Source organism: Paralichthys olivaceus, chromosome 5 (assembly GCF_024713975.1).
Source record: "Paralichthys olivaceus isolate ysfri-2021 chromosome 5, ASM2471397v2, whole genome shotgun sequence".
NCBI lineage: Eukaryota > Metazoa > Chordata > Actinopteri > Pleuronectiformes > Paralichthyidae > Paralichthys > Paralichthys olivaceus.
The window spans coordinates 24,053,474-24,341,831 of record NC_091097.1 but is presented as its reverse complement, the minus strand read 5'-3'; the positions used below and the strand labels follow the sequence as shown (position 1 = coordinate 24,341,831).

Genomic DNA, 288,358 nt, shown 5'->3' with positions numbered 1-288,358 from the left:
TAGAGAAACCCAACAGTTCCCAGAATGAGCAGCACTTTGGAGACTGTGGAGGAAAAACTCCCTCATTAACAGAGAGAAACCTCTAGAACCAGACTCAATGTGGGCGTCATCTGCCTCGACCGGTTGGGGTGAGCCAAGAAAACAGGGAGAGGAGAGATGGGTGGAAAAGAGGGGAGAGAAGAGAGAGGGATAGTGGGGAGGGGGAGGAAGGGGAGAGAAAGAGGAGAGAGAGACAAGGAACACTTGTGCTCCATCAGGTATCAGATCTGACTAGTTAAAATGTAAACAACAACAGTGTAAAGAAGTTATTGATTATTATTGTTAACAGCAACAATTCAAATAATAATTAATTACTGAAATATTGTTGTTAATAATAATAATAGTTGTTGTCCTGCAGTTCTGGAGTCAGAGATATTTGACATGAGAGAGAGAAAGAGAGGGACTATGGGAGAAAAAAGTACCATAGTTATTGACATGTATTAAAATAAATGAATGAATGTGGGGGGGCAGAGAGACAGAGAGAAGTGTAGAAGTGCTCAGTGCATGATGGGAGTTCCCCCAGCAGTCTAGACCTATAGCAGCATAACTAAGGGATGGTTCAGGACTCACCTGATCCAGAACTAACTATAGGCTTTATCACAAAGGAATGTTTTAAGTTTAACTTTAAATGCAGAGATGGTGTCTGCCTCTTGAACCCAGACTGGGAGCTGGGTTTAACGGGACTAAGTTGATGCACTAGCTCAATAGTCACAGATGGAATGCTGGCTCCATCTAGTGTTGATATTTTTCTAGTACACAGCTGTTAACCACCCTACTACTGTTGTGTAAAAAGCCTGTAGTGCTGATGGTATGGAATAATGGAGGTTCTGTTTGGGAACTATTACTGTACTAACAAAGTTTCTCACCTTATTTGTGCATTTGCCCCCTCATTTGCCCCTCCCTACTGCTGAGGGACACACACACACACACACACATTTGCCATTTTCTCCACCAAATAAATTCTCCTGAGATTATGTTCCCGATTTGATTTATTCTTTCATGATATTACTGCATTCCCTGATCTCAGCAATGACATACATGAGTACAATACCATGATGATAGAACACACAGCAAACGATCCAGCCCAAGCTAGAATAAACAATTTCTACTTCTACTTCTTTCATAGTAGAATTTGTGAATAGCGTAATTAAATTAAAGTTGAGCCAGTGGATACATTTAATGTGGCATCAAAAACAATGTCTGATGTCTTCAAAGCAGAAACATCAGTGAACCGTTCTGTACTGAACTGATCTACAAATGTATATTTTGATTGGTCCAGTATCTGTTATCCACAATGCTTTGCACTGTATGAAACGCTTCTCATTCAAGTGAAGGCAGCATGCCTGATTAAATTATATACATATGACAAATGTTCAAATGTGCAAATAACCACATGCAGATCTAAATACATCAGCCCAATTAACTGTGTGTGTGTGTGTGTCTGTGTAGAGGGATTGTATTTCTGCATCACTTTTCTAGTCCTAAAAAGCCCATTCACCCATTCACATGTGCACGCACACACACACACACACACAAACAGATTTACTGATCTGGGGTCTGTACTATGAAGCAAGTTCAACATCCATGAATATCTCTCCGAGATCCAGCTGAACGTAATTGCAGTCAGGCTAAGTGGTCACTCAAAGCTGGTTATCAACTCGTTAAGTTAACCCAGGTTTTCCTCATCAAGATCTGAGTGTGTGCACACACAAAAAGGGCGTGTTTACTGCTTATGGCCAATCACAGACACGGACAAGTGAACATATTTCAATATGAGGAGCAAACTGTCATGTGAGAATATATGAGGAGAACAAACACATTATCCTAAAAGAAACTAGACTAAAAGAAACACAGTTACAGCTGCTAAACGCAGGAAGGACAGCTCTGATTGTATGAATGTGTAAGTTACGGGAAAAAACATATTACACGACCATGATATAATAACGCGTTGGAAAGATGAAAAGATAAATAACTTGAGGCCCCGAGATGTGAATGTGTTCTTTACTATCAAGACCTGTGGAACCGAACTGAAGAAGACTCTTGATGAGAGATGAAACTCTAAAATGAGCTTTAGTTTGGGGACATAGGGACCTTTTTTGCGTGTGCGCATTGTGCACCTGGGTGATAGGCAACAGGGAGGGATTGAGATGTACTGGGTGTGTTAGTGGGAATTATAACCAACCAGATATTGTTTTAAACTTCCCTCATCCTTCCCTTCAGAGTGTGCACAAAGCAACAATGTAGTGTCATTTTGTTGAGAGCTGACTGTCTCAGTGAGCGATAGGGGAGGGTGGGATGCTTTGGGGGCTGTCACAAGGTAAATCTATCCCTCCCCCATTACAAATAAATATTTAATTTCAAAGGGAAGGATAAAGGTATATGTCTGGTAATCCCGCCACTAACACACACAGTAAATCAATATGAGTAACTTAAGTAAAGCCTGTGGTACTGTGAGCACATTTCTCTACATGTGTGGTATGTACAACTCCAGCAGTTGACATAGATTTAGCATTCCCAAACTATACCTTTCATAAAGATACTCATCGGCGTAGGTAAAAGGGTTTTGTGAGTCTCTGAAAACCCTGGTCCTCCTCAGAGACTCACAATCCACACAGAGCTCCATGGGATCCTCTAAGAACAGTGATGTCATGTGTCAAAGGAATTGATTGTGGGCAAAGATTTTATCATCAAAGACCTTTTTTCACATTCTTACAGATGCCTCTGTTTCTCTGCTTTGAGGTCCAACCACAAAAAGTAACAAGGTTAAGGCTAAGGTTAGGGTTAGAATCTTTCATGTGCTTCTGTGTACGAGCCTACTGATCTGGGAAGTCCGTCAGGTTATGTGATTGGGTCTGTGTGGAGTACAAGTTGGTGGATGAATCCCATTATCTCATGTATGTAAAGTATCCTGTGACAATCTTCCCATTTTCATTCGAGCATCTTTGCACTATTTCTTCACTTCATTGTCATTGTTGTTGTGTTTTATGTTCATATATACATACTTTTGTATATATATTTATATTTTGTACATAGTAGTTAAATGTTTATGCTTAACGCAGATTGTAGTTAAAGGTACAGTACAGGTATGTAGCGTTGAAATTGCATGTTGCAGCTGAACACCCCTCACCTCACCCTCTCCTTCCAAACATGAAAAAGAACCTGTGGTAGCTTCAGTTGTCATAAAAACTCAAAAGGTGTTTAGTTTGTACTCCCCTTGATGTAAATATAAAGTATTTAAATATAAAGGGCCTTGTCTGGGGTAAAGAAAACTACAATTTATACAATTTAGATGAAACGAACTAGTGAAAACATCATGAGGATTATTCTACATTAAATTTCTGCCAATAGATCCTTTTCACCTAAATCTTACACACTGGATCTTTAAGTGTTTATATTTCTTAAACCTTGTTCTGGTTTGTTGTCCTTGTTTTCTGTATATTTTCTGTATATGTACATTGAGAGCAACAAAAAAACTCAAATTCCTTGTATGTGTACGCATATATGGCCAATAAGATTAAGATTAAGATTCCTTTACTTATCCCACAAATCATGCAACACACAGCACACAACTACATGCAACATGGGGGGAAATTAAGTCTCTGCCTTTAACCCATCCTGTGTGAGTAGTGACCACACGGAGCAGTTACTGAAAGCGCCCGGGGAGCAGATATAAGGGGCACCTAGACAGTGGGATAGGGAGAGTCCATCTGTCCTCCTGGACTCCAGCAGATCCAGGTCCGGTCCATCTTATGGTCCAGGTACATTTTTTTGGGCCATCCTATTTGTCAGTCTTGAACCAGTGACCTTCCATCTGATCAGAAGTCCACTAGGCCACCGCCTCCCCAAAACGCTTCACAACCCACAATCCCTGGCTGAGTGCCACTGGGACTCAGTAAAGCTGATTCTATTCTATATTATATTCTATATCAGTTTTATATTTAAACAAAACGTAATACATCTAAAAATACTGTATAAAATGATAATCGTGCCTTATGACTGTGTATGATTGGTGCTGAATGGACAGACATACACAAAAAACAAGAAGGTCCAGTCTCTGTGGCATCGCTTCATTGTAGAACTGTGAGCAGTGCTCTTTGCCTCATTCTCGCTTACTCACTCTCCTTCCCCATCTCTGTCTCTCTCCCTCACTCTCTCCATCAGCAGCACCTACAGAGATATCTCACCATGTCAGAGTGCCATCAAAACACACAAGTCTTTACCATCTTTACAAGGCTGACCTCATAGCTTCAGCTGTAAGTGTCGAGCTTCCTTCAGACATGCACTGAACCCCAGAGATCCCCCAGAATTTGTCTGGAGGAGGTATATGTGTGAGAGCAAATGTCAGAGTGAGAGCCTCCAGGTTGTCTGCAGACGTTCTCCACCTTGCCCCCTCGTATTAAGTCCTCAGATCTCAGGAGGAGCAGATGTGAGAAAGCAGCTAAAGGATTGACCACGAGCGAGTGGAGGGGTTGTTGATGCTTTGATTGACGTAACACATGAAAATGAAATAAATATATATATATATATATATATATATATTTATTTATTTATTCTGGCAATATTCCATCACTCATTGGGCATGTTAGCAGGTAGATATGAAAATGCACCTGATGGTATCCTGATTATTTTCTTTGATGGCTTTGTGAACCCCCAACCCTAAAGTCAAACTGTGCTTATGTATTATGTCTAATAACCTGTAAAATGTCTAATGTTATGAAATGTAAATTTTATATTTTTTTGGAGTCTCAGCTTCAAAACATGTGCATGACATCACCTCTCAAAGTTGGCCATAATTGCGACTTGAGTGGACGCTTTTCTTCCCGCCAACTTTAAGTGAATCATATCACAGAACACGTTTTTATGCAGAAATCCAAAAAAACACGACCTTTTTCTCTCATTCGAATGGATAAGCTAATGGCTTCGCTTTTGCAGTAGCTAGTGGTGGCCATGACTATTCACAAGATGCAGGCGATATGGAGGATCTCTGCATAACTGAGGAAGAGTTCCCAATGCTGTGCCGTGCAGTTTGTTCAAGAGTTTATTGCTGAACTATAGCACTTGATGTTTCTTTAAGTTTGTTGATCTGTAACATTATGTTCTGCTTTAAATTTTGTCAAAGTTTGTGAATGTGTGTATAGATTGATTCTGATGTCTTTTGTCCGGAATTTAAAAGATTAGATTTGTTCTGATATCGTTCGTGTGGAGCGCTGTATTGTTGAGCGGATCACCTTTGGACTGTGGAATGCATTGATTTTGCATTGGTCTGCTGGAAACTAAATGTTGCCTTCAAGGTTGAGACTGCTTTGCGTAGTCTGTCTTTGGGAAAAAGTCAGAGTGCATGCTGATGCAGCTTCACAGTTAAAGGTTGGTCGGCAAAGCAATTGTGTTTTTTCATATTTGTATTTAGTGAAGTCTATTGCTTGTTTATGTGAATCTGAAGAAATTGTGTTATAAGTTGGGAGAGACTGTGACTGTGGTACATCAGTGATACAGAGAGATGTGCACTCGTTGCTGGCTCCTTCAGGTTTCTGTGAGCTTGCTTGATCCATTGTTAATGTCTATAACCAACAGCCAAAACCACAGCAGGCTCCATCAGTGAGGAGGCCACCTTCAATGTCACAGAGAAGGGGCCAAGGGAGACGACCCATGGGGCGCGGTCCTCAGGGAATCTGTTTGGGATGTGGCGAACATGGACACATACACCAAGCCTATTAAAAGCCATGGCCTGCCCCCAATTGGGGAGTGCAGGGGTGTGGGGGTCAGCCTGTTCAATGTGTGTAATAAGTTCAATATTGTAGCTTCGTGTGTGAGTCAAAATGTGCCGCAGACCTCCCCATGTCTGACAAATTTGTCAAGACAGTAGGATTCTCAGGACAAAGACAGACGATTCCAATGAAATCTCCAGTGCAGCTATCAATTGAAGGCAGTGAAGCAATACTGCCTATTTTGGTGTCTGATCTAACTCCAATAGAATTAATAGGGAGAGATGCTTTGTGTATATTAAAGATGAAAATGTGGTTCTCTCCACAAGGGGAGTACTCTGATAGCTCTGGACCTGGCATCCAGATGAGTACATTGGTTGAGAGGGCTAATAGTTACTGGCTAAGGAACATAACAGAACTGGTGTCACAACGCGACTCAGAAGCCATGACAAAAGAGATGCTGGTTGAAAGTCAAGGAAATAAGTCATTTATTTAAATACAATTAGCAGACAATGAACATAACAAAGCCTAAGAAGATAGTGAGGTGTGTTCATCAGTGGGATCAGTAGAGAATGTGCGTGGATGCATGGATGAAGCGTGTGAGTGGCGCAGGGATGATGTTAAGTTTCCTTTATTATTTTTACACTAATTTTTTACATTTTTAAACATGCAGTTTAACCCAATCCCACACACACAAAGACATGCACATTGGAGAGAGATTGTAGAATAGAGTGATGGGCAGCCCCAGGAGAAACACCCCGTGAGCAATTGGGGGGTATGGTGCCTTGCTCAAGGGCACCTCAGTAGTGCCCAGGAGGTGAACTGATACCTCTCCAGCTACAAGTCCACCTTCCATGTTAATGGTCTATGCTGGACTTGAACTGGCCACCCTCCAGTTCCCAAGCCAAATCTTTATGGACTGAGCTACTGCTGCCCCAATGTTGGATGTATGAGAACAAGTAAGACAGCATGAAAGTCAGGTGAGTGAGTGAGAGAGAGCCAGAGTCTCAGCCAGGAGGACGGTGTTCAATTGGGATAACTCCGGGCCCAGGTGCTTCGTACTAGGAGTCTCTGCCCACCAGCTACCTGCTGCATCACAAGACAGAATAGGTTAACTCAGGCAGGGGCTGTCTCAACTGTTAAGGAAGTATTGAGGAAGAGGAGAAAGTTTATTCATGCTCAGATCCCAAAAGCAAAGAAACCATACTTTTATTGTCATTGTACAGTGTATTATGATCCATCTCGAATTGAAATTAATGGTGACTGAAAATGTTGAATCAAAAAGATTTGGGCCTAATGATGAAAATTGCATCAAACATTAAATAGAAAAAAATGGATAATCTTTTGATTTCCAATTCTCCTAACAAGACCACGATCAAAATCTTGTGTGTTACGTCTATGCCTGCAAAACCTCAGGAAGTGAAAATTGTGATTTATAATACATCACAACCAGTGGCGGCTTTAGGCACGGGCGAACCGGGCAGTCGCCCTGGGCGGCATTTTTTCATGTCACGTGTGCAGCGGCAAGAGCACTTAAAAAAAAAAAAAATCATCTGCGCCGCAAAAAGGTTTTCTATTATGTATCATGTCACAATGTGTGGGAAATTGGCAAATTGGCGCCCCCTGCAGCTGCTGCAGGTGCCACTGCAGCTGCTGCAGGTGCCACTGCAGCTGAGAAGGTGCCACACGGTGCACAGAAGCTGTGTGAGAAAGGGAGGGGCGGGTGGGGGACAGTTCACCTCTGGGTCTCCCAAATAGAAACGGACAAGGGGGGGGGGGGGGCAGGAGTAAATAACGCACATCTCATTAATTATTATTAGTTATAAATACAGGCCTTTAATTCCTGTACGTTTTTCTGAAATGTGTGAAATGGTTATTAAAATAGGTGATACAAAACAATTATGTGGTCACCCAGGTGAATTGGTTTAGTCTTGACTGGTCGTGACAGTGTTGGGGATCATGGGAAATCTGTTGATTGTCGTCGAGTGCCAAATAAACAGACATGGACAGAAAAAGGCCAAAGCCATCAGGTGCCCATTTCAGAAAAAAAAGAGAAGAAGAAGAGGAGAAAAGAGCAAAGGATAAAGGTATGCAACTATGTTCTCTCTGTATGATTACAGTATCCATCATCCATGTCATGAATTAAGGGCTAATGTTAATTGGTGGTATATAACTCTTACGTTTGTTAGCCTTCTTGCTAGGATGCTTGCTATGCTTATACAACAATAATTCGGTCTTCATCATATTGCTTTGCTGATTTGATGTTCTTTTTTATGTAAAGTGTCTTTGAGTATTTAGAAAAGTGCTTTTAAATAAAATGTATTATTATTATTATTATAAACAAACACGAGATCTAATTTCACCATAAGATTGTGCTTTGCAAAACTGTTACAAGTTTGGTTATTATTCATTTCATGTAAGGGCATGTTTATTTAAATTTGCAATTCATGGATGTTTTGTATAAGAGTTATATTGTAGCCTGCAGTCTTTTGATGTCAATTTAAATTGCAATTTCAGGGGCAAAATATTTTGGACCATCCTCTGCCATTGGTCAGGATGAGCCACCCACCTCATCAGCAACACAGGCCTCTGCTGGAATTGTCTCAGTGCTTCAGGAAGAGGAGCAGCCATCTACCTCATCAGCTACACAGGCCTCTTCTGGAATGGTCTCAACCCTTCTGTCAACCGACCCTGCTAACTGACCTCTGACTGACAGGATTCGGACTGAGCTGGTTCGTAGAGGACCCAGTATGTTGCCACCTGACTTTGTTTTCCGTAGGAATGAGAGTGATGGGAGAAGTTGCCCCCACCAATATTTTAAAAAGACATTAGTTAGTGGTGAATAAATGGCAAGAAGTTGGCTGACGTATTCCATGAAGAACAATAGCCTCTTTTGCTTCTGCTGCAAATTGTTTTCCAAGAGGAACATTCATTTCACAAGTTCAGGAATGGCAAATTGTAAACATGCTAGCACTTACCTCACATCACATGAAGACAGTGTAGAACACCTCAACTGCATGAAAGCATGGAAAGAACTGGCAGTGAGGTTAAGAAGTGGGGAAACTATTGATGAGCAGGAGATGGCACTTCTGGAGGCTGAGTGGGTGAGATCGAGAACAGTGCTGATACGTCTCACTGCTATCGTGCAGTCACTGGCAGTTCGAAATTTGGCTCTAAGAGGACACGCAGAAACACTGTTCACACCATCAAATGGGAATTTCCTTAAAAGAGGTCGAACTTATGGCCAGATTTGATCTCATTATGAAAGATCACCTTAACCGTGTCGAAAGAGGAACAGCAAGTCACAACAGCTACCTGGGCCATCATGTGCAGAATGAGCTGATTGATTTGTTGAGCAGCAGAATCATATCTGCTATAGTGGATGACTTCAAGCAGTCAAAGCTTTTTTCTATAATTCTGGACTGCACCCCAGATATAAGCCATACAGAACAGTTGTCAGTGGTCATTAGAGTGGTGTCACTGATGGAGAAGCCCCATATCAAGGAACATTTTATGGGATTTTTGGAGGCAGAGGAGTCCACAGGCCAGCACTTGGCATCCATGATCCTGACGAGACTTGAGGAGTAGGGATTTCCTTTTGAAGACTGCAGAGGACAGTCATATGACAACGGGGCAAACATGAAAGGCAAAAATAAGGGAGTTCAAGCCAGGATCTTAGAAAATAATCCCCAAGCTCTGTTTGTGCCATGTGGGGCGCATACATTGAATTTAGTTGTGTGTGATGCTGCTAAGGGATCTGTCGATGCTATGAGCTACTTTGGTGTCCTGCAAAAGCTTTACACATTGTTTTCAGCCTCCACCCAAAGATGGGCCATACTGAAGAAACATGTGAACATCACCTTAAAGATGTGAGCAGAAACAAGGTGGGAGAGCAAGGTCAAGAGTGTCGAGCCCATGAGGTACCAGGGAGCTGCCGTGAGAGAGGCTTTAATGGAGGTGAGAGACAACACCAAAGACCCTGCTATAAAGGCTGAGGCCCAGTCTTTGTCTGAGGAGGTGGGGTCGTACTGCTTCAGCATCTGCACGGTTGTTTGGTATGACATGCTATCTGCAATACAGCATGTCAGCAAACTCATGCAGTCTCCTAATATGCATGTGGACCTAGTTGTGAGTCTTTTGAAGAAGACTGAGCGAGATCTCCAGAGCTACAGGGCAAGTGGCTTTGTGACCGCACAGATGGCAGCCAAAGATATTTGTGAACAAATGAATGTGGAGGCTGTTTTGAAACAAAAAAGGCTGTGGTCCACAAAGTGCCACTTCTCATATGAATCGCATGATGAGCCTTTCAGTGATGCACTTAGGAAGTTGGAGGTTGGATTCTTCAATGTTGTCATTGATGCAGACACATCAGCCATCAAGGAGAGGTTTTCCACATTGGAAAAAGTGGGAAACAAATTTGGGGTTTTGACAAATTTCCCAAGTCTTGCAGATGAGGAGCTGGCAGAGCAATGCGAGGCACTAGGCACCACACTGCACTTTGAAGGGCACTCTGAGTTGGACAGCAGAGAGCTTGTGCAGGAAATCAAGAACTTCCCTGACCTGCCATCAAAAAACATGAGCCTCCTTGAGCTTATCACTTTTATGCATGATAAGGATCTATCAGAGATCTACCCCAACTTTTGGACTGCTCTCAGGATTGCACTTGCTCTGCCAGTCACTGTGGCTCAAGCAGAAAGGAGCTTTTCAAAACTAAAGTTGATAAATACGTACCAGAGGTCAACCATGTCTCAGGAACGGCTCACTGGCCTCAGTATCAATCACTCAATAGGGGAGCAGATTTCGTATGATGACATTATTGATGATTTTGCAGCAAGGAAGGCAAGAAAGGTCAGGTTTTAGTTTGTGTTTGTGTTTTCTGTTCTGAGTGCAATAGTGTAATAATTAGATTTTCTTTAGTATGTTTTCAGATTTGTGTGATGAAGGATTTGTGCTATTTAGAATATTTATTCTATATTTTATTTGTATATTGTTTATTCTTGTTGTTCTCTGCTCTTGTTACATTTTTTTTATATATCAGATTGTATATATTTCACACTTTTTGTATATAGTGTCTATTTATTTAAGTTCTCATAACTTCTACTGTTTTGTGAAGAATTGCCTCATGTATATAGTTATAATAAAAAAACTGTCTTGCCTGGGGAGTAACTCAATGTAGAACTGCCACTGATCACAACTGTCACCAGTTAAAGAAGGAGAAAACACATTGAACCAACATGTTTACACAGACTGATGTAGGGTTAGTGAAATCAGCTAACCCAGTTAAAATGCCAAAGAGCTGAAGCCGAACTTAAATCTTCCGCAACGCTCAGTATCCATTCCTGAAACAGAGCAAGGTATAAACAAAACATCCATATAAATAAATATAAATATATCTCAAAGTCCTCTGTGCAGTTGAAACATCACAGAGCAGCAGCTGCTCTCCTCCTCAGGACCTTTACTGTGCGTCTCCCCTCATGGCGCTCCTTCATTCATTCCCTCTAGCTGATTCTCTCGCCCGCTCAATTTCCACACATTTCAACAAATCTGTTCAGAAGCCTGACCCCCATCGATCCAAGAACCTGTTGTAGCACTCTACTAAAACAAGACCCTCTGATTTAATTTTTGGAATTAGCAAGGGTTTACATGAGGAAAGGATTAGTAGATTCTACTCTAAAAACCTACGATTTTATGTATTTATATACCTCTTAAACCCATTCACATGAACACAGTCTGTGCCTTCATTTGTTATTGTATGGACGTTTGGCAAATTTCCTACGTTCATAGACTAGTAGCAAGGTTTCAGTTCAAAGCAAGATTTCATGACCCTTCTTTACCCAGTTTATATTCCAAGGCTGAAACACCCTATGACGCAAGGGCACACACTACTGATGATGTGTCCCGCGCCCAATTGACCCCAAATTTTACCCTGGTTAAGATTTACCTCCCACACAACTCAGAGAAGCCCCACCAGTCGATCGTCTAACACGCCCAACAACAAGGCAAATTTTGAGAAAGTGCTCACCATCTATTGGCACAAGGGACAGTTTCCTAACATCTCGTCTTGTTTTTTGATTCTATCACTTCGGCTGCAGCTGCATTCTAACAAGAGCTATATTACCCCCAATACATTTATCTGATAAATACCAGCAAAAAAATAACAGGACAAGTCTTTTCTGCCACTCTATACCCCTCTAGTAATAGCCTCACATCCAGGCAGCCTCATCCAGATGGTTCTGTGAAGAGAGTATATGCCACCTGGTCATTTCTTCGGATAGGAAACAGTATCCTGCAACTTAGCCCATCTATCATGCCCAAATGAGATGTCAAGGGTCAACTGCGATGTAGCATATCGCCCTTTCTCCACAGGCTGGCTATTTGTCACCACAAATGAGGAAAACAACATTCTCTGGGGGTCCTTGACACACAGACACACACTAATTAGGCAACCCACACATGGCTGAGCGAGTGCTGTGTGTGTGTATGTGCTAAGACGCACATACACTCAGCTTTTTAGATCAAATGCATAGAAGATACATCACTGTTTCTTGTGTGCTTTCTTTTCACTCTATTCTAGCCTCCTCACTCCATGTGTTACTGTGTGACATTGGTGATAAGTGCTAGGGCTATCTTGTTTTTGTGCATTGCAGGGCAACAGACAAACTTTTTTTGCTTGGAGCACTGTAGCCCCTTACTGAAAAATGTAGGAGCAAAACATTTAGGGGCACACCTTAAATCAAGTTGCAATGCAATTATTCACATTTATCTTTCACATTCACAATTATCACCCCATAAATAGACAACTTACAGAATTAACAATGTGTTGTTTTTGTCACACCACAGCTAAAGCCAAGTTAAGTTTTTGTCTTATCTCCATGTTTGTATTGTGATTTTCTGTTTTATTTTGAAAAGTAACTCTCCTCTCGTTTCAGGTCACTTGCCCTTCCTCATGTGCCTCGGTCTGATTGTCTTCTCCGATCCTGAGTATACTCACCTGTTTCCCATTACCTCCATGTGTGCTTATAGTCTGCGTCTCCACTTTGTCCTGTGCCAGTGTGTCTTGTCCCTTGTCGAGCCTCACCAGCCTTTCGTTACAGTCTGTTGCCTCGTTAAGAGTGTTTTTTGTTGGCATTTGCCTCTTAGTTTTCATAGCTCCTTTTGTTAGTGTAGTTTAGTTATTGTTAGATTGTGTCCCTCTTCGAAGGAGATTTTTGTTTATATTTATATTAGAAGTATTGTCCCTCGTTGTAGGAGTTTTATTTTAGTTCATAGCATGTCCCTCTTTGAAGGAGTTTTTTGTTCATATTCATATTAGAATTATTGTCCCTCATTGTGGGAGTTTTGTTCTTTTGTTGATGTTTATAGTTAATTCCCTTGCAGGAGGTGATTTGATTTAGTAATTCATTTTCATAGCCTTCTTCCTCCTTTAGATCAGACCTTAGTTAAGTGTTGTTTTTTCTTTCCCTTATCCCTTCACAGAAGGTAGGATTTTGATTTGTAAGTTTTGTAATCATGCACTCTTTATTGAGGCGCCCTCTGTTTATTCAGTCATTGTTTTTTGTGAAAATAAATACACGAGCTGTATCAGCTTTTTTCCTAACTCCGCATCCGAGTCCTTCCTCCAAGTCCCGTGCGTGACAGTTTTATTTAAAATGCACAATGTCACATTTTAAAATCTTTAATGAGAAAATTGAATGTAAACATAAGGTATGTAGTCAGTAGCATTACTGTTGTGGGCACAGAGGTAGCACCTCCACCTACGCCAGAGGATTAATCAGCGTATTAATCCTCCAGGTCTCAGTAAGGTTTGCAGGGCTCGGGTTACTTGTGGGAGCCAGCATGTCCCAATGACACCACCTGGGATATTGACACGCACATCCAGCTCTCACACCCTGCTAAGGAGATTGTAAACTTAGTCCACCATGGGTCATTTACACAGACAGCATTGACAGCTCCAGTCTATAATTAAAATGAGTTAAACTTGAATACATACCTATGTGCCATGCAATGGAACAGGACAATAAAAGCCCCTTCCTCAGCTCGGAGGAGAGATATTACAACTCCCTTTTGCCCAAGATTGACTGCAGCACCATTGGCTCCGATGGCAACTGTCTTCTAACCACCCTGTCTCTGTCCATATATGAAAGGCCTCTTTGGTGGCATCATAGACTCCTTGAAATAAAATGGCATGCCTGTAATTGTGTACAATTAAATGTTGATCAGGAATTAAAGTCGCAGTACACCAAAACCACCAGCAAACAGGAACAGTTTCTTTCCCCTGTCATCACACTGAACAGTCGCCGTGGCAACTACGAATAATATATATATATTTAAGGTTAAAAAAAAGTTAACACAGCAACGGTTTTAACTATTCTAGTCATTACTGTCATATTTCTGAAGTGACTCATTCTGAGTAAGCACTAAACTGGATTTAAATTAATTACTTGATCAGCTACTGTAGTTAGCATACCTTGAGCATGTGCATGTTGGACTTCCATGTGGCCAATAAAATTTTTGTTGGCTTCCCTTGTTGCAGGATCCTATTTCACCTTTGTTACGCCCGCCCCAGGAGCTACCAGAGCGTAACATAAACGGCTGCCCTCTTTCCCCACTCCCAAGTGTAACCAGTGCCACGCAGATTTTTTGCAGTCCAAACAAATGATTTATTTTTTCAAATCCTTTGTTTATAAAAGAAAAATGTCAGGAAGAGCACAGCCAAAATAACAAATAACAATTTATAATACCAAACTAACTTCCCTGCTTCAATAAAAGAGACTAAAAGAAAATACAGGGATCTTACCTGCCAACCTAACCAAAACAGGAGAGAAGGATACAAAAATCAAAAAGGCTTCTCTTCCCTACCACTAATCAGGACTGCTTCAAACATTAATCAAAACAGTAATCAACAGAAAACACTTAAACAATCAGACGGGATTTACAGCAACGGCATGGTCGCATTCCAGTCCGTGTTCTTAAGTCCAAGTGAATATTTGTACCAAATTTGAGGAAATTCCCTCAAGGCCTTCTTGAGATATCGCATTCACAGGAATAGGACGGACATACAGATAACCCGAAAAAAGATGCCTAACTTAGAAAGAGCCTTACATTTTTACATGGAGAGCGGGTTGGGCTCCAACAGGCATGACCATGTTGCATTGGCATGTCTTTACCAAGGCCGTAGTCATGATGCAAACATTGGGGGGACCAAAATCTCCCAACTCTTTATTAACAAAAGATTATTTTTTATGTATTTTGTTATTTAAAACAATGTTTAATACTGTATTGTAATTCTAATGTGTGCTTGGTAATAAAACATGTTTATGTGTATTTTATATAACGGTACATAGTCATTTTTTGTATTTCTAAAAATATTACAATATTAAAACTACATAAGTATATCAATGGTCTGTGGAAAAGCAACTGCGAACCAGCACTAGCACCAGCCCGGAACTAGAACCTAGTTCACATTGGTGGCAAAGGGATATTGGACAAACCGCATGCAGAGCTTCCAGAAACAGTATATGAGCTGCACTGCACTGTAATTCCTCAATTGTTCAAAGTTTAATAGTGACTATTTCGGACATGTTTCCCCAATGACTATTATCACTGCTGCCCTGGTTTTGACAGTAGCCCTGAACGAACAAACCGGCTACAGATGGCATTCATGTTTGAATATTGATGCAGCAGCATGAATTCAACAGACGAAGACGAACTGCCCCACTTAAAAACTGTAGGAGAAGTTGGATGAAGACATTGTTTGAAGTTTGCTGGAAGGTTGCTAAAAGAAATGGAGGACCATACTTATACAATCACCACAGGAAAAGCAAGGGAGCATATCCCAGCTTTGTGAAAGAAGTGAAAACACAACAAGGCTAAATGCAATTGGGATTGGCAAAGGCAAAAAAAACAAGGATAAACATCAGTATTGCCTCTGAGATGGAAATATCTGCTGAAAGAAGAGAAAAAAATGTTTTGCCGGAGTAGACCACTGTGTTATGTGATACCTTTTCCTGTCTGTTGTTTTCCAGCAATAAGAGAAGCCCTGCTACATCAATTCCAATAAATGCAAACCCTTTTTCAGATACAGGTTTGTCGAGCATTGGTGTTTCCAATGGTACATACAGGCATTGCATTCTTTTTTCTCTCTGTCTTTATTTTCATTTTTTCTTTCCTTCTTTTTTTGCATCTTTTTATCCTGTTTCTTTTTTTCTATCTGTGTGTGTTTCTTTTTTTTCCTCATTTCTCTTTGTTGTCTTATGTGGTCATATGAGTGATATGATATCATATGAGTTATAAAAACAATCTCTGGTTATTCTTTACAGAGATGAGCATCTGGAAGTTATCCTAGAAGCCCCAGAAATTCAGAGCAGTGGGCAAAAGTAACAGTTTAACTGTGATCACTTGTTAGCACTGAGTGTTGGGTTTAGTATACCTCTTACTGTTTTCCATTGGTTTGTGGGGGGCATAAGTACATTTTTTGATGAGTCCTCTGCCAAAAATATAGATGGAGGAAGCAGACCCGACACAGACTGTGGCAGGAAATGTTCAAGCAGCTGTGTCCACCTCTTTGCCTGTAACTGGCTCTGCTCAACACCGCCTGCCCCTGTTGGGTGCCAGTGTAACACTAGATGTTATCACTGTGCATTTTTTCAGCATGGAGCACACAGAGCTTTCAATTCAGCTTTTTGTTGCCACATTAGGTTGCCTGCAGTTCTCATAAGAGCTTGTGAGTATATAAAATTGAATTGTTTAATTGCATCCTTAAAGGGGCTGATCTGTGGTGGCATTTATGTAGGGATTTTTCTTTTTTTAATGGTTTGCTTTAAAATAAGTTATTGATTGATTTTTTTTTCGATTAAGTAAGACTTACAGAACATTGACAATTTATGTAGTTTTTAAAATGTGATAATCCATACTCTCATGTGTTTTGTATATACCATGTATACACAATTGTGGCAACTTTCTTATGGTTGTCTCCATTCCAGCTCAGCGTTTCTCATTTCTCTTTGTGACTAGCCCCTAAACCCTTATTCCAGAGATTTTGTTGCAGCTCGGACTTCTCCCCCACCATGCCATCAAAACTGACACATTTTCCCAAGGAAACACTCTGAAGGCACACAACCAAGCATGGCGACCCCACCAGAACGGGGAAAGGTGAAATCAGAACCAGACTAAAATGGGAGTCGTGTCAACAGCGATCATCCTGGCTATGCGCTCCCTCCAACAACTCCCTCCCTACAACAAAAACGGACGAGCAACAAATCAACATTAACCATGCATTTGCCTCCATTCATGCATTCTCTGAAATGTATGGACCAATGACGATGACATGCAGCACACTGATAGCTTTTTTTCCCCCTATAAGACTCGACCAGGACAGTGAACTCTCTGGTAAGCAACATGGGGACGGATTGTGTCTCTATGTAAACAAACGCTGGTGCGCTACGATTGTCATGTGGGAGGAACTGTCAACTCCGATATAAAAGCATCAAGAACACTATTTACAGACTTGAATTAATCTCCTGAGTCCCCCAAATTCCTCCTGCACTGTAAAAAAGAATGTTTTTACGGTAAAACACTGTGGTTGCCATAACTATACCGTGAAAATTACAGAAAGACATTTTCTGCTATTACGGTAAATGAGCACTAATATTGCTGATTCTATGGTTAAGAACTGTGTTTGATTTCACATTTTACTGTAAGAGTTAATGTTTTTACCACTGAAAAACACCTTGTTTTGCCCCAAAATTAGCATGAAAATGCTATATAAAATAAAGTTTGTGCCATGAAATATGAGGGGTTTTAACCGTAAAATTAACAGTCTAGATTTTTTTATAAAATACATACATACTCTGTAAACATGTCCACAAATTACTGCAAAAAAAAGGTTTTGTCAGTATTTTTTGACAGTAAAACACCGGCAGCTGCAGTTGCCAGAACTTGACCGTAAAAATAATGGTCAGACATTTCATACTATAACCGTAAAAGAGCACTAGTACTGTGGATTTTACGGTTTATCCGTCGATAAACATCGGACGCCAGGCTTAGCAAGTTTTCTGGGGGAAACCATGAAGTGTATTAGTACTGCTGATTTTACAGAATGAAACATCATAGTTGAAAATACCAAATAATGCCATAAAGATTTAAGATGGTAGAAGTAAAAAGTAAAATGTGTACATATTGTACATGAAACAACCACAAAAAAAATTACTAACTTTTTTTTTATAGGACATTTTCGTTTAATGAAAATGATCTGTGAGACTGTGTAGAACAAGAAGAAGAACTTCTAACACTCCGCTTTAAGCTATAGAGCCTAACATTTTAATATCATCCCGGTCTATCAAAACACAGGAAAGACTTTTGGTTTAAATCACATCATCATTCACATTAGTCCCTTAGACGGTAGACAGTCTTCAGAAAACACATAAAATCTACTGCAGTAAAGCCGAACATTTACCGAGTGCAATCTAGTGCAATGAATAAAAGTTTACAGAAACTTAGGTTAAACAACAATAATAACAATTTTAAACAAGTTTACCAACAATAATATCTGCAGTGCACGTTACATGGGAAGGTCTAGGTCCACTCATAGTCTGCAAGGTCTGAGATCAGAGTGAGGACTCTTGGATTGACTGAGAACACTTTCTTCTTCTTCTTGTGCTCGACCTTGGTGCCTCTCTCGGGATTTATTGAATAGAAACACCTCGATGAAAAAAACAAAGAAAAAAAATTATCTTAGGTGTCTACTCAAATGCATTGTATTTTTAAATATCTTAACAAGAAAGAAATTTGTACCTTTGGAGGAACTCCAGTTTTGACCGCAATTCCACTGGGTAGTGTATGTTGAAGCAGTAGTAACTGTCGAACAACAGGCAGATGGCAGATGTGAAGGAAGTGATGTGGTCATTGACAACCTTTTGGTCAATGCTCAACATGAATATCTCAGCAGAAAAGCAGGAGGACCCTGAGAATAAACAACATGAACAAAAAAATTTAATTGAATAATAAGGTCATCAATGTCAGCCATTAATGCAAATATGGTTGTTACATTCAACTACATTCTAAACTTGCTTCAGTTTACTTACCACACACAATGAGGCAGGGTGTTGCTGGCACATTCTTCATCTGAACCTCCTCAGCAAGGCTTGTCTTCTCTATGTAATGGAACAGATGTTTCTTTAAAAGAAGTAAAAGAAGTACCATCTCTGTCAGTTCCTCTGAGCAACCACTGGACTGGCTTCTTTCAGTTTGAAGCTTGAGGAGAGAATCCAGGATTTGTTTGTGTTTTTGTGTAGACACAGTTTTGAGGAAGTTTAAGAGGCCAGTAAGATGCTGGAAGTGTTCTTCCATGCCAGCTTCATGAAACAAAAAATTTCATTCTTGGCATAGCTTCTGGATGCTTGTACCTTTGTTGATGTCTTTCTGCTGTGTGTAGTAGGTGGCCTTGACTAATTCTTTCACATCTTCAGCAGTGTAGTTTTTCTCTCTAAACGTCTTCATTTCTTCTTTTTTTTCATGCTGACTCTCCACAGTCTCAGGAAGTGCCAAATATTTTGGCTCCCAGTTGACACAGCCATATGTGTCTTGAACACTGGCTTTTTGTTCAGCAGGTATTTCGTCAGTGTCCTCATCTGATTCCACTTTGCGTTTCGTTATTTTTGGTGTGTCTGGTCGTTTGACATTTTCAATTCTTGACAGGAGTTGCTTTACCAGGGAATGAAATCCAAGTCCAATAACATCGCCATCAATCACATCTTCAAGTGACTTTGGATACCTAGCCACCATTCTTTTTGCTATCTCTGTGGTGTTGCGTTTGGTTGGATTCTTACAAATCTTCATCATTTCAGAAACGATAATCCTTACCGTTTCTCGCCGTAGTCATGGACTTGGTCTTTTCTGTCTTTCCAAAGTCTGCATTAACTCTTCAGGGAGCTTCTGCCATGGTATCTGAAAACTGTCTACCCAGTTTGGCACAAATGGGGAACAGCTTATTGAGGATGATGAAGTAGCTGATGATGCTGGTGAAGACTGGGATGGGACCAAAGATGGAGAGGATTGAACAGATAGTGGAGCAGAACATACAAAGCTTGGAGTTGAAGCAGATGAGTCTGTGAAAGTACAATGAATGAAATTTGAAAGCATTAAATATTGAATGTTTTGGTACTCTGTGAAATAATGTAGTGTATCAATAAATTACAAGATATTACAGCTGCACAATATGGTAAAAAATGAATACTGCAATTATCTTGACAGATTGGCCAAAATCTATTTAATCAAGTTCATTTTCATTGAAAATACCTAAATACTTTAATCATGATGATGTGACATGTGTTATTACATGTTTCATCTGGGGATCAAGATGCAGGGGCTAGTCCATCTCTGCAGCAGTGGTTTAACCTTCATCAAATAATTTGCAGTTTTTTGTGATTTGAATATTGCTCTTATGTATATTGAGAGTTCAATTATAGTTCAATTACTTGTGCAGGTTTGAATGTAAAGGATACTCATTTTTATGTAAAAGTTGCACCAGTTCTATTTCAGTACACTCACCATTTTGGGCCCATGCATTAACCAGTCTTCTGGCTTGTACGGGCTTTAATACTGGCAGTAAGTCTCCTTCTGTGATGTACTTGAGATCATCTGTGGTGGTAGCACCAAGTGCTTCCAAAGTATCCTCTACTGACTTCACAACTTCATCTGGAAGACCTGGAAGCACTGCTGCAATCTCATCACTTATCTTCTTTGGTATTTGAGTTTCCGTCATACCTGTTGAGATACACAAACCTAAAACAGGTTGATCTCTGGGCAACTAACATCAAAGCATTTACTCTGACAAGACACTGTGCTTCAATGGGACAAACTGGTATCCATTTTTTGTTTAAGATGATAATGGCCACATGTCAATCAGCTTACTAATGTGTCTGCATTGTAATCTTCCTCCAATCTTCTTCTTTACCAAGTACATGTGGTAGTGTGGAAGAAATTCTCCATCATACATTTTCATCAGAAAATGAAGTGCAATCATCTTTCAAGAAAATGAGGATGAGTTCACCAAACTCCACTGACTCATCATTCCTAATGACTACAAATTGGCTCTTCCTGTAAGTTATCCTGTTATACTGCAAATCAACAGAAATTCTTGTATTTCTTTCAGTGAAACCAAAATGTAGGACTGCACCTTTAACTTCCTCACTGTAAAGTTCGGAGTAAAACGATGAGCCAATCCTTTATTTGCAAGGCTGGAGGACTCACTGATCCAGCAGAAAGAAAGGCCTGAAACATCTGGTGCCTCTCTGAAAGCGTCAAACACAGATTTTTGAAATTCTTCAGATGCATGGTGCATCTTTTGAAGTAACTATGTTTGCTCTCAAAACGCATAGTCCATAGCCTGATGAGTGGGCCAAATCTCAGGATCAGTCCTGGATAGTGCCGTAAATAATGATGTTTAGGTCTCAAGTTGATATCTGGAAACAGTGTCTTCCTGGTTTCCAAATATTCTTGGATGAGAACATTCAGATATGCGACCTGAGACTTGGAAATTTGCTGAGCACAAATGAGGTCAACAATGTCCTTAAGCTGCAAAGTTAACTGCCACACATTATCTTGTGGGTCCTGCACCATGTCTCCAATTAACAGAGGCAGCAGTCTCAAGAAGTTCCAATTCTGTACAGCCTGTCCACTAAGTTTCAGTGTTTTAGGACTGACCGCACAAGGTTTGGAACAAGCATCTGTTGCTTTGTATTTGAACTGTTTGATGCGCCTGTTCAAAATTGTGTACGTGAACCATTTCTTTTTGTGGATCAAGTATTTGAGATAAAGAGCAACATCATATGAGAGGACACCCTCAAAGGTGTCATGGCCCAGACAAGGGGGCATGCCTGGTGAACAAACATTAAAGTTCTGTAGTGTATTTAACACTGACCTGTACTTTATCCCATGTACTTCTGTCACATCCTCTGTCTCCAGCTGTTCAATAGCAGATCTGTAGGTTTCTGGAGGCACCCTGAAATTCAGTCCGAGTGATTAGACAATATTTACAGAAGTACGCAGAGGAACTGAAATTTTTAGTAAAACCACCAATGCAGTGAGAGCCCAAGTTGTCTCTAGCAATGCAGTACAGTACTCCTTTCACAACAGATTCATCTTCCATTGTTATTCCATTCTCCTCTAGTAGTTTCAAGTCAGCCAGCAGTTCTGAAAAAACCTTCAGAACTGCCAAAGTTTTTGAAGTCCTTCTCTCTACACAACAAAACCAGCTGCATATGATCAGTATATGATCGGACATGGGGGGGCATGTTGAGTAGAGAGAAGTAAACAGCCAAAACCTTGTGCTTCGTTTTTGCAGAGCCCAATGGGTTCACAACCTCGAATGCATCCTGGTATAAAACCAGCTTGAGACAACTTGGGTTTTCCTGAAAAAATGTGTTGGACATAAACACCTTTCCATCCCGACAGTCACAGAGAACATCTGTTTTGGAAACATCATTAGGATCCTCCAACATTAGGCCCTGCAAAAACTGGTATCCAGCATACCCTTTAGAGTATTTAGCACAGGAACATAGTAGGCAAATCTCTCTGTCCTGTTCTCATCCCTGCCCAAAAACACTTTTTTGGGCTCAACATAGTTGAACATGTTTTTAAAACACTGGACTCTCGAGTAAGCAGTTCTCATGGGTCCTGTGTGGCAAGCTGTGAACAAGTCAGACTGCTTTATTGTGTCACAGATTTTTACAATGTCTTCATCAGCAAGTGACATTTCTCTAAGAAGCGAATTTAATCTATTTAAAGTATATGTCTGTCCCAACTCATGTATATTCTGTATCTCTTCAACAATGTTTTGAATGGTAGATGCTAGAAGAAGATGCTGTCCCTGTAGTTTTATGTAAGACATACATACATTTCTGAGATACAAGTCACTGAAATTCGGCCCGTCTGTAACAGTGTCTTCAGCATCTGACACACTGGCAGCTTGTTGCATGGTAGCACTCTGAGTATCTTCGCTACCTTCGTATCCACAAAACACATTTTCCAAACTATGTCTGTGTTTTCTGGACATATGAGAGGTAAAGGAAGATTTTATATTGAAAACACGTTTGCCTCCTCTCACAGGGCAAGTTACTTGGCGCCCCTCTACAATGTGCTCATTTACGTGAGCAACCAAAGATTTTACTCCCACGCACTGCCGTTCACAAAGTGAAACAGTGCACTTCAATGTTGTCAAAGCTGTATCCTGAGTAAGTGTTGGCATGCTATTATGATGGCGATAGAAGTGTGCCTTTAATGCTGCATAACCAGTACACACCTGCTTGCAACTTGCTGCAACACACTTGAACATACACCTTGGTTCACTGCGATGCAGTTTGCAATGGACAACAAATGCTTTAACAGACTTAACTGTTTCTGCACATATGTTACAGGAATACATCTTAAATAGACTACACCAATGGTTAGCATGCAGCAATAGCAACCTCGAAGCTTAAAGCTAGCTACAGCCAGCTAGCTACAGCTAGCCTACACGACAGCTAGTTGTGGAAATACACACTTTGCACACAACAGTTTTTTTGTTTTGAATTAACCAAATTAGATTAAAACATTTAACCCTATGTAACCTTCCGTAAAATCTCCATACCTGGGAAACGCTGGGAGAAGCCGTAGTCAAATCCAACCGGAGCCCAAATACAGAGAGAAAAAACCGGGAAAAAATAACTTCCCGCTGGTCCTCAGATGCAGTGTGCTGATTGGACTGTTCAAATTCAGGCGCATCTCTGTAAAACGATACAAAAAAAAACTCGCTCTGATGCGACCAGGTGCAAAGAGAGGAGCAACCGAAAGGGACTTCTTGGTGCATTCAAGTTATCTCGTGAAGTCAAAAATCCATCAAAAAAAGTCCTCAAATTGCCACACAAGGTTTTAGAAATTTTTAAATTAAAAAGTTTCTATGTTTTCTTATTTTCCTTAGTTGCAATACATGTCTTTACATCTATCATTACTGTCTTGTTCTTAATTACAGCATTTTTAATAATTAGATGTAAATAAGAACAATATCCCAGTTGTTTCTACAACTACTGGAAACCTTACGGCATATTTCTGTTATTGCTAAAACAATATGTGCATTTAACAGTTACAAACTGTATTATTTACAAGAGATTAATGCAAATATTACAGTGTAGGCTGTTAGGAATATTATGGCACATTCCCGTTATTGCTAAAACAATATGTACATTTAACAGTTACAAACTGCAGCCTTCACAAGAAATTTATGCAAATATTGCAGTATTAACTACTGGAAACCTTACGGCATATTTCTGTTATTGCTACAACAGTATGTACATTTAACAGTTACAAACTGTATTGTTTACAAGAAATGTATGCAAATATTACAGTGTAGGCTGTTAGGAATATTACGGCACATTTCCGTTATTGCTACAACAGTATGTACATTTAACATTTACAAACTGTATTGTTTAAGATAATTAAATGAAAAAATTGTGGTATTGGCTGCTAGAAAAATTACAGTATATTTCTGTTAAAAACAGTACATGACTGTTATTACAGTAGGGCAATGTATATTTTCTGGAGTAAACATGTAAAAATTATGATTTTCTTTGATTAACTTCTTTACAGTGATTCATTGTTAAAGAAACAGTTTAAAAACAATTTTTAACTGTCATTATTTACATTTTTTCATTGTAAAATCTACGGATATTTTTTACAGTGTGGGTGATTTCAGCCACTGCTCCCCTGACAAATCACTAAAATGCTTTCACCAGCACATCACATGTTCCACTCACCTGGGGAAGACATTGGACAAATGTTACGGCTCAGTCCCAGATGCATACAAGTCAGCTTTGCTGGCCACCACAACATTCTGCTTATCCCAGTGTGGCAATATCAGTTGAACTGCAAGTGGCAGATCTAGAGAATTGAATACCAACAACGCCACCTTAGGACTTGCACCTAAAGAATCTATTTTTACTTTACTTTCTCTGAGAGGGTTTCCCAAAAACCACCCATGCCCAGGTACATACACAAATGAATACAGGCACGATGTAGAGTCATTTAAAAAGTTTTATTATTCACAGTAATCAACAATATCTTTATTAAGTTAACTTTCTTTTTAAAACCAGTTCAATAGTTCTTGTGTTCCACAATACAATAGTGAGCCTTTCTAACTGACAAAGTTGACGTGAGGTCCCTGCTCCAAAATAATCAAACAAAAGGAAAAGAAAGAAACCAAGCAAAATATCTATATACAAAACAACTGCAAACTCATATCCTAATGAAAGAAAACATGCAACATGCATCAGTTCGACAGGTTCTTCACTATGCTGTATTAACTTCCACCAAATAGTCACGGTCTGATTGAGGTCAGTCTTGAACTATAATACTTAATATTAAAAGGGCGTCTAAACCATGAAGGCAAAGCGTCTAAACAGTGCAGGCAGTGCGGCTATAAGCATAAATGAGCGAGGCACCAAGAAATAAGCAATAACCTAGAGGCAAGCTCCGGAAGTTAAGAGGCAAGCTCCGGAAGTAAAGGGTAAAGAGGCAAGGCAGGGCAACACAGCAGCCTAACAACAGGGAAGACACACAGCCAGCTGTTAGGGTACAACACATAGACATCGCGATGGTTACTGTTTACCTGTGCGATTAGCTGCAGCCTGCACACATCAATAATCTGGCCGTTAACAGCTACGGTAGCGGCGGCGGCTAACCGGAAGGGATACATACACACACGCCATCTCGGCTCAACACGCCAACCTACAACAAAGAACTGTCAACACGGCATCTTATAAAAACTTCACAGCGTCATGAGACTGTGCTACATAACTGGAGAACGAACCCATGACACATACCACGCCAGTACACCACGGCTCGGCGGAACTGCACGCCGACCCGACGAGTATATATACAGGTCCGCATTAGCGGCCGATGACGCGGCTCCACTACAGGTGCGGGGAAAAGGGCGTGCCACACACCTGGCGCCATCACCATGCCTGCTAAAATAAACAGACTGAGGGGCACAATCAAAATGCAAGAAATACACTGTAATCAACCATCCGGTTACACCAGCATACAGTCATAAAGAGGGCAAAGAAGGTGACTAAAACCATTAAGCATTGGACCAGTGACAACATTTTAACATTACATGGATGCTTCAAATTCACGGACTGGAACACCACACACAACACAACAATGAGCAAGTGGACGCTGTTTCATCATACATCTTCTGTGTGGACAGCATCATCCCCAGCAAAACGGTCACAATCTTCCCAACAATGAACCCTGGGTTACCAAGAGCTCCAGGAAATCATTAACATTTAATGGATCCGCAACGGAAAAAAGTAGGTCAACAAAGAGGTCAAACGTGCCAAGTGGAAGTACAAAAACAGAGTGGAGGAAAAATTCATACAGCAGTCCCACCTCCCTTCCTAACGTTCTCAGCTCCTTCTACACCAGGTTTGAAACAGACTCCATGCAGCTTGAGGTGGCAACAGGCTCACCCAAACTGGGTGACCCTGCACTCATCCTCAACACAGAGAGGCCCAGATAACATCAGTGGCTGAGTCCTGGCATTGTGCTGAGCAGCTAGGGGGCCTGTTTTAGATCCTGTCCAAACATCTGGAGCACCCCAACACCTCAGTCACACTCCTCTTTGCAGACTTCTCCTCTGCATTTATCACCTTGCACATCTTTGGCTGACAAACGCTTCTCCCTCTTCCATCTAGACAACCAACTCCAACCTACTGGACTTTCTCACCAACAGATCACAGAGAGTGCTAGTCAACAACATCATATCCGATCTCCGTTTCACCTCCACTGGCTCCCCTTGGGCTGTGTGCTCTCACCACTGCTCTTCATGCTTTATACTGATGACTGTAGACAGCTGGTTAAATATACTTAAGACACAGTTCTCCTGTCTCTGCTCTCAGGCCCCGACAGCACCACGGACCAGTTCTGCAGGAGTTTGTGGAGTGGTGTGACAGCTCTTGCTTGGAACTGAACATCAGCAAAACCGAAGAGATAGTTGTGACCTTTTTAAACAGGCAGAGGGAACTGATGGACCCAGTGGAGCACGTTGAGGTGTACAAGTACCTGGGTACCATCTTTCACCAACTGAAATTCTGAGGAGATTCTCAGACGATTTCAGCAGCGGCAATACCTCCTAAGGAAGCTCAATTCCTTCTATGTCAGCAGTGACATCCTCCTGACTTTCTGTTTCTCTTTTATTGAGAGTGTCATCACCTTCTCCATCCCCTGCTGGTTTCACTCTATCAGCCTCCAGAACAGGAACCAGCTGCAGAGAACCACCACAGTCTGCTCCAAGATCATCAGTCTTCCCCTGAGATCACTACCTCACATCTATGAGCAGCAGACACGGAGGTTGGCATGTCAGATTCTTCTGGCCCCAGCACATGCTCTCTTCTCAGCGTGTGAATGGCTCCCCTTAGGACGCCGGCTTTGCTGCCCTGGCTGCAGGACTCAGAGGAGAAGGGCAACCTTTGTTTCCAGGGCTCTTCAACTCTGAACACCCCCCAACCTCCACCCAAACACATACACTGAAGTCACATACGCTTTTTGCTCTCTCCCCCCAAGGACAAACATTCACTTACATACCCCCACCCTCATAAAGACTCTCAAGCTACTTTTTACACACAGCTACCATACACTATATATATACTATATACTTATCATCTGCTTTAGATTTACTTATCCGCTGCTATATTTATTCATCTATTACATATGTGCTGTATATATATTTATTCTTATGCTACAGCATTTATTAATTTAGTCCTGTACATATATTCCTTTTCACTTTAACTGTACATAATTTGCATCTGTATTATTTGCCTCAATGCACTCTGACAAATAATGTTGCATTTGAAGTGAATGGAATTACACTGACCTCATCACACATTAACTCCTCTCTCCTCTCTGCTTTGGCAGCACAGTCTGATATCACCTGACTTTGTTTTAATTACATTTATGTTCATAAATATAGGTTCAGTGAATGTTGTGTCTGCCTTTGCTGAATAAAACTCATCTGATCTAGACTTACCATCTGGGGGAGATTTTTTTAAGTCTTTTTGGGTACAGATCTTGTAGTCTTGGTTAAGTACAATAATTGGCCGACAGCTCCCACAAGTAAGTAGCCTTCATTATAGGAATCAGCAGATCTTTCATTTCTTTGTACCACAAATAAATTTGATATTGCCTTTTTAATTTTCTCATCTGTAATTTCTCTAATTAGATGCTGATTTTGTTCGTCCCCCACTTCTGGTAATTTTATCCAGCCAAAAAAGGCTTCCATTTTTATTTCTTTTATTTTGGGCTATGTACATTAATCTTTACAGAAAGTTTAAAAGGATCGTTGTATATCTTTTAATTTGGAGTGTATCAAGTTTGTTATAGGGTCTTTTATTTTATTGTAGGCAAGTAATTTGGCAGATTGTCCTCCCGCTTCATAATGTTGTTGTCTTAGGAAAATCACTTTTCTTTTTATGTCATCTGAGTATATTACATTCAATTCATTTTCTTCCTTTCTCTTTCTCTTTTTATTATTTGATTCAGTGTTTTTTTATATGTTTATCCTCTGATTCTTGTAATTCAGTTTGCAACCGAAACCCAGTTTCTCTTTTCTTTGCTTTTTTCACCTCTAATTGTAGTTACGGGAAAACAGACAGCCCCTTAATTTTTTGAGCATGTTGTGCTGAATTAACAAGGGTAAAGTATTTTTCTTTATATTATATTGCTTCTGTTTATTCTTTATCGAAATATGTTACGCCATCTGAACAGCAGGTGGCGACATCAGTGTGAGCAATGAGGGAAGCAGGAAACTCAAGTGCTGCCCATGCACACTACATGCCAAAATGAATCTGATCACAAGCTGACTACAATGTTTTCCTGTGGTTCTTTCTTCACTGCTCCAGTGTCCAGTATGTTTGCTGCCGGCCCAGGTTCCCTTAGGCCTGAGGCCGGTAACATCTGCTTCCCAAACTCAAACTGGAAGATGATTCCACAGGGGAGAAGCTTGATAGCGGAAAGCTCTGGCTCCTACTCTACTTTTAGAGACTTTACGGACAACAAGCCTGTATTCTGGAAGTGCAGTGCTCTAGTAGTGTGATATGGTGCTATGAGCTCTTTAAAGGTTCAGTGTGTAGAATTTAGTGATATTTAGAGGTGAAGTTTCATGTTGCAGCTGAATACTCCTCATCTCACCCTCCCCTTCTAAACATGAGAGAGAACCTGTTGTGAACTTAAGTTGTCATGAAAACTCAAAAGGTTTTAGTTTGTCCAGTTTGGACGACAGTAAAAATGGCATGGCAGCCTCCACAAAGAGGACCCCCCTCCATGTAAACATAAAGTATTTAAATATAGAGAGCCTGTTCTGTAGTAAAGAAACAACAATTCATACAATTTAGATGAAACACACCAGTGAAAACATCACTAGGATTATTTTATATTCAATTTCTGCCAAAAATCCCTTTCATCCAAATCTTACACACTGAATCTTTATGGTATGATGATGCCATATTGTTAAAGGCTTTGTAGGTGATTCTTAAATTCTATTTTAATCTTACCACGAAGCCAATGTGGTGAAGCTATTACCGGAAAAATGATCTCTTTTCCTGGTTCTTGGCAGTACATATAATGGTGTGGCCTAATTTTCTGCATCTTTTGAGATAGTACTAGACAGATTTTTGCAGTGTTACCTGACAGAAAAAAAGGTCCTGGTGGTGTCCTTGGAGGGAAGGGCGAGGTCATCCAGAGAAGCTTTATCATTAGATAATCTCTGAGGTGTTTGCAACCAAGTGTTAGAACTCTTGCACTCAGATATACTGTTGCTGTGCAAACACCCTGCCCTTCAGTTTCAGTCATTTTCTGAGTCAGATTTAATTGCCCAAGTCATCCAACAGCAAACCAGGTTAAAAGAAAAAGGAGGGTTTATGAGGGAAAATGTTACAAAATCTGAAAGTGAAACAAAGAAATTATAATCTCAACATGAAAGACCATCCTAGATAGGAAAGTAATTCCATACAAACTAGTATCATCATATTACAAAAAAAAAACTCTTGGGAAGATCATGACAAAGTGCAATCTACACATACTCGACCACTCACTCAAAGCCTTAAGTGCCATACATGGATAAAGAGCATCAGCTCGTGTTAGCTTTGGACCAGTACAAAAGCATATCTGTATGGTCCACTCGGGGCCCATGAACCAACAGCCAGAACAAAGGAGCTGGAATTTGCTATGTAATTGAATGGAAGCAGATGGTCACCAGCAGCATCCTTATAACCACATTCACCTCAAGAAGACACAAGACATTTTTGTGAAAAAATCCATTCAGTAAAATATGAGGTCACAAAAACATATTCACTATTCGTTTGACACAGAACATGTACTAGGCTATACATTAAATAGTAGCCTAAAATATGATTTTCTTGTAGCAAACAATATATTGCTTTTATTGCTGCATTATTTTATTGTTATTACATTTTTATTATTCAATTGTAGTATAAAGTTTTACCAACTACAGTTGTACTGTTTTTAGCAGTGCTGCCTTTTTCATAATTATCGTTTGCTGTGTCGACTTGTTCAGCCTGATTCCTGATATTGAACTGAAGTTTCCAATCACCTGCCTTTCTCTGTGTCTGCTGAGAGCTGCATTAAGGTTCAATTCCAACTGACCCTGCTGTGTGTTGGGCTGCATCAGGATCTAACGTTAGTTGAAAGGGAGAACGACTGTCTCAGAAATAGGAGGCTGTCACCTGAGAGTTTAGAGGAGCTTTTCTGCCAGGCTCATCACAAAATCCTTCATCATCGGATCCTCCCACATTGTTTTTCTCTTAATGCTCCCACAGATATAAAGACTATATTTTAAATTATACATATTTTACAATTTGAATTTTGCCATCCAGGGGTGATGGTTGAAAGGTTATTAAATGCAGGCAGCCTCACTCCAGTAGGCTATTTATTGGTGAATGAAAGGTGATGGCATCCCCTCACCTTTAAACCAAAATGACCAAATATTCACCCCCCTTGATAACTTGCCAACTCTGCTTTCCCCCCTCAGTCATCCCCTCATACGAGAGAGAGGGCTTCCTGTGTAGATAGAGAATCTGTAAGTGAATATCCTCTGATTAAGGCTTGACCAGAATGTATGTGTCTCAAAGGAATGACTTCAGGCCACATATCTGGAGGAGGAATTACGAAAACAACTAAAAACTATAAGAACCGAAACAAAATGGAGTTTTCACCTATTTTGTCTCAGAGAACCACCTCACCTGTAATGAATCGTTCATGGTCTGGTACACCTGAGTTTCTAGGTCACTGAGCTGTACAGCCGTGTCAGGTGTGATGTCTGTACCCTTTGCCACATTTGACACATGCTACCATAAATATCAGTAGTAATATAAAGTAAAATAACATTTGCTTTGACGTGTACAGACATCAGGGCCTGACACCAGAGGAAAAAAGTGCTGATGCTGACATTTGGTGTAACTTAATAGAATTAATGCAGAGCCACTTCAGAAAGCTCTCTGCAGGCCAAATAAGCTGAATGCCAACTTCACTTCCAACTGTTATAAGCAGCAATGGGTCGGGCATTTTGAGAAAGTATAGAAAGAAGAAGGGTGAAGAGGAAAATTAGCTTTTCACAGAGGTGGGTCTTAAAGCATTGAATTTACTCCGTTACATTGAGTAGTTATTTCAATAAATTGCAATTCTGATAGTAGTTGTTTTGCAAAATACTTTTTACCTATAACATTACTTCTGCTCTGTAACATTGGGCCACACTTCTCTTCTACTTTTCCATGTCCATGATTTATACATTTTTACACTCAGCTGAACGGACACCATGACACCCAGGCCACACTGCTGCGTGTCACATTTGTCAGTTGTTCATACAGGTAGCATGTCTGTAGTGTGTTTGCAGCTGAGCTGTAATGTGAGGTTTCGGGTATTATCACTGTATTTCCTTTAATAAAAGTACAGCTTTATAAGCATCTAATTGTCAGGAAGCTACACTATGTAGCCATGCATCTTGAAGTCCTGCGATAACACAAAAAATCTTGACAGCTTGTTAAAACAAAAGAAACACTTTAGTGCTTTTACTTTGAAAGGGGTAAAGGACGTTTTGCAAATATTGATGTTTGTGAAAGGTTACATTAATACTGTAGTGAAAGATCATTTTCCTAAAATAGGCGAGACCCTGGTTCATAAGATGGATGCTTTAAAATCATGTGGAAAAAGCAGAGCAAGGGGTCTATTACTGATAGGCTAGTGAATATTTCATGTCTTAAATTATGGTATATATTTTAAATTTTAAAGATCTACTTTATTCAGTGGAATATATTGTTTTTGAATGAATGCATCTAAGCCACTCCTGCAGGGATTGCTCTTTTTTCTTGTTTATGGCACTGAAACAACACCATGTGTCCATATTTGTTCTCTTCACCTGTTTATCTTTAGACCAGGTTTGGAACATGTATATTATATGGCATTGAATCTTTTGTTTAATTTATTGGAATATCATTTTTCAAACATTTTTAGGTTAACTTTCAGTTTTGTTGTGTCTCGTCGTCGTGTTAGTGTTAGATCTTTGTTTAGGTATGTCAGGTTTTGTGTTTATTGTGTTGTGACGCTCTCCTCTCGTTTCAGGTCACGTGACATCCCCCTGTCTGCCCTCCCACCTGTGTGATTGTCCTCCCTGCACTTGATTGTGTCCACCTGTGTTCCCTTCACTCATTGTCTCCCTTTGTCCTGTGCCAGATCATCTTGTGCCTTGTGTCAGCGTTCCAGCATCAGTTATCACAGTCAAGTTTAAATTATTTCATGGAAGGTAAAGTATAGATCGGGTTAGTGTTATGTATAGTGTTTTGATGTCCGTGCACATTGTGTTCATTCGTGTTTTGTACTGAGTGTATTCCTTTTTCCACATCAGTAAACTTTTGTTTCATTCACGTTGCTGTGTCTTGAGTCGTGGATTTCGGTCTGTGAGTTAAGATGTCGTGACAAGTTTGATTTGGAAACTGAATGCATGTGCACAGTGAAAGTTTTCTTGATGTTTGAAAGCGAAGAATGCTTAACACCATGTATTTTGGCCTATTTTTGAATATGTCACTTTATTAATTAGAATCAAACAATGTGCAACTTACATTGTTATTACCTCTTAATATCATGTTTGAACCAATACATTCTAATGAAGTGACTCCCTACTTGAGTAGTTTTTATGAGATACTTTTTTACTCTTGCTCAAGTACTTATTTTTATGAGTTATTTTACTTGAGTCATTATAATTATAGAGAAACGATAATTTTACTTGAGTACTGTTTCTTTTTACCCACTACTGGCTTTTTATGATGCATTTTGCTTGAAGTGACATAAGCAGAGTTTTTGTGCTTCAACATGGTTTAAACTCTCTAAAGGAATGTCCTGATCTTGATGACATCACGTCATTCATAATGTAACTTGACACTATGACTAAAGGTAGACTGCAGGGCTGCTGACTGTTACTACTGTAAATAAATGAGTTATCAAGATACACATTTTGATCATTTCTGTTCTTCATTTAGACATTATAGAGATGACTGTGAACCATTTTCAAGTTTGATTGCTTAATGAGTGAGAAACTGATGCTGTATTCCCACTGACTGCAATAGGTGACATGATCATACATTTCAAAACATTTTGATAAAGTTTGTCTTTTTTTTTATTATTTAATCTACCATGAGAATTTTGTCATTCAGTTTTGTGAACATTTGGACAAATCTGGCTGGACTAGATTAGTGGAGGACAGTCTGAGGATGCAGTGTCAATTGATCCAATATTGCAGGAGGAGATAAGTTTAATTAGTTTTCTCTAAATTGGGCCAATAGTTTGGTGAAAATTACAAAGTTGTAGCACTTACATTTGCTATGAATTTTCAATGTTTTAAATTTTAGATGGTTGTAGCACCACCATCAAGACTATTGACCCCCAGATCCAGTTGATGACTAGTGGCATATGAGTGGACCTGTGTGCTAAATTTGGTTTATTTTCAGGCATGGGAAGGTGGATTTCCTTGTAGTAATAATAATAATAATAATAATAATAACAATAATAACATTGAGAAACACACGAGGGTAGCACAGCATCCAGGCCCCCAATTAAATCCAGACAGCAGCAAGACTGAACCATCCACCTCTCTTGCTCTGCCATTCTTTCACCCAGTGTCACACAGGGATTTTACCTGACTCTCACATTCTCTCTTGATTTCCTTACTTAGTAAATCAGCAAACTTCATCAGCCTTAAAGAGATTTTCTTTTTCCCATGCTACGTTCCAATCGCTACATGCTGTAATGAGGCTGGACTGCAGCAGGTCTTCAGCTGAGCTTAATAATCATGTGTTTGAAAGGAATCATCAGTGTTCCTGAGTAAAGGAGGATGGGGAAAGTGCATTATTTAAATATGCCTGTTTGATCTTGTGAAAGTGGCACTATCTCACATCAGGATTGCCAGATGTTCAGGTGCAGCTGAGTAATATTCTAAGGAAGAGCTTTGAGAGGAAAACATTTTAAATCCATTTCCAGAACAGGAAATGGAACATGATGAGCTTGATATGCTTTTGGACATGATGGGCCTTGGTGTAAGAGCTATGACAACATTTTAATCTGGAAATTGCACTGTAGGAATCCCAAATATAACATTATATACATGATCTTGTATAATGTGTACAGTATACATCTAATTCTAGCTCTTCAGTAAGCAAATGGAAGGTATTTCTATCAAAGCTTTATATTAATTGTATGTGTTTGGTTAAGAAATAAATAGATTATCTATCTACTAATTTCAGAAATCTCTGTCTGTCTGTGGAACAAGGGATTCTCCAACATGAGGTTGTGTGTACTGAGTCGAGCTTCACAGAATAAACAGGTGAGCAGCTCTTTGTGCAGCACGTGGCTTCAGGGTTCTTTGGACTGAGATCAGCAGCTGGACTTTACATGCTGCAGGTGAATGACTGGACCGTACTTTTACGGTTTCAGAAAGAAATCTGCAACAAGAATTACGACAGGCCAAGCAAACAGCCCATTTCAAACAGGCAGGTTTGGAATGGCCACTCCAGCAACCATACACTGAAACCCAGTAACATGGTGGTAACTTTTCTTTATTCAGTTACCAGTTCCTTGGGGGGGTTGCTGCTGAAGTCATCTGGCCAGCCATCAAAAAGAGGTCCAGCTGCAGCAGACAATAAATGATAATCACCAACTGGACTGCATCATGTTCCTCGTAATCATGGGGAGGGACATTGTTTCCTTATTTAGATTTTTAGTTGTTAATCTTTGTCTACTGTTTGATATTTATGTGTAATTAATTATTAGTAGTTAATATTATATGGCCTTATACTGGTGTGTTATGTGGTTGCTGTAGTTTGTTTTCAAAATTAGTACGTCTCAGTCTATCCCCCTTTGGTGTTTGAGTGGCTTGATCAGCCACTATATAAGTTTCCTCAGTGTGTCAGTTAAGGGGAGGTTTTGGTGCAGTTATCAAAGGTCAGTTTGTTAGTTGACCTTTTTTGGCTCAAATTTGTGAAGTCTATTTCTTTGCATTTTTGTTACTAAAAACATAACAAAAATAAAATACATTTACCTACAATACCTGTGGCTCTCTGGTCTGCCTGCTTGATCCCTGACATATGGTGGCAGTGGTGGGATCAGCTGGTAGAGAGCACAGATTTTTTCTCTCTTTCCCTCTTTATCCCTCAACTCCAGCTTGTGAACAATGTAACGTGGAGGATGGGCTGGAAGAGGAAGAGGATATCGTATGGAGCCTAGGGACCCACAGACTGGTCAAGACGAGGACGTCTTTGGCACAGACACTGGAGCCTCTGGAGGGATCACAGACACTGAGAGTGAAGATGTCGGAGAACCAACTCTGGCAGACCTGGCAGGTATTTTGGCCCACATTGACGAGCAAGAGGCCCATGCTGCTCGACTGAAGGAAGAGTCTGCAGGCCAGGAGCAGCGGTTTGAGGCATTTCAATATCAGTCTCAACTGCTGCAGATGGAGGTGCAGGTTCATACTACCCTAGAGCTCGTTCCATCTGGGCCAAGGCCTGGAAATCCATTACACAAATAAAATCTTTTCAAAGAAACTACCTGTGGCTCTCTGGTCTGCCTGCTCGGTCCGTGACAATGGGCAATGCACTAGTTTGTTTAATAAGCCACTTCCAAACTCTCCAAACAATTATTTCAGTGGAAGCTTCATGACAAATCTCTATTTTCATTACAAAGAGTGTTGACTTTACACCAACAGCAGGGTTATAAAAAAGTATTTTGAGTTAATTCAGTTATGTAAGGTGTTAGAATCCCTGCATGCAGGTCTAGTTTTTTTTTTAACTTTTACAGTTTAAGATTTCATGATATAACAAAGAGGGATACAGACGTGGTGAGTTCCTGTCATTCCGAATTAAAACTTGATAATTTATGTTAATATGCTTTCCCCAAAACACACAGACAATTGAAAACCCCGCAAAAAATAAGCTGGGAACCCAGTAAGAGGGTTTTACATGCCATTTCATGTTGCATCCAGGCTGGTCTTTGGTCAGGAAGCGGCTCTGGCCCAAGTGGAGTCTGGCAGCACAACGTGCACTGATCACATTAGATAAATTGGACATCTCCCTAAACACGCTCTGTGTGGGTGGAGAAATGGGAAAGGAACAGCAGCATGCAAAATGGAACCCTTACTTCAAAGGGCTCTGCTGTGATACAAAGAGACGCTCAGTGTCTCACTGTGTGTGTGTGTGTGTGTGTGTGTGTGTGTGTGTGTGTGTGTGTGTGTGTGTGTGTGTGTGTGTGTGTGTGTGTGTGTGTGTGTGTGTGTGTGTGTGTGTGTGTCTTCATATCCTGTTTCAACCCAGAGTAAAGCAAGTACAGCACATAAGCTTGCAATAGGTGATGCCAAAAAGGTTTCACATTGTGAAAAAGGGTTAACAACAACAATACAATGATAGTGATTGGGAGGCATGAATAGCAGTGGGAGAATTCTCTGATTTCTTCTGTAGGCAATCAAATGTAATACTTTCTAAGATCCCCTGACCAGTAACCTGGAAGCTTTCAGGTCTCAGTGGGGGATCAGACAAGTTTTATGTTCATTGGAGGAGGACGGTTTACTGGTCCTTCAATTTTAACTGAGTACAGTGTGTGTGTGTGTGTGTGTGTGTGTGTGTGTGTGATCAGAGAGGATGTTGTTTTGAGACGTTTTAAAAAATGCTGTTAGTAACTGTAGCATTGAAGATTATCTGTTTGTGGGCAGTGATTTTAACTGTACAGAGAACCCTGTGTTAGACAGAAACCACCAGGAACCCCACCCTGCTTCTAAGAGCTGTCTCTGGACACACTTCCACAAACACCAGCGACAGTATACCTGGGTTCACTCCAGAGGCAATTTCCTATCTCTGGCTGGACTTGATCGTGTGTACTGTTTTAAGCATCATATTAACGTTTTTAAAGCTTGTTATTAGTTGGGATATCAGATCCTTCCCTTGCACAGTTTTCAATTGTGTAAAAGATTTGAAATGTGAAAGTGCATATTTGGCATTTTAACGTTTCCCTGTTGGTCAATAATGTTTTTAAAACTGTTTTTAGATGTTTTTGGCACAGCCACAGACAAGGAAAATATGAGTACAGCTCTTTACAGCAGTGATGGGATGTAGGCAAAGTAAAAATCAAACAACTTTGCCTCCAGTACACTCTCGATGTCACAAAAGACATGGCCAGGTCTGTGAGAGCACTGGAGAGAGAAGTGGTGGAGCTGCAGGATTTAGCAGACTCCACAGGAGAAAGAGAACACATTCAGGTTTTCAAAAGGAAAAAATCTGCTCTGTCTGACCTGCTGGGTATTTCTGCTCAGGGTGCTGATTAGATCTCACTTCCAGAACATTGTAGAAATAGATACTCCCTCTCATTTTTTCTTCAGTTTTGAGCGTAAGAATGGTCAGAGAAGGCTGATGCACTCTCTGCGGTCCAACACTGGACAGCCAGGACGAACCAGAGGTGGCACGGTCCTTCTACGAGGGTCTTCCTAAAGTCTCTGAGGAGAACAAGGTGGAGCTAGAGGCCAAGCTCTCTGCTCAGGAGCTGCAACAGGCCCTGCAGAGCTTAAAGAGTGGGAAGGCTCCAGGGATAGACCGTCTCCCTGCAGAATTTTTGGCCAGTCATCAGTGAAGATCTGTTAATGGTCCTTCGAGACAGTCTGAGTAAGGAGTGGCTGCCTCTGCTCTGCAGAGCAGTCCTCACCCTCTCCCAAAGAAAGGAGACCTGCAGGACATTAAGAACTGCCGTCCTGTGTCCTTTTCTAAGTCTTCTTGGACCGTCTGCACTGGGTCCCACAGAGTGTCCTAAGAGGGGGGACATGGACACGTCCACTTAACCAGCAGAGGGGCTGCTTTCAGGCTCCAATTAATTCAAACATTCCTGACTGGACCTGTGGACCTAGTCTGGAGGAGATTAACATTTTTCTAGATTCACTTTTGGCAAATCGTTGATGTGAAAGATTTTTTTCCAGATTTTGGAAAATTAATTCAGACTGTTACCACACTGCAAAAGGTAGTTGGGCTGAATGAACTGGTTGGAAAGAAACGTTACTGGTTAAAGAAACTAGTCACTGGGGTACAAGAAGGATTAAAGGCATCAAATGGTAAAGGAGATGAAACTATTTAAATAAACATGCTCAAACCTCACTGGGTGTTTCCCTCTTTCTGTTTTCTCTCTCCTCTCTACTTATGCCTTAGGGTCTAAGGGTGCCATCATTAAACATAAACGGGGGCAGAGATGCACAAAAAAGAGCTGTCTTATCAGAAACAATTCAACAGAAGAGACTTGATGTCGTATAGATTGGGTTTTATGGTTGGGAGGACAGCATGTCCTCAGCCATGGGACTAATCTAAGTGCAGGAGTTTCCATTTTCTTTTCTTTGCTCTGAGCAGGAAAGAGTTTTTAAAATGTTTAAAGAAACATTAAGTGGCATTGACCAAGAGGAGTGTATTGTGTTGGGTGGAGAATGGAACTGCTGCACAGATTTTTATTTTTGATAGGACAGGGGTGGAGCCACATTTTCAGTCACCGTTGCTTTTATCTGAGGTCATAAAGAAAGTAGATCTGGTGGATGTGTGGAGGTTGAAACATACAGGTTTAATCTTTCTGCCTCCTTTCTAATCAGGTTTTTAACTGTCAGATCCTCCCTGTTGCTTTTACTGATCACAATCTAGTTTATCCTCCACAGTCAAACCTTTTTGGCATTATTGCATGGTATTACTTTCTATGAGAATTTTAAACTGTTGGAAAAATAAGCAAGATGCTTTTCCCTCCCTCACTCAGTGGTGGGAGGTAGGAAAGGCCCAAATTAATTTGGTCTTTTCTCAACAAAACACAGCCAACTCGACAATTAAAATAAAACGAGTGATTCAGAAACTAGAGAAGGAGATCAGGAACCTGGAAAATGTCACAATCACACAAGACAACAAGAAACTGAACAGTTAAAAACTAAGAGGTGGGACTTAAACTCCTTTTTTCAACAAAGAGCCAATGGAGCCTTAGTCAGAGCCCACTTCACCAAGATCCTTGACATGGACGCTCCGACCACCTTCTTCTTCAACTTTGAAAAGTGGCTTGAAGAAAACAAATGGCGTCACTGCTGCTACTAGATGGAAAAGTGATCACAGAACCGACTGAGATGAGGAAACACGCAGTAGAGTTTTACTCAGACCTGTTGATCTTCCTGAACTGACCTCGTTAGTTTCATCATCCAAACCAACTACTTGTCAGCTGGACTCTGTTCCAACTAGACTTTTTAAAGAAGTGCTCCCCCTAATTGACAGTTCCATTTTAAATCAGATTAATATGTCTTTGCTAACCGGCTACGTACCACAGTTCCACAAGGTTCTGTCCTTGGACCAATACTCTTCACCCTATATATGCTCCCCTTAGGCAACATTATCAGACAGCACCACATACAATTCCACTGCTATGCAGACGACACCCAATTGTATATTTCCATGAAGCATGATGAATCTAATCGCCTAGTTCAACTTCAGGAATGTCTCAAAGATATCAAGGCATGGATAACCCAAAATTTTCTACTTTTAAACTCAGACAAAACTGAGGTTGTTGTAATTGGCCCTAAACATCTCAGAGAAACACTGTCTGACCAGATAGTCACTTTGGATGGTGTCAGTCTGGCTTCCAGCTCCACTGTGAGGAACCTTGGAGTGTTGTTCGACCAAGACATGTCATTTGACGCCCATATTAAACTAGTGTCTAGGACGGCTTTCTTCCATCTGCGCAATATTAACAAAATTAGAAACATCCTGTCTAAGCAGGATGCTGAAAAACTAGTCCACGCGTTTGTAACCTCTAGATTAGATTACTGCAACTCTCTATTAGCAGGATGCTCCATGAAGACTGTTAGAAGTCTCCAGTTGGTCCAAAATGCTGCAGCACGAGTGCTGACAGGAACTAGAAGGAGAGATCATATCACTCCTGTCTTAGCTTCCTTACATTGGCTCCCGGTAAAATTTAGAATAGAATTTAAGATCCTGCTCCTCACATTTAAAGCCCTCAACAATCACGCCCCCTCATATATCAAAGAGCTGATAACACCTTATTATCCAAGTAGATCACTTCGTTCCCAAAACACAGGCTCTCTAGTGGTTCCAAGAGTCTGTAAGAGTAGAGCAGGAGGTAGAACATTTAGCTATCAGGCTCCTCTCCTGTGGAACCAGCTCCCACTCTGGGTTCGGGAGGCAGACACTGTCTCAGCATTTAAAGTAAAACTAAAAACGTTCCTTTTTGATAAAGCCTATAGTTAGGGCTGGATCAGGTGAGTCCTGAACCATCCCTTAGTTGTGCTGCTATAGGTTTAGACTGCTGGGGGAACGCCCATCATGCACTGAGCACTTCTTCACTTCCCTCTGTCTCTCTGTCTCTCTGCCCCCCCACACTCATTTATTTATTTATTTATTAGTTTTAACATGTCATCATGTCAAAGTGTCACTTTGTCCTCCCATAGTCCCTCTGGCTCTTCTCTCTATCTCGTTTCAGATAACTCCGGCACCGGGACTACAGGACCACAGCGACCACCATCACCATTGTCTGCATTTATTACAAGAACTCAGCAATTCATTAATATATCTAGTCATGTTGTAGATCTATACATTGTTATTGTTATGGTTAGCCTTGATTTTGATGGTGCCAAATTGTCACTGGTCTCTCTCTCTCCACCTCATCTCTCTTCTCTCCCCCGCTTTCCACCCATCTCTCCTTTCCTCCCCCCTTACTTTTCTTTCCTCACCCCAACCGGTCGAGGCAGATGACCGCCCACATTGAGCCTGGTTCTGCCAGAGGTTTCTCCCTGTTAATGAGGGAGTTTTTCCTCTCCACAGTCGCCTGTGCTTGCTCATTGTGGGAACTGTTGGGTTTCTCTATGTTAATATTGTTTTAAGGTCTTGACCTTTAAATGTAAAGTGCCTTGAGATAATGTAAATTATGAATTGGCGCTATATAAATAAAATTGAATTGAATTGAATTGTTCAGGGCACATGACTGTGATGTAGACTTTGCCTCAGAGCTTCTGCAGGGACTTCCTCAGCTGAGTCCTGGAGATCAATAGTCCTTAAAATCACCTTAGAGGAACTGACCACAGCTGTGTCGCAGATGGCGACAAAAACAGAAAAGCCGGCTTTAAAATGTTGTTTTAGATTCAAGATTCAAGATTCAAGATGTTTATTTGTCATATACACAATAACAGACACAGCGGTTTATTATTGGGTAATGTAATTCTTACCTTGCAACTGCCCGACCAAAGAACTGTGCTTACTAATATAAAAGAAAAACAGAAGAAATATATATAAAATACAAAATATAAAATATAAAGTGCATATGCAATGCAAAATATATCAGTAAAATGAAAAATAAACATAATTAAAATAAAGAATAAGATAACAGATGACCGATCAATGTGAAATATGATGGCAATTCAAACAATGTGCATAGGAAAAAGATGTAATGTGCAATGTCTTGTGCAAAAATTGCAATTATAGAGGTAGATGGTGGTTATGGTCCGTGGTTCAAAAGCCTGATGGCCTGGGGATAAAAACTGTTTGTCAGTCTGGTAGTCCTTGCTTTCACACTCCTGTAGCGTCTGCCAGATGGCAGGAGGGCGAATAGTCTGTGTTGTGGGTGAGCGTGGTCCCTGATGATGCTCTGTGCCCTTTTTGTGACCCGGGAGTTGCAAGTGTCCTGTAGTGGGGGGAGGGCAGCTCCACAGATGAACTGTGCCGGTTTAATGACACGCTGGAGAGCCATCTGTCCTGGGTTGTGCAGTTCCCGTATCACACAATGATGGAATTCGTCTGGACGCTCTCCACTGTGCACCTGTAGAAGTTACTGAGGAGTTTGGTGGACAGTCCAAATTTCCTCAGCTTCCTCAGGAAGAGGAGTCTCTGTTGAGCCTTCTTGATGGTCTGCTGTGTGTTGTGTGTCCAGGTTAGGTCCTCACTGATGTGAGTTCCAAGGGATTTAAATGTTTTCACCCTCTCCACCTGTGTCCCGTCGATGTGCAGCGGGGCGTGCTGGTCTCTCCTCCTCTTCCTCGGGTCCATAATCATCTCCTTGGTCTTCTCAGCATTCAAGGAGAGATTGTTTTCCCGGCACCAGGAAACCAGTCTGGTGGGCAGGTCGAGATGACAGTGTATGTAACCAGGAAGGGGAAGGTGGAGGAACATCTCCACATTGTCTGTGTCAACATGATTAAATCCAGAATATTGGTTGATTTTAGGTTTTACAAAGCAGCAGGTGACCTGGGGTCTCACTTATAAAACAGTGCATAGGATTCATACTAAAAGTGTACGTGCCCACAAAAGCCGGAAGTGGCGTCCGCAAAAGGAAATTCCGATTTATAAAACCAATAGGCCCGCACAGTTCACTTTATAAATCACAGTGCACCTGGAAACGTTTGTACATATCCCGCCCTCCACACGCCCACATTCAACTATAAATGGTCAATGCAAAGCACCTCATGAATATTAATCTCCACTGTGAGTCATGACAGAGTCACAGTATCAAGTGATGAGAAGAGGAAGTGAAACTTCCTGACACTGACATTGAGATGTTTGTTAATGAGGTGAAGAGAGATTTAATTGGACAGCAGTGATGTCACTTATAAAGAAAATACAGTGATACGCTGCTGCTGTTAATATAATATGTTAATACAGTGAGTGAGAGTGAGGACGATAGAGAGAACGGAGCCTGGAATAAAAAAATCCAGTTGAAAGGTGAAGGCAAAAAAATGTTTGCTTTACACTGTCAGACTGTGAGAGAACTTGTTGTATCGCCTGTTTGTATTTTAATGATCCAAGGCTGCAGGGTTATTAAATCCAGAGACAGCTGAGATGTGCTAATATATAGAATTTAGCAGAATGTTTTTTTTTAAATGAGGCTCTAAATAGAAAGGTAAATATTATACAGTTTTAATCATACCACACACATACCTGTGGGCTAATAAACCAGAGTGGTGAGAACTTGTGTTTGTACTGGGATGGTTCAGTTCAGTCAGGTCGATCTATGTAATACTGGATTCAGTTCAGCACAAAGATCTCAGATCACAGCTCTATAGAATCTATATCAGCTGATTAGTCATCATCATCATCATGGGATAAAAAAATCTATGTGATTGCTGAAAACTCGTTTTCTCCAAGTCCTTCTATTCATGCACTCATCTATCAGTGCTGGTGCATCCATCACGCATGAGTGTCACCACAGTATTTACATATTAGAGCAATTGGACCGATTACTTTACACATCAGTTGGATCCTAACCTTCAACTCTGGGATATTATTTGGAAATAGAAGTTTGAAAGTGAATAGTTAATCTTTATTTCTGTGAGTGATCTCCAGTGAGCTCTGTGCACATGATGGCACAGTCGTGTTCACTGCAGTGATTTTACACACACTCGTCCTTGATGACACACACACATTGTTAGAAGATATTATTAAAACCATTAATGACTTGTCTCTGCAACTCTGCTGTTTAATTTTATCCGAACATAATTTGCTGTTGGTCTCTTCTTCATCTCTTTTTCAATTGAAGGTTCTCATGGAACAGTTTTGTCACGCAAGCACATCTAAAGCTGTTGGTTTCAATGTAAATGATGAAGTAGATCAATAATGAGAGGTGGCGTACGCATCTTTCAGGCCCTATTTTGCATGTATGCAACAGTTATAAATGAGGCCCCAGACCTGTTCTACTATCCATTCCCATCCAGCCCTGACTTTTCATTCTTCCCATTAGTAAACTGACTTTTTAAGAAAAGAATCAGATATCTTTTAGTCATTAGTAACTCTCATTAAATCATAACATTATAAGTAGCACAGATCCTGTCTGGTTCTCTGAAAGCAGGACTTCATTCTCCAAACTCATAATTCACTAATGAACACATGGGGCAGGAGGTGTGGTCTTGTGTGTATCTTTGGGGTAGCTATGATCATTTGCTATCCGCCTGCACATTTGCTCTAATATGCACAGTTGGCTTTGATCATGTTTACACAGGTCATTTACACACTTCTGAGATTTGAAGTGTGTGCTGAATCTCTGTCACGTTTGTTTGAACTCACTGCATGAACAAATGTAATAGGAATGTTGGATTTGAATATCAAAATGTTGTAGCATGAGGTCCACTGAGTGTGTTTTTTAACAACTAAAACCCTTACACTAGCTAGCAAGAGGACTGATGACATCTTCATAATTGCAATATCAGTAACTCTAATGTAACTTAATGACACTCCATACAGAGTGTTTATACACATCACTGAACCCGGGACATAATGTTTTTCATGCAGCTTTACCAGTTAGTATCATTATGTAATTAGTAGGTTATTTTGTTCAGTTACTGCTTGACTGATGACGACAATTTGTGGGCATAGGCGGGGCTAATAAAATTATGGTCATGTGTTTTATGAAGCCTAATTCTGTAAATTTTTTCAGGTGACTGTACAGCAGCTTCTCCAAGAGCTCAGCCAACTCTGTTTTGCCAAAACTGCTGCCCTAATGATGCTCCAATTCCCTGTCAAACTTCCATGTCATTTCAAGCTTACTCGTGAACAAGACCCGAAGATACTTAAAAACCTTTACCTGAGGCAGAATGCTAATTTTCGGTGCTAGCTCATTCCAGTAGCTTCACACTAGCTGCAAACCAGCCCAGTGCAAATTGAAGATCATCGTCGGATGAAGCCAAAAGATAGCAGAGAGGAAATTCTGAGACCACCAAACCAGACACATTCCTACCACTAGCTGTGCCTTGAAAATAACAATCAGTACTGGTAACAAAGGACAACCCTGACAGAGGCCCTCAGGTTATATAATGACCATATAGCTGATAACAACTCAGGAACCCTATATTCCTGCAGCAACCCCCCCATAACATCACCCAAGGGACCTGCTAATAGGCCCCAGGGTGGAAAACATGGAATTGTTGGAATTCTACTATACAAGCTTAGTGTTCCAATGTCTACAAAGGTGGACCACTATGGTATCCCAACTAAAGACTGATCAGGTTCAACAATGATGCTACAAGAAGACAACATAGCAGATGTTCAGGACAGCTTGGAATACCTCGGGCTCCCACAGCCAAATGGAACCCACAATGAGGCTGCAGTGAAGTCAGCGGCATCAACAATAAACTGCATTTATCAAAAAAAAAGAATGCAAGAGGTCAGAGTGTCCAACAAGGTCAAATTAGGGGAGCATTGCACAATCACAGTTTGCAAAACTAATGATATTAACATACAGTAGCTACAGGGACTGGGGACATATCCACAGGCTAGTTCTTAGATCAAAGCCATACATATGGATAACCACAACATTGTTAAAAATAGACTTGGATACCCTAGGCCACTGTAAACCCTAGGACAGTCTGACAGGCTGGGGGTTGAGAGGGAAAAAAGCTCAGCCCTCAGCTCCCTCTTTCTCAATTCTACTAAATGTTAAAGAGGACCATAACCATTGTGAGGAGCGGAGTCATCTCAAACCTGAAGGAGCCCACAGTTTGCACCTATGATGGTGGTGACCAAAACACAGGCAGGATGGATGAGAATGTGTTTAATTATACCCATTTTACTCCTTTTCCAAAATACCCACACATGACACTATGACAGATGCCCCCACCTGTGTATCACAAGACAAGACATGAAGATCCTTTATTAGACCCACAATGGCGACGTTTGCTGTGTTACAGAAGCAAGGGGGTTAGTGAAAATAAGAAGTTTCAGTAAAGTAAAAAATAAGTAAGTATAAGGAAATATGAAAATGGCAATCATATATACAGTGTTAATAGGATTGCACATTAAAAGGTATCGAAAATTGCTCAGACAGTAGCCTGCAAACAAGTGATTTGGTAATGCAGTTGCTTGTCAGAACTCTGGTGCTTGAACTGTAAGAGTAAATTGTTGGTCAACTTTCCAGTTAATTCTTCAGTTGCACTCGAGGATGAACTGATTAGACTTGATGAACTGGGGTCAAAGGTCAAGGTGACCTCACAGTGCATGTTTTTGGCCACTCGATATCTCTGATGTCTTCCTTGAGGGAATTTCTTCAAATTTTCATCAGTTGTCATTTGGACTCCAGGATGAACTGATTAGATTTCAAAGGTCAAAGGTCACAGTGACCTCATATGAGTCTGGAGAAATGTGTGTAAAGTGAAACTACACTGTTTGGTAAAGGCATACAACTGCATGGTGGTAATTCTAGTTATTATATTATAATTTTATTTTGAATGTTTGACTTCTGTTTCCACATCAAAATCATAGTTTTGGTAAGTGTATGGAACTGTTTTTCTGTGAGTGGGCACACATTCATCCATGATGCACCACACAGTCCAACAGGTGGTGGTAATACACTAAGGTATAGGGCAGGGCTCTTTAATTACAAAATCAGATGGGCCAGATTTTCAAACCAAGAAATTTGGGGGCCGGACATTTCCAGCGGCCAGTAAGCAGCAGGTACTGACAAATTTTAAACCAACATTACTGACTGTATTGGAAAACAAGTTATGTTTATCCAGTTTCCTTTTAAAATTTGGTCACATCTGACACAGGCACATCAAAAAGTGCCATTGAAAAATGCTATAACTGAACAGAATCTGAGGTGGTATCAATACCTCATTCCACATTTGAAATAAAAAAAATATCATTTTGATCATATCTGACGTAGGCACAAGTGATAAAAAACAAAACCATGCTCAGTATAAGCAATAACTCGTTTCCTTTTAAAATTCAAATAAATATTGTGGTCACATACCCAGGCACATCACAAATTGCATTTAATAGAATAAATAAGAACTTTCAATGTTATATCAGCGCACAAACCCATAACAGGCGATAACAGTAAGTAACACACATGAATACAGTTCTACTACTGATCAGGCATGGCTTTGTAACACTTCCCACATTATGTTGATATGTAGGCTACAGTTACTCTGCCGAGAGGTGGAATGTTTAGTTCTGAACAGGAGCAGTGACTTTTGATTTGTATGTCTCTGCAACCAGAAGACAGCGGTGAAGAGTGCTGTCAGTCAGGGAGCAACGACAGCTGCTTTTTATCGACCTCATGTGTAAAAGGCTTGATTCTCATGCTGATCCAAACACACTGAGCACTGTGGTTGTTAGTGAACTGCTGTAGGTTGACATCAGTCCAAAAGCAAAGCTCCGGTGCCATGGTAACGGATGACTGCATGTCAACAGGTTGGAGTATGAGTTCTCCTTGTCGATGGAAGGGAGCGCTTCCTCTGCTCTGGCGCATTGGTCTCCCTCTGTTGCATCAGTAAACAGGTCTCCAGCAAGACCCCATCCCCTCCGTGTGCAGAGCGAGTCCATCCGCCGTGCAGCGGAGTCCTCTCTCCACCTCGCAGTGTGTCTGTCATCACATCCGGGATTTGTGCCGGGGATACGATGCGTTTATGGAGCGTCGGGAAAATGCAATGCAGGCTTACGCGGAGTGTTGCATTCAAGGTCTCTACTATTGTATGAATTTCGGAATTTCGGCTCTCTGTTTTTCTCCAAGTTTCTTGTGGGACCACGGGCTGGGGTTGGTTCTGGACCGCCATTTGTATAGGCCTGGTATAAGGCAATGTGCCAGCAAAGACATGGATGGAGACAGCAAGTAAGAGAACATGGATAAAGAAAGAGTTCAGAATTTAGAAATCAATTTGGATTTGGAAATGTTGATTAGTTAGGAAATGCTGTGTTAAAACACTAATCCCGAGCATTTCGTTGCCTTTGTGCACATCCTGCAGAGAGGTGTTCCAGCATTCTGCAATGAAGATGGTGGATGAAGTGCTATAAAGAAATACTCCGGTTGTAAAAAGGATGAGGGGAGTTTTCCTTCAAGGTAACGTTACACTTCGTGTATCATATTCCATCATGTCTATGAGCCTTTCTCTGTAAGATGCTCTGGTATGTGGGGCCTAAATTCTTTGGCCCTGACAATTTGCAGCAGTCATGCAGCACTGTGAAGAAGATTCCTTCAGACGAGTCAGAGCAAGGGCAAGGGTACTGTACCGTAAACACACAAATGTTCTGGAACTATCCAAAATATCACAGGAAACAGGGCAATTATCCAGCCCAAGAGATTTAGAGAGAGAAAAAATGAGACAAGAGCAAAACCCATGTGACTGAATTCTCAATGCCACCATAGCAACACAGACACACACACGCACACACAGTCCAGTAGACAAAAGCAGTTTTCAGAAATGACCTCCGGAGGATGTCCGTAAAATGGGAGATTGCCTTTTCACACCTGCACAAATCAGTGAGAGATTCTCTGCTCAGACATGTTGATAACAGCACAGAAATCTTTGGAGAGTTAAGGTGAGGGATGGCGCAGTAGGCAGAGGCAGGATGTAATGTATTGATTCCCCTGCAGAGATTACGTATATCACCCTCGTGGCATCCTAGTTGATGTCTTCTAACAAGTGCGTTTTCATCCTGATACTTCTCCTTAGAAATGTCATCGACACCTTCACTCGCTGGCAGTCAATCCTTTGGAGGATCTCACATCGTTTATACTTGGGGGCTGGCCAGAGAGAGCTCAGAGAAAGTGCTGAAAGTCTGGAGGCTCTCAGTCAGACATGTGTGTTCACACATACAGCCCCTCTGGAGAATGTTTGGAGGATCTCATGGAGTTCAGAAAGCAGCTAAACACACATATAGATACCAAGCAATGTTTTCCTGCACCCTGAAATACAGACATCAAGCTTGTTTCCCGAATTATGCCACCTCATAATTAACTTAAAAGTTCTTTCACTCCCTTAATCTCTCTCTCTCTCTCTCTCACACACACACACACACACACACACACACACACACACACACACACTCCTATCAGGGCAGAGTGTGGGGGTAGGGTAGGTGATGGTGGGCTCTCATTAGCCCTCTGGCTGTGAACCAGGGAGGATTAACGTCACAGTGGCTTTTCATGGTCTGCACAGAGACGTGTGTGTGTGTATGTATGTGGGGGTGTCGCCTTCAGCTTGGGGTTTGGCTGGTTACCTGAAAGCAAGCACACTCTAGGCACTTTTACACAGCCTGTTCCAGGTGGGAATGTTGCACCTTTCTTCAACCTTGCGGGTCTGTAAAAGCTATAAACACAGGTTGCTGAGGTAATCACAGAGCCCTAGATCATCCACTGTTTAAAGGTAGAGCTGTCATTGCAGGTCACCAACACTGTTGTCTTGTACACACGTCAGGACATCTTGTCTTGTCTTATAAATGAGCTAATATCCTGTGATCTTTGTTTAAAAAGGAGCTTAAAAACCCACAAGTGCTTTTGGCATCTGGTTTGACAGTGTTCAGATACCTTGAATGAGGCTGAACTATAACAAGGCAGCAATTATACAATAATCTATGAAAGCTTTGTTCGTTTGTAGTGCAAGAGACAGGAGTGCATATGACAAGTAATTATTTTTTTTAATTACTTTCCGGTTCATTGTCTATATTATAGTCTTGTGCTTTCAAAATAGAAGGGTTGATCAATGTGCTGGGTAACTTTAATAAGAATCTGACTGGAAGCCAGACAGGAAACCTGTTGGACAGTTGTTAAATTTCTTTTCTTTAGTTTGAAACGTTTAAACATTAGGATGGCTGCGTGTTTTAAACCCTCCTAACCGTGTGACAGGATTAACAGGGTGCAGGTAAAGGGTCTATCTGAGACCTTTGGCCAGAGGAGAACCTGCCTGGGGGAGGGAGGAAAGCCAAGAGAAATTTGAATGAGGATATTTTCCAGGTGTTCCATGCTGCTCCACCCACCAGCCTTTGGCCTCCACCCCCCCCCTGCCCTCCCCCCCGGGTATGTGGGCAGCACATCCACTGCAGCGCCGCAGAGGACGCACACTGCACGGAGGAGACGCACGGGACGCAGACCAGTCGGCTCCGTCCCTCTACATCAGTTCTTCAAACCCAGACAATCTCCGTTTTCGGCTGTTTGCTGTCGCCTCCCCTGATCCGCAGCCCGCTGCCCACAGACGCAATGTCGGAACTTTCAGTGAATGAACACCTCGAGGGGATTTTATCAGATTTTGAAGGTATGTGCTGTGATATTGAATTACTTTACTGCGGCGCGTAATCAAAGCAAACAGGGGGCTGCAGCTCCGGGCTCACGCACCTCTGTTCAGAGACACAACGCGGTCTGAATCTGGTTCATAACACAGCCTAACACTTTCTGGTTAAGTTCTAAAATAAATATTTGTTGGCTGGCATGAGCGCAATAAACACCAGTTGTTCCATAACTGTTCGGGAGAAAACAACCACTTGCAATCCACATGTGATTTGATGTCTTTGATGTTGATCAACTAATCTGTGTTGTATGAAATCTTCTGTGACAGACTGGTTCAGGGCTGCGAAGAAGTAAAAGCTAAGATGGAAAATGTGATGGAAACTTTGCAGACCAAACAACTGATTAATGGAGAAAACAACTGCAAGATTTGTAATTAGTAGAACTAACGGTGGTGGTAAATCCTGGATAAAGATGTGACCGGTTAATGTGTAAAACCACTTCATCCACTGGGAGATTACATGTACAGCAATGTTTCTGTAAAGACAAACAAGGTAAGCAGTGCGTGACCAGATAAAGCCAAAAATAGACCTCTATCAGAGGTAGAACATCAGTGTTTCCTGAAGGAAAAGCTGTGTTTGCTGTTGCTGCTGCTGTCCTCTGGTGATTGACGTGCAAGCGAGGATGTTGTTGTTGTAAAAGCCACATTAACATTAACAAGACAGAAATATAGGTTTTAAAACATTAGACAAATAAAACATCAGTAACTGGCCACAGGGGGGTGCTTTTGCAACTACGTTTGACTATGTGAAGCATTTTATCACTGAGCAGCTCCGTGCCAAGTTGTATTTCTGTAGCATTTACAGTATTTTAGATATAAGAAGCTAACATGCTGTGTTCACGCTGGACATGTGTAAGGTAGAGACATGTTTTAGAACCATTATGTGGTCGTGGTAAATTTAGTTGTGAAGTGAATGTTCGATTATTCCTATAGTGCTCCCAGGTACATGCATGAAACTTGCGTGATCGATAGTGGCTTAAGGATAGAAACAACCATAAAGGTGGACTGCCAGCTTAGTCCGCTGGTTGCAATTGTTGGTGCAATGTTTTGCACTGCATAATGTAATAAAAAACAAAACGAGCACTCATGCTGTTGCATCAATTCTACAGGTTTGCTGTTTCTACTGTCCACCTGACACCAGAGTATTATTTACACTGTAGGCATCCATGTTTCGTCTCTAAAAACAAGTATGCGATATCCTGTTGGTGACGCTTCAGGGCAGCTTGCTGTCATTGTCTATTGTAGGTTCCTGCTCACTTGCAAAATCACTGTTCCTTTCTTACTACATACTTTAAAACTATTCATCACAAATATCGATATTTCTGAAAAAAAGGCGGAGATATTTATTCGAAATCAGGAGGATTCAGATCCGCACACATTAACAAGGTGACATCGTTACCAGCCCCTATCACCACAAGCTGTCTCAACATCTTCGTCAGTGTCTTCTACGGCACCACTTTATCATCCTGAGATTTTTATATAATATTTAATATTTTTATTTGTTCCATTATTGCGCCTGTCTAGATTAGGGTGAGTGCGGTTAGAGAAGCAAGTGATTCCACCTGTGTGAAGGTGTTTTACAGTAGTAGCCAGCTGTTGGAGATGGTCAAGAGCAGAAAAAGCTGTTTACAACATACTTCTACAAAAAAAAACAATCAAAAGTTGGAAGAAAATAATATAATTACCCATACTCATCACATTTAAAGGAACAGTATGTAGAATTTTGTGATATCTATTGGTGAAGTGTCATGTTGCAGCTGAACACCCCTCACCTCACCCTCTCCTTCCAAACATGAAAAAGAACCTGTGGTAGCTTCGGTTGTCATAAAAACTCAAAAGGTGTTTAGTTTGTTCAGTCTGGACTAATGTAAAAAACATGATGGCCTCCGTAGAGAGGGACCTCTCCATGTAAATATAAAGTATTTAAATATAAAGGGTCTTTTCTGGGGTAAAGAAAACTACAATTCATACAATTTAGATGAAACAAACTAGTGAAAACATCATGAGGATTATTCTACATTAAATTTCTGCCAATAGATCCCTTTCACCTAAATCTTACACACTGGACCTTTAAAACAACATATAGCATATTAAAAAACAAAACAAAAAAGCAACACTATTATCAATGCAAAGACCAAAGAATGTGTGTATGTGATGTGGACAGGTGTGCAGATGCATTCAAATGATTTTAGGCACATGTATTGACTCCTGAACAATAGTTGAAACAAATTACATCTTCAAAGACAATACATAAAGAAGAACAGCTATAGAGCAGCAGTTAAATGGTCTTTTAAGCAAAATGAAATTGAAAATTGACCTCTGCTAGTGAGGAATCCAGGAGGACGAAGCTCTGGGGATTGAATAGTTAAATAAGTGGATCTGTGAATTTGTTCTGAAGCAAAGCTCAGGAAGATTACCATCAGTTTAGTGCATCTTAAAAATAAAAACACACATTTGAAAAATATTAATATCATAAATAGTAAGAATCAGAAAATATTCAAATAGGAGGAGCAGATGGGGTGTGAGACTCTGATCTGGTTGCTATCCTAATGTTTCTGGAGGACCAGTATTTTGTGTAGGGCAGTAGAAAAAGGACTAGCCCAGACTAAAATACAATATATAGATATATAAGGATAACAACGGTGTCATGTGACAAGATGACTAACCATCCTTATTACACCAATAGATGTATTTATTTTTCTTGTACTTTAAATTCGACGAAATTTTGCATCGTGTTAGTTCATGCAGGACACGGAGTCATGTGCTCAGCCGTCATAAGCTGTCAGCTACTATTAGGTTTATGGGTGCTCGTCAGTCACCCACCAATCACAGCCCATTCTCTCACCGAAGCGGTCCCTTTAAATACGACCCCCCCCCCCCTCACTGATCCCTGCTCAGCTACACTGCCACTCACGCCCTGCTGCCGGCAACTTGCCTCCACCACCCCATCCTCCACCTTTTAGCACCGAGTCCAAACATGGTGGTGGTAAATGGTATTCATCTTGATCAAAACGCGCACTGTTTTTTTTTTTTTGCATGTATTCCTTGTTTTATCTGCTGCATGCTGCGCGGCTAATCCAGGGAACATCCAAAGGCCAATCCCATTTCACCTCTTGGCCCAACCCCTTCCCCTTGTTTTTGAGGGTTAACTCACCCCTTGAAACGGAGTCACAAGGGGTAGCGGTTGAAATCTTCCCCTACGAATTGGGACAGCTCTTTCAGAAGCCTACATGACTCACACATTGCGATAGTGGTTTGGGGTGAAGGTGTAGTTGGTCATTCTGTTTGGCTTGTGAATCTGTAAAAGTCACGGCACACCACTAACGTACAGCATTTGCATTGAAGCAGCACATCATCTAAAATGTGGAATTCTGAACATTGAGAAAATGGTTTAAGATACGTTGTCTTCACTATAGGTCGACTATCCCAGCATCCTCGTATAAGAAAGCGTTTGCATCACCCTAGAATGTTTGGTGTTTATATTTGAGTGAGACTTACATTATAATCACTGGAGTCGGATGTTAAACAGCCTAGACAGAAAGAAGAACTAATAACACAGTGTACGCAAAGCCTTGAAAAGATTTCCGTGAATACTGACTGGGATGTGGGTGTGGTGTGTGTGTGTGTGTGTGTGTGTGTGTGTGTGTGTGTGTGTGTGTGTGTGTGTGTGTGTGTGGTCCAGGTATTACTAATGTTGTGGGGGCCTAAATCTGTTTACACAGTCACAGGATAGGGACTTTTTTCAAGTCCACAAGTCATTGCAGTTTAAGGTGAAGACATTCCCAAAGGTGAGGGCAAGGTTAGAGTTAGGCAAATAGTATACTTAAAGTTAATGTTAGAGTAAATCTCCAGGAAGTGAGTGTTAGTCAATGTTGTGTGTGAGTGTGTGTTTAGAAGCAGTTCATTCTGTCAAACTGAGACGCTACTTGTGTTGACTTGATTAAAGATTATCCAAGTACATCGAATCAAATCAAAATACAATGAGGACCAAAATTCTCAGACCATTGGAACCAACTGTATTTACAATTATTATAACTGTACTTGTTTAAATCATTTCAGTTTACCTAAGTATATATTCTATTCAACAATCTAATAATTAAATAAACCATCAGAAAAATAAAAAAGACAACATTTAAAATGTGCAGTCAAGTCAGAGAAGTCACTTTAAGCAATGTTTAAGTTTGGGGGTGGGGCCCCTGCAGTATATTAGCCCCCGTTCAGACCTGGTATGAACATCGTTCTCAGAGATCTGATCACCCACATGTGGCCACATTCTGTCAGCTATGTGAACGCAAATGTGTCCTGTGCCACGCAAAAGAACCAAGCCCTGACCTACTACAGTTTCATAATGAACTGAAAGTACTTTTACACTTCTCCTATTTTCCCATATTTGCGGTCAACACCCAAGTATTAACTTAGAATGGCACTTTTATTTTCAGGCATTCTCAATTACATTTACATTTAGGGCATTTAGCAGACGCTTTTGTCCAAAGCGACTTACAATAAGCACATTTGTCACAAGAGAGGAGCCACAACATATCACCGTCGATGGGGTAAAACGAAATATAGAAACAATTGTCAAGCCCTCCTCTGAGGATCGTAACTGCTATTTGTAAAAGATTCTTTAAGTGCATAAGTGCTATGATTGACGAGCTAATCAAATGAACATACAAGTGCATACGTTTTTTTTGGGGGGGGGGGGGGGGGGTTGGGAGGGAGTCATGCTATGCAGGGTCGAGGTGAAGTCTGAACAATTAATAAAATTTGCTTTCGTAGTAAAGATTGATTGGTTCAAAAATCAAGTTATGAGGCAAAGACACCCAACGATACATATGTGAACACAAGAGTGATTAAAAGTCAAACCAGTTAAAGAGGGCTTAGTAGGGATAGACGTTCGGGTAGACAGATGTAAACAGATGTTGAGATTTGAGCTGTCCAGTAGAACCCAGCTGGCGGATGTGAGGTGGGAGAGAGTTCCAGGGTCGTGGTGCAGAGCAGCTGAAGGCTCTGGCACACAGAGTTTGAATGTGGGGACAGGGAGAAGAGCAGCAGGGCTCTGGGGTGTAGAGATGAAGAAAGTCCAACAGGAGCAATAGAATCACACTGCCGTTCCTCATCTTTCATCACAGTTCAAGTGCCCATAATATAAAAAACAAGTGGACTTGTCTTCTTCATGACCGATGCAGAATCATTAACATTTAGTTCAATCACATAGCATACAAAAACATTTAAGATCACGGTCTTTTACACATGGTCTCTGAAAAAAACTGACCAAAGTACTGCATTGAGTACAATTTTGCATTGTAACAGTAAACTCAGAAACCAGGTAAATTAAGCACAACAACATTAGGCACGTACACACACACACGCGCAGGGCACGCACACAAATCTTTACTTCCTCAGAGTATGTTCAGTGAGAGAGGGAGAGGATGTCAGAATGAATGGATATTGTTCTTCCTCAGTGTGATCCATCATGTCCTGGGACCCTTCAGGGACAGGGCAACAAAAGCTTTCCCCACTTCTTTCATCCTTACTCTCTTTTTACATTCTTCTGTTTAGACACGTGTTGATTTGTGCCTTTAAACAAACTGGTGTAGGCTTTGGCCACAGCCAGCTGTAGTTGCTTTTGCGTGGCGATTTGTATTTGACAATTGAAACCACTGTCACAGGAACGTCAGCAGCTCTGACTCTTGATGCTGAAATGGATGTGTCTCATCTCCTTGTCTTTTAAACAGGGCCACGATCTCTAGGCATATGTAAGGCATGATTTAAGAAGCATAACTAAAAAGTGGCATTTTTGTGTGTACCTGTCTACAGAGGATTTGTTTCACATTGTAAAAGTGAACCATTAATTATGCTGACATTCAAAACCTTTAATAGGCGTTGGACAGAGTGGTCCTATGTAAAGTAGTCACTGGAGGATGTCCAGAGAATTGGGTCCAGACTTTCGCACATGCACAACACAGTGGGAGATTCTCAGCGGAGACGCGTTTACAGCAGCACAGAAATCTGCGGAGCGTTCAGGTTAGGGATTGTGCAGCAGGCGGAGGAGGGAAACAATCACAGCACATCAACACGACGACCAGTGTCGGCCCTCATCACCAAACACCCTCTTGACATCTTAATCTGTGTCTTCTACGTATGACACTACATTTTCATCCTGAGATATTTGTTTTCTTTTTGATTTTGTCTCGTGTAAGAAACTTCATCAAAATGTCTGCTAGCTAGAAGTAACTCCTGCAGAGGATATCCTGCTGTGTCCTCACACCGGCTCCAGTCTGCGGACTATCGGACTCTTCATTCACACATACAGACTTTCTGGATTTTCAAAGTTCAGTGCATGTCTGAAAGTGGCTTAATTCTTCTCATTGAAGAGCCAATTAGAATTATCTGTGTACATCCAATAAGTGAGAGTCTTGAGTTTGATAAACTAATGCAGTGCTCATGTTGAATGGGCTCTTTGCTTGACCTGTAGTAATCCTAGTAGCTGCTGTTTTTCTGTAACTGTAACAGTGACCTGCATTAATTGAGCCGAGGCCAGAAAAGACCGGCTGTGGGACTCCGTCTACAGAACCCCAAAGCCACCACTGCTGCACAAAGAACTGGAGAATCCGTTTTCGTGCCATTTGTTGTGACGTGCTGTGCGGGCTGAGTTCCAGCCGCCGCCGCCGCTACAGAGCCCTGTTTGCCTGTTCATTCAAATATTGAAATGTATCATGTACACAAACACATATGAGTAATGAACAAGTGTGAAGACAATAGCTGCTCTTGAGATATAGAAGCAACAGACAAACGAAAAACTGAAAATTCTAGAATTAGTAGATATGCTGTGTGGTTTCTGCTACTGTTTGTTTATGGTTGGCTTAATGGGAAAGTGTAACAGTTTGACTCTGACCAGTGCTTTGCTGTTTGAAGACTTTTATTGTACAACTTTGCTCTGGATGAAAACAACAGAGTCTCAGCTCTTATTCACTTGTGGATTAGAAATATTTTTTTACTGATGAATTGTTGAATTTACAGTTCGAAAGGGTGATATTGTATATTTCCACTAACGTCAAAAAATAGCATTTCTACAAAGCTTATTCTAAAAGTCAGACTAAATTTAATGAGAATGTGAATCCGTCATTATGGCCAGGACTAACATAATGTGTGTGCAGGAGCAGCGTAAATGAAGGCGATAGAGAGGGTGCACTTGAATGAAGGGAGAGAAGAGGGCGTTTGGCTCTTTGGATGACATGGAGGATTAGAGAAGGTCAGGCAGGATAAGAGCTGTCCCTCCCAGCCCTGCCACATCCTGGTACTGTGCTGCAGCAGGGCACGAACCCTGCAAAGATCAGAGGATCCCATGACTTACTGACCCAGTGACCACACACACACACACACACACACACACACACACACACACACACACACTGTTTTTGCTCATGACAAGTTTTGGTCCCCCTCTGACATTCCAGTCTGCATTAACGCAGTGGAGCACAACAGCCTGAGACACCCAGTGTGTGTTCTGTTCAACTGCACTCACCTTTAAAAAGAATAACTTAACAGAATGAACAGTGGTCGTAGTTCACATGAACACACACTCACATGTTGTACAAACACTTTCCCTGAAGCTCAAGAACAAGTGTTTGCCCATGATATCTCTCAGACACACACACAGCACACTCACAAGTTTGAACAGCGATTCTTATTAAGCCATGTCTCTAACCTTAACCATGACCAATTCACGTCTTACCTGTAACATGAATGAGGACCTAAGAAATGGTGATTTGACCAAGCTTTGGTCCTAATGAGGACCCTGGTCCTGACAAAACTGGTGCTTATGCTGGAAGAAGAGTGTACACACACACACACACACACACACACACACACACACACACATACAGGTTGCGAATAATGTGGCTTGTGGCCAAGTCATTCTCCCATAATGGATCAGAGTCTGGCAAGACATCAGTGCAGGTTGCCTGGTACTAGACATGTCTGGAGTTGTCAGGTGCTTAAGAAACACCCGCTCAGTTCTCATGGACCAATAATAGAACAGAGACAAAACCATTAACAGGGAAAACATTAAGGTTCTGGGCTGAAAACGATCATCTCAAATGAACCGAATTGATGAAAAAACAACTGACAGCCACCTCGGTGTGTGAGGTGAACAGTTACCTTAACTGGTGATAACAGGAATGAGCTGACAGACTAATCCGCACATCACCTGTAATGTAACCCTGGAGCACAGTGCCTTCCTCTGCTGGTGCATGACAGCTGCATCACTGAACTTGCACAAGTTGTGTTTCCTCTTCCACTGTTATTTTCAGTCTATTATTTTCATTGCATATGCTTCTTGGAATGTGTCTTCCAGATGTGCTTTTAGTAAGTGGAAGTTGTTTTAATGTGTGTTTGTGTGTGTGTGGCTTTAAGAGATGGATTTCAAGTGTAAGTTTTGTGAATGTATCCAATTAGTTTTTAATAGGACAAAAAACATTAAGGGATTATTTTTGACATGTGCTATGATTTTTACATGAGGCAGACTTTGGTGGAAACTGAAAAAAAGTATAAAATTTGGATTTGTAAATGTTTTGATAGGGCCCAGTATTTCTGTAGTAGCACAATATGGATAATGCACCTAGCCATACTGCAATTTCAATAATATTTCAATGAATCGTTCATATCTAACTTTAATGCATTTTATTTTGCCCTCATTAGCCTTTGTGAGTTTGTGTGTGCTGTGCGTGTTCACACGTGTCAGTGCACATGTTGCTTTGTCCGTTCAGAAAATCTTGTGGAATGTTCTGGGTAGGGGGTGGGGAGCCTGCATGTGTGTTGTGTGTTGTGTGTGTGTGTGTGTGTGAACAAGGAGGGAGGGGGGTAGTCATAGACATGTCCAGACTCAGCATCCCCTTACGTTGTGTATGTACACCAGACAGGCCAGGCCTCCCATCCTCTGAATTCATAGGTTCCCACACTATATGATAGTTGGACACAGTTATACTGCATTAAGATTCTCCAGCAACTCAATCATATCAAAGAATACTTCATCAACAGCTGTTGGTCTGAACTCACACTGCAGTTGCTTGTATTTGCTGGGTTTTAAGATTTTTGGATATTTCAGCTTTCATCACAATAAAGAGGAAAACTTGTGCTTCAGAATTCTATCACACTGACATTTTTAATAGTACAAATGACTACATCCATACAAATATTTAAAAAAAGCATTTTTTGTGGTGTCCTAACTGTGTCAGAAATAATCTCTGTCCATACTAACACACCTGAACACACACTGGTCATGTGTATGCAGGTGTAAACAGGAGGCAGGTTGTCAACACAGACGGTGGTTGAATAGTTGCAGAAATGACTATAAATGAGAAACTGTCATTTATAAGTAAGAGCATGGATTACTGAGGTGGAAAGGCCCCTTCACTGTAGGAGCAGAACAACGTCTGAGTGTGGACAGTAGGTGTAACTTATGAATATGAATGTATTCTTAGTATTTGGCCCCATAACATAACCTTACCTGTGCTTCACCCCATGTGTCTAGATAAAGAATACTTTTTAAGAAGAATCTTCTTATTGTTTTATTTGTTTCAATTTGAATTTAAGAAAAAAAAATTAACCAACGTAAACCGAGGGTAAGGAATAATATCTAACATATTTAACATAACAATATAAAAAAATGTACATACATAATTTGAATGATTGAAATAAGGATGTGTGTTGTAGTTGAGCTAGGTGATCTTGATCTCATTGTTGAATTAGCAATCTACCTAGCATACCTAGCATGGCCTGGACTCACAATGTGGATAGGAGGAGTTGTATGTTCCTAGATGGATGGGTTTTCCGCGCAAAACTAAACTAACTGTGTTTGTACGTCTTAAATTTCAAAATCTTAAATTCGACCGGTGCGTTTTTTAAGGATTAACCGCTCCATCCTATTTTTTAACCTCAGTTATTCTTGCTTCATTTGTTCTAGATTGTCTTCACTTCTTCAAAGTTGAGAACCCTTGCTGCCTTGTCTCTCGTTGTGTTAGTGGTATATTGAATTTCAAATCCTACAAGAAAAGTGTTATATTCACCCCAGGCTCTCCCAGGGGAGAAGGCTGAAGAAAAATAGTTTTCTTTGGAAAATGTAATTTTTTTTGTACATTGTATCCCTTAGCAAATTTGAACTCAACCTTCATCTTCATGAAGATGACATAATGGTCAATTCTGCATGAGCTGATATTTATTATATTGTATGAGGCTGTTTATGGAGGGAGAGACTTATTATCAGTAAACAATCTATTCATTGAAACAATGAGAATAGAAATGGGATAGAAATAGGAATTCAGAAATGATCATACATCAACTGAGCTAAGGTCTTAAGGAATATCACATATCAGTTGACACTCCTTTGTGTTTTGTAGTTTACGGGTTTGCTACAGTCTTAAACCTTGTCAACAACCTAATTGAACTCCTCATCCAAGGCAGTAGGATCATTTTTTCAGCTTCTCCTATTTTACATTTTACCGTACCAAAGAAAGAAGGATCATAGATCAGCTTTTGGTTATATCTTAGCAAGCACAGTGGCCTTAGATTTCAGCTGTAAGAATAACTTGTAATTTTTCCCATCATCATCAGTAAAAAATCTAGAATTGCTACTCCCGTAGTATTACTGGAGCCTAGATTTGCCAAACCCAGTCTCTGTGCTATCTCTTACACTGTAGTTCTGCAATAATACGATCATGTTTTTTTTTTTTTACCTATCTTTACCTACTGACAACATCCTGTCATGTTCCAGCTGCAGAAACTCATCCCATTCTGATCATGCATGAAAACGAATTTCTTTAATTTATATATTTTAATATATAATATATTTGTTCATCTGAGTTCAACAGTTGAATTCATTCCTGAGGAAAGCAGAACATTATATCAGCAAAATACAATGACAAATCGTCAAAACAATGGACTCAGCCAATTTGCAGTGAGACTATATATTTGTCCAATCACCCAACCCTACCACACATGCCAATCTTATATATCCCAAAATAACCCTGATGTGCAAGCGCTCCACTGAGAGGACCCAAATGTAGGCACAGAAGCTTGGTCATAGCATGATAATTTAATGCGAAAAAGAAAGAAAACAAAACAGACTTACAGTCTCAGGTGTTAGGCAGTCAGCAAAGAATCAACAGATAAATGAATAAATGAAACTAAAACTGAAACAGGATGTGTAAACAGATGAGCTGACCAAGACAAAGGGAAACACAAAGACTATATACACAAAACAGGAAGGGATAATTGAGCAGTGGTGAAACACATTATAACAGGTGCAGATGATCACAAGGGCAGAAACTTAGACAATAACAGGAAGTTAAGCAGGAGAGACACACAAGAGACAGAGAAACTCGAGAGTGCAAACAACCAAATACAAAACACAAGTGCAAACACAAGCAAAGCGTGGTAATTGTTGAACTGGTCAGAATGGCGTTGTAGATCATAAAGTTGAATTATGACCACTATTAATCGTAGATATTTGAAACTGGAATTAATTAGCTGTTTTCAAAAGTGGCCTGCTGTCAAAATCTGGAGAATTGGCGATGGAGTTTATCTGCAGTTTGCCCGTCACACATTGCACAACGCAGCTGGAGGTTCTCGACACAGACGCCTTTACAAGAGCAACAAATCCTTCACATTATTCAGTCGAGAGATGAACCCACCACCACCACCACCACCACTGACTCACGGTGTGTTCACACATTGACTTCTTCTCGGGGCCAGGGGGATAAAGTCAGCAGAAACTGCGCAGCGACATTTGCATGCACACATGCACCTTCTCTGGGAGAAAATACTGAGCGACTGCAGAGTTTAATGCATGTCTGAAAGCAGCTATTGTAATGCTTCAACTGAATCGTATGGAGTGGCTGTCACTCACAGCTGAATCTGAAAAGCGTTTCCACATTTTGGTCCCAAACCAGTAGTCTAATGAAGTTGTCTGAAGCTACTGCATTTAATAAGCGTATTACTCCTGTTACCAGTGTTTGCCTCTGCCATTTTTCAAATGTTAAAGGGATAGTTCACCAAAAAAATTTAAATTCACTCATTATCTACTAACCACTATGCCGATGGTGGGAGTCCACAGAATGGGTAATAATTGTTGCAGCCGATTCCAATACAGTTGAAGTAACTGGCGACCACATCTTTAACAGAAAAAACAGAAAATGCCTCCATACTGCCCCTGTGGTGTCGTCCAAGTGTCCGTAAGCCCTGACATTCAAGTTCAACTCATAATGGCGTCATTTACACCATGTTCTTAGCCTAAATGTCCTCTGTTATACTCCTTTGGATCTGCGTTCACACACAGGCCAAGTGAATTTCAAGTTCAGGAAACAGTCAGATCCCTGCCTGCACTGGTGATAATGATCAAGCTATTCATAAAAAGCTTCAGCATAATGTTTTCAAGACTATTTGGGGGCCTCTGTGCATATCGAAGATTCAATATCATTTTTGACCATTCAATAAGCGTTCATCTCTAGCTACATTTGTACCAATATTATACAAAGGCAAACTGCATAACATTTGAAATGGATGGTAATTTTATCTTTTACTTCATGCATTATGCAGGAATTAGTAAGATATACCGAGGCATGGCATTTTAATAGGTGAAAGTGTATTTTCAGTTTGTTTTATCGTTAATTATCAATCCAAACTGATAATTGGCCCGGCTGATAATCTATCGACCCCAATGCCTCCTTCCCTATGCTAGCACACTAGTATCTGTGTTTAAGTGTGTGTGTGTGTATATGCGTGTGTGTGTTTATGTGTGCGTGTGTATATGTGTGTGTGTGTATATGTGTCTGTGTGTTTATGTGTGTGTGTGTATATGTGTGCGTGTGTGTGTGTGTGTGTGTGTGAGAGAGATAGAGAGACTGAGTTTGAGCATCTCTCTTTATCAGATTTTGAAGGCATTGTGTAAGAGGTGGGGTTTAGGGTCTGCACAACTGTGAGAACAGAGGGCGTGGAGCCAAACATAGTCAAAACACACACACAGGGCACATTACTGCTCCGCAATTATTTCCCCAGTGTTTGACAGTGTGCCAGAAATTACCTGATAGCAGGTCTCCTTATCTTTCGTTTGGAGAGCAGGTTCACACTTGTAGCCTCAGCTAACAAAGCCCTACCCCCTCACACCACACATGCCCTTACCTAGCCTCCCTGGAGCCCAGGGAATAGGCTGTGACCAATGGGCTCAAGTAGTAATGAAACAAAAGGTATTGTATGAACCCTGTCTGGGTGTGAGGATGTAAAGATGTAACTGTACATTCCTCTTATTTCATGTCCATAAACAAGCAGTAAATACATATATACATATATATATATAATAGTCACAGCTAAATTGTGTGGTGAGAATTCATTTATTACAGTGTAATACCATAAATATTTACATGTAGTAGAAATACAGAATAATTTACATTCCCACAGCTTAATTCCATATCAGTCATGTTCTGTGTTTCTGCCAGAAAAGGTTGTTGTAAGTGCGTCATTGACAATGGGGTACTTCATGGTAATGCTTTATCAACATTGTTGATGAAGTGGAGTCGGCAAAACTAGTATTCTCCTCCTTATTGCCATTAACGCCTTCATTTTGCCTCATGAGGTTTTTGCCACAGCTGGGTGCAAGGCTGTACAAAGGAGGGAAGACTACACACAAGTTTTTAATGATGATTGATGATTTGAAGAAATGAAAAGGAAATGTAAGTGTTGACATCAGAACCAACTAAAACCAAAAGCGGTGAAAGCCAAAAGGAAGAGAGAGGCTGGCTTAATTCCTATTTATGAAGGACCACTTTGTTAATCAGAGCTGTTTTTTTAATTGTGACTATGAAATGACAATGGATATATCATATTAAATTGAATGATTTACACTAGGGTTGGATTATATGCCCAAAAATGATATCGAGGCGACAATAACAAACACTTGCCAAACATTTTACAAATGTGAGGTATAAATCAATTATTTTTTTTATCTCCTCACACACAATTTATGAGCATTTTATAAATAAATATAGATATAGCAGTGCAGTTCAGTGGAAGTGTCCCAGGCCTTATTGATGAGGCCAGCAGCAGTCTGGAAAAAAATGTTTTTATGGTTTGAGGTTTGATGGCCTGCAGCCTCCTGCCAGAGGGAAGTGATTCTAAGAGTCCATGTCCACGGTGGGAGGGGTCGGCCAAAATCTCACCTGCACGCCACAGGTCCCGGAGAGAGGACAGGTTGCAGCCGATCACCCGGCCTGGTCCTTGGCAGTAGCAGCAGCGTACAATATGGTGATGGACTCAATGATGGCAGTGTTACTGAATCCACACATTGGCCCGTTCTAAACAGAAACTCCTTCACTGAATGTATTCACCATGAATGCACATTCATAAAAAAGAAAAATCAGTGTTTCTTCAACACTGTTATTACACCTTAGCTCCTTAAGCTGAGCACTGTGAATGCACACTCTCAGTTTTGTCTCCTCTTAACAAGTATGAATGCTCTGGGTTGTGTGCTGCAAATGCAGAGAAAAATTGTTGTGTATCAAAACGTGTTTTATTTTGCATCTCTGGCCTAAGATTCACTTGTTTCTTGGTTATGGAAATGAATTGGTATGAAAATACTTAGCAAAAAAAATTAATTATTGATAAGTTGGGTCTTTTTTCATTGTATGTATGGCAAACACTGTGGCAACATTACCTGAGGTAGGGGGAGTAGGCCAGCCAATGCTGTTCCTTGTGTAGCTCACATGACTTTGCTGCCTCCCCACTGGAGTAAATGTTTGAAAACTGGTGGAGGAAAAATGTAATCTACATGATATAATGGTCTGCTTTAAGTTACAGCAGAGAAAAGGTTGGAGGGAGAGTCTACAAAAAGTATTTGTTAAATGAAGCACAGCAGTAGCTGCTACATTAATTCTGAAAGTGTTACAAACATTTTGAAGAGCTGGGTTTGGAGAAAATATTTAGGGTTCTGGTCGGGTTTTGTCATGTCAGCCGAACAATGACTCTGCAGCAAACAATAAATCAGCTTGCGTTAAAACAATCTACCCAGAACAATGCCTTTTTACAAGGTGCATGTGAAGCCAGGCAAGCTTGAGCCAGTTAGTTGAGAAACAGAGATCATAATAGGGATAATTGCCCAATATTGTTCTTGTAAATATCCATTGCAGTTTACAAACCGCGCTAGATCAGAGAGGAGAACATATAATTTACTTCAATTTGGAGAATTTGACCACTGTTTTTGCTAAGTCCAAATTCAAACAAAGGCCGAAACTGCTCGTGTGACAGATCACATTCTGATGTATATTCAGAGTAGCTGTAGTTTAACAGGTGACTGGTTACCGGTTTAATAATTAACAACGTTTCCTATTTTCCATGTGAAATTTAAATTGGCATCAAAACCACTGATGATTATTGTGGTGTTGAGCTCATGGTAGAACACAACAGGAGACGTGACATGACACGAACAAGAAGGACATCAAGAGCAAAGTGAAAATAATCAAAATAATTAGATCACTTTTGATTTATTTATTTTTGGAAAGTGCTGCAATGAACTCCTAGAGGAAACATTATGCCGTGATGTTATGTCCAGCATCGACCAAAGTCAGCAAGTCTCCAAGATGCAGACACAGCAAGAGCAGCATTTGTGATGTGTCGTAAATACATGGCAGAAGGAGCAGCAATCCGGTCGGGGCTGTTACAGCAAGAGAACTGTGATCTCTGGCCATAGCTAACCAATGCTAACATTCACCTGTGCCAAATGCATGCCTTAAATAAACACTGATATTTTGTCAATATAAAGTCACTATAGTTTGTGTATCAGTTTGTACGTTTTTTAACAATACAGCGATAATACTGATAATCGTGATACAAAAGTTTCACACTGCTTCATCTCTACACTCATCCCTATCTGACAGAATGCTTCAGCTTCAATAACTGGATAGCATCCACAGTAATGTGTAAGGTTTTAGTTTAACTGATACATTTTCCTAACGACTTGTGTTTTCTTTCTTCTCACTTGCAGCACTGAAGAGATCCTTTGAAATTGAAGATGTGGATGACATACCATCCTTCTCCTCACCTTCCCCCATCTCCTCACCCATCTCTCACCCTTCCCCACATTTCTTCCTCAACCACAATAAAGCCACTGAAGGGAATAGTGGAGACGGCCAGTCCTCTTCGTTAGCCTTCAACAACAACAACTTGGATTCTACAGCTCACCACTCCTGCAAAAGCCTGAATTCCAATCCCAGCCCTGTTCTCAAGGCCCGTACAGTTGTTAGCAGCCTGTCCTTCAACCGAGGAAACATGAACAAGCCCGCCATTCACCATAATGGCTCCTCTGTGGCCAGAGCCTCATCCTTCCAGAGCAAGTTAAATCCCAAAAGTTACTACATGTTTTCTGGTCCTGGCAGTGACAACGACAGCCTTCACAGCTCCTCGTCCAGCCTGGAGTACTCTGGGGGTGGTGGGGTTGCTGTCCCTCTTTCCAAGCTTGGGTCATATCCCAGCCCTCCATCTCACCGAATCCAACCCCAACCACCACAACAGCACCTAGGTGGAGTTGCCAACATGGTAAGCAACTATGGCCTGAAGAAGTTCTCCTCCCATGGGAGTGTTTTCCACACCGAGATGGATCATGGGTCAGGGATGATGCTGGGTGTTCCACATCCTCGGGAGATGAACCATGGCTCGATGCCCACCCTAGATGTCCAAATTTGTGATGGAGGAGGGGGAATAGTGGGTGGAGGCAGGGTGTCTCGAGGGTTGAGTAATGCCAATGCAAATGCCAACTGGAATGGTCATCCTCATAATGACATATCTGTTGTGGTCCCAAAGGTCCTCAAGTCTCCCCAGCCTATGGTCAAAGAGATACCGCGTCTCAACAAGTTTCCCTTGGATCTGGACAGCTTGGTGAGCAGCACCTCAACGTCTCCCACCAAGGCTCAAGCAGGATCCATGAACCCCAAGCCCACTCGAAGGAGCACAGGGGGCGTCCCGCATCACACCAGCCCTCCAACCATTCAAGCCAGCCCTTCAGCCTCTCTCAACAGCATGGACAGTATTTCTGACACTCTGTCCGTATCCCAGCACAATCCCTTATTGCCTTTCTCCCCATGTTCTCCAACTCATTTACAGGGCTCAGTTCCCAACCCAGAGATGAGTTGCTCTCGAATGCTCGTCACGCCAACTCAGAGCCCTAAGCTGGAGGTTGTCACAGGGCCCCAACCTGTTCAGATGGTCCCCATCCTACCTAGCCCTTACAGCTCATCAAGCCCCTCCAGCCCCAGAGCCATTCGGCCTTTGCAGGATTGTGCTGGTGATACCAGAGATAGTGTTGGCTCAATCTTACAGAGGATCGCTTCCTTCTCTCAGCCTGCTGCCACTGAAACTACACAAGCAACAGTTTCCCAGCTCCCTACAGTCCCAGGCAATGGTTGGTTGTCATCTACAAGTGGATGCCCTGTTGTACCTGTGCCAATGCCCTCCAGGAAACAGGGGAAGAGGAATCATGAAAGTAAGATGATCTTTGCAAAGTGCTTAATAAGATGCTTTTGTGTGTGTGATTATTCATGAGATGATCCCTTAGGGCTGAACAGATTCTATTGGTAGGTAAATAACAGTGTTGTTACTTAGAGGTGTAGTCATCTTAATACATGCTTGTGTGTTTTTGTCTGCGTTAGTGAGCACTGCATCAACAAGACCAGAAAACATAGAAACACATACTTAAGCCATCTTTAAACTAGGCCTCAAAACTATTATTCACAGGTGAAGCACTCCTCCACCCTACGCACCTCCAGGGGATTCTGTCTAGAACACTGCCCATGGGCCAAGAGCCCAGTGGTCCCCTGTTGTGGCTGGCTCCTCCCCCCGTATTATGATACAACCCAGTTCCGGTCTAGGATTAAGGGAAGCAACACAGCACCAATTGTGTCTGGCAATTACAGACTTTTATTGTATAACGTGCTAAATGATTTACAAAACAGTGAACAGGGTGACGCCAAATCATAAAACAACATAAACTAAACGCAAGCCCTCTTCCTAAACTTAGTCCCTACTCCACTGACTGACGTCTTCACACAAAACAAAGAAAAACTGCCTGACTGATAAAGCTAACCGACCTTCTCATAAATAAAAAATACATATCGGCCGCCACCCATAAGGTCTAGTAAGATAACAAAAGAGACTGGGTGAAGTGCACAATGAAATAAAGAAAATGCCAACTGCCAACATCCCACAGGGCTTCGAATATTTTTGCCCACAAGGACAAGGGAGCCTGATTGGTCCCTGTCACAATTGGGGGGGGGCAGCCACAACAGGGGACCACTGGGCTCCTGGCCCATGGGCAAACACTGAGGTTGGAGAAATATACACATTTACTACTGGTAAATTACATTAGCAAATCATTGTGGAAAACATTCAGCTGCAGTTTCTGATTTGTATCTAATTCGGAGCATCGCTGTAGCTGATGAAAATAACAAATAACAAATCAACTGTTACAAACCAACAGCAGCTAAGTTTGTGTGTCTATATATACCATGTCTCTCTGTATGTCAGTTTCATAAAATTAGTGTGTAAGAAAAATACCACCACCACTTGGTGGTACTTAGTTTCGGCTGATTTGCAAAATCCAGGTATTGGAATCAGTATCGGGAGGGTAAAAAAGAGACCGTGGTGATTGTTAAAAGCCACCATCTCAGCCCAGATTTAGAAACCTGGCAGGACAAACAAAAACAGGTGATAAAGCAGTTGAAAAAAAAAAAAAATCATAATAAAATTGAGACTGACAAAAAGAAAAAAGAAACAAAATGTACACAAATTTACATTTTCTAAAGTCAAGCTCTTTATTTGGAGATGCACATTTTCAGAAAAAGCTTTCTGTTATACATATAATTGTTCCACCTCACATGACAAAAGAGCGTTTCGTTTGTATAAGTACTTTAATCCCTCCAGTTCACTGTGAAAACTGACAATACATATTATTGAAATATTATTGCATTATTCTTTCTTTGATGCGACAGTCAGTTGTTGATCAGTATAATAATTCAATATATATTCCTGCTGTAGAGGGTCAGAGGATGTCAGTTGGGTGGACGGTCTTTCAAATGCGACCTCAATGCATCTTTGGTTGGTTCACACCTGTTCTTGGAGCTTGTAAGGAGATCGCCTGTGAACAAGGCCATTGCTATTGAATATGTCAGTAAAATGGTCATTTACAACATATTGTATTTAATTTTACACCAAAATATCAGATCTTGCAGTAGCCTATAAGAGCCACTTGTAGTGATTGGGTAATTCATTAATAATATTTACAACTTTTATGGGAAAAGATTATATTAATGTGTGGGATATTAGAAGCTGACATTCATATCTGTGCTGGTTGTTCAATGTCCACACAATCTACATAAATGTTATTTTGCCAGTGCACTTCTGAATGCTGCACATAACAAGCATTCATCTGTCTGCACATGCTTCAGTGCAAACTCTCGGTGCCTGGAAACTCTGACATGAGGGACATGGAAAACATGTCACGAAGAACTGATACACTCGTAACACAAGCGTTCCATTTTGAGTGTGGGTGTTTTTAGCAAATGATGACAGAGCTTCCTTCTGTTTATATGTTGATGTAGATAAGTCAAGGTTTGCAGATGAGCTCAGCTGCCACACCTACTGAACTGTTTCCTGTATTGACCTCCGTCCTTAGCCATTTATCCAAGGTCTGTTGTTTTACTGACATGATTTTCAGTTAATTTCATGAATGGAATGGAAATCATTTGTACATCTATATCATGTCAGTGAGATGTTCCGCCTAGCTCTTGTCCCACTTTGGTCTAGTCTGATCAGATGCCTGGATGTTTACATTAGAATGTTGTTGACTGCAGGTTCAGAAAACAGAAAGCATCTGTTTTAAGGAACCTGTGGACTTTCCCCTCACGTGTTTCAATGTCATTATGGAATTAGTCTAGTTCCTATGAGATGAAAGAGAGATAAAAGAGGGACCCAAGTGTGGCTCCGTTCTCTCTGACTTCCAAGTAGGCTCACTTGACAACCAGAGCGATAAACAAGACTTGTGAGTATGCATTCTGTTTAATGTGTAGTTTCTTCTGGACAATAACTGCCAGGCTGCAGTCTCAGGCTGTAACAACAAGTCAGAATGCACACCAACACAATAACAGGCTCACTCTGGGACACAGGGATGAATGAATATCTGTCTTTTGGTGATGAGTTTGTACATTCTTGCTTGGGAACTGTTTTAAATGGAGTGCTCAGTCATACCCTGCCAGTGAACAACCATGAGTGAGTGAGTGGACAACCAGTGCAACTTCAGACTAATCTTTTAACAACACTTCCATGAGAGCACACACGAACACTGCTGCTGCCATCTGTGCTCACTGTGTAATTAACAGGCTAATGTGCCATAATGGGTGTGCACAGTGAAATGATTGTTTTGTTGGACCCAGTGGTTAACTTAGATTGTTTGTTTCCCATAAAAAGAATAAAAACAAAAATGCAGCCCGGGAGTATTTTCCTGTACTGTCTACTACCTCAGGAGAACTGCACAGACTCCAACAGTAGAAGAAAGAAATGCAAAAAAAGAATAATACAGAAAAAAATAACTTTTCATCAAAATCCACTTGAATTTGTTCTCAATTACATTTTTAATGATTTAAATTGGATCCGTAGTAATAAAACTAAGTATCCAACCATAATTGACAGTCAGTTCTGTGAATTGTACTGTACACACTAGAGTATTGTTGTCTTTGTTCCCCTCGTCACATATATTATGATTCCCTCTTTATATCTGACTCCCATCTCTCCCACCTTAGCAGTGCGTTCTTATCTCTCCCTCCATTTTCCACACCTTGCTTCTGTGGTTTTGCATTCCTCCATCTGTTTACCTCAGTCTTCCATACATGACTGCCAGTAATGATTGTAAACATGCAGTGTGCGGACACCACGAACAACACCATCATTGTCTGGAATCACTTCATTCAGCTCTTCTCTGCTCTTTTATTAATGTTGGCTTTTTGCACTTCTTAAAAGCAATACATTCAGATTCATTTACATGTCTAAATCTTCATCTTGTTTGACTCTCATCGCTTGACTACAAGCATAGGTAATCCTGTATTTGAGAGTGAAAGGGTCTGTTAGGGGATTTTAAAGTTTGGTGAATTCAGGTAAACATTTTTTGCAACTTTGACATCTCCAAATGATTCCCATATCTGTTTTTCACCTTAGATCTACATAGTATACCTTTCTGTGATCCTTAAAATGTTTTCTAACCACACCAGAAGAAAGAATTCCCAGAGGAGACATGACACAGCTACTAGTGTTCTTTGTACCAATAAAGTAAATCCTCCCTGAATTTGATGATGTGGGACAGGTCACTTTGTAATCTGGGTAACTTGTATTAGGCTTTAAAAAAAGCCTAAATCAACTTGCTTTATGTATGCCAAGATCAATATTATCCATTTTTGGCTGAGGGGGTGGAGGGGTCGCCCTTTAGCCAGGAGGGCCACAGTTAGATCCCAGTCTTCCCAACCTGCAAGGGTCCTTGGGCAAGTTACTGAACCCCAAATTGCCCCTCATAGAAAAAGTGCTGCCCATAGATGTACTGTGTGAATGAGTGTGTGAATGGGTGAATGGCAATAAACTGTACTGTAAAGTACTTTGAGTGGTCAATGGTCATCAAGAATACAAAAGTGCTACAGTATATAAATGCAGGCCATTAAGCATTAGGGGAAAAATCACAGAAAGCTGAATAAGAGAATTTATAGTATTCATAGAGATTTCCTTAATTCATATTGACATATAAAAGTATTATTTTTTCAAACACCAGGGACAGACTGTATTTGCCATTAATTCCTGTCTGACAACTGCAGCTACATCTCTAAAGTTTATCCTTTTTTTTTTTACTTCAGAATTACTAAATGCATATTTCCCCTTTAGAGAACTTAAATGACTGCCCCAGATTACCCAAAGCATGATGTTCCACATTATCAATGATGTTTGAAGTCAGACACCTAAAATATCTTTGAAAAAAAAAAACTAAAACACATTTTAAACAACTCAATGCATCTGTTTCTGCACACACATAATTTGATAACAGCATTTATGACAGATTTATATCCTGAACAATAATCTCATGTCACTGACCTTTCCATGCAATTCCAAGGGGAGCCTCTTTTTGTGACATCACCCTCATGAAGTCATGTGATTCAGTCACATAATATCCATGCTAACTAGATTTTCGGAAATAAACAGACTGAAGCTGAGGTGTCCCACATCACCCAATGTCCCAGATTTCCCAAATTCAAACTACCATGAGCTCTTTAAGATATGATGGAGCTTGCTCATGAAGGGCTCGAGTAAGGAAATGTTGTAGTTAAACTGATGGACTTCATGGCAACTTTACATTTTCTTACATTCTAATGTAATAGCATCACTGTGGTACTGAGTGCTAAAACCATCAAATTGAATTACTTCTTTGACTTAGTTCTTTTTTCCAAATCCACTTTTTAAATCTGTGACAGGCGGCAGACGGAGTGTTTGTGTGCCCTTCTGAGCAGCCGAGACAGTTCAAAAACTGCAGCTGAAGGAAATGGCCTGTTGGATCTTTTGTAATGGACATCTTCTATGCTGCAGTTTGTTGCTCTTGCAAGCCACTAGATTGTCTTTCCCATCAGCCCAGTTTCCTGTCCAGTTGTTTGGTTCAAGACCCTGAAATGTGTTTCCTGCATCTGATAAGATTAGCTCACTCTGTTTTTGCTGAATATACGCACACAGCCGAGGACACACAGTGGTGGAGAAACTGACAACATGTAAAAAGGCTTGAGTGACAGAAGAAGAAGAATTGCTCCAACGTGTTTTTTTTAATTCAGGTTCATACCACAGTTATGTTGTGCTTCTGCTCCATGTGAAACCAGCGTCACACATTTTGCTGCTAATAGTCTTCTTTGAAGGCTTAAATGAGTTCCCACACTTGATTACTTGGGTGATACGACTTCCTCCTCAGTGTCATTAGCAGTGTTGGCATCTTTAAAAAGCTTGTATTCAGGAAACGGTCTTGTCTCGTGAGCTACACAAGGCACAGCATGGCTGGTGGTCTGCCACCACCTCAGGAGACATTACCACACTATGTGGTGTATTACAACATACCCAACTAATCCATTATGGAATATGTTGTTTTTAGTTAATTGATTATAATATTCAAAATGGATTAGTTGTATATAGTTAGTTAGTTATATTTTATAGTTATATATATATATATATATATATATATATATATATATATATATATGTGTGTGTGTGTGTATATGCACATATATATATATATATATATACACACACATATATACTCAGAGCAGCGGAGAACAGTCAGCAGCTCATTCACAAGAAGTATTCGACTTTTACTCTCGTTTTATGAGTGTTGTTTGGCACGACTGTCGAGGAATATCTTGTTTCACACATATTTGCTGTGTTGCTGTTTGCCCTGTCAGAAGCTGGTTAGTACACGTCCCAGAGGCAGCTCCAACACCTCTTTAGAGAATGTTCGAGACTAAAGGGTCAGAAAAACACAGGTTTTATCATGGATGTCTCACTCACTCACTGCAGCCATGTGTGAAGGAAGAGAAGGAAGAGGGGGATTTCTGTTGGGAGGCACGTACAGACTGGTCAGTGTGTGTGTGTGTGTGTTTTAGGTAAAGAAGCAGGGGCCTGCAGCGGGGCTTGACTTGGATTTGTTTTCAACCGTTTATTTGACCGAACATGGCAGCCCTTTGGCTCTTCCAATCAAAAGCAAAGCCATGGAAAAGTATAACCCCAGAGTCTACGAGTGGAGGCTGGGGTGGAGGAGGGGCTGAATCCACAGGCAATACTGACACAGTAGCAGTGGAGGGAAGCAAAGGGAGTGACAAGAACTGTTTGGAAATTGTTTATGCGGAGTGCAAAATACAGAATGAATGAATGAATTATTCTGAAATGATAAATGCTCCTGTGCTGACTAATAAATAATATTTTATAATTATTCATAGTGATATGAACATGTGCAATAAAAGCATCGCTAAATAGACAGCCTGAAAATTATGAAGAAGAAGAAATTGAATTAACTTTATTTTGATATGCCATGCACGTTCTCTTCTGTGTTTTGGTGAGCTCTGTGGTTGGGTTGTCGCTCGTAGCACCATGAGTGTAATAAAACCTGTGCAGGAAAAAAAGCCTTTCAGTGATTTTAAAATGGGGAGAAAAGTGATATCTTGAACTCCTTTCTCCCGCCTCTATATGTTTTACAACACCACAGCACAGCTGTAAAATGTAGTTGTGGTGAACAAACTGAAACTAAAAATGAAGCCTGGTGGCTCCAGGCTCAGACAGCATCCAGCTGTTGTAGAGCGGTGTTACCTGCAGGGGATGAATCCACATCAGCACTCAGTGTTTCCATCAGGAATATTATCGAGTTTATTGAAATCTTCCATTTTTTGATAATGAGTTTAGAAGCTGTGTTGACTTTGCTGCTGTAAACGTTATTGTTGCTGTTGAATGTGTGGTTAGTGAGCAGGTTGGCTGAGGAACACAGGCGCTACATGCACACTTGATTCATATGATCATCAATGTTTTCACACGTCACAGATTTTCTTTATATTGTGCATGGCGACCAAATCAGAAACCGAATGATGATGATGATAAAATGAAGCGATAAAAACAACCTTTGGAGAGGGACATTTTATGTTTTTCATGTTGTTTGGCTGTTTTTCTTTAAGTGCTGATATAAATAACCATGTAAACACCTGAGAGTGTTCTTAGAGGTTACTCCTTTAAGTGTAGTATAGCTGTAAGCAAGGCTAAATTGTTTATTCTTATTCTTTACTGATGATGCGACCTGTCACTAATAAGTTGATCATGTGTTCTTTAGTATAATTATCAGAATTCATAATAGCAGGCCCAGACCAAACACAGAGAATCTCAGTCATGTATGTATCCTCGTACCCTGTTTGACCTTTTCTACGCCCACCCCACCCTAACCTACATAGCTGCCATTATACACAATGATTATATCTCCTCTCTACTCAAGAGGGCAGGTCCTTGTAATGTGGCTCTTGGCCTCAGGGGGCCAGCATTCACTTCTAATCCCTCTCTTTAAAGACAGCCAGGGATGATATGAAAGGTTGTGGGATGAGGGAAAGAGGGAAAAAAAGCAAACAAAGACAGACTGGAAGGAAAGGAAGGGATGGTGAAAGGATCAAAGAATTTAGGCCAAATTAAAAGTGTTATGAAATCCTTTTTATCAAACCCGTATGAAGGCAGCTTGTAAACACACAACCAGAGGCACCAAATGATGATGGAGCTCAAGTTGCTTTATAAAGGGGGGAGGGCCTACGGTTTCACATGAGGTGACTCACACGGAGTAACGTAAATGCACAGCTGGACTGGCTGTCAGACAAAGAAGAGAAGAAGCTTGGATCACAACAAACGAGTGAGTCTGACTTCCTGGTCCATCCAGGACATTACTCCACTGTATCTTTTGATATGGAATCTCTCAACAAACAATGGATAGACTTTAGATTGGAACTTATTAGAAAGGACGCTGTGACCTTGGATGTGCCAAGTTTTTTAACTATTAAAAAAAAGAACAAATAACTGGCCCACTGAAGACGTCCTATTCAAAATAAAATACCGAATTAAAATAACAAAAATGAATACTCGAAAACCATGCTAGGAGAAGAAAAGTTCATTATTAACAACAGAACTGTGAGAGCAATTGACTGGAATTGAATTGAATTGTATTTGTATAGTGCCAAATCATAACATACATTATCCCAAGGCACTTTACAAAAGTATAGAGACTCCCACAATGAGAACTCCTTCAGTAACTGGAAGAAACCTCTAGCAGAACCACACTCGATGTGGACTGGTTGGGGTGAGCGGAGAAAAATGTGGACGAGAGGAGAGCTGGTTGGAGAAAAGGGGAGAGAGGAGAGAGGGAAAGAGAGGAGAGAGGGACCAGTCATATCTAAGCTGTTGTAGCTTGTAGTTGTTCACAGAGAGAGAGAGAGAGAGAGAGAGAGAGAGAGAGAGAGAGAGAGTGTCCATGTCTGTAACAGAATCTTATGATCCATGGTGTCAAATGTAAAAAGACCCAACAGGATGAATATAGAGATACGTCCATCATCTGACGCCATGAAAAGGTCATCGATAACTTTTAACAGTGCTGTTTCTGTGCTGTGGATTCTGAATCCTGACTGAAGGTCTTCAAACAAACCATCACATAGTGATCACAAAGCTGGTTATCAAGAGCTTTTTCAAGGATTTCGGAAATGAAGGGAAGGTTTGGTATGGGTCTATAAAATCTGGGTCAAGAGTAAGTTTTTTAAAGTAGAGTTTAAATTAACCTTACCATAAAAGCCTGTGGTCCATAGCCAGTTAATTGGGACATATTAATCTGATTTAATGTGGGACTGTCATCAGAGGAAAAACTTCCTTAAAACTCTTTAGTTGGAACAGAACAGGGTCTAATAGATTAGTTCAGGGTTTAGATCAGGGGTTGGCCACCCATGGCTCTGGAGCAGCATGCAGCTCTTTAGCTCCTATGCAGTGGCTCCTTGTACAGTGTTGTGCATGAACGTGTCATATTTTTTCAGATTTTCGCGAACAATATTTTATATGAGTGACGTTCACTCTCGCTGGAGACAGCCAGTGAACTCACGCTTACGTTAATAATAATTCAGTGAGCGCACGCATCACATCCGCCCCCACTCAATCACTCAGAGCGACACACACAGTGAGATCAAAGCTCGTTCATGAAGCAGCCAGTCAGAGACTTTGTTGAAGAACAGTGGAAACAGTGAAACACAGAGTTTCTCTGGTCACAGCTTCTTCACGATCAGAGCTGAAGCTGCAGTTGGTTTGTATCGAGCTGGAGTTTCTGTTTCCTCCTCCTCTCTGAGCTGCTCTCACTGTAACTAATAAACTCTCATCACTAGTTCATTCTGTTTCCTCCTCCTCTCTGAGCTGCTCTCACTGTAACTAATAAACTCTCATCACTAGTTCATTCTGTTTCCTCCTCCTCTCTGAGCTGCTCTCACTGTAACTAATAAACTCTCATCACTAGTTCATTCTGTTTCCTCCTCCTCTCTGAGCTGCTCTCACTGTAACTAATAAACTCTCATCACTAGTTCATTCTGTTTCCTCCTCCTCTCTGAGCTGCTCTCACTGTAACTAATAAACTCTCATCACTGGTTCATTCTGTTTCCTCCTCCTCTCTGAGCTGCTCTCACTGTAACTAATAAACTCTCATCACTAGTTCATTCTGTTTCCTCCTCCTCTCTGAGCTGCTCTCACTGTAACTAATAAACTCTCATCACTAGTTCATTCTGTTTCCTCCTCCTCTCTGAGCTGCTCTCACTGTAACTAATAAACTCTCATCACTGGTTCATTCTGTTTCCTCCTCCTCTCTGAGCTGCTCTCACTGTAACTAATAAACTCTCATCACTAGTTATCAGGACCTGATCAGTACATGAAGTAACTCAGTGTTTGTTTGATTCCAGAGTTTGTGATGCTGCATTTAAACATCATGAAAAATGTCTCATATTGTGCTCAGAACAACATGAGATGAGACGCTCACAGTCAGGACTGTGTTACAGTGACCGGAGCAACTATGGAGTTTTTTTCCTATCTTTAATCAAGAGTGTAGTCTTTCAGTTCAAGCACATGTTGACTTGTTGAATTTATGTTCAATTTGTGCATTAATTTTCATCAAAACCGTGCCCCTGCACTAAATAGCTCCTGTTTGCACTTAAATTTGCTCTGAAAGAAATCAAACTGTGTGCTTGCACTCTGATATATTGTTGCTCGCACAGATTTCCTGTGCTCCAGCTTCAGCCCTTCTCCACACTCAAGTCAAAACTCAAAAGTTTAGCAGATCACCAGCCAACATGCACCAGCAAAGTCAAGGACCTCAAGTAATTTTTTTTTTTAATTTCAATAGTTTCATAACTGGATTAAACTTTCAAGTTGTTTCGCACTAAAGAAAGTTTTTTGAAATTTAAATTCTTGGAATTCCAATTTATCTGAAAGCAGCTTATGTGACCTCTTCCTGTCTGGAAATTCACCTTTCCAGATGATAACAAGGAGAGTACTAATTCAACAATTTCAGCAACCCTCTGATCTTTTTCTTGTACACCGCAAAATCCGCATACCCAAATTAACTCTGTCAGAGTTGATCTATATGGGTCCACAGCACAAAGTGTTAATTTAACTCTTTTTGGAGAGTTAGTACATAGCACTGCTTAAGTGTTATTATTGACTCTTTCTGGAGTTAAAGTGTAACACTTCATCACTCCAACCAGAGTTAGTTTATCTTATCACTTGTATGTAGTGTTAAACATGAACTCCCTCATGGAATCATTTGTTAGCTATAAGAGTTTTACCTCAAAACTCCCATAAGTGTAAAGATAGTTCTTCTTAATTACTACAATTAATGGAAAAATAAAACTTACTCAAATAAAGAGGCTATGTTAACATTTATAACAAAACACATTGACATCTTAAAACACTGTAAAACCCTTTTTAAAACATGACATTAGGGAACAATATATGCTCTTTCATTGTCATTCAAATACTGTTTGTCAAACGGTCTAAAATAAGTCAGCTGGTTAATACAAATGAAAGAATATTCATCAGTTTTTTTCTCTATGCAGTATGAGTTAAAGTGTTCATCAAAGTACAGTGTGCTAAAAGTGCAACCAATTATAAAAGCATTCTGTTGATGTATTATGATACTGCAGATTTTCTTGAAAACAGTCATGGGATACTTCAGTGCATATAAACAAACCAATATTGTACTCCGTGCCATCATTTCTGACCCAACTTGTAGTTGAAACATCTGAGTATGTGTCTAAATGTAATTCCTGACACAGTAATTCTCCACCCTCCAAGCTTTCAATTGTTTTTACTTTTATAGGACCAACCTCAAACCTCTGAAAACAATAATTTTCATAGTAAAAAGCCAGTTGATGCTGGTGTTGCTTGACAAGAGATTTTTGAGGTTTTTTGAAAAAAAATTCTTGAAAAAAATGTGTTTTGCTTTGAAGCACATACACCATATTTGGATAACTGGGCCAATATAGCAATACATCTTGGATAGTGAATCATTATGTGGTGTTTGGGAATCAATGTCTTATCAGGGAACAAGGTTTTGAACATGTTATGGTGGTCACAGATGAAATGTAATAAAAACAAATCAGGTAACAAATCACGCCATCAGTAAGGATAAGGGCGAACACTAAATATTAACAATCTGTAACAGAAGGAGAACAAAGTTCCAGTGTTTATTGTCCCTTTCAACCAGGTTCCCAAAGATAAGTGGGGTATTGCGGAGAACACTCTGGGATTGAATAGCATTTAAACCTAAGTGCTTGCTCTCATTCATTTTTAAACCACTTGTTTTGACACTCAATGTAACCAGAATTAAAACTCTGTATCCTGTCTGACATGTTCATAGAGATGTAGCTATTTTTAATCAGGTACTGAAAAAACTACTTAAGCTCATACTGTAAGATACCCTCCAACAAGTTATGCAAAACTGCAAAATTGTCAGTGCTGTTATAGTCCAATAAATTGAGCACACAAGATTTTTTAACACCATAAGTGGAAGGTAGAGCAGGATCTTCTCTTAGTGCATTACAGTGTTCAATATGAAGCTGTCTGCAGTGCAGAAGAGTTCCAGGATCGTTCTCATCAAATACTAACTGGATTTCTTCCTTATTTGTCGACAACAAACCTTCAACAATGTGTTGCACTGAAAGATTCAACAAAACCCAACAGACTACTTAAAGCAAGATTATCTCCTGTGACTTGGATTACAGAGCCAAACAACGGTTGTTCAATAAATGGACGTTGGATTCCATTTGTTTCTAAAATCTTCAAATCATCAGTTAGAGGCTATGATATTGCATCAAAACCATATGTCTTTAAATCGCCTGTGTAAAAAAGAGTTGCAAGATGTACATTCATTAGCATGGAGTTAAACTTGGTGGAAGACTTTTTAAAGTAAAATAAACACATCCAAGTTTGTGGAACTTTCTTTGAACCTAGCGGGTACAGCACTCCTGTGATTTGAGGAAAGAGGATGGTTTTGGAAATATGATCCATCATTGATGTCTTTGTAAGTTCCCTTTCAACTGTGTTTAAGAAACAGTCTTATCTCACTGTTTTTGAAAATGGAATTTAGTGTACCTGAAATGGGTACATACATGTACATGTCTGTTACAGGAATCTGACTGTAGACACCTGTAGTTCTGTATCCTAGTGTATCCAATCTCACAAATTCTTTTGGCTTGACATTTTTCATCATAATATTTTTGTCTCTTTGTCTCTGTGTTAAATGTTGAAAATGGAGTATCTGATTGATTTCAATTGTGCTCTATTTTCTTATAAATCTCTGACTCCTTAGTTTCAGGAGAACTGCTTCTCTTGTTTGACTCTGAACATAACTGACAACTTCCTCCATTGAACAAACGATTGTTTGGACAGTGCTTTCAGACAAACCAGAAGCTTGTAAGTGTGCAACAATTGATCCACACATTTTATCAGACGAGTTCTGGGTGACAACAGTGGGACCTTGCAATATAGAAGTTGAAAAAATTGAACATTGAAATGTCTTTGTGTGGTTACTTCCTGATTAGTATCGACCACTTCCTGATTATCATGAACTCGTCCATGCACAGTGCTCATGTTCTTTCTGAAGCCATTGTACGTACAAAAGGATGAAGGACACCCTTGCTCTCCACATTTCAAATGCAAGTTTTGGGCAGGATATAAACCATGATGACATTTTAAATGTTGACAAAGGACTGAACAATGTTTGTGGTGGGTTTTACAGACTCAGGCAGTTTCTTTAACTGTGCTCTAACCTTTAAACTGTTCACCTTTCAATGCTCTCTCAGTGGTAGTGCTGTCAGTTCCTTGACTTGTGGGCTTTCCTTTGTGTTTTACACTGTGGTTTGAATGAAAGTGTGAAAACTAAAAAGAGCTTCCTCATACGAGAGGCTGAAGACATAGTGACCTTTGAATAGCCCATCAAAAGCAGCAGCTGAGCGTTGCATGGGATAGTCTTCTGGTCCACAACAATGTAGAATCTTTGGATCTTCTTCTTTTGCTCACTGATGCAGAGAAGGAGGGGCTGTCTTGCATCAACTTTTGCCAGAAATGTAGAAAGGCTGGCTCCGTCCTATATTTTGAATGACACAGACATAGAGATTTTTATTGCACCCTTTATCAACCTTCAGCTCACACTTTTTACAAACATCTGCAGCTCACAAAATCATGACTGATATTACAAACAAACGATGGGACATACCTTCAAAAATCTCACGAGAAGGTTAGTTGCCTGTGCTGAACAAATCTTGGCTGTTTTTTTTGTGGCCTCTTGATATGGGTGGCAGGAGATGCAACAGCAACAGAAGATCCGACATTATCTCGTGGGACATCACTGTCCCAGCCTTGGAGACATACAGGGTATTTAAAGGGATCTTTTTAAAAAACAGCCCTGCAAAAACTACTCAGTTCAACAAAGCTGAAGTTATTAGATTTTTTTACTGTTTTGTTTGACTGTTAGTTGTAAATGTACATGAACTAACTTGTTCTTTCCTTGTCCCACTAATGTTAGTGTTATTCCCAATGTTAGTGGGACATCATGCTGGTGAAGCCGTTTCAAACGATTCAGCTGTTGGATGTGCTACCAGCTACATGTCTGATAGCAGCTGCGCAATGTCGGCTTTTGTACAACCCGCTCGTCTTTGTCTGTTGACACTACGGTCACTATGAAACTGAAGCGTTCCCACAGAGACTTAAATGGTGAGGGAGGCTCTTCACATTCCTGTTTATCTGCGGTCACTATGAACACGAGCTACAGCAGATCCGGTGCTTCGCTAAAGTTGTGCCTCGGAATTTGAGACGCGCGCAAAAAAGCTCCACACGTGGAATAGTTGTATTTATTCGGTACACGTGCATACAATACCGAAGGGCCCTTACTGGACATTTCCGTGTCGGATACATGCACCATTACACCCAATAAAAACTTTATCTACACTAAATTAAATAAAAAGCACAATACACTTCATAGAACATCTTAAACATGGCTAACAATAGGCAAACCTTGTGGCCCAATGAGGCAGATGCAGCTGTAATGTTATATGAACCACACACTGTAACTTCACACCACCATTAGAGTGTTGGCACATACTGTAGTTTGTGTTCCCCATTTAACTAGATTTTGTTGCGCTGGTTATCCAGCATGGTTTTGAGCACACAACCAAAACAGCTTGGTCAGCATTAGCTTAAGTTAACATTACTTAGCTTCATTATCAAGTTGATAGGACAACTGTCTCTCAATCCTTGAATAGCTGTTAGTCTTCAAATGAATTGTTTTACCAGAAGAGAGTCTTCAGTATCAAGACATTATGCTTAAAGAAAGTAGGTTCCTCATTTACTTACCGGACCATGTCAAAATGCTCTCCGTCTGTTTCTGTCTGTGTCTGATGATGGGGGCAGGGTTGATTTATGCAAATGTCCTCCCGAGGTGTCACAGCAGGTTTAGAGTGGAAAGTGAAGAGTTCATACATTTTCACAGATTTGGTTTAAAGACACTTCATTTAACACTCGGTTTTAACACCAACTATTTGCCAACTGAGAGTTAAATATGAGAGATTTGACTCTGTCCAGAGTATCATTACCTCTACTGGAATATGCTGTGCACTAACACACACCACCTAGTCATAATAAGAGCTGTTCGAATTATTTAAAGGGTAAGGAAAGGAGTGTCAATGCTTTCTCACTTATTTTCTTTAACATAGGAAACATCAGACTTTAATGAAAGGAAAGGAGAACCTCGTAGTAGCAACTTGACACACCTACTTAAATATACAAAACCGAACAGCTGTTTTTTTCTCATGACATGATTCAGAACATCAGACACACGATACATAAAGTCCCATAGGTACTCAATTGGATTTAGGTCAGGGGAACGTGAGGGCAAGTCAATGGCATCAATGCCTTCTTCATCAAAGAACTGCCTTCATGCTCTGACCACATGAGGCCGGCATTGTCCTGCACCAGGAGGAACACGGGGCCCACAGCGAAAGGTCTGACAATCGCTCTGAGGATTTCCTTCTGCTGTTTAACAGCAGTCTAGTTACTGTTGGCTATGACATGGAGGTCTGTGCGACCCTCCAAGGATATGCCTCCCCAGACCGTCACTGAACCACCAACAAACCAGTCATGTTACAGGCAATATAACATTCACCACAGTGTCTCCAGACTCTGTCACATGTGCTCAGTGTAAACCGGCTCTCATCTGTGAAGAGAACAGGGCACTGATGGTGGACCTGCTACTTCTGGTGTTCTCTGGCTGTGAGCACAGGTCCCACTAGAGGACGTCAGGCCCTCATGCCACCCTCATGGAGTCTGTTTCTGAGAGTTTGGTCAGAAACATGCATACCTGTATCCTGCTGGAGGTCATTTTGTAGGGCTCTGGCAGCGCTCCTCCTGTTCCTCCTCTCAGAAAGGAGCAGATACTGGTCCTGCTGCTGAATTTATTCCCTTCTATGCCCTGTGCAGCTCTCTTTGTATGACAGCCGGTCTCCTGGTATCTCCTCCGTGGTCTTGAGACTGTGCTGGGAGACACAGCAAACCTTGCAACCACACGTTAGTTGTACCACCCTGGAGGACCTGCAGTACCTGTGTCACCTGATTTGACTGCAGGTACCGCCTCATGCTACCAGTAGTGACAAGGACACTAGCAGAACACAAAACAAGAGAAGAATCAGTCAGGAAGGATAAGGAGAGAACAATTGTCCGTGGCCACCACATGCAAAGCCATTCCCTTTTTGGGGTTTGCTTTTGCCTCTCCATTGCACCTGTTTTCACTTTCATTTGCAGTGTATAGTCCTGGATGATGAAGACAGTGATACCATTGACTGGCCCTCACGTTCCCCTGACCTAAATCCAATTGAGAACCTATGGGACGTATCGGTGTATCCAATGCCGCCAAGTACCGCCACAGACTGTCCAGGAGCTCACTGATGCCCTGATCCAGGTCTATTTTTTTGATCATACATGATGTGGCAGCACAGCAAATGTGTGTAATAGCAATAATAATTGAATCAATCAGTGTATAGACCCTCAATCTAACTGACAAGGGCATTCGGTAAAACATTGTTTGAAAAGATTTAGCAGATGATATCATCATGCAGAGAAAGTTCAGTGAGCTGCTCTCTTTCTGTAGTGTGGGATGAAGGAGGGGGATGGGAATGTGGAGTGCCTGGGAATTGTATAATGTGGGTGATGCAGGAATGCTGCCACCTCTGAAACAGTTTTTCATTGCTATAACCATTTCTCCAGTCCACACTGACCATTAAGAACCTTCCTAATGTCAGTCCAGTGGAGAATTAGAGTCCACAGTCCTTGTCCTGAGCAAAAATACATTTTGACAAAAGGTCATTTAAGTGTAAAATGTTCACGTTTTGTTACTATCCTTCTGCTGCAGCTCTGTGCTATGGGGTGCAGTTTGTTAAGCAGCTCACGCTGAAAATAACAGCAACATTTTGTCACATTTAGCTTCAAACCATGTTTAAAAAACTGGTGTGAATTTTTGAGAGTCACTTTTTTGCACATTTACAACAATATTTGTCAACTTAGAGATATTTTAAATATTTAAATCTAAATGCTAAATCTAAATGTTAAATCTGATTCTAAATCTAAATGTTAAATCCAAATGTTAAATCTAAATCTAAATGTTAAATCTGAATCTAAATCTAAATGTTAAATCTAAATCTAAATGTTAAATCTAAACCTAAATGTTAAATCTAAAACTAAATGTTAAATCTGAATCTAAATCTAAATGTTAAATAAATAACAAACACGTTTGGAGAAACTTTATTTGAAGAGTACTTTAGCCACAGGGCTACCACAAGAAAGTTTGTAAAACCCGATCCTGGTGTATGTGTGTTGTCAAGAAAATCCCTTGATCTACGCAGTGGAATTAATACACTACTTACTGCCTCTGCCTGCTGCACCCAGCTGCTCCACCTCTCGCCTAAATAATGTGGAGGATTTGATGCTGTGAACGCGTCTCTGCAAAGAACCGCCCGCTTCATTGTGCATTTGCGAAAAAGCAAACTGCAAGTAATGACTGTATCCAATTCTCTGGATTTTACCCAGAGGCCATGTCTGAAAACGGCTAACGTGTCTCTGGGGTGGTTTGATCAATGGTATCACAATCAATCCTCATTTACACCTGTACTGTTATTTGGTCAAGTTCTGTCTGATTCCAATTCGATCACCAAAAACCGACTGACAAAGTAATGCTGCTATAAAATCAAAAGGATCAGGGGAGGAACATGTTGAGGCTTTACTGGACTTTATTACTTTTCATCTTGATGAATTCCAATTTTGCCCTTTTGCACATTTTCTACTTCTCCATGGAAACATTGGCACCAGCTATGGATATATAAAGCATCAAATAATGTACATGTAGCATCACTGTCATCTAATGGTATGTTGTTGTTGAGACAGTTATATAGCCAGCAGAGGATCTTACCAGGAAACCGTTTCCCCCACAGGCCAGGAAATGCATCATCCTTTGACACACACAGATACACACACACAGTGCCACGCCTCTTCACACACACAGGCAGTGAAAGGACATCCTGCCCAGTTTTATTTATGTGTCACTTCTGACTGCTGGGTCTCCACACCAGGTAAAAACGTCGCTCTCCTTCCTGTTTTCAGCCCCTTTAAACGGCTTATCCCGGAGCTGGGCCTCAGTCCTCAGTGTTACATTGGCGTTATTGCTTTCATGTGCTGCTTTACTCTGTTAGTCACACACTCGTTCTGTGTTGAAACTTTTTCGGGGTTTGGCTCTTCAGAGCTGAACATGTGAAAACGAGTCTGCTCGTTTGTCAGCTGTGAGTGTGTTGGCATCTTAGCTTCCTTAACAGAAAGTTGTGTTTCACTTCAACATGTTAACTCTAGTGCTCGGAGAAATGAAAAGCATGTCAGAAATAAGGATAATGAAATTGTGATTTGTTTTTTAAGCTTTTTGTAAAGAGGTGAATATTAACATTTATTATAATGCTGGTATATTACTTTTTTAAGGTTTCGACACCCAACATGTCTGCATAGAGTGTTGGGGGAGTGTTGTCCTTTTTACCACTACACTTCTCAGTGTGTCGTTGTGACACAACTGTTCGATTAGGAGTTACATTACTATTAAACAAGATGATGATGGTGGTATATATGCCACAAGAGTAATTAGATGGTGATAGGTCAGTGTTTTGTAGAGGAGACATGAATTATATGGAACATGAATCCATTTACTGTAAATTAAACAGTTCGCAGACATTTTGAATGTGGGTGGATGTTGCGGAAACTTTTATCAGTAGAGTTATAGAGCAGGTTATAATATTGTTATACAGTTAACCAGACTTATTGGACATCAGATATGATGCCTCCACTCACATAGACAAACTGGTTTATGTGTTATCCACATGGACAGGATCTTCTGCGACACTTCCCTTTTTTTCTATTGAAACCTTTTTTTAAGCATTTCTCTCTCGGTCGCTGCCTTTTCCTGTGTGTTAAGTATCAGTATCAGTAGAATATTAATATGTTCTTAAGTATCCACCCATCCATTAGGTGTATCCACTTGTCGTTGAGGGTCATAAGGGGGCTGGAAGCCAGTCTCAGCTGATCTGAGATCTTAAACTAAGCATTTAAACAAATCTCTCAAGGAAACATTTGGAACCTGCGCTCAAAACAAACAAAGCAACAAGCACAGTCAGGCACAGTCAAGCCTAGTTCAAGCCCAATTTACCAGTCCTGGATGATTCCTGCAAACCTCTTGGCAGAGAGTATGTGGTAAGAGCCGAAGCTGGTGTTCATGTGAACTTCAAGCATTACTGGCTGCCTCTGCCTGCTGCACCACCCCTCACCTGAGTCCACCAGAGGAAACCTCTGCAGAAAGCCATAAATCAATTCTAGGGAGTTCCTCTGAAGATCATGTCTGAAGAGTTCTCAAGTCATGTACAGCACAGCAATCTGCTAACTTGAAAGTCAAGTTGTGAATGCGACTTTACAAGTCTGCTGTCCGGCAAGACTCAAATATTTTTCTACATTGTATAGCCGGCATTTTAATAACCAGTAAATGTTGCACGTAGAGCTCATATAGCTGTCACAAGACTGATTCTGAAATGAGGTAATGAGGTAGAATGTATGCATTAGGATGGATATCATCTTTAACAAGCAATGCCTTAATGTCTTATTGTAGCTTTGAACATAATGTTACACCAGGTTGGATAACCCCAGTTTCTGTGTAGTGTACCACAAGCCGTCTTCTTTGGTACATGGTTTTGTTTTGTTTTTTAGATATTTGGAGCTTTAAGCCTTGATTTGACAGGACATGGTTAAGCATGAAAGAGGGGGAAAGAGGGTGATGAATTCATGCAACAAAAGGCTGGGTCTGAAATGTAGCATTGGCTGCTGCGAGTGGACTGAAGCCTCTGTCCATGGGCATCCACTCAACTAGGTGAGCTTTTGTGTGTGTTGATGTGCTGCTGTGCAACATCATTAGAAGGAGGAGAAATATTCAGCCTATTGAAGAAGTACACGTCAATGTTTAAAAAAAAAAAAAAACATTTTGTCTCCTCCTCTTTTTTTAATCAATGAAAATATAGAGCTTTTGCTTAAAATTTAATTGTTTGTGTACATTTTAGTCTTTTTTATCAATGATTTTAAATGTTACTGTAGCTGCAGTTAATATAACGTCTGAATTATCCCACCTTAGTTATTGAAAAAATAATAATGTTAAAGTATCACATAACAGTTTTGTTAAAAAGAAAGTCTTTGAACTGCAGTCAGTTGCATGTTGACTGCAGCAATCTACTTCTCCTCTCAGGGATTAGTAGAAGCTGCTTGGGCCATTTGCATGTGAATAGTTCCTGTAGCTGCTTTTAGCAGCCAAACACCCCCCCTTCCTCTCTGCCGCACCATCTCTCTCTCTCTCTTTCACTCCCTCTCCCCCTCTCTCTTGGTGTCTCTCAGCCTTTCTCTACTCCTCCTAGCATCAGGGAGGACCAGAGAGAGAGGGTGAGGGTCAGAGACGAGAGAGAGTGCAGCACCATCACTGCAGACACACTTTGCAGAAAAAGGAGTTTTGAAAGCAGAGTTTCTGTCTCGGCCTGCTTCGAGAACCCTTCACTGCCAGTCAGGGAGTCACGCAACGGGCTTTTGTGAATGAGAGGAGGTAGGATACTTTTGTTTCTCTCGTGCTCCATGGATATCAGTGGGGTACGCTCAGTCTTCTGTGCAAACAATGAAGGCTGACAGGACTGGTCCACTTTGGCGGTCAGAATGGGGGGTTGGGGGTTATTAGGCCTCAGCTGGTTTCTCACCGTTGAATCAGGCAGATCCTTGAAGTAAGCACTGTTGCTTGAAACCAAAGCACACTGTGGATCGCAAGACTCAGAGATTGCTGGATGTTCTGCTTTGTTGTTGAGGTTTTAAAACTCAGTGCTGTAGTATCGTTATGTTTATCAGGCACATTTTCATTTATCTTCTTCTCAGTTTTTAAAGAGCCCAAATTTTGGCCATTTACAGTTTCATCATTTTAATTTGATGTCTACTGGAACAGGTACATCTGCTGTGTTGTTCAAAATGTTTTTTGCTTTCACCCTTTGACTGAAATGCTCCAGTCTGCTCTGATTGGTCATCCACTTTAGAGCATTTGTTGGAAATGTCCCACCGTAAACTCAGAGGCTACCTGATCAGCTGTATTTAGCCACGGTTACATTGGTTTCTGTTTTTTTGTACCGATTGGAGCCAAACTAGCCACTGTTAAATGGTAACATAAGCAGTTTTCAGACATGACCTGTGGAGGAACTCAGGAGAACAGGATCTGGACTTTTTCCCGCAATGTGCCTTTCACACATTCACAACACAGGTCTCTGCTCTGACGTGTTCACAACAGCAACAACGAGGGTGGGGGGGGGGGGTGCAGCAGCCAGAGGCAGGGTGTAACATATGATTTCCACTTCTACAAGTATGGCTCCGCTTTTTCATCTGGAGATATTAGATTTTTATTTTATTTCTTTCCTTCTGTGTCATGTAAGAAGCATAATGGGTGAAAATGGGTGCAACTATTGTTGATGTGTATGATGTCACATAACTATAATTACCAGTAAGAATAGTAATGGGTCAAAAAGTCATCCCATCCAAACAGGTGCCACAAATTAAGAGAGTGGAGCTGTCAGTCAAAGTCACTTTGTCCACGGGTATGATTGGAAAGCATGTGGATGAATTGTACGTATGCAGGTGCTTTAATATACCACTCTTTGTCACATGTCCCACATGACCTGATTATGTAACATAAAAGTATTGATCTTTCATTCATTAAGAGTGGGAGCCTCCGGACTTTCTGCAGACTTTCTCTGGTTTGCCCCCTTGGAAAAAACGTGTCCGGTTAGTCCACAGGAGCCCATGTAAAAACACATCAGAGTTTAGATCCTCTTGGGGATTCACTGAAAGTGTCGATGACAAAAACATGCGATCTCCGCAATGGAAGTTATGTTACGTCCTGCCTCTGTTTGTTGTGCCTCCATTCACCTGGACACTTCCCAGATTTGGGGTTGTCGTGAACGCTTCTTTGCGAAAAAAAATCTCCTGTTGTGCTGTTAATGTCTGAAAGGCAAACTCCGGAGAAAGTCCACACACAATTCTGCTGACATCCTCCAGGGTTAATGCCGGAAAACCCAGCATGGTCTGTGCCATGGAAATTTTAAAAAGCACCCATAATAATGTATATTACAGGGGACAGTTGAGGAAAAGCCAAAGTGTGATGACAAAGTAAGAGCCAACAATTCTTCATTTGAACTCTAGAGAAACAGACGCACAAAACTGTACAAGAAACATGTTCCATATTATTAAAATGAATTTTTCAAGAAGTAATTCAGTATAACAGTGGCTGCAGCAGACAGCAACTGTGCACCCACAGCAGAGTGTGTTAATTCTGTTCCTAGCATAACGGACCCTTCGATCTACAGATTTATGAGACGCCAGAGACCACCTCTTTCTGTCTGCAGGTGTGCATGTGAACGCAGCAGAAGCCATGCTGCTCAATAATTGCATAGATCCATGCTTCATACTTCAACATAAAAATGATTTGGTGTGAATTTCAGTCAGCTCAGCACTTGGCTATTGTCTGTCATCAAATCATAACTCCAAACTCTCTTTTTTGTGTAGTGCTCTAGCCATTGGAACTCCACACGTTGTAAATTCAGAATCACCATGTAGTAAGTTCAGACTGAGGGTCCCGTCAAGCTGAAAAGGACTTAAAAGCCTTGGGGGAATTCAGTTGGTGATGTTATGGTACACACCTAAGTGTCCATGGTCTGTCTTTGACCAGACCTGAGTGAGCTGGGTTTGGTTTGGACATGGCAGAGTTTGATTAAAGACCTCAAACTGCTTTTTTTCTGAGCGCAAAGTCTCACCAACAATTTCATCATATCTGGAAATGTGTGTAACTGTCTTAATGACAATCCACCAATCGAGTATACTGAAAAACAAAAAAACAAAAAACCCTGATGAGCAATAAGAGGATAAGGAGAGTGAAGGGGAACAGGACCGGTTAGAGGGGAAGTGAAAATGCATCGCAGACCAATGTCTAAATCAGAAGTGATGTTGTGGAGATGGACTCTAGTGCAGGTGTGACCTGACATACTCAGAGCTGAACAAGGCCAGTGTTGTTCCCAGTTCATTAAGTGTGTGATACATGTCCAGGTTAATGGGGACTCACGTGTGACACATTGATAAAATGGCCATCTGTCAAGCTTACTTTTAATCCCTTGTAGGCAAACTTCCAAAAAACTGGATTCCACATTTCCCAAAATGGAACCAGTTTGAGGTCTCCAGTTTATAGCCTAATAGTCTCTCTCTCTCTCTCTCTCTCTCTCTCTCTCTGTCTATATATATACATATGGTTTGTTAAAAAAAAAAAAAAAAAAAAAAATATATATATATATATATATATATATGCACAGTAAAAGCCAGACTCGTCTGTGTCACCAACTCTGCCCTTCACTGTCCTGACTCATGAGGATTAGTTCTGTTCCAATGGCTGAACGGAGGATATTTATAGCTGATTAAATTATGTGGACTAACACTTACCATCAGCCTCTCTGTGTGTGTCTGTGAGGGTGCCTGTGCACCTTATGCTCAACATACACACCCGTATACATAGACACGTCTCAGTCATGCTGGTTTCAGATGACTGGCATAATTGTATTTGTACACACACACACACAGATTTTAGTTTTCATTGGGATTGTCAGCACCAATCAATCCTTTTACAGCACAGCCCAGGCTGCACATACAAACTTGTGCAGATAGGAGAAGGGATTGGCTTGTGTTACTTCTAGCCCAGTTAAGTCCTCAAACAATTGTATGCTGTTTGTGAAGATTCTTGTTAATGTATGTGTCACCTGTGCAGGAGTTTATAAGTTAGTTTTTTCCCATTCACTAATAACCCTGTGTAAATTATTTCTGATTGAAAGGTTTTTTGTCTGTGATCTACTGATATTTTTTCTTAAATACAGATTAAATAAAAGCAAATAACAGTCAACAATAAGAATGGCTTTTTGTATTGTGAGATTAATCATATTAACTGTTAACAGTTTAAACTATACGTAAATTAAATATACATATATGAATTGTGCAAACAAACAAAATCACATGATAAATAAAACCTAACCCAACTACAATCATTTGACACTAAATAACAGTGTCACTACTTAATACAGCAAAATATCCCAGCTTTAAACTCACGATCAATTGTTTTCACACTGCCTGCATCCTTCCACTTTCAAATGTGTCCAGTGCTTCAAGAAGTTCTCTGTTCCTCCTTTTACACTGAGTAATTTGCTTCATGTACAATCTTTTCATGTGAGCTGCTTGCTAACTGTAGGCTAATGTTATGTGCTGCTAGAGCCATGGTCCTCCTTATTTTCTCCAGAAAGTGTGCAACGCAAATGTCCGAGTGAGACACTGCAATCTCTGCAGACTTTCTCCACCTGGCCGCCAAGTGTAAAGTCTGTAGAAATCCATGAGAAGTTAAAGTGTGAACACAGCAGGGGATCCCCCGCTGGATGCACTACGAGCTCATGTTGCCCTGCAGGGTTGGTTGGTAATTTGCTGTGTAGGAACCGAAGCCTGATTGGTCCCGAATTTCAGTAACAAATCCTGTGAAAATAATGCAACGATGGCAAAATTCACCTTACTCAAATTATGTGAGCTTTGTTAGACTGTCTCTGAGTATTGTATTGACCTTGTACCTACTGGAGGTGTTTAACAGCATTTCAAGTCATGTCCTTCAGATTATAAAACATCCTGACCAGATACAGGTCAATGTCCAACCTCCCATTCATTAGTTAGGTACTTGAAAAACAACCTGGAGCAGTTACAGTCTGGCTTAAGAGCCCATCCATAAGCACTGACACTGAACTTACTAAAACAATCAGTGACCTGAGGTTAGACTCTGAGGAAAACAAGGGTTTTCTGATCTTCTTGTACCTGAGCACTGCTTTGTATTCCATCCACCACGACATCCTTATCAATCGTCCCGAGAAGTTGGTTGGTGTCCTAAACTGGTTTAAACGTGCATTAAAGAGAGGAAGGTCTACGTCAGTATTGGAGATCACATTTCTAAGAAACATGACAGCTGTTTAAGGGTTGCACAGGGGATCTGCCTTGGACCTTTATTATTGTCATTTTCATGCTGTCACTGGGTGACATCATGAGAGCAAGTAGTTATGCAGATTATACACAACTGTACGCACTGCGCTTCATCACTAAATGTCTTTAAGCAATAAATACACGGAGGAGCAATACTTTCCTAAAACTTAATGAGGAAAAAATGATTGGTTTAAGCCTCAGGGAGAGAGAGAGCAGGAACATTTGCGCACCATCCAGTTTCAGCTCTGACTAGTTATAATACAAACAATAAGAGTGTAAGAATATTATTAATGACAAAAATTCATATAATAGTAATAACAATAATAATAATTGTTGCTATTGTCTGAATCCTGTAGCTTTGGAGTCAGATACCTGCAAAGAGAGAGAGAGAGAGAGAGGTTCAGTCTGAGAGATACTGAAAATCTGATTCATGCTTTAAAGGTTCAGTGTGTAGAATTTTGTGAATTTCATTTGCAGCTGAACACCCCTCACCTCACCCTCTCCTTCCAAACATGAAAAAGAACCTGTGGTAGCTTCAGTTGTCATAAAAACTCAAAAGGTGTTTAGTTTGTTCAGTCTGGACTAATGTAAAAAACATGGCGGCCTCCGTAGAGAGGGTCCCCTCAATGTAAATATAAAGTATTTAAATATAAAGGGTCTTTTCTGTGGTAAAGAAAACTACAATTCATACAATTTAGATGAAACGAACTAGTGAAAACATCATGAGGATTATTCTACATTAAATATCTGACAATAGATCCTTTTCACCTAAATCTTACACACTGGAGCTTTAATTTCTAGCTGACTAGATTACTGTAATGCACCTTTTACAGGCCTCCCAAAGAAAACAGCAAAGAGACTCCAGCTCATTCAGAACTCTGCTGCTTGGCTGCTAAATAGAAACCAAGAGGAGAGAACACATTAGTCCAGTTAGAGCTGCTTTGCACTGGTTGCCTGTAATACACTGGACTGATACAAGGCTCTGAATGGTTAGTTACATAGCTGACTCTCTAGTTAACTATGTCCCCTCTGGATCACTGAGATCATCTGCAGCAAGTCTATTAGATGTTCCCAATAACAGCTGAAAGAAAACTGGAGATGCAGCTTTGGTAAATGACACTCCACAGTTGTGGAACAGACTGACTGCTGCTAGATATCAGAGAAGCTAGTTCAGTGAATGTCTTAAAAAGAAAACTCAAAAACGTTTTACTTCAGACTTTAACTAGATCTTGCACTTTTCATCCATTTTTTAAATTTTCATTTGATTCCTTTTTCTTTTTTCTTTCCTTTTCTTTCCACGTTCTAGTGTTTCTTAAAATCTGTTCTCTTCTTGTTTTGAATGAGTAGAAATAATGTTTATCATTATTAATATTACCCAACCAAAAAAACACACATTTCTGTCCAAGCAGAGATTCTTTGAGCTGCTCATCTACTACCTCTTCACAGACAGCAGTTTATCCAGGTGCCCAGGTTGGGTCGCTGCACAAACACCATGGTATACCAAACCTGACGACCTCACTCTACCAGCAACACAATGATAACCTGCTCAGTGAGCAGGATGAGTTGAATGAGTGCAATCAGTTAACTAATAACTAATGAAAGTTACATTTTCAGTGTGTTACAAATAGTGACACATACAGACATGACCCTCCACAAAGCCAAGTCATTGAAAACTACTGAGAACTCCTCTCTGATGGCTGTCTCTTTTTTACCCACAGACACGACTGAAGAGCTGGAGACACCCCCGCTCACCCCAATGGAGGAGAGAGAGGAGGAAGTGGGAGGCATAATGGGACAAGAGCAAAAAGATGAGGACAAGAACGATGAACAAACCGCCAGCATGACTACCCAGAATTCCATGACAGAAAAAGAGGAGAACTGTTTGGAGGTTTGTCCAGTGATGGAGGAGAAGGGGAAGGAGAAGGGAATGAAGGAAGGAGAGATGAAGAAAGAAATGGAGCTGGATGGGGACCTTTGCCAGCCATTGCCTGGCCAGCAGATTAGCTTCATCCAAGGCACTGACCTGTTTGGATACGTGGGAATTGAGGCAGTACTGGACCAGATGAGGCGCAAGACCATGAAGGCTGGTTTCGAGTTCAACATCATGGTAGTTGGTGAGTCTCACCCACATAAATACAAGTACAAGCAATAACAAATAATAATGATCTGAAACATAGTCTCCTCCAAAAACTCCTGCAGAAACACTTTATTGGCCATTATCAAACACCATTATATATATATATGAATAAAGTTAAAATAGAAAAGGAAAAACTAAATATGAGTATATACTCATATTTAGTTTTTCCTTTTCTATTTTAACTTTATTCATCTGTCACTGAACATACCCCCGCTCTCAAGCATCTTGCTTTTGTGTGTGCATGTGTGTCGCGACATTCTTCTGCTAAAATGTTCTTTCAGTGATTCAAACCCACCGACCTGCTGTGCTTTGACCAATCACAGAGCTCTTCAGTGAGGTCAGTCTCTTCTGAGCCACTAAACAAAGCTCTCCACCATGGCAAGCTTACAGTCCGACCAATGGCGTTTCCTTTCTTTGAGTTTTCTGTTGTCATTTAAAATACCAGACTAAACAGCAATATTCTACATTTGCTCTCCTTCATCCTGAGTGTGTGTGTGCGTGTATATGTGTTCGGTGTGCATGTGTGTGTTTGTAATATATATTTTTTCATATTAAAATAGGAAGTCTGACTGTGTGAGGGGGAAGTGGTTGTGCTCTTTCCGGCCACACACACACACGTAGAGATGAACTGGTCCTATTAGCTTTGACTGAAAAAGCTCAGTTAATACATCTCTTCCTGTCTCTGCTTGCTGCATCTAGCTGCTCCACCTTTCACCTTTATAATGCGGAGGATTTGTTGCTGTTGTGAACGCATCTGTGCAGAGCACCCCCAGCTGTGTTGTGCATGTGTGAAAGACACGCTAAATTCTATAGCCAACATTTTACCCGCAGGTCATGTCTGAGAGCGGGTTAGAAGTGTGTAGAAGCAGTGGAAGTTTGGTGATGCAGCAGGACAGTCGGCCTCTTACTGGTGCATACATGTACATCGTATATTTGTTTGTCTGGTGAGTTTATGCAAACAGATTTACCAGGGATTTTAGATTAATAAAGGATGTCAATGACAGGCATAAAATTATAAATGCCATCTGTGTATTCTTGAGCAAGCGTGCAAAAGGGTAGCAAATTAGCATATTGAATTGCCTATTTATATGTCAACTATTTATTCACTAAACTGCATCAAAGAGTAAAGAGAAAAACGAGTTTGGAGAATGAAGTCCTGATTTTAGAGATGCAGAGAGTAAAGTTTGAAGTTTTTAGTAGTGTGAGCAGTGGAATGGCGTGTAGAGCAGCTCTCCACCTGACCCTCACGGCAAGATCTAGGCTCTGTCAAGGTGTCAAGGTGTCAAGGAGGCCGATAGTTTAAGCATACGACCAATAACCTGGAGAAAAAAATTAATAATATAAATAGTTAACATGGCGACAGTGAAGTCCAGCCAGCCATTTCTGTGTGCACCTTACGCAAGAGGCATGCGACTGAATTATTTTGCAAAACAAGGGAGACATTTAGCATTGATATTAATTAGTTTAATTAGTTTAATTTAATTAATTAAGTTACAAGTTATTTACATAATTATGAAGTATGAATATATATTTATTTATAATATTATATATATATATATATATATATAATCTAATGAAATATACAATCATTAATAAAAAATATCCAAAATTCTGAGACCTGTAAGAAAAACAAGAAAAGTCACATCACTAAATCACTCTTTCAGTTCAACTTGAGAACAAATCTCTTCATCCCAATGGTTCTTGCATGATGCTCAATGAGTTTGTTTATACTTGTATAAATATACTTGTACTTACAAATAGATGAAGTGACAGACTCTACTAATTTGCTCACAACCTTAGCTGTAAGATCTTTTTTAAGTGTTGTTTTTGTTATGGAACACGTGAGGCAGTGCATTTGCTCTGCTTCTGCTCAAACTGTGTGCTTGCACTCAGATATATATACCCTTAAACAACCACACAGTCGAGAGAACATGTAAAGATGAGAGGCACCAAGACGGACCACATTAAATCTCAGGCACCACTGGCAACATTGCACAGGGTTTCTTATCCTCTTGGCCATGAGGACAAAGGCGTGTCATTGGTAGCTGGTTAGTAGTAAGGAAGCAGCTGAGGCTCGTAACATTTGGCATGATTGTCCACTCAGGATGGCTTTACTTCCTCGCGTCATACATAATATTACTGGTTTACTTTACTGATAGTTCAAGAGGGTCATTGCATGTTGAATATGAATGAATGTTACACTTTTTGATAAAAAGTGACAAGTGTTTTCCTGGCTTCTGCTGTTTAAAAATACTACATTTGAATTGTGCAATCCGATCACAAGTGGTCACTGGAGACACCTTCTAATGTAGGTCTAAACCGGTTTAGCTAGAGCTGTCCACTTGTGGTCCGATCACCCAAGACACGTGTTAAATCCAGGTTTGTTTGATGTGCCTGCAGGTCAGAGTGGTTTGGGGAAGTCCACACTTGTCAACACTCTATTCAAGTCCAAAGTCAGCCGAAAGTCCTGCATGCCCAACTACGCAGAGGAGATCTCCAAAACAGTCAAACTGCATTCAGTCAGCCATGGTGAGTCCGCACACACACACACACACACACACACACACACACGATTCATGAGGCTATGAGGTATGTGGATTTGTCCCTTTATGGTCTTATAGGAGACGGTGTACCTTGAATATCAAATATGGACATGTGTTTCTGTTCCCCTGTCCTCTCCTGTCTACATTTCCATTTGTTCAGGCCAGTGTGAAGAGGTTATGACTAATGACCTACGTGCTACTTTCACATCACTTTCCCTTTTCTGCTTGTCCCATGACCAGGAACCTCAGCTTTGACTGTTTTATCTGTCTGTACGGATTAATCCAGATTAAGTTTATTTCACATTTAGATTTTCCAATCTGCACACAGCTATATATTGTGTGCCTCGACATTTAATTTCACCCGGGTGTAATGTGTTGCTCTCACAGGAATAGTTTATTGTGTAGACAGTACAGGACCTCTGCTGCTACATACACATTAACATTGTAATCAGTTTCATATCTCACTTTCTCTGTGTAAATGTCTGACGTCCACACTGCTTCGGAGCTTCCTTTAAAACTTTGCTGAAACCCTCTTTGACCTTTTGAACAAACCATCTTGTTGTTCCAACATAAAGAGCAACTTAACACTCCTGACAATCTCGGAGGTGTGCGTTTAAAAGTACAAAATGGATGCTTCTCATGCACCACACCCATACCTGTGACACTGACAGGAGTCAGAGGTGAAAGATCCTTTTAATTTTCAGCCTGGTTACTCTTGAATGTTTCTCATAAAATCTTCTTGTGCAGAACTGTAGTTTTCTCCTGTAGGATGTCAATTATTAAGCTTAACATCAGTATTTCCACGTCACTGTTGATATTTTACCACGACACAATATAACATCTTTAACTGTCAAAGGTTTCTACCATTAATACAGTGGTTCCCTTTCCAGGTAAATGAAAGCAGGACTGATTTATGACGACATGAATAGTTATAATATATTATTTTGTTGTGTATATTTCAGTGATAAATTACTGTGGGAAATGCTGTTTGCTACTTGTTGAATGCTAATGACACTCTGATGACTTTAGGAGTGCAGCAGACTGCACTTTTGTATTGCCAAATGATAACACAGATTTGCAAACATCAGCATGCCATACTAACACCATGAGGACAGTGAACATTTCCTATTTAAAGGTCCAGTGTGTAAGATTTAGGTGAAAGGGATCTATTGGCACAAATTGAATGTAGAATAATCCTCATGATGTTTTCACTAGTTTGTTTCATCTAAATTGAATGAATTGTAGTTGTAGTTTTAGTTTTCTTTACCTCAGAAAAGACCCTTTATATTTAAATACTTTATATTTACATTTAGGGGGTCCTCTCCATGTTTTTTACATTAGTCCAGACTGGACAAACTAAACACCTTTTGAGTTTTTATGACAACTGAAGCTACCACAGGTTCTTTTTCATGTTTGGAAGGAGAGGGTGAGGTGAGGGGTGTTCAGCTGCAACATGCAACTTCACCACTAGATGTCACTAAGTCCTACACACTGTACCTTTAAAACTAGCATTTTCACATTTTCACTGTGAGCACGTAGGGAGGTATTAGCTGCCTCACAGAGAAAATGTAGCGCTCAGAATATGTAGTCACTTTGTGAAGTTTGTAGGTAGTCCTTAAAATTGAGTTCATGGTGAAACTCACAAATGATAGCTGGGATCCACAGCAAATACTCTGGCTGAGTTGTTCACCCGTTAAAACAAATAGTGACCTCAGGCCAAAGTCATGAATGCTTACACACGCTAACACACTCACACACATTTCATGTTTGTGTTTTCATTAATTACTTTGTCATTCATGCTCTCTCACGTTTCCTAATACATATATTCTTCTATATTATATTTATGCTATGCACTCAAAAACACAGAAAACATGAACTTCTCAATAAACTCTGGTCTTGTATGACTTGGACAGTTGGAATGTGCTGCTGAACACAAACAGCGTCCTGGCAAAAAGTCCAGTCATCATTCAGATGCAAACTGAAGATCTCTCCCCATCACATCATCTATGAGCTTTGCAATCGTCAAGGTTCATGAGAGTGACAGGAAGATGTATTTCATGGGTTAATGCCTGGCTATACACACAAATTGATAATGTTATAAGGATGATGAAGGCTATTATGAGTTTGTTACATGTCTAGTTAAGAGCCCAACCAAAATGGATTTTGGAGGTTGATATTGAGGAGTGAAACATGTCCAATGTCGAAACTAAAAAAGACGGATATCATTATCAGACACTATGAAAAAGTTATATGATTGACCCTTTATACAATTTAACCATTGACTTAATTCTAAATAACTACAAAGAAAAAGAAAAGACAATGCAACCAAATATATAGAAGTTGTTATTAAGACAATAAACATATAACACACATTTTTTTATAAAGTTGTCATATATGCAAGTATTGGCAAATAATTGGTATTTCATTTCATATGTTTTTCTTAGTTATGTGACGACTCACACCACAGGAGGCACTTATTGCCTTATTGGGTCGGCTGTGGCTCAGGTGGTAGAGCTCGTCATCCTCTTACTTAGGAGGTACGCTGTTCGATCCCAGTCTTCCACCTGCTGAAGTGTACTTGGGCAGGCTGTGGAGTTCTCATATAGTAAAGTGCCACCCATAGATGCACTGTTTTGCACCATTTACAATTACAATGAAAGACATATATAACTTATTGATGACTTTACTCTTCTCGCAGACTGACTAGAGAAATTAATATCACGTCATTAAGATCAAATGAAATCCTCTTTTGGTGAGCAGACTTGCTCAGCACAGTTAGTGTGTTGGATTGTGGTGTCAGTGTACAAGTTATGAACATTTGGATGATATGTTGTTCAATTAGAAACCAGACATCCGTGTTCCCCAGACAAAATGGTCCAATTGTCTTCAAAATCATCAGGGAGAACGGTTGCTCTGGACCACTGTGCTGAATGAGCACATCAACAACAGGTCCATAACCTCTGTTCAGGAAGTATGTCATGAAGCTAAGGGGCTGTGATGAGGATGTGAAGAAGTGAGGCTTTCCTCCGCATGACAAGACTGTCAGAATGAAACTGGATCTTTGATCTTTTTTTCTCTCTATGTTACCTGAGGCTAACCAGAGCTAAGATTTTGCTCTTCACTGCAGATCAAACACTATTCTGTCATTGTGCTACATTTTTTTTTATCATTTTTATCGGTTTATGGAAACTCTCAGTCATTTCTCAGTAAAGATAATTATCTGTTCTGTTGCTTTATTCATTCCTCCCAGTCACATCTCACACTTTACTTTTCAAAGAGGGTTTTTATAGTTACTCCAGTTCCTCCACTGCCTCAGGGACGAGAAATGTTTAGTCTCATTGCCTCTGGCCACAATGCTCTGACAGTAGAAACGTCCCTGAAGCCTCAAATCTGGAGTTAGACATCTGCAGTGACCAACTCCTCACTGCCTATAAATCCTTCAACAGTCAACAGTGACCCTCGTAAAAAAAAAAAAATATGTGTGTGTGTGTGGTTGAAAAGTGTTTTTTTGGGTCATTGGATAAGTTTAGTGTGCTGAAGAGCATTCTTATGCACACTGAAATGCTTGTGTAAAATAATTAGTTGTGTATTTAACTTGTAATTCAACAGTTTAAATTACCATAATATTTTATCATTTTAATCTTTAAAATAAAGACAGACAAGTTTCAGTGCACATTTTTAAATGCATGGAAACGTTGAAGAGGAGACTAGTCACAAAAACATGGACGGTTGATGTCCTTAAAAGAAATGCATTAGGTTGTTAGAGGGATCCTGCCCTCTGGTTGAAGGTGATCGAACCAGTGAAACCAGTTTATGTACTACAGTATTCTCAGTCAGTCTGGTTGACTGGTCCAGACACCCACAAAGAGAGGCATTATTGCAGGTTTGTGAAAATCTTAATAGTCAGGCTCCAGATGTTTGCTCTCTTGCTTAAGCTCAAAGTGGATTCTTGTGTGCTTACTCAAGAATGGCAATAGACTAAAATGATAGTCTTTACTTCTCGGCTCTGCTTTCCTCAAACATTCACACATGGCCACACACGTGAGAGCTTGTACAATAGAGAACTTACTCTGAGCTGAACTGCAAACTCCTCTTATCCCATCATAGGCAGCACAGCCCCAACCCCAGCAGGTATACTGAGACTAGTTCAAACAGAAAGATCATTTGAAACTAATAGTTAGGACAATTTAACAACACCATGACATCAATGACACCCAAATCTATGCCAATGGTTATACATTTTCAGTGAAAACCTGTATACTTGATTTTGATTTCCCATTCTTGCATTTATTCTCTTAATCAAATATACGATTTCCTGCACCATTGCATATGTAACCCCCTCTGTCCTCTGTCCTCTGTCCTCTGTCCAGTGATTGAGGAGAAGGGAGTGAAAATGAAGCTGACAGTGATCGACACTCCAGGATTTGGAGACCAGATCAATAATGAGAACTGGTGAGTGACAGGAGGGTGGAGTCAATAAAGAACAGATAAATCGAGAATATAGAACTTGCTGCACTGGCTAATATTTTATTTATAAAGAACTCTATAACTGAAATGTAACAATTATAAACTTTCCATCTCCTTGGTTGTCTTGTCTGTATGTTAAAGATTATTGTCCTGCTCTGGATAATAGTGTACAAAACATGTTGTCTCCTAATTTGGATGGAAATATCTCAAATTACCTTAAGTCTTGTCGCTGCCTTAATGATGTCTATACTGTCTGGACTTCCAACCCTATGCCTCTTGAAAAGAACAGAATAATCCAGCCTCTCACTGACTCTTCTCCACCACTCCTCTCCTCAGCTGGGAGCCCATAGTGAAGTACGTCAATGAGCAGTATGAGAAATACCTAAGGGAAGAGCTGCATGTGAACCGCAAGAGGAGAATACCTGACAGCAGAGTCCACTGCTGCATCTACTTCCTCCCTGCCACTGGACACAGGTCGGTACTCCTTATTGCTGGATGCAGAATCACATTTCTGCACGAACACAACTGTTCCCCTCCATTTTTGTTCTTCTGTAAAAGACTTGTTGCACCTTTCACTCAGAAACCGTGTTGAATTAGATCGCAGTGTGCAGGTGCCAAGTAGGTGCAGTGTCTGTGTGCCTTTGTCTTTAGAGCTGGACTCTCAGAGTCAGAATTCCTCTTTTGAACTTGAGGCAAATCCATCAACTTCATGGGGAAATCAGCGGCACCCATGGTGGCGTACACTGTAAAATATTAACGAATTAAAAGAAAAGGACATTTTGCTGTATTTAACTGAGTTAACCAATCAAATAATACAGCTGTTCTTCATGTAACTTGATCAGTCAGTGTTTTTAGATAGCAGGTTATGGTAAACAATCTCTGCTTCATTTATGTTTTCAAGGAGGCTGTACTGCTGATAGCTAAGCTGTCTTAACAAAAAGCTAAATAACGTTGACGGCAGACAGAATGTTTTTTCAGAGATCCGAATGGTTTTCGCTGGTTGTTTTCTGACAATGATTAGGTTTCAGAACGAATTCTTGGAGGGCACTTAGGTCCTACTACTACTACTACTACTTGGGACACTGCATTAATCTAAGCAGATGGCATTATGGTATGCAGAGTGGATAGAATATTTTATAATTTTCAAATACAACCGCTGTAAAATCCTAGGCTGGATCATCCATCAAGTAGAAGGACCAGGGTCATTGCAGAGGTGAAGGGGCTGGGAGAGCACCTTCACCTGCACCACAGAGGATCAGTCAGCGCAGGTGAGAGCTGTTAGCTGAGTGATCCTCATGCTTGAAAAGGCAGCAGCAGAGCTGCCTCTGGGAACACACACTGGGGAAGAGACTGGGCGAAGCTAGAGGTCCAGCAGAAAGTGCTGGACCCTTTAAGTTGAGTGTTTTTGTGAGTTTTCTGAACGTTTAAAATAAAGATGTTGCTGAGCCCCGAGTGGTTTGACTGGTTCGTCTCTGGCTGTCGTGGTGGGAACCCCGTAGCATGGTCGACTGCCACACTTCTCTGGCTGTGTGAGGTCCCTGTTCAGGCGCTAGTCGACCATGCCACAGGGTTCCCACCACGACAGGCAGAGACGTGGACTGGTTAACACCGTTCGGGAAGTGGACGGATGAAGAACTTCTGCGCCCGTAAGAAGATCAGACGGCGGAGGGCGGAAGGCAGATGGAGGAGCTCCAGAGGCAGACGGAGAGGATGAGGCTTGGGCGTCTCACCTGCGGCACCGAGCTGGAGAGGGCGGGGAGCGCGGGTCCCCGATCGGCGGTGAAGCCGATGGGTCTCTGGCTGTGTGAGGTCCCTGTTCGGGTGCCAGTGTGGCAGTCGACCATACCACGGGGTTCCCACCACGACAGCCAGAGACGAACCAGTCACACCATTCAGAGCTCAGCAACATCTTTATTACTAAAAAACAGAAACTCACAAAAACACTCAACTTAAAGGGTCCAGCACTTTCTGCTGGACCTCTAGCTTCGCCCAGTCTCTTCCCCAGTGTGTTCCCCTGAGGCAGCTCTGCTGCTGCCTTTTCAAGCATGAGGATCACTCAGCTAACAGCTCTCACCTGCGCTGACTGATCCTCTGTGGTGCAGGTGACGGTGCTCTCCCAGCCCCTTCACCTCCACAGTCATATTTTCATCAGAGGTTATGTTCTTGTTTTGTTAGTCTGTCTCTTGTTAACAGGATGACACAAAAACTATCTTTGATTTCCAAGAAGCCCGGTGAAGGGATGTGGTATCAGTCAGGAAATAATCCATAGAATTCTGATGTCAATCCAGATCAGGGGGCAGAAATCTTTTTTCACATTTTTTCACATTGTCATGTAGGGTGTTTTTCTACACTTTCATTGATTTCTCAGAGAATAAGAAATCAATCTTGATGGGGAAAAAATCACACATGTTTCGTGGACTGATATTCATGAATTCATGTGCATTAAGTTGCAGAGCCAATGTCGCATGTAGTGAATTTAAATGTGGTTTCATTAGGACTTCGTTGGACCCTGGGGGAGTTATGTGGTCTCTGAGTGCCCTTCAAATGCTATTCTTCTAATTATTGTCAACAAATCCCATGAAAAAGCCAAAACCAACAATGTAGCATACGTAATCTCCTAATGTCTAAGTGTTGGCTGTTTATCCACAGCGTTACATGTATGTTACACAGATATTCACTGTTGTCCAAACTGATCAGAAATGTGTCTGTTTCCAGGTTACGCCCTATTGACGTTGAATTCATGAAAAGGTTGGGGAAGATAGTGAGCATCGTACCCGTCATTGCCAAAGCTGACACGCTCACCATTGAGGAAAGACAGGAGTTCAAAGAGAGGGTGAGGGAAGACACGTACACAGACACATTAAAACATTTAAACAGTTTAAAAAAGATAGACTTCATTGTTCTGAGGAAAATGTCTCTTGATATCATGGAAGTTGAAGACAAATTGGATAATGTGGTGATTATGAAATCGTACTCTTGACTGGATTCTGCTGAGCAGGGACGACATGATTTACACAGAACATCACATTTTCAGCCAGAGACATAGTTTTTAAATTTAACTTTGCACTGTCATAATAGAAATAAATAATGAACCGGTAATATGGCCATATAATTGTGACTCTGTCAGCAGTGTGGACTTGTCATAAATGGTTGACTGTCTGTCTCTCTGTGGCTTGCATAACTCAAGAACTGTTCATCACCAATGGAACATATCGTCAGTATGCTGCTTGCCCATTGCTGTCAGTGTTAACCTGACCTGACCTATTTAACCTGTGTTCAACCTTTGACCTTTTGTACAGATAAGGCAAGACTTGGTAGCCAATGGGATTCATGTGTACCCCCAAAAAGAGTTCGATGAAGATCTAGAGGAGCACATTATCAACGACAGGATCAGGGTAACGTCACTACACCTTTTATTTAGTCTGTTTAAGAATTACTTCTGTTATTTACCTAGAGATTGACTGTATGAAACACAATATATATATATATATAATTGTTTTAGCTTATGTAATGATTACATTGTAACCACAGCCTGCTGATTTTTGGTGGACATGCATGAAATAAACAGGAAATCACGTGTAATCTTCCTGTTTGTGTCGTCTGCCACTGTTACATTTTACATAAAGCTTAACGCTTACAAACAGCTTATTGCTTTTACAGTGCAGCGATTTTGGCTTCCTCGTGTTAGAATGAATGAATCAGTTGTCAAGCAGGCCTGAGTTGGACTTTCTTGTTTTGTGTGTCCAGGAAAGCATTCCCTTTGCTGTGGTGGGAACCGACAAGGAGCACCAGGTGAATGGAAACAAGGTGCTGGGCCGTAAAACAAAGTGGGGAATCATTGAAGGTGAGGCTTCCCTTTCACATCAGTAAAACCTCAATTTATGTATGAACTTGTTGCCACTGTATACAGATGTGACCTGAATTTTGCCAAAGCACGTGAGTAGGTAGAGTTGAAGCTTCCGAGAGTACATCAGCTGCTCCGGTACAACCTGAAACTTCCTCTGTGACACACAAGGCATAATTTACGGACTCTGGAAGACATCGTCACGTCTTGAACTATTACTTGAACTATAATTTCTCCCATGGCAGAACCCTCACTTATCACTAGAGTCAGACATCCAGTTTCTGGACTGTCACAGGAATGACAATCACCACTTTGTAGGCAGCAGCTATTGTATAAACAGTATATCTGCCACGGTTATGTTTACCTGCCATCATGTCCATCACAGTGGCATGTTTGTCTGTGTCAGTCCCTCTAACCTGAGCAACAATATGTGGTAAAGCAAAGAATACATTGTGAGAACAATTTGCATCCATATTGTTTTAGTCCAGAGCTTGATGCACCTCAGCAACATGAAGTCAAATTTCTTCTTCAAACTTTTCATTTGGAAACCACTCCATCACGGGGACATCTAAGAGACAGTGACACATCTGTTATGACAAATCTCCGTTACAAGACTTGCACACATAAATGAACACATGGTGTGCATTTGGAAGGACATTAATGAGTGATTGATGGTTGTAGTTGGAACAGGAGGAAAAGATTTCACAGTGGGGACACCTCCGGGCTGCTGCACCTCATTTACACCTTTACACATCATGTGAAGAAACCCGGTTAGCTAAATTGAACGACAGTGAATCAAAATGCAACAAGCAAACAAACCTCTGATCTCTTTTGCACGGTCGAGATATTGTTTTACAAATTTACAGGTTAATGACAAGAGCTGTGTTAAATCATTTATTAAATATGTTATGTTAAACTGAAAAAAAAGCATGATCACTGAATGGAAAGCAACACACTCAGCCAGTAATTCTAGTCAGAAGCTACTAAAGGGTGTCTTGTTTTACTGCCACACAGCCCCTGACTCAAATGGTCTTTACCACAAAGTAAGACCAACATACCCAGGGTAGGTTTTTGTTATTTGACTGCACTGAGCGAAACGTCGGCTGTCATGGATAAACTGTACTACGCAGCTGGTTATTAACTGTCTCAGTTAACTCTTGGTTTTCTTATTCAGCTACAATCACTTTTATGTGGAAAAGAAATAGTTGTTATTTGTGAGAAGAATCTGTCCGTTGAATCTGTTTTAGCGACAGACAAAAGTGACATTCGACAAGTGAACTGTAAATGATGATCACATAACTAGAAAAGAAACAGTTGAAATAATTCAAATCCACTTAGGCTAAGCATATACTTTAATAAGAAAAGGGAAGTTTAGTAAGTTTGTTTCTAGTTTTTTTGTTTTTGTCTGATAAAGACTTGAATATGTGACGCAGATAGAAACATTAAGGTGATGTTGCATTACTACTGAATTAGAGAGGAGATGAGAGAAATAGTTCATGTGTGATAAACTCAGTCTGACTGAAATGTTCATTTATAATGAGGGAAATTTTGGAACAGTGGTCGATCATTTTTGATTTAAAATAGCCTAGGTTTTAAAACCATATATGATATATGAAACGGAACTATTGGCAGAAATTGAATATAAAATAATCCTCGTGATGTTTTCACTAGTTCGTTTCATCTAAATTGTATGAATTGTAGTTTTCTTTACCCCAGAAAAGACCCTTTATATTTAAATACTTTATATTTACATGGAGGGGACCCTCTCTACAGAAGCCGCCATGTTTTTTACATTAGTCCAGACTGAATAAACTAAACACCTTTTGAGTTTTTATGACAACTGAAGCTACCACAGGTTCTTTTTCATGTTTGGAAGGAGAGGGTGAGGTGAGGGGTGTTCAGCTGCAACATGACACTTCAACACTAGATATCACTAAATTCTACACACTGAACCTTTAATGAAATAGAGCATGTACAGAAACATGAATCTGTAAAACTGGTTGGTCCAACACAACGTCCAGTTATTGTCATTCTAATTGTTGAGGAATGTTTGCCCATCCTCACACATTACATCTGCACAATACCATGAGGAGAATAGTGCATGTCTCATTCTACACATGGTCCCTTCTCTCTTAACCAGTGCCTAAGGTCAGGTTACAGATGAAGAACATAACTAACAGAACATTGTCGTGTCTACGCTTAGGGACTGTCATATCTTGTTCAGATGCTCCAGACAGAGAGGCACCAACTTCAACTCTTATATTACACCAGAGGCAAGACTTAAGGACACAATGTGATTTAGAGATGAATGCTTTAGGCTTAACTATCCAATAGGATGCAAACACCTATGTGTAACATAGGGAGTGACAGCAATTCTAGCCATTCATGGATGTGCTGTCAGAATGGGTGAATCAAGTAGAGGAAGATATATGTATATATCTTCAGACTTGGGGGTTGACAGTTGCTCATGTTACTTTGTTAGTGTTTGTATATTGTTCCACCTTCTGGTCTCCCTGATGCATCAAGTCTACATTCAAATCTTGTACATGAACATCAGCTGCTGCCTGAGATCTCCTTTCACCAGCTTCCAGAAAACTCCCACAAACGAATCTTTTTTTTCTTTCCACAGTTGAGAATGTTGCACACTGCGAGTTTGCCAACCTGAGAGATCTACTGATCAGGTGAGCATGCAATACTGCAACACTGGATTCTTCACTGAAGTGCTCACCAACATCAACTGGTGGGATATCTTCCATCTTGTCCTATGTTATTAAATTGGACAGCTTTTGACTCTGCTGCCTATAACAGTAGGTGTTCCGTTTAAAAAGGCAAAGAGGTAATGAGGTCTGATTGACTGTCAGATTTACCTTTCGCCTTTGTACCCTCAAGTTCAAGTATCAAGGCCAAAACACCTGATGATGCTAAGGTACACAACTTAAGTTATGTCCCTGCCCAACATCTAGAATTAAACAGAGGGGATATGAAAGTCACTGGAGATGTGAGGGGATCACTACGGTGTTGTAGATGAGGGTCATGTGACAGCATTAACACGGCCAAAGTGCTGCACCAGGTACCTTAAAATCTTAATCAGTTGGAGAGTGGGTTCAAGTATCATTATAACATGGATCCACCTGAGATTGTTGAGAAATAAGTAACTTGAGTAGTAATGTAGGTAAACTGACCCTGAAGTGGTCTGAAGGAAGAGGGGTTACAGTGTTCTGGAGGTGAAATAAATCCCACAGCACAGTAACACCCCAAATCAATATCACTCACCAAAATATTCTGCTTGAGTTGATGATAACATATTTAATGAGATTAATTGAAAATGTCCTTAATATTGATAATCGTGTACATGTGCACTGATATTTAATTGACTGGTGTATCCTCTTGTACAGTAAGTGTTTTCAGTGTTACTGTACTTCAAATACAAAGAGAATCCAAAGTTGATCAGCAAAAGTGAAAGCTAAAACAATGAACCTCACCTAAAAGAAAAATATTCCCAGAGCTCTGACTGAGCCCACAGCGCACCCTAAGGATCAGCTGTAGTTTCAAATGTGTGACAGTATGCCCTGTCTGAAGTGAACACAGTCATTAGCCTTTACATCCTGACCATTTGTGTCATATTGAAGATTATTAATAATTCTAAATAATAGTTATAATAGTAGTTGACACATAATTATTCTTAACGTGACAACTACAGGTTTTGAATGACCTCAGAGGAAATAATCCTACACACAGCTGTAAACATGAAACAAATCTTCAGCTCCGTCAATATTCTGACAAAAGCAGGATTTTATTTTGTGGCACACGGGAAAAAATATCAGTGAGCATCATTTATCTGACCTGTCACAGACTGTGATGTAGGCACATTCAAATTTGTAGCTAAATAGATGTGTGAATCTGAGGAGAAAATCAAATGATGCCAAACTCAGCATATAGGTCATTTATCTTTAATGCTCACTGTATGTTATGGTTCAAGGAAAACGACTGGACTCCAGAAGTAGAACATAGAGACAGAGGCAGGGAGAGTTTCAAAGAGTTGAATCGAATTTAGAAGAATCTCAACAGGTTACCCGACAGATGGGGGGGCAAGCAGATTACAGGGATGAGTCTTTGATCAGGTAGCGTGAGATAGACAGACCTAGCCTGGAAGCAGGTATCTCATCTCTCTCATAAGATAAGATAAGAGAAGATCGACTTTATTCATCCCACACTGGGGAAATGTCAGCATTACAGCAGCAGAAGGGCATTAGGATAGAGAAATCTGTATCTCAAATGTGAGAGTGGGTAACCCTGCCTCTGCTATCAGCATCCACTGTGCACTAAGATTGGCCAGCTCCAGATACCAAGAAAACTCACTCTAGCTTTCTTCTTTTCCTCCTCACACTACTATTTTTATAAGAACAACCAAGTGAAGCACTGTGAATGTCTTCTAGCAGAGACTGTCTGTACAATCTGTGCTGTTATGGCCAGTTGGCTCCGCCGGTCTGCATGCCAAAGTGTGGGCAGGATACTGAACCCCGAATATCCCCTGACGGCTCTGCCAGCAGTGTCTGAATGGTTTTTTTTTTAAATTGAAAAAGTGCAGCGTATAGTTGCGCTGTATGAATGTGTGTGTGTGTATTGGTGAATGTGGCTTGTATAAGAAAGCACTTTGAGTAGCTAATAAGATTAGAGAAGTGCTATATAAAATACAGTCCCTTTAGCATTATACCCATATTAGGCAAAATCATGTCTTCATGTCTTCAAAACACATCAAAAGTAAAGAAAACATTTCACAAAGATTGCCTTTTATCAAGAAACATTGAAAGACTAAGACCGTACCTCACTCTGGAAGATGCCAAAAAGTTTAAACTTTCTCGCCTGGACTACTGTAACGCACTATATTCAGGATTACCGATAAAATCCATTTATCAACTCCAGCTTGTACAAAATTCTGCAGCTAGGGTTTTAATGAGAAATAAGAAAAGACATCACATTACTCTGTTTTAAGTGTCTTTACACTGGGTTGATTTAAAAATGATTTTAATTGTTTTTAAGTCTCCTAATGGTACAGCACCCACATACATCTCTGACTGTTTATCGGAGTATGTTGCTAACCGTTCCCTAAGATCTTCTATGTGGGCTTGCTAAATGTCCCAAAAGCGCACTACATAAAGTTCTCTTGCTATGCACCAAAGGTTTAGAACAAACTCCCACCACACATCAGTCAAACTACTTCTGTTAATACTTATTAAAAACATTTTAAGACCTATTTCTATGATCTTGCTTTTAATTAATTTATATTTTATCGTCTATTTATTTTATTTATTCATTTATTTGACTTATTTTGATCCATTTTGCTAGTTTTATGTTTTTTATCCTCTAGTCTTTGTTTTATTGCTAACATATTCTTGTTGATCTATCTTATTTCATGTTTTTGATTTTATTTTAAAGCACTTTGAGCTGCATTTATGCATAAAAGTTGCTGAATAAATAAAATGTAGCATTATTATTATTGTTATTCATCCTCTCTATGACATGTAAGGAGAGAACACATTGTCCGGTATAGAGACACACAGACAAAAGTAACACTGTCCATGCAGGATGCATCCACGCACATATTGATTGTAGCTCACCCAAGACACAGTCAGTGTTGTTAAAGATGTAAAATGGAGGGAGTAATGAAGAGTAAAGATATTATTTTCAAAATTACCTTTCAAAAAAATATTTGATTCTAAAAAAAACTCGAAATGTATTGATTTTATGAACATCCCAAACTTGAAATATTGTAAAAACTGTAAACTGTTGCAAATGAATCTAAATCATATATATCAGTTATCACTTGTGATTGTTGTCATATTGACGTCCTCAAGAAAGACCTACTAGCCACTTGGTCGACAGGAACCGTCTTGAATTGAATATACTAAAGGTCTGAACCAGTTTATAAGAGAGAGAGCAGAAATAACAATATGATGCCGTTAATCTTTCTGTTTCTGTGTTTTTGTAAAGGTCTCATCTGCAGGACCTGAAAGAGGTGACGCACAACATCCACTATGAGACCTACCGTGTACGACGGCTCAATGAGAGCAACATGAAGCTCAGTGAAATGGGACTGTCCACCAGGCCGCTGGAGAATGGAACTGCAGACAAATGTGAATCAGAGAGTCACCTGTAATCTCTCTGCCGTCTCTGCTGATGCTCCACGTCCAATCAGAATGACAGATGGAGGGGGGGGGGGGATTTTCACCGCATAAAAAATGAGATGGAGAAATGTCGTTTTTTTTTCTTAAATATGTTTTTCCTTTTTCATTATGGGACCAACTTGTTCATTGTTTCTAAATGAGAAATTCTATTACACAAGACAAAAACAAATATGATTATATTTTTCAATGTGCGCTCAAATGTACAGTATTTCCTGGAAGGATGGAGACAGGGTGAGGGAGAGCAGGCAGAACAAGATGGCACAATAAGAGGAAACATAGATATAAACCTGCCAGTTGTATTACATTTGGACGGACTCTCTACGGTCGAATGCTGCAGCCATGTTTCAGTATCTGTTGAAAGGACTGGAAGTAGATGAGGGGAGGCTGTTACAGTACGAGATTAATGCTCATGTTCAGCTGTCATGTGGGCAGAATGTACAGGTGTTCACTCACACTTTGTACAGGTGTTCGCTCACATGACTAATGCAGTGTTTCATTCTGTCTGGGTTGGTTTAAATGTGACCTGAAGGAGAAACCCATCATGTTGTTGCTCAAGGGCAGGTTTTAAATTCATTTGATAATTAAGGTAACAATGAACACCAAGCAACATACACATAGTTATAGCATGTAGAACCGGTTACCCCCCCCCCCCCCCAATAAAACTGTCAATTTAAGAATAGGAACCTGTTCAGTTGCCAATGCTGCCCTCTTTATTTTGACTTAACATATTCCTTAATGTACTCTTGAATTGAAATACTCTAACCTTGTGAGTATCAAGTCAACCCACATGCTGTGGACAAGTGGATGGTGTGCACCTGGTTTAAGTTACTTCTATGAAAAGATTGCTGCCTTTTATAATTGTGAGCTTCATTAATTATATATCTGACTGTAGAACATATAAACAAGATGATTTAGACTGTAGGATTTTGGAGGACATGTCATAATTCATCATTCTGAGTTTTGACTTTTGCTAGCTTCTTTTTCCAGTCAGGGTTCTATGTCCAGATTTGCATGGATAAAACTTAATATGCTGTTTATGTGTTGAATATTTTAGGACCACACTTGAGTCTGAGATACTTTTTTTAAACATGTATTCCCTATTAAAGTGCCAAAACAACAGCATGATTGAAGTTGTTATCCTCTAACTCATTTTTAAGCTAAACTGAACTCCAAAATGTTTTGTAACATTTGTAACACAGCTAGAATAAAGCAAGTCTTTATGTCATCAGTTTTTAATCTTGTTCGATACTCCGCCCAGTGGAGGAAGTGTGCACATGGTGTTTTATTCTGAGATGCACAACATAAACTTCCAGACCAAGTCTCACAAGAGACCAGGTTGCTCAGAGTAACCAGGTGTTTACTGCATTTGCATGCAGCAAATCAGTTGCTAGTTTTCTTCTTAAGTTTATAAGAATGACCCGCTGACAGAGCTCCTATTCACTGCACCAAGTGTCAGAATTTAACTTCTACTCCAACCAACTTATTCAGACATGTGCAGGAGGCCACTTTGGGTTAGTTTGAGTTTTTGTCTGACTTTGGGCAGGCCAAATATAAGGACACAACTGTAATTATTTCTCATCCACATGCTCCACTCTTGTTATTTTTCAAATCTTCAGTCTTTGTCAAACACATGCACACTCTCAGGAAACTGGTTTTGATTATACACCGATCAGCCACAAAAGTGAAATAGGTAGATATTTTTTCTATTGTGGAAGTGATATGATTTATATCTTATATAACTTGTATTCATTTATTTTCCAATGGCTTGACATCCAGTCTGTTAATCAGGGAATTACAGAAACAATTAAACACCTGCTTGCTATGTGAAGTTGACTTTAACCTTTAAGAGTAAATATGCAAATCCAGTGATCTGTAGCACAAGTCATGTGCTCAATATAAAAGCTGAACCTGTGGACACTGACTTTAAAGGACTATAATCAAATCTCATCTTCAAATTCACTGGGCCAGACCATCGACAAGCTCTGATGGCTAATTGCCATTATGACGGATAGAGGTCTATTGACTAATGTAAAATTCTTCTTCTGCAATGGCAGACATTTCGCCTCGCCATCGAGTGTGGCCATTCACAACAGGAATAAACACTCTTATTTTCAGAGGTTGTTGATATGTTGAAAAGTTAAATGTGATGTAATTGGCTTAAAAGTGCTGCTGGGCGGTGTGCCCCTAGATACAATACCCCATGCTGCATTAAAAGCTATGTATCCATCCATCCATTAAACATGCCATTGCTCTAGTGAGAAATGTAGTTGTACGTTTGGACCCATCTGACATTAGCTCAACTAGCTGGCATCCAAAATGTCAGTTGTTCTCTGCAGTAACCTGTCATCTACAGTGAAACCCTCTACAGATCACGTTGAGTGTTAGTGTTCTTACCTCCCAGCTCTTCTCTAACCTCTGTGTCAACAGCTTACATTTAAATGCTTTCAACTTTCTCAGTCCTGTGTAGTCATTGTAATAAGTCGACACACCAACCACAGATACTTCCCTTGAGTCCATCTCTGCAGAGCGCTACATCACTGCATGTTATCATAATAAAATTGTTTTTTCATAGTAAAACTTTACACTCTGCAAGTGTTGCTGGTTTTGACTTTGCTATTTGATTAATTGCTAAATTTTTCAACACTATATTTAATGATATCAAAAAAGAAGCTGCTGCATTATTGCTTTGTTTGTGGCCCATAAAATGTGTCACAAAAAAAAGCTTGTGTTTTATCAAAATTAGCACGAACTGCCTTACACAGAAAAACCAGAGTCTAGTTTGTTTTTTTAATCATAGATAGTGGGTTGGTTTCCCACTGTCTGAGGGTATAATGAAGCCAATGTAACACATAATAAGATGCTTTGCAGAGGAATTGACTTTTACGCTTGACATTATGCTGGTTGAGGCAGCCACTAGGAAGATTGAGTCTGGTTAGTGGTTCCAGAGAAGGGAAATTGTTGCCTACACAGTTGAATCTACACACAACGTCACATTAACCCACATGGGGACATCCCCTTGTCGTCATTTCTAACCCGTGAAAGACGACGGCGAAGATGTCAAGAGAGCTTTTGGCGTTAAGGTCCAACACCAGTGTTGATGTGAAAAGAATCTCCTGCTGCATTGTGCATTTGTGAAAGGAAGTCCAGACCCATTTCTCTGACCATCCTCTGGACGCCATGCGTGAAAAGGGTGTTAGTAGCGGTGACTGGAGTGAGGCACTCTAAATGTGTTACTTGATTTTGTCCACCAAGGGTCACTGCTGGGCTTTCCGACACAGCTGCCCCCAAACATCTGATGTGACATTTGTGTTCACATGGAAAGCTTGGCAGACGTAATGTTTGTGTCATGTTGAAAGAAGGCAGTCTAAAAGTCTGGCTGTGCAGTCACTGCATCCGTCCCAGAGGATTTTGTGAATCACAGATGGCTTGAGGAAGCAACCAATCTTGACATGAGTAGTAGTCTGGTGGTTTTAATAACACAGATATGCAATGTCTATTGACACACATTAATGTAAAGGATTCCCTCATACTCCTGAAGAACAACATGCAGGACTGGCTCGGGAACTGACTGCTCCCTCAGGATAACTTTGTAAGTGCTGTTTTTACAGATATGACTTATTGCTCCCATATCCGTGCTCCTGCAGCTTAGGTTCCACGAGATTAAAGGCTTCTTGTAGCTTTTTATTCAAATTTTATTCGTATAGTCCATATTCACCAATCACAAATTGCCTCATGCGACTTTAACAAGGTGCGACATCCTCTGCCTACCCTCAACAAACTGCCAAGACTGCCAAAACAACCTTTTAACAGGGGAAAAGAGAACATGGAAACCTCAGAAAGAGCCACATGTGGGGGATCCCTCTCTCAGGATGGACAGAATTGCAATGACAAAATAACAATATTACAAGATAAATGAGAAAAGAGTGTCTAGCATGAAAGAAAGGGTGTATCAATGTATTTATAAAAAAAGAAAGTCTGACAGAGATGCAGGGAGCAGCAAACATATTGTATATCTAAACAGTGTAGTTGAAATCATAATCCATGATCAGCTGCCACCACGATTAATGATCTACGCTGTGGACGGGGCTGCGATCCTGGATCTGCAAAGATAAAGCACAATTCATCACATTAATGTACACTTATCTATTTTTTTTAAATTTGACTGCTAGTTAATTTAATTTGATTCACATTTAACATTTCTGTATGTTTTGTACACTGGCAAATAAATTGGAAAAATAAAATCTGACCCAGTGCTGTAAAGGCTAGAAGAGCTGTGCCAGTTAAAAACACCTTGGTCCATCTGTCAGTTGGTTATTTATTGTCTTCTGGTTTAGAGTATGGCTCTGCCAGTAGGGGGCACTATGACTATGGTTGAATGTTGGCATGTAAATATCTTCAGACCAGGATGCTTCATTATCAATCATGTGAAGTATGGAGGCGATGGCTGCCATTGACTTGCCATTCAATGAAAACTCTGTGAATCAGTATCACATAGGTTGTCACTCTTTAGATTTGACTAGTTCTGTAGGAGTTTGGAAACAAGTATTCAACCTCTAAATGTAAAAAAACCCTTCAAAATCCAAATGTACAACCTCTTGTTGGGTTCAGGGTATTGTTCCAGCTTTTTTTAGAGATCAAAATAAGATGAATATAACCAGTTTTTGTATATCTTGGTGAAACATAGAAGGGATTGCTGTCTAGCCAACTTAAGCTTCGTTTGGAGAAGGAGGCGGCCTTCAAGAGTGGGGACATGGATAGTTTCAGACTGGCAAAATACTCGTTTGGCAAGGAGATTAAGGAGGCCAAACGACAGTACTCAAAGAAGCTGGAACAACAGTTTGCAGCCAACGACTCCTCGTCAGTCTGGAAGGGGCTGCGAGTGATCACCGGCTGCAAAACCAAATCCCCCCACTCTGTGGAAGACCTGAAACTTGCAAACGAACTGAATGACTTTTACTGTAGATTTGAAAGACAATGGACCAGTTCTAACCCAGACTCCCAGCCCCCCCACACAGCTATTACACCTCTTCACCCCAGCCTGGACAAAGACTCAACCCCCCTCCCCCCCATCACACCTCTCTCTATTCAGGAGAGAGATGTAAACAAGCTCCTGAAGAAGTTGAACCCCCGCAAGGCACCTGGACCCGACGCTGTCTCCCCCTCCACACTGAGGCACTGTGCAGACCAGCTTTCGCCAGTGTTCACGAACATCTTTAACACCTCACTGGCTGAATGTGTTGTACCCGCCTGTCTCAAAACATCCACCATCATCCCCGTTCCCAAGAAGCAGAGGATCACAGGCCTTAATGACTACAGACCTGTCGCCCTGACCTCTGTAGTAATGAAGACCTTTGAGCGCCTCGTGCTGACCCACCTCAAGACAATAACCAACCACCTCCTCGACCCACTGCAGTTTGCCTACAGAGCCAACAGGTCCGTAGACGACGCAGTCAACATGGGACTCCACTTCATCCTCCAGCACCTCGACTCCCCCAGCACCTACGCCAGGATCCTGTTTGTGGACTTCAGCTCCGCATTCAACACCATCGCCCCAGCTCTTCTCCGTGACAAGCTGACACAGCTGAGCGTGCCTGAGCCCACCTGTAGGTGGATCTCTAACTTCCTGACTGACAGGAAGCAGCGCGTGAGGCTGGGCAAGCTTGTCTCTGAGTCCCGGACCATCAGCACTGGAGCCCCACAAGGTTGTGTGCTCTCCCCTCTACTGTTCTCCCTCTACACCAACAACTGCACCTCCAGCCATCCCTCTGTCAAACTCCTGAAGTTTGCAGACGACACGACCCTCATCGGATTAATCACCAATGGGGACGAAGCCGCCTACAGAGAGGAAGTTAACAGCCTGGCTTCCTGGTGCAGCCAGAACCACCTGGAGCTGAACGCTTTGAAAACTGTAGAGATGGTAGTAGACTTCAGGAGGAGCCCAGCCCAAACTGCCCCCCTCAGCCTGTGCAACTCCCCAGTTAAAACAGTGGAGTCCTTCAGATTCCTGGGGACCATCATTGCACAGGACTTGAGGTGGGCGGAGAACATCACCTCCGTCACCAAGAAGGCCCAGCAGAGGATGTTCTTCCTGCGGCAACTGAGGAAATTCAACATGCCGCAGAAAGTGATGGTTGAATTCTACACAGCCATCATTGAGTCCATCCTCACCTCATCAATCACCGTCTGGTTCGCTGCCTCCACTGCCAAGGACAAGGGCAGACTGCAGCGGATCATAAGGTCAGCTGAGAAGGTCATCGGCTGTGACCTGCCGGCCCTCCTAGACCTGTTCCACTCCAGGACCAGTAGGAGAGCAGGCAAGATCATTGCTGATCCTTCACATCCCGGTCACCACCTGTTCCAGAGACTTCCCTCCGGTAAAAGGTTTCGGGCCATCAGGACTAAAACCTCTCGCCATCTGAACAGTTTTTTCCCCGTGGCAGTGGGGCTCACAAACAAGCCCCCTGCATCACACTGACTCTGCACCGCACTGACTCTACCCCACCACACCCCACCACCTGCACATAATTTATAATTTATTACTTATATACTACTGGCACTATCACCAATCTCTGCACCTTCGCACAGCACGTGCCCATAACCCTGTGAATCTGTTAATGTATATATGTATATTCTTTATTTTATTTTATTTTATTTTATTTTATTTTATTTTATTTTATTCTATTTTATTTTTTTATTTTTTTTTATTTTTTTTTATTTATTTTTTTTTTTTTTTATTCAATTTCTTACATATTGTTGTTTTTTATATTGTTGTTTTATGTACATAAGTAGCGCACCAATGACACCAAGGCAATTTCCTGTATGTGCAAACATACTTGGCAAATAAAAGAATTCTGATTCTGATTCTGATTCTGATTAACCTGAAGACAATTTTCTTTTGAATTGATTGTCCTGTTTTTTAGTAGTCTGCTGTAAACAGACATGAGTCATATGTTTCTGAAACCTTAAACAAATGATTAAACAACAACAAACAGGGTCTATCTGAAAAATAACAAAACATATACATATTATATGTAATGTATATAGTGATATATTTTCTGTGCATATGTACATGCTTCCATGGCATCCATGGCATACATGGCTACAGGGTTCCCCAGTGTCCTGGACATCCTAGAAACATAAAGAGCAGTTTTCCAGTCATTGATAAAAATGAGTGACAAAGTGAAAACACGTTGTGTGGATGAGGAAAGGTGCTCTAGTATTTGCCTTTTGTTGAGACTGAACTGTTTGTAAGAGCTACAGTAAACACTGTCCGACTGTACCGAACATGTCCAGAAAAATTTCTTGGCAAAGATTGTAAACACTCTTACTAACTGTAAGACTGCAAATTATACTATTGGTAATCTCATGTAAGTAACCAAGGCCTTTAACATTGACTTCCCTGTATCAGCGCCCTTAGTTTTATTCTATTGACAAACCTCACATTGTTATATAAACTTGTCTTTCTGTCATTCCTATTTTTATTATGCAAGGTGCTCTCTTTAAAACACTGTGTTACATTTACAGTAAAACAGTTATATTTCAATCAATGTTCTTAAGTTCTCCACATGGTCTTACAAAAGTTAGTGCAATATGTCAAAAGAACCATTAGGGGGCATCTAATGACCACAAGTCATTGCATGGAACACTATAACAAGTCACTCAAATATATATAGGCCCAAATAAATACATCATAAAAAACAATAGCCTCACTTAGGAGTCCTATGCTGGACTCATTTATCCAGTATAATCTCTTTGTCAACTCTTTAGCTCTATTACATCGCATGACTTCCTCAAGCTTTTCTGGTAGAAAGCTTTTCTGAATTAAGTCGCATTCCGACTGTGCAGATTGTGCAGTCTGGGGCTACATAGAGGCCAATGGACTATGCCTTTTTGCAAGGCTGTAGTTATACACACCTAGCAGCCTGTTGAGAATGCCACCAGGCATGTTGCACCTACTTACTAATACACAACACCAAGTATTTAATAAATGCCCCAGGTGTTGTATAAGCACTGTCAGGCACAAGCTTATTGGAAGACAAGCATCTATTAAGACTATAGTTCCTCTCTTCCAAAAAGGCACAGCCCACTTGCCTCTATGGATTCTTGAGAACTACTAAACTAATTTGTCTTTAGGTAAATTCTCTCAGAACAGCTTCCTTAAGAATGGTTAGGAAGTCAAGTCCGATAGAAAGAGCAACAAACTCCTAAAAAAGAGCTATGGTAGATCTATAGGTTAAGCACATCAAGAGACTTGCTTATTGACTGGCTGTGTTAAAAGCGGATGAATACAAATATTTATTTTAAAAAGCCCCATTGCAAATCCTCTGAGTTTCGATACTTATGGAATGATCGACAGTTTTTACTACAGTACTTATTAAACCCTGATGGCGCTAAAACATGATGCTTTATCACCGTTTTGGTGTGGATTAAGGGATGAGGTGCAAAGCAGCTGTGTAGACAGACTCTGGTTCTTTTGAACCACCTGTAACCTTGAATGTCCTCTGTTGGTGTTAGTTTCTATAGTTTCAAACTATGGCCCACATTGGTAACAGTCACATTTTCTCATCTTAGCTGAGAACAAAATGAGGTGATATGAGAATTGTCGTGGTAATTTTTGGTCATGTATGGTGTGATTTGCAAAATCAAAGATGGCTCTTACCAATGGCACAGCTTCAAACGTAGAGCCAGGAATATAATAGACATATAGATACGTAAAAGGCATAAACATAGATGTTGTCTGATCGAGGTCTTGACATTCTATCTAAAGTGCCTTGAGATAATGTTTATCATGATTTGGCGCTATACACATAAAATTGAATTGAATTGAATGTCAGTGTGGACATTTGGTCTGATCCAAATTTACAACCAAGTAAATCCAGAGATGTCTTGTATTAAAATTTTTAAAAAACAGAAACTGTTATCCTCTTGAGTTACCCTGAAAACACAATGACTGTCAGAGCCTTCTAAAGATGACACATAAGAAAGTGGCATACTTGACCTTGGACATTTTACTTTACAAAACAACTTTTTTGAAGGTCCATTTAATAGCTCCTGTCTACATCTCTCAAATTAACAAAGTAGTCCTTCAGCAAATGTGCAGAGGTTTGGCTGCTGGAACGGTGTGCTGCTTGTCCTCTTGTGCAGGAGAACTGAATTCAGTCCAGCCACTTAGGGGACTTTAACTGGAATGTTTCTGCTGATCCCTTTTGAATTACCAATCTTAGTTACTTCACAGGAGTCTAGAGGGCAGCTCACCACCATCGTCCGATTCACTGTGATCTTCTGCCGAGTCTTTTTCCATACCTAGGTCATGTGATGACAACTGAGCAAGCTAATAAGGTTGAGAACTCCAGAAAACCTTTTACACTGCTTGAATGTATGGTCAAATGATACATGTTGTCAGTAGATGTGTACCATATATGGTTTTTGATATTTAGTCCACCCCATACTTTAAACATTGATCTTTATTTGCTTTCGGACTGCAACTAATAATACATATTTGACCACATCCATTGTTCCCGGCATCATTTCACCTGCCACTGAAATACTGACATATGCACAGCTTTACAAATGATTAGTTCTTTTCTATTCTTACCATGAATCCAAGCCACTTGCGGACCACACCTTGATGTACCACTTGTCAAAAGACATGTTGGTGTGATGTTTGTATAGTGAATCCTTTTTGTGACCACCAAAACACAAAAGCCATTGATCTTCAGTGCAAAGATGCTCTCAGATCAAAGTCTGGTCATTACAGGCACCAGTGGGATGAACACACTGAAACTGAATGAGCACACGGATTCGGACAATTTCAACATTATCAGTAAACTGTCAGTATTTATTTAACTGCTTACTTAAAGTTGTGCTGTACAAGAGTTGTAACAAAATGGTGACAGATGTAGACCAAAGACTGTAGACAGCAATAGAAATAACAAGAATTATTTATCTTAGAAAATGTATCTTAGATTATACTGTACCTTAGACAGGTTTGGTGTTAGTTGTTTGTGGCTGAGAAATGCATGACTGTGCACATCACAGTTCATGATATGTAAACTTACATTTGATCCTTTTGGAAGCTCAATAAAAGCTAAAATACTGAAAGAGCACAATACGCATTGTATTGGTCGGATCAGTTATTAAATTGTGAGCGGTTTAAGAGTGCAAGAGCAGAATTGCTTGGGCAGAGCACATGTGGAATGGACGATTAAGTAGTGGCCAATTATTCTGCATGTTGATATGACACTTTTCATTCAGTTATTAAAAACGTTTGATAAATACAAAAAAAAATCTTTCTGAATGTTTTCGGTACTGTTTCTACTAAACAGGAACTTTGGTTTTATCAGCTGCAGCCAATAAATATTAATTCCAGAGCGAAAAACGATGAAACTCTTGGCTTCAGGACAAAACCAGTTATCCATGAGTGAACAGTTGCACTGGTAACGAAGGGTCTTTACGAGTAAAGTCAATATCTTTTTTAATAATGAAAACATACAAATGCATGTCTGCACATTTAAACTTGCCATCCTAAGGTTGTCTTGTATGTGTCACCATAAAGTTCCAATAAAGGCGTGAGCTTACCCCAACCAAAGCTAGTGACCACAGAGCTAGTGCTAAAGCTAGCTGACTGGATAATACTCAGAACCTGTTTCAGTTTGTTTGGATTGTTTTGCCAGTAATAAACTTCAATACAACCTTATCTTCCATGTCATCAAAACAGATCTTAGTAGACATTGTAAACACTATTAGCCATGACAGAGGTCAGTCCTTGAAATTCTTCTTTGTATATAATACTCTGTGTTTCGCTGCCACATTCTGAAAAATGACAGCAAATATAACTTTTCACCACGGTTTGTTTCCTTGTTCTCAATAATGAAACAGTGATGAAGAATTTGATACGCACTTGCACAGAGGAAAATATATTCTTGCAGATGATGAAGACTTAAAAGGCATTTACGATGTTAACGGTCACTGGTGTCTAAAAGAGTGCTGTTAAATGTGTAAGATGTAGATTGTTTCACTACGGGGTCTCAAATGTTAGAAAATCATTTAAAATGTGAAAACTAAAAGTACAAAACCAACAATGAATGCATTAGCTTATTCAGGCTCAAATGTGAAGTTCCATAGAATAAAACCCTTTGAAAAATGTCACTTTGATAAATAAATCACATAAGACACAAATTGATTAAAATAAATATATAATAAATAAATAAATAAATAAATTTATGTACAATGAAGAGATGCAGATCAACCTCTAAAATGAACCTCCTCAAAATTGAAAATGCAGACCAACTAAAAACATGCATGGTCTGCTGTGTCCGTACATAACAGTCCGTTTTAGTGCGGTCAGTAATCAGTAAGAGGCAACCAGCCACTTTCTCTGCGCTGCTGCGGATGCATTTGGCACAACCTGATACGAGCAGACACAGATCCAATCTTTCAGGTGGCAGTCAGCACATCTGAGGACAAATAAGAAGCAAAAAGTACCACAGTGGCTGACTGCTGAGCTTATTCATTTCCTCTGCTGTAGATATCAGCTGATGGGAAAAGACAACTACTTAATTTTCCTTTGTAACATCATAACCTTTTTCTCCATCTTAAATAAATTATTTGGTTGTTTTTCTTTTTTTAATCGGATAAAGATGCTGAATTGTAGCTTAGCTTAGTTTACCGATGTGTATGAGAACTTGAAATAGTATGTTAAGCTAATGTTTATTACAATTTAGATTTGAGTAATAATTTTACATTTCAAGTTACAATAACCAGATAGTTTGATTACAGCCTATCTGATCACGTGACTGCACATGCCCTGTCAAATTCTGCAGCCATGTGGCAGATCTTAGCCTTTAACCATTACATTTCTCTGACTCTGGGTTTGTTGGAAAAACCTTAGAATTCTCACGAACTAGATTATTTTAAAACCGCTACATTGTAAGGACCCTTGGCTCCAGTTCATTTTTAAAAGATTGATTAATACAGAAATCCCCTAGCCTCTCCAATTCACCTTAGAGGGTAACATGACCCGAGCCAGAGGGGTCACAAAATGCATTAGCAGCTTCAGATCTGTTTCTATCTGCATTTAAAAGATGGACATAAATAATGAGTTTGAGCAAGAGGTTAGAAAGTTATGAAGTTATCACTGTGGGTTTAAGTCACACATTTGCCTTGTTTACCATTTATGATTAATTTCTATCCATTGTTTGAGAGAAAGCATTTTAAATTCAGCCGAAACTCCAAGTCGGAAAGCACTTAGACTGACTGCTTCACGTTGCCTCAGTAACACGTTTACCCTTTAAAAGCACAACATTCATAATGTATGACAGCTTCTCCTGCAGATTTGTAAATTAAAATATATGTATACAAAAAATTAAGACGGGAGGATCAAAAGAGAAAACAAAAAAGCGTGCAATTTCAACACAAAAAACAATGAAAACAGTTGGGTTTCAGTTTCTCCTTTTTTGATTTCTGATAAGACATGAAATAAAAATGGAAATAGTTGGTGGTATCCCAAAAAGCTGCGAGTCCATGATACACACCACACACAGAGAAAAATGTTCCGTTCCTGTCATTCACTTCCTGAACTGCATCTTTTGTTCATCCTTGTCTCTCCAGTCTCCATGTGCTGTCTCTCTACACAAATAAAATTCTACCTGTGATAGATACCCTCTGAGAAAAAGAAAACCAGCAGTTTATTACACAGACTGATTGATAGAAATATCAGTACTCATGGTCTTGAAGACTTACATTTGTTCACTTACCATGTACAATATGTGTATGAGCGCATGTGTGAGTTCCACCATTTCAGCTCAAACACAAAGGTCTATTTCCCTTTTTCCAAACTTCTTCACGCTGCATATTTATCTGTGAATGTTATTCCCTTCAGTATCCATTCAGCTGAAAAAAATCAGTCTGTAGAGAAGCTCTTGTCTGCAAACAAAAACCTGTTATTGATCCTGAAAAAGAAACTTGTCAGACAAGACGTCACACCAAGCTCTTCACGCCAGTGCCTTTTTCAAATGAAGCTCAAACGCCATCCCATCATCCACTGGGTCTGGCATGTACCATCCTCTGCCTTCCTGCCTCTGTCCGCCTGTGGGTCAGTCTTCTCAATGGGTGTGGAGGAAGACGTGGGGTAGGGGGACCGGTAATGAGGAACAGTGTGGTACTATAGGATCAGTTCAGTCTCCTGATTAGCATTTGGGGAAAAAAGTGAAAGAGTAAACAGGAGGAGGGTTGAAGCATGGCGGCTGGTCAGCCGGTTGGCCAGTTGTCAGTGGTCTTACTCAATGACCATGCAGTGGGGCAGGTGCTGCGAGTAGTATTTGAAGAGCTCTGCAGTGGCTCCGGGACAGTTGGTCAGCTCCAGCTCCTCCAGTTCTTGCAGTTGGATGAGGCCCGACAGACCAGTGGTGGTCAGCAGGGGGCAGCCTGAGAGAGACACAGCAGCAGGAATAACAGCTGTGGACTGGGTAACATTCACAAAGGGGACTAATCCATGGATATCAGTATTGTCAATATTAATTCTCAATATCAGTCTTGGTTTTGTACAATGCTAATGTAATGTCCAACATGTTGTCATCAAATGTATGGTTCTCTTATACCAACAGTCTAGAACCCACAGCAATTTTGTCTAATAATAATACATTTTTATAGCGCCTTTCAAGGGACCCAAGAACACTTTTCATATTTAAGGGAGAAGGATATACTTAAGGTGATAGGGACAAAGACAAGGGCAGGTTGAATCAAATCAGGTCATATGCATTTTTTAAAAAGAGTTTTGAGTAGTTGTTTGAATGTCCAGAGGGACATTTACGAAAACATAAGGAGCTGTAATTACAAAATTCTTGGCATTTGTCTTGACAAATGTTTTAAAAAATGAATTAACTTTCAAAATAGTTGCAGATTGTATTTATTTTGTTTCAGCTCAGTATAAAATATTTGCAGTCTTGGTCACTCACACTACTGAGTGAACTTTTCAGTTTAGATTCTCTACCATACATATTCTCACTTCTTTACTACTGTCCATTACTTGCCTGTTTACCGTTACTAATGAACGCAAGAACAAGAGAGATTCTTATTATTTAAATATGAATGGCATTAAATTCAATACTTCAATGTGGATGGAATACAAACGGGTTATGTCTCATTCTATTTGGAAGATGGAGCAAGAAATCAAACCTGCAAGGGACAGAAGACGAAGACTCCTCATTCCAAACAAATGCTGCAGTCCAAAATCTTGCACCTGCAATCACACAGACACACCAATGTGGACTCTTTTCTTGGAATTCTCATCTGCATTTATCCATTGCTGGTTGTAGAAAGAAACACAACACATCCAAAACTTCTCCCTTAAGGTTTGCAAATGTGACATTAATGTCGTGAGATAATTATTCTGTGCTTAAACTGTATGATAGATGGATAGATAGATAGATAGATAGATAAATAGATAGAAAAGACAGTGAACTTGTGTTTTGTGTTACCTGACAGCACCAGCGCAAATAGAGACTCCTTAATGACGACATGGTGGACAAGTACCCTAAACCAGTGTCTGTAATCCGCACGCACCTACAATCATAAAACACAACAATTAACAAAACCACACTGGCGCGATTAGAATCTCTGCTGTAAAGAAAGCATTCACACATCAGTAGACTGAGGCGGACATGAGGCAGATAATCTGTTAGAGAGGCTGGAACAACATGTAGGGATCAGAGGAACTGCACTAGACTGGTTTAAATCATATTTATCAGATAGATTTCAATTTGTTAACGTCAACAATGACCCCTCCATGCACATGCAAGTTAATCATGGAGTTCCACAAGGTTCTGTCCTTGGACCTATACTCTTCACCTTATACATGCTCCCCTTAGGCAACATCATGAGAAAGCACCACATACACTACCATTGTTACGCAGACCCAGCTGTACATTTCTATGAAGCCTGATGAATCTAATCACTTAGTTCACCTCCAGCTCCACTGTGAGGAACCATGGAGTTATGTTCGACCAGGACATGTCATTTGACCAACATATAAAACAAGTCTCTAGGACAGCTTTCTTCCACCTGCGCAATATTAACAAAATTAGAAACATCCTGTCTCAGAAGGATGCTGAGAAACTAGTCCACGCATTTGTTGCCTGTAGACTAGATTACTGTAACTCTTTATTATCAGGATGCCCCAGGAAGTCTGTAAAAAGTCTCCAGTTGGTCCAAAATGCTGCAGCACGAGTGCTGACAGGAACTAGAAGGAGAGATCATATCACTCCTGTCTTAGCTTCTCTACATTGGCTCCCTGTAAAATTCAGAATATAATTCAAGATCCTGCTCCTCACATATAAAGCCCTCAACAATCAAGCCCCATCATGTATTAAAGAGCTCATAACACCATATTATCCAAGTAGATCAAAACACAGGCTCTCTAGTGGTTCCAAGAGTCTGTGAGAGTAGAGCAGGAGGTAGAGCATTCAGCTACCAGGCTCCTCTCCTGTGGAACCAGCTCCCACTCTGGGTTCAGGAGGCAGACACCATCTCAGCATTTAAAGTTAAACTTAGAACATTCCTTTATGATAAAGCCTATAGTTAGTTCTGGATCAGGTGAGTCCTGAACCATCCCTTGGTTATGCTGCTGTCTCTCTACCCCCCCACACTATTTTATTTATTTTAATACATGTCAATAACTATAATATAATAACTAAGTCACTTTTTTCTCCCATAGTCCCTCTCTCTCTCTTTCTCTCTCTCATTGCAGATATCTCTGACTTCAGAACTGCAGGACAACAACTATTATTATTATTATTATTATTAACAACAATACTTCAGTAATTCATTATTATATGAATTGTTACTGTTATCAATAATAATCAATAAATTCTTTACACTATTATTGTTTACATTTTAACCTGATGGTGTTCCCGGTCTCTCTCTGCTCTCTCTCTCCTCCCCCTCTCCACTATCTCTCTCTCTTCTCTCTCCTCTTTTCCTCCCATCTCTCCTCTCCTCCCCTTTTTTCTCTGCTCATCCCAACCTGTTGAGGCAGATGACCGCCCACATTGAGTCTGGTTCTAGAGGTTTCTCTCTGTTAATGAGGGAGTTTTTCCTCCACAGTCTCCAAAGTGCTGCTCAATGTGGGAACTGTTGGGTTTCTCTATATTAATAAGATTTTTAGGTCCTGACCTTCTATGTAAAGTGCCTTGAGATAATGTATATTATGATCTGGCGCTATACAAATAAAATTTAATAGAATTGAATTGAATAATACACCAATCAATGCCAAGAAGTTGTCTGACCAAGTGTCGCAGATCTCATGTTACTGTGACCTTGCAGTTGGTCTAACCTGTTTCTTGCAGTTAGCGTTGAGTTGTTGCATTTGCAAAGTTGCTGAAAAGATTGTATTGAAATGACCAGGGCCTGCTCCTGCTCTGTGGTTCAGAGGGCCTTTGGAGACAGTTTTGGAGCTTAGCGGAACAGGGACTGGAAGTTCTACTCAGATTCTCACATCGTCTGTCTCGCTCTCCTCCCCTTTAAAAAACCTCCCGACGGCAGCTTTAGGCGTTATTCATCAGTCTCTTTGTCTTTAATTAGGATTGCATCTAACATTAAACCAGGGAATATAAGCAGATCTGATTGAAACATCCAAACACCCCAACCACAGACCAAAGAGCTCAGTGGAAAACAAAGATATCAGATGTGGACTAAAACACAAGTGATAAAGATCAAGTGATGTTTTGTAAAGATCAGTAGATTGTTATATATAGTAGATAGTTTCTTTGTTTAATGACAGGAAGGAGGGATTAAAATACATACTATACTATAGTAAATCACAGTCTTTTATAGCCTTAACATTACTTCAGTTAGGTCATACACATTTCACCTCAGTAAATATAATCTTTGCTGTTGCTGTAATTGCATTTTGATTGTCATCATGTCATTTCATTTACTATGGTTGTAATGATGGTGTAATTTGCAACACCCTCTATCACATGAATGTACTCTGAGATGAAAGAAAGAGCATACACAAGCTTCCTAATGCAGCTTATAATTGTCAATCAACCATGGATGTTTAGAAGAGTGTAGTAAACAATGGTTTATTTGTGGTAAATGGTTTGTATTTATATAGAGCGTTTCTAGTCTTGATAACCACTCAAAGAGCCTTACAGTACAGTTTGTCATTCACACACACATTCATACAGTGCAACTTTTAAGCAGCACTTTTTTTGGTCTATGAGGGGCAATTCGGGGTACAACATCTTGCCCAGGGACACTTTGGCATGCAGATGGGGAAGACTGGGGATTGAACTGCCGATCTTCTGGTTGGAGGATGACCGCACTACCCTTCAGCCACAGCCGCCCATGGTGCAGGTACAATCTGTTACTTTTAATCACCTCTGCATTTTACTCTCTCCTGCTAATAATAAGGATGAAGGCAGGACACACTGACCTGTCCAGCACCAGTTCTTCCAGTTTATGCAGGTCACAGGCAATGTACTCCAGGGCCATGTCAGTGATCCGAGGGCACCAGGATAGATCCAGGCTGCGGAGCTTACGCAAGTTCTCAGCAACCAGCTCCACACCATCATCAGTGATCTTGGAGCAGCCAGAGAGGCTGAGGGCAGTCAGGTTGGGAAGGCTGTGCACCATGTTGACCACACCGTGATTGGTGATCTCCCAACAGGAGTGTAGCCGCAGAGTGTGGGTGGTGTAGCCCTGAAAGAGGAGGGTTATTAAAGTCATTTGATTGAAGGAATAGTTTACCTAAAAATTAAAATTCACTCATTATCTACTCACCACTATGCAGATGGAGGGGTGGGTGAAGTGTTTGACTCCACAAAACACTTCTGGAGTCTCAAAAGTAAACTTTGTAGCAGCCGGAACCAATATAGTTGACGTAAATAGTGACTGAGACTTCAGACATTAAACAACAGAAAAAAATTACCAAAATTCCTTTACCTTTTTCAAAACATCCCCATCCTGATCAAAAAAACATTCTTTAACTCACTGGAAAAGAGCATTTCAACATTTATTTGGAACAGCAAACCACAGAAGAAGTGCCCTTCAAAGGCCTAAAAAGCTTGCTGGCCTGGACCTACCCAACTGTATTTATTATAATTGGGCATGTAATAAAAAGGCAATGTTGCACTGGATTGAGGGGGAACGGTCTGGTAGATGTGAGACCTGGGTACAAATAGAGTATGCTTGTAGCCCACTTAATCTAGGCTTTGTACAATGTGCCCCATCACCCCCTCCTCAAAGTCAGTTTTGTTCTAACCCAGTGGTCTATCATTCAATTAGAATTTGGTCGCAATTAAGAAGGCATTTCGGTGCACTCTCCTATCAAAAACAATTATAACTTCCCACATTCTCTCTCTAAATCCTCTTTTGAAGCTTGGTCCTCAAAGGGCATTAAATCAATTTCTAATTCATATGTGGATGGCAAGTTTGGGTCCTTTGCACCACTCTCAATTATTCACTTTTACCAAAATCAAAATTTTTTAGATATCACCAATTCCATCCAACAACACAGTGGATTGTATCCTCTCATTATTCCCACATTGCGTGAAGGCAATATCATCCCTCACTCCCTACAAGATGTCAGAAGCCTTTGGGAGAACAACCTTGGAGAGGTAATGCCAGATGATCAATGGAAAGCAGTGCTTGACTTCATACACACCTTCTTCCCCTTGTGCTAGGCACAGCTTGATACCACTTAAATTTGTTCTGAGAGCACATTTGACCTAGACCCTTTATATGCTTGTTGCAAAGGTCAGCCAGCGGATCACATACTGTACATATGTTTTGGTCCTGTCCCAAACTTGACACATTTTGGGCTCACATTTTCAGCGCTAATACTAAAATCTTCCAAAAAAACATCACCACCAGTCCCATATGTGCCCTTTTCGGGTTATCCCCTGAAACTTGCTCCCTCAAATACAAGGCTTTTGCAGTTGTAGCATCTATCTCCTTAAATTCCAGATGCATTTCTAATACTTGAGAAGATCAGATATACATTTAAAGGCTCTTTGGAAGATTTGGACCCCATTTTTAGAGTATGTTGAGAGCTTGCAAGTACCTTTAAATAAAGATAACTATAATACGAATGCTAGAATGAGGCAGCGGAGACCCCCCCCATTCATATTAGACTCGAAATGTCGTCATTTACACCATGTTTTAAGTTTAAAAGTCCACCAGAAGTGGCTAAGCTTAGCTACATGATGGTGTTTCAGAGGGGCCATTAATGCACCTCGTAGGAAGATATCAGCGGACATTTAGGCTAAAAACATGGTGTAAATGACCTCGTCTTGTGTCGATTATGAATGTTGGGGCTTACTTGGATGACGCCACACAAGTAGTATGGAGGCATGTTATGTTTATTCTGTTGTTTAATTACGTCTGAAGTCTTTGTCACCAGTTGTACCACTTCAATTGTAACGGATTCGGCTGCTACAAAGTTCACTTATGAGACTCCAGAAGTGTTTTGTGGACTCAACCACTTCACCCACCCCTCCATCAGCATAGTGGTGAGTAGATAATGAGTGAATTTTCTTTTTTTGTAAACTCTCCCTTTAAAGGTACAGTGTGTAGAATTTTGTGATATCTAGTGGTGAAGTTGCATGTTGCAGCTGAACACCCCTCACCTCACCCTCTCCTTCCAAACATTAAAAAGAACCTGTGGTAGCTTCAGTTGTCATAAAAACTCAGAAGGTGTTTAGTTTGTTCAGTCTGGACTAATGTAAAAAACATGGCGGCCTCCGTAGAGAGGACCCCCTCCATGTAAATATAAAGTATTTAAATATAAAGGGCTTTTTCTGGGTTAAATAAAACTATAATTCATACAATTTAGATGAAATGAACTAGTGAAAACATCATGAGGATTATTCTACATTAAATTTCTGCCAATAGATCCTTTTCACCTAAATCTTACACACTGGACCTTTAATTGAATGTTTTACTACAAGCTGCCTTTTTGTTTCTTCATTACTATACTTAACAATTATATCTGCTTTATTCATTAATATGAAGAGAAGAGAACATTAAGATCTAGCTAAAACAACATACACAATTTATCAACCAAAAAACAACAGAAAAACACCAAACTGGTGTCTCTTGTTTTGGCATTCTACCTGTTTGGCTGTGAAGTAGGCCATGGCTGTGTCAGTGACATGGTAAGCCTGCAGACTCAACTCTGATAAGTTAGGTAGGAGTTGTGAGATAGCAGCAATGGCGTCATCCGCCACATTGATGCAGTCACTGACGCTGAGGGAAGTTAGACGGGCGTTCAGACTAGACCACAGGCCAGCCTCTGTGAAGTCATTGCAGCCTGACAGTTCAAGATGCATCAGTCCTTGCATTTGCTCCAACATGACCTGCAATAGAAAGACCATCAGTTTGGATCACTGATGATGCTGCTTTTCAAATGAATGGTATAATGAACATGTTGTGTTAAAATGCTGCATATATTTCCCAAACTGCCAACATGCTCTCTGTTAGATGGACTGAATGAATACAGACCCCTTTGTAATCCAGAGTCCTTCACACGTCAAGAGCTCACCCATAAACAACTATTTACCCACAATTTTCTATTAGGATTATTATGATTTTTTTTAAGACCAACATTGTTTTTATTTATTTATTTATTTCATTTTTATTTTTTGTGTGTTGTTTCTTTCTCATGATCATCATATTTTCAACTTTTGCATTTTTTATTCTCAGCTATGTACTCACCCTTGGCAGTGAACTGTAGTGTGGATAATAAACATTTGTTCCACCAACTCTGTTTCTTGATCTGAAAACTTTATCCTGACTAAACACTTTCACTTGCACTTGAGTCTGTATCACACAATTTTGTAATAGTGTTCTAAATATATAATCATATCATCACTATTCTGCTGTGTTTCTGTCCAATTCAGCATCAATCATCTCTAAATGATCAAACATACTCTATAATAAAGCTGTGCGGGGAGTCAGTCAGACAATAGTTATGATTATTTATCTGAGGAAGATATGGTTTCCCTGTGTCTGACATCAAAAAGGCACTGAGGAAGAAGCAATAGTATTCATTTTAATTATTATTTTAGCGTGGGCTGCAAAAGAACATGGAATTACCTAATTTTATAATCAATTCTTATACCTAGCTGAACTATTCTGAACTCAATTAAATCAGTTGTTGGTGACCTCAGTTATTACAGACTAAACCACAGACATACACCATGTGACTTTGAAATTGGTTTCAACCTTTCCTTAACCTCAACTACGACTACTCTGTTGCCTTGAGCTCGAATGGCTCTGAGTCCAGCTATGAATGCTTCTTATTTGAAATTCAGAATCATCTCAAAGAGCAGGTTCATTTCTCATCCAATAAACTCTTTCAACTGCATCATCAAGACTCACCTCCAAACCAGCATCTGTAATGGTGGACCTCTTGAGGCTGACTGAGCGGACACCCTTCTTGGACAGTGGGTAGTTGTCAATGAACTCACAAATGTCCAGGTCTGACACACCCACTAAGCAGAAAGACTGGAAACCACGTAGGGCGAAAGCCTGTAGACTAACAAACTCCTTCTCCCCATTGGGCAGTAGGGTGTAGAGCTCCTTGGCATGCAAGATGGGTGTCACACCCTCCCAGAACTTGGGCTGATATAGCACCTTTCGCCATGTCTTGCATACCTGTGCCAGCACACATTTTTCACCTGTGGTGAAATACCAGAGCAGTCGGTTGAGCAACTTCTCATCCAGGACAAGCTGACGCTCCAGCAGCATCGGTTTGGGTAGAGTGAGAGGGGGAAGCTGGCGAAGGGAAGGCTTCAAGCCTACCAGAGGCTTTCCAGGCTCCATGTCAGTGCCCAAAAGAGAGGCTGCCGAGTGGGGCATGCCAGGGCCGTCCAGGTGGTGGTGGTAGGGCAGGGAGGATGTTGGAGTAGGCAGGATGGAGGGTACAGATGAGGACTGGCACAGGCGGTTTTTGGCAGCAGGTGTCCCTTTGGTGATACTCGCACTACCCAGACCGTTGGGCTGGCTGGGGGGCAACTTCACCATTCCGTTGCGAGTCACACAGGCAGACTTCAGCTCGCTGGGGGTTGACATGTTCAACATTGGGAACCTTATGAAACAGAAAAGATCCACAGTGGGCCATTAAACACTGAAAACAAATAAATACTATATTTATGTTCATTATGATCATTCCTTATAGTTCTTCTAATTCCAGTACTTTATTACTGTACACATGGTTTCTGTAAATGGGAAATTGATCTGCAGTTTGTAAATATTGAACTACATCCTTGTGCATGTGCTTCTTAGTATCAATAATGTCATATTGCAGTGGATGCAATTGATGGAATTAGTTTAAATGTTGTCGACGTTGTTGATGTTAGCTATATAAAGCTACACATGTTAAATACCTATTGAGCTTGTCAGACTATTTATCTTGTGGTATTTCTCTTAGAATGTCATTTAAACCATCAAACAGCACCAGTTTATTTTGCTTCATGTGATGCTAGTAACGTGTGGGGTTTCTCTCACTCACTAATTCACTGCAGCTATTTTGATATGAGTCGGTCAAGGCTCTATCTAAATAGAGCACAACCTTAATTGATGTGACTAGTAACACCTGTGTTTACCTACCATTTCATGTCAAAATGGCTGCGGTGAAAAAGGTCTGTATTAAAGGTTTGTCAGTTGAGTTTACAGAAAACACTTTGCACAAATGGGATTCAAGCGTTTCCATCTTTAGCTCTTCACTGTTTGAAATTGTCTATTTTGGCTGAGAATTGATGAAAAGGTCCTGAATTTATGAGGATACTAGAAAACAGCAGGACATATTTGTAACTGGTACACTGACAACCATTTTGCAGTCAGCTAAGTCCAAATGTTACGGTGATCAGCATCCTGCTTCCCTGTTGTTGTTTGACTTAACAAAGCTGGACACTCCAAGTGAAAACACATTGTAGTTGGAAAAAATGCTATGGCCCATGGCCTCATCTAGCCTGTTGTCTGTGATCTCACTGAATCAGCATCAGGAGGACAGGCTCCAACCGCTCAGTTACGTAACATGCTGACTTTGGCACTTCACACACTACAGCATCGCTTTGTCCCACTCTACTGACAGCAACCCCTGCATCAGCATGCATGTATATGCTGTTATCAGAAACACTTTTCAGTATGACAGCTTTTACGTTCCAGCACTTGAATATATTTGCCCTCGATTCCTGAACAGATGGAGACGGGCTCTGCCGATGCAGCATCAACAGGGTTCATCATTACATAAGACAACAAAGTTGTCAACTAGACCAGCTACAGAAAGCCCTCCCTAACATTTCAAAGAAAGGATTGTTTCCGTTGTACTTTTACTGCATTTAACTGTAAATATAATGCATTCTGCTGAACTAATACTGTATTCAGCTGAACTATTACTGCCTTCAACTCTAAATATACTATATTCTGCTGTGCTTATACTGTATTCTGCTGTAATTATATTGTTTTCAGGTATATTTATACTGCATTCAACTGTGAATACACTGTATACTCCTATAATTATATTCCGCATATTGTGGTCTGTTTTGTAACTATACCATGTTGTACTGTAATTAACTGTATTCAGCTGTGCTTATACTCCATTCAACTGTAAATATATTGTATTCTGCTACACTAATATGGTATTGAACTGTATTTATATTGTCTTCAACTGTAAATATGCTCTATTCTGCTGTTCTAATACTGTATTCTGCTGAAATTAGACTGTGTCCTGCTGTTTAAAACTGTTTTCTACTGTAGTTGTACTGTACTCTGCTGTAGCAATGTACTCTATATTTATGCTGTATGTTTAATGTAAATGTATAATATTCTGCTTTAATCCCATCATATTCTGCTTTACTTATAACATACTTAACTGCAAATAAGCTGTACTATGCTGTATCTACACAGTGTTCGCTGTAATTCAACTTTTTTACCTGGGCTATTTCTATTTCTATATTGATGATTATCACTTTACTATTTCTTTATTATTTTTTTGAATTGCAAATACTTGCAAAACATTAAAACATTTCACAAATCTAATGGAGATTAATTCTGTGTGAGACCTCCTCACTGTGCTTACTGTTTTATTGCCATGTCCTATTTATTTCTGTACTAAATTCTGCCCCCACCACACCACACAAAATGTTTTTTAATAAAACATTTTATTAAACATACATACATCACAACATATGTTTCCACTGATCCAACTTTTCATTAATTTCCGAACAGGAAGAAAGGCAACAGGCAACTTTGACTGACTCTGAAAAGTTGGCTAGGGAGCATTATCAGCAACTTATACATCCCCTTTAAATCTGATGTTCACATTCATACATGTATCATACTGTGTATTACTATACTGTCAGTAATGAAGCCATTTAGAGCTGACAGTCCCATCTCCCCTGCTGAATCACATCAGCAAGCTATACTCTCACTGGGCCAAACTGTGTTGCAGAGTACTACTATGTGTGTGGTTATTGCAGTGAGCCCGAGGCTACATGTGACCACAAAAACCTGTTCCCTCTAACACAGTCTTACTACAAATAGCACTATAAGGTTCCACTGCTATGAAACAGAGCAGCATGACTCTCTCAGTTCCAGTTTTGCCCTTTATTCAATCTCAATTCCATGATTTACACAAATGCTGCTAACACTTATCAGCTGTATCAACAACATTTAAGTACTCAACGCACATTGTCCCCCAAAGTGCAACTAACTCAATGGCCATCGGCTTATTTAATACAGTGGGTGATCTGGGTATAGAATATATGATCAGTTTTCCAACTGTAGTACTCGTTTCTTATATAAACCCTGTTGAGGTTCAGCATTTTGCTCAGGGTACATCTAGATGTGGAGCCAGAGATCAAACTATCAGCTCCCTAAATTTATAACCAACACACTCAACCAAATGAGACAGAGTAGCTTTTTTAAATCCCAAAACACAGCTTTCAAACTGCAGTTTAATGAAAATGGCAGCTCAGTGTCTTAGTATGTACAGGATAAATAAAGCTTTTCAATATTGCGACTATGGCCGTTAATTTAAGTTAAAATAAGAGGTTTTTTATTAGTCCCAAAATGGGGAAATCTGCAATTTAAGGAGGACTTTCTGTTACCTCAAACCTGGTCTGTGATCTATCTGTTTAAATATCAATACAGGTATCATTAGAAGTAGTTGTCACATGAAAACAGCATTTTAGCCTGGTAACTCTTCTGTAATTCATAGAACAGAAATATAAATTAAACAACAATCTCATGACAAAGAAGTCCCATCAATTCTACTGAACAACTGACAATAGAAATTCTCAGTTAGTCAATGAAGTGGAGTTCAGTCATTGAGGTGTGTATCTTCTAATTAATAATGAGATGGTGAGACAACAGTTTTATTCTGGCATTTGTCAGAGTTAGTGATTATTGTTAAGTCAGCCTTAATAACAGGTCACATTTTAAAGGAGTGTTTTTAAAATGTACATATAAAATGTGCTCTTGGTTGGCTTACATTCTCAAACTGACTATGTCTGTAAGATGACCATTAACTGGTGAACACTGTTACAGAAAACCTGTTGTAAATACAATTATTTCATTAAAAGGAAAAAAATGGTAAAACGTTTTATTTTAATTTAAATGCATGATTACAATCCTGCCTTAAATGAAGACCAGTACGCACAGTGCTGACTCAACAGGGACCATCAGAAACATCCCTTACATAAATCCTCAAGTAACATTGAGTCAACACACACCACAAACCATCCAGCACTAAGATCACTATTGTGTCCCTGTATGTTTTAATATCAGCCAGTGGCCCTCTAATATGCATGACTTAAACCCAAAGAGTAAGAAATCAATATTAGGTAAATGTATCAAATATAATGCGGGATCTGATGCCATATATCTTTAAACATGTAAAATATGAATGTCCTGAGCTTTGGCAAATTGAGTCTCGCTTCAAGCTCCAGTAACTTCTTAATTGTGGTCCTTTCAAACATCAGCAGTAGCCAGCATGTCCCTGGTTTTCATGGAAGTATATTTTTCTCAATACTTCTAGCTCTTCTTGGAGTCATCATCACGTACATGTTGACTCAGATGTTGGCATTACAATGTATTACGGATGAATTTGACAACAACGAACCACAGTTTGTCTCTCTGGGGACCCTTGATGAATATGATTCCCCATCTATCTCTTTTCAGTCATCTACTGTTGTAATTATCTTTTAACTTTAAGCTCCTCCTTTGGAAGATGACATTTTGTTCTGAAATTTGAAAAAAATATATATATATTTGCATTTCTCTGTCATATTAGATTTGGACAGTTGAGGTATAATGATGTCACCTCTGTACCACCCTGCTTAAGTGTTTTGATCAGGAGGCTATGCAATGCTATGTTCTACAAATGTTCCAATTCCTACCACTTCAGCCACAATAAAAATGTATAAATGTATAAACCCATGTGAAAATCCAAACAAAGACTGCTGTTGTCGCACTTACACATCACTGGGTCTTTGCATTATTTCAAGTTTACCTACAGAGTTCATTTTGCCGGTTCAATCTCCCAAGAAGATGAATTTGAACTTTGCAAACTCTGTCCTGAAAAAGTCCTACACAGAGGCTGTCTTAGCCTGGAAGAGATGCATAATGGGAGAGGAGTGAAAAGAAAAAATGTTTTATGACCACTCGTGTCCTATATACTAGACCAGTTAAAGCACAACATTCCAGGCTAACTTCAATCTGTATAAGGATCAAACTGTCGTCCCCACTGTGTTTACCTGTGTCAGCAAAGCAGTGATACACCATGATAACCTGAAATGATATTAGCAAGGATTAAGCATTATGAGAGATGAACAGTCTCCACACAAATCAGCAACTGCTACACTCTCATCTGCTGTTTCCTTTGCAGCTGTTCCTGCTGGTTTTCCTGTCTGACTTACTGCTAACACTGGAGTGGGGGAATGGCCGTTGCAATTGTGCAGGTCTGCTGCATGGTGTCTATCTGCACAGGTGCGGCGGAGAACTTTATGTTATTGGAAAACAGTTGAGAACACTGAACACCTACAGCAACAAAAGGTACATTCCCTTATAGACTGTGGAGGTAACAGTTGTAACGTTACCAACAGCAATATCCCGATATAAACTGAAGCCAATGTTAACTTAGCCGTCTCAAGCTTAGCACACACTTTAGGCCTGCAACTTCAACTAAGTGCCAGAAAACCTCAGTAAATAAGATCCTGTGCCAATGTGTCTACTCAGCTCATGTAAAAAGTGAGGTTACAGGACCACCCCAATGCAGTAGTATGGCTCTGGTTATGGGGGGGTAGTATTAATCTGTGATTCCTCAGCATATAGCTAAGCAAACAGATACTGAAATGGAATGACATGCTGTATTCACTAACTTCACAATAAGTTACTTGAGGACCATGCTGGGGACCTATGGTAACTGGTTTGTATTTATATAGAGCTTTCCTAGAGTTGAAATCAAAGCGCTTTACAGTACAGTTTATTGCCATTCACACACACATTGATACAGTGCATCCATGGGCCGCACTTTTTCCAAGAGGGGCAATTCTGAGTTCAGTATCTTGCCCAAGGCCACTTTGGCATGCTGATGGGGAAGACTGGGATCGAACCGCCGACCTACTGGTTGAAGGACCGCTCTACTCCTTCAGCCACAGCCGCCCCGACCTATGACCATTGCTGTTGCTAATCGTAAATAAGATCTGAGTCACTTTGTCTTTGCAGGGACTGTTTCGGTTTTGGTTGCTGTAACAGTGTTGTGTCATGTATAGGTGAGTCTTCACGTTTATTTGGCTATATATGCTAAGCTAAAATCAAATGTTAGCCTCATACAGAATGTTTACTTTCCAACAAATATGGGATCTTTTGTTATTTTGCCAATTTACAAGCTTAATCACATCCTGAATTGACCTTTCTTATGGAGGAGCTTTGCTAAGTGTGATTTTGCCATAGTGTTATCCCCCCCTCCCCACACACACACACACACAATCTCTCTCCCTCACACTTTATTTAAAAAAGGATGATTTGAAATCAAACACAATTAAAATCCACTGAATTCATCACACTAAGTGGATTTGTCCTACCTCAAATGTAGCCTAATGGGCAAACTGGTGTAGATCTGAGCTGTGATGCTTATGTTGAGATCATCAGCTCAATCCTCTCATGTTTAACAGCACAGGGTATGAAAAGATCAAAGGACAGCCACAGCAGAAACCCAAGAAACACTTCGGAGGAGAAATGGCTCAGAGAAAGAAGTCACATGGCCGAACGACTGAGAACGAAAAAGGTTGCGTCACTGACAGACGCTGGCGTCATTATGTTTGTTAATAATACGCAGCTCGATGCGGATGATCGGACTTCCACAGGCCCGACCGTGCACACAAAGAGCTGGGATAAAAGCGCTGCTCACCCGCATCAGCCCGCTCGCTCTCTGCACTCCCCTCCGCCTCGTCTGAGCGGCTGGGGATGCTGCTGCCATCACCAAACACCCCGTCATCCATCACAAGCGCAGACATGCTACACACACCCACTGCACCCATGGACGCATCCTCCTCGCTCGGCCTTATTTTTCGCAGCATCCCTTACCTCTCAGATGAAAATGCACTCAGCCATTAATCCATGGTCAACGCGCTGTTCTCGCCGCTGCCTCTTGATCGCGTGTCCTTCAGTGTTTCGGCGCAGAGGGCGGTCAAAATAGATCAAGATGAAGATGTTGCCCGTTGTGTGCTATCAGGATGCGAGGGATGCGCCTGCCGAGCCCATACGTGTAAGGGAGAGCGCCCGGCTCCACAATCCGAATCCGTCGAACGCAGAGGAGAACCGAAGCACGACCTCCTCTGCAGAAACGTGAAGGGTCTAATCAAAGCGGCGTCTCGGTTGTGTTTTCGGTCTCCCTGTCGTCCTCCCCGGCAGAATGGCCCTCTCTGTCCCGTAATTTCTCCTCCGCACACACATACGCACACACGCAGAGCGGAGCAGCGCTTTCTCATTTAAAGAGATATGATAGGGCAGCTGGAGCAGCACACAGCCTCTCTGTCTGCTTCTTATGTAACCTGCAGCCCAGATTGTCCTGCAGGTTGCTGCTCTACCTGTGTGTGTGTGTGTGTGTGTGTGTGCGTGTGTGTGTGTTGATGCAATCATTGACAATGAGTGACAGCAGGTGCTAAGCTGTTGGGGATGGGGGCTCCCACAGCCCCTAATATAGGCTTGATCCGGCTTTTATCTCGTCATGGTCCACTAGCTGTAGCCTATTTTTCCTGTTTACCTTCAAAAACATACTGTGTACATATTTTTAGATTTATATTGTTACATTTTAATTCTTGATTTTTTTTGTATCTTCTTATATTTAGAGATGTCTGACATGCACCAACAACCCCAAAACAAATCCCATGTATGTGTAAACTTACTCGGCAATAAAAGCTTTTCTGGTTCTGATGCTCTGTGTGTGCTCGCTGGAAAGAAATCCACATTTGGGAAAGAAAGAAAGCCGGACGACCCGAACACTACAAAACTGTTCCAGCCCATCAGCATCACCCAGAGTTAGTCCACCATCAGTGTTTTCACATCGAAAATGTACTGTACCAATGTCAGCATCAAATAATGCATCCACATAGCCAGGGTTTCAAACATCGGCTACCTGAGGAAGTTGAGTCAGCTAAGGGTTGGGGCATTCCGTTTCTGTTGGCCATCACATACTTCTGGTACCTGGAAGTACAAGTCCACTGTAGCCTGTGATTATTTTGCAAGCTGAGATCAGAGCTTGTGATCAGGACCGAGGTTTATCAAAAGTAAGCAACACAATGTTAGGTGTGATGTAGTCAAACTTAAATACTTACGGGCCACCCAGAATAACTCACTATTTTTTATAAAATTTAAAACATTTAATATATCTATTATCTCATAGACTCAGAGGAAGAGGACTCACTCCCTTTGTAGCCCCCTAAACCCTACACACTAGACCTTTAAGATGTATAATCGATTATATTGATGTAGAATTTAAGGCACTGATTTTATCCAAAGTTGTATTCATTGTTTATTCCATTCATGTCATGCAGTTATCATTTATTTGGATTTAAACTGAGATATTTGTGCAGGAAAAGTCATTTATTTACCCTTTATTAGTAACACATTAAATAGATCTTTGTATTATTACGCTATTGCAGGTTAAAAGGTATCAAATTCTTAACAACAACATGAAGCATCTCACAAACATTGATATATTTTTTGAGGGGGGGCGTCACTTTTTGTAGTGGCTGATTTCACTGGGCTTTGTAACTCTCAGAGACTGTTCAGGTAAAACCTGCTAGAAAGGGAGAGGGGAGTTGTGATGATCAAAGCTTTTGCTCTGGTCCAAGATATTGGTTCCACTTGATAGTGAATATATAAAATATTATTTAGAAAATCTATAAGCCTGAGGTGATAAAACTATTTATAGAGCCATAGCAGGCAAATTCCCTTCATGGCATGTTAATGTTTTTCGTTATATATTTATACCTTTCGTTTGTTAGCTTAAAAAGATGTGCTAGCCAGATATTCGTAGAAAAGGACATTTGAATCTCAAAAGACTTCATGATTGAATAAAGGTTAAATACCAAATAAAAATGTGTGGGCAGACTGAATTGTTTTGTTGTGGATTGTATTATAATTTCTGAATCAAATGGCTGAATGTTGGGGGATTTCAGTGAAATGATGAAGGAATGTACTGTACATGTACTGGAAAATAAACATTTGTCAACTATGATCCCAAGTCAGTAAACATCATGAGGAAGATACCGGTACATAAACCACAGACTGAGGACAGGCTGTCTGTCCTGCATTTGATAAAATCTGGGTTTAATGCTCAAATGAAATGTGTTTCAGAACAGTCTCTGCATGTGAATTGTGGCCCTTTTACCCGCGTGTGGTTTCAAATGAAAAGGGGGAATCAGCTTGACCTGAGCATCTGTGCCCACTCTTAGGCCATTACTTTGTTGTCAGGGCATTTGTGTATACGGCCTCATTTTAAGGCAATTACTGTCACAGACCTTGTTCCTGTGGGTTTTCCTGTTATGGGCATTACATCAATAAGGAAGTGACGCCATGCATCTCCTCCTCTTTGTGTGTGTGTGTGTGTGTGTGTGTCGCTCTCTGGTTCCAAACAGACAGAGCTTTCTATTTATAGAATCTTACCCGCCTATTCAGCCTTCCACCTCGGGACAAAGAGATACACCCACATAAACACACAAAGCAGCCATGGAGAGCACAGTTGCAAGTATAACACACTGGGTGTTGGACAATATTGGACAAATCATCAAACACGAGAGAGCGACAGAGAGAGAGAGATAGATGATGAAGTGAATTGATGCATTTTGCATAGCAAATACAGACGAAACGGTATGGATGTATATACTCACAAATACAGGCATAAACATATCAAGTGGAAAGCAATTTTTAATAAAATCCCAGAAACACATACTAGAGCATTAATAATGCAGGGATTCTTAGTGGAGAAAGGAACACTGGGTAGAGGGGGGAAGGGATTGCCACTCTTTTAAAGCTTCTACAATGTATTATGACAATTACTTTCCATTCCTTTACTGACACACACAATATGTGTTCAGTGTCTATGTGAGAGTGTGTGTGTGCATGTGTGGTTATATAATATCAATTGGCCATCCGTTTATCCTGCCACTCTACAACATGTATACCATACATAAAAAATTAAATACAATGGATTTATGCTTGTATATCCTTCCATAGTGCAGATTTCCATTAAACCATGTGTTCTATAATGCAAGGTTGGGTTTGGTATGCTATAGCGCCGGAGAAACCCTCCACAGCACCTGACTCAGACATTCGCATTCTCACATACAGGCCCTCCAGATAATTTGAGGAGATCATCCAGAATGCAGTGCATGACTGAAAGGTAATTTATGTTCTTGTATTATCTGCTTTTATTAATTGCTTACTGTAAATTTACTGTAAGAAGTCCAGAATGTTTGCTCAAAATACTATTGACCCGTCTTGTTGCTTCCAGGGCAGTTTTGGAGTTCTCAGAATTCCTCTCACAAAACGCCCTCCCTGATCACAATCAGTTGGGCTTTAAGAGCGGCCACTCCACTGAAACAGCCGGTGCTCGGTCTTCTGTTCTTATCGTGCAGGATCTATCAACAGTCTTGGAGCCACAGCATCCCGTTATATCTGTCCACTCTGACCCTGGACATCTCAAGCTAAGCACTTTGCTGGTTTAAACACTATGTCGCAGGGCATTCCTTCAATGTGCCCTTTTTCTATACCCACAGCAGTGCAATATACTGTACACTACTTCCTTAGGGTCCAGTTACCCAACTCACATGGTTTTTCGAACAACTGCTACGAGGACAACACCCAACTGTACCTGTCACTCCTGCCAGATGACGCCACTGTCTTGATTCATATCCACGTGGATGGATTAATGCAGCTCTTTACGACTAATCGGTGTCTCCATCACGACATTATCCAAATCAGCTCTACATCCTTGATCCAAGCCAACAACACAAAAATCCTGGGTGTCAAGTTCAAGAAAGCTATTTGACCATGTTGCACCATGGTTATCCCTTGTCTTGATTACTGCGATGGCCTTCAGTCGCTGTGAAATCCTTAGAGATTATACAGAATGTGGTGTGTGGTCTTCTATAAGCCTAATATGTAACATTTGACACCTCTGTCAGAAAGAATGGCAAAAGCAAAATCTTACTTTAGTAACCTAGTTTGCCTCTAAAATGACTTATAGGTCTTTACCACTGAACTCAATCATACAGGCTTACTCTCCTTCTCTAGCAACTAGCAACTGCCTACCCAGCAATCACCTCGGTGCATTACTGTAACCTTTTCACAGATTTATCACTTACAACTTACCTCAACTTAGCTCTCCTACTTTAATATTCTATATAACACATTTTTAAGTGACTTAGATAAAAGTGTTTGGCCAATAAGTAAATAAAAGTAAAACTATTTTGAACATCAATTTTATGATAACTTTCTTATGATATCAGCAATTGGGGAAAGTTTGAAATGAGTGAAGCATCTAAGCCTTGTTTCTTTGTTTCTTTGTTTCTTTGTCAGCAGAATAACACAGAAAATCTGGAACAGATTTCTACAAAAACTGGCGGAAGGATGGGACACAGGCCATGACAGAACCCATTAAATGTTGGTGTGGATCTGGATTTTGAGTGGATCCAAGATCTAATTTCTTTCTTTCTACAAAATTGTGAGAAATGGTGTTTGTGTTTTTTTCACCCATTTCCCAGGGAATCATTCATGGACCTGGATGGAAAAAAAACCAGAGGACTGACTGTGAAATTTGAAGCAGCTTGAATGAATTTCAGTTTGTATTTGAGATGTTTTTCATTGAGAATTGATAACATATGTTTACACAGTTTTTCAACTTGATTCCTCAGGGAGAACCACTACAGTATCAACGGTAGCGCAGTTTTGTGAGGCACTGCAAAGACGAACAGGCAAGATGCAACAGTGATGCACTATTTTAACGTGATTGCAAAGACTCTTTGGAAATATATCATTATTTAGTTTTAAACATTCAGTGATTAAATTCAAACTATGTGAAGACAAATGAATGAACCCAGAGATACACATTTGGGCTCGCAAAAAGAGTTTGCACTGCAGTGAAGATGAGTCAGCCACTAGGTTGCCATGGAAACACAACCTCTTTGCAATCAGTCTCTTAGTAACCGTGCAGTTGCCGAGGAAGAAACCTGTGTGTGGGACTGTGTGTTTGTGAATGTGTGTATTGTGACATGTACCTGATTAGTTCACTGACTGGAGTTAAAATTAAGGACTATTAAAAAAAAAACTGTATCTTGAAAACACCAGAGGAAGGGGAATCTGGAGTGGGAGAGACTGAACAGATCTATAAGAGAGAGAAACAGAAACCTGTTTCAAACCTACCACAACCGAGCCAATGCCAGGAAGAATCTTGTGTATGTAGTCTATGGGTTGCTATGGGTGTATGAGTTTTGATGCAGGGGACCCTTTGGACAGATGTTTCCCATCTTTTGTTTCGTTTGTTTTAATGCCACACAGTTATTCCAAAGATAAAATTGCTCATACTGAGCTTTCGACAGCAGGGCTGTTGTGATGGCCTTCAATATTAAAGCCTATAAGGGCAAAGAGCCACTGTGGCTTTCACAGAAATCCATCAGCACTTCCTTTGTTTTGGAAACATTTAACTCCAGGGATGAAGCTGCACCTCTTCATTATAAAACATCCACCACAGACTTGATTAAAAAACACACGTTGAAATAAAAGATGACTCCAAACAAATGAAACATTGACTGAAAAAATCGGATCATTTACATGTCAAGTAAAAGCATCTCTATATCAGAGGAGTATACCAGATTTGTGCAGAATGAAAATGGCATTTATAACAGCTCTCTGATATGCCCCTTCCTCTTTGTCCCCACTGCTCCCCCTCCCTCCTTGCCTTGCATGCTCCATTCATGTGTTTTTTTTTTTTTCATTCACTGTACTCCCAAGCAAATCTAAGAGCAGGGATGCAGCAGCAAACGGGCCCAGATAACCCACCCACAGCAGGCTTCTCCTCCACACAGAGCCCTGTGTGTTTGGTTGCATTGACGTCACAGCTGACGCACAGCAGCCTTGAGTGGCCAGCTCCATCAAAGGCCTGTATACTCAAGCTTGAACAGAGGTATTATTAGCCAGTAGAGGGAGAGACACATGGAGAGAATGAGAAGGGCGGGAGGAATCGGGTGGGGGCGGGGGGTGGAGGGTGGGGGGGTTGTTTGCAGCTAAACAGCAAATACATTTTGTAGGAAAGATGACCTTTTCTATAAATGCACTGAAGATAGGTTGTTAATTTACATATGTGGCATGTAGCTGTTTTTTATGATACTGTAACATGTAATCAGTTTGTATTCCTTCTGTTGTTGATCACAAATCATATGGTTCAAGTTTGTAGTACTCTCGTCCTAATCTCAACCTCATGGTCCATTTAATCATTCTATTCAATCTAGGTAACATTCATTCAAAATATCAGTTTTAACTAGAGAGTAAATAGAGTATTTGTGTCAGCCATTACAAACAGGACTGCTGTGCTCCTGCATCATACACATCATAGACACAAAATAATTCTAGGAGAAGCCCCCCAGGTCCCTAATATTTCTCTCAAAACCAAATAAAAATATATTATTCCTATTATAATTGATGATGATGATGGTTGTTGTTGTAATTATTATAGTCCATGTCCTTCCTAAATAGTGGAAAGTGACGAGCAGAGGTTCCCAAGCTAATTGTCCTTCTAGGCAACATGTGATTATTAATATATAGTGGACCAATCATCATATTTACAATAGGCTTTTCAAGCTATTTATTTATTCACTAAATTACTAATTAATTAATTATTAACCTCCAGGGCTGCGTCTACAGGAAGAGGTTCTTAATATTCCATGTCTGTTGTGTGTTTGCATTGTATGCGGTGATGAATGTAAAAAGAAATCACTGCAACAATAATATTTCACTGCACATTAGAAAACACAAAAGGTACAGAAACATGATATTAACATTTTTTTTAATTCCATAACTTTTCCATAACTAAAACAAATGTCCATTATTCACCATTGCATTCTTGAAGAGATGCAGTAATGACATTTACTGTCTAATGACACAATGTAGGATATCTACAATGTCCTCCAGTACAATCAAAAGGAAAGGCCTCCCTCTAAATGTTTGTCAGGCATTTTTGACACTTGTGTGGATTGATCACCCTGCAGGCATGATACCTGATAATGCTCCGACAGCCGGGCACCATCACTGGTGCGACTTAAATACATAGCAATTTGATGAATTATTAAAATAATGGGGGGATTTTTTGGTATTGTTTCCTTCTCTCATTCTTCACTTTCTTCACAAGGTAAGGACAGGGGGATGTCCCAATTTGTTAAGCCCTATGAGACAAATTGGGATTTGTGGATATGGTATACTATGCTATACAAATAAAAATGTATTGATTGATTGAAATTAAACCACATTAGAAGTTTAGAGATAAATCTTTTAAAAAAACTAAGAGATCTGTTAACAGTCATAGATTTATAAAACATCAAAAGCCCAACAATTTGACAAATTATTATCCATTATGTAATATCTTCATGTAAAGTTGTCAAAATTAGAGAAGAACATTCATTTTACTCTAAAATCTAGTGGAGTGGAAGGATTACTTAGCTTTTTGGTTAACATGACAGCCAGTGTAAATGTTATGTATTTTACAGTTTTACAGATTACAGATTTGTAACATTCAAAAAAAAATCATGAGCTTGAGAAGACGTGTCTTCCAACTTTTAAGTAATGACCCTTTTTTTTTTTTTTAAGTCCACCATCTTTGGTTTGGGGCCTGCAGGCAGTCAGACAGAGGTTGCGGTTTCAGCCTCAGGTCAGTATTTCCAGGTGGCACTTCTTTTTCTAGAGAGGAAAAATGAATACTCCCTTCCTACAGGGAGAAGAATCTGTCAGAGAGAGACTCGTGGTGAGCTGCCCCTGAAAGTACAGAGAGAGAGGAGAGGAGACCAGAACAGCCATATTACTGTTGTGTTCAAGCTCTGTCTGCAGATTTACAAAGACCTGCCCTTCTGCCCCCTTAAGACACTTTCAACAAGTAACTTAATTCATGGTATAACATTTTATAGAGAAGAAGAAAAAAAGACAAACACTTTCTGTTTGCTGCAGAACTAAGGAGTTTTCACGGTCATGACAACAAGCAGGACTTCAGCACAGGACTGGTATGTTTTGGACATACATACAGATTGAACTTATATGAGGCAGACAGATAATCACTTACCTCCTGTGGAAAAGTATTAAGAAATATATTTGAGATATTAAAAAAAAATGTACATGAAAGGCACCAAAAAAATATCTATTTTAAAGGCACAGTGTGTAGAATTTTGTGACATCTAGTGGTGAAGTTTCATGTTGCAGCTGAACACCCCTCACCTCACCCTCTCCTTCCAAACATGAAAAAGAACCTCTGGTAGCTTCAGTCGTCATAAAAACTCAAAAGGTGTTTAGTTTGTTCAGCTTGGACTAATGTAAAAAACATGGCGGCCTCCGTAGAGAGGACCCGCTCCCTGTGTATATATAATAAATGATAGTTCAGTGGCAGTGCCAGATCTGGATCCTGCAGCTCTGGAGTCAGATACCTGCAGAGTGAGAACAGGAAGATAGGATGTCATATTTTTCATTGCATGAAAATTCGATTTTTGATCATTACATCAATCATTTCATCACCCTGAATCTACACTATTCACCCATTACCTTAAAGAATGCATCAGACTGAAGTTTAGTTCAGTTTGATATATTAAAACATTATAATAATTAACTAACCAAAACCAGACCTTAAAAATGTTTGTACACATTTCATATCATAATCTGAAGAGCATTAAACATGCCATAAAACATCAGATATAATAGAAGAGGAAATACTGAAACTTAAACAGTGAGCGAAATACAACAATACTTAAAGATGATTACTTTTTAGTTTTACAGAAATGTGATCAGTTCAGTCTAATACCCTTACAGTGGTTGTGTTGAACGGAAGTTTATGTAAAACAACTCAAATTCAATCCCATTCAAACAAAAAACTATTGTTAAAACCAACCTTAAAGTTGGACTTCTGTTAATACTCTGTTATCGTATGTCGTCAGTGAAAAGATGAAAACCGAGCTCTTCACAGGCTGGTGAGAGCTGAATTAGATTTTTTTTTAATTTTGTGTAGTTCTCTTTATTGTCTAAATCCAGGCAGGCTGAATGCATCACAGTGTAAAATGACTTCATCTAAAATACACGTGTCCCAACGACTGTTAGGAACTTAGATATTTAGGAGGGAAAGCTGTGTTTTGGCTGACTAAGACAATACTCATTATCAACTTCAACCATAGAGCACCTTTTCATGTTGAATTAACAGGCTTTCTTCTGTGAATACAGGGAATTACAATATCAAGTCATGAGAAAGTGAAAATCCCTTTTAAGAGAGCCTGAATGATATTAACAACAAGAGAGAGTCCAGAGATCACCACACAAATAAATACATCAGTTCATTACACTCAGTGTCTCAGTTTTGTGCAGAATTATCTCTCTTTCCAAAACTAGCAACGTTCTGAAGTTCAGCTTTTGCTCCACTAGGGACACATTTTCCCAAATAAATTCATAGACTAGTGACGGGGGAGTCGTGAGAAGAGAAGTTGTGACAGCTGCTGGTCTCACCTCAGGCACTGGGCCACTGGAACTGCTGCTGGAACAGATGCACTGTGGTACACACTCCTCTCCAGAGGTGGGCGCCTTAATGAGTTTTACTCTCTCTGTTTAAAGGGAGGGAGGCAGGAGGACGGAATCTGGCTGAACAAGAGCTGGTGTGGGTGGTCATGGGTGCAGTTGTGATATAATTCATCTTAATATCAGAATCAGAATCACTTTTTATTGCCAGGTATGTGAACACACACGAGGAATTTGACTCCGGTTTTTCTTAGCTCTCTTAGTACAAACAGTTAAAAAAAAAAAAAAATACATAGAGTTAAACAAGAACAAAGACAAAAACAAGAGCTAAGTACATGTAACAAAAAGCTAAATGGTTTGGTGCAATGGTGCATAGTGCATGGATGAAATATCAATATACATATACAGTGTGCACAGTATGTTGGTATGTACAGATATTTTACAGGTGATGTTACTGATATTTGAGTTTTAGCTGTTTGACACAGAGACAGCCTGAGGGAAAGAACTGTTTTTATGTCTGGATGTTTTGGCGTACAGTGTTCTGTAGCGCCTACCGGAGGGGAGAAGTTTAAACAGTTTGTGTCCAGGGTGTGATGCAGAGATGTTACCTGCCCGTTTCCTGACTCTGGACAGGTACAGGTCCTGGATGGAGGGCAGGCTGACACCAATAATCTTCTCTGCTGACCTTATTGTCCGTTGCAGTCTGTTCTTTTCCTGTTTTGCCAAACAGTGATTGAGGAGCAGAGAACAGACTGAATGATGGCAGAGTAGAATTGTGACAGCAGCTCCTCAGGCAGGTTGAGCTTCCTGAGCTGGCGCAGGAAGTACAACCTCTGCTGGGCCTTTTTGATGATGGTGACTGTGTTGGTCTCCCACTTCAGGTCCTGGGAGATATATGAGAATATGAGTATTTGCCACAGAAATGACTGTGAACATGATATATATTTATAATAAGTGGGTCTATAGTAACTGAGGTTAAAATATATACAATGTACAATATATATTTTCTCAAAACACATCCACAGGTGTAGGTCATTAACGTAAATCATTAACGTGATCAGTGTCGTCACAGAGATGAGTGTCATTTATCATGAATAATAATATATAACTAAAGGCAAACTGAGCAAATGTGTTATTTCAGAAGAGTGGATCAAAGTGGTAGCCCTTCATATGACTCAGTACCAAGGTTATTATAGTTTTGAAATGTTCATTAGTTTTTATTTTTATTTCGTTTTTCAGTTTGCTTTTTTATTTCAGTTTAGTTTAGTGATTTGTAGTTTCAGTTTAGTTTTTATTTTGAGGAATTGACTAGTTTCAGTTTAGTTTTTATTTAGTTTGAGTTTGTCCAGGTATTAAGAGAAAGCTTCGACTTGTAGAAGCTGAAAAAGGATGAAACAATGTGTGACAACAAATATGGTTTATCAAGTCCTTTCATTTCATTCTTTAACCATCACCTGCAGGACAGGCAGTGATCCAGGGGGAAAACGAAGCTGAATTTATCTGCAATTCAGTTTAGTTTTAGTTAGTTTTGCATTGTTCGTTGTAGTTTATATTTAGTTGTTGTTTTTTTTGTTTTTATTCCAGTTAACTAAATTATGTTTTCATTGCTAGTCTTACTTTTCGTTAACTATAATAACCCTGCTCAGAACCATGAGGTAGCTCTCAGTGTCAAAAAGGCTGGTGACCCCTGCGTTCCACAAACTAGACGCTGTCGTGTGAAACTACCTCCGCAGGGTGGCAGTAACAGAACACCGGCGACGGAACATGCCGCACAAACCCACAGAAGAAGAGTGCATTCGGCTAGCGATAACGCCAAATTGCTAACCCTTTTCGCCAGACTTGACCAAACATTACAGTGAAAAGTCATCTCTGGGATAGACACGGTAACTGCTGACAGCGGGTCATGCAGCTCTCTAAAAGGTAATGAGCCGTAAAGCTCCGGGGTCTCGGCTCAGCGGCGCCCACAAACTGCAGCCACAGTGGAATGACTGGGAGGCCAGGTTGGTGTTGGGGCTCCGGGGGAGGCGCTCTACTACTACCCGGTGACTGTGTCGGCCTGTGCCGCGTTGCTTTGTGAACTTTGTGACCGCATGGGAACCGACATTCTGTCGTCTTTGTCAAACACTGCGCGCCCACGAGGGTTCCCCTGCACCCGCTTTCAACCGCGATGCGACGTCGCTCGCCACGCAACATAACTGGAGCCGAGCACTGGTGGTTGACGAATACAGCCAACACTAGCTAGCCTATTAGCATACACGTTAGCAGAGTGCTACCATCTGAGTAAAAGCCCACGGTCAACAGACCCCCCGCGACAGGCACTGACACAGCGGTGGGGACTTTCTGTGAGCCCCGTTGTCGAAGTCGAATGAATGGATCTGCAGGTGGTGCCGATACGTGATGGACCGCTTCGGTCGCATGTGGGCTCCGGTGGCAGTCTAGCCGTTTAGCTCGATCACAATACTTCCTGCGCTGGCCAACGGCTAGCACAGGGAAGACGCCACCCTGTAACGTTATCGACGCGTATGTTAGGTTCGATCAACATCCATTGTTCAGTATGAGGACGCCGCTCTTGTGTAGTTCTGAACTCGCATCACGAATCGCAAAAATGGACACAGCAGGCACTGAAGTAATAGTCCAGAGTTAGCATCACGTGTTAGCCCGTTTCATGACACTCCAACACCAGGGGTAGGTACAGTGGTCTTCTGACGAGGCTACTGACCCAGGGTTGTTCGGTTGTAGCAGCTTATTTGTAAAACATTGGATAGATTGATCATTTGTTTGGTGACATGCTACATGTGTCAGAGCCATGCTGCGTCTCAAGGCCCTATTTTGACAACAGGATGCTTGTGACAGCAACATTGCTTTTGATATTTGAGTTGACATTATGCTTAAAGTGTTCTTATTTCAAATATATGTGTATAGTCAGCCAAAGTGTCATGGGATATCAAATGAAACCGAGAATTCTTGAGTTAGCAAGCTGGGTATCTGAACCCCACAACTCAGTGTTGCCCCTGAGCCCAGTGGTGGCTTCATCTGGCCCTGCATATAGCTCTCCAAAACATTTTGTAAATATCCATGAAAAGGTCTGAACCTTACAGTCCTGCAGTTTAATGCAGTGACTTAGTCTGAGACCCTGTCAACAGCATTGCACCCAAAAAGTTCTGCTCAGCTATAATGTGACTACCTGATGGAGGCAGCCACATGTACTGTGTTTATATTTAGTATTATGAATACTTTCTTTGAAATCAAGGGCGTTGGTACAGTCGAGGTAAAAGAGGAACCAAAATAAAGAGTTTACACAAACCTTTTAACCTTAGCAGTAACTTGAAAGCAATTCATTTAAAAATAGACAATGCTATGATCCGGCATGATAGTCCCCTTCTCTACCAATCAAAAGACTTGTGCTTCAGTTTACAAGTTCACACTACGTGACTTTCAAAGTTGTTGGACTGCTTTGCAGTTAACACTACATGACTAGCTGTGTTGTGATTGGGAGTACTATTGTTGCAGTTGTGAAGGGTCCATACCACACAAGTGACTGGTGACAGAGGGTCATACTCGCCACAGTCTTTCACCAGAGCTGTTTTTAGACTTGTTCTCCGGAGGAACTACAGAGAATTGGGTCGAATAAATAATTGTCCAGGGTATTCAGGTTAGGGGTGGTGCAGCAGATGTATACAGCAATGTATACATTCTGCTGTGGAGATCTCATGTTTTTGTTTACAGCAGATTAACGCTGGCATCGTCTCATATGACCGCAAACTCTCTTGACATTTTTGTTGGTGACCAAGGGTCTGCATCTGTTTGCATCTGTCGCGTGTTATAAGCGTCATCAACATCCCCACTCGCTCACAGTGAATTTTGTCACAGGATCTCCTGCCGTGTTCTCAAATGGGCTCCTTCTGACTTACTGCAGACTTTATACTAGGTGGACAGGAGGAGAAAGTCGGCAGAAACTCAGGAGACTGTGTGTGTTTGGAGTTCAGTGTGTGTCTGAAAGCAGCTCAGGAGAAACCCTGACTAGAATGTCTGGCCTCTAAGCTAAGTTTTATCAGGAAAACACACTTGAGAAGAGATGTGTTAGCCGCTTTCAGACATGCACTGAACTCTGGATATACTCCTAAAATTATCCAGAGGGGCTGTATGTGAGAATGCAAATTAGTTTTGAAATGTGTCAGTTGCTGTGGATATTCTCTGGAGTTTCTCCTGCTGACCCCTTCTTTACATTTTGGATATTGAACGAGTGAGCCCCTGTGAGAATACAGCTGGAGATTATCTGAAGGGTGTGTTATGCGAAACTGAAAATAAATAAATACCAATCTCTCAGAATGAAAACTAGTTGCCATACACATAGAGGACACCAACAAAAATGATTTCAAAGATAAGATTCATAAAATACCTCACAATTTCTACAGAAAACTTAAATACATGAAACGTATGGAAGGTCATATCCATTTTGCCAGGATGTTAAAGGTTCATGTAGGGGCATGGATTCAGAACGGTGCATGCAATTGTGAGAGATTTTTTTGCTGAGTATTCAAAAAAAATGCTTTTGATTTGCTGTGTTATCTGCAACATCTACTGCACCTATCTCGATTGAGAAATAAGCATCCATCCCTTTTGTGTTTAAGGTTTTATATTTTCTTTCTTCACTCTAGTCAAGGATTTAGAGCAGTGGAATGTCACACCTTGTACAGATAGTTAAAGGGATAGTTCCACAAAACACTTTTGGAGTCTCGGGGTAAACAGCGTTGCAGCCAAATCCAATACAATTGAAGAAACTGGTGACTCCATCTTCAAATTAAAATAAACAGAAGAAATCGATAAAATGCCTCCATACGTTTCCTGTGGTGTCCGGAAGCCCTGGCATTCAAATTCATCTTGAAATGGCGTCATTTACACCATGTTTTAAGCCTAAATGTCCACTACCAGAATAAGCGATGCTACCTCACACCCAGTGGCTGCCTTTGAGCAAGAGCTTATGTGCGGTGTGTGCGTGCGGAGGAAGATAAGAGCAGACATTTTGGCTAAAAACATGGTGTAAATGATGCTGTTTCAAATCAAGTTTGAATGAGGGCTTACGGACACTGATGACACCACAGGAGCAGTATGTAGATTTTTTTATTATTGTTATTTTTTTACATTTGAAGAAGGATACCACAGTTACTTCAATTTTACTGGATTTGGCTGCAACACTGTTTTCCTGTGAAACTCCAAAAGTGTTTTGTGGACTTAAACACTTCTCCCACCCCTCCGTCGGCATAGTGGGGAGTATCCCTTTAAGCCCTATGTGGCAAATTGTGATTTGTGTATACGGGTTATACTAAAAACATTTTATTGATTGAATAGTAATGCACACCTCCCATGGCTATGCATTGTCATATTGTTCCTTGTGATTTGACATTGTTTGTCAATGTAATGCTGGGTTGGGTTGTATTCGAGTTGAACTTGTGGTAGTCAAATAATTCGCCAGGCCGATTGACTTTTTAGGATAATGTACTGCTTTTTGAAAAGCAAACAACTCCTGTGCTTGGTGTCTCTGTTGATTTGAAAATTCCTGTGTACTCTGTGCATAGATTTAGCAATGTGTATATTTGTACCATTTACCAAATCTGGATGTTTTAATATTTTAACATGGTTGTAGCGTTAACTCTCAGCATCTTCTAAAATACAAGTGAAAGTAGAAAAGTTATTACTTCTGCATTAGGGTTAGGAGATATGTTAAAATTTTCCATTAACAAACCACTTGATATATGGACACTGAGAAGCAAAAAATAAGTTAAAATTTCTCCCTTTCAGTGCGAGTGATTGCAAGAATGTGAGCAAGAGGAGTTGGGATGGACTGAATTAATGAATGTAATATAACATACAATATATTTGTGTATCAGTGTCTCCCAATCCTGTATTACAAACTTTAATTGCTACAGCCTTTTTGTCTGTAGTTTTGGTCAACCTTCCTATGAGTTATAACAACACCAAAACCCTCAGAATTGAGTGGTGAACCACTGATTTCACTGTCTGTTAACTCAAAACAGTGCAATCTACAGACGGGTTCTGAACAAATCCTCAGTTCAACCATATTGTAGTGACCCCTTTGCCTATTTAAAAGGCAACGGTGGTTGCTGAGCGATTTGTTTTGACACATTCAAAATTTCACATTGTACACTGTTATTGACACAAATGTGATTCATTACTTACTGTCCTGTGTGCTTCCAATAGTAACCGAGCACAAGAAACATGGCATCCAACCATTACTAAACAGAAAAAATAGCTTGCTTCTCCACAGTCAGCCACATTTGAGTCCAATAAACCTGCACCTAGTTGACAGAAGCACTTTTCTACAAGTGATATTCTGGAATTTCTTACTTAATAAGCAGGCGTCACTATGCAGGTGGGTGTGACATACACATACTGCACATACCTGCTACAAACTGCTACAAACTGCACAGTCACATTTTTACTTCCACAACAAATCTGACCAATGAAAACTCGGTTGACAAACAACTCTTCTCATCAATTAATAACTTAGTCAAGTACAAGTCCAAAACAATTTTTAATAAGTTATAGAAAGCATCCAACATGTATGAAGTGCTGCTGAATCATCTACAGTATCTCCAGGTAAAGAATATTTGTCTTTATGTCATCGTTCTCATTCTTATTGCAGTGTCAGGTAATGGTAAATGGTTGGTAGTGTTAAGGAATGTTAAACCATGGCTAACTGGAAATGTATTAATAATGCATATATTGCACTTGAATGTCACGATATGAAAGTTTGGTGCCACAATTATTGTCAGAGGAAATATCACAGTTTCATGATGTTCTATGATATATTATTGATACTATAGAAGGAAAAAGACACACAACTAGGGGTGTCACGAAATGAAATTTGGGTGCCATGATAGTCTGAGGAAATATCACTGCTTCATGAATTTCGATACTATAGAAGAAAAAAGACTCACAACAAGCAATAGATAGCTAATAATATAGCTTATGAACTAAAATATTTATTTTCATCAACTTTATCCAATTAGTTTTTGTAGTGTAACGTTTATCTATTTAAAATGAATTTATGTTAGCTAATTTATTTAGTTGCCTTATTGTGGAAGGTTGGTTACTAAATTTGTGTTTTCTGTCATAAGCTGTGTAGCTGTCTGGAAGGTTTATTTTGAAGGGTCAGCAACGGAAGTTGTTCTGTTGTGGGAGCAACATTTTGACTAGTTTTGAAAAACTAAACGTGTCCTGGTTCAAGCCACATTCTTCGTATCCTGATTATACTATTACCTTTCAGTACAGGTGAATTAAACTCCTGGCTACATTTATAATGGTTAATAGAAAAAAAAAAGAGGTAGGTGTGTGTGTGTGTGTGTGTGTAATCTATCCGAATAAGAGCAGATCATTGGGTGCTCAGAGACATATCTTTGTTTTATTACACTTTCAGCATGCCAACTTGATTTGCAGGAAGTCATAGGAAGTTTCAAAAGGGTTGTATCTGGCCCAGGGGCTGTTAGTCATGTAGGCCTCGTTGACTTATTTCGAAAACGAAAATCTGTTGACTTCCTGAGTGACTAGCATGTTGGCCATGTTCTGCCCCTTTCTGTATCTTTTGCTTCAAACTAAACACACCCTAGCCTATCTTAAAATCTCGTCGTTGTGGTCTTAACCCGCACACTGTGCTCCAAAAATATTTCTCCTGTTTGCACACATCTATATTCAGGGGCAAATGTTAGTGAAACCCTGCTTTAACTTAAAACATTACAAATTTGCTTGTGTGTTTGTCTCTCCATGTATTCAGAGTTGACAGCGTGTCATCCAGCCAGGACGGAGTGAAGTCCAGAGAACTTGGTTCAGAAGCGTTGTATGACGCATTACCCTCCAGCTGCCCTAAACTGCCTGCAGTGCTCAGTGATGCCTGCACTGCTGCAGATCAACACCAAGAAGAGGGTGAGGCCTCTGGTAGCACTTTTTTGGTCATGCTGTATTTCTTATTAAACTAGTGCTTTCCACACATTGCTTTATCAAAGGCTCTGAAGGAGTAGAAATTAAGAATGCTATTTAAAGGTTTTTTTTACATCAAAATTCTAATGGTAATGTGAATATAATGAAATTCTTTATATAGTATAGAATCATAAAATTGAATAAACGGTTAGCTTATAAATTGATTTAACCTATGTTATATTTCTTCACACTGATAGCCCATCAACAAAGTAGTGCTTAAAGGGACCACTATGGCAAAGGAGGGGTGGGTGAGGGGTTTGAGTCCACAAAACTCTTTTGGATTGTTTGCAGCATTGCAGCCTCTAGAGGAGGATATCAAAGGACATCCAACAAAAATATTTTTTTCAAATGGAGGTTTGGAGATGGCATGCTTCATGCCAGCTGAGAGTGTGCCGCTCTTCGGACCTCAAGAGTGATTTTAGTCCAAAAAAAGTTTTAAATAAAGTTCAAATAAACCAAAGCGTCTCAAATAGAGGCTCAGACATTTTAAGGAAGTGAGTAATTTGACATGAAATTTTTTTAAACTTGAATTAAAATTTCAAACATGCATTAAGCAAAATGTGCTCCTTTTTGCTTGTTGGTATGCCAGCCATGCTTTTGTCTGCTAAAACCTTCTAAGACATGGTTTAACCCAATGTTGTTTGTGCCCCTTAGGTGGATATGAAGCTGCTCAAGGTGTCTGTGATACTGCTTTTGGTTGGAAGTCGCTGGGGCAAGAGTTGAGGCCTAATGACGTGACAACGGATTTGATTTCTTTTCAGCATGGAAACCGTGCTTTAGCTTCAAAGGAAATGAGGAAATCACAGGGTAAGCTCTCTGATAAGTAGACAGCATTCTGAAATATTACATCAAGGGCAGCATCACACAGAGAGCATGGCATTCCATTTGGAAGTATTCATCGCACTCATGTTCAGGCTCATTCATCAATACCTTAAGCTTAAGAAGAAAACCCTGATTCCTGACATGCTTTTAAAATGCAGAATTGTTTACTCCTGTTACTCCTGTCTTTGTAAATCAAGCCCAGTGTTGCTACTGAGAACAGTAGCAACAGTTATTTGTGTCAGTCTAGGCTTCAGTTGCAGCTCTATCAGTGTAAAAACTGGTTGACAGACAGAAGTAATGAACTAAATAGAAAGCTGACACCAGTGGATAAAGGTACAATCACAGAAAAATATAGCACAGTTTTAAATGATTGGCTATAATTTAATGCTACTTTGAAATATTTCAAGATTGGACCCTAAAAATTGGAACCTAAAATATCATCCAATGTATGGAATTCACTGGTAAAACATTTAGATATACCAGTAAGAATGTAAAGGCATTCAAATATATTTAGACTTCCATGCAGTGGCTGTTTAAACACATTTGTGGTTCTAAACACAAACTAAATATGATCTTGAACCCAAAGATTACCCTTATCTGAATCTGAAGGTCGTGGGTTATACACCTCTTATGAAAAAAAAATTAATCATACCCAGGTTATATTGGAATTCAGGCTTGATTGGAATTACTGGTGAGACACAATGAAAACTTTACATTAATCAACTGTTTATCTAATGCATTATACAACTACCCAATCAAGTCAGATTTTATTCATAGAATCAAGAGTACTTAAAGGGATAGTTCACGGAAAAATGTAAATTTACTATCTACCACTATGCCGATGCAGGGGTGGGTGAAAGGTTTGAGTCCACAAAAGACTTTTGGAGTTTGCAGCCAAATCTAATACAATTGAAGCAAATGCCTCCATACTGATCCTGTGTTGCCATCCAAGTGTCCGTAAGCCCCGGCATTCAAAGTCAGCTCGAAACGGCGTCATCTACATGTTTTTAGTGTAAATGCCCATCTTTTTTTTTTAGTGAACTGTCCCTTTGACTCCTGGTACTGAAAACAAGATGAGAGCACTGGTCCTCATCATGGCTTGGATGAGCCCAAGTTAAAAAATGATTTGAAAGCATTACAAAGACGTGGGATACAATTGTAGGACTGTCCCTTGAAAAAACATTTGTGTCTCCCAAATTAAACACAAGGTTATAGCTGGGTCATGCATGCTCCACACTATAAAGGATGAGCATCTGAAAGTGCACATGGCAGCATGTGATGGTATAGAGAATCAGTGGAGTGAGTATTGTTGTATGTGTTGTTACTGACATGCAGCGTTGTTGTTACAGACAGAGGGGCTCACTCAGAGGAGTCTCGGCTGGCCAACATCCTGCGGCGAGTCTCCAGGGAGGACGATCGTGACCGCAGGCTGGCCACCCTTAAACAGCTGAGGGAGTTCATCAACCATGGAGAGAGCAAAGTGGTCAGTCAGAAGTCTAGAGATTGTCTTGTTACTGGCTTCAGTACAGAAATAAGAACAAGTGCACTAACGCCAGTGACACACCAGAGGCGGAAGTTCCGCGAAGCGTCAATTCTCGTGCGAGCAGGCGCCTGGCTGTTCACACCAGAAATGCATTTCTCTGTGCAATTATGCTTCTGCTACTTTGTAATCACACATATAGTAAATGATGATGGTCTTCACAAGTACTAACCTACGCAAACGTATATATATATATATAACCTGATATCCTAACTAAAGGTCTTGTGTGTGGCAGGTGAACTGCATGGGTGCAAAGCTTTTTTTTTTTTTCAACATGTTAACATATGTGCTTCATAAACTGCCGAGTAATCAAACTAGAAAAAATGTAAACTTCACACAGGCCCATAACAAACAAGTTACATGCTGCACCAGCCCAGAATTTTACCATGGTTTATCATGAAACCAGTAACCCTTTCATCCCTAATCACTGTTACAAATAATGCTCATGAGAAGTCATGAATAAATGCACACATTCTGCTAAATATCAACCTATTTATTGTTTTAGATTGTGCATTCCAAATTGATAGATTCTCAAAAAAAACTGCTGTGTAATTACATCAATCCTCCAGTTATCATTTTAACCAAAGACAACTGCAGCCGGTCTCTCTGATAAAACGTGCAGAGTTAGCCACCCTAGTAGGGCTGCAGTAAATATGTTTTTGTACATGGGCTTACCTTTTTCTGAAGGAGAACATTTGCTCCAAAGAAGAAATATCAAAGCAGGAAGAACACACAGAAGGTGCGCAATGAATGCCACCTTGATCTGAGAGAGAGATGATGTCCCACTCATTGCAACTTGCATTTGTTGGAACTAAAGAAACAGTCTGTAAAACCATTCCATGACAGAACAGATTAGTTGTTGCTCTCTCAGAAACGACCTTTGACAATACTGACTATAGCATGCATGTATAGAGAGCACACTGTTTTAAGGTTATTATGCGGGCTGGAAAAATAATAATACATTAAGGGCCACTGTAAAATGAAATGTGTTTAAATAGAAGCAAAGTAGTGCCTAACGCTTCACTGTCCTAATATTGTATTATCTCTCACACAGACCCTGGTCAAACAGTTGGACAACATCCTCAGCATCTTGAATGACATTTTGAATGAGAGGTAAGAGGAAACTCTGTGCTCTTGGGGCCTTATCTACTAAAGGTTTGCACGTGTAAAAACGTGTATGCAATTTAACACTCTTTATTTGGGATCTCAGTAGATCAGGCCCTTGCTGTTCTGACTGGTGTAACACTCACTATCACACTGCACAACCTTGAAGGAAATGTTGTCTGTCTAGATGGGTCAACAGTCCAGGGCTTTAGAAATGGTAACGCGAAAATTTTCCACCGTCTTATCAAAAATAATTACAATTAACAATGCATTCGCACAGGTGTGTGTGAGAGAACGCTGAGCATGCATGGGCGCAATCAAATATCAGCGAATGTCTGGAAGAGCTTGTTGCAAAGAATACATATATTCTCACACATCTGGGATTACGAACATGAAGTGTGGCAAAAGATTCACATTATGAATTTCCCCGCTCTATGTGCAAAAAATCCAGAGTGACATGTGTTTGTCAAGACCAAATGATGTTGTTTTTACCCTGTCTGGGTGATTTTGTGAAGTATAAGCCATCATGTGGTGATCAATGTTGATATTGTGGCAGTGGCTACAAAAAAAAAATGCGTGCGTGCGTCCGTCGATTTTGACCGTCAGTGGTCAAAGTCACAGTGACCGTATGTTCAATTGAATGTGATATATTACAACTGACTGTAGGGATATTCATTAAGTCTGGTACAATACACTCTGACTCACTGATTAACTGATTCGGTTGGAGGTCAAGGTCACAGTTGTCTCAAAGAACATATTTCTGCTTCGTTAATGTGATATCTCAAGACTGCTTAACAACTGATCAAAAGTTGATGACTTTTGATCAGTTGTCACATGGACTCAAAGACAAATTGATTTCAAAGCTCACAGTGACCTTAAATGAATCTGGGGGAAAAAGTATGTAGAAGTAAAACTGCACCAGTTTGCAGACACACAACCGTAGTGCAATAATTCTAGTGTTTCATTTAAATGCACAGAAATCAGAAGGCTTATATCAATTTACTCTCCCTGCAATGTCAAAAGTGGGGTTGATCCAAAGTGGGCACCCTTTGACACACAATTCAGCCATACGACCCTCTCTGAAATGCATAACATGATTTTCATGGTTACCAAAACTTATATTGCCCACCTATGTCTGCCTTCTAACGTGGTCTCTTTACCCATGTTTTTGATGATGTGTTTAGCAGTAAGCTGCTGTGGGAGTTGCGTCAGGAAGCAGCAGCTTGCCTTGGTATCCTCTGCACAGTGCTCAGCTACGAGGCTGAGCGCATCTTCAAGTGGCTCTTTATCAAGTTAACTTCAAGCGGTCGTGACGAGGTTAAGTTGTTATACCTGTTGGCAGCACAGCGTGCTTTGGAGGCCGCTGGAGAGAGGAAGGCCTTCTCTCACGTCATGCAGGTAACTTATACAGAGACTTTGATTTTTGTACCACTCTGGACTGAGCTTTGTTTCAATAGCATTTTTAAAATTGAGATCATCTAGTTTTTCATTGACTTTAATTACAAATAACTCATCCCCTGAGAGGTTATTACAGCATGGATTTGCTTCCAAGTTAGTAATCTAATGTGATTTGTAATGCTCCAACTCTAGTAAATCTCTTTTACCAGGTTACTGGCATCAGATTCCTAAAAATCCATCTTGTTCGTGAAGAAAGATAAAATTGGAAAGGGAAGTGTGTTCTGGCTGGTGCCTGGTAGGTGGATCCTTGTGGACTGAGTGTGTCATGTGTTTCAGCTGGTGATGAGCAACCTGCAGTCCATCCTGGAGAATGTGGACACACCAGAGCTGCTTTGTCAGAGTGTAAAGTGTATTCTTCAGGTGGCTCGCTGTTACCCGCATGTCTTCAGCACCAACTTCAGGGTGAGTGTTTCAGCAGCAAGTGGTATTGCTGCATATGCTTGAAGCTTAAAGTTCCAAAAAGGATGAGATCAAATGAGAACTTAGTCGATACCATTTCCATTCTCTGATGTTTGCTGCTTCCACAGGACACAGTGGACATCTTGGTGGGCTGGCATATCGACCACACACAGAGGCAAGCACTCACTCAGCAAGTCTCAGGTCAGTTTGATTTTATATTTATATATACTAGGTTTTTTAAATTATTGTCTAATGTTTGGATTGCATACTTGTCATTTTGTACGATGTTGTCCACATTTGTCACACTCTAAAACCTAAACATTGTATGAAAACAAGCACATGAAAACCTGAGAGTTACTCTTGTTGAGGATGAAGGGCAGAGGATGGCACAAGCTGTTAAGCCCTATGAGGCAAATATTGATTTGTTATAATAGGTTATAAAAATAAAAGGTTTTCTGAAGAGCTGGAATAATTGTCAACATTTATTTAAACTCTGCTTCTTAAGCAGATAGACATGAAATAAAGTATTTTTTAGCTTAATCATTTGTCTTTCATTAACATTGACTTCCGACAAACTTGCCGAGTTTATTTGGGTGAAATAATATACTAGTAAGATACTACTATCACAACATCTCTAGTAATTATCTGGAAATTCACCATGGATTAGAACTACTGAGTACAGGGCTGCAGTAAGTCAGCTGTCATATGGGTCTGTTAATGTAAAGGTTTTTTTCTACTCTTATGTGTTTCTTGTGTAAATGGCGATTTATGAACATCTTGTTTCTCTATGGTGATGAGGGCCCGGGCTGGGCGATATGGCCTAAAACAAATATCGCAATATTTTTAAGCTGTATCGTGATGAGGTTGTTAGCATTTCCGATGGTGCCTGAATGCACCTCATCTGAAAGTATCAGCGGACATTTAGGCTTAAAACACGGTGTAAATGACCTCGTTCTCACTGTTTGTTTCAACTGTTCTTAACAAAGTCACTGACCAGCTGCTTCGCCTGAACGTGCCTCACATCTCACAACACACACAAATACAAGCGTTCACTTTCGCTGGAGCCGCTCGCGTTCATCTTTTGGAAACTGATTCATTCGGTTCAGCATTCACAAAGAATAAGTAAAAAGTGTCAATAACCGTCTCTGAACTCTTGTAAAATTGCTGGGACTTCTCACCACCTCTCTCTTCCCTCCTCCTGATACAAAAATATGAACGCGCGCAGGAGAGTTTTCTGGATGGGAGCGTCTCTCATAGTGAGTGAACTTGATAGACAAGAAAGAAAGTGTAATTTCGGAAAAGCGTGTATATGCAGTGGTTGTACAATATTTGTGTGCTGACTGGGACTTGTCCTGGTTCATGTATGTTAAAATTAAAGAGGGATGCATAAGGACAACATGGCAATGAGTGTGTGTATATACACTGCTCAAAAAAATTAAAGGAACACTTTTTTATCAGGGTATGGCATGAATTCAATTGCACTTTTTTGATAATTATCTGGTCAGTTAAGTAGCAGAGGGGGTTGTTAATCAGTTTCAACTGCATTGGTGTTGATGGAATTAACAACAGGTGCACTAGAGGGGCAACAATGAGACAACCCCCAAAATAGGAGTGGTTTTGCATGTGGAGGCCATTTCAAGTTTCTCCCTCTTGATAACTTCGACTGGTTTTCCATTAGTGTTGGCTTTAGCTAGAGTCATTATCTCTACTGGGAGCATGAGGCGATTTCTTAACCCTACAGAAGTTGCACAGATTGTCCAACTCCTCCAGGATGGCACATCCATGCGTGCCGTTGCAGGGAGATTTGATGTGTCTCCCAGCATAATCTCCAGAACATGAAGGAGATTCCAGGAGACAGGCAGTTACTCTAGGAGAGCTGGACAGGGCCGTAGAAGGTCCTCAACCCATCAGCAGGACTGATATCTGCTGCTTTGTGCAAGGAGGAACAGGTTGAGCACTGCCCGAGCGCTACAGAATGACCCCCAGCAGGCCACTGGTGTGAATGTCTCTGCCCAAACAGTCAGAAACAGACTTCATGAGGGTGGCCTCAGGGTGCGACGTCCTGTAGTGAGCCCTGTGCTCACTGCCCAGCACCGTGGAGCTCGATTGGCATTTGCTATAGAACACCAGAATTGGCATGTCCGCCACTGGCGCCCTGTGCTTTCACAGATGAGAGTAGGTTCACCCTGAGCACCTGTGATAGACGTGAAAGGGTCTGGAGAAGCCAAGGAGAATGCTATGCTGCCTGCAACATCGTTCAGCATGACCGGTTTGGTGGTGGGTCAGTGATGGTCTGGGGAGGCATATCCATGGAGGGATGCACAGACCTCTACAGGCTAGAGAACGGCAGTCTTACTGCCATTAGGTATCGGGATGAAATCGTTGAACCCATGGTCAGACCCTACGCTGGTGAAGTAGGTCCTGGGTTCCTCCTGATACACGATAATGCCCAGCCTCATGTGGCAAGGGTATGCAGGCAGTACCTGGAGGATGAAGAAATTGATGCAATTGAATGGCCCTCACGATCACCTGACCTAAACCCGATAGAACACCTCTGGGACATTATGTTTTGGTCCATCAGACGCCGCCAGGTTGCTCCTCCGACTTTACAGGAGCTCACTGATGCCCTTAGACAGATCTGGGAGGACATCCCACAAGACACCATCCGTTGTCTCATTAGGAGCATGCCGCGACGTTGTCAAGCATGCATACAAGCACGTGGGGGCCACACAAGATATTGAGAAGCATTTTGAGTTGCAGAAATTGAATTTTGGCAAAATGGACAAGCCTGCCACATCACTTTTTCACTATGATTTTCGGGGTGTCTATAAAATTGAGCCCTCTGTAGGCTGAAAACTTTTATTTCCATCAAAGATATGGCATCCTTTTGTTCCTAAGACATTAAACTGTCCATATCAGTATAAATATCCAACATAATTTGTTTTCACAATGAGATCTGATGTGTTTTCAAAGTGTTCCTTTAATTTTTTTGAGCAGTGTATATAGAGTCAACCAACCATTGTCACCATCACCTGCACATTTCTGTCAGAAGTCTTGTTTTGTTACTGTTGTCCCATGTATGCTGCCTGTAGATACCAGTCTTAAGAGCACAATGAAGGTGCAGACGTTTTCATCTGCCATTCTTCTCTTCCTGTCTGTTTAGGCTGGTTACAAAGTCTGGAGCAATTCTGGGTGGCAGACTTGACCTTTTCCACCACCCTGCTGGGACAGTTCTTGGAGGACATGGAGGCTTATGCAGAGGTGAAGTTAGTCTTAACACAAAGTCCACACTGAATTGCAGCCATGCCAAAACATGCTAATAATAGATTGATCAAATCCAGTGTCTAATGATTGATTATTTTGTCCAAATATATTTACAATATAAATGTATTTACTTCAGTATTTAATCTGACAAGATTAATGGAAATATGTAGTTTTCAATGGGAGCAAGTCCTCATTTATGATTGAAATGCCCATATCATGCCTCTAGGAGTTTGCTTCATGCTTATTTGGAGCATGTGGTAGCACTGACAAGTTATTAAGTTCAATGTCAGCTGCAACGTCATTCTCTGTCACAAAATATATCCTTTTTTTTTTTTCAAGGAATCATGTTCAAAGTATGTTCTTTTACAATTAAATGTGGAATTATATATTGCATGAATGCTAAACTGAGTCTCCTGTTTAGGATTTGAGCCATGTGGTGTCAGGCGAGGTGCTAGATGAAGACATTCCCCCTCCCTCAGTGTCTCTACCTAAGCTGGCAGCACTACTGAGGGTTTTCAGTACCGTGGTCCGCAGCATTGGAGAGCGATTCAGCCCCTTCAGAGGTCCACCCATCACTGAAGTCTACGTCACAGATGTAAGAGGCACGCAAAGAGAACCAGACGGAGGGCTGAGTGTTTCTTCTTTGTAATTTAATTTTTATTCATTTTTTAAATATTTACAGACATAATTAATTTAATACGTTTTAGTGAATCAAGAGTAGAGAATAGAAAAGTGTTCTTGTGACTGTAATCAGAGACATACAAAACCACATACTGTGTTCTGAAGAAGATTGCCTTTTGACATTTCACATCAATTTAATTGTTTATTTTCACATAAACCTACTTATCAACTTATCAATATTTATAATGAGCATTTATGCAACAACACTTACATATTTTTACTTGGCTTTCTCCCCTGGGTCACTGCCTGTTTACACACGCAGACATGTAGACAGACAAGGTAGGACTTAGTAGAGAAAATGAAACTAGTATATATTTAATGTCAACAAAGCGACATCCTTGACCACTCTCCTGCATCAACTCACTATCTCCTCTAAATCCTCAGCCTTCATGTTTTATGCAATGTTAAGTCTTTATTAGCTATGTAACGCAATCAAATGTAAAATTATTAATACCTTAGAGTCATGTATGTACCTTAAAGGCACTTGAACGTCAGTGGAATGTGAATTGTTGTACATTCCAGACAGTGACTTTAAATGCCATACGAGAACTGTGTGTCATTGGAATCATTTTTCTCTGTTTTGTTTTCCTAAGGTTCTGAATCGGGTTCTGGCCTGTGTGACCATGGCTAAGCAGGTCCAATTCTCTGAGGCAGTTCTCACAGCAGGAAACGAGTGTGTCGGTGTGTTGCTGGCCAGTGTGGAGCCCTGTGGTCAGCTGATGGAGGCAGTCCTAGCTTATGGCCTCGACCAGCTGGACTGCTGCCATGCCTGTGGCACAGACTATAGTCTGGCTGTGATTAGTCTTCTCACTCTGGTACAGTTACTCAGTATTTCTGACAGAATAAGATTGTGTGTCTGTGGGTTGGCGAGTGTTGATAATTGACTGGCAAGTAAGCCCTGTCCTTGCACCTCGGCTGAGGATTGGTACCCAGAAATGCAAAGCCATATATATTTTTGACAGAGAAGTCAGGAAATCATATGAGCTTTCCTGCTGTTAAAAGTTTTTTCTGTAACATGTTGAAGTCATTGTTGTCTCTGCAATTTCTTTCAGATTGTGGACCAAATCAACACTAAGTTGCCTGTGTTTTTTGTTGAGAAGTTGTTGGCACCTGACTCCAAGCTTCTGAAGCTGCGCTTTCACCAAGATAAAGAGGTGTGTGTGGTTGTGGGCTGTTGTGTTACCGTTTGAGTTTCTATATATGTTTGTATTTTCTATTCTCCAAATCCATGGTTCAGTCCAGACCTCATTTATTTATTTCATTTTGGTGTGGTCGGTGCGTGGGAAAGGGTGGGGGGAAAAATTCAAGAAAATTGTAAAGAAATTCTGGAAAAAGTTGCAAACTGTGCAAAAGACATTATATATTGCACTACAGGCACAGACATTTTTAGCAGTTGTGGGAAGCTCTACAGACACAAGTCTGCGTTTCCTGACTGCAAAATCGTCCTCATATGACAGCATCTGAGTTAGTTCTGACACTGACGTTCCTGTCTTACACCCATAAGTTTTAGTGTTTGTGTGTGTGTAAGAAAGAGAAAGCTTGACCACTGCCCATCAGCTGAAGTTCTTTACGTTAACTTTTGGTATAACTACTCCGTTTGTGAGATTTCTGGTATGACTACTGATAAGTAGTAGTCGTAGGTACTTATAAATACCAGTAGTATACAGTAGGTAGTGCATCAGACACGCTGCCAGTGTGAACAACAGACAACTGCGACATGTAGCCATTCCGCAGCTCAGCGTGTCCCGGGCGTAACCTTATGAAAGCTCAACAGGCTGCACCTCCTGTGTCACGGATCCATCTTCTGGAATGGTGGCACGAAACTGGACATTTGGACTGCGATTTCGGTCTCAGTTTGAGAATTGTTACAGCCCTGATAGTCATACGTGGTAGTTGAACATTTAGTCATTAAGTATTTAGTAGTTCCAAATATGAATATGCTGCCACAATAACCCCACTCTTCTGGACCACTTAACTCCACACGTTTGAACCAGGCTGCAGGAATTTGCTCCCTATCAGCCACATGAGCCTTGTGCCAGCAAGTCAGGGTGAAGCCTGATATCTGCTACAATTGAGGTTTAGTTCAATAAGCATTAAACACAATATCAAGTGTCAATATTTGTGTTTCTGCACTTTACAGGTGATGTCAGCTGTTCATGGTGTGTACCAGGTACTGCTTGGCCTGAAAAACATTCCAACACTGGAGGCAGCTTACAAAATGGTATTGGGTGAGATGGCATGTGCCTTGTCCAACTTGATGGTAAGCCTGGGGCCCACTGATTCGGACCAGGTGCAAGACAACCCATGTCCCACTATCCAGCACCCAGCTTTTGCTTCCCTCACCCTACCGCTGGAAAAGGCAGAGTACATCCTCATCTTCAACCTCAGCACCCTCACCACAATTGGCAACACCAAGAACTCGCTGATTGGGGTGAGCCACTATGCTTTTCTGTACTACTGATAGCTAAATATCGTGACAACTAGTAATACCCTATTTGTCATGTAAATGAAATATACTATTAAAATGATTTTTTACCTTTAGTAGCGAGTAGCTATACCACCTCCTAGCAGACAACAACATCGAAATGTCTCTTGTCCTTTCTGTCCAAGCAAAATAAACATCGAAACGTTTCATTGCCAATATCAAAAATAATACCTCTGTCCTCATGTTACTGAAGGAGCAGAGCTTCGAAGGGTGGGAATCTCTAGGTACCTCTGATTCCGATTAAGAGGGCTATGATTCTATGATAAAACGATTATCAATCTATCCATCTAGATGCTTCAAAGAATTGTATTTTTTTATTATCCCTTTGTAACTTCTAGAGGTGTCTCTAGCTTCATGATTTGTTATTTAAAAGTATTTTAGACTGTTACGGTGTCCTATAATTTACAAAATAAGTCTGTAACAGTGGTCAGTGCTCTCCACATTGATTTGTCATTCATTCAGTTTTAGACTTGTGGGCTGTATTTAAGAAACCATTAACTCTGATTAAAGCCTTTAGCGTATCAGGTGGCCCCTTCCGGGCCCCAAGAGATTCTGCTCCTCTGCACTTTTGTAATCACTCACACTTAGAGCTGATCTTTTTAAAAACCAGGTGGTTACAATTATGCAATGGTGGGACATTGCTGAACATAGTGGAGAACTTGGATCGATTATGTTCTGTTCCTGCATTGATGCAGAGTCATCCACATCCGCGTCGCAATGCATCTAAGAATCAAAACATTTGCACCGTTCATGTTAGATGAAGTTACAAATCGGGCAAAAGAATGTTACCTTCTTAAAATGTCCAACGAGGTAGCTGTTTATCTGTAACTAAGGTCACATGAAACTAAAGCTAGCTCACATCAGTTTGCTTGTGACAAGCTTTAACTGTGTATCAGAATCAGAACTGCTGTTCTATGTGGGCATGTGTGTTCATGTTGTACACATTTGTTTTATCTGTTTAGATGTGGGCTTTGTCCCCGACTGTCTTCGCTCTCCTCAGTCACAATCTGAAGCTGGTTCACTCTGAGTTAGCTGTCTACTACCCTGCAATCCAGTATGCTGTACTCTACACCCTCTTCTCCCACTGCACCAGGTAATACACACACCTGTGCCATGTATTGTAAAATATAACAGCTAATGTATGCACCAACTGTCCTTTAATAGGGTTTACATGCACTGGGTTGCATCATGTCTGAATATTATTGATACACATGCTAGCACAGAGCACACTGTAACTGTTGAATCTTAGTTTTGTGACTTGTGTATGCTTATGTCGTTAAATGAGGAATAGCCAGTTTTTTTTGGTTAATTGTTGTTTGTAAAGCTCCTGGGGCCTGTACTATAAAGCAGGATTTGTGGTTAACTGGTTAACTTCAGGGTGTTCTGTACTACGAAGCTCACTCATTTCTTATCTGGGTAAATCACCATAGTAACTTATCCGGAGCAGGTTAAGCTGAAGATAAGAGATCAAGCAGTGTAAAGCAGCACCCACTCATCAGGTTCTTTGAAACATGGGATCACCGTTCTTAGAGGATCCTGTGAAGCTTGCTGCATGGATTGTCTCTGAGAAAGGCAAGGGACTTCAGAGACAGACAAAATCGTTTTGTCTGCCATGATGACTGTCTTGATGAAAGATATCAATTTTCATCGGAGGGAATGATATACCTGTCAGCTGCTGGAGCCAAACATATGCAACCTGAGCCAGAGTTTCTCAGAGTAGCTCAGCAAAAAACCCACGCAATGTAAATTTTACTTTTTCAGGTTCTTTTCTTTACTATCATTCTAATTGTTCTTTATGGTATTTTTCTTACATTCATTTAGTATCTGACTTGTTTACATTTTGCATTTGTATACTGATATCATTATACAGTTGAAATTGAATAAAAGTGATGTATTCTAAAGATGTGAAAATCAGCCTACTTCTTTAGTCTAAATCTTTTTTGTTTAGTCCCAGGTGCACTCAAACCCACCATGGTTGCACCTGAAAGAATAAGGCTACAATTATCATACACACATTGAGAATATATGTAAATTAGCTTCATGTGCAATATCAGTGGATTGTGAACCCTTATCATAGTTCAAATTATTAATTTTGGTACAGCCTACCCCCCATAGAGCTTTTAGGTAAAATGTTTTTATATTTATTTATTCTTGTTCCCTGAACAAGAAAGTAGTGCTCTTTGTATTACCCCTGTATTACATGTAAGAGTGTAGAGTTTTTCAATAAGTTTGCACCGGTCAAGGTCAAAGCTCAGGTTTAAGCATAATGCATGCTCTGAGTAACAGTAATATGTTGATTGTTTTTCTGCTCTGCGGTTGCTCTTCTTAACCCATGTTGTGTGTTTTGTTTTTGTCCAGACATGATCATTTCATCTCATCCAGCCTGTCATCATCTTCTCCCTCCCTGTTTGATGGCGCAGTCATCAGCACTGTGACCACAGCAACTAAGAAACATTTCAGCACACTGCTAACCCTTCTGGGATATCTACTGTCAAAGGAGCACCTGTACCCTGAGGCCAGGTAAAAAAAAAGAATTATGATGTGCAAAATTATTAAATTGTGAAAAGGTATTTTCTCTAAAATAATAATTTTACTGATCTCCAGTTAAATTAGTTGTGTTAAATTGGTATGAGCGCACATGGCCCCACAAACTTTACTTTTGTTATTCCTACACACCTTTTCTTGTACATATGCCTTTACAAAAGGTTTTATAGAAAAGTCTACGTCAAGTCCAAGAATTTGGACTTAATACGTTAATAGACTACAAACCTGACTTTTTTTCACAGACATTTTTTAAATTAAGATTTTACACACAGACCTTTATCATGTTATTTTTACAGGACTCTAGGAGAAACCATCTCAATCAGTTCGCACTACACACCAAAATCCCTTACAGAGTCAAGAGTCCTTTATAATTACACCTTGGGGCTATTATAAGCTGATTAAAAAAATATATTAAATGTATAAAAAAATATTCAGTTAATAGTCATATTAAAGGAAAGGTACTATGAGAAAGTAACTAAACACAATTTAAAAAAAGCATTTAATACAAATCTGGTTGAAGCTTAGAAAACATTGTATTAGAAACTTTGGCTTGGGTAGAGAAGCCAAAAAGCAGCTCATTATTCAACCCTTTGTTTAACAAGGACATTAAGGAGAAAAGTCTTATTTAATGAGAAATGTTCACCATCTATATGTGGAGAAAGATACAGCCGAAATATCTTTTTGTTTTTACCACTAAAATGTACAGCTAGATAATACCACTGATCATTCCTACATATAATACTATAGTAGGTACTAACACCCTGCCACTTAAAATATCTGGACGTTTTGCCAACTTACATAAAACCAAATTACCAACTTACACAGCATGTGTGGAGACACAAGTAATGACACCTCTTATGGGTAATACTTTGTATAAGGATGTGCTTTTAGGATGAAATGTGAGTTCTGTGAGTGTTATTGCACTGTGCAAAGTTGCCTCTGCTCTAAATTACTATTAGACAGGGTTGCTTCACTTTTAAATACATTTAGTGAGGTACACACAGTGGACAAGTCTAGCTCCCAGGTTGTTAGTTTCCTTAAAATTTACAGTCGTCAACCATTGTCATGTGGTCTATTTTCGAAAATGCTAGCAATGTCCAAACTTCCCATCATTGGGTACATCTGTCAGTCCCTCGCAAAACAGAGCAGGGAAGTGAGATCCGCTGACAAGTGATTTTAATGCCAATTATGAATAGATGAACTTAAAGTTGTTCACTTGTGATTGGATCTCTTGGGATGGATTTGCTCAGTGACAATTCACAGGGGTATAAAAGTTCTGTTTTTGAGGAAACATTTATAAAACTATAATTTAAAGTGAATTGTCCATGAAAAAGTGGTATTCAAACATCTTGGTAACATTGTGAAGTGTTCAATTTACATAAAGGGCCACAACCGAGGAATGTATGACATGTTTTCAGCAAAACTAGATTTTAGCGAGATACAAAAGGTGACAGGATACAGGCGTGACACATTTGTGTTGGTGTGTTAGGAGGCTACTGCTGACCTGGGCTCAGGAAATCTCTGTGCTGATGAAGAAGTCAGACACTTACAGTCCCCTTTTCTCCCTGCCCTCCTTCAACAAGTTCTGCAGGGGCCTACTGGCTAACGGTGAGCATAATATGTTTGCCATTTCCACCATAGAATTTCCCCTGTAGGCTGACAGGTCATTTTCAAATGCATCCTTTCATTCATCAGTTTGCCCCCCCCGTTTTTACTCCTCTCGATAGCTCTTAACGAAGACCAAAGTATCTGCCTTCAGACCTGCCACAGTTTACAGGTCCTTTCTTCGTCTCTGTCCACTGAGCTGCTGCAGAGGTAAATGTCTCACACACACAATTCAACAGCCTTTGGGACTTAGGATAAAGCTATAATGGCACATGCCTGTTTTTAACATTTGTTTGTGTGTGTGTTCATCCATCCATTAGGTGTGTGGATGTGTGCCGAGTGCAGTTGGTCCACTCAACTGTTAGAGTAAGGCAGGCCTATGGAAAGTTGCTCAGGACAATCCCCCTTGATGTAGCTTTAAGGTAAGACCTCTACTGTAAAAAGGATCTGTTGCCCTCAGACTGTACATAATATCTTTATACAGCACATAGTATTCACATTTGGGTATACTGATCAGGTCTATTGAACAGGAACGTCAAAGTGAAAGAAGTCAGTCATCACATATTTCAGATTCTGAATCTGAAAATACTGGTTTAACACATTGTTAACTTCAGTACATTAATTTTTTATAATTGAGATGTTTATGTTTTATTTGTTCACAGTAACAGCCAATCTGAGATGAGGGAAATTTCACTGGCCATCCGCCAGCACATGAGCCAAGCACCAAGCAGCACCTTCCACCCCCAGGACTTCAGCGACCTCATCAGCTTCATCTTATATGGGGTTCTGCACCGTGGAGGGTACATGTCATAGTAATGTGGAGATCAATTGCATAGATTTTACACAAGCTCTGTAGATGGGCTTTTTCTTTTACACTCCTGGTTACAGACTGATGCAGCAGGGACCAGACTTTGTATAGCAGCTTATGTTTCCCAAATCTTTTGGCTGTATTATGCATTGTTGAAATGAACAGTGAATCAGTAATAATAATGAGATCTTTGATTTACATTTACTTGAAAACATTGTTAAAAAGCCAAGGGCCAGTGTTTTCAGGTTGTCTGTCCATCCCATTCTTGTGAACATGATGTCTCAAGGAGACTTTTAGGGAATTTCTTCAAATTTGATTCATATGTTCAGTTTGAGTAAAAGATTAAGTATTTGGTGGTCAAGTGTATTGTGACCCCAAAAAACTCAGTTTTGCCTCCTAAACATGCTGAAGCATCTGAAGACCTTGAGGGAATCCTTTCAAATTTGGATTCGAATCAATTTCAGTGGTCGAAGTTGACAGTGACCTCACGAGTCAACAAAAAAAAAAGTTATGCAGACACTTGTGACTGTGTGTGCCAGCATGTCATCTGCTCCTTCGGAGCTGGTCAGAAACTGAAAGTAAACAAGGAATTCTCCTCTTGCTGTTAGCTCCTCCAATGAAGTTTTTTGTCCACTGTTGGTGTAAATAAGGCCGCTATGTCCTCTGTTCTCTCTTCTCAACTATTTTTTCAGTTAAGTGGCTCGCCCACACAAACAAGCACAACGCACACACACAAAATGACTCACAAGAGATTTCACAGCGCAGCATACATACAAGTTACGTGACTCACTCAAGGCAGGACACCATAGTTGGAAATCGTACTTTTTACAATCCTTACGCTTATGAAATTGCTGTTATGGTAAGATCGGTTAATCCCAACATCCCTTGTAGGGTGCAATATCTAGTTCTAAATAAGATGCTTTCAGAAATGCACTGAACTCTGGAGATCCTCGATAGTCTTTCTGAAGTATATATGTAGCCCCCTCACTCAATTCCAATTTTTGTTTTATTCTAACCCGTAATTACACACTCTATACTTTAAACACCTGTTTTGCATGGGAAAGCTCTGTCCACGTGCAGGAAGTCCTGAGCACCTCTATTGCAGCAGCATGAGTGGCAATGTCCGCAGCACACTAACATTAAAAGTTCACAATATCTAAACTCACTCAGAAACTCCTCCCCTCCTGTGAAGGCACACGCTAGTCAGCTGACTCAGTTTCACGTGCTAACAGTAACAGCTAATTTAGCAACAATACTCACTCAAACATCTCCCAACATGGCTCACACTCCAGCTGGTTTAGGTTACATAGAGTTACTGGGTCTTAATTCTTACAAAATACTGTATTTACTAAGAATATAACGAACTTAGAACTGCGTACTATCCTCTCTTTCTGTCCTCGTGTTTCTTCACGCTCCATCTCGTATGGTCTGTACTAAGTCCCGCCCTTCACACAATCCGACTGTTCAAAAACCTAACCTAACTTGATTGGTTGACACCTGTCCATCCAATAAAAAACAGAAAACGGACACGAGAAGTTCAAGGTTTGTTCTAAATATTGGATATTTGAATATCTTAACAAAATTACACAGTTTTACATATTAATGTAGAAATTAAACCACATAAGTAATAAATTAAGAAAAATGAGGATAAACCTACATTACAGATATTAAAGTACTACAGAATGAACTGCAATCAGAAGGGCACTACACTCTCCCCCCACTAAAACTGTCATGTCCTCATGACATGCAAATATAAATAACTTCCTCTGCAATGTACAGTTTTTATAAACAACTTATACATTGTCTTCAGCCCATCCACTTGTAAAGAGTACTTCTATACCTTTTGATAGGAAACATTGTTTCATTTTGAACTTTGACCTCTATAGGAATAACCCCAAGTATATTGACTGCAACTAAAGTCAGGTTTCCCAGGGAGTCATAGGTCAATCTAGGTGGAGACCTGGTCTGTCTCTGAGGTCACACAACCAAGTTTATGTCAGTGTCTCAACTGTCCATAGTTTGACCTAAGGTCAGGATATCAAGAGTTTGTCATGGCTGTAGTATCTCTCTCAGTCTCAACAGTCCTCTGGAAATTCACTTGATGCTGTAGGTTCCTGAGCTCTGCTCTCTTCCACATCAGAGACTGGGAAAATCAGAGATTTCTCTGGGCCCTGAGCCATTTCCTTGTCCTTTTCTTATTAGATCCAGTTTTCTCTGATTTCTCACTTGTCTGCAACTTCACCTCCTGACCAATGGGCAGAATTTGATTGCGGTGGAGTACCTTTTCAGGACCACAACCATCTTCTGGCGTCAGCTTGAACACAGAGTGGACTTCCACCGGTCAGCCAATTTTTGCTTTCCAGTCAGTCCAAGATTTCTAATCAAAACTCTGTCTCCCGAAACAAGTGGACAGAAACGAACTCTCTGATCGTAGCGTGTCTTATTTCCTTCCGATTTCTTCTCTGACTTACTCTCAGCCAACTGAAAAGCAGCTTAGAGCTAACGCTTCATGTTTTTGACATAGCGCATGTAGGACTTGCTGGATGTTCCATCACACAAGACTTTCAAATGTCAAATCTACTGGCAACCGTGCCTCTCGACCGAACATGAGAAAATATGGTGAATAGTCTGTCGCCTCATTCACTGAACAATTGTAAGCATGAACTAGATGACTGATGTGTTTGCTCCATTTACTTTTCTCATGCGCATCAAGAGTTCCAAGCATGTCAAGCAGCATTCTGTTGAACCGCTCAGGTTATGGATCACCCTGAGGGTGGTATTCAGGATTTTCTTATTCCAAACATGTTCAACAGTTCATGAATGAGCCTACTTACAAAATCCCTGCCTTGGTCTGAATGCACTCTTTTTGGTAAACCGTAGTGGACAAAATATTGTTCCCAGGGCACCTTGGCGACTGTTGAGGCTTTTTGATCTTTTGTGGCAAACGCTTGAGCATACCGGGTGAAGTGGTCAGTAACTTTTAGCATATTGGAGATGTTTCTGGAGTCAGGCCCTTGTCAGCACCCCCTACATTCCCCTTGCTAACTGTGCGTCAAACCTCTCCAAAGCAAGGGTGCTCCTGCTGGGAGTGAGAAATCAGTGCAGTTGTCATCTTGGGTAGCTCGTGCGTAGACTGAGAGGATAGATTACAGTAAGCTCTGGGCACTGCATGCTTCGAAGAACCTAAAATGTCAATGGGTCTGTGGGGTCTATGACGAGGGGGACCGACTGAAGTCATATGACAGACAGCTTTAACTGTAGAGGTGGGCATGCCTTTCACGTCTTCATCACTGGACACCCCCCAAACCTTCTCTGCTTGCATCAACATGCAAGCACGCATGCTTCCTCACAGGGCGTATCCCACCTAGAACCAAAAGGTTCCAAAGGGTGGAACCATGGCTTTGTTTCCTTTTCTGTCTCTTTAGTTTTGTTTGTTTTGCCATCTTTTCCAGTCTTTGTCCCTTTCCCTGACTTTCCACCTACAACGCAGCCGTGCAGCAACTGGTTGAGTGGATGACATTTTCTGGAAAAATCTTTGACAAGCCTTCTGTAATACCCACAGAAGCCCAGGAATACGCGCAGAGCAGTGGTATTTTTAGGACGTGGCCAAGACTTAACAGCTTCGATCTTTGAAGGGTCTGTGCCGATGCCATCGCTAGACACTATGTGACCAAGGTAGGTGACTGAGGGGCAGCAAAACTGACATTTGTCCAAGGACAGCTTTAATCCTTCCTCTTAAGTCGGTCCAGCACTTACAGAAGGCACTGCTCGTGTTCCTGCACTGTTCTACCGAAGACGATTACATTGTCCAAATATACCTATACCTCTAGGAGATTCATATCACCCACTGCTCTCTCCGTGACACGTTGAAATGTAGCTGGAGCTCCACAAATCTCTTGCAGCATCCACTCACTGATAAAACCCGACTGAGCAGATGAAGGCGGTTTTTTCTTTGTCAGCTGCACCAAAGGGATCTGGTAGTAGCCACTTCTGAGATCAAGCACGCTAAACAACTGGCTACCAGTTAAGCAGGACAGAGCATCTTCCACTTTGGGGATGGTGTATTGGTCAGGAATTGTTCTCTTGTTTAATGTTCTGTAATCCACATATATACATATGGTTCCATTTTTCTTACGAACAACAATCGGTGACGCATAGGGACTCCTGGACTCAGAAATGATTCCAGCCTCTTTGAGCTCATGGATATGTTTCCTAACATCATCTACATCATGAGGAGGTAAGTGTCTGGAACGTTCTCTGGAGTACTTGTCTGTTACGCGTCTGTTACATGAATGGTGTGCTCTGTGGAATTAGCACAACCAACAACAAGTTAACTGTAGGAGAAAACCTCCTTTCTCTCCATCATCTCTTGACACAGTCTCTCCTTCCACTCAGGAGGCTGGAGTGAGTTACCTAAGTTAAAGGAGGATGACGATTGCTGGGCTGGGTTCTGGTGAACTAGACTGTTCCTCTCTTTGTCTCTGTCTCCTCATCAGGGGTTTCCTGAAATGTCTCGTAAGCCTTTTTGATGACTGGATGAACAGATAGACTGTGGATGAAATTGTTCCCTCTTTGAGTTTTGCAAGTCTGATATAGTCTCCTTACAGTGGAAGCATTTGTTCCAACTACAATGGAATACTCGCCCGTCATGACCGGATCAGGACACACCAGCACAAGTGTTTGGACAGTCTCTTTAACACCTACTACATCTTCATAGAACTCCAAGCACAGATACCAATCATAGGGGTATTCGTCCACACTGAGACCCCATATCTCTAAGCATTCAATAGGGGTCAGTGGGAGGTGCTTTAGATGTTCATCTTAAAAGGAACGATACAGCATAGGGCTGGGGTATAGGGACCAAATCTCATATCCCGGTATTTTAAGTCCGAATGGCGATATACGATATATATCGGTATTTTAAACAAAACGGTCAAAGTGTTAAGTTTTAACTCAATGCTAAAAGTAATCATCATAAACTTGTTTTATTTAGACTATCAAAGTTAAAACCTTCCTGGTAAAAAAAATAAATGAAAGCTATAGTTCAAAATCAAGTAGCCTACATCCTACACAATAGGCATAAAACTGCTCTTACAGAGCTGTGCAAATAACAAACATGTAAACAATAGTAGAGGCCTGACCTGTTTGGAACTGTATTAGATAAAACACTGTAACACTGTAGTCACTTACCAATAGCCAAATGAAGTCGGTGACCAAAGCATTGCATCCTGAGACACTTTTTCAGCTCCACCGCTTTGGTGATGTTGCTCCCGTTGTCTGTTGTTACAGCTACGAGTCCCTTTTCGTCAAGCCCCCAGCTAACAGAGCAGAGCATTGGCAATGTGCTCACAATTGTGATTGTCAGGGAAATCGCTCGTTTGGAGCAAAGTTATTATAGTTTTGAAATTTTCGTTAGTTTTTATTTTTATTTAGTTTGCTTTTTTTCAGTTAAGTTTTAGTTAGTTCAACAAGTGATTTGTAGTTTTAGTTTAGTTTTATTTTGAGGAATCAACTAGTTTCAGTTTAGTTTTTATTTAGTTTTAGTTTTTCCAGGGATTAAGAGAAAGCCTTGACTTGTATTTAATTTTTTAACCATCACCTGCAGGTAAAACTTGAAATGGTCTGTATTCCAGCATGAAGTTGTGGAAAAACCTTAACACACAAAAACAGTTGTGAACCTCCAGAAACAAGGCAAAATGTAGTTTTTTTTAACCTTTGACATGTGACACTGGTGACACTCCTATAACTAAAAGACAAATCCAATTCATCTCACCCCATACAGTCATAATGCTCAGTTATTTCACAGATGGCTTGATAAGAAATGGATGCCTCATATCTGCCCGAGTAAAAGATTGTAAATATGAAAATAAGAATTGCACTACTAGTCAAATGATTTCTGAGTGTAAATCTATTAAACTTTAGTGTGAACTTTTATTTAACAGGCCCTTATCCAAAGACAAACTATATATATCAGCAACAAAAACAGGATGTAAGTTGCAGTAGAGAAGGTGAGAGAGAGACAAGATGGTTTGAACATTGGTGGTTGATGGTTTACAATTCTTATGTAACCATAAAGACTGCATCTATGCCCCTGAGACAATTAGCTGAAATGATCATCACCATTTAAATCTGTGCTCCAGCAACCTGCAGGATTGTTTGAATGAACTGTTGTCGCACAGTCTTATGGAAAGCCTGGTGTCAATTAACATTTCAACCATTGCCTGCTCACGTTTATGGTGCTCATGTGTGGTAGCACACCATGTGCTTTCCTGTGCAAGGCACTGAGATAAGGTTTGCTGGGTTTGCGGAGCTCTTAATGCGTGGCAGCCGTCTGACTCAGGGCTGGCCGCCTTCCCACGCCTGGAACTTTTCATGAGCGTCTCTGTGAGAGCTCCGAAGATGAACTTTCAAATTTGTGGGATTTTTCCCCTTTAGTTGCATACCACAAATGTTCCCCTCAGTCCTCATCACGATACATTTACTCTTAGCCATCAGTGGGTCGTCCTCAAAATATTCCCATATCGGGCTTTGGCTTTTTCGTCCTGCAACTTTAGCCATTCCTAGCAAATCATAAAATGCTCGCTAAGCACCTTCTTCTTGCTGTATACGACAGACAATAGCCGCTATGCTGCCACCCTCTAGAGGGATCCAGGGAGAAAACAAAACGGCAACGAAGCTGAATTTATCTGCAATTCAGTTTAGTTTTTGCATTGTTCATTGCAGTTTTTATTTAGTTTGAGTTTTTTTTGTAATTGTCGTTATTTTTATTTCAGTTAACTAAATTATTTTTTCATTGCTAGTTTTGGTCTTAGTTTTCGTTAACTATAATAACCCTGGTTTGGAGGCACGCTGTTTTCATCTCCCAGTCTTCAATTAAGTGCACGGTTAAGCACATGTACGGTATTGTTAGTATTGGTATTGATATGGGTAGTTAACCCGAAATGTGTCACTTTAGCAAGCCTTTCTGCTAAATTATGTCTGACCATCGCGCACATTTCGGGCAGAACTTCCCTGGAAAAGTGATGACAGCTGGGCAATTGGTACCGCAAGTCAATTGCTTTAAGCATATTTATGAATCCCTTCTGTTTGACCACTGATATATGGACAATATCCTTGGCGATGTGGTATGCCACTCCCTTGGTTATGTCGCGCCACTTTTTACTCTTCCAGTCGTAAGGCACCACACTACTAAATGATACTTGCAACGAGCTTTGTTTTGGGAGAGAGGCCAACACAGGCGAGAACCTGGAGGCCACAGCAGTACCACGTAGTTTGACTTTCTCTTCATACAGCAGTTGGTGGTCCTGCTGTAGATGGTGTAAGAGATTTGAGGTGCTTCCACCTTTAGATGCGATCTGTTTTCAGCATGTTTTGCAAAACACATCAAGTTGCTCTACATCTGCAACTCGAAAGCCGTAAATACCTCCATATGACAGAGCCGTTGTTTTTTTTCTTGGGCACTAAGTGGTCGTTCTCCTCCAGCGCCGTCTGACATGTTTTTTGTTTTTTTTACAGTTTGTTGTGATGCATTGTTGTGCACGTATGCCCCTACGTACTTACGTATGTACCTACGTACTACCTCCATATGTAGAGGTGGGGTTGAGCAGCAGAGTTTCATGCTGGCACAGAGAGGAGCAGCAAACGGCATTACAAAGTAGCAGTTGTAAGGCAACATCAAAACATTATTAAATATCCATATGGCGGTATTGTCTCAACTACATATCTCTTTCAAAAATATATTGGTATAAGACTTAATACCAATATACCACCCAGCCCTAATACAGCAGAGTGACTTGAGACCCACAATCAAGTAAGGCTTTACCGTGGATACTTTTAATTTGTACAGGGACAACATTGCTCGGTCCAACTAAACCTTCAGGGAGGCTATAGTTCTTCTCGTTTAGCTTGTCACACTTGGTGGAACGTATCTTCTCCGGGGTATCAGGCCTTTCCTCTACTGAGCCCCTGGGGAGTTTCCCACATGCTGTTTAGCTTTTAGGAGATGCTTGTTGACTTTTCTGAGGTTTTCTGGGTTTGAACATTCACGTTGGAAATGACCATCTTCACCACACCTGTAACAAAAGACATCAGCACGAAACTGAGGGTTGGTTGTTCTCTCTTGCCTGATGCTGGGTGGCACATTCGGAGGCAGCTACTGAAGCAGAGAGGCGTGTGACCTCACCTTTGAGACTTTGAAATTCTCTTTTCAGGCTTTCTATGGCAGTCATTTTCTCAAACAGCAGCCTCGGTTACAGGCTCTGACTGACCAGATGCAATGGAAACAGTAGCACACTCTGCACACTTAACTCAAGATGTGGGTGTGACATTCTTCGCAGTTTGTCTTTCAAGAATCATCTCTTCCTCTTCTCTGACATCACGCAGCAGCTCTGTGAAGCTTGGATGAGGCTTAAGTTTGTATGTCATTCTTATTCGCAGTGCTACCAGATCATGTAGAGTTATCCTCTCGCCACTTGTTCAATGCGAGCACAATTCATGTCTGCCACCTGAATTCCACCTTTACGGTAAACTGCATGCAACAACTTATCCAGTTTGAGTATGTATGCTGAAAGTCTCTTACCTTCCTGCTGGAATGTGTGACAGAACCTCACCATGAGATCAGCTGCACTCTCTGTGGTACCAAAAGCTGTTTCAAGGGCTTTTAAATAGTCACTGGCAGAGGAGTTGGGATCACTCACTCTTAAAAATTGAACGATGTCTGCTGCTGGCCCTTTAAGACTCTCAGCAATTCTCTGTTTCTTAACTGTGTCAAGGCACTGCCATTCATCTAGCATGTGCGCGGTTTGTTCAGCCCAGGGCTTGTACTCCTCTCCTCCATGTGGAGTTGGCTTAACACCTGAGAACAGGCAGAGCTTGCGATACACTTGTCCATCTGTAGGCATGTGGCACTTTTCAACTAATGAGGAGATAGCAGTCACTAGCTCTGTATTAAGGTCTCTTGTGGTGGGCAGGGCAGGAGTTAACAAGCCTGTGACATCAGCTAAGGTCTTCCCTTCATGAGCTAGGAATGACATTAACTTGGCCTGAAAGTCTTTTGGTTCATGAAGGACTGGATCAGTATGGGTCTGTATGACATTAATGAACCAAGTCTCTAAACCACCATCAGATAAGAGCTGTTTAGGTATGTCGGCTGAAGTCATGTCAACCAATATTAACTGTTTATCTTCAGAGTGTCCTAAACACCTCCCCTTTATTTTACTGTGACCAAAAATCTTAGCCCCATCCAGTGCTTTGTAAATAACACCATCAGTTACATCCACAGAAACTTCACTAAGCACGACTGCTTTAGTTACATCAGTGTCCTTGTCCTCACACCGTTTCACTATTTTTTCAGGCTCCATAGTGTCCTAACTATTCACTGTTCCCCTTTTCGCTGAGAGTATATACACTTTTAAGTTACTCACAAAAGAAAAAAAACAAGGCTATAGTTAACAAATTAGCATTACACCTTTTTTTTTTTCTATGCTCACACACTATCACAGTACACAATTATCCCGGACGAGCCCCCACGTGTAGCCCCCTCACTCAATTCCTATATTTTTGGTTCTAACCCTTGTAATTACAGACTCTATACTTTAAACACCTGTTTTGCATGGGAAAGGAATAGGTGATGGCTACAAATATAAACTGGGAGTTGTGTACAAAAATATGATTTATAATCAAGGTGCGAAGAGGCCCAGTTAGCTTATAATATAGCTAAACTGTATGTGTGAGCTTTAACTCCCATGCTTCATACTTACTCAACTATAGCTCTTTAATGTTCCACATAAATCAGATTATCCTATGATGAAATGCTTACATAACTGTTAAACATGAATCCCCCTCAAACACACAGATGGATTGCAAACATATCACAGCATTTACGTCAAACCCCCACACAAATAAAATAGACAATTAATAAAGATGATACCCGGGATTTTCTAACTCAGAGTTGGAGCTCATATGTTGAAGAATTGTTCGTACTCACGGTCCCTTGGAAACTCTGACAGCTGGTAGTACCAGTCCATTCGAACCCCCGACACCGCAGCGAGCAGAAGGAAAGCTCTGTCCACGTGCAGGAAGTCCCTGGCGGCAAGTCCTGAGCACCTCTACCGCAGCAGCATGAGTGGCAATGTCCGCAGCACAACATTAAAAGTCGAAACCTCAAATGAATACACTGTTAGAAAACCAGAAATGTGCGTAACTTTAGCGTTCACAATCTCTATACTCAGTCAGACACTTGTAAATAAACCCAGGCTTCCCACACGCAGCCTGACGCAGGTCTCCTCCGCTCCTGTGAAGGCGCACGCTAGTCAGCTAACTCCGTTTCACGTGCTAGCAGTAACAGCTAATTTAGCAACAATACTCACTCAGACGTCTCCCAACACGTTGACGTTACACAGAGTCGCACTCCCGCTGGGACGTAATTCTTACAAAGTACTGTATTTACTAAGACTATGAGGAAGTTAGAACTGCGTACTATCCTCTCTTTCTGTCCTCGGGTTTCTCCACGCTCCATCCCGGATGGTCCGAACTAAGTCCCGCCCTTCACAGAATCCGACAGGTCAAAATCCTAACCTAACTTGATTGGTTGACACCTGTCCATCCAATAAAAAACCGAAAACGGACACGAGAAGTTCAAGGTCTGTTCTAAATATTGGATATTTGAACATCTTAACTAAAATACACAGTTTCCCATATTAATGCAGAAATTAAACCACATAAGTAATACATTAAGAAAAATGAGGATAAACCTACATTACAGATACTAAAGTACTACAGAATGAACTGCAATCAGAAGGGCACTACACTCTCCCCCCACTAAAACTGTCATGTCCTCATGACATGCAAATACAGTTTCCCATATTAATGTTGAAATTAAACCACAAAAGTGATACATGAAGAAAAATGACAAAATCAGCATAAGGATAAACCTACATTACAGATATCAGAGTACTACAGTATGAACTAAAATCAGTAGGGCACTTCATATATGTGAGTTCTGTGTATTGCCTGAATTCTGTGTCTGATTTGTTGCTATTGTAAACAAGTTTGAGAACCTCCCGCTGCATTGTGCATGTGTGAAAGGAAAACTCAGGAGGAAGTCCAGACCCAAATATTAGGAGGTCCTCTGGAGGACATGTCTGAAAATGTGTGTAAGGATAATATATTCTAGTTAGTCCTCCTGCAGATAAATTACCCCCTCCATTGACCTTGTGTGTGTGTGTGTGTTTGTATGTCTGTCTACTCTATTACAGAATGTTATCCTGTCAGTCTGTACCCCTCTGGGCCTACCTCATGACTGTATCACGCAGTGATGTAATAAGACTCTAATCTTCACATTTGTTTCCCCTCAGGAAAGATCCCTGGATGGAACGTCTATACTACAGCTGTCAGCGGCTTGAGAAACGGGATGCCCGAGGAAGTGTGAATGGCAGCAGGCCAGGTGTAGTGCCACGGGCACTGCTGAAGTCTGATGTGGTGCTGTGGCAATGGGCAGTGTGGGAGGCTGCACAGTTCACTGTACTGTCTAAACTTCGAACGCCACTGGGCCGAGCTCAGGACACATTTCAGACCATTGAAGGTACAGGGACAAGATAGAATTTGTGTCGTTAATGAACGGAAAATAGTATTTTGGTTTGTAAGCCTCTTCTGACACTTCTTAGTAAGATCAAAGTGTGGACATGTTAGCATACCTTTTGTGTAATCCATTGTTTTCAATATGATGACCCTTCAGAATGCATTTGCTTTGGTCTAGTGTTAAATTTGTTACCAAGTTTTTCCTACATGATATACTGTGCATTTTTTTAATAGCCAGTAGATTTTGCAAATAGACCACATTTAGCTGTCATACATCCATACCTGAAATGTGGTAATGAAAGATGTGTGCATTACCATTGATAGCATGTCTAATACACCAAAACAAACTTAAGTAAAACATAAGCCAATATACAGTAATTGACTAAGCTCCTGACTTTCATTCCCTTGTTTTTCTTTTGCATTGCTGGGTTTCAGGTATGATCCGGAGCCTGGCTGCTCACAGTCTGAACCCAGAGCAGGACATTGGAGCATGGGCTGCTGCCGGAAGTGATGGCGATGGTCACCACTCCAATCAACTACGCCTCGCTTTGCTGCTTCAGTACCTGGAGAACCTGGAGAAGCTCATGTACAATGCTTATGAGGGCTGTGCCAATGCTCTCACCGCCCCACCAAAGGTATGCAAGGAAAAGTATCAGACCCCACAACTAGTTGACAATTTGAGCATCTAACATATGAAAATCAAGAAGGAGTGCTGAAACCAGGGAAAATAAGATGGGGTAAGATTGATCCAAAACCGGGGCAACAAGTAAAAAATCTTTATATATATATTTATATCAGAATGAGAAATCAGAAATACTTTATTAATCCCTTTAGGGAAATTCAACTATATATATATATATATAGTTTTCTCAATCATATAAATATATGAATGGGTATAAATAAATACACTACCAGTTTATGGTATATAGTATAATTGTATGAAGATGCAAGTATAAAAATATATGTATACAGTAACAATAGACTACAATATGATATGAATATAAAAGAGCTACTTGGGGCTGCCACAGTGTCATGAGGGGGTGAGAGCTGTCGTCCATGATGGATTTCAGCTTCGCTAACATCATAAACTCACCCACTTCAGTGGAGTCCACGGGGCAGTCTTAAACCAAGCTTGCCCTCTTAACTAGTATTATCTACATAATATGATGAATCCTTTTTTTTTTTTTGTCTAAGGGTATCAGGACATTCTTCTACACCAATCGTCAGACCTGCCAAGATTGGCTGACAAGGATTCGCTTGGCACTGATGAGGGTTGGTCTCCTGTCTGGTCAACCGGCAGTAACCATTCGTCATGGCTTTGACCTGCTTACAGAGATCAAAAACAGTATCACCCAGGTCAGTACATATACACTGCTACATGAAGCTTTCAAGTGATTCACATATGCTGTACTTTCAAATGTTATGTGTAGCAGACAATGGACACTGGCTGGAGCCTCTGTTGCCTCTATGTGCCTGTCTCTTGTATATACTGTAGTTGGGTGCCAGCATTATTTGATCAGCTGATTCCATGTTTGTGTGTGCTTTTCAGGGTCCAGAGGTGGAGATTCCTCTGACATTACTGGTGGAGGCTCTGTGTGAGTTGCGATGTCCTGAGGCCATCCAGGGCCTGGCAGCCTGGAGCCTCTTGACCACTGGCAGGAGTCTGAGTTGGCTGTCGTCAGTCGCTCTGCAGGCTGAGGGACGGTAAGCAAAACCGTCTTTACCAAACATTCTGGTAGCTCAGCAGAATACTCTGCTACATCCTCTCCATTCACGTGATATTTATTCATTTATTTGTCTGTCCTCTGCTAAATAATAACTTTGTGTGTTTAGGTACGAGAAGGCAGCTCTGGAGTATCAGGATCAGCTTTCTGCTGCTACAGGGATGGACTGCAGCATAAAAAGCTCTGAATGCTGCCTGCTCAAACTTTCCAGCAACACAAGCAGCCCCAAGCACACCAGCAATGGTAACCATCTTGTATAATACAGTCCAGCTGCCATAAGATTTTTTTTGATTCATCTTGCATATGCACCTAAGTCATTAAGTCTCAATTCTAACTGCTGACCTCACTTCTCTATTTAGCTCAAAAATGAACGTTGAGTTCATTCTTGTGTTCAAAATTTAGTTATAGAGGTAACTGATAACCTAAAATGTAGCTGTGTGTTGCTAAAAAACATTGATATTCATCATGAATATCTACAAAGCAATGTACATACTGTATGTACCATCTGAATATTAAAAATGAATCTTTAATATCTATATCACATCAGTTTGTTCGGCGGCAGTTGGCAGGTTCTAACATGTTATGACAAGGAAGAACTTAAATCAAAATCAAAAAATGTAAACGACAAGCAGCAACAATTGAATGTTGGGCTCGACAATTCTGAGCAAAGCCAGATAAGCTGGTTTGATTCTGTTGAAAGACATAATGAGACAGAATGAAACATACCACATTGTTTAAAAGAGTGCAGGAAAAAAATGATTAAAGTTTAACAAAGTCGTCATGTAATAAATGACATCCCATGTTAATAATCATTAACAGTAAGTACTTTATGTGGAGTTAATGAGTTATGAGTCATATGGTTTTGTGCATGTTCAACCCTTTGTAAAGTTTTTTAACCGAAGGCCATGTTTTTTGTCTAATCAGATAGTTGTTTTATAGAACTCTGCATTTGAGTCTTGTGCAAATGTATTTGAGTTACATTTGATGTGTTAACACACAAATAATTGCCATGCTCTTTAGGTGATCAACAAAAGCAACAAAGCTTTGAAACTGGGAGTGTCTGAGACTAACTGAACTCAAGTTGATCTGATTTATTGTTTAAAAGTAGTTTAAAATACCTGTAAATGACCAAACCTGCACCAAATTTGCATAGTTCATTCAAAATACACTGTAGCATTGTACATGTCCTAATTTAAATGCTTTTTTGTGGGGGCGGGGTCTGTCAAAAGGTGAAAGCAGGAAGACTGTATTGCTGAAATCCACTGAGTGTTCTCCTGAGGTGATCAACTTTCTGGCCAACAAAATGTGTCAGTGTTATGTGGCACTCAGTGATTGGGACTCGGTTAAGGAGTGGCAGACCACCGTCAATGCCCTCAAACAGAACTCCACCAACCCCATCAGCATCAACCTGAGGACAGATTTCAACTACATCCAGGCTCTGAGCCGCTTTGAGGAGGGAGATCTAGCAGAGTGTGGGGCTCAGTTGGAGCTGCTGCCCGGAGAGGACTACAGTTCACTTGGCAGCAAGGATAAGATGGGTAACAGACTTACTACACTATCTTAAAAACATTCCTAATGCTCAGTGTTTTTAATTAAATACAAAAAGCAACATTTCAGTTTTTGTTAAAGCTTTATAAGCATTGTCCACTAAACCACACTTTTGATTGGGGTTTAAGTATTTGACTGTGTGTGTGTGTGTGTGTGTGTGTGTGTGTGTGTGTGTGTGTGTGCATTTTTCAGATTTGAAGAGGCTTCTGCCCTCCATGAGTCCAGATCCCACTGAGCTGCAGAGAGCCATTGAGGTGCAGCTTCTTCGAAGTGCTGTGAGTGCCATGTCGAAAGCCAATCAACATCAGGAGCAGAGGACAACAGCCAGTCCAGAGTGAGTATAGTGCTGAAATATTGGAAACAGAAACCGCTGTCAGGTCCTGAAGGGTTCTTTCATTGTTGGAATCCACTGTGTAAATACTGTTGGGAAATTTAACTCAGGTTGGTGAAATATGACATTAATCAGAATTACCATGCAGAACTACTTAAACTATTTGACCAGTGAAATAATTTCAGACAGCATGATGAAAATAACAATTTCTCATAGTGGTTGCTCATTAGTGTCTATAATGCACAATGTCATTTAATGAAATTAAAAGTGGAAGAAATCTGATTCATAAAGTGACAGAAAACAAAAAGAAAAGTATAAGAAAAACAATCGTCACTTTGTTAAATCTGCTTTTGTTAAACCAATATCAAATCTCTTGTCCTGTGAAACGGTTTTGTTGTAGCACATTGGTGCGCTGCCTGAAACAGACTGGCCGGATCTGCTTGGGTCCTCTTCGCCTGTCCACTCTCACTCTGTCTGATGCCCTGCCTACTCTACCCACCCTACAACTACACTGCACTGCCACCCTGGAGAACACCCTCACTGGACAAGAAGTATGTTCACCCCCACTGTTCATTTGACTTATTCCATCTGAATTGTTATGCATTTACAATAAGAGTGTTTAGAGCAGCTTGGTTACTTGATTCCTTTAAGTGATCATTGGTTTGGACATCACAAAATAGAGAGGGAAATTATGAAAAAGAACACAACCAAGGATCCTTAATTCTCCACTATTTATGTAATGACACTGTTAAATGAATGTCTCCCATGGTTGGCTTGTAAAGAGGTAGAGATAGTCTAAACTAAATGGATGCAAAAAGAGCTGCTGAGTAAACTTAATGATCGTACTGACAAAATAATACAAGCTTGGAGTGGAATTCCACTCGTTATATGCTGATGTGTGTTCTTTGCAGGACTGTGTAATTCCTCTATGCAGTGAGGTTCTGAGCTCTAGTAAGCAACAGGACATCCAGCCTTTTCTTCAGGCCCTCAGATACACCACATTCCAGAGACAACTCCTCCACAAACTTAAAGGTAAATATCTGAGACTGAGGTAGGTGCATTGGCTACATTTTCTGATCAAATTGGTCATACTGTTGGCTTCTTCTATTACTTTTATGACTCTGTGCCCGGCGAAAGATGCTGTGTTTTTGAGCTGTTCTTACGTACGTACTGTGACCCTAACAACACACACCTTCTATGTGTCCTACTCTGTTTCACAGGACTAAAGCCTCATCTTAATTCTTCTCTTCTTGAATACTTTTAAAACAAGATGAGGAATGAGTCCTTTAGTCCCTCATCACTTACACTTGAAATGCTTTATGAATCTAATAATCAGTGTTAACAGGAAGATTGATCACAGCAACAAAACAGTTTTATTAATAATAAGGGCATTTGCTTTCACCATAACTTTTTCACAATAAAAGCCACTTGTTTGAACACCAATGGAAAGGCAGCAGTACCTTTACATAGTCTTAAAATGACTAAATGCAGTGAACAGAAAAATAGGTCTGAGGTTGGACACAGATTTATCTTGGAGTTTTTTTGTGTAAGATTTCCTTTATTTCTCCATTCTTCAGGTTACTCTTCCTCCATAGATGGCCACCTAGTGGAGCTTTGGCTGACGGCTGTCAAATTTGCCCGTAAGAAAGGTAACATTTCCCTGGCGACCCGTTTGCTTAGCCAGTGCGCTGGTGGAACACAAGACGAGAAGCCACAGGATGAATTGAGCCAGACCTTCAGGCGTCTTTCTCTGGAGGGCACTCTAGGAGAAAAATGGGGAGCAGAGCTGCAGATTGAAAAGGCGAAAGTCCTGAGAACTGCAGGTAAGGAGCAGTAGACATTTTAAAGCTGTGAACTAGTAGAACATTAAAAAAAATTTAAGATAAAGCTTATTTGCAGACATAAACACTGACTCAACTGACATCTCTGACATACTGTATACAGCATAATAAAATGTGATCTTCCATCAGCCCAAACCTGCAGCACACACAAGATGTAATGATTCAGAACAGTGGTGAAAAATATTTTTGAACTTATGAAGACGCACATGCGTCCAAAGGCTGATCTGACACATTCATTTCCATGTGTTCCCAGTTGCCAGAACCCTCTATAGCTTTGCATTGTGTTTATAATGTTGCTCAGGATACAGTCTTTAGCTCCTTCTAAGGCCCCTGTGTCTCTGCAGGACAGTCCATGACAGCCATGGAGATGCTGAGCGGGGCTGCTCTATCCTACTGCCATGTAGAGAAGAATGAAGGTGCTGCGTGCCGCTCACTGCTGACACTCTGCAAATGGCTGTTGGCCGACTGGAAGGACATGACACCTCTGCTTAAACAGGCATGCTTACCAATCAGTAAAAAAAAAAAAAGTATCCCCCCGCCTCTCCTGCCCGCGTGCATATTTTTGTATCAGGAGGAGGGATGAGGGTATAAGGACTTTGCAGCAGTGAACAGTGAAAGAAAAATATGTATTTTGAACATTACAGCAAGTAAACCTGCTATATTAGGAATTCAAAGTAAAATGATGAATCTGTAAAAAAAAATACCTAAATCAAGCGCCCCTTTACACTAGTAATGCGCAGGATGATTTATTAAAGAAAACAATTCTAGAATTTAAGGACTTGTTATGCTTCTGTGTAGGTGGTAAAGAAGTCAGGAACAGTAAACTCGGCTAATGCTGTGAGCAGCATGTCACTTCTGAGCCGGAACATCTCTGCTCTGATCGAACTTCCCCTCGAGGACCAAGGCATTCCCCACATCATCACAGAGACCTCAGGTAACAATAATATGATGTTGAATAATACGACACATCTGTGGTCTACTCTCCACGCATTCTACATAACAAACACAACTCTCACTTTTGCAATTCTGAATTGGTTCACAAATGTCAATCTAATATCTCAATAACTTATGTTGGGGGGGAGCAGAACTCTACCACGAGGGCACAGTCAATAGTCGGTTGGTAGGTTGTTAACACTTCATACCCCATCATCTACAGAACATTACTTTACTCAAATCACTGACAAAAAGGGACGTTGGGATTAACCAGCTTTACGATAACTGCCGTTTCATAACGTCACAGTTTCATAACCGTAAGAATTGTTTAAACTGTGATATCTGACTATGGTGTCCTGCCTCTCACGAGTCAGGTAATTTGTGAGTGTGTGGTGCGCTTGTTTGTGTGTGTGAGCCACTTAACTGAAATGCCTTATTTCCACCAACGCTGGACAAAAAAAACTCTAACGGAGGAGTTCACAGCGAGGGGAGAAATCCTTGTTTACCTTGTTTAACACTACAAAAACGAACTTGATATGGTTGATAAAAATACATATTTGAATTAATTAGCCGTATTGTTAGCTATACATACTGCTTTAGTGTGTCTTAATCATTCTATAGTATTGATAATCGTGAAACCGCCATATTTCCTCTGACAATAATTGTGGCACCAAAATTCGTGACATCCCAACTGACAAATGAGACCTGCTGTCCAAAACGTGCAGCACAACCTGCAGCACTGCATAACTTCAACCATCGGTAAAGACTGCAAGACTAAAGATCGTCATGCCTCACTCCACAACACACACACTCATGAACTTCTGCGTACTACCCCATTTCCACCAAAGTAAACTGAGTGCTTGTGCCGGGCTAGTGCAGGTTCATAGATTGTTGAACCTGCAAACCTCTTAAGGACCAGTTTTCTTTTCCATGGGCTACAGCAGTGGTCCCTCACCCTTTTGAGCCCAAGATCACTTTATTATCTGAAACAAAAGCAGAGATCTACAAATATCTTCCAAAAAAAACATTTAGGGTCATATTTATTATTTTTGCAATTTCTTTTTATAGGCTGAATGTACGGACATAAATATACACAAAGAAAGGCAGTTATGCAACTTTATATATTCAATGCACAATATTCACATTAATATCAATTCATATTTACTGCATCTGTTTAATGCACAATATTTACCTCCTCAGTTCAACAGTATGCTTCTGTAGAGGAGCTGCTATTGCAGCACAAAGTTTTTGCATAGGCTTTGCCTTGAATATCGCCATAAGCATGACTACTGCATTTCCAGCTCCTGCAGATATTTCACAATAAAACCCCTTTTTTCACACAAATGAACAGATATATTTTGAAATGCATGCAGAAAGTGTTGCAACCATTTATGTTTGTGACATAAATTAACAGATAAACATCAAACATTAATTTTCTCTGTCTATTCTGCTTTGAACCACAATGTTCGTCTGTCGTTTTTCTCTCTCTCGTGTGAAAATAGAAGGGAAAATAGAAGGGAACATGCTTCCAAGTTAATGTTTTACTTAAAATACTTTGACCATGTGTGTCTTGTACTGCTTAGCACATTAGGGCTATTCAACCAAAAGGATAAGTTGAGCTGTCAATTTGATTCTAGCTTCTTGTTAATCTGTGCAGTGAGTGTGGGTGTTGGCGAGCCAGACTTTGTGTTGGGCCAACTCTACCAGCTCTCTACCAGCCTGGCTCCAGAGGTGGCCAAGTCCTGGGCAGCCCTGGCTAGCTGGGCTTACCGCTGGGGCAGGAAGGTGGTGGATAATGCCAGGTTAGTGGACCGACTGGCAACCATGTCTAGGTACCAGTTTGAAGCTTCTCTTGTATAATGCTATACAATTCTTCACTTGTGAAGTTATGTTAATTTATTGTTGTTGTTTTCAAAGATGCCACTATTTATTTTCATGCTCATCAACCCTTTAAACAGTCTATTATTTATACTTATTTTCTCCTAAGCCAAGGGGAAGGATTGCCACTCTTATCAGAGGAAAAGGAGGAGGTAGAAGAGCTGCTACCAGCAACCACCAGCGAAGAAGACAAGGAAACAATCTTTGGCATTCTGGGACAGGCTATGTGTCGTCCTACTGGCATACAGGTAGAGATCTTTGAGCCTCTCCGCAGGCCACAGCCAGAGGCATTATGGTTTTGTGTTGTCCATTTCATTATGTTTCATTCTTCATTCATTAAGTCTTCATTCTTAATATTGCTTTAGTTGCACCCAAGGATGAAATGATTATATTTTGGTTGTCAAAGATCAAGGTCATTGTGACCGACCGCAATGTCTCAGGAACACTTCCAGAGAATCCTTTCAAATTTGGTACAAACGTTTACTTGGACTACTGGATTAGTGATTTGAAAATCAAATTAAGGTCACAATGACCTAACAAAACTTATTTCAGCTTCATGAACATGAGTTTCTTTACATTTTGACCAGTTGTCAATTGGACTAAAAGATTAACTGATTAGATTTCAGCTGTCAAAGGTCACAGTGACCTCATATGAGTCTTGAAAATATGCATTTACACAGAAAATTCCCTGATTGGTGGAGACATCACTGGGCAGTAAATCTAGTTTGACATTTTCCTTTTTATTATCTTAAAACCAATAGACCCCTCTCACCAATGCAGTGTAGTGTGCAGGCTAATTTTGGCTTTGATCACCATTAAGTGAGAGTTCATTTCATTCATAGTTATTATTTTTATACCTTTTTTATTGATATCATGTTAATAATATTCATGATGTTATTGTGTAAGTTATCAAGTGCCTCTTAGATCATTCCCATTTCTTTCCATTGTGATCTAGTGTCTAGCTATCTAGTGTCTTTTCCAACATCAGCTCCATGGTCACACAGTAACAGACTTGAACCATTTAATCCTTTACTGCTGAGATAAACAATAAATAAACATGCGCTGAGGCAAAGGGATGATTTATACTTGGTTTCCTCTTTAGTGTTATTAAAAAGCTTTGGTTCTTAAGTGGATTTTGAATTGGTAGGTCTTGGAATATCACTCACAACTCAGTGAGTGTTTTGGTAGTGTTCAGTTAAATTTGTATACCAGATTGTGTTTTTTGAAATATCTCATTTCTGTATGTGCATATGTTACTGCAGTGCAGATTGTTCTGACTATTGTTCTGTTGTATGCTAGGATGAGGACATGGCTCTACAGCAGGAGGACAATGAGGACGACATGGTAGACGTGATCTGGCGGCAGCTAACTGCTTCATGTCCCTGGCTTGGGGAGGTGGGCCAGCCTGTCACAGATGGTCTGATCCGTGTTTGGAGACGGGTTGTGGACCGCATCTTTGGCCTATACCGGGTCTCCTGCCAAGCCTATTTCACCTTCTTGAAGCTGAATGCTGGACAGGTCAGATTCAGAGACACAGTTTGCTGCCGCTGAAGTCCATGAATGGTTGAAAGGGCAACCCTTGTTGTTTATGTTATGTGTTTTAGGTCCCTATAGATGAGGATGACCCTAAACTCCTGCTGTCCTATCACAACAACAAACAGAGCAATGATGATGTGATTGTCATGGCAACGCTGCGTCTTCTCCGTCTGCTGGTGAAGCATGCTGGTGAACTGAGGGAAGGGCTCGAGCTCGGCTTAGCCTCTACCCCTACTGCTCCCTGGAGGGGTAAGTCAAATGGCAAAATATGCAATACATGTTTGGTTTTCTTCTGGTAGTCTGCAATAGTTGTTAAAATAATGTACATTTATAAGTGGAGTGCCTGTTCTAAACATGCTGGTTTTGAATGGACTGTTTGCTTGGCCTATAGTAATGCTCTACTGTGTGTTTCTCAAACCTGGTTTATCTGCAATGAAGATTTTATGATCATTTATTTTCATAAAATGAATTTGCTTTATTATTATTCAATAATGGGATTCATATATATTTGGAAATGTCAGGAAAATTACAATAGACATGTTTTAAATCAAGAAGGATACGGATTCATGAGATGTGCGTTCCACACATAGACAGGTAGGCAGATGTTAGTAGAATTTAAAGGTAGGTTTAACCAGCAAAAGAACAAGAGGCAGAAGGTTAGATGCCGGAACAGTTTTAGATATGAATTGATTGGCACGTGGTCAGGCAAGGAAATCCCTACTGAGTAACTGAGTTGGTATATGACAACAGCAAGAACAAATCTGACCCATTCATATTCGTGGTCTGAACGCTTCATCTTCCACCATAAACAGCAGCTGATGTTAAATGCATTTAATCATGAATGCCATATTTCTGGTTTCTTACTGGAGGATGGCTGTTGTCTCTGTTACAGTTGAGCAGGGCATATTTAAGTGCAACAGGAGCTATTTTAGTGCAAGGGCAGGGTTTTGATGAAAAGTAATACACAATCTGAATATAAATTCAAAAAGTCATGCTCTCAAACTGTAAGACCACACTCGAATAAAGATAGGAAAAAAGCTCCATGTCAGAATCAATAAAGTATCTATCAATCTTTCTAATGTGTGTCTTCCTCAGGTATCATCCCCCAGCTGTTTTCCCGTCTCAACCATCCAGAGGCATACATCCGACAGAGTATATGCAGCCTGTTATGTCGAGTGGCCCAGGACTCCCCACATCTCATCCTCTACCCAGCTATTGTGGGCTCACTGTCCCTCGGAGGGGACGGTCAAAGTGCAGGTATTTATTTATATTGAAGATCTTGTCCAGGCCTGCCCTCTGAGAGCCAAATATATGAATCATCAGTCGAAGACCCCTCAGTTCACTGAGTTTCTTCAAGTTTTTTGTGCATGTGTGGATATTTCTGTGTGCACGCGATGAAACATGTCGGTGAGAAAACAAATTTCAAATGAACAACAAATTCTAGTTGTGGGATTTTTATATCTGGTGTCGGCAAAAAATGTTGCACATATACACTATATTCTGTTGTTTACAGCTGTAAACATGTCTCATTTATATAATTAATTTATTATAATATTCTTCACTGCCACGGACTACCACCACTGGTTAAAACTAAATTAAATGGTTGCATCAAAGTGCCTGTATAAATTTGAATGATTTTGTAAAGAGCTTCTCCACTCTGTGGAACACTTACAGCCTGACATGTATCTCTCACTCACCCATTCACACACATTGGCACACTTGTAGAACAGCACCAGTCATAGTTAGGAATTCAATGTCTTACTCAAGGACACTTCAACACACTGGAAGAGTCAAGGGTTCAAACCAGGTACCTCCTGAACGCTCTACCACCTGAGCCATGTTGCCTCCATTACAATGACAATTATCAGGAATACCAATGCAATCAATCTATTTATTATAATTATGTGTTGACAGGGAGCAAATTACCATCAGCGCTGCCTACTTTCCTGGGAAGCATGCAGGGAGAGGGCCTGGGTGGGGAGGAAGAGGAGCAGCCAGAGGGTGTTGGACAAGGCGGAGATCCAGATGAGCTGGCAACCTTTTGCTCCAGTCAAGATCAAGCTATGATGCAAGACTGTTACAGCAAGATCGTGGAAAAGCTGTCCTTAGCCAACCCTACCATGGTGGTTCAGGTAGGAGGCTGCACACAGTTAACTTCTAAACTGTTACATGGACAGAGTTTGTACCTGTCTTAGACGGACACCATGTTAGGACCAGGATTACACAGTATGTTCTTGAACACAGTGTTTAATGAAAGATTAATGTCTTTAAGTCAAGCTGAAGTGACGAGAAGAGAGTGGACCAATAAAGTGGGGGAATTTGTGTCGAAGCATTTGTTAAAAGCACCTATTTAGCTTTAAGTTTTTGATTTAAATCCTACAGCTTAAAGGGAACCATATAGCATTAATGACACAATCTGCAATCACACACCTTTAACTGCACCTAAGTTACAGGAAAAAGTGTGCTCATATTTGTAAGCTGTGGCTGTGTGGTCTGGCTCAGTGGGACCATCTCCTATAATAAAAATGCACACTCACAAAGTCCTGAGAAGAAACCTGATAAGTACAGAAAAGAAAACCTCTGTGTTAGTGCATCACATAGAGCCTTTGAATCAGATTCACACTGTAGTATTTCAAAGCTGGTAATGAGTCCTTTGTGCTGAACAGGTCCAACAGCTGGTGGCTGAGCTGCGGAGAGTTACGTTGCTCTGGGATGAATTATGGCTGGGTGTGTTGCAACAGCAACACATGCATGTTCTGCGCAGAATCCAACAGCTGGAGGATGAGGTCAAGAGGGTGCAGAACAACAACACACTACGCAGGTGAGGGTCACCGACTTATAAGTTTATTACTTTATTTTGTCTTTGTGAAGCACTAATGCAAAAGGCTTTGGACAAAGACTGTTTTGTCATCTGCCTGTTCTTAAACACTGCTGTCATTTCTCTAACTCTTTGACTACATCCACACTAATGCAGAATCACAGCTCTTCTCCCTGACGGTCACCCTATTGTTTTTATTCAGTACGACTGCAGTTACTTGTTCTAACATGACCATCTTCTGCTCTATTTTCTAGCCTCAGGGCATCAGTCTCTCATAAAAGAGATTAAAAAACACTCATTGTTCAGCTCTGCAGACAGAACCAAGCATATAGACCTGTGTTAGACCTCTAATTTAACAATACCCTACTCAGTGATGCTCTTGGTTTTGAAGTCTTTTTGGGTCAGTGGACTTAAGGCCCAAATTGCGTGGACCCACATAATTGTTACTTCCAAGTCTATTTACAGTCTTTGTTGTGCTGCAGGGATGAAAAGATTGCCATTATGCGCGAGAAGCACTCTGCTCTGATGCGTCCCGTGGTTTTCGCCCTGGATCACGTCTGCAGCATAACAGCAGCTCCAGCCGAGACGCCACATGAGACCTGGTTCCAGCAGACTTACGGTGATTCCATCACCTCTGCTCTTGAGCGCCTAAGAAACCCTGCCAACCCTGCAAACCCCGCCAGCAGCTGGATTCCCTTCAAACAGGTGTGTGTGTGTGCTTGTGTGTTTGCTTGTATCTGTAAAAGTGCTTGATTCAGCCAGAAGGATGAAGGATTTCAGACAGACAGGTCCATTGTGATAGACTTGGGTTTATCAGTCATATGATGAAAGGGGCAGAATAAAGAATTAATTAGTATTTAGAAATATTTTGTTCATGTTTCTACATATAGAATTCTTTTAATTAGTATGTTTGGGCGGCTGTGGCTGAAGGTACAGTGGTCGTCCTCCAACCAGAAGGTCTGCACTTCAATCCCTGTCTTCTGGATGCCAAAGTGTCCTTGGGCAAAATGCTGCACCCCGAATTGCGCTTCATAGAAAAAAGTGCTGCTAATAGATGTATGAATGTGTTTCTTTGAGCTTCTCATGAAATTGAAATTTTAATATAAGCAGTCTTCAATTAAATGCATTAAATACTTCAAGTATTTAGACATTAGCCTGGAATCCATCATAAATTTTCATTTACACACACAGTAATAATATGTATGTAAGACTGCAACCTTTTTCACTGTTCTCATAAATTCATTTTTGTGTTCCTATGTTTTCTTGCATTCAGATAAAGGCATTTTTGATACTTGATGGTTTATGAGCAATTTGCTAAGTGCTATAAAAGTACTTCATTTTAGTACTCAGCCCTATTTGCTGTACACGTCTATACAACATTCTTGCAATGATTGTACATTGCTGACCCCAAATGATGTGTGCATTGGACAGATCATGATGAGCCTCCAGCAGCGTGCTCAGAAGAGATCCAGTTATCTGCTTCATCTGGATGAGATCAGTCCTCGCCTGTTGTCTATGACCACAACAGAGATGGCGCTGCCAGGCGAGGTGTCTGCATCGGATGCTGTCACCATACAGAGCGTAGGCAACACCATCACCATCCTGCCCACCAAAACCAAACCAAAAAAACTCTACTTCCTGGGATCAGATGGAAACAACTACCCATACCTTTTTAAAGGTAAGAGATGAGCTCACAACACTAAACATGGGTTGGAATTAATAAATAAATTTGGATATAAGCTAAACATAGTTACTGCTTATCTGTGAAGATTCTCATTCGTCCAGGTCATGCTTGACTTGTGTTTCTTGAAGATGTTTGACTTCTCATCATAAGTCAAGGTGTGAAAGGCTGTTGATTGATACCTGTAAGTCATAGAACCCGTTCCGTCCTCAATAGTATAAGTCTGAATGCACCTTAATGTGTCTTGAGATCCAGTCACTCAGACCACATTCGAAGGTGGTCCAGGATGTATGTGTTCTTTTTGCTGTGTGAACACAAATGCATCCTCAGTCAAATATGAAGGCCCTCCTTCTCGGCTGAAGTCCTCTGACCCGCCAGAGTTCACAATAAATTCAAGTGATTTTTTTATTTATTTTTTTGCATGGTAAATCTTTCTTCATGGCAGAGCAGTGCGCTGCACAATAATTCACTTAGTCCCTTCTGACTCCGCACTCTATCCCTCTCTCTTACTTTGCTTGAACTAACACACACACACAAATAACGGTAACAACTTAGGTCTGGTCACCTTGGAGGTTTGTACCACAGCTGTTACTACTGCTACTACTGCTGTTTCATCTGAAATCAGCTTTAAACAGGTTTTAATGTAAAATGTTTTAACGACTGTCGCTTTTTTCAACTCAATAAGGAGAGCAGTGGTGGTCGAGAGACCTAAAGGCTGAATGAAGAGCAGGAGCAACCTTTCTATCGAAAGAGCCATTTTGCCCCTTCTTCCACATAATAAAACTCGTCTGGAGCCGCAAAGCATATTTGATAACACAGCTTATAAAGTTTTATATATAGTTATACTTTGACAAACTTACAATCATGTGTTTAGTTATTAATCGATGGTGTCAGATCATGTCTGCGTGTCGCTCCGGTCACTTTAACACTGAGTCCTGACTGTGAGCGTCCCATCTCGTGTTGTTCTGAGCACTGTTGACAAGTCATTTTCCATGATGTTTACAAGCAGCCTAATAAACTCTGGAATCAAATAAACACTGAGTTACTTCATGTACTGATCATGTCCTGATAACTAGTGATTTATTTAACGAGTGTTTATTAGTGACAGTGAGAGCAGCTCAGAGAGGAGGAGGAAACAGAAACTCCAGCTCGATACAAACCAAATGCAGCTTCTGCTCTGATCATGAAGCAGCTGATCACTGAGCAGCTGTGACCACAGAAACTCTGTGTTTTCACTGTTTCCACTGTTCTTCAACAAACTCACTTACCGGCTGCTTCATGTAAACGAGCTCTGATCTCACATATATGAGGTAATGGTGGGCGGTGGAAGGAAAAGCGGGTCAAGTGTGTTACTGGCATGCTAGATGAGTGTTAGATGAGTTATCCATGCTGATACTCTAAATATTAAATATCAAAACAACCCATTTTTTCATTTCCTATTTTGATCTGAGCAAATAATCGAAAAACAAACTGGAATCAGATTCATAAATGAATAACGAAATATTTACTTGTTTTTCCAATTTATGTACCTTCAACAGTTTCTTTTTTTTTTTTTCATTTTTACAATCCATATTTTGTGTTTTTATATCAAGTTTTTGGCCTTCAATACTGAGGAGAAAATGCCTTTTATAAATTGTAGTCCATGTACACACCCAACACAAAGCTTACTAAAGCCTGGAAGGAATTAGCCTCGATTAAACCTGGCTGAATTTTGTCAATTGTGAAACACCTTGAGTCTCATGTGGAAGTTGGAATTAATTCAAGCTAGGCCTTTGCACTCTAGCCAGGATTAGTTTAGCCCCTTAGATGGAATACCCTGCAGGTCTGAACAGACAAACCTAGCACTGTCTACTTGTGATCAGATCTCGCAAGAGATGGTAATACCAGGTCTGAACAGGGGATTGGGTGTGGATGGGTATTGTAAGTCACTTTGGATAAAGGTGTCAGCTAAATGATATGCAATGAGCTGTCTGGGGAGAGAACTTAGGACAGCATTGTAGGTGGCTCATAATTGATGCAGTAGTCCTCTCTTTTATCAATGAGTTTTTCAGGTTGACAAAGATAGGCACTTTTACTCGTCAGTCAAACTGTCTTCTCTGGCCAAAATATGTACATAACCAGCATGTCTAAGTGAACCTCTGAGTTCTTGCCTGAGGAACTGGCTGTCTTATTCTGTGCACCTGTTTGGTTTATTGGTTGTTTTGTTTCCCCAATGTATAGATCAAGCATAAACCACATTGTTTTGTGTCTGGGTGTTTTGTCCTTGGGGTGGACAAGCTTTTGCCTTAATTCGTTGCCTGACTTGAAGTGTACAGGTATGTTAGTACCTAACTCATTTAAATATTCTTAAGCAATACTTCTATAACAAACCATAACAAGACAGTTTTCTCCATAGCCCTGAAAAGCTGTTTTATGATGACCAAGAAATGCTGGACAGGCCAGGGGAACATTCTGAATTAAACTATACAAGGCCTTTGCATGTATGAAAAGGTGACGCAGCGGTCCCTGTGGGTTCCCTGATTGTCTACAAGACCTTTAAAGGTTGGCTCCAGCCTGCTCGATGTTGCATTTGCAACCAAATCTTGCCAACTTTTGTTTACAGAGCCATTAAACTCTGGCTCTAAGTTTATTGCTTAAGTGAGCGTAGATATATGCATGATCTTATACATTGAGTGGATTTATCAATAGCAGACAAGCAGTTCACAATGTTGTATACAGGGAAAGGTCAATTACAGATGCAGCAATTCTATCCCAGAATACATGGAATTCTTTCAACAGGGTAGATTGATTGTATCAATTTGAAATGCTGCCCAGGAGAAAAGATCATTGAATTCATACTACTACTGTTCAGTAACCCAAGTGTAGAGGTTCTGACATACCTTTGCATCAGAACCCTTTTCTTGTCCAGGAAACATTTGTGCAACTTATTTGTAAAATCAATGGGACCTCTTGTAAGAGAGGTTAGATCCCATCTCTCTGCTCTCTATGCAGATTAGAGTTTTGCTGATAGACAGTGGACTCTGTGGTTTGACAGTGGTCAGAGCAATTGATGATAGCCAAATCGTATTTGCCTAGTTCACCCATCAATTGTTAATGTTAATAGTGCTAGTAGTAGTACTGTATAAGTGCCCAATAAAGCATACAAATTATTGCAGTAATCTTCAACCTAAACTAACAACATTTCAATATTTATCATTATATGAATGTTTGATACCATATGTGATTACAAGTCAATGAGTCAGTAGTATTGAAGTAGTGATTACAATCTTGTATGTCTTAGGTTTGGAGGATTTGCATTTGGATGAGCGCATCATGCAGTTCCTGTCGATTGTCAACACCATGTTCACCAAGATCAACCAGCAAGAGCAGCCGCACTTCCATGCCCGCCACTACTCCGTCACTCCCCTTGGAACCCGATCAGGACTAATCCAGTGGGTGGATGGAGCCACACCACTCTTTGGCCTCTACAAGCGCTGGCAGCAGAGGGAAGCTGTGCTGCAAGCTCAGAAGGTTACATTCTTCCACGTGCTATAATGTAGCAAGTAGATGAACACTGGGCAATGTAAACTACAATGTTTTAAGTGAAACTGCACCAGGCACCTGAGCACTTCTCCTGTTACAACCCCACATTCTAGTTTATTGCTCCATTTCAATTTGAATTTTTTTTTGTTAAAGCTAACTGGACACATTTTTCTTCCTTTGTCTAGAACCATGACTCATTCCAGCAGCAGCCAGTGCCTCCAGTTCCCCGCCCCAGTGAGCTCTACTACAGCCGTATTGGGCCAGCACTGAAGGCAGTGGGGCTTAGTCTAGATGTGACACGACGGGACTGGCCTCTGAGCGTCATGAAGGAGGTGCTGAAAGAGTTAATGGAGGCTACACCCTCAAACTTGCTGGCCAAGGAGTTGTGGTGTTCCTGCACCACACCCAGTGAGTGGTGGAGGGTCACTCAGGTAAACATGGCTTTTAGTTCACATTTGAAATCAATGAGATATGTAAGGGTAATTTAAAAATACTTTTCATCAATCTTTTAATTTCATTTGTCAGTGGGATAGGCTATTAAGAGACGTGTTTAATCGAAGTTGAGGGCATACACTGTTTCTGTTCTTTTACCCTGCAGTCCTACGCCAGATCTACTGCTGTCATGTCAATGGTTGGATACATCATTGGCCTTGGTGACCGTCACCTTGACAATGTGTTGATTGACATGACCACTGGAGAGGTGGTCCATATTGACTACAATGTATGCTTTGAAAAAGGTCAGGACATTGAAACCACTTCATGTCAAATTATAGACTTGTCTATTAAGAGATGCTTTGTCATTAATGTCTAACTTGCTAAGTAGAATTTGTGCAGTATTTGCCTTGAATGAGTGTTAAGATGGAGCACACTGCATGCTTAATATATCTGTTTTAGCTGCACTGTAGGGTATTTATGTATTTCATGTATTATTATGATGCATATGGGTTGTGTGTGACTACTGCTTGCAAACCAGATTGCCTATTGTGGACAAAAAAAAACTACCTTAACTGGTTTATAGATTAGTACGGCTTCAAGTGTTTGTGTTTGTGTCACTAGGAAAGAGCCTGCGGGTGCCAGAGAAGGTCCCATTTCGGATGACCCACAACATTGAGACTGCCTTGGGAGTCACTGGGGTGGAGGGTATCTTCAGGCTGTCCTGTGAACAGGTTACTCTACTGGACCCCACACACTGAATTGTGTTCATAAATTTGCTTTTACTGTCATGTGCCATGCACACACTGTATGCTAACTGGGCTGACGGTGGTCAATTGGACAATTTTAGCATGCTGCTCAACCTTAGTGCAGGACTTGGTTTTGATCTTGAATAAAAATGTTAGCTGTGTCTCTGATGGTTGCAACAGCTGAATAAGTGCTGAAGTGAGATGTGTCATTTCAGGTGGTTCAAATGATGCGTCGGGGAAGAGAAACTCTACTGACTCTGCTGGAGGCATTCGTCTATGATCCACTGGTGGACTGGACTGCTGGGGGTGAAGTGGGCTTTGCTGGTGCAGTGTATGGAGGAGGTGGCCAACAGGCGGACAGCAAGCAAAGCAAAAGGGAGATGGAGCGAGACATCACACGCTCTCTCTTCTCCTCCAGGGTGGCTGAGATCAAGGTGAGGTCATGGAACAAAGACTCAACCATGGGCTTTGTGCCTTCTTCTCAATCAGGAAGTAAAAGTTGAATATCGGCCATCGTCATGCAACTTTAATTCCTGAGGCTTTCTATCATCTTGTTTATTTCTCTCACATAAAGTTTCATTAAATGAGTCAACAAGTTTCTGAGGAATGCATTTTAGTTTTCTCTAATTAAATGAATGATAAGATCAATAATCTCAGTCTGACTAGAATCAATTTCAGGGTATCACAGAGAATGGTTCATGTTTTGTTTCAGAGTGTTAGTGTAGAAAAGAAAATAGGAATGCTGTTGGGTTCAAGTTGAGGCAAGATTATTGGCAAACCAAAGGAAATGAAAAATCCCGCTATTTTAGCAACAGTGAACCAAAGTTGTATTTTAGTACTATACACAAATCAGTTGGTGGATTGATCCCCAGCTCTGCCAGTCTGCATTCTAAAGTGTCCTGGTGCAAGATACTGGACCCCAAATTCCCCCTTGAAAGCTGTACTGGCAACTGAGTATGAATGGTATGCGATAGAAAAAAGCACTGTATGTAAGTGTGCCTGAATGAAACTTGTACATTTAAGTTGATCAGACTGGAAAAATGCTTCATAAATACAGTCCATTTACAAACGATTCACGAGCAAAGCATATGAGGATCATGTGTGGGATTGGTGCACTGTGTACAGGTCAACTGGTTTAAGAATCGTGACGAGATGCTGGCAGTGCTGCCACAAGTGGAAGAAGCTGTGGAGGAGTATTTGGTCCTGCAGGAGTTGCTCTGCCAGGGTGAAAAACTACAAACTAAACTGCAGGAGGAGATTGCCTTCCTTGAGGGAGCAGAGAACCATCCAGACCATCTCATCCTCACCCTGGAGAAAAGGTCTGAGTTATCACACTTGTTAACATGAAAGCCACCTGTTGATCACCTGACACTGAGATGTAATTTTAGGCAAAGAACAAGCTGTCTACATTAACACATTTAGTTAGTGTCATTGCTCTGTAAACCTTTAAAATTTTAAAGACATTGCAATAGCAGCATCTTTATTGTCCCAATTCTCAGATATGAATTTAAGATGTCTTGAGATAATGTTTATCATAATTGAGTATTTTAAGTATAGTTACTAAATATGTGGCTGGAGGACATATAATATATTTTTTTTTCCATTTTTATGAAAAATTCTTTTGTAACATTTTTGTTTTCATAAGATCTTTTGTTCTATAAGCTGTCTTTAGTATTTTTCCAGTCCCATAATAATGCAGTAATTAGTTGTCTGCTCTGGATGGCTTTGCTTACTCATGTCCTCCATTTTCGGAGCAATACAACATAACACTACTGGCCTACTTTAGTGGTAGTTTATGAGGACATGCAATTATTCAAGATGATAGTGAGCATCCTTAGCTGGATCACGAGGCAAAGTACTAAAGATGTTTGACGTGCTTCAAGCTTGTATATTTTCAGTTTGAACTGGTTATTTAAGTTTGAATATGAACCACCACCACCACCCCCGTCTTTGGGTAAGGCTGTGCGATACGGCCAGTGTTCATAAATATTCATATCACTCAATGTCGGAAATTATTATGATAACTGTCAAATTGTTTTTTCCTTAAGGTTGAAAATGAAAGAAACCAGAGAGTTAGTTGAAACATTTTTTAAACAGCAAAACATTTCAAAAATCTGAAGTAAACCATTCAGAACAATTGGGTTTGACCTCTCACTGTGTGTTTGGTTCAAGGATTTTAGATCCAACTGTGTATTGAACTCTTATTATATTGACCGTTCCTATTTTGGTGTTTCAGATTTCCTCTCTTTACTGTATATGCAAGATGACCCTGTATCCAACATTTTGAAAACCCAACTCTCCTTGTCACAGATATTCTGAACACAATCAGCTGCAGTCACGGCAGCGGACTGTGCAAGAGGCCATTCAGAGTAAGCTGGCTGACCTGGACCAGTGGCTCTCACAGTACCAAGCAGCATTCACCAACCTAGAGGCCACCCAACTGGCCAGCCTGCTGCAGGACATCAGCAGCCCCATAGATCTCGGTGAGGCCCACTGCAAATAATGCAAGCACAACAAATGGATGAACTTGAATGTTTACAATTTCTTGGGTTTTATGTAAAACTTTGTTACCGCCAGTGTCTATGCCACTTCCCTGGCCTAAGCCAGTGGCTGGAGGTGTTATGTTTTTCGGGTTGTTCCTCTGTCTGTCCCGTTCTCATAAACATAGTATCTCAAGAACACCTTGAGGGATTTTCTTCAAGTTTGACACAAACATTCACTTGGACTCAGAAATGTCACGCTGATCCCACGTTCCTGTGAACATGATACATTAGGACTGCCTGTAGGTAATTACATCTGGCACAATTCACTTGCACACATGGAGGACCTGATTGGATGGTGGTCAATAGTCAAGGTCACTGTAACATCTCAAAGCACGTTAATTGGACTCTCAAATGAACTGATTAAATTTTGGTGGTCAAAGCCTGCGGTCACTGTGGCCCCATACATATATTGGCCTCTTGAATGTGATATCTCAAGACCACCTTGAGGGAATTTCTTTAACTTTTGTTCGGTTTCACTGAGACTCAAAGATTAAGTGATTCGATTTCAGTGGTCAAAGGTCATAAACAGGGACGTGCACAGACATGGAGGGAGGGTCATTAGAGACTAAATCTAATCTCCCGACCTGATATTTAGATTATTTATTCAATCATATTTGTTTGTCAAGGAAGCTGTGCACAGAAAGGTATGTAATATTCATTCAAAAAGAAATTGCACAGGTTGGCAGAGGCATACAACTATGTGATGTGTGAAGACTGTGACAACATTTGAGTCTCAGCAGTGTATAAGGTCATGTAAAGGTCATGTAAAGGCTGCTATTATGTCAAGAAATTAGGGTTGTTGGCGAAATTATTTGATTTTAGGTTACATCAGCTATTTTACACCTTGTCTCTCTTTGTTGTCCAATTCTTCTAGGTCCTCCTAGCTATGTGCCAGCTACAGCCTTCCTACAGAATGCTGGCCAGGCCCACTTGATCAGCCAGTGTGAGAGCCTTGAGGCAGAGTTAAGCTCCTTCCTGCAGCAACGCCGTGTGGCCCTTCGTGGCTGTCTGGAGCAGCTGCACAGCTATGCTACAGTGGCATTGTTGTACCCACGGGCTACTCTTTTGCGCCATCGGGTCAATCAGTGGAAGACCTGGTTAGAGGAACTACTGAGAGACATGACAGTGGAGCACTGCCAGCACATATATAGACAGTAAGGAACTGCAGCAGGTTTTCATCTGTGGTATAATACAGACGTTTTGCCCTGGCAATTTTTTTAAGCCTGTAGCTGGTGGGCCAGAACGGGATCAAAGGCTAAAACAAAAATGGTAATGTTTCTAAGGTGGAAAAATGTGGAATTGGTAACCAAATATGGGCCTTGAGATAACACCTAGACTAGTCAACCCCGATTTTATCAAAGGAGTTAATGGACCCAGATTATTTTCCAGCATCTATTTGATTTTGAGCTGACTTAAACTTTCTGTTTTGCCCTCATTCAGGTTTTGCTCAGCCATGTATTCATTGCTGAAAGACATTTGGTAATTGAGTGCAGAGTGTTATCATCATTTGGCTCAGCAGCAATATTCAGTTGAGTATCATCTGCCTAACAATGGAAACAAACATTGTGCACTCTGATGATGTTCCCCAGTGGCAGCATGTAAAGTGAGAATAATAGAGGTCCAAGGCTGTTTCTCAGAAATGTGATCTCCGATACTGAAATAGAACTTCCTCCCTTTAATGTACAATAAAGACGATTGATAATGATGTCGTGGTCAGTTATATCAAACATTGTCTCATGCTTGTTATGGTTTCCCATCTCCCTTTACAGATATGAGGTGTTGTTCGCGCCCCAGCCTCCTGCAGCCTCCTGCCAGTTTCTGTCCAATGTGGAGTTGACTTTGCAGCACCAAGTGGCTGACACCAATGAATGTGTGATTCACCAAGCAGAGCAACTGAAGGCTGAGGGCACAACTGCAACAGACTGTGAGGAGCAGCTACAGGAGATTGAAGACTGTATCACAGTCTTCCTTCGGGAGAATGGAGAGCCGGGCTCCCTCAGCTTGTCTGGAATCATCACCTCTGCCCTCTGCACACTCTGCAGGTAATACACATTTATCTACCCACATTTCACAATGCTGTACTCAGGCTAATGGAAAATAGAGTAGTGGTATGATGCTATTTTGAATTAAGTTTTAGTAATTACTGTATTTATAAAACTTTTATTTCCATAAGTACACCCAACGCAGCTCAGAGAGATGTCATCATGTTTTATCCTTTTTATAGGCGGAACCTGGTGATGGAGGGAGCAGCAGCCAGTGCTGGAGAGCAGCTGGTAGACCTGACATCTCGGGATGGGGCATGGTTTTTGGAGGAGCTCTGCAGTATGATTGGAAATGTCAGTGCCCTGATAACACTGCTACAACGCTGCCCACTCCTGCCCCATGACCTGGAGCTGCCTGCACCTTCCGCCACCACACAGGCTGTGTACCTGGCCAACGCTGTGTACACCTGCTTACAGGTAGGAGCAAACTAACAACATATTGGAATCAACTGGATAAATCAGAAGCAGCCCACCCTCTGGATAAAAATGAAAAATGTTTGGTAATTTAATGAAAGTTTTTATAGGTGTGCAAATATAATATCAAGTTCCATTGTAAGGAAGAAAGGAATTCCTGTCACTGATGTGTCTCTGTTCACTGCAGGAACTGAACACCAACTTCCATCAGATTATCTTTCCAGAGGCTCTGCACTGCATGATCAAAGGGGAGCCCACCCTGGAGTCCATGTTGGCAGAACTGGAGCAACTGGTTGAGCAGAGCTCCGATGGTCTTGGTCTGCAGGGTTTGATAGACAGTCTTCAGGCCACCACAGGCATAGGCCATGATGGGCACAACCACTGCTTCCACATCTCCAGGTAAATAGCCTCTATGATTGTGGATTTCTTCAAAGATTTGTATTGATTGGTTTTACTGAGTTTAAGCAAACAATGAAAGGATCAGTTTATTTCAACCTAATGTATTTTCCACTAATCAGGCTCTGTGGTTTGTGCTAACTTTGCCTTGTACAAAAGATTTTGGGTAAACTAGGACTCTCCCTGACCAAAAGTAAGCAGCTACCTGGAGTAACCATTAGGCTGACTTGCAGGGATTAAAGGGATAGTTCACAGAAAAATTTAAATTCACTCTTATCTACTCACCACTATGATGATGGAGGGGTGAGTGTAGTGCTTGAGTCCACAAAAAACCTTTGGAGTTTCAGGGATAAACAACATTGCAGCCAAATCCATTACAATTGCAGTAAATGGTGACCAAGTCTTCTAACGCAAAAAATACACAGAAGAAAATACATAACATGCCTCCATACGTCTCCTGTGGTGTCATCCAAGTGTCCTGAAGCCCCAACATTTATGTTCAACTCAAAACAGCTTCATTCAAACCGTGTTTTTAGTCTAAATGTCCACTGTTCTCCTCAGCCTGTAGCCACGTTCGCGCGCCCACACACCACACAAGCTTGTGCCTCTATGCTCTCCCCCAAGCAGCACGTGACAACATCAGCGATGCTACCAGAACTAGCAATGCTTATATATCCAGGGAAATAATCATCAGTTGGTGTTTATTGCTTTATTTATTAGACACACTTCTTGTAATCCCTCACATGAGGCATGTTTGAATGGCCTTTTTAACTGAATGTATATGTCAACATTTAACAGCTATTTCTCTTTTTCTAAGAGTCAGTTTTAGGGAGATGAAATAACTAATACAGGATGACAGTTTTGATAATGCCACAAAATGTCTTAATGTTAGAATCTACAGATCTACATTCTCTGCTCCCTGCATTATGAATTATTTCCCTCTCACAATCTGCTGTGGAGAGCAGCCCCGTGTGAAAAAAACACCAGTTCTCAATGTGCATTGTCGTTGTGTCTCGTTATATTCTAAATATAACCCAGCATTACATTGGATTTAAACAATGTTTTCCGTGAGTCATATGGATATAATAATGCAAGCGGGAAGTTACTAGGACCTAAAAAACCACAATAGCCACAATTTTTTTAGAATATACTGAATTGAAAGTGACATTAACCTTTGAAATGGTTTGTGCTCAGAATGTTGCGTGCTCAGTACTCTGAGCTGATCCAGCCTCGTAGTATGGATGGAGCAGGCCAGGAGACACCAAAGATGTCTGCGGGTCAAATGTTGTTGGTGGCCTTTGATGGCATGTTCACCCAGCTCGAGACTGCCTTTGGACAACTCACAGAGAAGGTAACACCCAAGTTTTTCTTCAGATGTATTAAATGTAGTAGCCTTTTCTTGAACGTGACTTGTATGATTTGTGAATAGATTTCCTATAAATATGACCTACTACAACAGCAAGCAGCTCAAAATATATGTAATGTTATGTTAATGGTTAAGGGTCATTCCATGTGAAATCTTCCAGGGCTTCCACTTTTTTCATTTTGCAGCAGTGGTAAACACTTTTTGGCCAGATCATCACAGATCTTCATGAAAGTGTTCATGCTGATTTGGTCATAAAAGAAACTCATGAACTCATCTCACAGTTAGATATGGGATAATGAAGTCTAGGTCGGACTGCAAATTTGAATGGCCATATCTCCTTTAGCACAGTGATTATTTGGAATTAATTTCCAAGTCCATATTTATATTAACAGTATACATTTTCACCAATCCTCATCTTATATTTTCAGCAAGAACTCCAGAAAGTTTGGTCTTTGGTTTGTGAGTCGTTGCTGAGATATCATCACCTATCTTAATAGGCATTGCAGCACTAATTCTTAAGAATATACATAATACAGGAGTTAGTGATCAGGGCATGGTCAGACACATGCAGAATACAAATGCACTACTTGTTGATTGAATCCCAGGTCACTGAATAGTATTTTCAAAGAAATGTGCCAAATATTGTTAATTTAAAAAAATTGAAAAAATGCCAATTTACAGTGAATGAGGGAGGCCATAATAACAAAATATAAGTGGAAGGGCATACAATAATAATAAGTTGGTAATGTTTTTTTTTTTTTTTTTAAAGGAAATGGAAAACTAGGTAAAAATGTAAAGGAGATCTCACCCCAATTTTCTCTGCTCCTCATTATTCTTAGCTGAGTTCTCTTGAGGTGCCATCAGCTTGGAGGAAGGTGGATGTTATGAGGGAGGCTCGTACCACACAACTCCACTTCTTTGATAGCCTGAATCAGCGGCAGCTGATGGAAGAGGTGTTCTTCCTCAAGAGACTGCAAACCATCCGGGATTTCTTCAGGCTGTGTTCCGCCTTTGCTCAGACTCTGTCTGGTAAGAGATCTTCATTGCCACATAAAAGTTAAGCCTTCAGGTTCAAGACGAACACATCAAGCAAGCTCACCAGAGCTGTGAAAGACATCTCAAAACAATACGTTAATATTAATGATCAGGCAACAGAATATGTATCACTATATTTCTGCTCTTCTAGACCAAAGTTTATAGGGCTGTTTGCAAGGCAGAGAATATGAAGCTGGGCCACTTTTCAGTCTGCTGTCTGACAAGTGTGTGACAAATCTCATATTTCTAGGTTCGTGTCCCTCAGCTGAGGACCTATTGCCTACAAATGGACCAGTAAGTTTGGGTAATCCACTCTACCAGCGTCCCAGTTCAACAGGCTCAGGTTTGGCAGTGGTGAGTGAGGAACAGATGACCCACCCAATCAAGGCCTTCACAGCGGAGTTTGTCCGGCAGATGCTCATGGGTCTACCAAGTCAAGCCCTCGGTCTGGCCCTGTGTAGCACCGTGTCTGCCCTTGGCCTAGACGTTGTCACGCAGGTGGAGGCAAAAGACTTTGGCACAGAGAGCATGGTATGACATGTGTGTGTGTCCTATCTACTTACAATTGTGTGTGTGTGTGTGTTGGCGCTTCGTGTCACCCTGTGGAGCAATGGAGAGGTAGCACATGCCACCATAAATGGAACTTAACCCATATTGTCCTTAATCAGTAATTTCACTCACTGGTTTCATGAAAAAGCTGCTGATAAATGCTATGTGTTCTTACCCATTCAGAATTGGGTTTAAGGCAAGTCCTATGGAAGTTAATCACTTGCCCCAGTGTTCCCAAAATAGTTTTTACATTTACACAAGTTTCTTCAAAACATAGTAGTACTGTAGAATGAAAGTATTATGATTACTGAAAGAATTATAAACCAGTAGGGGTGTGCGATTTGTATCGTCTACGATAATATCTTAATTGTTTTAACGATGTGAGAGCTCACGTTATTGAGTATTGGGCAGAGCCACACTGAGCATACGCCCCTCGCCACCAGCCCAGTGAGTGAGTGAGGCCAAGTGCCTCGCACGAGCTCCACAGGACGAGCCGCGGTGCGCAAAGCCCAGATACAGGCACACTTAGCGAGCCTGCCTGCCTGCCTTCTCATTCACAGTGTGTGTGCTTAGGTCTCTCAGCCTTATCCCTCTCTCTTTTTCCTTCCCTCCTTCCCACCCTCCCTCTAATTCTCATTCACCCACTCGTTCTGGACAAAGAGCCTGGTCTAATTATTGTTATCGCCAAAATCCCTGAAAAATATTTTTTTGTCAATATTGTACACCCCTACCTATCAGTATACAGTATATTTTGCCAGATTTGCTATTTTGGAAAGAACACCGACACTTTTACTCTTTGCGATCAGGTGTATAAAGAGCTCACTAGATATTAGTCTATGGTATGTTATCTTGTCTTGTGCTGGCTCTTCAGGTGTCTCTAGATGAGCTGTGTAAGAAGGCAGTGGAGCAGAACCTGGCCTCAGACCGAGTCTCCCAGCTGCTGCTGAACAGATCCACAGTACTGGCCTCCTCCTACAACACAGCTTGGAAAAAAGTGGACCTGCTGAGGAGATTAGATGCTAACCTGGAGGCTGCCAAGGCCAGCCTGCAGAGGAGCCAACTGCACATTGCCATGTTCCAGGTACACATACAAGTGTGTGTGGCTGCTGACGAGCCTCATTCACATTCTAATAAAAAACAAATTCAAAGGATAACATTTTACTTCCCCAACTCTGAAGGTATGACTTGTATTATGTAGAGCACTGACTGGATTATGCAATTTTTCCATTTCTTATCATGGATGGCCAACATTAATGTTCCACAGCATACATCTACAAACTCTGATTTAAAGTGTACTGTAGATAGCCAGCAACCAGAAACCTCCCACCTCAATGCCTACTTGAAGGCTATGGATTCATCCGTGGCTCATCTAATTGTGTTTTCACTCAACACATCATGATACAATTTTGAGATTCGTTTGCACCTTGGGTTAGTATTGATGGTCCAGCATGTCCTTAACATCATGGAATGACTTTTTTCTTCTTTCTATTTCCAGTGGCAGCATGAAGATGTTCTGAGCCCCAATAATCAGCCAATTAGTGTCAGCATTCCTCCCCGCTCTATCATCCTCAGCAATATGAAGAAGAAGCTGTACAAGCTCAGTCAGGATGAGGGAGCAACCCTCACCATTCAGGTCAGTGTTACACAAACCTGCCTCTAAATATCTCCTAAAACTTACAATTGTTTTATAAAATAATCTAAAACTTTTTCTGCAGACTGCAGCATGTTTTATTGTGTGAGTTTCGGGACACAGGCCCGGTTTTAGATAGACTTGCGTCATGAACTCCCCAAATTACCTCTCAGGTCATTTTTAAACATGCATCAAAAATAAAATGATTTGGATGCCTTTAATTTCTTATAAATTTTCTTTTTAGCTTACTGTTTTTTTTATTTACGTACACATACATGCTTTGGTACAAAATAGGGAGACAAGAAATATAAATGCATTGGACTGCCTGGAGTAACATGTTCTACTCAAGACCCAGACTTTCCTTCTAATATTCAACTCTCAGTGCTGATAGTCATGCTTTTCAAACATAGATATATATCATCATCACGATACCAATGTCTGCGATAGAAATATAAAAAGACTGCAAACCTCAGATAAACGGTGTTTCATGACCCGTGCATTCATACTCGGCGTTTCAGTATATTTTGCTGATCAGATGGAGCCCTGCTGCCCTAGATAATAAATTAAAGACATTCAGATCATTGACAGGGTTTTCCGTCAGTGAATCATTGTCGGAAGAAGAGAATTACAATAGAATAGAGAGAAAACAAAGAATTTGAGGGTGTGGCACAGCTCCGTCAAATCTTTCCCAGTGTTCTCCGACTAAATTCTACTGTGGAAACTTCTAGTGATCACGTTTGTCCTGAGTCAGATTCATCATTATCAGCAGTGTATTTTATAAAAGAATTATGAAGCCTATTAATGATCCCAAAACCAGAAGGAAAAGTAACAGTGACTCTTTCTCAGCCACAATATCAAAACTGATCCTCACTTAATGATCAATTCTTTTATTAATTAGTTTAATCTTCCTTCAGAGCAGTGCTCGCTCGCTCCCTCAGTCCCATAAGACTTAATACTGAATTTGGTTTTGTGAGAATCCAAGTACCTATGTCAAAACATATAGGTGTGCCAAATTTCAACTTCTGCATACTTGCATTCATGACTATTAATCATAACTCTACTATCATGCCATTTGGGATTCCATGTTTTTTTAATTATTTACACAGAATCTCCAGTGACTGTTCCAAGTTTTATGTATTGTAATCTCCCAGCAAATATAATTGCATATATAACTGCATATGACGATGAATAGACCAAGTTCACATGCATCAATCAATATGACATTTTAAATCCTGATAAGTGCTTGCTCCCATCCAAAACCTGTGTTTTCTTTGTTGCTGGTGTCCTCAGGAGAAGCTGGCATCTCTGGAGGCTAGCATTGAGCAACGTCTGAAATGGGCTGGTGGAGCCAACCCAGCACTAGCCCCTGTCCTGCAGGACTTTGAGATGACCATCAGGGAGAAACGTGGCATCGTGGCCAGAGAAAACCAGCGCACCAGCCAGGTACCACAGCTTACATGCTCATGACCGAGGGCCCTTTGACTGAAGTAGCTGAGCTCAGCCATGGCACCTGATTTATGACAAATGTAGAGAAAAAGACAAGTTTTCTTGCTGTCTGTTTCCAGGTCACCTTCCTGTGCTCAACCATCCTTAACTTTGAGGGCCTTAGGATTCGATCTCCCGAGGCCCTCAACATGGATGCAGCGCTGTTTGAGCTGCTAAAGCGCTGCCAACAAACCTGCTCCTATGCGGCCCAGTTTAGCAATGCAGTCTCTCCACTGGAGCTCCAACTACTACACAGACTGGTGGGTTGACCTCCTTCCTCACAGTTTAGAAGCATTTATTGTCAGCAAGTGCATTACAAGTTAGGTAAAACATTTGTGGATTAATAATATTTTAGATTTATTAAGATGACTCATTATATGTATAGAAGTCATTTGTCACATTCAGTCATTTCAGCACTTAATGCTCTGCTCCTTGCAATATTATAAAAGAAAAACAAAAACTCATCTTTTTGTCTATCATGCTGGAATTCTTATTGGCAAATTGAAAGTATTGCCATTTTACACCAGGCTTCCAGTCAGAGATCCGGTGTAGTTTTTTTATGTGTGATTATAAGTATCCAAAAATGTAAGTATGGTCTAACATGCACTTTATTATAAACAGTATAATAACAGTCTCAGAAAATGTCACAGTGTCATTTAATTCAGTAACTCACATATTGTTTATTTGGCTAGTTTTCAGTCCGCTCTACTGCCTCGTCTGGCATATTGCTGCATTTCACTCCTACAGATCACAAATTCGACAGGGTACCTTTTCAACTGTTTTTTTTACTCTCAATTACTAGAATCCCCCGCTGGACCTGCCCATAGGCAGTTCTGATTGGCTGAGCTGTGCCCAGAGGCAGCTGGAGGAGGAGCTGAGCGTTCAGCGGAGGACTCAGGAGGAGCGAGACCAGCAACTGGAGTCCTGCGGTGATGCACTGCAGCTCCTGATTGACTCCATTAAAACCATTCTGTCCAACCACAACCGCCAACTCGCCGATGTCAAACACCTGTTGAGAGCCATGGCTAAGGTAAACTCCTGTTTTACGTAAGAACTTTACCAACAAACATCAAAAAATGTGTTATGTGTTTGTTGTTGAGTCTGTATTTGCAATTAATTCATAATTAATCCGTTTTATATTTTTTAAAAATGGGGGTTCTGAACACTTATATCTGATGTGTTACGGTACATGCCTTTTTTTGATTCTCATGAGTTTCTTTCTCAGCCATGTTTTAGCTGTTACCTTCAGCAGTCTCCCCTGTGATACTTCTGTTGTACAGGACGAAGAGGCAGCATTGGCAGAAGGTGAAGAGGTGGCATATGAGGGCAGTGTGCGTCACTTCCTTTTGGAGTACAAAGCGTGGCAGGACAACATCCAGCTGGTCTTATTCACAGTGGTCCAGGCCAGCGGGCAGCCTCGCAACCAGGAGCAGCTTGAACTGCTGGAGGAGATCCCTGCTACCCTGAAGGAACTGCACTCCCAGAGCCAGAGGTACCGCCAGTCACTTATACGTGGACTCTCATATCAGACTTTTATTTCCCCTTAAATATTTTGTATTAATCCTCTGTGTGTGCATCCCTGTAGTGTGTATAACGGCTTGGTGGGCTTTGCTTCGCCACTGGTGACGGACAGAGACAGTGAATGCGCCAGTCCTGTTTCTGCAGCACAGACGAGCTTTGCAGCAGGTATGACATCACAGAAATATGCACATTTCACCCCACCCCCTCACACCCTTAACCCTGTGGTCTTGAAAGGTGGCTGTAAAGACACAACATCTCTCTTTTTAGTTAAGAACTGCCACTGGCTACAGGTACAAAGGATAGCAGTGGTGTTTTCACAAGAAATATAATAGTAAAAGTGACCTGAAGTAATTGAGCCACAGCAAGTCAAGATCAGCTGTGGAACTCAGTCTGCTGGATTCTGAAATACAACCACTGCCACCGCTGTTCACATGTTTATTTAAAGTTCAGTCAAGCTTGACTTAGCACACAAATCCGGAATGGTAGAACCGGTTGTCATTGCCATTTTTGCGAACATGCTGTCATTTTTTTATTTTAAAGTCAATGTTTATCATAAAATCAAAAATAATCTTTACTTCTGTTTGTGTGTGGCGAGTGTAACTTTAAATGATTTACTTAACTGTTGTTATTTTTTCATACACTGCATGTCAGCCACCTTCAAGGTCTGTTAAGCAAGAGACACAATCTTCAGACCCAATCTTACAACCTTTCAAAATAAAAGCTCTTAAATTTCGCTCGATATAAAGGATTGCGGCAGCGAAACAAAGGGTATGTTTGTTTTTACTGTGTACACAAATTGCTAAAGAGGAAGACACATTCAGCTCACTCCAGTGACTGCCTGCCACACGGCCCCGCCCCCGCTTACTGTGTGGCTCTGTTTGCCTGTTTATTAATATTGAACATATCCTGTGTCCAAATATCATTCCAAATTTACATGCTGATTGTGAAGCCAATAAGATGAACAGTTCTGGAGATATGCAGTCCATATACAGACAGACAGCAGAGAGATCAATGTGCAATGTAAAAACTCAGGGGGCATCTCACCACTACATGTATCTTTACCCTGCCCTACACCCTGATTGGCTGTAGTTGTCTCAAACACGTCAGCAACCTCCACGAGTTATCACATAATGATCAGCGACTTCCTATTAAACACCGATTTACCCCAATCTTGGGTTTTTGTCTGCAACTTCCAAAACTGGTCAGCTACTAGAAAATTGGACTGTGTGATCTAGGCTTTAAAACCCTTCCTCAGCAGAATAGACTTCATACAGCTGCAGTAGGTGTGTGTGTGTGTGTGTGTGTGTGTGGTTACTGCATTACTGCCTGATGTCCAGCTGCTGGATCGATCAAATTTCATCTCAACGTTTACTAATCAAGTAACACTATTATCTGTTGACACCATGTCATGTGCTTCAGCTGTTAGGTGCAGTGTGGTGAAGACCCAGCCAGACTCAATGTCCCAGAATGCACGTAAGGGTCTGCCACGCAACCTTGGAACCCCCACTGATACCCCACCCAGCACTCTGCTAATGAACTGCAGAGGCCTCAACCCCAGCCCCAAGAGAGCTGTACGAGACCCCAAAACAGGACGAGGTACTGATCTTCACTCTTTACACTGACTCTGCTCATTGGTCTGAGGTCATGTCCATTAATCCTATTTTTAACCTCGCCTGCTAAATACACGCAGGGCAAAACATCTTCAATAGCAAAAGTTATAAAGAAATACATTATTCATATGTATCACCTTCAGCATTTACCAGTAACCTTTGTGACCTTAAAATTATTTTTTTCACACTCACTAAGTATTTTGGGGCTACAGATGTTTGTTAGTGACAGTTGTGTATCACATATCAGTCTGTTGGAACAGAAGCAGTCTCTTTAATTTCATCTAGTACAGATGTTCCTGCTACATTTACTGAATTCTCGGATTTTAGACTTGAATTTGATTGAAGGTCTGTGCACTGCTGTGAAACCTATGGATGTCTGTGTTGCAGCTGTCCAGGAGAGGAACTCGTATGCAGTCAGTGTGTGGAAGAGAGTGAAAGCCAAGCTGGAAGGCAGAGACATCGATCCCAACAGGAGGATGAGCGCCACAGAGCAGGTTCACGCACACACTGACTCACATGGCATAACCCAAATCTGTTTCCGTCTTTAAATTAGAGAGAGAGTATATACAGACCAGGTCAGAGTCAAGTCATCGAATGAATGTCACGCACATTTGTTTGATCGGTGGTCCTGTTTTTTGGTTGCAGGTGGACTTTATCATCAAAGAAGCCACCAACATGGACAACCTGGCCCAGCTTTATGAGGGCTGGACTGCCTGGGTGTGAACGCTGTAGTGCTTCATGTCTTTGGTCCAGCGAAGGCTTGGAGATCCACCAGAGTCCAGCGGGTCTGGGGTGTTGGAACAGCAGCACCAGGCCACACTGGGGGGAGGAAATGGGAAGTGGATGCTTAGTCTGCCATCCCAAACTCCTGGGCACCCTAACTGGGGCAGCGACCTCGTAGCACTGCTGCAACCACACTCCCCCAACCATCGGCGATCGGGCTAACACAACGCTTAGTGGGCCTGCGGCCCCACTCTTCTTTCTGGGGTTTGACAGAGCGAAGCAGTGCTGAATGGGGGAGGGGGCAAGGAGGGAAAAGGCCTTCTTACCCTCGACTTGGAGATACCTTCCCCCCCTCACCTGCATAGCTCACTATCAAGTTGTACCCATAAACATCACTGCATCCTGTTGAGCCAATCACACACCACCTGAGGGCAGGATGAAGCAGGAAGTGAGTGGTTTCCCTCTGAAGCACACAGCTGACACGCTGTGGGTGGGACTTTACCGGGACTGAAGCTCAGATGGATGGGGCATTTAGATGGCCACACTTGATTTTCTCTTATCTTTTCATCTACGGCGTTGGGATTCTGATTGATCAGTGTGTGATACAGTTGGGTAAGAATGATGAGAATGTAGGTTGAACAGCATTCCCAAGGCTACACGGGAACCCACCTGAAATCAGCAGAAATTTAAGTAGAAAACAGTAATCAATTGATTGAACAGTGAAGACTCTGACACATCTCCGAAGTGTTGTCACATGTCACCGATTAAATGATGAAGTGGAATTGTTTTCTCAGGAGGATTATTTGAACTCTTGGTGAAAGAGAAACAACGTTTCTGGATGGCTCATCCGTGAGTGTAGATGGGACACGTAAAAGGTGAAGAACCTTTGTATGACTCTTTCTTCAGTATGCATCTTTGGTCTTTTGTGCTTTGTAACTATCTTCAGTCATCTTTAGACCTGTAGTAGACTTCAGCCTTCTTTCACTTGACTGTCAAAATCTGTTGCTGACCTCATGTATTCACTCCCCACCCCTAATGCTTGCATTTTAGTAACCTTGACTTTCTAATTTTACATTTTTAGTGGGAGATATTATGTTTTTGGTGATGGTGCGAATTGTTAATTCTTAAAGCTTTTAGTGAATTTTGTTGGATGCCAAATAAAAATGGAGCTGAGAAGAGATGACTTATTTAGCAAGACTCTTAAGATTGACTTCCTTACACAACCTGCATGAATGTGGTGTTACAGCAGACCAGCTTCTTGTGGTCAGTCATGGGTGGAAGGGTTGCAGCTGCCTACATACTAAGGACAGTGCATTCATGCATAGATGGCTCTGGTCCGGCACATAATTTGCTCCCTACTCTGTGACATGGAGAGACATTTATGTCCAGATACACGGCCTTTTATTTGTCTTTAAACTGTCAAAAACCAACTCTTGAGTGTTGTGACACAATGAATTTGATTTCAGTAAGAGAAGATGTGTAACGTCTGTTTCCTTGAAGAAGTGGTGCTGGGAGGATATTCAGTATAAGAAAGCGCTATCTTTAATTTATCCAAGCAAATTTCATTTATAGCACTTGGTCAACATTGGAACTACTTGGGTTAAAAACACTGAGGGGGAAAATGTTTTGATTTTCCCAAAACTAAAGGACACTTACAGTACCCTGCTATCTCTTACATTAGATCTTCTAGTAGAGTTTTATTTAAAATACATGTTTTGAGATTGTATTGAATAAAATAATACTCACCTGCCACCACTTACCTCACCTCTTATGAAGAGACAGAAAAATATTTCAAGGAAGGAGTTACATTAGTTTAGAGCTCCGTTTGCCACGACTCCGTTTTCTCCTCCACAGCTGGGACTGACAGCAATCACGGTAGACACAAGGGGGACACAGTGAACCAGATGAAGTGTTAATACGCTTGATAGGGTCAGTTCAATAAATGGTTAACGACCAATCAAGTTGGTTATTAAGCCAGATGTTAGTTATTAAACCACATGTTAAATAAAATGATAGTTAAAGGGTTTGGGTCTGCACTCCCCAGGCAGTGTGTTTAACACGACCACAGTCCACTGGTTGGGGAATGTTAACACAATTTAGACAAACTAATTAGTATCTGCAATAATGAGAATCAATGTGCGTCTTTTTTTAAATGGTGACACCAGAGTGTATCAGACAAACCTAACACCTGGTCATAAAGGAATGCATGTGGGCATGATAAAAAGTTTATCCAATGATGTTTCAGATGATACACACAAATTTCAACAATCACAAATGCTAAAAAGCAGGAAGCAGCGAGTATGTATGGGGACAAAGAATTTTTAGAAAGTGACGACATGGGAACCGCAAGAAAAGGATAAGGTACTGTACTGAGTTTCTTACTTAATTTCCAAATGACATTGTCAGGTGCATTAGGATAGGACATGTTTTTGTCACTGCGCTCTCTGAGAGTACAGTTTTTTTGGGGGTTTTTTTTGTAGTTCCTCACTCTTGTTGAGGGTTAAGAACAGAGGATGTCACACCTTGTTAAAGCCCTATGAGACAAATTGTGATTTGTGAATATGGACAAATAAAATATGATTGATTGATTGCAAAAGTCAATCAATCTCAAAAGAAAGAATAACTCCCCTTGCATTTAAACTCATTTGTCAGAGCACAGAAATGGATGCAATCCCTGTTTATCTGGGTGGGCTACTTGACGTACTAATAGCTTTGATAGCTCCATCCTCAGAGCATCTTTTTAGTGACAAGTCACAGAAGCTGGAAATGAAAGAGATGTGCTCCCAGATCCCATCATAGTCCAAAGGCATGTAGACATGTGCAAGACCCTTGCTGTCTTTACTGTATCTGAATCAGGACAAACTGATGGCAAGTGGGATCACACGTACTGTAAGTACCGTTCTAGTTGCGTCACGTAAGTTTACTACTTTGTAAGTATGTTCACATGAACCTTTTTAAGGTGGGGGCTGCCAGGTGACAAAAGATATCAGCGCCGTGCAACTACCTGGAGAAACTGGACCTTCATGGGGCAGAAGTTTCCCACTGTACAGATGGGAGGGATCCAATATTTCCATCCTTAAGGGAACAACTGCCAAAGCCTTCACAGCTGTAATGTGCGATGAATATTGAATTTACATTCAATTGATATTGGTGTTTAATGACTGTGACGAATAGAATTGCACTGATAATTGAAATTAAAACCTTCACATACAGAAGTGCAAAACCTACTCTGGAAACTTATCGTTGGCTTCTGTAAGATGTACAGACTGCAAATGCCTCTAAACAGTGTTTGAGGCCAGATCATACCTGTGCTATGGATTTTTTAATAGTTACAATTGTTCCTGGCTAACCTCAACTTCTACTGGAGCTGAGTTGCTGCAACCAGGCAGTCAGGCTTTATTTTATTTACTTATTTGTTATTTTGTTTAGCTTTTTCAAATATCCAAAGCAAGATGACAGACAATATAAATCTTAATGTTTGACGATCGTTCATTCCATCGACACAGAGGACAAACAAGCTGTGTCACTTCCGTGTTCTGTTAGTCTGGTAATGATGATGTGTGCAACTTTACTTCCCTAAGCATACACAAGTTGTGTTTGACCCTCATGTTATCCAATTTACTAACATCATTTAGCCCTGGGGTCAATTAGACTTTTGCACTTTTATCCTCCAGCAACTAATCATAGTCAAAATTGTCACCAATGGTTCAGGTGCTTTGTTTCTTTCCAGGTAAACCAGTTGCTCCAGCAAATTCTCCCTTTTTTTGCGACAAAAGAAGACAACAGCTGCTCTTTTGGGAAGCTGTTACCTTCTGATCTAGAGGGGAGTTCCCGGCATAACAACATTAAGATTACAGGTATCCCACAGGGCAAAGAGAAAGGACGGGCAACCTTTATCTCCAACCTAATTTGGAGATCTTCATTTTTAGCTTGACTCAGGGCCTACATTCACTCAGTGATTGCAGCGCCCCAATCACAGCACTGAAACACAGCTGAACTTTGGTTCAACTAGTGAGCTGAAAATCATTCATGGAGGATAAGTCAGTGAGTTCTGAGCTGACCCTGTTGAATACAACACAATTGCAACACATAATTAAATAAAACATTTAGTTCACCTTCCCAATTGAGACTTTAAGACAGTCATACATATTGCAGGACAGAATCCACCGAGCATAGTAAATGACTACTATGTTCTCCTCAGTGAGTGTATCCATAGAGTTCTCTTCATTCCCAAACAGTAATGTGTGTGGCTGACTGATAGCTCAACTGAACTGACTGGATCGTTTCAGTTTCTTCACCCAAATAATTCATTCTTTTTTAACAAAATATCTCCGAACAGCAGGAGTGAGAGTGACGTCTGTCTGCACTCACAAACAAAACATCACCACCTTGGCGGTAACGTGCGGACGTTCAGCCATGAGCTGCAACGTTAATGAGGTTAATGGGAAAGAGATGAGGACTGTGTCTTAGCTTTGACGCTGACACGGCCCTCCTGCCCACAACTGGAACATTACACAGCATTAAAACAGTTTTCTGTCACCTTGAATTACTATTTTGTGAACCCACACTGAATCAGAGTGACAGCCACAAAGCCTGCAATCATCAGGATTTGGTCTAACCTTCATCTTGTGTAAACTGAGCAGGGCAGCAACTCCTGTGAAAAACACGACTTGCTGCCGATGGCCTCCAGCAGGTTAATGATTACACACCCTGCATTATAACAGAGAGACAGACAGTGAGCCCCTCAGTCTTTGAGCGTTTGGATGAACAGCAATGTCAGGACAGCGAGTGTGTGTGTCGGACTTTGAGGAGGAAGCTAAAAAAGTTCTTCCCAAAGCTGTGTATGACTACTACCGCTCAGGAGCTGATGAACAAAACACACTGGCTGACAATGTTGCTGCCTTCAAGAGGTACACACACACACACACACACACACACACGCACATACGCAGATAGTTTATTACTTTTTTTAGTATGTTAGCAATCACACTTTTATCATTATTTATCTTGTATTATTTTTGTGTCCATATACAATATCTATATGAGTCTAACTTAATGCTATTTCCTATAATAATATATATATAGACACAGTATTGAGCCTAAAATATTGAAAACAATTATATCTGCTATTGTAGCTTTTATGCTCGCAAGAATACTGTTAGGTGTGGCAGGATATCGTTTTGTTTTGCTCACCAAACTAATGGATGCCATAAGTAGATCTCTGTGTATATAAATATATTTATGTAGGGGCATGACCACAATGCTTATTCTCCTCTTTTCTATTTTGTGCAAGTGTGTAAATGTGTAAAGTCCTCAAACTGATCTGTGTGTACATTGAACTCTTTGTTTGTGTGTATGTGTGAGTGTGTGAGCTCTGTTTTCTTATCACTCACTGTTTAAGCAAGTATCCAAAATCAAATCAGTTCTGTCTCTCCCTGACTTAGAAAAGCTCATACAGGCCTTTGTCTTTTCCCGTCTGGACTATTGCACTTTATAGATTCCTTACTTAGTGAAACCTCAGTAACCCGTTTGCAGCTCGTTCAAAACGCTGCTGCTCATATTTGAACTAAAACAAACCGTAGGTCTCTCATCACGGCAATCCTTGCATCCCTTCACTGGTGGACAGTTAAACTTAGGATTGATGTCAGTTAACTGTTCCTAGGTCAGGGCTACTCAGAGTCTGGAACTCCCTGCCTGAAGAGATCAGGCTCATCAACTCACTAACGAACTTTAAATTACGTTTATTTATAGGGAAGCGTTTTGAACATGTGATTTGTAACACTGGTGCGTGCGTTCAGGTGGTATCTTGTCCCTCGGGTGTTGAGGGACGTGTCTGTGGTGGACCTGTCTGTCTCCATGCTGGGCCAGAGGCTCAGCATGCCTCTTTGTGTGGCAGCCACAGCAATGCAGAGGATGGCTCATCCTGAAGGGGAGACAGCTACAGCAAGAGGTACACACACTGTAGAGTGTTCTCCACCAAATGTGTCCATATGTCTTCCATAAACCCGCTGCCACCCCATTTAGCCACTCCGAAATAAATCATTAACATCAGAAATATTATGTATCTACCCAGCATGCCGAGCAGTGGGAACAGGGATGATGCTGAGCTCATGGGCCACCTCTACCATAGAGGAAGTGATGTCAGCAATGACGACCTCGTCGAGTGGAGGGGGGGTCCTGTGGCTGCAACTTTATATCTATAAAGACAGAGAGCTCACACTTTCATTGGTACGCCGTGCAGAGGAGGTGGGCTACAAGGCCATCTTTGTTACCGTGGATACGCCATACCTCGGGAGAAGATGGGACGACATGCGCAACCACTTTCAACTGCCCCCACACCTGAAGTAGGAGTCACACAATAGCAATTGAAATTCTCCAATTCCACCATAGAGACTGCAGTGTGTGTCTGTGTGTGTCTGTGTGTGTCTGTGTGTGTAGTATGTCTAACTTTTCAACAGCCTCCCTGGCATTCTCTGAGGGAAACTATGGCAATGACAGTGGTTTGGCTGTTTATGTTGCAAAAGCAATCGACCCCACCCTCTGTTGGGACGACATTACCTGGCTGAAGAAACATACAACGCTACCTGTGATTGTGAAAGGAATTTTGAATGGTAACCCCCCCCCCAAAAAAGTCAAACACACACACAGTTACTCCATTGTGCTATGACAGTTATCTATGTTATTAATTTCCATTTGTTTTTACAGCTGAGACAAATGCTGAGAAAAACAAAGTTAAAGTTATTTAAATGATCTGTGAATATATTAGAATGTAATCCACAATCCTCAGCTTGTTTTCCACAATCTTTTTGAGGTTGTTTTCTGATCGTGGTAGAGATGAGCTTGTTCAGCCGTTTCTGTGTGTGGTAGGTGAGGATGCTGTCAAGGCTGTGAACTACGGTGTCAGTGGCGTCCTGGTATCCAATCACGGAGCTCGACAACTGGATGGGGTTCCTGCCACGGTCTGTCTTATTCTTTTCGAAATGATCAGAGTCTTAGCCAGTATGACATCTAAATTAGTCCTATTTAGATTTGTCCTAGCTGAACTGTGGTCTCTTAAAAGACTTGTGTTATTCAATATATTTCTTACTGTCAACAAATCCCATGAAAACAGCCGCTTCAACAATGTTAGTGCATCTCTCACTGCTGAGCTTGGAAGTCAGGGCAATATTTTTTCAACTCAAATAAATTCAACTGCATTGAATTGAAAATAAATTTCAATAAATAAGTTTCTCTTTTTCCCAACGTATTATTAAACTTATTTGTAACAGTTACATCCTTGAGTAGTGTTGTTTCACATTGCTGCTTTTAATGAGATTACTGTTTTTGAACTGCCCATCCAAAAAATTAACCATGTATGTCTGTTCAGTCATGATTAAAAATTCTTGTTTTCACTTTATACTTTTCCTTCTATTTTTCCAACTTTTCTCTTCCCGGTCAGAATGCTTCACGGATTTGATTAGAATCAAATGAGATGATTTACAATGAAACCAGTTGGTTTATGGGTTTTCCTGGGCTTCTGAACCAGAGCTGTAATGGCTGGAAAAGCTGTGTGAGGCAAAGAGCGCTGTCCAGATCTTTTCGGCGCCATTTAGATTCAACTTAAATAACAAATGAACTGCAAATTCCCTGATTTAGTTGGCAGCCCTAACTGTAAAATGCTCATCTGCACACACAGCTCTATCTCTCTCATAGGGAATGAGGGATGGCTGAGAGGGGATGGCAGACTTATTAAAGGGGATGTCCTCCCCCTTCATCCATCTAGAAATCAGCTACTGAATATAACCAAAGTACACGTATATGTACTTTATGTGACACGATACATGTTTTTGTGTGCGTAGCTTGATGTGTTAGACGAGGTGGTAAAGGCTGTGCAGGGTCGCTGCGATGTCTACATGGATGGAGGAGTGAGGCGCGGGACAGACATCCTTAAGGCCTTAGCACTGGGAGCAAAGGCCGTCTTCATTGGTCGACCAGTGCTGTGGGGCCTCGCTTGTCAGGTGAAGCACAACATTTATCTACTGACTCATTAGCCTCAATCATTAGGGGGTCTCGAGGCCCTGTTCAGACCTCTTATTAACATCTGTCCTGAGAGAGTTTGTCATCTCAGACCTGGTGTGATGTCTCCACATGCATCTTCAGTGACCGCTCGCGATCAGATCTCTATAAAAATTAACATGTATGTCATTGTTTTTCACATTAACCAAAAGGTGATGTATTTTAACCACGTGGAATATACAGACATGGTCCGTGTATGTGTATATATATGTTGGTGAGAGACAGTGCCTAGCTTTACGATGAAATTCAGATTTACTTATTTGAAAGGACGGAAAATCAGTGGTGGTCATTGTTGTGAGATAGTTCAGCTCGAGGGTCAAAAAAGTGGAAGGCAGGCAATATTGGTTATGTTTCAACTGATGTCCTTTTGAAAGAGCAATTAGGTGATTTGAATGATCTTATTAAATTAAGGTTAGAAGATTGTGTTTGCAGGAAAAATACTGTGCCGAGAGGAGAGGAGAGGTGAAGCTGTGTTGCCAGCAGTGTGTGCCTTTTGTTTGTTTGTTAGTTTAATTGTCTTATCTTTGGCGAGCACACTAAATAAAACTACTCACAGCACGAAGTCTGCTGAGTCTTCCTGCCTACCATCCTTTTTTGACTATCCCACATCTATTAATGAATTTCTTCAAATGGCCCCTCATAGAAAAAGTGCTGCCCATAGATGCGCTGTATGAATGTGTGTGAATGGGTGGATAACTCTTCTGTAAAGTGCTTTAAGTGGCCATCAAGACTATAAAAGTGCTGTTTACAGAGCATTTGTCATTAATTAAGCAGTGACCACAGATAAGTCAAGTTATAGGAAACACTGTGGGGACTGTAAAAAATACTTTGGTTCATTGTGAAACTGCATTTACACCTGTACTTAGACCACTTGAGCTTGGTCCTCTTAGAATGGATGTTAATACCTGGTCTGAACAGAGCCTTACTAGCAAAAATGATTTGAATTAGTTCTTGTATTTGAGTGTCCAAACTGAAAAATTACATTTGCTTTTTGAAATTCCCTATCAATATATTTCAACCCTAATTATTTAATTATTTGGACTTCAAATTTTGGTCATAAACATGATCAACAACAAATGCCAAAGTTGGCTCCAACAGAAAAATTGTAACAATAAAAAAACTCTATCTACATACACTTTACAAAATGACACTCTAGGATTAACATGTTAATTGTGCATGTGTGGGTCTGTGAATTTGCGCCTAGGGGGAAAAGGGAGTGACTGAGGTCCTTGAACTTCTAAAGGAGGAGCTGCGACTTGCTATGGCACTGTCAGGTAACACACACACACACACACACACACACACACACACACACACACACACACACACACACACACACACACACACACACACACACACACACACACACACACACACACACACACACCCAACAAGTCTTAAACTGACCTGTAACAAAGTGCCTGTCTGCCTGTCTGTCTGTGCGCGTGTGTGTAGGTTGTCGCTCTGTATCTGAGGTGAGCAGGTCCCTGGTCAGGAGACAGGATTTTACCTCCAGGATGTGAAAGAAGAATCTATGGTTGGACTTACAGGACAAAGCATCATATGTACAGGTTTTCACTTTGACCTGTTCCTATGATAATATCCGGGGTGGTGTCATGTTAAGTTGTGAACTTCATGAAACCTTACCTACTTCATCTGTCCCTTTAGAGAAACAGAAGGTCTTATTAAAAATTATGTTTGATGTGACTAATGAGCTTTGCAGTGTATTTAATGATATTGTTCTCATTCTCTTTCATCTTATACCACCACTACTACTATTACTAGTACTACTACTACTACTACTACTACTACTCCCTAAAAATACTAGAACATTTCTAGTTCATTTCATCTAAATTGTATGAATTGTAGTTTTCTTTACCACAGAAAAGGTCCTTTATATTAAAATACTTTATATTTACATGGAGGGGACCCTCTCTATGGAGGCCGCCATGTTTTGTACATTAGTCCAGACTGAACAAACTAAACACCTTTTGAGTTTTTATGACAACTGAAGCTACCACAGGTTCTTTTTCATGTTTGGAAGGAGAGGAGGTGGTGAGGGGTGTTCAGCTGCAACATGCAACTACACACTAGATATCACTAAATTCTACACACTGTACCTTTAAATAACAATATGAGATGAAATGGCAACACCATAAATACTTTAACTCCTGAAGCACTGTCTGGTTGAGAGGCCCAATATAAATTTGAGTTACATGATATTGTGATGACGAGATTTGTATTCCTGAACAAATAATAATAATACACACACAGGAATTACTAGAAGTACAGAGCGTTGGACGGGATAAGATGATGTTTGATGTGAGATTTGAACAAGGCAAAAGAGTATGTTTGTGTTGTCTGTTAATAATTCTCTCAATTACCAAACCAGCCAACAACTGATGAATAATTACTTACTAATACATACAATACATTATACAAATAGGAGTTCAATCTGGGAGGGTGACACTAACATCATGGAATTTAGTGAGGAAGAAAAAGGAGGGAAGTGAGTGGGGAGAGGTGGCAGGAGGTGGTTAAACCATTAAGCCATGTAGGAGAAAAAAGGAGCTAGTGCAAGTTGAACTGACAGTGAGAGGAGAGAGAAAAGGAACCGAAGGCAGATTTGCATAATCTAGTGGTGAGATTTGATGGAGAGACAAGCAATTTAATGAAGCTAATAAAACTCATTACATTTAATAGGATGCCACTCAAAAATGGAGAAGAAAATGATAAGTGTTGGAAAAATCAAAGTAGCCAAAGTAGGGGCTAAGAATAATTTACCTCCTGCACCGATAACTTCTGGAAGACCTCTCAGTCACTATTCATTTTTCAGTTGAAAAGACTAAAGTAGTGTTCTTCACAGAGAAAGGATTAGAGGAAATACTTTGAAGCTGTATGGAAACAATCGAGGGATGGTTGAATCATTTAGATTCTTAGGAGTATCTCTCTCATCTCAATTAAACTTTCAGAATCAAAGGGAATGGGTATTGCATGGAAGGAAATGTATGAAGAGTGGCAGCAGCACCGGGATCATAGATATTAGGGAGACATATCTATTCTATGCCATATAAAGTGGGTATTGGGGGAAACAGGGAGGAAACAGGAGAGCGGATGTGATAATGACTAGACTCAGCAGCCAGAATGGGACGCTCCACGTCATAGGGAAACATCCAACAGGCCTCTGTGAACACTGTCAGGTACAGAATCAGAAGTACTTTATAAATCCCCGTAGGGAAATTCAAACGTTACAGAGCCCCTGAGAAAGAGGTGAAAGAGCAAAAGCAGGTATAAACATAGCAATATAAAAATCAAGTAAGGCTGAAAGAAATAAAAGATAAACATATGTAGAAATAAAGACCGGGTATGTATAGATTTACATTTGTGCATGATAACCAGCAGCCGTAGAGCATCTAGTCAAGTCAACTTTATGATCAATAATGCCATATGTGCAGGACATACAGAGAATTGAAATAGCGTTTCCCTCTTATCCCCGGTGCAAACAGCATTCAACATGAAATATAAAATATCAAAAATACAAGTCATTCAAAGATAGAAACAGGCAGTGGCAAATGTAGACCATATCAAGAGTATACATATGGCAGATATGGCGGGATGAACAGAATGACAGTATAAATATAAATATGGCAGATAAAAACCGGATTAAGAGTATAATTAAGAGTATAACTACTACTCAATTGCAGGATAATAACACCACAAATGAAGGACATGGAAACAGCAGGACTGACAGGATCATGTTTAAAGACAGCAAACATCCTTCTGAAGAGAACAGGACTGGTAACAAAAATCTGAGAGGACAAACCGGACTCTGCAGGAGGTCACTAACTTCAGAGGATGGCAGTGGTGCAGCTCCAAGAACATTCAACCCCAATGACGAACATCTGACAGCAGGGCGGAACAGAAGTCACATCTCAACTGTTGCAGCCCGGACGCATTGGGGGAGCGCGCTATTTTTGAGCGACCAGCAACACCCATGGACGTATAGAGCCAGCTGAGCGGAGGGAGCGGAGCCCGGTGCACCTGTCACTGTCACGGGGCATATCCAGGGAAAGGCTGCCGATGAGCGGGAGGAGGCTGGTCTGCACCGAGGTCGCAGCTCCGCAGGTAGCGTTCTCTGGTCTCTGTCAACCCACAAGCACGAAGTGTGAGGTTCGAATCTTTATTAATGAAAGTGTCGACGCTGTTGTCGAGCGGGGCACGATCGGGGGGGGGGATGCTGCTCCACAGCAATGGCTTTTTAAACAGGACGTCATCTGTCTAATGGAAGGTCAATTTGGCAACAAAATACAAATGCCCGGTCAGTAAAGATAGAGACAGACTAACGAGGCCAGTGGCCCGGGGACCTGTTCCAGAGGCAGCTGCAGTTCGCTCACACCGAGTCGGTTACTATTGACGAACCCATCATGTTATCTTTGTTGTCACCTGCTCTGAAATCGAGTTTGACAACTCAGCTTGACAGTCCACCCACACGTCAGGTTTACAGTCCTGCTCTCTGAAGCAGGCCCCAGGCGAACAGTCAGAACTCACTGTGTGTGTTTTTGTAAGACGGACTTCATGAAACCTTACCTACTTCATCTGTCCCTTTAGAGAAACCGTATTAAAAATCATGTTTGATGTGACTGATGAGCTTTGCAGTGTATTTAATGATATTGTTCTCATTCTCTTTCATCTTATACCACCACTACTATTACTAGTACTACTAATACTACTACTACTCCCTAAAAATATACAGCACCAACTTCGTATGGGCTACAGGCCCATGTGGTGATAGGAGAAATTGTACTATTAAAGGTCCAGTGTGTAAGATTTAGGTGAAAGGATCTATTGGCAGAAATTGAATGTAGAATAATCCTCATGATGTTTTCACTAGTTCATTTCATCTAAATTGTATGAATTGTAGTTTTCTTTACCTCAGAAAAGACCCTTTATATTTAAATTCTTTATATTAACATGGAGGGGATCCTCTCTACGGAGGCCACGATGTTATTCACATTAGTCCAGACTGAACAAACTAAACACCTTTTGAGTTTTTATGACAATTCTAAAACCTGTTTTTGTAAAATGTAAGGCTTGTTCGTTTATTCTTCTTGGAATGTGTTTGACTCATTCATAAGTCTTAGAACAGCGGTTTGGCATTGATATATCTGTCACAAGTAGCTGTGCCAAAGAGGTCATGTTTTCATCATGTTTGTTGTGGAATTTAAATGTGGTTTCACTGGGGGAGATTTGGCATAACAAAATCCAAACGAACTGTAAGTTGTTAGTTGCTATATGGTCAATATAGGCATCAGGTCTTGACAAGGAAGAGGCAAGCATACAGATAAAATTGTTATGGTGTTATTTATGTATTTTGTTATAAATAAGGTTGCTCGACTTGTAATGATATGTATTTAACTCACTGATTCTTGAGATGTGGGACAATACATTTGAACTAGGCAGTTGAAACTATAGGTTTAAAATTGAAAATATTTTCAAATGTAGATGTAATGTGGGATTAATGATAGAATCTAAAACAGCATGCCCACGGAGAAGGGTTCAATCAATCATGTGCAATAAAATGGATACAAATATTTTTCATAAAAAGAAAAACTTAATATCTTATATCAGAGCAAAGTTGATTTTCACTGACACGCATATTTCATAAGGTTTCGAAAAAATCAACACTGTCAGTCATTCATTAAAATATAATAAAATCAGGCGATATTAGGGGCAGCAGTCACTCTGAAGGATCCATTTTCACATTCCACCTTTGTGCACCCATGGCAGACAGGATCCAATCATTTTTATATTTTTAAAGTATTTTAAATCCAATTGTAATATTTCCTGTGTCACAACAATAGGCTGTATATAGAAAGGTCACAACGTGATATGTCAATGCTGTCTTCCAATTTCTGAGGATATTGTTTGGCTTTCATTAGATGATGTTATTCTCCTGACACATGTTAGCATCTAGCATCAAGCTGAAAAGAACATGGCTGCTACATTAACTCCATTTGTTCTGTGAACTAAATGCCTGTGTATGTCACCGGCGTCAGATGTCAACTCCGTCAGATTTTCTGTCTGGCGGTGGTGACGTGCAAATTACAGAGTTGACATTCAATAGGAAGACCTCATTTGTTATGTTTTGAGTCATTTCAATCAAATATAGAATAGATCATTAGTTTGTCTAATTTTATTTTAATACTAAATATGTGGCATCACTATTTTCTGCTTTTTTTAAATCTCTTCTGTGAATTGATAGTCATCCACTCTATCAGGGTTTAGTTGAGGGAACATAGTGCTTAAACACACATAAAGGTGAAGGTACATAGGCAGGAAAATATAGTTAATGGGGCAGCTGTGGCTGAGCGATAGAGCGGTCATCCTCCCACCAGAAGGTCGGCAGCTCGATCCCAGTCTTCCCTATCTGCATGCTGAAGTGTCCTTGGGCAAATATGCTGAACCCTGAATTGCCCCTCATAGAAAGAATGTGCTGCTAAAAGATGCACTGTATGTCTGTGTGAATGGCACACTGTACTGTAAAGCGCTTCGAGTGGTCATCAAGACTAGAAAAGCTCTTTATAAATATATACATCTGTCACCGGAGGAACGTGGAGAGAGGAAGAGAGAGTATCCAAAAAGCAGAGAGAAACTCAGTTCACAGCCAGAATTAAAAGAAGAATTTCTAAGACAGGAGAGACAGACATGCAGAGGAGGACAAATAAAGCACATGAAGGATTGGACTGAAAGAGAACAGAGTAAAAGGAAAAAGAATTGGAAGCATAGCCAGTACTGGCTGCTGAACAAAGTGAGGCAATTTGGTCTGACATCCTCAACACTGAGGCCAAAATAATCAAACTGAAATACACACTTACACATAAATAAAATATTTAGAAGCAACCTGTTCCTTTTTGTTTGTTTTAATGCTGTAAATGATTGATTCAATGTGTGGGTCAACTCCGTCAGGTCTATGCCACCTCTGTCAGATGAATATTTTGATAATATTTCATATAGATTCGTTTTGGATTGTATTTCATATGTGAAAATATAATGTCTGCTAACATGATAAGTGTTTTTAAATTCTATTATACAGTCCAATAAAAAAAACATTACACTACAAAAGATTATGTATATAAAGTTATTTTGTTTAAAGGGCTCTGTAAGCCTTGGTGAGATTTTATTTTTGTTAGAGTTTTTTATAAGTCTAGCATGATGCGAGTGAAAATTAATTTGTGTTATTGGAGAAAAGTTGGGAGGTTGTATCAAAGCAAAGCTCAGTAGCGTAGTACATGGTGGATACATGGTGTAATTTGTCTGAGCTTTGTTTTATTTAATATTGGATCTCAAGAATCAGTGAACTAAGCTTTGTTTGCCCTGTCTCCCAAGGTACTCAGAAGCAGATACTGTAGATGGGGGTGCTCTTCTACTCTGACCACGAATGATCCGCCATGGACCAGATCACTTTCCATCATGATACCGTGCTGTCGGACGTTCACATGCTCCTGCCCAATGCACACCGCCTTATGACACGCCTCAACCATGTTGGGCAGCCTGGTTTGTATAACATATTCACGCTTGTGCTACATTGTCTTATGCATTTGTGATAGATAAGTCACACATTTTATTCTGACCCTATGTCCAGGAAACTGGAAAATGGTTCATTATTTCTTATGTTGAGTGCACTAAATGATTCAATAGTTAAGGTAATAACCAACAGATTCAGCAACAAAAGACCGACAGCATCATCCTAGTGCTTAGCTGAACTTTCCAACTGTTTCCATCTGTCCAGTCTTCATCTGCAACTTCAAGGTCTTGTGGGATGATGAGAGGCTTGACCCAGGGAAACGTTTAGAGGAGGAAGAATGCGATCACCCAAGGGAAGCCTGGGAAAAGGACACGAATGCCACCAAAGAAAAGGCTGGAGAGGAAGTTGGGGAAGAAAACGTGGAACCGTGCTTAGATGAGGATGGAGACCTTGACATTACGCATGGGTATGGAAAAAATGTTTTCTTTTCATGCAATGACTGGAAAATCTTTCAAATACATGCCAGAAGCCTCAGTTAATGTTCACATCAAACGTCAGCATGGGGACAAAAATGGTAGTAATGTTTTCTGTGAAAATGCTAGTCTCTACGTTTAACAGCATCCAGTTAGCAGCTGTGGACAGCAACACCTTGTTCATGACAGGGGTCAGAGGAGAGTGGTCAGTCTGGTTGGAGGTGACAGAAAGGCTACGGTAACTCAGATGGCCGACATCCCAGAATGCACAACACATCCAACCCTGAGGTGGATGGTCTACATCAGTCAGGGCCCATGTCAGGGTTCCACTCCTGTCAGCCTAAAACACCATTCAGAGGCTACTATTGACACAGATCCAGCAACACTGGACAGCTGAACATGACAATGACTCACCCATGAGAAAGGGCAGTGTATGCAGGCAGAGACTTTGTCATCTTAGATTATATGAGGATAGTCAGTACCATAGTTAGGTAATCCAGTGCAGAATCCTGCCTATAAACTTGATAAGCAATAACAGGTTTGGTTTATATATAGAATATATAGAATTGCTTAAGTGCTATCATTGCTGATTGATTATGTTGGTCGAGTGGGTGGGAAAGTATAGCACACGTAGGGAAGGGGGCTCAACACACAGTCCTATGGGGCTCTGGTGCTAAGTGTGAGGGAAGAAGAGATGTGGGGGCCTAATCCATCTGGGGGCAGAACGGATCAGACTTTCTATTTTTGCAAAAATAACCATATAGGTTGCTATGAACGGCCTAAAACAACTTGTTAGTAAGAGGGAAATGGTTTCAGGTATCTACAAACTTCTACTCTCCTCCAATAGCAACATTCAGACCAGTTGTTGTAACTTCAATAATTGGCTAGAGGATTTTCTGTAATTTTTAATTTTGGATGTCGCTGCATCGTGCCTGGTGTATTCATATAGAAGTGGTGATGGTGTGTGGGTCACAACAAGGTCTTTTATTTATTCATAAACCATGACTAATTATACATTCTGCATTTGCATTGAATTATTGTAAATCAAATTCATCTCAATCCTTAAAAAATCTGAAGAAGATTTTTCAGATTATTGTTCCAACAATATCTTAACAGTAGATGCACCAAAATGGCTGTGATACTATCAGAGGTTACTTAACATGAACGAATGGTGTTGTTCCTTTAAGCAATCACAGACCTGCAAAGGTGTTTCATGTCGTTCATGTTCAAGCTATGTGTTGTATGTATGGGATATCGGTTAGGTCTATAAAAAAAGAAAAGTATAATTTTTGGTTGATGGTGTTGCTGCTTACATTTCTTATTATTCCTATCGTTCCCCAGGCCGAGGAAATACCCTGTCGAGAGTAGAGACCGAGACTTGGTCTGCCCCATCATTCTCCAACAATCCAGCCCGCCACCAGAACAAGAAGAGGAAACTACTGATGATGACGCTTATAAATGCTCCAAAGACATCATAAGGATTGGTGAGGTCAATTTGTCAGTGACCTGTTTGACTGTTAAACAGGAATTCATATGATCACAGAAGGTTCTGTTCAGTTAGAAAGATAAAAGCTTTAATGTAGGACCCTTAAGACAACCCAGGAATTAAGTGTTCGATCATGTGAAAGGCAGCGCTCGAATGTAAAACCACTACGGCACTAGGGACCACTAGGATCGTTTAAAACTGTCATGTGTGCTGTGTCTGTGCTATGGTAAGCTCTACAACTAAAACCTATTAAAGACATCGTACTGATTCATTATTTTATTTAAAATAACCCTCTTTAGTCTCTTAGATATAAAACAAATCATTTAGAACTTATTATTGTTATTGATTCAAAGAATAAAATAGATAAAACCCTGGAAATATTTTTATTTTAGTGCTGAGGTGTTAATGATTTGAAACTGGGAAAGTGAAGACAGTGTATTGTTGGTGGTGAGAAGATTTCAGCTATTAGGTGAGACTCAGGATCAAATGCTCTATATTTTCCTGATGAAAAGAAAAATGAATCTCTGTGACAGTCGCTTTTGGATGTAAGAACAGATGGTAAATAAAAATGAATAGAAAGAAGATGTCTCTCTCTGTTGGAACTGACAACACAGTTGACTTGTGGTTGTGCAATGGAGTTCCAAATGCAAATAAAATGCTCACAATATAGAGTCCTGATTACAGTTTGCACACACTTCTGCACAGTTACACAGTAAAGGGGAATATCAAAATCAGAAAGGTGAAAGCTGATTCAAGGGCAGCTTGCCAAGCACACTTGTCTGCAGCTTGTTATTATCAGTCACCTGTCAGATCCCTGTTTTTTCCCTCCGTGCACATTTACAAAAGTCAAAAACATGCTTCTCTCCCCTCTGCATGACAAGTGCAACAAAAGGTGAGTAGCTTCAGCTGGAAAGTCAAACTAGCTCCTTAGACAATAACATGCTGTGCCCACTCATGGGTGGGAAATTATTAGATGATGAATGCAAACATCTGATTCTGTACTGGACAGAACGCTGTTCTGAGATCAGATGTAACAAGAGCCTCCACTTCTGTGTTGTTAGATTGATGTATACACACTGATGCTACCGCGGCTGCAAAATGTGCTTTACCTTTGGCGTGTTATAATGTTGGTGGTATTTCTTTTTTTAGGCCATATATAATACTGCATGTTCCTCTCAAACTTGAATTGTTAAAGTTTTTTCCTTTTCTAGAGTAAAGAAAACTACAATTCATACATTAGATGAAACAAACTAGAGAAAACATCATGAGGATTATTCTACATTAAATGTCTGCCAATAGATCCCTATTAAATAATCAGTGATTTCAAATGCACCATCCAATGAATGAATCCAATCTTTTCACAGAGCACACTATGGCCACACCCCTGGAAGATGTTGGCAAGCAGGTCAGTAAAAATTACTCCACTCATTTTTTTGTCTGTTGCTCCTCACAGTTTCAAATCTTTTACCACATAACATCCACTCGTCCCTCTGCCAGTAAATGATAGAAGAGTAGTTTTGGTGGAAAACCTTAACTATGCCATTAATGAATGAATTGTGTCAGTGGTCATTGATCTCAGTGAGGCAGTAAATGACGATGTATTGTTTATCTCATCAGGTTTGGCGAGGGGCGTTCCTTTTGGCTGACTTCATCCTCTCTAAGGCACTCATGTTTAAAGGACAAACCGTCCTAGAGCTGGGAGCGGGGATGGGGTTAACCAGTGTTGTCATGGCAACCACAGCCAAAACAGTGTACTGCACAGGTATGATGCCGTCGAGCAGAAGTCTAAATTCACGCTCATCAACTACTGAATGTCTGAATATCTCAAACTTGAATTCAACAATTGATAGTTCTGTGAACACAACTGAATAGAATGGAAAAATCACAAGGTCAGGTCAACTTATTGCTTTTCCTGATTTTTCAACAGCATTTCAAAGTTTGTCTTCCATGTTTTGATTCTGTCTATAGTATCTTCCTAGATATTGTTCTTGGTTCTTGCAGGCCATTGAGGGCCAGTAGAGGTCACTGACTGACTGATAGATGATTCACTAGAAGCTAAATTGCACCTCTTGTGAATTCAGTGCACCTACCTTGTGTGCATCTCTGCCCTTTCAGCACATTTCAGTATAATGTATATCATAGAACAACAACACAATAAAACACAGAGGCTCATTTTTTGTTTAGTGTTTTTGCTTAAAGAGCTGATTTTGTGTTACAGATGTGGGTGAAGACCTTCTGAGCATGTGCAAGAGAAATGTGACATTAAACAGTCACATGACGGAGCCTGCAGGTGAGAAAGTGTTGTCAGATTGATCTCCTCGTCCTTCATTTCTTTCTCTGATACCTCCAGTTCCCAATGATACCAAAGGCACTGTACACATCTTAGTTTGGCCTGTGGTGTGTATGCAGTGCTTCAGTATGATCTTAAATCTCATCCTTTGCTTCTCCTGAGAGACTTTGTGTGTGGGGAAGTTAACACTGCTCCCCCAAAGTGACCAAATGTATTAATATTTATTTAGGAAAAAAGAAATGAACAGAAATCTAAGTAATATAGGTACTGTGTACTTAGAATAAAGAAATATGAATACATAAACGGTCAAGTGTGGTTGAGCCGCAAGACAAATTCAATTCTATCTTACTATATATCACCAAATCACAACATGATTCACCATACAATATTACTGAGAAACCCACGAGTAAGCATTGGTGACTGTGGAGTGAAAAAACACTAGGAATCCAGACTCAATGTGGGGAGCCATCTGCCTTGACAGGTTGGGGTGAGATGATAGATTGAATTATTTACGTGCAGGGCCTCACTTTCTCTGTTTTATTCAAGAAATAATTGATTTCCAATGCATGTGCCTAATGTGCACTAAAATGCTTGCTTGTTTATGTATTTAACTTATTGTTCATTTTCCTAAAATTAAAAATGATAAGTTCATTAGGTGGGGAAAAAAAACGAATTTTGAGTACAATTAAAACACAAGAAAAAAATGTATCTGGCTTAATAAAGTTTTTTTCCTACCATTAGGTGGTGAGGTGAAAGTGAGACAGCTGGATTGGCATCAGCATTCACTTTGTACAGGTAACACACCAAGACATTTGGCCAACACACAAAATGTATTCACTGTGTCAGAGCTATCAACATTTGATATTTCTATAAAATGCAGGAAAATATTAGTATATAATGATTCCACAAAGTTGTGTTGTCAAAGATTCCATGTACCTCCCAAATTCCAGACATGCAGGTGGAATGAACCATGACAACAGCTCTGCTCATTTGTTTTTGTGAAACAAAAGTAGAGCCTGAGGGCCACTGCTACTTTTAGTAACCTCAATAGCTACAGCTACAAGCTATTAAGAACTGTTTCAACATGTTCATGATGTTTTTGGTTCTGTACAGACTTCATATGGTACTGGGTATTAACATCCATCCTGAGATCACAAATGAACTGCTCTACGTTCCTCTGTTCACACTTGGCACTAAAATGTGTCTTGAATGTTTCTCCTTCAGGGATCACTTCCCTGCTGTCTATGCAAATACACACGTAGGTTACATCATTTTCAGTCGTGATGAACAATACAGCCGTGTGTGTGTCTGTGTGAGGGAGAGAATGGAGTCACCGATCTGTCATAATCACCGCAGGGGTCACATGGAGACAAAGAAAATCAGAAGGCTGATAATTATTTGCAGGGTTTTATTTATGAGAAAATAACCAGCTTTTGGAACAATAATGTCTAAAGTATGACATATTTGATCTCTGGAAATAATCTTATGTCCCTCCCTCTGTGGTTCACAAACCACTATTATGCAAACTACTGTTGTAGCAGGTCAAAGGACATCAGCGAATTTGGCAAACCTGTGAATATAGCCCAGGAGGAATTTGCGTTTCCCACCAGAGGCTGTATGTAAGCATGGATGATATGACGGCTTAACAAAACTGAAGCCAAAGCATCTCAATAGCCCCCTGGTGGCTGGATTGTTTTATTAGTTATTTGTTGCTATAAAATGGGGGTGAAATATCATGATTGACAGTTGAGACTGACTTGCGATTGACCACTCCACGTCTTTGGGTTTAGATCTCGAGATGCATGGATGTTAATACCAGGACTGAGAGGGGTCTTTGTTTCCATTTGTCTGATCTCTCTAGATGCTGATGAGGAATTTAGCTGGACAGAGGAAGAAGTTGCCGATATGTACGACCACACTAGCTTCATTGTTGCTGCTGATGGTAGGTCATTGAGATGAACAAGAGATGTATCACATAACTCTCCTCCAGTATACAGCACCATACTGTACACTGGCACTTTGATTAATTGAGGCCTGAGGTATCCTTCTTTCTGTCTTTCTGTCTTTCTTTCTTTCTTTCTTTCTTTCATTCTTTCTTTCTTTACCACAGACATGATGTTGCCTTTGAAAGTCTGGCTTTGAGAGTGTGTGCTTGCGTGTGTTTGCGTGTGTGTGTGAGAGTCTGGAAACACTTCTTGTGCATTAGAAATGTATTCCTACAGTCTATCCAACCTTTCTATGCGTTAAAGGGATAGTTCACCTTCAAATGAAATTCACTCATTATCTACTCACTCTATTTACTCTCTGCTGATGGATTTACATTAAAACCAACAACCAAAGCTGTTGGTTTTAATGTAAATGATGAACTGGATAAATAATCTGGCTTCAGTTCACCACCTCACGTCTACATTGTCACTTTCACATCTCTAAAATGTTCTAAGATCAGAGTTAACATTCAAGTGCACACATGCTCCCTTCAATTTGTTTTCATAAATCCCAACGTTAGCGTGGGAAGTGACATACGCATCTTTCGGGCCCTGTTTTGTGTGTAAGCAACCGTTATTAATGAGGCCCCTGGTCTGCCTCACTGCTCTCATATGCGGTGGTTTACGGAAGCCCTAAAGGGTCATACATACATACATTTTATTCCACCCGTTTTCCCGTGATAACGAGAAAACGATCTTTGTTATATCGAGATAACGAGATAATAAAATAAAAAAATCGATGGCCGTTCTCGGCTTCCATAGTCCTCTCAGATGACGCACACTAATGTGTACATTATCTATAGCAAGGCATGAAGCTATTTCAGCCTGTGTCAGGCCTTGATTGAAGAGATATGTGATGCGGTGATCGGTATTCTCCTGCTCCTCTGACTTTGCTACACTAAATTATGTTTCCTGCAATGATTTAATACGTTTTGTTTTCTCGAGATCTCGAATTAATTATCTCGTTATCACGGGAAAACGGGTGGAATAAAATGTATGTATGTATGACCCTTTAGGGCTTCCGTAGTGGTGAGCTGAATTGCTCTTATATATTCTGGTCCACCGTCAACTGCTGTCAAATATAACAATGACAACAGGATGGTAAGTTTCAGTGTAATTCACATATTCACTCATTTTAAGCGATAGGATGAAAGGTCTCTAACTTTGCTCTACTGTCGCACACTGGTCTGCGTCAGTTCTGTGAGAACCCCCTATCAGTAATACTGCTCTCATACCCTGATCTTCTCTTTCCATCTCAAACCACGTTGGTTTTTCTTATTTATTAAATGCACATTGATCCTGCTCTATTCCTGTGAACATGTATAATAACAACATGCAGGGCATGTAGAGGCAGGAGCTGCTCCTGACTGTTAAAGCCTAAAGACTCCTCACCTACACATTAAAAAATGAAAACATACCTCACTGCAGTTGTGTGCCTCTGCCAACCAGTGTGGTTTCTGTCCACATATTTGTTTTCCAGATTCATCAACAGATCATCCTTGAGTCCAAGAGAAAGTTTGTGATAAATATAGTGACATTACTTTTGAGCATTCCTGATATACTGCGTTCACAACAGTGTGAGGTCAAGTGACCTTAAACTTTGATCTTGACCACCAAAATTAAATCCCTAAAGGAACTCTTGAGATGGGATGTACTGGCTACAGCAGACGCATAACAAACAAACAGTGTTCTCTCCCATTTACATTATAGAGAATATTTGTCAGCTGGAAATTTCACAAATGTATGCCTCTTTACAAATGTTTCAAAACACTTCATGAAGATGATTAGTGCATTGCTAAAAGACATTTCTCTACATGGTGAGTGTCCCATTTGCTGTGTTATGTTGTTAATATGAAAGCCCTGACATCTTGCCTTTAAAGCAGCGGCATGAAAGACAATTTCATAAACTGACCAACAAGCAGGACAAATGTTCCGATTTATTTTCTGTCGACAGTTTGCTATGATGATGATCTGACAGATGGCCTTTTTCGAACACTGTACCGACTCTGCAGCAACTTTACTCACACCTGCACAATCTTCATCTCCATTGAGAAGAGGTACGGAGAAAATGTTTGAAGAAAATACTTTTTTAAAACAAGTGCCACTTAACTGTTATGGTGACAGTGTGCAGCCTTTTGTGATCACAACAGCTTGCAATTTGTCACTTCCATGGATGGAGGAGGGCTTGTGGTGCTGTGTTCTAGATATTCATGACATCCATTGGTTTATTGATTCCAGGCCGGCCATCATAGACACGGGCACGAGTTGTCATAATGGTGGTATTAAGGTGCCCACTGTGCAGTACTCTTGTGCACAACTAGGGAGGAATTACAAATTATGAAATACACATTAGTGCCCCTCTGCAAATTAAATGCTCCTTCCTCGATGGACACAAACCTGGACACCATGTCCTAGTCATCTCTCTACTGTGATGTGGTAAGCCCCACGAATGAGTGGCCCTGTGGGGCATATAATACACAATCACTGAACTCACTCACATCTGACACTTCAACAACAGAACACCTTAAAAACAACCCAAACCATGGGATTTATTAAAATCAAATGACACCATAAACACAACGTTAAAATCCCAAGATGATGCAAAGAAAAACCAGCAGTCCCCATCCGTAATGCTCAATTCCCTGGCCAGGTACACCTCATTGTTGACTGATGTGATGGAAATCTGAAAACACAAGAGGCTGGATTACCAAATTTGTCTTTGTGTATTCATCAGTGGCTTTCTGCAGAAAGGATCAACGCAGAGAGTCACAGGGAGCTCAGAGTGCTGACGGAGAACAGAGATCTAAGGCTGTTTGACTGAGCATGTTAGACTGGTTCTGAAGGTGCAGTTTGAGACAGGAAACTTATTTGCATAATCTCTTGGATAGTCAATAAGCAATAGAAAGTCCCTACAGGTTTCAGGTCACAAACAGTTCAGGTCATAAATTGTGCATGCTGATTGTGCAGCATAAACAAATTTTCTATTATGTCTACTTTTACTGTTGTATCTCCAGTTACAAGCTCTGGTACTAATCAGGTTTCCTGTTGTGCTTTGATACACAAGGATGAACTTCACTCTGCAACACATGGATGTTTCCTGCGATGCTTACAATTATTTCAGGCACTGCTTGTCCCAACTCCACGAACTGATGGATGGACGATGTTGCTTCAAAGTGGAACAACTCCCCTCTAACTTTGCCCAGTTTTTCCTGTATGAACGCATAGAGCAACTGGTAAGAGAAACACTTACGCACGTCCTAACTTCATTTTAATCTACAACCCGAATGCAGATTAGTAATAATAAACAGAATAGATCAAAACTCAGCTGCTTTTACACATTCTAATGCATGCTCATCCTCTGCAGACATTATCCGGCGGAGCTCTGTGTGTGAATGCAACCGTCCAAATAAGCTGAATAAGGCCATCAATTGACTTTACCCTGCCAGTTCACTAATACATACTTTGTGAAATGTTTCATTAAGTCATTGTCCAGAGAATTCCCAGTGATCTGAAGTTTCTTTCCTGCCTCCTGCATGCTCTGGTGTCACCCCTCGCCTAAACGTAGCAGAATGTTTCCATTAGGAGTGAATGCATCTCAAACAGACTATCCTGTTGTGTGATACTTTTATAAAGAGCACCTTTATCTGTTTACTTTATATGTTGTATACCACGAAGAAGAGAGAACAGTGGGTTTGTAGCTAAGCTAACAAGGAATCTAATGTTACCTTGTAAGGAATTCTAATTTACGTATCAGTCATGAAAGTCATTAGACTATAAGTGATTCCAATGGCAGATGGAATATTCTGGATTTTACAATTCAATATTTCAGATTTATTTTGGTAGATTTGGGCTATGTCTATGCCGAGTCGCCCAATGATATGATTGTTGATCTGAATGATCCCCTCTTTCACATCAGATTGAAGGAAGGGAGCCTAAAAGGAGAACCATGGCTGATACTCAAAGATTGATACATTTAGAGGACCCAACTTCTTAGCACTGGGTGGAATGCTGTCTTGTACTCCAACAGTACATTCCCCTTTTGCTGATTAAAGGGTAGTTCACAGAAAAATGAAGATTCACTCATTATGTTCTCACCACTATGCCAGTGGAGGTGTGCGTGACGTGTTTGAGTCCACAACACAAGAGTTTCAGGGGTAAACAGCATTTCAGCCAAATCTAGTTTGACTGTATTTACCTATGTTAGTTATTGTCCAGGCCTGCCTCCCCACTCCTACAAATTCTGGATGGATCAGATTTAGATAAAGACTGAAAGGTAGGGTAAGGTTTTTATTAATACCCATTGTTTTATATTTCGCAGGAGCTGTGGAAGGTGACTGCCACTCCACTTCCATTTGACCACGCCCAGCCTGATTCTGGACCGTTTTTAGCTCGCCCTGGGTTCACAAGGGAGCAACTAAAGAGTACTGACTAAGAGCATACTGATTCAGTTCACAGGTTTTAAATGTAATTGTTAAAACCAATGCAGTATCTTATTATTGTATTTACTATATTCAAGACAGAACTGGATATTTAAACAAATTGAGCTCATTTGTTTTACTAAATAAATCCACGAATGTTTCATTATTTATTGTTCGACAATGCATTCATACATGATCATAATGGAAGTAATTCAACTTTGGTGATCAAAGTCATTTGAGTTGTAAGTCTGTACTATGTTGTATATGAACAGCATAAGTAAATCAAATAATACTAAATAAATATACAATACAATACAATTGTACCACCCACTGAGTATGTATGTACATATATATTTCTCATTCTGGCTCCATGCAACTTTCAGCATTTCAGCACTTCAGCATTATTAATCTTTATTATTATTATTTATTTTGTTGCATCAGAGAATGCTGGATTATTAGTTCTGGAGTCAGAGATAGGAGGAGAGGAGCCTGGTAGCTGAATGCTTTACAGATCCAGGATCAGAGATAACTCCCAAATTCCTAATCGTTTCATTGGAAGCAGGGGCAATGCTGTCTAGAGCAGCTATATCATTGGATAATGTATCTCTAAGGTGTTTATGGCTGATTATTAGAACCTCTGTTTAACAAGAAAAAATTCTAGGTCATCCAGGTTTTTATCTCCTGGAAACATGCTTTAAGTTAATTGATTACATTGCTGTGGTTTTATTTACAAGTTTAACTGGGTGTTGTCAGCATTGAATTGATAATGTAGTGTGTCCTGATCATCTTTCCTAGTGGAAGCCTATATAAGGGGAATAAGATTGGGCTCAGCAAAGAACCCTGTACTTCACTTGTGTCTGTGGTAGGTGTAAAGTACAGTTCCACTGGGTTTGTGGTGGCTGAGGCTGGAGGGGGACAGATCATCTGCACTTTTACTGGCTGATGATCGAGCATCACCTCTACGAACAACTTAAGCATTCATTTTACACTAATGTAACAATTTTATCCAAGACTTGGCTGAAAAATCCATTGTTGTTCATAAATAGATCTGCGTACATTTACATATAATGTACTAAAGATATGCATCTAGATCACCCAGTATGTCCTGCTAGTCAACATTTTATGATGGGTATCAGTGGCTTTCCATCTTAGTCCAGTCACATTGACAGAGAGAATCATTGTCTTGTTTTGTCTTGTTTTCGTGGCATTATGAAATAAAAGTCCCATGAAATAAATAAATGTCGTCTTTTGAAAAACATCATTGTGAAATAAGTAATCGTATTTATTTAATTCATTTAAGTAAATCGATTCAGTTATATATTTATATTATGTTATACTTATATATTTATTAAATATATAATAAATAAATCAGGGGTTTTTTCTTAGCCATACTTATTTATCATTTTTTTCTTACCTATTTCAGCCCCATCTGAAATCTGATTTGTCGGTCCTGTAGTCACTGACATCACGAACAATAAATATGATATTTAAGATTTTTTAAAAATTTATTATGTTCTACACTTTTTGAAGTCTGTAAACAAGGAATGACTTAAATGAGCACTGATATTGAACATATTGGGAGACAGTAGCTAAGTCCATAGAGACTTGGCTTGGGAACCGGAGGGTGGCTGTTTCAAGTCCAGCATGGACGAAAGTTGGAGAGGTGCCAGTTGACCCCCTGGGCACTGCTGAGGTGCCCTTGAGCAAGGCACCGAACCCCCCAATTGCTCCACCTTCACGGCTGCCCACTGATCCGTGTCGTCACTGTGTGGTCACACGTGTTCCGTGTGTGCTGTGGTCACACGGATGGGTCAAATACTGAGGTCAAATCTCCCATGTTTGCATGTTGCATGCTGTGGGACCATAAAGAGGAATCTTAATCATATACTTGACCCCTCTGTGTAAATCATCATCTGCATGGCCCCTGATCTGGAAACATCCTTGATCCGCCACTAGGTAGAGCAATGTGTTTGCGTTGTGATGGACTAATGCTCCCTCTGTCTCTCTGCAGGCTCTTAAAAACACGCCGTGCTGTGGTTCGCTGGTGTTTAAACAGAAACTGAAACGACGTCCTGCTTGTTCGACATTCACATACAAATAAAGATTGGTTTCAAAAAAGAGAGGGAGAGAGGGAGAAGGGAGCAAGCCCCTCCCCCTGTAGAGAGCAGGCTCGGCTGCCTCAGACCGGACACATCCTGTCACCCTGTGCGGCGGGGACCTCTGTCAGACCCTGCAGCCGGCGCTGGATCCTCGGTAAGTCTCCGCAGCCTCCGTTTACTGACACACGGCTCAGCACCCGCACTCGGTGTCACGTCGACATGGTGCGTTCACTTGCACGTCGCTGCGCTTTGCGCTGAGCCGTCGGCATCGAGATGCGCATCGGTCTGCAACGGCCATGTCCAAACGGCAGCTGGCGAAGTCGTCGGTCTCCGCAGCCAGCATAACCTGTCCGTGAGTGGCGTTGTTCTGTTTTTGCGTAATGACTCTATCGATCCAGGTCCTGCAGGGTTGTAGTCAGACCAGCCGGATCCAGAGGGAACCAGATTGCTCGGAGGAAGCGTAGACGCGCGTTCAGTTCTCGAAGGGACAACATCTGGTTAATCAAGTTTTTAGAAGCCTCGGTGATTTGGATGCATCGCCTCTGTGAGGGCACAGACGATTAGCTCCGGGGGTAGACGACAGGGGATGTGTGCTCCTGCACCCCTTTGGTCTACAATGCAGACTCTGCGTGGATCCGAAGCAAGTGCTCCGTACAGCTTCACCTCGCTCGGGAGCATGTGATGTGTTTGAGAATCAGCCCAGCTGTGTCACAACGTGAAGCAGAAGTTGAAATAGAAGCACAGTGAAATGAAACATTATGAAATCCATCTTTACCAGCAGATGGTCGCGATTGAAATAACTCGAATTTAATCAGGTTTATTCCACATGCTATTAGTACTGTACACTATTCTTCAATAAATCAGTTTACATGGTGTACATTGACTTTGCCATTCCAGAATCCATTGGCATCAGAGATAGTGTGCTTGTGAAGTTGTCTTCGACACCTTATTGATCACTCAGCTCCAAAGCTTAAAGGCACAGTGTGTAGAATTTAGTGATATCGAGTGTTGCATGTTGCAGCTGAACATCCCTCACCTCACCCTCTCCTTCCAAACATGAGAAAGAACCTGTGATAGACTTCAGTTGTCATAAAAACTCAATATTTGTTCAGTCAGCACCACTGTAGAGAGGGTCCCCTCCATGTAAATATAAAGTATTTAAATATAAAGGACCTTTTCTGGGTTAAATAAAACTACAATTCATACAATTTAGATGAAACGAACTAGTGAAAACATCATGAGGATTATTCTACATTAAATGTCTGCCAATAGATCCCTTTCACCTAAATCTTACACACTGGACCTTTAAGCTGCACTTGCTCTTGCTTGCTATCTCCTTTTTTCGGTCACAACAATAAACCTTTGAACTCAGAATGGTCCGGGGTTTTTTAACCCCTGTGCATGAACAAACAGCGTAAAGCCCACCCTCTGACAATGAGGGGGGGGGGGTCGATCAATGTATGTACAAATGAAATAAGCAATGGTTGAATCTATTCCAGTTTTATGTATTAGTTTATTAAAATAAGGAAATGGCTCAAAAGGTCAAACTGATGGTTACTGGTGTGTTGATTTCTGTTTTTTGCTCAAGATGTGTCACCTCAATGTGTTTCCTGTGGCAGGCCCCTCAGTTGTTAGGGGCTAGGGTATTCAGTTAAATTCAAAGTTCCAGATAGAGAACATTTCCCAAAGCAAAGGTCTGGAACATCATTATATCTAACTAACATTATGCCTCGTATATATTCAACGTGTTGGCAACAACTGAGTCAAGTACTGTCCTCATTTCAAGTTAGTCTTAAAATGTATAGAATAAAGCCGTTTTAAAAGTGTGGAAATAAAGTGCTTGATATAGAAAAAAAAAGGATATATTTTTCTCCTTGCTGCTTTTAACAACTGCCATGGTCTCGGAATATATAATATATAAGACAAGACACTATTTTTGTGTATGAACATGAATGAACATGCACAGTGTCCAGTCTTCTCCTTTTAGAACAAACTAGGTGAAGTAACTTTTCTCTGACTAGTTCTATTCTCCCCCACTTGTCTGTGTGGTTCTTCTCACTGGTAAGTGTATCTCACTCTGACTCTGGTCAGAATTTACAATGCATGCAATATGCAGGTTAAAACAACAATAAGGTTTGCATTAAAAACAAAATATAGAGCTTTTGAAAACAGCATCTTAAAATAAAGTGCTTAATTTGAGAAGAAATTAATAAAATGATGTAGTTTGAGTTTTCCCTTTTCTTCTTTTTTCCTAATATATAACTACATTACACATATAAACAATCTCAACATGAACAGCTAAATAGCTTTAACTTTTCTCTTTGTTCCCACTGTCTCTTGTTCAGTGAGAGAGAAGTAAACCTGTGCTGCCAGATTTACTACAGTAAAGATGGATAAAGCAGTACAGGTCAAAATAAGACTGAGGTCTGAGTCCATGTAGAACAGCTTCTGGCTCCGATATTGGGCAGATCCTTAAAGCCATGTTTCTAGGTGGACTATGATTAATAAACAAGCCACAACTACAGAGACTGAAGGATGAAGCCCATGCAGTAGTGCAAAAAAAAACACAGTTCACTGAGTGGCCACTTGAGGCTGGCTCCAAAAATGAGTCAATCCCCATTAACTCCCATGTTAATCTATGAATCAGAATAAGAAGTCCTTCATTAGTCCTGCAATGGGTACATTTGCAATGTTACAGCAGCAAGAATACATCAAATAAGTAGCGTGCAGTACTTGGGGGAAGGCAGCCTGAGTTTAGAGTAGAATTAAACGTAGGCCCGGGCCGATAATCAATAAATCAATTAATCGCACGATAAATTAAAATTAACTCGATCATTTTTCCGGCCTCGATATATATCGCCATGTGCATGCGTGTTTGTTTTCCTCATCTCTCGCCTCCAAGCAGGCTGGATGACAAGAGGGTTCACTCTGTGCTCGGTCTCAGCACCTGGGGGCGTTTGTTGCGGAATGAACGGAGTGAACCCTCCTGTCAGTCATCCAGCCTCTTTGTCTCTGTGGGGGGAGGCGGGGCAGCTAGCATTAGCCACACATGCTACACACACAGAGTGCAGTGAGTGAGAGTCGTGCGGAGCAACGCCAGGAGAAAAGATGATTGCAAAGTCAAACGCCACAGCCCCGGTGTGGGAAGGTTTCGGCTCGACAAAGTCAATATAAACGGAACAGCACAGAATGGTGTGCGCTCACAGAAAGGGAAGTTCACTACATCGCAAAAGGTCAAAATCACTGAGAAATAAAATTTTATTGTATTTGAAAGGGTGTGCATCATTATGATATATTATCATGTTGACAATAATATCGTTTATCGGCAATAATTCGTGTGACAATATATCGTCCAGCAAAATTTGTTATTGTCCCAGGCCTAATTAAACGTGTACGGTCTGGTTAAAAAAAAAGATTTGGTCTCAATGGCTGAGTTCTTTCTTCAGGACAACTGTACGGCATGTGCATAATTATCACTTGATTGACAGTTGACTCACTCCAGCTGCTAGCCTGTTGTCTGGTGGGCCTGAGCTAACCCAGTCACATACTGGATAAATAATATGGTTTGTTGTTCAGCTGACAGAGAAGTCAAAGACGTTTGTGCATTGTGTATTTCATCATGTGTTGGCAGTGACTAGCAGGTAGCAGTGTGTCCATACCTGGCCTTTTTGCTTAGCTCTCCTAAAAAGACAGCTAATGAATTAGGTTTGGCTCCAGGCAAGATACCAGAAGTAATTATGCTAATGGGGGCATACAGGAGTTATTAGACTGACTCAACACTGACATGAACCACATGTCCACATGCCAGAGAGAAGTGTTTGAGTTTATGGTGATGATAATTTTGAGTTGAAGGTAACTGTGTGTTTGGAGAATAAGCTTCACCGGGTTAGGGAACTGTTGGGTTTCTCTATACATTTTTAAGGTCTCGACCTTCTATGTTAAGTGCCTTGAGATAATGTATCCTATGATTTGGCGCTGTACAAATAAAATGCAATTCAAGTTAGTAACCTAACGTTATCTTTAGTTGTTTAGCCCGCCTTCATAGTAATGTTAATATTGATGCCAAAATGGTGTAAATTATCTTGTTTCAAGTCTAACTTGTATGTTGGGGCTTACAGACACTTGGATGATACCACAGGAGCAGTATGGAGGCATAATGTGCTTTTTTTCTGTTTAAAGGATCTGTCACCATTTACTTTAATTGTTTTGGATTTTGGCTGGAAAGAATTGAATTCTTGATGAGTGCTGTGGATGTAAATCATGCATACACAGCCATAGCTAAACCTCCTCTATCCATTGCTGACCAGCCCATCGCTTGCCTATTTCACCCAAAAATACTATGAGATGCCCCATGAGAGATAATTCATACTTGGTCTCACACACAGCATCATAATCTCACACACACCAGTATATTCTTACACAAACACTCCTATACTATTTTCTACACTCTCTTACATGCATCATCATCCTCTTTCATACACACTGTGGAAGCTGGCAAAGCAAGAGTCCCAAACTGATGCTTTACAGCTCTTTAATCACATCATTCAACCATGGCAGCATAGAAATGGTAGAAACACGAGGAAAATAAACAAAATGTACATTTATTTTCAATATTAACAGGGAGTAGAAAATAATCATTAAATAAAAATAAAATACATCTATTAAAAATATTTAAAAATCAAGACAAATAACCGCAGACCTTTATATTTTATATTAAATACACTGCTCAAAAAATTAAGGGAACGTTTAACAGTCACAGTATAACAGCAAGTCAGTTAAATTTCAGGGATATCAATCTGTCCATTTAGGAAGCACAAGTGATAATGAATCAGTTGCACCTGCATTGGTGCAAATTAAAGTGACAACCAGTGCAATGGAGATGCAAAGTCAAGACAACCCCCAAAAAGGGTTTTGCATGTGCTGGCCACAGACAAGTGCTCTCTCTTTATCCCTTCTGATGGATTCTTCCCTAGTTTTGTGTTCTGCCATTGTCCTTGTCACTACTGGTAGCATGAGGCGGTATCTGCAGCCTGATCAATCTGCACAGGGAGTCCAGCTCCTCTAGGAAGGCACATCCATAAGAAGGTTTACTGTGTCTCCCAGCACAGTCTCAAGAGCCTGGAGGAGACACCAGGAGACTGGCAGTTACAGTGCATCCGGAAAGTTTTCAGACCTTTTCAAGTTTTCAGACCCTTTCAAGTTTTCCACATTTTGTAAGGTTTCAGACTCATCTTAAAATTAATTCAATTCATTCTTATTCTCGTCAATCTAAGTACAATACACGATGACAAAGCAAAAACACGTTTTTGGAGTTTTTTTTAAATTTATCAAAAATAAAACCATGAAATATCCCATTGTGGTGGAAATTTATCTCGAGATGTGAAATAAAGAGTTTCTCAGACCAGAGTTGTCTTTGGGTCTTTAATAGAGCTCTGCAGAGGGTTTCACACTCAGCGTGAATGCTCAGAGTGGAACCTCGAATAGGGAAAGAAGAAGGTTTTTATACAGTCGGGTCAACAGGAAACATAAGAGACAACTGTTACTGAATAAGAGCATGAACAATGAAGCCACCTGTAGTCTGGTTGAAACAGGAAACTGTCTGCTCTTGCTTCTGCATATTTTTCCAGTGTTCCAGAGATCCCAGTGTCTGCCCGTCAAGTTCCCCCGCACACTTTTCTCTGTGGTGAAGCGTCTCACTGATGCACCTTCACTCCATCTTGAGGGTTTCCACAGCACAGAACCTAACCCCAAACGTCAATGAACTGGCAGCCAAGAAAAGATGCCAAACATCTGGCTCTGGCACATGTAAATAAAAGAAGAATGCATCCTACATAAATATGTTTTCTTTTTGCATTTTATCCAACATCCTGTCTATCCTGTTAAATAAATGTTGACCCTGTTCGGCACTCGACGTAGTCCAAGTTTTTAATGATGTCCCTCTCTGTGATTGAGTTTGACACCACTGGATTAGACTTTAGTACGCACATGATACTCTTCACCCAACAGTTGAACAACATACAACAAGGAATAAACTCAGAAACAAACAAGATGGCACTGTGTGCTGTCAATGTAAACAAAGGAGAAAGTCTGACCACTGTGAAACATTCCTCTCACCAGGATGAGTGTATGATAGTTATTAGGAAACAGAAACTCCAGTTTGATACTAACCAGCTGCAGATTCTGCTGTGATCATGAAGCAGCTGTGACCAGAGAAACTCTTCTTCAACAACAAATCCTCTGACCGGCTGCTTCAGTGTGAACGAGCTCTGATCTTGCTGTGTGTGGTTGAACCCCCTCATCCGCTGTCACAATAACATCTTTGTAATTAAATTTACATTTTATTTGTATAGCACCAAATGATAATATACATTATCTCAAGGCACTTTCCATATAAGGTCAAGACCTTAAAAATGAAACCCAACCTTTCCCTCGAGTCGCTCGTTATTGCTTTGACACAGTCTGAGTTATTTGTAAGTGGCAGCTTCAATGCAAGGGGAGATGGGTTTGCACGGAACTCGTTTCTTCCTTGTCCCACTAATGTTAATGGGTCGCACTCTGGGGGGCACATGAGGCATGTTCGATGTGCTGCCAGCTACATATCTGATAGCAGTTGTGCAATGTCGGCATATGGCTTTTGTACGATCCACTTGTCTTTGTCCGTCGTCATTATAGTGACTGTGAAACTGAAGTGTTCCCACACAGCAAACTTAAATGATGGGGGAGGGTCTTCACAGTCCTGTTTGTCTGGGTTCGGTACTACACATGCATACTAAACCGAGAGGCCCATATATATATACGTGTGTGTGTGTGCGTGTGTGTATATATATGTGTGTGTGTGTGGAGGTGAGAGGGCTGGGAGACCACTTTCAATCAGATCAGGTAAGAGCTGATTGATCCTCAGATTTAAAAGGCAGCGGCTCTGTGTATATATGCATGTATATATATATATGAGTGTATATATATGTATATATATATATACACTCATATATATATATATGGAATTTAAAATGTGTCATTAATGTGTGTTGGCTGCTTGGTTGAAAACGGCATTTGTAACTTCTATACTGACAATCCAGAATTTACAGTGACTTCCTGCATTGATTGATCAAGTGCTGTGAAATAGTAAACGGGTTGAACTGCCTGCTCTTAATAATGGTCACAAGTGAGTGCAGCAATATGCAAGCCTTGCAAAGGAGAGACTGTGTGATGTGTGCTGTTATCTTCACACAATTATGGTGTCTCTCTGCTCTCATCGATAGCTGACTTTTCACGCTTTTTTTTTTTTGCAGACAAGCCAAACAAGATAAAACCTTTGGTCATTGTACATCAGAACTTGAATGTTGGATGTAATTAAATGAATGCACGCAGCAGGACAATGTCAATATGGTTGGATCATCAGTGAGTAAAATCCTTTGTTAAAGTATAAACTGGACTGACACCTCCAACACAACATCAGGAATCAAAGTCTGTTCCCCAGTTAAGTGTAGTAATGTAGGCATTATTGCTGTTGCACTTCCTTTGTGTTCGATGTCCAGTTTATCCCAGTTCAGATTTGCTGTGTCCCTTCAGCTTACCACTCACATAACCCGTCCCATCCCTCCAGGGCATACGAGGGCTCCCATACTCTAAACCAGTTTAATCCAGTTCACATAGTGTTGCCAAGAAACTGTGTGTGTGTGTGTGCGCGTGTGCGTGCATGCGCGCAAAGGACCAAGGTTTCCTTTGCTGTGTGAAAGCTGGAATTTTCCTGTTCTTGCTGCCAGTATTGCATAATAGCCTAGAAGATGATAGAGGAGAGAACGAACAGCCATGCGTGTCTTTGCCTTACTCGTCCCAGTTTTCTTACAGTTTTGTAATGGGATAAAATGACTAATTAATGATACGAGAAGTTCCTAAACCTTAACCACTGTCTCTTTGTAACCTAAACCAAATATTTGTCAAAGTGTAGAGCATCTAGAGATGATCATTAGAAAATGCTCACGTCTTTTGAAATGGTCTCATAGGCTGCCTGTAAAAGTATTACCGAGATGTTAACCAGTATCTGACATCAGAAAGTCACTGTTTATCGAATGATCACAAATGATCAGACACCACCAGCTGTTGCAGGCTGTGATACCAACGGCAGGATGGATAGAGCCTGAGATGGAACATGTAAGATTTGTCTCAAGAAAACATTAATCGAACAGAAAGTTGTTTTAGCAGGGCAGTAGTTAAAATAGTCATTGGGAGACACAAATCCCCCCCAATGTTTAAATATGGTCAATACACTGAATAGTAAGCAGAAAAGATGACTGGAGAGGAGAATAGAGAGGAGAGATGACTGGTGAGGAGAGGAGGAGAAAAGATGAATGGAAAGAAGGTTAGTGTAGGACCAAGCAACCTTTTGCTAAAATAACTGTATTTGTCTTCATAGCTCTATAGCAATGCATATATTTCTGTTAATTGTTAATTTAAAGATATTTATGTACATTTTATATAATTTGATATACTTATGTAATTGTTGTGGTGGAAATTTGCATTTAATCCCCTGCTGATGAATTGAACAATTACACTGAATGATTAAATGAATGCTCAACTGAGTTTCAAGGCATTTAATACTGGTCGAGAAGCAAAATTACATGGAGTATGTTGAACACAAAGTTACAGTGTTACTATTTGGCCAAATAGAGACAGAGTTCTTAAAGCCACGGCAGGCTCAAGAATCTGACAACATGTCTCTCATGATGAGCTGGCATTTATACACAAAGTTAGGAACACCCAACTGTTCTCCGTCATGTTGTCATTCATCTGTGATAACAGTCCTGCAACTGCGGCACGGTGGACATTGATCTCACTGTCCTAAGTGTACAAACTGTTATTACATATTTGATCAAACAGTACAGCAGATCGTCCGGTTCATAGTCAAAACTATTCCCTTATAACTCTTAGGCAATTATTTCTAGTAGAGCATAATGCTGATTCAGGCTACTTTAACTGAACTCACTGAGCATATTCAGGTAAAACAGTTAGATCTAAAAAAATTCCATTACAATTGTATATTTAAAAATATAAATGTTTAAAAGCTCCTCTGAGCTCACTTCTGAGTCAAGAAAGCAAAGTAACTAGTAATGTGTGCATTTGTTTCGGATTCATTATTAAATAATGTACTTTAGTTACGTTTTGATGAATGATATTCAATTAAATTGTATTTGTGTAGCGCCAAATCATAATATACATTATCTCAAGGTCCATAGAAGGTCAAGACCTTAAAAATGATAGAGAAACCCAACAGTTCCCACAGTGAGCGGTGAAGAGAAAAAACTGCCTCGATAACTGGAAGAAACCAGTTAGCAGAACCAGACTCAAACTGGTCGGCCACCTGCCTCGACCAGATATGTGATGAGTCACTTATACCTACCCAACCCTGCTTGTGAATAAGCGGAACTGGTTTAGTATAAAGCAACTTTACACATCAGGATAAATTAAATCATTTAGAGAATTTAACAGCTCATTGGTTTTCTCTTCTGTAGCATCTCATTGGTTCTCTCTTCTCCCCACTGTTCTCTCTCTCCTCTTATAGGTGACTCGGCGAAGTAAGATCCTGATAGCACTTGCTGCCTCTGTCCTGCACTTCGTCCTGTCTCTTGACAGATTTGTCATGGCATCCTCCTTGATCAGCCGTCAGCTTTCTCTCTCCCTGCAGAAAAACCTATGGCTCAGTGCTACAGGTAAATCGAGCTCTCAACTGTTCAGTCTGCATGTGTTTTAATGACCTCTGCATGAGCTGCAAACATCGTTTTGTTGATTAACCTAGAACTCTATCTTAGTCATTAACTAAATGTCTTGTTACCAATTGCAATCAACTGCTTACTTAGAAACAACTGTTAAGTCCTATGAGACCTTTTTTTTTTTTTAAATGTTGGATTGGCCTTAAATTCTGGTTGGTTGAATTGAAGCAAATACCAGCAGAGTCTTAGAGAGTAGATTATCAGTGCATTCTACTTTATTCTCACTTAAATATCATCAGCAAATATGAAGTTTTGATCATTCTGATGTAACCATGTGTTTGTGAAAAAAGAGGACTGTGACTGTATAACTCAGTGTAAATGTGTAACTGGCTTCACGCCTGACATGTGTGCATGCTTCTCAGAGACTGCTGACTGAGCGATGTGTCAAAGGTCTCCTGTCAGTTATCAGTAGGCCAATCCATTTGATTTACATGTATTGCTTCACTATAACCTTTTAGCATATGCTGTTAACCACCACTGTAGAAGAAAGTGTTCAGGAGCCGTTTGATGTCTTATGCTGAAATATTTATTGAAGCTTGGCCAAGGAGAAAATTAGAAAATTATCAATACAACATCTGTGCATGATGCTCCGTCATACTCTGAAGTCTGCTTTCCTGCAGTCACACTTTAAACCCTTCCCAGACACAACAGCTTTTGCACTCTGCCCCAGAGAGGGCAAGAGACAGTGTCTATGAAAATTCCATAACAACCTCCAATGGATTTCTCACTGAAAAGCATGATGTCGCAATGGAATACTTCAGGAATTTAAAGGCCCCATATTGTGTAAAATACATTTTCTTGGCTTTTACTATCCGTAAATACTTGAAAGGGGTCAGCAGGTTCCCTCAGAGTATGAACACTGTCAGTCCACAGACTTTTTCACTCGGTCCGTTCCAAGAAAAATCTACTTGAAACAGCTTGTTTCCAACTTCCTGAATAAGATGACGTACATAGACTTTAAGGCCCCTCCCGTACTCTTCCCTCAGCCTAACCCAGCGTGTACCAGTCCAGCCTCCGAACACAACACCGCTCCCCACCAACAGGTTTTGCTTTATTTTTTGCGACGTGCCGAACCATTTCTGGAATAGTGTGTCGGCGTGTGCTCGGCTCATTTCACCACAGACTCTCAAACCTACAACAACTCCTCAAGGATACAGCCTCCCCCCACAGCTCACTGCGGAAAAATATCCTCAATCCGTAAGTAAAAAAATTTTTGTGTGTTTAAGTTTGCTCTTGTGGTGGTTTTTTAATGCTAACGTTAGGGCTTTGCTACCTGTTAGTAAAGTTAGCACACAGAGCGGCCTCACTCTGAACATGTAAACCTTAGACACAACACACGTAATGTTCTGCACCGCCACATTGTTGCTCCTCGATGTGGTTCTGTCTTAACATTCCGCTTTGCTGCTGTTTGTATGAGTACCGTCGTCCCCAGCTTTGTTTCCATGATGTGCACCGCTGCAGACACAGCTGCCCCTCGCTACGCAACGGAAACAGAGAGCTGACGGTGTAACACAATTCATGAGGATCACATTTGTGTTGCGACTGCACAGCGTTCGCAGCCTATGTCACACTGTGGGTGCGCATGTTTAGTGTATGTAGGTGGCATCATCAAGGAAACAGGAACTGTGGCTCTCATTTATTTTAGTGATCAACTTATCAAGTCCTTCAATGTGGCTGTTAGAATATCTCCCTATAATAATCCCCCCCTACAATAACAAAAAGTAATGCACAAGGCTTGTTCTTTGTATTTACTTTACAATTCATAAATCCTCACCTGGCCCCTTACAATTCTTTTTATCTTTAGGGGACATGACATTTGATCTCTTGTGAACCACCTCCAAGATGTCCACACACGTGAAGAACATCCACTGTGAATGCTTCACAGTGCTTCAACTATATTTGTGTTACATCAGTACATTTTCAGGGATCGTAACTGTGCATCATACAATAATAACACATAATCTGTGTCTTTGGCTCTCTGTAACAGGCTAATAATACATATCAAGGAAATCATTTTCTGTTCTTTTTTTGTCTGAAAAATCAGGTTCAGCATCACTTCAAAGTAGAGGGTCCTGAAGGATGTGGAGAAGTGGAGCCTGCACCACCAGACTTCGTTTTTAGAGCCATTATTTCTTATCAGAGAAGCCAGTTCAGTTTCTTTTACAGAAATGTTAAAACATCTCTGTTTGCTTCAGCCTTTAACTAGATCCTGTATTCCTGCATGTTTATAAATACATTGTATGTCTTTTTCTTTTAAATGGCATTTAACCTGTTTTATAAAATCTTCTCTTATATGAAATACGTTTCACTTGTTTTTATTTTTTATCTATTTTGTAGGTAAAGCACTTTGAGCTGCATGTTTGTATGAAAGGTTCTCCACACATTAAGTTGTATTATTTTACTTACTGATACAGCCTGAGCCTTAAAGGCCCATAGTCAGCCCCATAAATGTTGTGTGCATTTTGCAGCGAGTAAACAGTCAAGCACACAGGTTCCAGACCAGGAATCTCTGACATGCAGTTTGTGGGGGACTGAAGCTGCTTCATTCTTCTAAAAACATGATGAGCAGAAAAAACAAGACTCTTTGGTACCACAATGTAAAGACTTTGGCTACAGTGAAGATTATTTGTGATCTACCTTGTGTGTCTCCTTGCAGCACATTCTCTGTTGTCATCATGGTACCATCACCACAGCTGCACCTGTGGCGACATTACAAGTGAAATAACGTCATGAAAACATACTGTCATGTGTACATGACAACAACAACTTCTTCTAAATTCAGCTTTACCCTTAAGAGCCTCACCAAGGTGTCGCATCAGCTGTGCTGCCTGCGGAATAAAGCGGTGGTAAAAGTTCACCATGCCCAAAATCTCCTGCAGAGACTTCACCGAGAGTGGACGTGGGAAGTTTGTGACAGCGTCCACCTTTGAAGGGAGAGGGACTGCACCGTCCTTAGTAATGCGGTGTCCCAAGAACTCAATAGCCATCAGGCCATGCTGACTGAGTCCCTCAAAGAGTGTCCATAGGTGAGACGTGTGTTCTGCCTTGGAAGTACTAGCCACCAGTATATCATCCAAATAAACAAATAAAAAAGGCTGGTCCCTCAATGTATCCATCAATCGATGGAAAGTCTGTGCTGAGTTTTTAAGGCTGAATGGCAACCGAATTAATTTGAAAAGGCCAAATGGTGTAATAACTGCTGTCTTGGGCACGTCCAGTGGGTGCACGGGCACCTGGTGATAGCCACGGACTAAGTCTACCTTGGAAAATATGACTTTACCAGCCAAGCGGGCAGAAAAGTCCTGGACGTGTGGGACTGGATAGCGATCCGGTGTCGTGGAGTCGTTGAGATGGCGATAATCGCTGCACGGGCGCCATCTGCCGCCATTTGCCGCCTTGCTTTGCCATATGCAGAGGTGAAGACCATGGGCTGCTGGAGCGACAATTATTCCAAGACGCTCCATGTTCTCAAACACAGTCTTAGCGATAACAAGCTTAACCGGGTCGAGGCGCCGGCTCCGAGCGTGAACTGGTGGGCCAGCTGTAGAGATAAGATGTTCCACCCCATGTTTGGTGGTATTGGAGGAGAACATGGGCTTTGTTGAACTAAGAAACTGTACCAGGAGGCGGTGGAACTCGTCTGTGGCTGGTACAATGCTGGACATTCCCAAGTCTGATACACCAAGTGAACAAGTGTTTGAAAAAAAAGTCACTGCATCAGTCAGGTGGTGGCCTTTAATATCCACTAACAACCCATAAGCACACAGGAAATCCGCACCTAGCAGGGGGACAGTAACTTTAGCTGTAACAAAATCCCAGCTCAAACATTGGTCTCCAAAACACAACTCCACGTACCTTACTCCGTAGGTGAGGATGGGGCTGCAGTTGGCGGCTTGCAACGGGGGGCCATGCCTGTCAGTCAGCATGTCCACCCATGATGCAGGCAAAAAGCTCTTCTGCGCCCCCGTGTCGCACAGAAAGCAGCGCCCAGATATGGTATCCTGAATAAACAGCAGCATGCATGTCCGGCCAGTGCTCATGGCTGCTAGTGGGCGCCGGCCGCGGAGTTTCCGGTCCAGTTGAAACTGCATGGAGAGCGACACCTTTTAGCCTTGGATCCATATCGTGCATGGTAAAAACACAGTTGGGAGCAGTTTGTTGTTGTTTAACCGCTGCTGCGCTGACAATGGCTGCCTCCCCCTGCAACAATGAACAGGGTGAGTCCCATGCAGCATCTTAATTCTTAATTCAGAAGGCTTGCCGTAGCCGAGGCCGTTAAGAGAAAGAAGTCAGCGTGGTCGCTCTGAGTCAGAAAGTCCAAAATCCTTCAACAGTTAAGCCTTTAACGCACCATATTTATTGTGCTCTGGAGGATTCTCCAGTATGCTCACCACTCTGCCCACAGTCGCGCTATTGAGAGCTGCAACGACATAATAATACTTCGTGGTATCCGGTGTAATGGCTCTGAGTGCAAACTGCGCCTCTGTTTTAGCAAACTATGCAGATGCTTGCAATTCCCAAAACTCCGGGAGCTTAAGCAAGACTGTGTTCGTCGCCCTGTCTGTCTCTGGAGACGTCCAGATCACGTCAGGGTCATTTTGCCATAACCAAACGAAACACGTACGGGCTGTACCTCAGGTTGTTGGTATTAATGGCTCTATTGGTAGTGAGGCTGGGCAAGTTATACTTAAGACGTTTTCAACATGGCTTCTCTCAGACTGGAAAGTAGTGACAACGGACACCAGCCTGTCAGCAAAATTTGCATGGATCTCCAAGATGCCCGGAGAAATTATTTTGAGTTGTTAGCAGCGTTTCTAATGCTAAAACATTTTCTACCATTCCTGTGGGGACATCATCACGGACAATACGACCACAGTGTTTATCAATCATCAGAGGTGTCTATGTTCCTGTTTCTTACACACTCTTGCACACAGACTGATATTGTGGGGTGATGTACACCTCTTCTCCATAAGAGCAACACACATTACTGGGATTCAGAATCTGGGTATGGACTGTTTGTCCATGGGAAGTCCTTTTTATGTGATGTAGACTCTGCATCCAGCTGTATTGGATCAGATATGGTCACGTTTCGTCCGCTGGACTTATCGCAAAAGACTGCTTGACTGCAATAAGTGGTGTAACATGTGCCATGCAGTCCCGCTCTGCATGTCATTATATTTGGCTAATCAGATCGGGCCCTGCTGCCCTAGATGATAAATTAAAGATATTCAGATCATTTTCTGGCTTTTATTTCAATGAATCATTGTTGGAACAAGAGAGTAAGAAGAAAATACCAAGAAAACTGAATTTTAAAATGATATTTGTCGGCTCCATTAAAATCTCGCTCAACCTCCTCCCGACAAAAGTCTGCTATGGAAACTTCCAGTGATTACATTTACAAATTTTTCACTAAGAGCAGTTGATTATTTAAAGGACTTATCAAGGACAAAAACTCAGCACTGTGAACGCAGTGAAGCGAGACACAGCTCTCTCTCTCTCTGTTGGTTTATCTCCTGCATTTCCTTCCACACATGTCGGATTATGTACTAAACCAAGTATTAGGACTCTACAGTATGAAGACGTGCATCTTCCGTCTGTGGATAACAATCAAAGCCCTGTTCGGACCAAATGAACAGATAAATGGATTCAGAAAGTGAAAGGCTGGAGTGATTTTACTCTGAAATGGGTTCGGGAATTACTGGAAATACATTTGTGACATAGACAGATAAACATTGTAGAATAAACAGAGAAAATTATCTTTCACCTTTTATTAGTTTTGATGTTTATTTGTTGAATTTATGTCACAAATATAAATGTTTGCGACACTTTCTGTATGCGTTTCAAAATAAAAGCACTCCAGCGTTACTGTTGACAGAATCCACTCTTTTGTTTAAAAACTGGGTTTTATTGTGAAATATTTACGGAAGATGCATGGCTTCATACTGTATACTACCGGTATTTATTTGAGTACACATAACTACTTTAATGCAAGTAAATATGTCATATTTATGGCCATATTCAAGGCAAAGCCTGTGTAAAAACAGTACCAGCTCTTCTGCAGAACATATTGTTGAACTGAGAAGCTAAATAGTGTGCATTGAACAGATGCTGTAAATATGAATTGCTATTAATGTGACTATTGTGCATCGAATAGATAAAGGTGCACAACTGTCTTTCTTTGTTTATATTTATGCTCATACATTCAGCCTTGAACAGAAATTGCAAAAAAGAATAAACATGACCCTCCTAAGTGGGATTTTAGAAGATATAAGGACGGTAGATCTCAGCTTACATTTGGAATTAAAAAGTGATCTTGGGCTCAAAAAGGTTGGTGACCACTGCACTAGGTCAAACACCAAACAAAGACTTTTTCACTGGATAATGGAAGCCATTGCATTGGCCTTCGAACCTCAGAGTTCCGGCTGGGTTATGGTCACATTCTACGAGGGGTCTTGCAACTTCACATTTGCAAGGTTCTATAGATTGAATGTCACATCCCTAGGCCTGGCTCACCCTGTCCTGAGCATGGGCTCCTCTCTGGATCTGACTCATCCACACATCAAAACAAATGCTCAGAAAGAGAAGTTTGTGTTACTTTATTAGCAAGCCTCCTGAAACATGGTTCTTCACCAATAACCTAATTATTTTTTTTAAGAAACAAGTAAAAAAAAAAGACTGCTGGACCCTATCACTGCCTTCACGATGTAGTTGCATTTCATATCATGCAAGACCCGTTAACATCTGCTTCCATGCGAATGTCCAGCCAAGTTATTCATTAAACCTCAAAGGGAAACTTATACCATCAACTTTCACTGCTGTGGCTGTCAGTGTTCTCACTACTTGAGTTCAGCTGATGTGTTAGTGGTTTGACAAACAGCCAAAAGATTCAACTTCAAGTTAGGTAGCCCTATGAACAAATCAGAACATTATGACCGCCTTAAAAGAATATGTTGGACTTTAGCCTCTTTACAAATGGAGCTTGATGCTTTTTGGGTAGGACAATGCAATGAAAAATGGTTGAATGGGCCACCTCACAAAAACTGAGCCCACAATTTAATTGTAAATTCCCTAAAAAGGTGCAAATGATTATTGTTTCGATGCACGCTGCATTTTCTTCCGAGGTAAACAAGTTCCTGTTCTTACCAGCTGTCTCAATTTGGCTGCTTAACAACTACTGTACTCATATCACATTGTAGACATGGCTTTAGTTTATTCCCTTCTTTTTCGTATATGTGGGGATTGAATCATGCGTAGATTTGTTTCTTTTTCTTTACATGAGTGATCATAACTTTATCATAAATAGAACATCTGCTAATTCCAGTCAGTGCAACATGCATTTATTTAGCATGTTTAACTGCAACCAGTTTAAAGGCATTACAGTAAAAGGGAAGATATCTGAAGGTGACTTGAACTCAATCAGCTGCTATTATTTGTATCATTACACACAGCTCCTGAAAATAGGTGACGCTTTGCAAAATAGCTGGTAGATCAGAGTCGCTTTCAGGCACAGCTCACCATGGAAGCCTGGCACTATGCCCATATTTTTGCGGACACTGCAACAGAGAAATGTTTCGATCTAACACACATCTTTGTCAGGAACTGCTTTCAGTCAGTGTGTGGATCTTTCAAAGACGTGGAAATTTCAGGGCAGTAATTCTAGTTTGACATAATACGCTTATATAGAAAAATATCCCTAATAATAATGTTGGTGAGTAGATAATGAGTGAATTCAATTTATTGGATGGCTAACCTTTTAAAGCAACTGATCAAACTTAATTGTGTCTTGTCCTAGTCTCTTCTGAACACCTGAGTGTCCTTCACATCTGATGAAGGGGGAGACCAATCATTGAGCTTTACCCTCAAAATATATGTAACGAATTAAATGCATTTCTAGTTTCTTATTTCTTATTTTTCTTATCTTCTTATCTTTTCTAAATCAGGGTGCAGATATGTCAGCAAAGCAGCTCCGAAGACCCAGGTGGACTTTGACTACGATGGCCCTTCTATGAAAACTTCAGTTCCTGGGCCACGATCACTAGTAACAAACACAAACAAAGTGATTTAAAACCACAAAAAGGTATCACTTAGAATAACTAACAATGTCTTTCAATCTGTAGGAGCTGACCAAACAACTTGGGGAAATCCAGGTGAGTTGAGTTTCAGGTTTTTAACTCTGTCTGGGACGTTTCTAGTTGCCCACCAATTAAATGAATTAATCATGAATAGCATTTGGTAGTATCACATTAATCAGTGTCACAGGTCAGTCACAAGTAGTGTAAAGGTACAATCCTAGGTTTAGTGTGTGCGTGCATGCATGCATACATGCCTGCATCGACAGACAAGGTGGTATGATTGCAAAAGCATGGTGTCTAGTCACAGGTTACAAGAGGATGTGCAATCAAATGTCAGTTCAGAAGGCCATTCATCGCTTAGGTAGGGAAACAAAGGAATGAATCATATCCGAGCATTTGGAAAATACGAATTTCTAATATCTATCCCCTTTGGAGCTTTTTATGTGCAAATGGCTCAACCTCTCAATCATCAATCAATTAATAGTTCATATCTCTACACATTTATTTCTTTAAGCATTATTTACTACAAGTAAACATTTATGCCACTATACAATTTAATATTCTGCAAGCCTAACATTAAGCTCATCAAAGTAGCCCTGCTTGGATCACACATGGACGTATTATAAGACCAGGATACCAAACCAAAAATGGTGCCTATTCATTCCTGTGAGAATTTTTGGTGTGATTCATAAGTTAAAAATGCCTGTGGCTTCTTAGTTTCTTCCTGATGCATGTCCCCCAGTGAACATTAAGGGATACTACCATCATATCTCTGGACGGGCGGACAGTAGGGCTGTCTGAAAATATGCCATATGCGATAACCTTGTTGAATATTGCGATGGCGATATAACTTGCGATAAACAACCATAAACAACAAGTATCCGGTGTTAAAGTCTTTCTGCTTTGGTTTCACTGCTAACATAGTACAGTACAGTAAGTGGTCCATTTTTATTTTTAAGAGAGTGTTCTATAATTGATGTTGATTCTAATTAATTTGTGATGTTATAGAGACATGAGTCATTATTCTGTTGGATAACAACACAATTAATTATAACTAGGCAAGAAAATGTAGTTTAAACTGTCTTCTGGGCATTTTTTCATTTAGAAATGGATCACATTTGTTTCATATTATATAGTTTGGTGGATTGCTATTATAACTATAATTTCCAGATCATTAAAGAGAATGCTTCTCTGAAGAGAAAACGAAAGCGCACAAGCAGACCACCTGTGTGTTCGACAAGCAAAGTGCACTTTGTGAACCCACATAGGGCAGATATTGCTATTTTAACAATGCACCCTTAAAATTTGTCTAATACTCCACCACTGATTTCAGATGTGGTTTATGTTGGTCAGTGTGCCAATTATTCACTTGACCATACCTCATTTTAAGACCAAAATTTCCATTGACACTCAGATGGGCACAACAAACGTTCACTGTGCCATTAATACAATTTTTACATCTGTTATTGTCACTCTTATTATTCTCATTATAATAACCGGTCTGACATGATGGTTACACAACTGTTCCTGGTCTGTCTCTTCTCTCCCATCATTTCCACCCACCTCTCCTCTCTTCCCCATTGTTCTGCTCACCCCAAGCGGTCGAGGCAGATGGTCGCCCCTTTTTAATTCCAGACGTAAGCCGAGATCTAACACCCTGATATCTTCCAAAAATCCCACTAAGAAGAGGCCTTAGTTATTATTGTTTGCAATTTCTGTTATATAAATATTAAAGTGCACTTGTATAACAGTAGTTACGTGTACTCAAATAAAAACCAGTACAAAGCAGTATGAAGCCATGCATCTTCCGCTCCTGCAATATTTCACAATAAAACCCAGATTTTGAACAAAATAAAAGATTTGGTCAAAAGATATGCTTTTGTTTTGAAACGCATACAGAAAGTGTTGCAATCAATTCTTTTTGTGACATAAATTCAACAGATAAACATTAAAACTAACAAAAGGTGAAAGATAATTTTCTCCGTTTATTCTGCTGTGAACCACAATGTTTATCTGTCTATGTCACCAATGTATTTCCAGTACTTCCCGAACCTGTTTGGAAGTAAAAGCACTCCAGTGTTTCACTTTCTGAATCCATTCATTTGTTCCAACAGAACTTTGATTGTTATCAACAGACTGGAAGATGCAGGTCTTCCGTAGACCGTAGAGTCCGGGGGTCTCATTTATAACAGTGCGTGGGATTCATACTAAAAGTGTACGTGCGCACAAAAGCCGGAATTTGCGTTGAAAAAGAAAATTGCGATTTATAATCATGCGCAAAAAATACACTGATACACTGCTGCTGTTAATACAGTGAGTGAGAGTGAGGACAATAGAGAGAATGGAGTCTGGGATAAAAAAAGATCCAATTCAAAGGTGGAGGCAAAGAAATTATCGCTTCACACTGTCAGACTGTGAGGGAACTTGTTCTATTGCCTGTTTGTATTGTATTATCACATTCAGAGACAGAAGTTAACAGAATTATTATGCTTGGATGGTTCGGTTCTGTCGGTCGATCTAACACTGGACTCAGCTCAGCACAAAGATTCCATATCACAGATCTATAGAATTTATGTCACCACAGTATTTATATATTTAGAGCAATCGGACCAATTACTTCACTCTGTGGATCTTAACCTCCACTCTGGGAAATAGAAGTTTGAAAGTGAATAGTTAATCTTTATTTGTTGTGAGTGATCTCCAGTGAGCTCTGTGCACATGATGGCACAGTCGTGTTCACTGCAGTGATTTTACACACACTCGTCTTTGATGATACACACACAGTGTTAGAAGATATTATTAAAACCATGAATGACTTGTCTGTGCAACTCTGCTGTTTAATTTTATCCGAACATAATTTGCTGTTGGTCTCTTTTTCAATTGGAGATTCTCATGGAACAGTTTTATCACGCAAGCACAAGTAAAGCTGTTGGTTTTAATGTAAATGATGAAGTAGATCAATAATCTGGCTTCAGTTCACCACCTCACGTCTGCATCGCCACTTTCCCATCTCTAAAATGTTCGTATACATGGCTCAGAGTTTTGCATGGAAATGCACACATTTTCAAATTTTGTTTCTATAAATCCAAACGTTTGCGTGAGAAGTGGCGTATGCACGTTTCAGGCCCCGTGGTTACAAATGAGACCCCTGGTGTTTAGTTTAGTACATAATCCAACTTGTATTGAAGGAAATGCAGTAGATAAACCAGCAGCTCTGCAACCAACACACGGCTGATCGGCGGCTCAACCGCAGCCAGCGAGTCCAGAGAGTTCGGAGATCTGATCGATTGGTAGATTGCGATTGATGGGTTGACGACTGCTGTGCTGCGGTTTCTTCGTGTTAATGGGTTATTTTTTTCTCTCCACAGTCGCCACAGTATTTGCTCATTGTTGGAACTGTAGGGTGTCCGTAAAGATTTTAAGGTCTCAAACTAATTATGTTAAGTGCCTCGGGATAATATATATTGTGATTTGGCACGATACAAATAAAATTGAATAGAAGTGCATTTGCAGTTCAAAATTGGGTGTGGGATTGGGCTCAGTAGCCTAACTTCACATGTATTATTCTACGTGTTGACTGAACAAGATGCCAGCCATCTCTGGAGTTTTTTGAAAGTTGACTTCTGTCTGATTGAGATATACATACAATAAAATAATGACCTTTTCATCTGTCTGCATTCACCAAAATACTGGGCATTTTATACTGTCATATAACAGGTGCACGTGTTGTTTGTGTGTGTCTTCTGTCGAGTTCGCACAGGACGATTTAATTAAACTGTTCAACTCTCTCTTCCCAGAATGTTGCTGCAATCAATTTCTTCTGTAACTATGAGGAGAGCAGGGGAAACTACCTGGTGGATGTGGATGGCAACCGCATGCTGGATATCTACTCTCAGATCTCTTCCATTCCAATTGGTTAGTAGCAAGGAGCAGACCAGGAACACTTGTGCACCATCCGGTTTCAGCTCTGACAGACAAGTTGTTAAAATAAAAAAGAGTGATGATTATGCACGTAAATAGGTTATTAATGATAGCAGCAACAATTCATGTAATAGTTATAATAATAATAATATATATTGTTGTTGTCCAACTCTGGAGTCAGAAATACCCACAGAGAGAAAGAGAGAGAGAGAGATAGAAGCAGACACACAGAGAGAGAAAGAGACAGTGAGAGACTGGGAAGGAAAAACACAAAGTTATTGACATGTATTAAAATAAATTAGTGTGGGGGGGCAGAGAGACAGACAGAAGTGTAGAAGTGCTCAGTGCATGATGGGAGTTCCCCCAGCAGTCTAGACCTATAGCAGCATAACCAAGGGATGGTTCAGGACTCACCTGATCCAGGACTAACTATAGGCTTTATCAAAGAGAAGAGTTTTAAGTTTAACTTTAAATGCAGAGATGGTGTCTGCCTCCTGAACCCAGAGTGGGAGCTGGTTCCACAGGAGAGGAGCCTGGTAGCTGAATGTTCTACCTCCTGTTCTACTCTTACAGACTCTTGGAACCACTAGAGAGCCTGTGTTTTGATCTATTTGGATAATAAGGTGTTATCAGCTCTTTAATACATGATGGGGCTTGATGGTTAATGGCTTTAAATGGGAGGAGCAGGATCTTGAATTATATTCTGAATTTTACCGGGAGCCAATGTAGAGAAGCTAAGACAGGAGTGATATGATCTCTCCTTCTAGTTCCTGTCAGCACCCGTGCTGCAGCATTTTGGACCAACTGGAGGCTTTTTACCGACTTCAACAAAGCCACTCCTTGTTTTACAGACAAAAGCCATCAAATATAATGAATGCATAAAAAACAGGTTTCATTAAAAATTATATGGGTGTGAGAGATGCGAAGAAAAAACAATTTCTCTGCCCGGAGGGATTTATTGCACAAAAGCGCTCATGAACCTTCACATACAACATCCTATATTCATATGAACTACAAGTATCTGATGAAGTAAAACCCACAAGCTAACAGTTCATGGAACAATGTTCAAACTGCTGCAGGAGCAAATCTATAAGGCTTGAGTCTTGCTTATTAACACAACAAGAACTAATAAATCAATATTAGCATTTTGGACAAGGGCTCTCCACCGTCACGTCCGTTGACAAAACCATAATTAATGTAATCTGGGTTGTACCCACGTACAAATTTGATGTTTTTTGTGGATTAGTATATTTCAGATAGTGCTTATGTAAATAAGCAGCAGAAACATACTGGAACCATACTGAAAATTCAGGAGCTTCACAATATTCCTTCATCAAGCAGTGTTTCTCTTAGGATGGAGAACAGGAGTCAGCTCAGCAGTGGCGAACTTAATTCTGAATGCATGTAGGGGAAATTGTCAAAGTCTTAAAAGCTGTCTGACTTAATCTGAGTAAGATCTGAATAACTTTCAGTAGGTGTTGATTTGATCATGAATCAAAATTGACGTGCACTTCAGTCCCATCCAGTCTTTAGGGTGGGACTCATCAAATGTTTGCAATTTGATATAACATCTGTAGATTCTAGCTACAGTCTTCATGGCAAAGGATAGTAATTTGTTGCACCGCATACAATGTAAAGAGACAACCCAGCGTTTGTGGTTGTTAAGTGGTAGACAGTTTGAGGCTGTGGTTCTGGCCTATTGATGCTGATCTTATTTTCTAGATGGCTGTTGAGTGAGCAGTCCTTTAGAGTGGTGGGCCCTGCAACTGCAGTGTTATTTTGTTATTTTCCACCCACTCCTGGGGCAAATAGTCACACCAAGCCATGCAATGCAATGTCAGGACACTATGTATAGTGCCAAGTAGAATGTGTTGAGAGGGGGAAGGAGACTGGAATACCTCTTGGTCCCAGTCCTGGAGGTGGTGTTGAGTAACCAGATTTGATTACTAGTCATATGAACCCCTGGTATTATGAATCATCACTAGTGCAGAGCTAGTATTTTTCTACTTATTATACTTCTAAATTTTAGATCTTCCTTAGTTTTAAATCAAAACCGTGCAAATGGTCTTAAAAAGAATTCAACACTGGTTCAAGACTGGAATGACACCACATGATCATTCACATTTACTAGCCAACTTACTAATACTGTAAGAATGTAAAGTCAGTGGAGAAGCCCACTTGGCTTTCACTTGACCCCAAAATAGGTCAACTTGTTTTTGCTGCGTAGACCCAATGGTTGTCTGTAGCTTTTTGATAAACAGTTTGATAGAGCAGAGGAGAATAATTCAAGCGAGTTCTCGCTGATCTTGTTTTGCGCCCATTGGGCCAGAGCCTAGGAGTGAGAAATTGTGCGGTGTGTGTGTGTGTGCGTGCGTGAAAGGGAACCCTGCTCTGGGCTAGGAGGATAGCAGCGTACGTAATGATTAATATCGTTTTATAAGTCATTGGTTTCAGATCCAGGCCTTTGGGCCTCTTGACAGAAGTGCTTTTGTCGTTGCCAGGAACTCATTTACTTAATTAATTCAGTAGTTAGAAGGGCCTGACAACGGGTATTTGTTACAATTGTGTACTTCTCAGAAAGCATAGACCTAAGTCCATTTAAGTCAAACAATACCGGCAAATATCGGCACATTTTCTAATAGGATGTCTTATCCTTCCAAGTATTTATGTGATACTTTGTACAGTCCATATGCATGTATACACAAAGCACAAAGACTTCTTAAATCTGTCCCTGATATAATTCCTGGCACAAGGATGTTATTTCAAAGCCTTTTTACAGATGAAGTAATGTGTTTGAGAGATTCTCCTTCCAGCATTCAAATCACGATATACTCATTTCCTGTTGTTTCTCACTCTGGTGTGTCTGCTGATTGAAAGATTTAGGAATTACACAAAAGATTTTGGGAATATAATGCTTTCTCAATTTGTCTGCACGTTATATGTATTGGCAGACATTATCATTTCATGTGTTGGATTATGTACCTGACCAATCAATCGTCAAGAACACTTATGAAACCAAAGTGTGGGGACCTGAAAGGAGTTGAAGACTTTATTGTTAACACTGCACTCTGTTGGTTGGAAGTGGAACAGCACTACAATTTATGTAAGGCAGCTGCATTCATTTAGATAAGGTTCATTGCTTTGATGCCATGTGCTCAGAAAACAAGTGTGATCATAGTATAGCCTGAATTGAGACAACATCAGCTGAATGACACTGCTTTACCACAGCTGACAGGACCTAGTTAACCCTCTTAAGAAGGTTCTGAGAAGGTAACAGGTGTCACCTGAGAAACATGGAAAGGTGGGGTTTATTCTCATGGAACCAGGCAACTTGAGTTTGACAGGTCTAAGGTTAATGATTGCCTAAATATTTAAGGGTCCAATCTCTAATGTAATAGGGTTTCAGATTCTGTGTTCAAGGGGATATCTTTGCAAGAAAGCTAAACGCACTGGACTGAGTGTGAGAACATGATGCAGATCAGCGATGCATTTACTGTTTGCCATAGTATGTTGGAGGGCGATTCAGGCATTCCTCTTCCTGTCACTGCAGTAGGCAGGTGTCGTCAAACGAAAGTAGCTAGTTCACAACTTGATTTGCTATAGCGGTTACTTTTTAAAAACTTGCTCTATGTGTCCTTTTAGCTGATAGTTGTTTTGGACATTGAGCTTAGCTGGAAATTGCAAGGTGTGTTTCACCTCCCTTTCCTGGAGTACTTGGTTTTCACAGAATGCTCTTGTCTGCTAGCAGCAGCTCAGTAGTATAATCAGGATTTCAGTGATTAGATTAGATTATCTGTTCTATATGACACAGCTATAGGATCAATGATTTCTCCTGCAGAGAAAATACTTTTAAACCCAGAACCTATTGACTGCTGCTGATAATCCAAAAATAAAGATGTTTAGTCAAGATTTTTCTCTTCCTCTATCTTTATCACTCCCATTAGGTTACAACCACCCTGCTCTTCTCAAAGTGATGGCCAATCCCAACAATCTGGTATGTCCTCACCACATATATGATTATTTATGTCACTAGCTTGAGTGTGTGAAAGGTACTGTGTGGCATTGAGAGATGCTTGTAACTGGTTTTGCCTTTTCCAGATGTGCTTGTGAGTGGTATTGTTATGAAATTCATTCAGCATCTTGCCCAAGGACACTTCGTCATGGGCTGGGATTTGAGCCACCAACCTTCTGTTTGGAGGACAGCTGCTGTACACCCTCAGCCGCCCACATTTGTGTGGTTGTCAATAATGAGCTATTTCCCTTTTTGTCCTGATTATTGGTGGTGGTTACACAGATAATTCCAGTCAATTTATCGGAGGTGCAGCCACTACTGACTTTATCTACAGTTTAATGCTGACTCATTCATTCATTTGTCTCTTTTTCAGAGTGCATTTGTGAATCGACCCGCCCTGGGGATCCTGCCACCTGAGAACTTTCCAGACAAACTCACTGAAAGTCTTCTCTCAGTTAGTCTCTCACACACACACACACACACACACACACACACACACACACACACACACACACACACACACACACACAAACTGCTTTTTAGTCAGAAATGTGTCCACAAAGGTAGCCTATGACAGACACATACACAATTCCTTAGTCAAAAAGAAATGCTGAACATTTAAGACAATGGAATCTTAGTGTTTCCTCTTTTGTCTTCCCTCCTCTAAGGTGGCTCCCAGTGGAATGACTCGTGTTCAGACCATGGCCTGTGGCTCTTGCTCCAATGAGAATGCCTACAAAGCAATGTTTATCTGGTACAGGGTAAGTGAGTGTATGTACAGACCGTGTTAAATGTCCCTTATTATAGAATTTTTCTAGAATGGATTTTCTACAACAAAGTAAAACCATGCAAATGCTTGTTTTTTATCGCTACAATCCTTCATTTCAAGCTGATTTATGGAGTTTTCCATCAGAAAGGTTGTGAACTTGGGTCTGAAGACTGTGTGGATTGCTTAATAGAACTCTGAAATAATGGCAGACGTGCTATGTATGAAAAAGTAATAGCCGTTAAGTTAATCGATCTTATATATTATCGTTTGTTGCATTCTGTCAAGCAATATGAAGTGTCCATTGGGTTTTCCTGAAGGCTCTGTGTTGGGCCCTCTTTTGTTTAGTCTTAGTCTCTCTACATTGATTATCTCCCACAACAGTGTCATGGGATAGATAAGCCTTTCTCAAAGTGTGGTCCGTGGACCACAGGTGGTCCATGAGCGACTCCTAGTGGTCCGCGAGGTGACAAATTACATATCATGTTCAAATTTTAAATGTCTGTGCTTTAATTTCAGTGTTTCTCAAACTGCCTGCGACATATATGTGCTGTTTTCAATATCAAATCAACTAGTATGTAAAATCCAAAAATATTTGTTTTGTGGCATTGTCTGACTTGAGCAGTGCAGTGGCACCGCAACCGTTTTACGTCAAAATAAGTGTGACCCTGCCGTAACTTCGCGAATGTGGCTGTGCAAAGCATGGATGTATGGTGCAAAGCTTCAAATTAAAAATGGATCGATGGCTTAGGACCTGGTTATGTAAAAGAAAAGCAGATGAAAATTCTGACACGAGTTCCAGGATGATGGTTTAACGCCAGCGACGTCGTCAAAGCAGACCCCGCCGCAAACTGGACATGAACGTGAAAAATCCACCACTAAGATGAAACGAAAATACCACACGACTATTTACATGTTGGGGCTATTTTTGAATAAGGTGGTCCGTGAGTGTTTTTTAAGTGGTCCTGGCTCTGACAAAGTTTGAGAAACACTGGGATAGATCTACAAATGTAGATGACACTGCTCTATATGCACATGCAAAAACCACTGACTTGGCAGCAAAGAAGTTATCCACTGCCATGGAAAGAATCACAGTGTGCCTCATGTCTCAGTCTCAGCATGAGCAAAACAAAAGGCCTGTTTTTTTTCTAAATCCAATAAACACTTTCATTATGCCTGAAAAGTTTGAAATAGTAAGTGAGTTTAAATATCTTTGTGTGATTCTAGATTTAACACAAACATTTAATACGTAAACAAAATGATAAAAACCATCAAATAAGACTTAGTATTACTTTAGACATATGAGAGAGACTGTCTGTCAGAGGAGTCTCTGTCTCTCTCTGTGTGTGTGTGTGTGTGTGTGTGTTTTTATAATAAATAAATTATAATAAACCTGCACTCATGAACGGTACTAAAGAAAATTTAGTTTCATTTTATGAAAAATATTCAGCTGCAATTTCATATTCACATGAATGAGAGTGATATGTCAGATTCAGAAAATGCTTGTAATTTCAGAAAAGGGCCACCTGCATGGTGCATTAAATGTCAGCTGTGTTTTTATTGAAATAAATAAGAAAGTTTTTTTTTTTTAATTTGCAACGGCAAGTTGATCAATAACTGCAGAGGAGGGTCAAGGATAAGTCTCCGTCACTGATATGGAAGAAAAAATATGTACAATAAAATTCCCTCTGTAGTCAGTCATGGAGTTCTAAGCCTCATTAGAGTAGGTACTATGACCTGCATAAATCTACACTGTGTCGTCAACTGTGAAAACTTCCATGTTTTTACACTGCAGATCCATCTATTAAAGTATTTCGGGTTTTTTTTAATCGGACATTATGAATAATGCTCAACTACTAACTTGAGTTTCTTCTTTCCAATCATAAATATCTGATTAATTATCTCAATAACCAAATGTGAATTAATCTTCAGAATCAATCTTAGAGGTTCTGACTGCTTTGGCTCTTGTTGTAGAACAAGGAACGAGGTCACAACACAGCATCTGATGAAGACCTCAGCAGCTGTATGATAAACCAGGTGGGTGGAAGAAATGCCACTACTTATTCTAATAATTTGGGATTTGTACTTACATTTTATTTTCTTCTGTGTTAATGAGTTTTTCTTTCTCTTCATCTGTGTGCTCTTCTTTCTCAGTCCCCAGGATGTCCAGACCTCAGTATTTTATCATTCATGGGAGGTTTCCATGGAAGAACCATTGGTTTGTTAATTACTCACATAATCGCAAATCAATTTCAATATTAATAGATATAGATGGATACCTGAAGCACTCATGGAATACTGCATGATGAATAAGTATTGAAATTATGAGGCTGAGGGACTGCTATGACATTATAGATTTGTGACTAAGTAAATATTTGCATCTTGTTCAGGTGCTTTGGCAACGACGCACTCAAAAGCAATCCACAAGCTGGATGTGCCATCATTCGATTGGCCCATCGCCCCGTTCCCCAGACTGCAGTACCCACTGGAGGAGTTCACCAGAGAGAATGCACAGGAGGAGGCTCGTTGTCTGGAGGAGGTAGGCTTTGCATGTGTAGAAGGGGGGATGCAGAGTCGGAGCCAGGAGTGTTGGGATCGTGACATGAATGGCTTCAATTAAACAGAGTGGATCCAAAAGTTCTGCCGATAATTATGAGGAATGTCATTCTAAAGTTGCATAAAAGTCTCATTGAATTCTGATACAGGTCTCATAGCTGTTCATACTGGTTGCATTTCAAAAAATATAAACAATTAATAAATAAATAATAAAACACATGAATGTTTGCACCCAAATCTGATTTGAAAAGATATGATTCCATGTGATTTGTGCTTTTCACACTGTCATTAAACAATAGAATCTGGGTCTGAACTTTGAAGACAGCTGCGACAGAGGTAGTCAGTGGTGGGACCATGAGGTTTAAGACCTCATAAGTACTTCAGGTGACACATCTGTACATGCAAAACCTGAGGGGTTGTATCGTAACCGGTCTGTGTTTGAAAACATATCAAAAGAAAAACTTAAACCTTACACTCACATCTGTGGCCTCCATGTTTATTACCTTCTTATTTTCCTCTTATTATTGATTTACGTTAATGTAACTGTAACTATATTTAGATCTTCGATTGAGTGTAAACTTATCGTGTATTTTATATCTTTGAATTATTTATTAAATCAACTTCGAAGTCAAAAAGAGTTTTTCATCACATTTCTATTGTGATAGTAATAGGTGTGTGTGTGTGTGTGTGTGCGTGTGTCTGTGTGTGCGTGCGCTTGTGCGTGTGCGCTTGCCACACATAACCAGGTGGAGGACCTGATCGTAAAGTGGAGGCAGAAGGGGAAACCAGTAGCTGGTATTGTAATTGAACCGATCCAGGCTGAAGGTGGAGATAACCACGCCTCCCCCAACTTCTTCAAAGGCCTCTGCAACATTGCACACAAGGTACCAGTTATCACTATGGCAACAGATCCTTTTAAATGATTTCTTGTTGTGCGCCACCTTAGTTGCATCACATTGAAAGGTATACTGGTTTACTAGCCGCAGTTAAATTAATCAGTTATGAGTAATACATTATTGTAGCTTCTCCTTGGTAAAGTAACATCGTCATTGTACAATTAAGTCATATTTGAATAATCAATAGTGGATTGAACGGCATTATATTACAATGTCATTTGACTGGGAATGCATTCAAGACACAATCAGGTTGTTAAAATAATTGCAATCCTAAGTGTAAATTCACTTGTATATGGTGTTATCCCTACTAGTAATGGTTGACCTTGTTGAGACTTTAACTTTATTCTCATTCACTAGACCTATCATGCATTCCGAGGCTGCAGGATAGACAGGTTTAAAGACTAATATGGTAATTTTGGGGTAAATTCTGCTGACACACACAAATGGACAGGAGTAAAAACATAACCTCCCTGCTGGAGGCAGTCATTGTCACATTGATGGAGGTAACTAGTTTCACCAAAGGTAATTCCAAAAACTTTGATTGCAACTGTACCATATATTTGAAGTAGTAAATAGGGATTTGGTATAGACATTGAATTGAAATAGTTTATATTCCCCTCTCCCATTAAAGGCACTTCTTTCAGGATCATGAGCAATAATCAATCAATCAAATTTGACTTGCATTGCCCATATTCTCAAATCACAGTTTGTCTCATAGGGATTAAAAAGCTGCTTCATCCTCTGCCCTTAACCCTCAGCAAGAGTAAGGAAACTACCTAGAAGACCCCCTTAGCTGTTCTAGAATCACTGTAAACCACAGCCTCTCCACGTGGATTGCTATTTTAACGATTTGGTTTGCTATGTAATAAATGGTAGTATCCATTTTGAGCCGACTAGAAATTAAGTTTGTCAGCAAAAACATAAAAACAAGTTGGCATATACTGTATACTTGGGTTGTACAAACCATATATGATATGTAAACAGTCCAGCTGCTACATTGCTTAAAGGTTCCATTGCTCAGGATCCAGATGTACCATACATCATTGTGGACCTGATAATTAGAATTAAAAGTGAGTAAAGACCTGCCTACAGTGTCAATGAGTCAGTTGCATTCATGATCTGTCTTCCTTGGTCACTTCAATGTCTCAGTCTGCAACCATTTGTCTCTATAGCATGGCTGTGCTTTCCACGTGGATGAAGTCCAGACCGGTGGGGGGAGCACAGGAAAGTTTTGGGCCCATGAGCATTGGGGCATGGACGATCCGGCTGACATTGTCTCCTTCAGCAAGAAACTCCTGACTGGTGGCTACTACTACAAGGCTGAATTACAGGCTGATAAGGTTTGACCATTTAAAAAAACATTTGACCACACACTGCATCAGTCACATTACGCATGTGCTATATTTTTTGTTTGTTTGTTCATATTTTAACAACATAAAAACCTAAAGCCATGTTGGTAGCCCATATAGGCTGCAATATCCACTGTACCCCATATTGTTATGGAAGCTGGTGAAAGGAGAACTCAGGCAGCAGCTGCTATGTAGAAGATTTGAATGTAGACTTGAGACCAGAAGGTGGAACAATATACAAACTCTAACAGAGTAACATGAGCAACTGTCACCCCCAAGTCTGAAGATGTCTCCTACAACATCCTCATATATCTTCCTCTACTTGCGACACCCATTCTAACAGAAAATAAGGGTCATATGTACATTGAATGCATGCTTACTTTTGGGAGGTTCGATAACAACTCAGACTTCTAAAATGACTTAAACTGCTCAGACACCCGATACAGGAAGACAATGGCATGAATCAGTTGGACATGACAGACACAATTCTAGCCTAGAATTAGCCCCTGTATTGGAATGATTGTTTTGAAGTTTGTGCCAGGGGTGGTCCTATAGTCACTGAGTACAGGGTCAATAAAATCTCAAATTTGCGTCTTCTGGAAAGTATGAATCTTAGCCCCTGCTTTCAGACAGGCTTGTGCTTATTTTAATTTGAAATTAAACTATACTATTCTGGAACTGTCTGTCCGACATTTGAAATCTGGTGAAAGGTAATTTTGGTTCCTTGTGGCAAAAAACACCCAAAACTCTTTCTGGGGGTGTGGTCACACATTCATTAATGCAGGTGAATCTAATTTCACCAAAATCGACTCTGAAAGGAAGCCATGCTGAGGATTTACTTTGCCACAGGAAGTGAATGTTTTATTCGTCTTCTCACTCGTACAGATTGGAGGTGAACAGGAGGCAAATGTATGTCGTGACTGTATATTACACATGGCATCTATTGCTACACGTGGAATTTATTGCACTTCTGTCCGTCCTGGGAGAGGGATCTCTCACATGTGACTCTCTCTGAGGTTTCAATGTTCTTTTTCCCCTGTTAATAGGTTGTTTTTATGTAGTTAAGCCTAGTTTATGCTTCTGCGTCACGTCGACGCCGTACCTACGCCGTCAGTCGTTGAGCATTCGAAGTTCTGCGTCGAGGGAACGCGTTGCTCTGCAATTCACCGCCATGCCGCTAGGGGGTGTAGCGGTGTGTTACTCTTGTTGAGGGTACAGGATGAAGACGCGTGTTAAAGCCCCACGAGACAGATTGTGATTTGTGAATATGGGCTATATGAATAAAATTTGATTTGATTTCATATATTTAGTGAGATGCATTGCTATGATGAACAAAGAAACGTACACATTGTAATTATTGATGTATTCAGAACAGTTGACTTTGACTTTGATGTAGAAAATGCATTGTAGTGTCTTCAAAACATGTGTCCATGAGTCACACATGCAGGGTCAACTTTGGAGTGTTATGCCACTATCACTGAACGGTTGTTCTTGTAAAAGATGTTTATAAGGTCATTTTAATAACGTGTTTGTTTAACATGGTTGTTTTTGTATCTGCTCTCGTTTTTCAGGCATACCGCATCTTTAACACATGGATGGGTGATCCATCAAAGAACCTGTTCCTGACTGAGGTTCTCAATGTCATTCGCAGAGAAAGACTTCTGGAGGAGGTTACCCGTTCTGGGAAAGCTCTGTTAAATGGTCTATATGATCTACAGGTACTTAATTTTGTGTAGGCATTTGTTTATTTGTTCATTTGTTCAGGTTGCCCAAATTTACCAAAAAAGAGACCCATTTCAAATAAGCATAGATATCATCATGGCATGAGTAATAAAATATGAACCAAATATAGCTTTTATTCTCACATATTCTGGAAAATGCAAGTCGTTCGCCTCATTTTCACTCAGTGTTTGCTGTAGGCTGATTTTATTATGAAAAGATTTTAGTTTATCAGAGTGTATCCAATATTATGGTCTAATTTTATGACCAAAGCTGCATTTTGTGAATCTCTCACTACTTTGCTCAACAGCAGGGCTGAGCTCCACTGCATGCACACACACACACACACACACACACACACACACACACACACACACACACACACACACACACACACACACACACACACACACACACACAGGCAAACAGCACAGCAGTGTGTAATCCCTGATACATTTTACTCAGTTATTAAAGAAATAGAAACAGATACACATATTCAAAATATACAAAAAATACTAAAAAACCAAATAAAACACAGACACACCCCATCCCCCACACCCAGGCCTCTTTATTAGAGTGTCTAGTACCAAACCTCTATAGTTGTTGTGAACATACATCTTCTGATGCCTCTGGACACTTCTTCAGTGATGTTCCTGGAATCATCGGGTGTTTCGGGTCTTTCAGCATCATACACCCTCCTCCAGGTGACCCAGCCAGGGCTGATCAGACCCCCGCTTGTGTCCAGATGGCTAGCTACTCTGACTCCATGGCTCTCCTCTTTTGAGCCACAGCCATCTTGAGGCTCTCTCTGCCGCTTCGGTGGTACTGCGGATGGCTCTCCTCTTCCTCTCTCCTTCGATCCCCAATCTGCTTAAGGCTCTTACTAGCAAACAGGCTGCGAAACCCCTGCACCGCCGTGCAGCCCGATAATTGTAAATGGTCACAACTGCTTCAGCCAGTGTCCAGCCTCCACCCCCAACATATACAGGGCTGTGAGGGTCTGTGCGATCATGCTTTATGTGAATATGACCTTAATGTGTGTGATCATGGCCTAAATGTGTCTCACCCCCAGGCTAAATACCCCGGCATACTGAGCCGCGCTCGAGGGCAGGGGACCTTCTGTGCCATTGATATCTGCGATGATGAAACACGCAACAAAATCTTGCTCAAGACCAGAGACAAAGGTATGAGGCACATCACCATTCAGTCTTATTTTTGTGATTTGGAGACATGCATTCATTGTGGCACCCTCTGATGTTCAGTAGGTACTGTAGTTCACGTCACAGTGTGGCTCGTCATGGTGTCACCCTGCAGGTTAGCCCCTGCTTTCGGAATGCACTGGCGATACAATGAGCATGACATGACCAAGGGACATAGTCCTGTCCCTAAGGTGTTCATAAGGAATTCACAATTGAGAGGTATTTTAAAACAGGTGGAATGTCTTCGGGTTTTTTTTTTTTCTGCATTACAGTAGTCCAATCAACAGGTCTGCCTCTGGTAATGTCTTTAAGTAATAGAAGGCTCATCATCTATACCCCTCGACACATGCCAAAAACTCATGACTGAAACATATACATCAATACTTTTCTCCATAAACCATTTCACGCTTGTGAGCGGCTTTTTTTTCTTAGAGAGACTGAAAAAATTTGGCATGAATGCCAGCATCCGCACAAACTTCTACGGGCGTAACATCGAGAGCTTGCTGACAGGTTGCATCACAGTCTGGTATGGAGTTTGTTCAGCTCACAGCCACAAATCACTGCAGAGATTACTAGAGTCGGCACAACACGTCACTAGAAACAGTCTCCTGGCCATCCAGGACATTTACCACCAGCGATGTCTGTGGAAGGCACACAACATCATAAAGGACTACAGCCACCCAGCACGCAGACTGTTCACCCTGTTACCATCTGGCAGAAGATGCGGGGCTGCACGCACCACCAGATTTAAGAATAGTTTCTACCGTCAGGCCATCAGGTTCCTAATCTTGTCGTCAACATGTAACTCACAACCCTCTGCGCATCTTTTTTCCTGCTTGTTTATTTGGAAATGTCACACATGGTGCAATAACTGTTCACACACACTCCATAAAGTTCAAGTACCTTTCAATGTATATATTCTTAGTTTTGTATTGTATTGCATTTTACTTTACCTTGCTTTGATTTTAATTTAACTATTGCACTGCTGAGCTGACCGGTTTCTTCTTGTCCAACACCATTCATTGTACTGTTGACCCTGTGTTAACTGCATATGACATATGACAATAGAACTTGAAACTAATGAGGTAGAGCGGGTCGTCCACTAACCAGAGGGTTGGCAGTTTGATCCCAGTTGTGCTGGGCCAAGTGTCAGACCAAGTGTCCTGGTCTGAAAATGTGCGATTGGTACTGTGTAAAATAAACTCAGCACAAACATTCATGTGAAGTTGGATGACAGACAGAAGACTATCGTTGAACTGTATTGCAATATAGTAATCGTGTATTTCATTGACAGGTGTCCTCCTCGGAGGGTGTGGGGATCGATCGATCCGTTTCCGTCCAGCGCTGGTTTTCAAGGAGTACCATGCTCACATCTTCCTCAACATCTTCAGTGACGTCTTGGCCCAGTACAAATAAATGCTGACCCTGGAGGAACCTGACATTAGAGCCTAAATTAATCTGGAGGGAAGGCAGGGAAACTCCTGACAGTCCATGTAACAACAAGCACAATCCACCTGATAACTCAGATATCCCACATAACCTCTGATTAAGTTAGGTGTAGAGCAGCGTGGCTGAGTTCTCATATTTTTAGCCAGAAATTACTATAGTGATGTCTTCTTACATGTGCTGCCGTAAAGATCTATCCTGAAAAACAGATACCAGTAGGTGCAATTGCAATTAGTTAAACACGATCATGTTTCTGTAAAATAAATCTATTGAAGAGGCTCCAACATTTAAACCTTTCTCATCTGGATTTGTGTTCTTGTATCGAGGATAACGTGACTAGCAGTTCTAGTCTAGTCTGTCTAGTCACTCTATAATGTCAGCAAATCTTGCACCTTCTGTTTTACCCCAAATACTATGGCTACTAACTTCTTAAATGAAACGTTCTGGAAAAAAGATTGGCTATCGTATCCAAAGTCTGTACTAGAAGCAAGAGTCAAGAAATATTTTATATCCTCTTAAAGGTCCAGTGTGTAAGATATAGGTGAAAGGGGTCTTTTGGCGAAAATTGAATATGAAATAATCCGTGGGATATTTTTTACTTGTGTGTTCAATCTAAATGGTACGAATTGTTTCTTTTATTTATCTGAAAATGGGCCCTTAATATTTAAATACTTTATATTATCCAAACAGGACAAACTAAACACCTTTTGAGTTTTTATGACAACTGAAGGCTACCACAGGTTCTCAACCAACGAAATTCTACACACTGAACCTTTAACGGATTCTTGTTGAGATATCCTACAACTGCATTTCCCAAAAAGTAGCACTTCAATATTCAGACTAATTTGTCATTTAATTTAGAAAACACATACCATTTTCGGGTTATTCTCAAATGCTTTTCATGTTAATGGAAAAAATAATTTTCTGTGAGGCACAGTAAAGTACCTGTAAAGCTCTCATTCATTATTGTCTTATTGGCGTGATGTTTTTTACAGTTCGCCTTTCTTAATCTGGCCAATAATGTAATAGCTTGATATTTTGCCAACCTTGAATGGAATCGTTAATGTGACCTTGTTGAATCACTGAATAAACCTTATATGTCTGAGGTTCAAAGATCAGGAACCACATTTAACATGTGGGTTTGTTCCTTTAGCAGGTAGCACAGCAGTAGACAGATAGATAAATAAGAGGACAAAGATGCCACCTCACTTTATGACGCAGTCTTGCATAAAGTTTACTCAAGTGCTCATATGCCACTTACATCCCACTGCCCGTAACACAGAGAGACAGTAAAGATGCCAGCCTGCATGTCATTTGATGTTGCCCATTAGAAATGCCCTTGTTATGATTCTAACTGTCGTGTTGCTCTTAACAGGAATAACTTTTCAGCCTGAAATGTTGTAGCCCAGAAAATGTGAATCTTAAATGGACCAGGAAAATGTTAGAGATTATTTAGTGCCTGCATGTTACTTAAATGTGTTTTTTTTTCTTTGCCACTGGGTCAGATAGCAGTAGCCATTGATCACCTTAATAGAACTAAACTTTGGACACATTAATTTTACTCTTGAACAAGAGCGTCATATCAGTTGCCTTTTTTTCAGAAAATAATATTATTACTTCCGACGTTCAACTCACTTAATTAAGATTACAAATTCACCACTTCTTATTTGTGATAGATGACCGAAATAATGTCATAGTCGGCAGGCGTTAATAACTAAGCCAATGAGGCTTGTTTGGGACAGGCTCACTTATAATAAGCTTGTGCCACTTGTCTAGGTAAAGTTTTACGAGTGGTTTCTATTTTTGTCTCATGGGCTCTTTACTGCCCTCTGACACCAGAGAGAAAAACTCACAGGTAGCTGAGAACTATGGCTCTTTTGGCTTTTCCCCTTCAAGCCACGCAGAGGCACCAGTGAGCCCATTCCACACTTAAAAACACATTTCTTAAATGACTTATTTTTTCACTTCATCTCAAGAGATGAATGCAAAGATTCAAAGTCTCCAATATATGTTAACTAGAGCAGCACACTACCCTGAGCTTTTAACTTTTCCTGTGGGTGAGACAGATCCAGACTTATCCATGTGTGGTGAAGTTGCTTAACTTGAAGCACAGGTTCATTATGTAGGGCTGTCTTAAGACACATTAGATCCAACGTAATACACATAATAAATTCTTGATTAACTTATCAACACAATGTATCATTACTTCCCATTTTTATTTTGTGAATCGGTCCAAGCTGATGTTCTGATTTCCTAGAACCTTCTTCGGTGTCTGCGAATGTTCCATGGAGCTTCTAGGCAAGTCTAAAGAATGTGTATCAGTTTTTAAAGTGTTACCATAATAATTTCCCTGTCATTATTCATTTCCTGAGATTCAATACAGTATATATGAATATATTTACATCTATAAACATCCATGATGCAAAATTGATATCCCATTAATGTAATGTAAATAGTTGTTAAACATTTAACTGGGGCAGTTTTTCTTGTATGAAGTTGTTCTTAGTCCTCATGACATGACTATTTGGACTTGTGATCTAAGATAGATGATTATTGATTACTGTAGATGGTTATATCTGTTGTCTATAAAACATTGTCTACGTAATGTGATCAATAAATTAAGTTTTAACTTTGTACAGTTTAATTTCCTAACTGTAAATGTTCTTTTTTTGACCTAAAAATAGCAGTTTAACAACACAAAATGTCTATTTTTGCTGCAAGTAGCATTGCAAGTTCATGCATGGGGTGCTTGATGGTGCATGAAACGTTGCACATTTTGTATAACTTCCCATGTCCATTGTGTAGCAATGGAGAACCCACTTGAGACATATACTGTATAATTTTGCTGGATATAGAGTCTGGAGCAGACCATGACAAGTTTAAATAATGATTCATACAATCGTTATTTCATGTAGGTGCCACTGTCAGTAGGTGTCAGTAGGTAACATCTGCAAACATCTATGGTAGTTGGTAACTTAAATTGTGCAGAAGACCTTGAAACGTACAAGGGATATCGATCAACTCGTCCTATATTCTAAAACAGAATAACGTCTCTTTGGTGGCAAAACATTGAAAATTGCTATGCTACCACAGTAATGCCATCAATAATAAATATAAAAGTGCCACAAGTTT

General features: G+C 40.6%; 6 protein-coding genes and 4 long non-coding RNA genes across 19 annotated transcripts; 6 read left to right on the top strand and 4 right to left on the bottom strand.

The window, feature by feature from the left end:
- Positions 1-17,892: 17,892 nt before the first annotated feature.
- Positions 17,893-19,166, bottom strand: LOC138407767 (uncharacterized). The gene is made up of 3 exons (XR_011241115.1): positions 18,824-19,166; positions 18,534-18,702; positions 17,893-18,441 (listed from the first exon to the last, which is right to left on the bottom strand). It is a non-coding gene; the product is annotated as an uncharacterized lncRNA (long non-coding RNA).
- A 13,304-nt stretch (positions 19,167-32,470) lies between these two features.
- LOC138407825 (uncharacterized) lies at positions 32,471-36,461 on the top strand. Its single transcript, XR_011241140.1, has 3 exons — positions 32,471-32,583; positions 34,577-34,656; positions 35,427-36,461. It is a non-coding gene; the product is annotated as an uncharacterized lncRNA (long non-coding RNA).
- A 13,664-nt stretch (positions 36,462-50,125) lies between these two features.
- septin12 (septin 12) lies at positions 50,126-113,566 on the top strand. Of its 4 annotated transcripts, none has more exons than XM_020102960.2 (11): positions 50,126-50,349; positions 66,410-67,903; positions 94,884-95,279; positions 97,703-97,831; positions 102,216-102,297; positions 102,649-102,786; positions 105,028-105,145; positions 105,612-105,707; positions 106,060-106,156; positions 108,786-108,837; positions 112,148-113,566. In XM_020102960.2, exons 1-11 carry the CDS (start codon positions 50,295-50,297, stop codon positions 112,311-112,313), a joined length of 2,823 nt encoding a protein of 940 aa, XP_019958519.2. In that variant the 5' UTR covers positions 50,126-50,294; the 3' UTR covers positions 112,314-113,566. The 4 variants fall into 4 exon arrangements, with proteins under 4 accessions (XP_019958519.2, XP_069381047.1, XP_019958521.2 ...); XM_069524946.1 differs by lacking the exon at positions 50,126-50,349 and adding an exon at positions 63,218-63,314; XM_020102962.2 differs by lacking the exons at positions 50,126-50,349; positions 66,410-67,903 and adding an exon at positions 85,991-86,141.
- LOC138407716 (uncharacterized) lies at positions 78,971-85,043 on the bottom strand. Its single transcript, XR_011241044.1, has 3 exons — positions 82,879-85,043; positions 81,743-81,884; positions 78,971-81,613 (listed from the first exon to the last, which is right to left on the bottom strand). It is a non-coding gene; the product is annotated as an uncharacterized lncRNA (long non-coding RNA).
- On the bottom strand, positions 112,274-141,501 carry fbxl16 (F-box and leucine-rich repeat protein 16). 3 transcript variants are annotated; one of them, XR_011241043.1, is made up of 8 exons: positions 140,932-141,501; positions 133,723-134,431; positions 132,456-132,698; positions 129,776-130,041; positions 126,819-126,903; positions 126,517-126,580; positions 125,097-125,766; positions 112,274-116,441 (listed from the first exon to the last, which is right to left on the bottom strand). XR_011241043.1 is itself a non-coding variant. In XM_020102970.2 (7 exons), exons 2-7 carry the CDS (start codon positions 134,422-134,424, stop codon positions 125,618-125,620), a joined length of 1,509 nt encoding a protein of 502 aa, XP_019958529.1. In that variant the 5' UTR covers positions 134,425-134,431; positions 140,932-141,501; the 3' UTR covers positions 122,155-125,617. The 3 variants fall into 3 exon arrangements, 1 of the variants encoding a protein (XP_019958529.1); XR_002203397.2 differs by lacking the exon at positions 112,274-116,441 and adding an exon at positions 122,155-125,004; XM_020102970.2 differs by lacking the exon at positions 112,274-116,441 and having other exon boundaries at positions 122,155-125,766.
- Positions 141,502-149,393: 7,892 nt separating this feature from the next.
- Positions 149,394-151,349, bottom strand: LOC138407714 (uncharacterized). Its single transcript, XR_011241042.1, has 3 exons — positions 151,212-151,349; positions 150,595-150,689; positions 149,394-149,531 (listed from the first exon to the last, which is right to left on the bottom strand). It is a non-coding gene; the product is annotated as an uncharacterized lncRNA (long non-coding RNA).
- Positions 151,350-152,362: 1,013 nt separating this feature from the next.
- smg1 (SMG1 nonsense mediated mRNA decay associated PI3K related kinase) lies at positions 152,363-222,372 on the top strand. 4 transcript variants are annotated; one of them, XM_069524944.1, is made up of 65 exons: positions 152,363-152,603; positions 158,396-158,544; positions 159,253-159,405; positions 160,770-160,903; positions 162,015-162,073; positions 163,249-163,462; positions 163,799-163,924; positions 164,050-164,122; positions 167,085-167,182; positions 167,607-167,780; positions 168,460-168,681; positions 168,919-169,020; positions 170,007-170,297; positions 171,314-171,444; positions 172,710-172,871; positions 174,385-174,503; positions 174,623-174,710; positions 174,821-174,922; positions 175,163-175,300; positions 186,663-186,889; positions 187,321-187,520; positions 188,080-188,241; positions 188,435-188,589; positions 188,719-188,852; positions 189,839-190,147; positions 190,350-190,491; positions 190,889-191,039; positions 191,400-191,520; positions 192,066-192,311; positions 192,674-192,825; positions 193,128-193,263; positions 194,920-195,094; positions 195,250-195,388; positions 196,440-196,658; positions 196,745-196,925; positions 197,772-197,933; positions 198,591-198,808; positions 199,343-199,497; positions 199,977-200,199; positions 200,926-201,172; positions 204,456-204,685; positions 204,883-205,128; positions 205,296-205,434; positions 205,754-205,863; positions 206,094-206,312; positions 207,004-207,197; positions 208,189-208,361; positions 209,296-209,575; positions 210,191-210,463; positions 210,646-210,880; positions 211,065-211,276; positions 212,468-212,624; positions 213,479-213,668; positions 213,925-214,205; positions 215,095-215,304; positions 215,719-215,856; positions 217,144-217,296; positions 217,419-217,444; positions 217,484-217,598; positions 218,141-218,368; positions 218,619-218,830; positions 218,924-219,024; positions 220,279-220,455; positions 220,857-220,963; positions 221,115-222,372. In XM_069524944.1, exons 1-65 carry the CDS (start codon positions 152,527-152,529, stop codon positions 221,190-221,192), a joined length of 10,950 nt encoding a protein of 3,649 aa, XP_069381045.1. In that variant the 5' UTR covers positions 152,363-152,526; the 3' UTR covers positions 221,193-222,372. The 4 variants fall into 4 exon arrangements, with proteins under 4 accessions (XP_069381045.1, XP_069381044.1, XP_069381042.1 ...); XM_069524943.1 differs by having other exon boundaries at positions 194,920-195,064; positions 217,419-217,598; XM_069524941.1 differs by having other exon boundaries at positions 217,419-217,598.
- Positions 222,373-225,930: 3,558 nt separating this feature from the next.
- hao1 (hydroxyacid oxidase (glycolate oxidase) 1) lies at positions 225,931-230,954 on the top strand. The gene is made up of 8 exons (XM_020102950.2): positions 225,931-226,102; positions 226,991-227,142; positions 227,266-227,536; positions 227,631-227,803; positions 228,060-228,151; positions 229,031-229,189; positions 230,452-230,521; positions 230,703-230,954. Exons 1-8 carry the CDS (start codon positions 225,966-225,968, stop codon positions 230,768-230,770), a joined length of 1,122 nt encoding a protein of 373 aa, XP_019958509.1. The 5' UTR covers positions 225,931-225,965; the 3' UTR covers positions 230,771-230,954.
- A 2,260-nt stretch (positions 230,955-233,214) lies between these two features.
- Positions 233,215-248,663, top strand: mettl22 (methyltransferase 22, Kin17 lysine). Of its 2 annotated transcripts, none has more exons than XM_020102936.2 (12): positions 233,215-233,372; positions 236,634-236,801; positions 237,037-237,238; positions 238,587-238,729; positions 240,096-240,136; positions 240,349-240,493; positions 240,950-241,021; positions 241,763-241,816; positions 242,883-242,963; positions 244,961-245,063; positions 246,071-246,239; positions 247,325-248,663. In XM_020102936.2, exons 2-12 carry the CDS (start codon positions 236,696-236,698, stop codon positions 247,436-247,438), a joined length of 1,230 nt encoding a protein of 409 aa, XP_019958495.2. In that variant the 5' UTR covers positions 233,215-233,372; positions 236,634-236,695; the 3' UTR covers positions 247,439-248,663. The 2 variants fall into 2 exon arrangements, with proteins under 2 accessions (XP_019958495.2, XP_019958496.2); XM_020102937.2 differs by having other exon boundaries at positions 233,282-233,417.
- Positions 248,664-249,007: 344 nt separating this feature from the next.
- abat (4-aminobutyrate aminotransferase) lies at positions 249,008-287,860 on the top strand. The gene is made up of 16 exons (XM_020102967.2): positions 249,008-249,677; positions 259,083-259,230; positions 267,231-267,328; positions 267,408-267,437; positions 271,160-271,277; positions 275,228-275,277; positions 275,669-275,749; positions 275,964-276,056; positions 278,036-278,098; positions 278,216-278,279; positions 278,452-278,600; positions 279,364-279,501; positions 280,686-280,853; positions 282,434-282,580; positions 283,654-283,765; positions 285,075-287,860. The coding sequence occupies exons 2-16, from the start codon at positions 259,161-259,163 to the stop codon at positions 285,194-285,196; spliced, it is 1,503 nt and encodes a 500-aa protein (XP_019958526.1). The 5' UTR covers positions 249,008-249,677; positions 259,083-259,160; the 3' UTR covers positions 285,197-287,860.
- Positions 287,861-288,358: the final 498 nt, after the last annotated feature.

Coding starts and splice junctions, on each gene's coding strand:
- mettl22 (XM_020102936.2), top strand. CDS start 236,696: ATGGACCAGATCACTTTCCATCATGATACCGTGCTGTCGGACGTTCAC. Junction 240,137..240,348: donor TGGAAGATGTTGGCAAGCAG/GTCAGTAAAAAT, acceptor TTATCTCATCAG/GTTTGGCGAGGGGCGTTCCT. Junction 242,964..244,960: donor CTTCATTGTTGCTGCTGATG/GTAGGTCATTGA, acceptor TTCTGTCGACAG/TTTGCTATGATGATGATCTG.
- fbxl16 (XM_020102970.2), bottom strand. CDS start 134,424: ATGTTGAACATGTCAACCCCCAGCGAGCTGAAGTCTGCCTGTGTGACT. Junction 130,042..132,455: donor CCTACTTCACAGCCAAACAG/GTAGAATGCCAA, acceptor CTCCTCTTTCAG/GGCTACACCACCCACACTCT. Junction 126,581..126,818: donor ATTTGCGCTGGTGCTGTCAG/GTAACACAAAAC, acceptor GTGTGATTGCAG/GTGCAAGATTTTGGACTGCA.
- smg1 (XM_069524941.1), top strand. CDS start 152,527: ATGAGCCGTAAAGCTCCGGGGTCTCGGCTCAGCGGCGCCCACAAACTG. Junction 170,298..171,313: donor CCAAGAACTCGCTGATTGGG/GTGAGCCACTAT, acceptor TTATCTGTTTAG/ATGTGGGCTTTGTCCCCGAC. Junction 195,095..195,249: donor CGACTGGCAACCATGTCTAG/GTACCAGTTTGA, acceptor TTTTCTCCTAAG/CCAAGGGGAAGGATTGCCAC.
- septin12 (XM_069524946.1), top strand. CDS start 63,233: ATGTGTGCGTGTGTGTGTGTGTGTGTGTGTGAGAGAGATAGAGAGACT. Junction 67,904..94,883: donor GGGGAAGAGGAATCATGAAA/GTAAGATGATCT, acceptor TTTTACCCACAG/ACACGACTGAAGAGCTGGAG. Junction 106,157..108,785: donor AAAGTGGGGAATCATTGAAG/GTGAGGCTTCCC, acceptor TTCTTTCCACAG/TTGAGAATGTTGCACACTGC.
- abat (XM_020102967.2), top strand. CDS start 259,161: ATGGCATCCTCCTTGATCAGCCGTCAGCTTTCTCTCTCCCTGCAGAAA. Junction 278,280..278,451: donor TTTCCATGGAAGAACCATTG/GTTTGTTAATTA, acceptor CATCTTGTTCAG/GTGCTTTGGCAACGACGCAC. Junction 280,854..282,433: donor CTGAATTACAGGCTGATAAG/GTTTGACCATTT, acceptor CTCGTTTTTCAG/GCATACCGCATCTTTAACAC.
- hao1 (XM_020102950.2), top strand. CDS start 225,966: ATGTCAGGACAGCGAGTGTGTGTGTCGGACTTTGAGGAGGAAGCTAAA. Junction 228,152..229,030: donor TGGATGGGGTTCCTGCCACG/GTCTGTCTTATT, acceptor TTGTGTGCGTAG/CTTGATGTGTTAGACGAGGT. Junction 229,190..230,451: donor TGTGGGGCCTCGCTTGTCAG/GTGAAGCACAAC, acceptor ATTTGCGCCTAG/GGGGAAAAGGGAGTGACTGA.